Genomic DNA, 288,358 nt, shown 5'->3' on the forward strand with positions numbered 1-288,358 from the left:
GTTCATTTTTGAATAGAATCAATAGAATCATGATGCTTGTTATGTTTAACCTCTGTAAACTTTACACTACAACTCTTTTTGGAAGCACTTTTGTTTAAGCCTTGTTTACGATTAGAAGCAAGAGATCTTAAAACACTAAATGGAAATGTATCCAATCAGGACTTTTACTCCCCCTGGTGTCTATCCGCAGGACTGGGGCAATTCCTGGTGGGCCGCTATGTGCTGAGATAGCCAAAAAGAGATGCATGGCCATTTCTAATGTAGTCCAACATAAACTGAATGGAGACCACTTGGGACAAAGAGCGCATGCTAGGTGAATACTGGAGGCACATACATTATATAGACAAAAGTTTTGGGACACACCTCTTAATCATTGAATTCAGGTGTTTCATTCAGTCCCATTGATACAGGTGTATAAAATCAAGCACCTAGCCATGCAGTCTGCCTTTACACACATTTGTGAAAGAATGGGTAATTTTAAAGAGCTCACTGATTTCGAGTGTGGTACTGTGATAGGATGATACTGTTGCAACAAGTCAGTTTGTGGAAGGTCTTCCCTCTGTGATCAACTGTGAGCAGTATTTCTTAAAGGGGAAACGTTTGGGAACCACAGCAACTCGGCCACAAAGTGCCAGACCACGTACAATTACAGAGCGGGTCACTGAGTGCTGAGGCGCATAGCGCATAAAAGTCACCAACACTCTGCTCAATAACTGCAGAGTTCCAAACCTCCTCTGGCATCAACATCAGAACCAAAACTGTGCTCCATGAGCTTCGAAAGGAGTGGTGCATCCGATGCGTCAGATGGAGTGGTGTAAAGCACGCTGGACTCTGGAGCCGGCGAAATGTATTCTGGAAAGTGATGAATCACGCTTCTCTATCTGTCAGTCTGTTGGACGAGTCTGGGTTTGGAGAACGTTACCTGCCTGACTGCATTGCGCCAGCTGTAAAGTTTGGTGGAGGAGGGATGATGCTATGGGGTTGTTTTTCAGGGGTTGGCCTAGAACCCTTAATTCCAGTGAAGGGAAATTGTAATGCTTCAACAGACCAAGACCTTTTGGACAACTGTATGCTTCCAACTTTGTGGAAACAGTCTGGGGAAGGCCCTCTTCTGTTCCAGCATAACTGAGCCCCAGTGCACAAAGCAAGATCCATAAAGGCCTGACTGGGTGAGTTTGGTGTAGAGGAACTTGACTGGCCCTCACAGAGCCCTGACCTTAACTCCATCGAACCCAATTGGGATGAACTAGAATGGAGATGGTGGGCCAGGCCCTCTTGTACAACATCAGTGTCAGACCTCACAAATGCTTTTCTGGTTGAATGGGAAACATTCCCACAGACACACTCGAAAATCTGTAGAAAGCTTTCCAGAAGAGTGGAAGCTGTTATAGCTGCAAAGGGGGACCAACTCTATATTAATGCCCATGGATTTGGAATGAATTGTCATAAAGGCTCCTGTAGGTGTAGTATGTAGGTGTCCTAATACCTTTGTCCATATAATGTATCTAGACGCATTAGCGATCCACTACGTTCTCAAGGTGTGACCACTGGCCAATCAAGTTTGAGTTTTTACATTTACATGACGAACTGAAGGCCTAGATCTAATAGTCCCTGTGACATAGCTGTGATAAACCAGACGCTAATGGATATAACATAAAGAAATTGAAATTTATTTGAAATTTGAAAGGACAGTTCAAAGTCAAATGACCAAAGTCAGGCCAGAGCAAGCTGTGAGTAGGATAAGCAAATACATGGACAAGGCAAAAACAGAGTCAACATACAAGCTAAGGTCAAAACCAGAATACAGAGAATCAGGCAGACTAAACAGAAGGGCGAGGCAAGAAGAGGAAACCGATAATCATAAAACAGGTCAAAACATGTTAAAGAGAAAAAAATAAGAAAACGCTCAGCATGCAAACAATGACAATACTTCAAAACAAGTAAGACTAACAAAGGGGTTTTTATACCAACATAGACAAACACAGGTAAATGAAAGCAGAATTCAGGGGCGGTGCTTCTGAGAAACTCTGTGATTGGGGACTGGAGGGCATGTGTCTATGACGTGTTGCTCTGGCGGATTATGGGAAGTGGAATTCAGAGAGTTATTAGGATCAGTTGATGAATCTAGAAGCTTGACAGTCACAGTCACTTTCAGTCAATGTCTAGCAGTTATGTCTGACACAAATTGAAGGTTTGATGTTTTAAGTTAAAAAAGTAAACAATCTGATTGCCTTCAAATTTTAAGTTCATTGAATTTCTAATAGTAATTTAACTGAACTATAACGGTCTAAGGTGAGGTCACAGCTTTTAAAGGGGATAATGTTTCAGCTAAACACCAGTTTAACCCCTTTAAATTCCTCCTTACCCTAAAATGTAGTTGATCAGCCTTCAGTGCCTGAAGTTTGCTTCTTTAGTTTTGCACTACAGCCACAAGTAATGGAAGCTTATCTGCACTAATTAGCATCATACAAACTGAATCCTTAAATCATCCTTAAATAATACACTTGCCTCAAACCACACTTGTTAAGCAATCTCAGATAATCACTTGTAAATTATGATGCTGCATGATACACTATAATCTATGAAAAGGACAAAGAACAGATAAAATTCAGGCTTCAAGACAGTTGCTTCTACCACTAGCTATAGTGCTTTTGTCCCTTGCATATAACACGGTAACACTTTGCTTAACTCTGCTACATAACCATGCCGTAAACATGTCATATGCTGTCATGACCGGTAATGTTCAGTAATATAATTGCCATGACAAATGCCGTAATGTATGATTACATGCAAGCTTATGTCACATGCTACCTTGTGCTTAAAGTTCTCTAGTTCTCTGGCATGAGATCAAACATTATGATGCTTTGGCAATTACCTGTAATAGTAACATGAAACTGTTATATCAATGGACGTTATACAACAATTAGTTTTGATGGCATAATCTGACTGGTCGAGAACTGTTCACAATCACTGTATCCCTGCTGAGCACCAGTTGCTAAGTAACCAATCACTTTCTTCTGCAGCTTTTAGTACATCTCTGCTTTACCACAAAGAAAGGAAAATAACAGAAAATGGAACAGATACAAGATAAAATTTACTTCTACAAGATAATATTTAGCCCATTTGGTAAGATGTTGAAGATGAGCATGGCAGCAGGCCAACAATTCTGAATCTGTCGCTGAGCAAGCTTTTCAGCCAGCAGTAATGGTGATGGAACAACTCAGCAAACTAAGAAATAACCAGAAACTAACAGACTACAAGTTGGGCTCTGAAATGCAAACAGACTGGCTGGAACAAAGTGACCCTCAGGTTAATCTGAGAAGTACTGGAGTAGTGAAAAGGTTGAGTAGAACTCAAAAACCTGACAGTTTTATACCTCTGTCTGTAGCACAAATGGCTACTATTCATTTGGTGGAAGGACTTACCAAAATTAAAGTACACTTGGTACAATTTTCAGGGCTTCTTTGCTTAACTTTGTTCTTTAGTTTTGCAGAACTGTTGCATGAAAGCAATAGAACACTCGAAGTTGTATGTTATTGAGAATAACATCACTGCTGTGATTGTCTACATCACAGCTTTGTTTTTATCTGTGATAATGCCCTGCCATGGACTGGTGACCTGTCCAGGGTGTATTCTGCCTTCCACCCAATGACTGCTGGGATAGGCTCCCGTTTCCCCCCGTGACCCAGAAGTATAAGCGGCTTAGAAGATAATGCATGACCTCGAGTGTACTATTGCTTAATAATCTGTCATGACAACTTGTTATAGCATATGACATCAGCTATGACATGTTTATAGCGTAGCTGTGTAGCATACAATGTCAGCGATCATGTTCAAAATTATTTAACAACTCAACATGATTTGAAACACAAGTGATAATTTGCTTGATGCTAAATTGCCCTAAATTGCGACACTAGTAGTGTTCGTTTTATTAAGCTAGTCCTAATGTTAGATCCCCTTTGCCTCATTTGTCCTCCTCCCTTTATCTTCTGTCATGAGAGTAATCCTTTTCTCTCTCTGTCTTTCTCCCCTGAGATCCACAACGCACCTGTGTGTGGAGTTATGCAAGCAGCGGGACGTCCGTATCAAAGCTGTGGAGTTCAGCTGCGTCTGTTCACCCAGTGTAAGCCCACTGTCCCAGTTTGTGCCCCCTGAGGCACCAACACGACACGTTACGATCACACAGTCATTGACTATTTGGATAAACACGCCATTGTCCTGCCCCACTGGGGTAATTAGAGCACACTGAGCTGCTACAGTGCCAGGTGGAAATCCCCTCGTCACTGCAAGAACATGTAGAACCGCACCTGCCGCTCAGTGTATAAAGTAAACTGGACTCATATGAATATTTTAGGAGTCTTGTCATACCAGAGGTTTTGTCTTTGTATCCTTCAGATCTTTGTTTCCTTCTGACAAGTAAACCTCATGAATGGATAAGCATGATAGACCAAAGTAGAGATAAATTATTTGTCACTTATTTGTTGTCGTTTAGAAGATATGAAGATATGAAAATTTATGAACAGCTTATGCCTGTAGTCACAAGAGGACATAAGATGGTTGTAATGTTTTGCAGTGACATAAAGGGCCTTAAAGTAGAGTGAAATATGGTGAAATATGTATGTAGCTCAAAATGCTCAAATCATATATATATATATATATATATATATATATATATATATATATATATATATATATATATATATATATATAACACTGTCATAAAGCATATATATATATATATATGTATATATATATGTGTGTGTGTGTGTGTGTGTGTGTGTGTATGTTGTTCTGAAGTAGGTAGTACTTGATGCTTTATGACTGTTTTATAAATGAGACTATAAATAAGTGTCGACTTTGAGGCCACATACGTCCGTACAGTGTCATTTACTTTATAAAGCATTTATGTTATCTAGGCATTACTGGCATAAGCTGTGCATAAATACTGAGGTATTGCTTAAAAAAACATGCTGTTTAGGGCTTATGCATGTATTATGAAGTCCCTATGAAGGTAGCCTTCAAATAAAGTGTTACCACACTTCTAATCTATCATGCTGTCATAGATTATCCATGGACTTTACTAGAAACTCTTACTGTGTAATTTTACTTACTGTCAACCTGTCACACATCCCTTTGGCTCAGAGGTCTCCAGGGACTCCATCTCCCAGAATCTTCTGGGGGATCACGTGACTCCTGACCCTCCATCACACTTCAATCACTGCTCTCTGTTTGCTGAATACTAATCTGTTTCACCAACTCTAGTTAGTGTAGTATAAAGCCTTGGCTTATAGTTCAGTTTGTTGCATCTTTCTAGAGCTACTGAGCATTTATTCCTTTTTGGATTTGACCTGTGCCTGTTTACTGACAATGATTTTGAATCATGATTCAAACAGTAAAGCCTCTTTTCTCTTTTTTTCCGCGAGCGTCTGACTCATTCTGTCGCGTTGCACAACCTTATAGGTCACCTTTGCAATGAATGCCCTTTCAGTGCCACTAATTGGGAATCTCAGTACAAACCTTCTGTGTCTAAATTAGAGCAGAGCTGAGCTGGGTGTAATGCAGGATCAATGTCAGGTAAAATACATTATATAGTCAAAAGTATGTGGACACGTGCCCATCACATCTATATGAGCCTGTTGGAAATCCTTGGGCACTTCAACACGAGAAGGCCTGGCTCATGATCAACGTTCCAGTTTACCCCAAAGGAGTTCAGTGGGGTCGAGGTCAGGTCTTTGTGCAGTCCACTGGAGTTTCTTTGCACCAAACCATGTCTTTACGGGGCCAGTCATGCTGGAATAGAAAAGGACCTCCCCCAAATTGTTTCCACAAAGTCAGGAGGATACTGTGATGCGTGAAAGTATTTGCCCCTTCGCAATTTTTTCTTTTTTTCACACTTGAATGTTTTAGGTCATCAGATGACTTTTTATATTACACAGACACAACCCAAGTAACGACAAAATGCTGTTTTTAAATGATGATTTCATTTACTGGAGGACAAATGCTGTGAGGTCCTACGTGACCCTATCTGAAAACGTCGTTGCCCTCTGTTTACTAAATCAACCACTTAACCAAATTTAATTGACTATTGGGTTCAATTTCACCAGCCAACACCAGCTATGATTAATGCCAGACTTGTTGAATCTAAACTTCACTTACTTAGAACCTGTCTGGCAAGAAGGTTTCAAAAAGCAGCACATGATGCCATGTTCTAAAGAAATTCAAATACAGATGAAGAACAAAGTCACTGAAATCTGCCAGTCTGGAAAGGGTTACAAAGCCATTGCTAAGGCTCTGACTTCAGTGAACTACAGTGAGAGCCATTATTCACAAATGGAGAAAACTTTTAACAGTGGTGAACTGTCCCAAGAGTGGCCAGCCTACCAAAATTTCACCAAGAACGCATCGATGATTCATCCAGGAGGTCACAAAAGAATCCAAATGAACATCTAAAGAGCTTTAGGCCTCACTTGCCTCAGTTAAGGTTAATGTACATGAATTCCACAATAAGAAAGACACTGGCCAAGAATGGCATCCATAAGAGAGTTGCAGGGTGCAAACCACAGCTGACCAAAAAGAACATAAAGGCTAGTCTCACATTTAAAAAAAAAATCTAGATGACCCCTAAGACATTTGGGATAATATTCTGTCAACTAATGAGTCAAAGGTGTAATGTTTGAAAGACATGAGTCCTATTACATCTACAGCTACACCGCATTCCACCATAAGAACATCATACTAACAGCGAAACATTGTGGTGGTAGTGTGATGGTCTGGGGCTGCTTTGCTTCTACAGGTCCTGAATGACTTGTCATGATTAATAGAGCCATTAATTCTGCTCTCTATTAGAAAATCCTGAAGGAGAATGGCTGCCTGCCAGTTTGTGACATGAAGCTCAAGTGCAGTTGGGTTATCCAGAAGGACAATCATTCTAAGCACACAAGTAAGTCCACTTTTGAATGGCTCACAAAATTAAGATTTTAAAGTGGCTGAGTCAAAGTCCTGACTTAAATCCTATTGAGGTGCTGTGGCAAGACCTTAAAGGGCAGGTCATGCTATAAAAACTGGGCTAAAATTCCTCCACAGTGATGTAAAAGACTCATCGCAAGTTATTTCATATGTTTGATTGAAGTTGTTAGTACCAGAGTGGCACAACCAGTTATTAGGTTTAGTGGGGCAATTACTTTTTCACAAGAGTGGTGTAGGTTTTCATTAATCTTTATCTTCAATGAATGGAACAATCATTTGAAAGCTGCATTTTTGTGTTACCCATGTTGTCTTTATCATATTAAAATTACATGAATGATCTGAAACATTCAATTGTGACAAATTAGCAATAAAAGAAGAAATTAGGTGGGGGCAAATACTTTTTCACAGCACTGAGTAAATCTCATTGTATGCTATAGCATTAACAACATCCTTCACTGGAACTAGTGAATTATCCCTCCTCTACCAAACCGTACTGTCGGCACTCTGCATTCTAAAGGGTAGCATTCTCCTGGTTTCTGCCAAATCCAGATTTATCCTCCAGACTTCCAGATAGTGAAGCTTGATTTATCAGTCCAGAGAACACAGTGGCAATGTGCTTTACTCCACTCAAGCTGATGCTATAGCCTACGCTATATCGACTATACTGCTATATCAAGAGTCCTTGGGCAAGACTCCTAACACTGCCTCTGCCTACCTCTCTAAAAAAAAAACATATGGTCAAATTGTGAGTTGCTCTGGATCAGATAAATGCTATAAATGTAAATGAAACACATGAACTTACCAATTAGGATAATGTCCATACTTTGGGCCATATAATGTACCCTTAATTCAGTCATCATTCCCTATATATATATATATATATATATATATATATATATATATATATATATATATATACTCACTGGCAAGTCTATGAGTGCCACCTACATTACAGGTAAGTTCTGTAGAAGCTCATGAAATGAAAAAGCAAAGACTGAAATGCAGGATATACATTACTGTAATTCAGTTAATTCACAAAAGTTTAATTTAATTAAAATTTTATTCAAAGTAATTTTGGATCATTTCCATTGGCCCATTCATCATGATCAAAGGGTAGCTGGCATTTTCAAATGGTGTCCAATGAATGAATGAATGAATGAATAAATAAATAAATAAATGCTATGAGATTTTAATATGATGGCAGTGTTAATTTAATTGATGGCTACAACTTATATGGTTCTTGCAGGATGAGCTCTTCACGAGGGTTCTCCTTCATGCTCTTAGGGAAATGTCCTTACCCCCTGCTGTCCTTGGCTTGCTCATTAAGTGTCTGGCCCCAGATTTCCGTAAAGCTGCTTTGGGACAATGCCTATTGTAAAAAGTGCTTCATCTGAAAAGAAAAGCCAAAAAGGGCACAAAGGCCTTGATTGTCTCCCAAATCAAGCTGACACACCTGATCAGTTTAACTACCACATACAAAATGCAATTAGAATATAAAGTAGCAGCCTGTGAATAATAACCAATTAATCAAGCCAGTTACTGCAGTTCCGTGTTATGTTAGCTCAGACAGATGTGTGATACACAGCCACAGTGTACCCACTGAGACCAGCAGGATTTGCATAGAGTCAAAACGATATGTATTGTGTTGTAAATGCCATTGCATGTGATTTTTTTCAAGAAATGAAAGTGCAGAAATGGATTCCTGGTGAGGCCACAGCCATCCTTGGCCAGGAGTCCGAGACAGCATAGTTGTCCATAGTTGTCCTGTGGGTAGGATGTCCCTCCACCAGCATCACTCAATGAGTGTCAAGCTTACATGACAGAATTGGCAGTTTGTGTTCCCTTCCAAGTTGGCTGGTCTCCCTAATGATGCTATGTTAGCAATACTTAGATAAAGACGCAGCGGCAATTAATGTGTCTCCTGTCTTGTCTGTCTATCGTCAAAGAGTCTGGTGCATTTCATCATATGAGGATACAGAACCAGCCTCCAACTCTACTACGTGCTACAATTCAATAGCAACTAGCAAACCCTCAGAAGAAAAATCTTTCAAATGCTCCAGAAATGCTTACATCAACAAATTAACTCAGTATGCTAGCAGCAAAATAAATTTAGTTTATGTTCTAACAATGCAGCATGGAATAAACACTTAAATGTACCTTAAACTGTGTTCAATCTGTCACATCCACTGTTGCCAGTTCCTCTTCGCACCTGAGTACTGAGCCTCTGGGTGGCACCTGTTCAAATGCCTTTTCTGAATAGATATTTAAGGTAGAAGTAAGCATATCGCTGCTATCGGAAAAAAAAAAAAAAAACTCGTATCTCCAAAATGGTAACTTTACAGGAGAAGGAAAAATCCTACTTTACTTTTGATGTAAGTCAATGGAACCAGACGTCTTTCGAAGACATTCTGGGCTGTTTCTTTTGGTCCATTCATCATGAAAGTTACACACAATTTAAAAGGTAACAGGCATTTTCAAATTATGTTAATAACTGAAAAACATCAGAATCGGAGATATGAGGTTTTCGGTAACACATTCTATGAATGTCACGTTTGTAAGCATCTATAAACACATTTATAACATGTTATAATGTCTTCACATGGCATTATAAACAGGATTATAAACATTTATAAAAATGAATTACACTTTATAGCCATGTTTATTATACATTATGAATTGTTAATATAATACATTATGAGTAGTGTTGATAACATGTTATACTGTCAGTGCCAAAGAAGTCAGTCCCAGCTTGGAGAGTGTAAAGTAAAGACAAATACCAAGCTAACGGTGGTGTACATTACCTTTCCCACATTGGGTAAAACACTGATGCAGCACTAGTTTAAACTCTGACATTTGAAGCCTGTAATGTGCTTTATTGTGTATGTTTTAGTGTTTCAGTAAATCCTTCAGTAAATACTTCAACTTGAAGCCTCACTCTGAACACTGGAGGAGGCTTTAGTACAGTACGCTTCACTTTACTTAGAGTGGACAAATGCAACTTATGAGCTCTTATAATTTGTTATGATCAGTACTTATAATGTATTATGTTAACAATTCATAATGCATAATAAGCATGGCTATAACATATAATGCATTTTTCTAAATATTTATAGCCATGTTTATAATGCCTTATTAATGCATTATAACATGTTATGAATGTGGTTATAGATGCTTACAACGGTGACATTCATACAAAAGTGTTACCAGGTTTTCTTCTGACAACAGCAAGATTTGTGAAGTCTTGTTTGGATATTTTACAACTCTGAGCCTTATTTTTCCCATGTATATTCCCTGGATATGTCTGAGGGCCAGTTTTGACCCTGACTGGAAATACTAACGACTCTGCCTTGTGTCTAATGAACCTGTACTTGATTCCTAACCCTGGTGACAGTCACTTGAATTCTGGAGAGCTAAACATAATTTGTGTTTTGTCAATAAGCCCACAAAGAGGTTACAGAGGTAAAAGACTTTTCACTGTAGTGAAAATACTGGCTTAACTTGAACGGCAAATGAAAGTGCAGGTTTAACTTAAATGGCACTTGACTCTATCATTCACAAGGAGAAGCATTAAGCTAATGCAGAGTTGTAAAATAAATAAATGGAAAATAAAATAGAAATACAAACTCTACCTTAGAGCAAAGCACTATAACTAAGATCAAGATACTTTATTTTAAAGTTCTTTTCCTTTATTATTGTTAGCAGTTGCACTTTCAGTTAAATGGTCTTGAAACTTGCTGATAAATTGGAAGAGAACCTTAAGGTTCTTTGCTGGTCATGTAAGCATTACAGCTACCTACTGCTTGGGTCAAGTTTTGGACTTTTAACTGACTTGGACTTTAGATTAAAATAACTTTACTTTGAGTGACCCTATACATTAATTATGTTTATTTTATTAAAATAAAAGATTAGACATTCCATCACGTCACTACCGAAACATTCACAACACAACGGAAACTTTACCAAATGTTTCGGTAGTGACAATTTTAGCTAATTTTGAGTATAAGTCAAAAACACTAGCCAGCTCATGATGACCAAACACAGCTTTGAACACTTTTACACACATTAAAAAAATATTTTTTTTATTAAAACACAACAATGCTGAAAATACATGTTACGGTACTGACAATTCTTAATGTTACATACTGACATTTTAGACTTTGGGACACATTTACTTCAAAACTGTGGGATCTAACTAGTTACTATGTGGGCATGAGGGACAGGGATGAAGTCTCACTTCCTGCTCTGAAATGCAGGGGCAAGGATAAAATAAGGCTCCGCCTATGGACTAAGATGCTGTGTTTCGGTTGTGACATGAAAATGTGGTACAGCAGTCATATGCACATATATTTTATCAAATTAAAATCAAGATAAATCTCAATATTTCAACTTCTTAACTTCACAAACAAATCAATAAAAAGTCATTTACAATGTAAGTGAATTCCATGGGGTTTAAACAGATCATAATATAGTCCTTGTAATATTTAAGGTGTGAATAGTTGAATAGTTAATTCATTATTTTATTTATTTATTTATTTTACTGTGGGACTGCAGTTTAAATGGTTCATTTTGCTCAGTGTTTTAGTTATTTTATTTACTTAGTTATTATATATTAAATATATAGCTAGGCTAGTCTTGTTAACTAGCTAGTCACAGAATACCCACCATTTCAGACTAAACCACACGAGTACACTTTCTCCAGGAAAGCAAACCGACAGACTATAATTACGCAGTACACAGCAGCAAAGAGCAGCTTCATTATTCACGAGGAGTTGATAATGAGCTCAACAGGCATTTCCAGAATTGTTGGGTGAATTCTGCAGGGACAGGTTTTTTTTTTAGGGCATTAGCGAGTTGAATAAGCGTGAACAAGGCGCTTAACCTTCATGAGCTTAATGTGCTCCAGTTCTCCTTATTCTACTTCATCTTGCGCTATAGTGCGGCTGCGTACGCTTTCCGGCCACTGCTTTTGTTTTGTTTTACACACCTGTGAACCATCCTTTGTACAAATACAGAACAATTCGTCTACTTAATATACAGAACATTCCCTAATTTTACAGTTTTATCCATAAAAAGGGATAAGAGAAGGGATCATCTATATTTTCCACTAGAACCGAATCAATATATTTGCTGGCTGATAATATTAGCCAGTATTGATAACCCACAAATCTAGCAACACCAACAAAACAAATGTTGTAAATATGTCAATAATCAATCACTGTTTTGGGGGCTGTGATGTGATATCCTAACCAGCTCTGGAAGCCTACTGAGTTTGCCTACTGAGAGCCCGACTGCTAAACGTAAAGTTACCAGCTGCTTACTTTAGTCACATCAAGACAAGCTGTACTGGTAAATCTGAGCACAAAACTCAATCAAGGTAAACAAACAAAAACGTTAAATGCGTTCGGCCTTGTGCTTTAGCATAAACCACTTTCTATGTAGAGAACTGATGAACAATAAGAAAGTAAGATGTCATTAAGATAGAAAGGTAGAAAAATAGAGTTCGTTAATCATTTGAGAATTTCCTGTTTTTTTTTTTTTACTCTTGCTTGCTCTACTGTGTTTGTGTAAACATGCGAGATCTGCCTTTACTATTGCCTGCTTGTGTTGACCTCTGCCTGCTGTGACAATGATTGTTGGACCACCCTTAATAAAACCACTTTGCATGTGCAACCTGTTGCAGCCCCTCTGTTACAGTGTAGAACAATATCCATGCGGATTTCTTTGAAAAAACTGAAAGCAAATTTTCCAGAAAGAATGGAAGCTGTAATAAAGGTGAAATTAACATGTGTATAATATTCTGTGTTAAACATGTTTCTGCTTTTTTTCCTCAAGAAGTTCATTTCAGAATTACTCGTATTTCATGGCTGTTTTACAGTGGTAAGTATGCACACCTGCAGAATGTAAGTACCTTTTTTTTTGAAAGATTTGTTAATTTAATAGAGCTAATGATTTGCATAGACCTAGATGACTATATTCAGCTGAAAAAAAAAATGTAGGGGAAGTCCAGTCATGAATTAAAGACCCAGTTCACCGCATCAGCTCTGCTTTCATTTAGACACAGATGGACGAGCTTTAGAGAGTCACTTTTTCATTACATCGCCATTTAGTATAGAATACCTCATTTGACTAAAAGCTTCAATTTACAGTGTTTCTCAAATGATTTTGCGCATTGCTGCCAACCAAGGTCAGAGCAATAAAAATAAGTTAACACTGCTGCCAGTGGGTTTCCAGGAAATAAATTCTACAGTTTAGGTCTTTACAAAGCTAGAGCTAACATTTCCCATGCATTCAGGATCTGTGTGTGGGGGCCCACCTCAGTTCCTCACTTCCACATCTACTACAGATTTGTTTTTATAGATATTACTGCATGATTTATAGTAATTACTGAACAATATTTCTTTAGATTAACCTTCAGAGCTCATCACTAGTGAAACCACATTTATGTTTATACCAAGTAGAACAGGAGATTTTATTGAGATTTAAATTTGGCTCAGCAGCTCAAATGGGTTACAAACCACAAGTAACCTATTTGAGGCTCTACAATCTAATAGTTGTGGCTCAACAGCTGTCGGAGGAGTGACTGCAGATTTTTGGCTGCAGAATAATAATAAGAAAAAAAATGAAGAACAGTTTGCTTTTTTGAGTCAATGTAATGCGAATTAAGTGGTAGCGTAAACAACTTCTAATGGTTCATTGCTGAGAAAATTGGTATATAATTTCTTGTCTTTTTCTGTGTTATTTATAGTGTACCATTATTATTTCCCTCACAAACACAGCTACACAACTCAGAGACAGTAACTCTACTTTCTGTGCTGTATCATTGTCCTGTCCTTAAAATCTGTAAAATTATGTAAAATTAACAGACAACTCACTTAATGGAAAATTCTGTTCAGTTGCAGTGCTTTTGTATATATACATATATAAAACAATCTTATATATTTCCTTTAAAGCAAAAGAGAAAGGATCTTCTGTGTTGTCCACTTTAACCCAACCACTATATTTGTTGGCTAATATTAACCATTATCAATAACTCCTCAATTTAGCAGTATCAACAAGAATATTGTTGATCATATGCCAATAATCAGTGATATGTCTGGGGCTGTGGCATCAGCCGGATTCAAACATGTGATATCATGACAGTAGAGCAAAACCTTACAGGTTTGCCTATGGAGAGCCCAGTTAGTGACTGCTAAGCTAAAAGTTACCAGCTGCTTACTTTTGGCACAGGAAACCAAGCTGTACTGGTAAATTTAAACACAAAACTCCATCACCATAAAAAAAAAAAACCTAGTACAAAAAGAAATTGTGGAGAACTGAAGATAAAAAAGAGATAAAGATAAATTTGATCATTACAATTAAACATTTATTTATTTTCTCATTTTAGCTTTTGCACTCATACATCTGCTATGTTTCATTAAGCACTCTGCTCCTTTAACAATTTTTATCGGTGTTCAATATTTATTAGTGAGGCTAACTTGCCACTGTTAATTAACACTAGCTAACTTAGCTAGCTGGTTTTCATACACCTTAACTGCTTTAATATCTAGTTCATGGGCAAAATAGTAGCATTTCTGGGAAACTGTAATACTGATCAAGGTTGTTACCATTGCTGTAAAAAAGTCACAGGAAAAGAATCTAAAGAATAGAGTTAATCTTTTGCTTCTGCTAACTTCGGCTAATGTTCAATACTGTAATCATATGTCTTATACTATACTTAACAGTACCATATAGTTACAATATTATTGATAACACATTTGCATTTATCAGCATGGTGAAAAAGTGGCTAAATACTCTCTCAGGATGAAGAAGCGGTTTTATCCTGTAATCCCATTTGACTGGTGCACCCTCTGCTGCAGCTGTAAGCAGCAGAGTAACCGGTAAACTGCGCATCTTGCAACATGTGATTAGAAATACTGAAACAGTGAAATGCAGAAACAGAAAAATTCTGTTAAAATTTCACAGCGGGAATAACCTGTTAAAAAAACGAACACTTTTAACAGCATAAATGACCCTTCCAATCAGAGAATTCAGTGACTTTGAGGTGTACTCTCTGTGATCAATGGATGGGGCACTCTGGAGCAGCCATACATGAGCCTAAGGTCACCATGCCCAAGGCATAACATCACCTAGAGGGGTCTTAAGCCCCCTAGCATGGCTTTGGAGCAATGCTGCATTCCCTGGAGTGATGGAGCTCCATCTTTGCAATGAATTGACATTTGTGATCCAAACTAATCATCCAACATTAGTAGCTGACCACTTATACTTATGTGGCTGAATTCAACCAAATCCTCACAGCAATGTTCCAACATCTAGTGTAAAGCCTATCTGGAAAAGTAGGGGTCATTACTGCTGCAAAGGGGAACAAACTCCATATTAATACCCTGGATTTCAGAAGAAACACTGTATGAGCAGGTAACTCACAGGACGTTTTTGGGCATGTTTGGAAAAAATAGCTTATAAATATTCTAAAATAAATAAATAAGCAAACAATGTTTATTTTAGCAAAGTCTTACTGAACCTCAGCAGAATGTTCTCTTTTTTTTCAATTTAAACTTAGCCAACTGGACCTTGTCCCTTCTTCCTGAGGTCAAATGAGGCTTACACACTTTCAAGCTGCACACAGCACTGGCCAGCAACTCGGCCATGTGGAGGATGACACTAATTATTGGAACCCTGCAGCATGACCCCTCACGCGCTTAAGCAGCCTTCACACGGTGTTCCCTAGTAAACAGACAAAAATTGAGTAGCACAAACTCTTAGCGAAGTAAAAGTATTGTTACTGCAATGATGAAATGCCTATCAGAGTGAAACGTATCAGGTCCAAAATGTTCTGCAGCACTGAGTTCCCTGTAGAATTGCAGTGGAACGTCTCAGTACACCCAGCATCTGTCGGCAGAGGGACAAAAGCTTCTTAGGCTCTATTTTTCTCTTTTAGGTCAAAAAATAAATAAAATGCTGACGCTCCAAAGTGACAGGCTTGAGAAACAGTAAGGCAGACCAGGAGCCAACAAAGAATGGAAACCACAAAAAAACGAGAAAAATACACAAATTAAAGCTATATGGTTACTATGGTATCCCAGGTGGCTGCTAGGGTGTTGCTAGGTTGTTGTTGTGGTATCCAAAATGGTTGCTAGTGTGTTGCTATGTGGTTGATATGGCATCCCAGGTGGTTGCTAGGGGGATTGCTAGGTGGTTGTTATGGTATCCCAAGTGGTTGCTAGGCAGGTGCTATGGTATCCCAGGTGGTTGCTAGGGTTTTGCTAGGCAGTTGCTATGGTATCCCAAGTTGTTGCTAGAGTTGTATGTGGTTGCTATGGTATCCCAGGTGGTTGCTAGAGTGTTATGTGGTTGCTATGGTATCTCAGGTGATTTCTTTCATCGTAATATATGCTGGATGCACAGATTTTTGAACACTATTCATTCTCTTGAGGAAAAATGTTGTCATTTAATGATGGTACAAAAACTGTGTGACAACACCCTTCACGGCATGAGGAGATATTGTGCCAAAAGAAAAAGAGAGAGTGACAGATAGGGGAGGTAGAGAGAGAGAGAGAGAGAGAGAGAGAGAGAGAGAGAGAGAGAGAGAGAGAGAGATTGAAACAAGGTGTAAAGCTGCAGAAAGAGAGAGAGAGAGGAGAGAGGGAGAGTTTGGGGTGGAGAGAGAGAGAGAGAGAGGGAGGAGAGAGAGAGAGAGAGAAAAACACACCAACAACGAATAAATTGAACATGACAGACGCAGCGCAGAAGTCATCAGCGGTGTGGTTTCCCCGGTGAAGTGCTAACTCTGCAATGATTCCCTCGGCAGAAAGAGGGGCAGGCTGGCCACTTCAAAGCCATAATGACCCGACCAGCCCCATCGGAGTAAACATCTTTATGCAGGAAACACACTCACATACACAGGTTTCTTGTTGTACAGTGGAACAACACAGGGCCATGCACATGACCCCTATGTATTGTATTTATGTAAGTACACACACACACACATATACACTGAAAGGGCATAACATTATGACCACCTCCTTGTTTCTACACTCATTGTCCATTTTATCAGCTCCACTTACTATATAGGTGCACTTTGTAGTTCTACAGTTACAGACTGTAGTCCATCTGTTTCTCTGCATACTTTGTTAGCCCTCTTTTAACCTGTTCTTCAATGGTCAAGACCCCCATGGACCCTCACAGAGCAGGTACAATTTGGGTGGTGGATGATTACAGCACTGCAGTAACAATGACGTATATATATATATATATATATATATATATATATATGTATATATATATATATATATATATATATATGGAGAAACATCAACAGTGCAGATGCTTCCAATGATACAGTTAAGCAATTAACATCCTATCATGCTTTGCTGCTTCTATAAAAAGCCCTCAGCTGACCTCAATTTTGGACTAAGATGGCAAGGGGACAATTGACTTTGAAAGAGGGTTCATTGTTGGGACACGGATCAGAAAGACTGCTCAACTGGATAGTGTTCCAGTAGAAACAGTGACATCAGCATTTAGACCTATGGGAGAGACATTAGTAAACAGGGTTGGAAATTGCGGTCAAAGGTGCACATTCACTGACCATGATGCAACACAGGTGACTGAGATTGACAACATCTGCAAGAACAGACTGTCCACAACTCCACAGAGGGGACGTTATTTTAGGGTTGCTGTGCATGAACCCCTAACTACAAAGATGAATGGACAATTGAGAGTGAAGGTGCAATAGCCACAGGCATTTGTCCAAAGAGATGTGGAAAACAGTGATCTGGTTCGATAAGCCATTCTTCACTATGTTTTCTACAGGTGGATGAGTGCATGTAAGGCATACAACAGGCCTAAATGCTTGGTCTCCACACTGAGGGGGGGTCCAGTGGCTCTGTTATGCCGTGGGGGGGCATTTTTCCAGCATGGTTTGGATCCACTTGGTCTCTTAGATGGAAAGGGTCAGTGCAAACAGTTATTTTGACTGATCATATTTATCCTATGATGAAACATTTCTGTCTTGAAGGGAGTGGTCTCTTCCAGGACAACAATGGTCCTATCTACAGGGCATAGAATGGCTTGATGAGTATGAAAATAATGTAAATCATATGCTCTGGCTTGCTAATTTCCCAGGTCTCAACCTATTTGAACACCTTCGGGAGATTTTGGATTGACGTGTTAGACGATGCTCTTCACCACCATTATCAAAACACCCCCTTCTGGTTCATGGTGGCCAAACACCTTACTAAGATACTTTATGTTTGTTGTTGTTACCTATTTACATGGACCGATATGTGATAAGGATTTTCTGTAACAGTACTTGAAATCTGCTACATAACATTGATGTAAACATGTCAGGTAGATGTCATCTGCTATCATGAGTTGTCAGGAAGTGGAGGTGCAGAGGGTGCAGTAACACCTCCCGATTTCAGGGCTGCAACTGCTAAAAAGAACGGAACAACCAATTTGAGCGAAGGTCTGTATCTGCCTGTTTTAGACTGGAGTTTGTATTTTTATATTTATTCACATCATTTAAAAACCTGCAACAGCTGTGGACTTTTTACATTAACAATGCATTTTCATTAACATCTTAACTATCACCTCTTTTTTCAGGCTTTTGTCTGAAATGGCATACCCAAAACAAAAGTGGGTGCTGTTCCTACATACTTTGGGCTACAGTCATGATCTCAATGACATATGGAAGTTAACACGCTCAAGTTTTTTCCTAACCATTTGAATAATTATATGAATTACTGATACGGAGTAACAATGGTTTGAATGGAGATTATTTCCATCTGACTCATAGATGTCTAAACTGATCAATGCATATTCCTCTAGGTATCATAAAAATGATGTATAAAAATTGAAGTGAATGACAGAAGTGTGCCAGTACCAGTACAGTGATTTCATTTTCTTAGCCAACTGCTGGCCACTTTGGGGGCATGACGCTAAAACGAACACAGGTTAAGGTAAAAAGAGAGAAAGTGTGTGCAGAACTGTAGGTCATTTCTGAGTCCAAAAGCTGCATATTATTGTTTAAAATTTGAAAAAAAAAAAAAACAGTATATTTCACACTTAGGACACCTGAGTTCAGGTTGTAGCCACACCTGAAGGTATCCATCTACTTGCTAGTAGATGAATAAAATTAAGCACATAGCCTCGCAGTCTTGACAGACAAACAGTGGTGGTCGAATAAGTCATAACAATGAGCTCAGTGACTTTAAACACGGTGCCGTCTAAGGAAGGACAGAGTTCCAAATTAACTCTGGAAGCAACATCAGCAAAAGAACTGTGGAGCTTCACGAAAAGGGGTTTCCATGGCTGAGCAGCTACAAACGAGCCTAAGATCAAAACGCACAATGCCAAGTGTCGGAAGGAGTAGTGTAAAGCATGCTGCCACTAGACTCTGGAGCAATGGACATGAATTCTGTGGAGTGATGAATCACGCTTCTCTATCTGGTAGTCTGATGGAATGCCAGGAGAACGTTACCTGCCTGACTGCACTGTGCCAACTGTAAAGTTTGGTAGAGGAGGGATGATGATATGGGGTTGTTTTTTCAGGGGATGGCCTAGACATCTTAGTTCCAGTGAAGGGAAATCTTAATACTTCAGCAGATCAAGACATTTGAAACAATTTGCTTCCAACTGTGTTGGAACAGTTTGGGAAAGGCCCTTTTCTGTTCCAGCATGACCATGGTGCACAGTGCACACAGAAACTGACTGGCCCACGCTGAGCCCTGACCTCAACCCCATGGAACACCTTCGGGATGAACTGGAACAGGAATTGTGAGCCAGGCCCTCTCATCCAACATCAGTGTCTGATCTCACAAATGCCCTTCTGGATAGATAAGCAAGAATTCCCAAAGACACAAATCTTGTAAAAAGCTTCCCAGAAGAGATAAAGCTGTTACAGCTGCAAAGGGGGACCAACCCCATATTAATACCTATGGATTTCAAATGGGACGTTATAAAAGCTCCTGTAGGTGTAATATGTAGGTGTTCCAATACTGTTGTCCATATAGTGTCCACAGATAATAGCCAGTTGTTTCCACAATGTCAAAATGTTAGCATTTTCCATCATCTTCGGGATATTTAGTGCCAACAAAGGGCTAAATACATGCACACACACCTCTGCGGACCACTACAGAGCATCCAGGACAGGACCCCTACTCTCTACTTCATTCACACAATCCGCTAATGCAAGTGAGCCCAGAGTAGCTCCTATTAGCACCTATAGCCTGCTGAACTGAGCACACTGTAGAGTTGTAGTAGAGACCTGATTAACTGAGTGTTCATTTATTAGCTCTGCTGATCTCGCTGCATGCTGCTGTTTCATGTCATCCAGCTCAGACCAATACATTCACAACTTCACAGCTCAGCCAGGAGACACTTTAGAGGAGGTGCAAATGGAAAATCATTTAACCCCTTAAACTGTGTGAACGTTTGTCCACACTTTCAATTTCTCACTCTCATAAATAATGTACTTATTAGCTTCATAGTAGGTACTTAATAACAAGTCTCAAGATTAATGACTTAATAACTTAACAAAAAAATTAATCTACTGGTATCCTTTAATAGCCTGATGACTGTCTAAGAGTTTGATGTTGCATTAGATATCATATTGAGATATCATATCTAACAAAGCTGAAACTTTATAGGTTGTCATGTCCAAAAGTTTGTGGACACTTGCTCATCCAGTGTTTAAGGGTGTTAAGAAGGAGTTTGTTCCGTGTTTGCAAGAGCATCTGGTCCTGTGGAAAGGCTTTGGACTGGATGTTGGAACATTGCTGTAGAAATTTGATTGTATTTGGCCACAAAAGCTTTGGTGAGGTCAGCTACTGATGTTGGATGATTAGTTCTGGATCACTCCAGCTCATCTCAAAGAGACTGAGTGGAGCTCTATCACTCTAGATAAAGCAGTTCCACTGCCATGCTGGGGGGCTTTATACCATTCTAGCTAATGCTTGGCAGGCAGGCTCATGTATGGCTCTTCTAGAGTGTCCGATTCGATAGGTTATGCTTTTCTATGGAGATTATAAAAGTTTTGTGCACAATAATAGTATCTGATGGTAAACATTGATTGTAATATTGACTTTACTTAGACTGTGTTGATATGATATGGTGCATTACAGAGATTACTTTACAGTGGTGATAGGAACGAGGGATTACAATATCTACAGTGTAAAATAGTAATACATTCTAAAAAAGGCTTCTTTGGGTCCCTACATGTACCTCTACATGATCAATGCATTTAAAAAGATGTATTTCAGACCAAATCCTTCTCTCAAATCTATTGTGAAACAATGTCTCAGACATGAGGCAACACATTCATGACCTTTTCATGTAATAATATTTTGTGATGTAGCTTTTGGAGGGACGTTGGACACGTGAGATGTCTGGTTCCTATTACGTTAAATATCTTGGCTTGGCAAGTTGCACTGGAATGGAAAATCACATCAAACCGCTCTGAATTAATTTGATCACAGCTTAACAACTGAAATAGGCAGAAATTTTGAAGAAAAAATATAGAAATATTCAAAAATCAGTGAACTCAACATATCGTGGATGAGGTTTTGATTTGATACAGTGATTTCCTAATGTATTAATATTAATATAAGACTATCACCATTAATACATATATATATATATATATATATATATATATATATATATATATATATATATATATATATTGCAATTTAATCACAATATAGTGTTCTGACAAATTTATGTATACAATACATTTTAAGTTGAATCAAACTAAATAATTTCTTAAGTATACTAAGCAGTGTTTTCTCTACTATATATCCATTTCTCATTAACAGATGTGCTTCTAACTTTTATATAATTAATATTTACTATTTACAGTAGACACCTATGAATCGTCTTGCCTGTTCTGCTCTATATAACTTGTCAGACCTTTTGTGTAGTTCATGATTGACCTCTGCAATCCAGTCACACACGAGCAGGCAGTAAAAATAGGCCGGCGCTGCTGGGAAAGTGCTGCACAGAGCTATGACAGGAGCAGGGCAAGAGAGAGAGAAAAGGTGAGAGAGAAGGGGGTGGGTGAGAATAAAGGGAGAGGGAGAATGATGAAAGAGAGAGAAAGAGAGATAGATAGATAATTAAAAGAATGAGTGAAGAGAGAAAGGGAAAGAAAAGAGAGTGAAGGGGGAAGAAAGAGAAAAACAATAGATATAATAATAAATAATAAGATATAATAATATATAATAAGTGAGTGGGAGAAATAAGTCAAATAAAGAATGAATGAAAAAGAGAAAGCAGGAAGAAAAAAGAAGTGAGAGAGAGAAAGAGAGAGAGAGAGAGAGAGAGAGAGAGAGAGAGAGAGAGAGAGAGAGAGAGAGAGACAGAGCTGGCTCAGTGATCTCTATCTACTGTCATTAGATTATAAATGTATGTATTCAGTAATAGTGTAACAACACTGTACTGTAGGATACATGTATGATCTTCTCTGGGGTAAATTCGGTGTGAGGAATTGCTTGTCACAGCTACAATACAAAGTCATCATTCAAAAGAAAGGTTGCACTGCATAGCTGCGATAAGAAAAATCAATAAAATGGCCAAAACAAAACAGTTCATGAACTGAAAATACAGAGAATTCAATTTCTCTTTATATGATTATTAGTACAGAGTAAATGTCTGTTAACCACTTGATTTACTAAGCAAGTGAATATGCATAACCATTAAAACAGCTTTAGTGCTGATTTTCAACACTTAGTGATAAAACCAAACTTTAAACCTTTATTTATTACAGTCATTATCCACAGGCAGACTTTAAAGTGCCTGCATAGGCAATGAACTTCCTAAAAAACTATGAAAACATTTCTTTCTTTGTCCAAAAACACATAAACTGCGGCTCGAGTTACAAACATTCAGTGAGCAAGAACAACAATATTTCTGATTCCATAAGTGTTCACTACAATTTAACTGAGGTTAAACACTGGAGTCAATAACTGTGTCAGCTCATGACAGGATAATGTCATTTTTGAACATCAGTATGGTTTTGTCTACTAGGCTTTTAATTAGGGAGGCACTGACATTTCAGACATATAAAAATTGTCAAAAGAAAAGAAAAAAGGCAGAAAGTTTTTATCAAAAAAAGAAATTAATAAATTAAAAAATGAAAAGCAACAAAGATTAAATAGATTAAACAAAAGATGTCAGAAATGATGACAGAAAGGTATCAAACTTTAAGAGTTTACAAAAAATAAATAACTAACTAAATAAATAAATAAATAAATAAATAAATAAAATAAATAGTGACCAATCCCTGAAAAACATCTCCATAGTATTGTCCCTCCTCCACCACACTTTACAGTTGGCAATGTAGGGAAGGCAGGTAACATTCTCCTATGTATATATATATATATATATATATATATACCGATCAGGCATAATATTATGACCACCTCCTTGTTTCCACGCTCATTGTGCATTTTATCAGCTCCACTTACTATATAGATCTCTGTCTCTCTGCATACTTTGTTAGCCCACCTTTACCCTGTTCTTTAATGGTCAGGACCCCCATGGACCCTCACAGAGCAGGTACTATTTGGGTGGTGGATCATTCTCAGCACTGCAGTGACACTGACATGGGGGTGATGTGTTAGTGTGTGTTGTGCTGGTACGAGTGGATCAGACACAGCAGGGCTGCTGGAGTTCTTAAACACTGTGTCCACTCACTGTCCACTCTATTAGACACTCCTACCTTGTCAGTCCACCTTGTAGATGTAAAGTCAGAGATGATAGCTCATCTGCTGCTGCACAGTTTGTGTTGGTCAACCTCTAGTCCTTCATCAGTGGTCACAGGGTGCTGCTGGCAGCAGCACTGCTGTGTCTGATCCACTCAGACCAGCACAGCACACACTAACACACCACCACCACGTCAGTGGTAACAAATACAATGCAAATAAACACCATCACTTGCTAACATATCATATTGTTTCCTTTAGAGGCACCAGCTGAAATGAACCGTACGCTAGCAGTGGTAATCAGATAACGAAGTACAACCGTATTTTCAAAAAAGCTGTCAAGCTGTGAAAAATGTAAATAAAAACATAATGCAATGAGGTGCAAATCATTTAAACCCCATATTTCATTGAAAATGCTTTGAAGACAAATATCAAATGTTGAAATTGAGAAATATTTATTGTTTTTTTTTCTTTTCAAGTATATGCTAATTTTGAAATTGATGCCAGCAACACGTTCCAAAACAGTTGCGACGTGGGCAACAAAAGGCTTGTATAGTTGTGTAATGTTTAAAAAACACCTGGTGGTTAATTGGCAACAGGTCAATAACATGATTGGGTATAAAATGAACATCCTGGAGAGGCTGAGTCTTTCAGAAGTAAAGATGGGGGTTCACAGACTGCATGCAATCAAATAGTGCAACAATTCAAGAATAACATTTCTCAACATAAAATAGCAAAGAACTTTTGCTTTTCATCATCTATGGTACATAATATCATTAACCATGATTGTTGGGCCTTCAGACAGCACTGCATTAAGAACAGATATGGTCCTCTAGTGGAAATCACTGCATGGGCTCAGAAATACTTCTGAAAACCACTGTCTATGAAAACAGTTCGGCGCTGCATCCACAAACGCTAATTAAACTTCTTAAACGCAAAAAAGAAAGCATATATAAACAGGATCCAGGAATGCTGCCACCTTCTCTGGGCCCAAGCTCATTTAAAATGGATTAAGGAGAAGTGGAAAGGTGTCCTGTGGTCTGACGAATCAAATGTTATCAGCGTACAGTTCAAAGGGCAGTATTCATGATGGTATAGAGGTGCCTTGGTGCACATGGCATGGGTGGCATGCACATCTGTGAAGGCACCATTAATGCTGAATGATATATATAAAAGTATATATATATATATATATATATATATATATATATATATAAAAGTATATATATATATATACTTTTGCCAACATGTGCTGCCCATCCAGACGACGTCTTTTTCAGAGAAGCCCTTGTTCATTTCAGCAAGCCAATGTCAAACCACATGACCTATCAAGACCTGACAGGTCTAGAGTCCAGACCTGTCACCACTGATAACATTTTGCACATTGTAAATTGAAAAATATGACAAAGGAGATGCCGATCTGATGAGCAGCTGAAATCCTATATCAAACAAGAGTGGGAAAACATTTCACTTTCAAAACAGTAATTGGTCTCCTCAGTTCCCAAACACTTACAGAGTGTTGTTAAAAGAAAAGGTGATGAAACACAGTGGTAAACAGGCCCCTGTCCAAAAAAACAATAACATTTCTCAGTTTCAACTTTTGATATGCTGTCTTTGTACTGTTTCGAATGAAATATAGGGTTCAAATGATAATTGATTACATTTTGCTCAGCGTCCCAACTTTTTTGGAAATGGGGTTGTAAATTGGAAGGTTTCTGCATGAAATGATGCTATTTATGTGTGGCTGGCACATATTTGTGATAGTTTAACATTGTTGTTTGATGTTTACTGGTTTTTAGTGTAAACAAAATTAAAGAAAATATAAACATGTCAACACTTTTGTTACTCTGCAACTTGCACCACATGTCAACAAGTCTAAACAGCCTATATATATACATGCATCATTTAAAGTGGAATGAAAAAATTCTAACAACAATCTGGCAAAAAAGTGGAAACAGCACAGAGGGGAGGGGTTTTTGTATTTGTTTTGTGGTTGAGTTCAAATATCAACAGTCATTCTCCAGAATCGCTTTCTGTGCCTTTATATGTGGCCTCCAGCCCTGCCCTCAGTATCCGCTATTGGGCAATAGTACTGAAAAGCAATCAGCGATTGGCAACAGCTGATTGGTCCATCTCTAGTATGACATGTTTGGTGTGGGAGAACTCCAGCAGCACACAGTGCTCCATCCTAAACCTCTCTGTACACCTTTAGAATGAACAAGAACGTTCATTTTGAGCCAGGCGTTCTTGTCCAAAGTCAGTACCTGACCACACAACTGCTCTTTTGACTGAACGGGCATCAGTTCCCTCAGACATATTCCAAATCTTGGGTAAAGACTTCCCAGAAGGGCAACGGCTGCGAAGCTGGGGAGGGGGCAACTCCATATTAATGCCCACGGTTTTGGGATGGGATCTCCAATGATCTAACAATGATCTAACAATGATCTAACATAGTTAGTCAGATGTCCACGTACAGGTTGACAAATAAGGGCCCATTGGAACAAGTGTTTATAAACGTTTATCTAGATCTACGTCAGTTGTCATTAAGGGTTTATGTAGGTGTCAAGTAGCCTTATAAACACTACTCAGTGGTAAAGGTTTACCTGTTGATGTAATATGTTTTATTTGGGAATGATCTACACATTTGAAGTGCATTCATTTTTTTCCAGAGGAGTGATGAAATGCAAAAATACAGAATACACTACAGCATTTACCACGCTTTGTATTTTAAACACCAGATCTGCACACACCCACGCCTGACATGTTGTGATTTGATTTGTTCTTCCTGAAGAGAGAAAAAAACAAACGCTGTGCTATGCTGCTCCCCTGCTTGGCGCACAGACAGAAAGCGTCAAGCCTGAAGGCCTTCCTGATGAAACGTTGCGGCGCGGGAGAACCGCCTAAAATAAGGCGTCAGAACTCAGCTGGACGGCCCAGGCAGCTGACAGCAGACCAGAGCAAACCCACTGGATTAGCGTCTCTGCGGGGGACTGTCCCCGCTACCAGCCGTCATCTGCCGACTCACACAGAAGGTGTCAGATCTATAAACTGGCTCCCAGCGATGCCTGGAGGCACGGCTTTCGCACACACACACTCGCCGCCGCATACCTGTGGCAGCTTGACGAATGAATATTGCCTTGGACAGACCAGAACTTCCTTCTCATGTAGCACCACAGCCTTCAGAAATGCAGGGATCGCTAGGAGGTGGGCTTGGGTTGAGAAGCGTATTGTCAAAGTGATTGAAGCCATAGTTTGGCTAAAAGGCACACTGATCCAATTTTCTTCATCTAAACCCAGTTCATAAACGTAGACATGTTTGGTGTCTGAACTTTGCTTTTTTGGTTATTGCACTGGAGCTACAAGGATAACATAACTAAGTAATAGAAGCAGAGACAGCAAACGTTGGTCTAAAACAGAGGTCTAAAATTCAAATTACCTGGGGACCACTAGCCAGGTTGTCTTCTCTAAGGAGGGCCGATTGAAAAAATCAATTTTTTTAATGACTCTTATTGACTCTTTGATGACTTTTAATGACTTCTATCGAGATAGCTTTGGCGTTCCTGCTGAACACGAGTGAAGTTGTAGTGAGAGCGCAGTTAATTCCGCATTCTCAGTGGATTAATTTGATAATTTTATTCATTTCCTAATTCTGACATGCTGTTCGTACTCTGTCATGAATGAATCCACAAAGGCAGGTTCGACAAACCATCTAAATTCATAATACTTAGGTTAGTTTTAGCTAAATTGCAGCCATTGTCACTCAGTGCCTCCTCTGGCAGTGGCAGTCTATTGCTTTTGACAATGCAAGCATCAGTCTAAGCTGATTTTATAAAGCTTATGTAAGGTAACAAGCCAGTCTGGTGGGTGAAGCAAATCTACCTGCCAGAGGTAAATATTTAGCTGCAGAAAAATACAATGATTTGCGGGTTGGATTTAAGGATAAATTGTGAATATGTGAGGAGCTGTATCAAGCTTTCCCTCTGGCGGGTGGTTTGAGACCCCTGGTCTAAAATGTGTAAGGGATAGTAAGTAAGAATAACAACTGAGTGAATGGGAGTAAACAGAGGAGATATCAGAGTGCCCTGATCAAACTGCGGATATAGATTGTATTTATTATTGTGTTTAAGCTAATTTTGCTAAAAATATTCTAGTTATCAGTCATGACATTAAACATTATGACATCGAGAAAATTGTGGTAATGTGGTAATAGTAACATGACACTTATATTAATGGACATAGTCTGCCATGACATGTTTATAGCCAGTTTTTGTCATTGTTATGTAGCAGGGTACAAGTAAAGTTTTACTGACACAGCAATGTTGAAAAGTATGTAATAATAAATGATGTCCACTTCTACATCCCTATATACTGTTTTTTTTTATTATTATTTATTTATTTTATCCATATCAACCTGATATCAAAGTTGACCACGGCAGCCTTTATGGCAGATGAGGCCTACTAATTTAATTCATCATTATAGTTCATTTAGATTTATGTCAGTTATGATGATGAGCTTATGCAGGTGTCATGTAGTTTTATGAACACTGGTATAAAGGCAATATGTTAAACCATGGTATTTAAGAATGATGCCAGGAAAAATCTCAGAAAAACAACAATGGTTAGGAGCTACACACACCACAGAACATGGTCAATTTCAGCAAGCAGTCTAACACCATACACTTGACTTTGCACCCACAGATAACCTCTAAAAGCACAGCATTTTAGCATCTAGGGGCAGTCGTGGGCTGGAGGTTAGGGAACCAGCCTTGTGACCGGAAGGTCGCTGGTTCGATCTCCTCGGCTGACAGTACGTGACTGAAGTGCCTTTGAGCAAGGCACCTAACCCCCAACTGCTCCCCGGGCGCCGTGGACAGGGCTAGCCACCGCTCTGGGCAAGTGTGCTCACTGCCCCCTAGTGTGTGTGTGTGTTCACTTGTGTGTTTGTGGTGTTTCACTGCACGGATGGATTAAATGCATTGGTCTAATTCCGATGTGTTCAGGCACAGTTGTCTAAAAAAAGGTTCATTTCAAACCAAGCCTGTAATATGACGCATGGGATGTTTGGCCTTCTAACTAGCCTATTATTAGCTCAGCCAAAGCTCTGTCCCAAACTCAGTTGATTTCACTCAACTTTTGCTTTTCAGACAGTTTTTCTCATCTACAGCTGTTTCAGCAGAGCACAAATTAGTCAGGATCAAACCTGTACTGTGCTGTGTGGCACTCTTGGGGTCTGTAGCCTGCTCGCTAAGCTAATCTTAAGTTGATCTGAACACCACAGAACAGGTTTAAGTTCACCTTTTTGTCCCTTGATTACACTCCCTCAGATTTTAATCATCTAAACTTGTAGCTTTAGTTAGCTAAAATCGAACATGTTCTGTGTTGAGTAGAGCTGGTATCATGCTAAATAAGCTCATGCTAACCAGCTCCTCTTTCCTAGTTAGCAGCATTGTTTCTCAGCATCAACACATTTGTTGAATGATTGTTTAAAAAATCGTGCCCTCCATTCACTTTTTTGGTGACGGTGTAAGTGAACTAAACTTTTTGAGTGTTTTCGACTCAGTTCATAAATGCTTTTATGTCACTTACACCATTTTCATGCACCCCCCCACCATCACACCACTGGAATATTTGAAGACTGTTTAAAGGTATGCAAAAACATCGATACCACTCAACGCTACTTTTCAAATGCTGTTAAGGTTAGCTATAGCAGCTTTACAGAACACAGAGTATTCGAGATTAAATGGCTGCATAGACTGTGTTATAATCACGATAATTATTAATGATTTCTTCAAACAAAGTTTTTTTTTTCTAAAATAGTAACCTAAATGGCTCAATTTATGCTATGCTCATGACATTTTAGCGAATGCTGAAGGGAACTGGTGTAAAACATGGAAGAGCATCACTGACGTCAAGATCTGATACAATTGGCTTACAATTTTCTAGGTCTAATTTGACTGGCTGAGCAGTGAGTGGCACTTTTCCCCAGTGCCAAAACAAAAGGTTGCCATCTCCCTTTGTGTTAGAAAATCTGGTAACACTTTCTATGAATGTCACATTTGTAAGCATCTATAAACACATTTATAACATTATGAATTGTTATTATAATGCATTATAAATAGTGTTAATAACATGTTATAATGTCAGTGCCAAATAAGTCAGTCCCAGCTTGGAGAGCGTAAAGTAAAGACAAATACAAAGCTAACGGTGGTGTACATTACCTTTCCCACATTGGGTAAAACACTGATGGCAGCACTAGTTTAAACTCTGACATTTGAAGCCTGTAATGTGCTTTACTGTGAATGTTTTAGTGTTTCAGTAAATCCTTCAGTAAATATTTCAACTTGAAGCCTCACTCTTAACACTGGAGGAGGCTTTAGTACAGTACGCTTCACTTTACTTAGAGTGGACAAATACAACTTATGAGCTCTTATAATTTGTTATGAACAGTACTTATAATGCATTATGTTAACAATTCATAATGCATAATAAACATGGCTATAACGCATAATGCATTTTTATAAATATTTATAGCTATGTTTATAATGTCTTATGAATGCATTTTAACATGTTATGAATGTGTTTCTAGATGCTTACAAAGGTGACATTCATAGAAAGTGTTACCGAAAAATCTATGACGGAAACTGATGTCTCACAAACTCACAGTCCTCAACCTCCATGGCTAAAGCCTTTGTATATATGTACTAAATCACATACATTTGTTAAACAATCTCAGGTAGACTTGCTTATGTGGTTTCTGACATGTATAACATTATTATCTATGAAAACAGATAAAAGAACTGACAAAATTCAGGCTTCACATAGAATGCTAGTCCTGTTTTGTGCTATGCAACATAATTTTGTCTACTTTTACAGATGAACAGTATGTCACACAGTGTTAGAAACCACATAAGCAAGTCGATTTCTCTGACCTAACAGTTCAATGTGATTAGTTAAATATGTGATGATTCAGGCAAGCAGCTTGAATGATGCTAATTAGTTGTTTTTTTTTTTTAGCTATTTAGCTTTTATTACTAGGAAAGAAGTTAAAGAAGCAAAATTCAGACACCAAATTTTTTTGGCTGACCAACTGCATTAGGGGTAAGGGGAAAAAAACTGTGTATATTTGAAACCATTGCTTTAACGCTGGCTGTTATTTCCTTGTGCAAAGATTTGTTTCAGCTTCAGATTTACTGCTTGCACATGACTTTATGCTAATGCTGAGCCTGCTGTGTGAATTTCTAATGTTTTCTTCCCTTTATCACCTTCCTCTCATCTTTCCTTCGCTTATTAAGTGGATGAATCCAGTTATTGCTCGAGCAATCTGGCCAAATGCACTTTAACCATTTTCTCCAATTATCAGTTGCAAGGCTTTTTACTAAAAAAGGAGAGTGAGTATTTGGCAGAAAGAGTTTCACAGGATGTAACACTGCTTGCTAAGCGTCTTGGTGGAGCGCTCCATGGGGACTACGCTAATTGCAGCGCACTGCCGCACTCTGGCAAACGCTCCTTCACGCTTCTGCATTTGCTCTCTTGATCATCTGAAAGTGCACAGAGATCCGTATATGGCCCATCTGCTGTTTAGAGTATCACAAAACGGACCTGCTCGAATGCCTCGGGGACGGCTTAATTGTGATAAGGTGTGGTTTGTCAGGCTCAGTGTGTCTCAACAAGACCTCTCTCCAGCTTCGAAGTCTAAACGCCTTCGAACGACAGCACCCTGGGGCAAAGGCGCGTGGGGGGGTGACGGCGGGTGTTGATGAAGGATGGACTGAGATTGAAGATGGCAAACGAGAAACAAACAAACGTGGGGTTCAATTAACTCCGATGTGAAAGAGCATGACTGAGGCAATATGGGGCTTGTCAGTTGTGGCCTATTGGTGTGGCTTGAGTTACACTCTATAAACATAATGACTGCATGCTGTTCGTGTCAGTAGGCTTGACCAAAACATACAGGACGAAATTGAGCCTAAACGATCTGGAAAAGCATTGCAGCACCCTCTTGGTAACTTACAAGGAAAGGATTCTACTTCTTTCTGGTGCTCAGCAGTGTGAATAAAGAGAATCATTAAACTGAAAGAAACCATCAGGGAAGGCTCTGAAATAGATGTTGGAACATTGATGTGAGGCTTTGGTTGCAGCCATAAAAGCATTACTGAGGTTGGGTGATCACTTCTGCCACTCCAACACATCTCAAAGGTGTTGAATTGAGGTCCATCACACCAGAGAATGCAGTTCCACTTTATACCCCTTTAGTCGACACTCGGGCACTGGGCATGGTGATGTTAGGCCCGTGCAGCTGCTTCAGAGCATCCCATTTTATTGGCAATGCTTTTCTATGGAGATTGTACAAGCTGTGCGCTCAACTAAACACCTGTGTCAGCAATGGGAGCACCTTAAAGTAGCAGAATTCACTAATTTACTTTATCCAACAGACACTGGGGCTGGTTGCCCAACATATAATATCAGCTCAGGCTGATGCTTACAATGTTAAAAGTTATAATAGAGCTCTGCATGCAAGAGAAACCATCCAAATAAAACCTGATGCATGCTGAACACTGAGAGGGCTGGTTGTAATTTAGCTATAACTAACATAGCAATTCTAATTTGCACCAGTAGTAAAATCTGCTTTATTTATGACGTTTAAGCACTCAACACTGACAACATTTCACTTACAATAACTCACATTCAGTACCAGAGCACCAATGCTAGCACAGTGAGTGTCGCATGTAATACTTCTGTTAAATGTCTTTATTTGATTTAATTGAACCCTATTTATTATGGTACTACTAGTGTTACTACTACTATGACTACTACTACTAATAATAATGATAACAATAATTTTGGTGATCAAAGAATTGTGAATCAACTGCTTACAATGAGCTTAAATGAGTACATACACTATATGGCCAAAAGTATGTGGACGTCTGACTGTCACGCTTATATGAGCTTGTTGGGTATCCCATTTCAAAACCGTTGGCGTTAATAATTAACAGCTTCCGCTGTTCTTGGAAGGCTTTACATGAGAGTGTGTCTGTGGGAGAATTTTTGAGGTCAGGCACTGATGTTGGATGAGAAGGCCTGGCTCGCAGTCGATATTCCAGTTCATTCCAAAGATATTCAGTGGGGTTGAGGCAAGGACTCTGTGCAGGTCACTGTTGTTCCTCCACAAAAAACTCATTGACATTACGGACCTCACTTTGTGCAGAGGGGAATGGGAAAAGGTCTTTGCTTTCACAAACTGTTATCACAAAGTTGGAGGCATGTAATTGTCTTTGTATGCAGTAGCATTAACATTACACTTCACTGGAACTAAGGGGCCCAAACCCTGATAAACAGCCTCATCCCATTATCCCTCCTCCACCAAACTTTACTGTTGCCACTATGCATTCTAGTAGTTAGCGTTCCGGCAAACCAGATTTGTCCTTTAGGTGACCAGATAGTGAAGCGCAATTCATCACTTCAGAGAACATGTTTTAGTGATGGCCTGCTTTACACCACTCCAGCCAGCACTTAGCATAATGCAGTGTGATCATAGGCTTGTGTGAAGCTGCTCAGCCATGGAGACCCATTTCATTAGGTTCCCAATAAACAGTTATTGTGCTGTTGTTGCTTCCAGACACAGTTTGCAGAGAGTGATGCAATAGAGCACTCACCAGCTGCGCTCTGTGAGTTTGCATTGTCTACCACTTCGTAGCTGAGCTATTGCTGTTCATAGACCCTTCCATTTCATAATAATAGCACTTACTGTTGACCAGGGCAGATCTAGCAGGGCAGACATTTCACGACCTAACTTGTGATAAAGGTTGTGTCCTATAACAGTGCCACATGTTAAGATAGTAAGCTCTGTCATACGACCCATTCTACTGCCAGTGTTTGTCTATGGATATGACATGGCTATGTCTTTGATTTTAGAAACCTGTTTACATTGGGTACAGCTGAAACACCTGAGCGCAATTATTTGTAGAATGTCCACATACTTTTGGCCATGTAGTGTATGTCTTGCAGATACAGCTTATACTTGGAAAAATAGAACACTTTTCCCCATATTTTTGTTTCCAAATCTAAGTTAAATGTTAATTTTAAACAAATGTTACAAAAAATCTAGATAAAATTCATTAATAAATGGCTTCCTTATTTAAATCTTAGAGAAGACCACCTGGCTAGTTGTACTCTGGTAATTTCCATTTAAGACCCCTGGTGTATGTAGCTGATATGTGTTATGCACATGGTATAGGCTAACTTGTGATCTGATTATTTACTAGCTGTCAACGCTATTATAGCTAGCTATAGTACCTGCATTAGCTGCCTATTAACTTAAAATCTCCTCCTTTCTTCCAACATGTTCCAAATTCCAGTTGAACCTCTGGATGAATGTTCATATTGGATATTACATTTAGCTTTGTAAAGTGCTGAACTGATTGGAGTCAGACTTTGGCGGTAGAAGCAGAAAATACGTTTAAGCTTAAGTATGTTCTTAAGAAACTAAAGAAGAAACCAATATAACACAGTGATATAATTAGGTTATTCTGATAAAAAAGTACCTGCATTTCTTCTCTGAACACAAAATATTCAGGCCTGGCCTAGCAAGAACCATGAGCGCTACAGCACCACTTTAGACAGGTCAAAACATTGGTTGACCTTGGTTAAAACTGGCTCGCTAAAATTTTCACGTGATGTATGGTTCCTGTCTAGCTTTGCCCTGAGTATTAGAGTGGCTGACTAGCCTATATACCTTTTTTCCCCCCATGGTGAGCTCTTCGTTTTATGATGTCCACTTCCACTCGTCCAAAATAAGCCTTCAAGCACTTATCCTACTTCTCAACCAGCAAATCTACCCCAGTTTTATGGCTCTTGTGCTTTGACAGTGGAGAAGCTGACTCCTTTCAGCAAGAGCACACTCTCCTGTTTCATTAACCTCACTGAAACTGATGCAACAAGAAGTGACTGAAAGGAGTGCTTTGTCCAAAACGCTAATGTAGCTAATGATAAATGAAAGCTTACAAGGGGAAGTTAGCATTTTTGTAAATTAGCTATGTTTAAAGGAATACTACTAATCTTTATTTGCCGCAACTGTAACGTGTTTAATTTCCACAGGGCAATAATTTTGACATAATACCCTGTACTTAGAAAAGAATAGAAATTTTGTTGAAAAAACACACAACAGAGGCCATGGGCAGATACTGAATTTTATCATTAAATGTTTGTATAAAACATGTATATATTTGTGTAAAACGTTTTCAGTTAAAAGTATTTATGAATGAAGCCGTAAATAAGAAATAAACTAGTTTTTCCACAGTGAAAAATTAGTGATAATGTGTGACCATTGAAATGATGTAGGTCCAGTTTGCTTCCGGTTTTGAAAATTCACATACATTTCAATTGAAATATATTCCAGCAATGTTATTGCTTAGCTCAGCTGAGGAGGTCCCAGTGAACACAGTGTAAAAGTTTATAAATATTATGTTATGTGAAAAAAGAAAGAAAGATAGAAACATAGTAAAACATGGCATAAAACTGGCAGATCTGATATTTTTGCCTTCATTTCTCCATGAATCTCAGACTTCAGGAGGAAATGAGTGTAACAGGCTCTACAGTCACTGCATGGACAAAAGTTTTGGGACACACCTCTTTATCACTGAATTCGGGTGTTTCATTCAGTCTCATTGCCACAGGAGCATAAAATCAAGCACTTAGCCATGCAGTCTGCCTTTACACACACTTGTGAAAGAATGGGTTGTTCTAAAGAGCTCACTGAATTTGAGTGTGGTGCTGTAATAGAACGCCACCACTGCAGTTCAAAATTTCTTCTCTTCTAGATTTTCCAGCAACTCAGCCATGAAGTGTCGGACCTCATAAAGTTACAGAGCGGGTTGCAGAGTGCTGAGGTGCATAGTGCATAAAAGTCACTAATGCACTGCTGACTCAATAAATGCAGATTTCCGAACCTCCTCTGGCTTTAACATCAGTACCACGAGCTTCATGACATGGGTTTCCATGGCTGAGCAGCTGCATGCAAGCCTTACAACACCAAGCACAATGCCAAGTGTCAGATGTGGCGGTGTAAAGCACACCACCGCTGGACTCTGGAGCAGTGAAACGTATTCTGTGGAGTGACAAATCACCCTTCTCTATCTGTCAGTCTGATGGACGAGTCTGGGTTTGGCAAATGCCAGGAGAACGTTACCTGCCTGACTGCACTGTGCCAGCTGTAAAGTTTGGTGGAAGAGGGATGATGATATGGGGTTGTTTTTCAGGGGTTGGCCTAGAAATGAGTTCCAGTGAAGGGAAATCTTAATGCTTCAGCAGAACAAGACCTTTTGGACAATTGTACACTTCTAACTTTATGGGAACAGTTTGAAAAAGAACCTTGTCTGTTCCAGCATGAATGAGCCCCAGTTCACAAAGTAAGGTCCATAAAGTCATGGCTGGGTGAGTTTGGTGTAGAAGAACTTGACTGGCCCTCACAGAGCCCTGATCTTAACTCCATCGAACACCTTTGGGATGAACTAGAACGGAGATTGTGAGCCAGGCCCTCTCGTCCAACATCAGTGTCTGACCTCACAAATGCCCTTCTGTATGAATGGGCGAAAATTCTCACAGACTCTCTCCAACATCTTGTAGAAAGATTCCCAGAAGAGTGGAAGCTGTTATAGCTGCAAAGGGGGACCAACTCCATATTAATGCCTATGGATTTCAAATGGGATGTTATGAAAACACCTGTAGGTGTAATGTGTCCCAATACTGTTGTCCATATAATGCACGTATGGATCACTACAAATTTTATCCAGCTTTTATATGGTGTAGTCTTAAAGAAGATAAGGCTCTTATTCACTTTACTGTTGGATGTGCATCCAGTGAATGGTGGAATGGCCTTTTAAACAAATGAATAAACGATCAGACAACCTGATGGATGGACTAACAAACCAATGGATGAACAGATGAGCAAACAGAAGGACAGATGTAGGAAATGATGGACAAACAGATAGATGTCAGGTAGGTAGATGAGCTAGCTTAATAATTCAATTATGTTTTGTAGGGTAGCTTTCGCTTGGTTGTTAACTTCCTATAGAAAGTTTCTCTGACTCAAAGAAAAGAGCACTGTTATGTTGAAGATATGTGGGTGAGACAAACCACATCAGCCATCAACCTGATTGGTGAATGTCCTGTTACACACATGCTACCCAAGATTAGAGCTTCCTGGTTTATATTGAAAGAGGAGAAGTTTGGTGAAATACATCAACTGGGCGTTGGAAAGTTTTTCGCAGGACAAATTTTTGTACATGCATATTGTGTGAGATTCACCTACACCACTCATATAAAGGTAGTAAACTGTCACTGGGGCAGTACCCCTCTTGTCACTGTGGTGGGACCCTCAAGGGTACATCTCAGTATCTTTAGTCATAATACATACATACATACATACACACACCATCTAAACCGCTTATCCTTCTGGGTCATGGTGGGGTGCTGGAGCCTATCCCAGCTGTCATTGGGCGGAGGGCAGGATACACCCTGGACAGGTCGCCAGTCCATTGCAGGGCAGACAGACAGACAGACAGACATACATACATACATACATACATACATACATACATACATACATACATACACAATCACACACACCTAGGGGCAATTTAGCATGTCCAATTGGCCTGACAGCATGTTTTTGGACTGTGGGAGGAAGCCCATGCAGACACGGGGAGAACATGCAAACTCCACACAGAAATGACCCTGGTCACCCGGCCAGGAATCGAACTCAGGCCCTTCTTGCTGTGAGGCGACAGCGCTACCCACTGCGCCACCGTGCCGCCCCCCCTCCATAATACATTAAAATTATATTTCTAAGTTTGTTTTGACTCCACACACCCCGTCTCATCTCCAGGCTTGTTATTTTATTTTGTTCTATTTCAAAACATTAGGTTATGAAAAGGTACAAATATATACTTTTCACCTGGAAAAACATACTTTTGGTACACAGTTTGACTTTAAAACCACTGTTGTACCTTTGAGGGCACATTCACATTGTTTGTACCTTGATGAATGAAAAATACACCTGCACAGAAACGTTATTTCTAACAGAGTACTCAGAATGGTTCCCTGCGGCTTAAGTCATCTACCTGTTGAGCTGCACTAGCCACTTCAACATGCGGCTTCTCTTTCAAAAAGGTTTGCTCAGCACTCCAAACAACAGTGGACCAGCGATGCTGAAAAGAACCTACTGAAAGCCTCCAATTTATCTGAATATTCATACCTCCAAAAATGGCTCCTTCTGCTCTTTGCTGCCTCCTTTTTTTTGATGAAATTGGTTTCTGGAAAGCTCTCATTGTTCCTTGTGACTGCAAACTGGTAGATAAACAAGCTCTGCACTAGACCACAGCCCACATCTTAGAAAGGGCGCGCAGGTCCCTGAAAGTAATTACCCTCAATCTGCACACAGAAAAGGCCGTGTGTCATCCATGGGCCAATAATGAAATGGGCAATTATGTAGTTCATTATTTTTAATGCAGGCTGCCATGTTGAACAGGGGCGTGGAGAATCTTCCGACGTTTCGCCCGCCGCACCATAAAAGTAGTCATCAAAGGCAAGCGTGGGAAATTACGGCACAGCAGCTAGGTCTGTGTTGTACAGCCCATCATGGTTTGATTCCCCAAGCAATTTATGCAGACGAGATCAAATGCGTTTGACATTGCGGGACTCATCCAAGGTCTATTTTTGTGGTAACTAGCACATCTGAGAGAGAGTCGAACAAAAGAGGGATAAAGGCAGTATGAACGAAAGATGCACTGTGCTAAAGCATCCTGGCAGCTCTCTCATACACATTCACACACAAATACACACACCGATACACACATGGCATAAATGTGAAAAAGTATCTGGCTGACACGATTGATTAACCGGTAAAGAATAACAAAACAGTCAAACAACTTATTTATTTTCTTGCTCACACTGTCTTTGGATTATTTGAACTTGGCTAGACTGAACCTTAAATGGCTGAAACTTAAAGTGTTATGGACAACTTGCTGTTTTGAAATCAAAGTTTAAAAATTTAAAAAATAAAAGGTACCATTCACTCCTCAGTCCACACAGCCCATATATAGAAACTAAGCTGCAAAAACAGCTTGCTTTTCCAGTGTTTTGAGATTAGATGTTACAATCAACTTGCATAAGGAAGGGGAATATTAACCCCTTAAAATATCAGGCTTATTACATACTAAGGTTTATTATTTAGTAATAAAACTTTGGGCCTGCTGGCGGGCCCTGGTTAGAATTTCCAAAACTATAGGTCAAAACATCATTAAGAGATATAGAATCATCTCTGAGTGACATAAAATCATCAAGCTCCACTTTTACCTCAGATCCACAAAATTGGTCTGTCTTTACACTGAGAGAAGACAACACAATGCTTTTGTTCTGAAAAGATGTGTAGCTGTCAAGAAGCTTGGAATCAGAAAAGCAAAATTGGCAAAAATGAAAGAAGGGAAATCAAACAAAGAAACTGCTGGTGTTCTAAACCTCTAACATCACTGAACGTGTTTGGGATTATGTGAGAAGCAGAAAGTGCGACCAACTCTGAAGACCGATTTTTGGAGGTGCGGAAAATCTCCCTGAAACTAAAAACAAAGGAAAAGGAAGCTGTAATAAAGGCAAGGAGTGCACACACTACATTGGATGGTTTTCCAGAATAAGCTCCTCAATGGGATTCAAGTCAGCACCTTGACTCAGCCACTCTAAAACCCTATTCTTCTGATAGAGAGCAGGAATCATGTTTCCATCAATAATGACAAGTCATCCAGGTCCTGCACAAGCAAAGTAGCCCCAGACCATCACACTACCACCACCATGTTTTACTGTTAGAATGATGTTCTTATGGTGGAATGCAGTGTTAGCTTTACGCCAGATGTAATGGGACCCATGTCTTCCAAAAAGCTCCACCTTGACCTCTTGAACTTGAACAAAATTTGAACAAAATTTCATTCCAAAAGTCTTATGGGTCATCCAGTGAGCCATTGTGTCCTTTTTGGTCAGCAGTGGTTTGCACTTCGCAGCTCACCCATGGATGCCATTTTTGCCCAATGTCTTTCTTATTGTGGAATTGTGCACAGTGACCTTAACTGAGGCAAGTCAGGCCTGAAGTTATATAAAGGTTTGTCTGGGTTCTTTTGTGACCTCCTGGATGAATCATCAATGCGCTCTTCGTGAAATTTGGTAGGCCGGCCACTCCTGGGGAAGGTTCACCACTGTTCCAAGTTTTTTCCATTTGTAGATAATGACGCTCCCTCTGGTTCACTGGAGTCGCACAGCCTTAGCTGTGGCTTTGTAACCCTTTCCAGACTGGTAGATTTCAGTGACTCTGTTTTTCATCTATATTTGAATCTCTTTAAAACGTGGCATCATGTGCTGTTTTTTGAGACCTTCTAGCCTGCTTCACATTGCTAGACAGGTTCTATTTAAGTGTTGTTTAGATTCCACAGGTCTGGCAGTAATTATGCCTGGGTGTGGCTAGTGAAATTGAACCCAGTCGTCAATTGAATTCGGTTAACTGGTTGATTTAGTAGATAGGAGGGCCATTGCTTTTTCCACATAGGGCAACATTGGGCTTAACAGCATTTTTCCTTCAATAAATGAAATCATCATTTAATAACAGAATTTTGGGTTTACTTGGGTTATCTCTGTGTAATACAAGGTGATTCAAAACGATTCATCTGATTTCAAAATGATTTATTTCTCTTGTAAATCATTACAGAACAATGCAGTGAACTGTAAATGGTTTAAGTGAGCATAAAGATTATTATGTAATTTTACAAGTGCTCAAAATGAACCTCCACCAGCTGCACAGACAACATCAACACCATAGTCAGATTCATCCCACACTCCATTGAGCATGTCGGGTATCACTGTACTCACGGCTTTTTCTATGCAATTATCATCCAGTGTTGTGGAATCAACAATGAACGCTCTGAGCTGTTGGAGCTTCACTGCCCATGAAAATCACATTGCACAGTTATGACGGATTCACTCTTACTGAAGTGGAGAACGCAAAACGCTTTCTGTTCAGGGGTCTCCATCTCCTCACAGACTGAAGGGAGCCATCTTCTGGTGACAGTCAGAAAACTCTGTAACCCCCTCTTTCAATTAGAATGTGATTGGTTCCTAAGTGCCTCACGGTTGGAAAAATATGTTCCGCTGTTCGGAAGAGAAATAAATGCATGAAACGTGGTCTCTAACTTTTGCACAGCACTGTGTATTCATTTGAACTGAAGTTATAAAGAGTGTTTCAACATTGATTGCTTTCTGAATGAGGCAGCCAATCAGAACAGAAGTCGTTTATACAAAGGCACTGTAATAAAGCCAGTCTGTTTAATTGAAAGGGATGAAGAGAAAAATGGGACTATATTTCGTACATAACCCCACACAAACATCATAAGTGGACCTCATATCTTCTTCATTATATAAGCTCTCTTCGTGTGTAATTGTGCTTTGCTTTGGTCGTCTCAGCGTAGCCTTGGCTGATGATTAAAGGATTATTTGAGTGAGAGACATACTAACAGTTCTTTTCAGCCATCGATTCGATCTGTTCATCCTGCCTGCCACAAACCTCTGCCTAAAGTCATGCTCATTATAAGCAATCCTCGTGACATTATTCTGCAGAAAAGTTGGGTTTCACAGCCTTCTGTTTTTTTTTCTCTTCTTTTTTTTTTTTTGGTGAAGGTCAACATGAAAGGATGGAGGTGAAAGCGCCAGCATTTGCAGACAACAACAATTATGATGACCCAGTATAGCATACCTGCGAGGAGTAATAGCTACAGAGAAACAGCTGCACTCTTCCGCTCATTATGAATGAACAAGCGAAGGAAAGAAAGTGAAAAATAAAAACCTCTGATTCACCAGAAACAGCATGCATTGACGAAATAAATGTCCAGGCTGTTTTTTTTTCTTTGTTCCCACTCTTCATTTGATTGCAGCCAAAGCTCTAATCACATATTTATAGTGAGCCATTCCACTAACCCCTATGTTTGTGCATTGTACTTGGGTTCTCAGCTTTTTAAAAAATATCCCAAATGAGTCATGAAAACTGGGTCAAATAAAGAATGAACAAACAGCAAAGCACTTGCGCTTAATCCTAGTTCACGGGGAAGATGGCAGAAGCTCACATTTGCACCTTATTTAATTCATTAAGAATTTAGAGTCCAGTGCAAGCAGCGGATGAGGCACTTTCAGGGCACTCAGACACTCTGATGTGTCGTTGATGATTTTCCAGATTCATTTGCAGGGCATGCTGAACTCGCGTTTCAAATACAGACCTGTGATCTGATCAGACAAAGTATCAAGTCTCTTTCCTAATCTAAAACTGATCTAGGCCACTGAGTTGCATAGTGAGATGTGCTAAATTGCTTCCGTGCTGATTAAAATCCACATAATAAGAACATAGGAGGCCAAAATGAATGTGAAATTTGAAGTTGAAGACCACTAAAAGAGAAATAACTGTCACTTTCTGGATATTCTTGTTGTCATGCTAAAAAAAAATAATAAAAAAGCTGCCCACATTTATTATAGTAATACTCTTATTTCACTGAGAAATTTTGCTTGGAAGTTAAAGGATGAGGATCTTCAAACTACAAAATAGTCAAATATTTTCCAGTGGTATCCCTAAAATTATTTTAACACCCCTCGTAATTGTTCACTCCAGTTGTCTTAGACACCGCAATTGTTAACAAGTGTATAAAACCAAACACCCATGCAATCACAATAGATAAACATTTGAAATAGAATGGGTCATACTGAAGACCTCGGTGACTGTAAACATGGCACTCTCCCTACGTCAATTAGTGAAATTTCTGCCCTGCTAGAGCTGCCCTAGACAACTGTAAGTGCTATTATTGTGGAATTGAAGCCCCAGGAACAACTCCAACCATGAGTGCTAAAGCATGTAGCACATAAAAATCACCTGTTCTCTGTTGCATCAGTCACTATAGAGTTCCAAACTGCCACTGGTAGCAACATTAGCACAAGAACTGCACTTTGGAAGCTTCATAAAATGGCCAAACAGCTTCACACAAGCCTGAGATCACTATGCCCAATGCTAAGCGTTGACCGGAGTGGTAAAAACTCCATTTTAATGCTCATGGTTTTGGAATGGGATATCCAGCAAGCATATGTGTGTGATGGTCAGGTGTCCACAAACTTTTGGCCATATAGTGTACCATTAGAGGGTGTCAGCCAGAAATTAGCATTAACCCAGAGGTAGATGTTTTCTTATTTTGTCCTGAAATGAAAGGCTAGCTCTAATAGCTGGTCCGTCACTGTTTGTTGTTGTTTTTTTTTCCTTCAGCAAAGTTACAAAGTTTTCTTATAGAGATGATATAAAGAACTTCATACCTAGTTTTATTTTCTTGAAGAGCATGATGGCCTAAAAACAAATGAGTTTTGAATAATAATATATGAACCTTTGGCAGAAAAAGTGCCTGACATGGAGCTTATTTCTGAAAAGAGGAAAAAAAAAAAGTAGATAAACAAACAACGCAGATCAGAAATGACAGCTTTGTTGATGTGAGAATAGAGTCGTGCTGGTTCATTGCCCTGAAACATACTCTAAGCAGCAAGAGATGTTCTTTTGTTCCGTATCAATATGACAGGGTGAAAAATATTTGCCAAATAGAGAATGAATAGTAACGTTTCACAGCATACTATAAAAGAGATCACTTACCGCAACAGAGAAAGCAGTAATTCAGTTTGCAAAGTGTCACATTTACCCAGTGCATTTGTATCCTCAATTTACTGTAATTCATCAATGAGTGAGCGCTCGTTAGTACCATTCGGGAGACGCTTTATTGACCAATTTGAATCTCACGCTGATTGCTGCGTTCGTGCTGTTGTCGATTACTAATTGCATTGTGCCTCCTGCTAAATTAAGTCAGAAACAGTGAATAGAATGTGGCATTTAATTACAGCGTGCTTCAAAACAGCAGCAAATGTGCAGGATAAAGACTCCCGGCAGATTAACTGTGATTGTTAAACAGGCCTGAATAACTCTTTATTGTGTCTTTATTCCGCAGGGAATCCGATGCTTGTGACAGCTCACTCTCCGCACAGACGGAGGATTCCGCCTTGGACGGTAAACACTGAGAATAGACCAACATATAAGCATCCATCTCACCACATGCACTGCCCCGACATGTTGTCTATGTTGTCTATAGAGTTGCTGCATTTATTCAATATGCAAAGTAAATGAGATTCAGTTGATCAATGCATGACCTAGAAATATATTCTTTCGTAGCTGCTGTTGCAAGTTTGACAAGCTTCATAGAATGCTGGCTAAACATAAATAAATCTGAAGAGATGTTTCTCCACACCTTCAAAGTTCAGTCTTAGATGTTGGTTGCATTTTCTGCTTTTCACGATCCAAGTGAACCCAAACACATTCACCGATTTTGTAATTTGGACTGGGTTCTTTAGTAAAGGGGATGGTTCTGTTTAGAACTATGAGTGCTTAAATGGTTCTTTGCATAGTGAAATGTTCTTCAGATTGGGGGAGTGTCATATACGGAGTAGTGAGGCTGGATGTAAGCATGAGTACGACACCAAAGCACAAACTACAAGGCTTTAAATCAAGAAACACGCTGAGCATAGGGCAGGCACATAACCACAGCATATAATAAAGTAATGGAAAGTAGACCAGACAACCAAGGACTGAAGCAAAGGGCTTGATATAGGCTAGAAACAATAGGGAAGACCTGGGAGAGGGAGGAGACAGGGACTACAAACTGGTGGGGATCTTAGTAGGGAAGGAGGTGAAAAGGGTGGAGCACAGAAGCCAAAACAAAAACAAAAGCACATGGCAAAATGCACGTGACAGCGGAAGGAACAGGCACACCTATATATGGTTTAATATGGAAATTTTTTGATGATAAATGATTCTACACAGCACCAAAAAGGGTTCTTCCATTGTTACAAGCTTGACATCATAATAATAGCAGAACCATTTCTGGTGGTATATAGATTTTAGTCTTTTCAAAAAGATTCTATGTAGAACCATATACAGCACATTGTCTATCAATCTGGAGAACCACTTTATCATGCAAAAAAACATTTAAGCATGAGACGGTTCTATATAGAGCTCATGGTTCTATACAGCTATTCCCTTTACTAACAACCCTTGAAGAGCCATCTTTTTAAGTGTTTACTGTATGTGATGGTGACAGTTTTGTTGGTCTAACAGGTCTGGCATGGTTGTTAGGGGAAATATTATTATTATTTTTTTTGTTTCTTTTATTTTGTAATTAACTCTTATTTTGGAAACTGCTGTTTTCCTTTTATTTTCCCCCCTTCCTTATGAAAGTGGATTATCTTGTATCTAATTGCTTCAGTAAAATTTCTTGGAAAATCAAAACACCTAATGGCTGTTTACGTAAACATGTTACAAATTACATGGTCTTACAATTAACTTATCTGTGCTCCAAAGCAACACGGCTTTAGAACAATAATAAAAATCTCATTTAACTTAATGAATTCAGCTTGCAGATTAGATTTGCTATGTAACTTTAGGTTTCCAGTTTACACGACCAAGCTGGACTATGTTTTTGCAACTGATCAAAACTAGGCAGGCTGGAATTGACAACAGACTTTCCCATGCTAAAATTAGCTTAATTAAACGAGGAAAAAATATGTTCAGTCTCTAAATCTTAATCTCTCTAGCAGTGTGTGCTTTTACATTAATACAAAATGAATTGCATTTCAAATAATTAAATTGGACAATAATTGGAAGAGAAGGTTTGTGAACTTTACGTTGGCTTGACGACACCGATGCTATGGTATCCCAGGTGGTTGCTAAAACATTGCTAGGATTTTGCTGTGCTATCCCAGATGGTTGCTAAGGTCCTGCTAGGCCATTGCTATGATACCCCAGGTAAGATAAGATTCTATAATTTAAAATGCTAAAAATAATAAACAATTATGCAATTTGAAATGATAAGAAAGTAAAATAAAAAAGGGTGAATATAAAGGAATGTAGCAGCTATGATATTGCACATGAGGGTATTGCACATTTATGGATGATTGTGACTCTATTTACAAATAGTGCAGTTTAATAAACATATTTTAATGTTCCTTGAGTATATTTGACCGTACAGGACAGCGTCAAGCCGCAGCGCCCGTACGTGCCACCATCTTCTGGTGGTTGCCAAGGTACTGCTAAGTCATTGCTGTGAAGTCCCAGGTAGTTGCTAAGGTGTTACTAGCCTATACGCAAATGGTACATCAGTAGTTTTACCATTAACATCATCAGTGGTACGATATGTTTGTATGATGTACGCTGGGTATTGTCATAAAAAATAATGAGAATGTAAAGTTATACGTTTTGTCAAACCTAAGGCTGAGAGATTTACTGCCATCCTAGGGAATATTACATAACAAAACAGGTAACCTGTTAAATGCTAGTGTTCGGCCTGAAGTTGAATTTGGGTAAAACTTTCTTTTTTAAGTAGTGATATTAGAAATAGAACTACAGGTAACTTTACTCTCACTAGATATGGGCAATTTCTGTTTTATTCTTGGCAGCACAGTAATGAATTGAAACACCGATTTGATGATTTGGGCCTGAGTGTTGCTGTGTGTGTTTCAGAGCGGGCAGGCTGTGTACAGAGAGCCCATTTCAGTAATGAGTCTAATCAACAGGATAGATCGTCTCCATCAACACCACCACCATCATCATCGCTAACAGCAAAATGGCCTTCTCTTCCAAGTAAACAACAACATCCAATTCTCCATCACCACCAAAGAGCTGGCAAAGCAAGAAGAATCTACTTTGTCTGGTGCAAATTGACTTTCTGAGGTTTTCCGACAGCAAGAACTACAAAACTACAGTGTGAAATCACAAAGATGTCTAACACAAGAAAAAGAAGCGATGCCATAAAAGAACCACCTTTGGAAAGCTAAAGAACATTTTAGTCGATCAGTCTTCAAAGTTTCCTTTTTAAAAATGAAATATGCAAATGTGACAAACCGTTCTCACAGTTTAAAAGTTCAATACTAAGGTAAAGAACCAACACAAAAATGAAATCTAGTCTACTGACAGTGGAAAATCTCCACCAAAGCTTGGTTTTACTCTTTAACTGAGCTTCTATACTCTCTCTCTCTCTCTCTTTCTCTCTCTCTCTCTCTCTCTCTCTCTCTCTCAAAAAAAAGAGGTTCCTACAGGACTATTGGATGGATATAGGATTCTTTCTAAAACGTTTCATTTTTATCTGACTTTTACATTATGAGGAGGTTCTTTAAACTTCAAAAGTTCATCTTCTCACTGTTAATAAAAATGGTTCTCTAAGGGGCCCCATGTCACATTATTTATCATATCTTACTGTTTGCTTTGAGGTCCACTTATGACATTTGTGTTGTTTTAAATACCCAAAACAGTTATAATTCATTTTTATTTGATCATTTTCCAACCTCTCTTTATCCCTTGCAATTAAACAGGCTGTTTTTGTTAGTGTGCCTTTAGGACTGACATATGTAAATACAGCAGAGCTGATTGGCTGCCTTCTGTTGTGCCTCATTCCAAAAAGATAAACTGCTATACATACACACACATATATATATGTGTGTGTGTGTGTGTGTGTGTATGAGAGACTTTTCGCAATTTTAATTTGTTTACTTGCTTCTTTTTCTTCTTTTGTGCTCTGAGTTTTTAATTGGCTGTTGCAGGAGTTGGTTCAGATTGAGTCATTGAGGGGAGCGCCCCTTGCATGCTACTCGATTCTCTCTCCAACTATCAACTCCGACTGAGCCAACTAGCACAGACTCGGTCAGACTGAGAATCGAGGCTAAAATTGGGGTAAAAGTCTCATAGTGTAACCCCAGCTTAACTCTGAGCATAATCTAGTAGTGTGTACTGGCCAGTGACTCAGTCTGAATTAACTTCTCCAGCAGCCAATAAAAACTGAGAGTACAGAAAATGTAAATACAGCAAGTAAAAAAGAAAAATGTGCCTCGTGTGTAGCAAAGCTTTTTAATGAACTGAGTCGAAGACACAAGCACAATCGTGGCATGTGCAGATGTTAAAAACTACCACATCACATATATTACATACATTACCCTCCCTTCAGTGTGTTTTACCTGTAGCTTCTTTAGTCTGTCAGTGCAAACAGCACAGAAAACAGCAGCAGCAAGCTGCTCCACATGGTTTGGTTCAGGAACAACTAAAACATTAGTGTTGAGTAGAGTTTGATCCCCAACATTTCAATCGCTCCAAAAAAACACCTGAAATCATCCAGATAGTGTGAGATGCTGGGTCTTTTATAATCTGTTAGGACTCAGGAATTATGCTGGACCTACATAAGTAGATGCAGCATAATTCATAAACCTTACAGTAATGCATGGGCAAAAAATCTAATTTATCTAATTTTCCACTCACACCAGATGTAGTCAATCAGCTGGAGACATGCTGGAGCTATAAAGCTAACGTTGCTAATAAACACGGGTATACCTGAAACTAGTCAAGTCAAGTCAAAGTTTATTTATGTAGCGCTTTTTACAACAGGTGTTGTCACAAAGCAGCTTTACAGAAAAATCCGGGTCCGAGTCCCTATGAGCGTCGCCAATGGCGACAGTTGTGAGGAAAAACTCTCTAAGAGCAAGAGGAAGAAACCCTGAGAGGAACCAAGACTCAAAAGGGGAACCCATCCTCCTCTGGTCCACCCCGGACAGCAAACAGCATTAGAATAAAATATTAAAATGCAAAACGAGGAAAAACAGGTGGAGCAATGGTTAATTAGATAGTTTGAGTTTATGCAGCAGCATCAGAGGGTTCATGCAGGTGAGGTTTGCACAGATTTGTACAGCATGAACTCCATGGTGGTCAAAATGGTGCAGATCAGCCAACAGCGATGGAGCTCTGGTGACTCTAGCAGCTCTGGTGGCTCCCATGTGGCGACTCAGGCAGACGTCGCTCAGGGGCTCAAACTGAAACTAGTATACCAACAGTCACCTAAATCGTTTCCATAAATACATCATAACTTCTTTCATCCAGGTCTTTGTTAAAGCTGCGCAGACTTATTGATGTGTTTTTTCACCAAATGATACATTTATTGCAACAACTATGATTAGTTGCAAAAGCAATGACCAAGGTCTAAAGGGATGCTGCTTAGAATTTATATCCTATGTGTTTTTTTTTCTTTTTAAAATAATGTTTATAGTGTACAATATATAGTATTGTGCAAAAGAGAGGAACCACCTGTCCTTTATTTCATTTCCAGTCAAAATGGCTGTTACGCAAGTTAAGCAAGTTGTTCATTCAGTGCAAGACCTGGTAGACCAGCCAAACTGTCCCCATCCGATAAACAGCACTTAGAGCTTTAATCTTTGAGAGAGAGGAGAAAATCCAGCTGCTTCAGATTACACCGGTGTTTCTGTCCATCCTTCCCCTATGAGAAGACAACTTAGTTCCGTGGGTCTGAAAGGATGTGTAGCTGTCAAGAAGCCCTTACTGAGAAATTACGCAAAAGAGGAACATTTGCAAATCAAACCAAGTAGCTGCTGGTGTTCTTGTAACAATGAACTGACCACCCCAGAGTCCAGACCTCAACGTCATCGACGTCAGTGTGTTTGACAATACTTGGATCTTGAGAAACAGAAAGTGCAACCAACTTCTCAGACTGAACTTTAAAGATGTGGAAAAATATCCCTGAAGATTTCTTTGATATTATATTTAGTAGTTGTTTTATTTTGTCTTATTTGTTTTTCTTCTGAATAATGAATAACTAATGAATAATTATTGTCTGTTTTGACAGGAAATGAAATTATTGATTAGTGTTTTTACTTTTACTGTCGCTAGTCAACCAATCAAGCCTACAATAAGGACAAGTTAATATTTGTCTAGCTGGCATATAAACCATAAGACCCTGTGGGCCTTTTCAGAGCGAGTACTTTGTTTTTGCTTTTGTATTATTCTTGTGACTTTTGACCTTAATTTGAAATCTGATGAGCTACCACCACAAACAACAATAGACATTAATTTGGATATGTATTATAGTTGACGGCCACGCAGCGCACTGCCAACCAGGAACTGGCATGCAGAAAGCCGCATGAAGAGGCTCATGGGAGGCATGTGCCACGGTTGAAAAAAGTACTGTTTGTGTTGTTTATGTTGCTTATTATTTAGTTAAGTTATAAGTGTGTTCTAGGTATTTTATTGTGACAGGGAGTTGGTTTAGTTGGGGTTGTTTTTTGAGGGTGGGTCACTGTCAGGGTGAAGCCTGTGGCTGGTGGTGACCTCCCCCAGAGGTTTGTGTGTATGTATGTACCTTTCTACCCACTCAGTTTTATAAAAGGGCAGAATCTTGCCTTGACCACTGTTATAGTATTAATCTATGTAAATAGTTATTTATTTGTTACAATTGGATAGAAGCCCTTGTTCACATATCCCCACTTTCCTCCTTATATTGTACTTAGAGATGTCGACACCTTTTTTTTTGCTTTTCTTACACCTCAAGGTCGCAAACAACACCATGATGGCTGACAGGACCAACAGAAAACCCTAGCCATTAACCCAGCGCTAACCCAAAACAGAAAGACAGCTGAGTTTACCATTGATAATTTGCTCACCTATGAATAACAATTAAAAAAAAATTACACAAATTGGTACAATGAGAATTAAAAAAAAATAAAATTGTCCATACTCTGTGGTTCTTCATGGGCATGAAAGCTGGACAATAAAAAACTAGATATTGTTGCCTTTGGCAAAGACTTTTGAGAGTACCTTGGCATTAGTGAAGACTTTTGAGAGTACCTTGGCGTTGGTGAGGACTTTTGAGAATACTTTGGCGTTGGTGAAAACTTTTGAGAGTACCATGGCAATGGTGAAGACTTTTGAGAATACTTTGGCGTTGGTGAAGACTTTTGAGAGTACCATTGCATTGGTGAAGACTTTTGAGAATACTTTGGCGTTGGTGAAGACTTTTGAGAGTACCATGGCAATGGTGAAGACTTTTGAGAGTACCATGGCTTTGGTGAAGACTTTTGAGAGTACCATTGCATTGGTGAAGACTTTTGAGAGTACCATGGCATTGGTAAAGACTTTTGAGAGTACCATGGCATTGGTGAGGACTTTTGAGAATACTTTGGCGTTGGTGAAGACTTTTGAGAGTACCATGGCATTGGTAAAGACTTTTGAGAATACTTTGGCATTGGTGAAGACTTTTCAGAGTACCTTGGCGTTGGTGAAGACTTTTGAGAGTACCATGGCTTTGGTAAGGACTTTTGAGGAATACTTTGGCATTGGTGAAGACTTTTGAGAGTACCATGGCATTGGTGAAGACTTTTGAGAGTACCATGGCTTTGGTGAAGACTTTTGAGAGTACCTTGGTGTTGGTGAGGACTTTTGAGAGTACCTTGGCGTTGGTGAGGACTTTTGAGAGTACCTTGGTGTTGGTGAAGACTTTTGAGAGTACCTTGGATGGCAAAGAAAACAAATAACTAGATCCTTAACTTAATCAAACCTCACCTCTTACTTGAAGCCCAGATAACTAAACTCAATTTTATTTTGAACTCATAAGAACCAACTTGTTGGGAAAGATAATTATGCTTGGCGAAGTTGAAGGTAAAAGAGAAAAAGACGTCCAGCAGCAAGATGGATGGATACAATCAGAGAAATAACAGACAAGCTATTAAGTCTAAGCCCAGTGTCTGGTTGCATAAAATACTTAAAGTTAAATTTTCCCTTAAAGCCACCCTGTTGCACAAAAAACTCTTAGGGTATTGCTTAGTTTTCCTAAAGTGAAATCATTATACACCCTTAAATGTTACCTGAACAATCAAATTTCCCAAAACTCTGAAAAAAAAAGGTCTGAGGGCATTTTCTTGATTTTTGTATCTTTTAAAATTCGCCTTTAAAGGTACTTGCACATATCATGATACCCATATGTGTCGTATCATAAGGCTCTGTTATCTTCATCACTACTGTAGCAAATTCAGCAGCTGTAAACTCTTGACTCGCCACATGTGTCTTTGATGTGGACTGAATGAAGAATGAAGGGTTTCCGGCATAATGGGTCAGTCACATAAAATGTACACGGATAATCAAATTCTCTGGAACCCCCCACGTTCCAGAGAATTCCTGAGGTGTTTTATGTAGCTGGGCACAGAGCCTGATAAGCCAAACAGACGTCAAGACATTTTGGAGAAACATTATCCATATGTTTGCCAGGAGTCGCCATTTTTTTTTTTTCCTGTATTCAGTTGAAAACAGTACAAAGACAAGATGTATCAACTAATTACCCTCAATGGTTTTTGTAAATATGTATGGTTCTTCTAAATTGTATGCCTGCAACTTGTCCCACAAGTTGGGACAGGGGCATGTTTACCACAGTGTTACATCCCTTTTAACAATTTTCAGTAACTGTTTGGGAATTGAGGACACCAATTGTTGTAGTTGTAGAAATGAAATTTTCATAATGTACTACACATTTCAAAATGGGAGATACTAATTCATACTACGAAGCCATGCTGTTGTAACATGTGCAGAATGTGGCTTGACATCATCTTGCTGAAACAAGCATGGATGTCCCTGAAAAAGATGTCATCTAGATGGCAGTATATGTTGCTCCAAAATGCATATGTACCCCTTCAGCATTAGTGGTGCCTTCACAGATAAGCAATTTACCCATGCCCCCCATGACACTAACACACCCCTATACCATGACAGGCAATGGCTTTTGAACTCTGTGTTGGTAACAATTGGGCTGATCCTTTTTCTCTTTGCCCTGGAAAACACAATGTCCATTATTTCCAAAAACAACCTGAAAGGTAGACTCATCAGACCACAGCATACATATCTACTTTGCCTCAGTCCATCTCAGATGAGCTTTAGCCCAGAGAAGTTGGCAGCATTTCTGCATGTTGTTGATATATATGGCTTCCACTTTGCATAGTAGAGTCTTAACTCATATTTGTAGATGTACTGTGTTTGGTGGCAAGGGTTTTCTGAAGTATTCCCAAGCCCCTGTGGTTATATTAATTACCAAATCATCTGTCATCTGAGGGTTTGAAGGTTGCAGGCATTCAGCCTTGACCTTTATGACTGGGGATTTCTCTGGATTCTCTGAATCTTTTAATACGGCTATGGACTTTTTTTGTAAAGTGGTGCCTAAGCCTTTCATAAATGCTCCTTAATGCTCAATTTATGGTCGCATCACCTATTACCTGTTAACCTGTTTACCTGTGGACCTGTGGAAAGTTCCGAAATAGGTGTTTTTGATCATTCCATAAATCTCCCAGTCCTACACTGCCCTATCTCTACTTTTTTGGAATGTGTTGCTGGCATGTAGTTGCAAAAATCAGTAAAGACTATAAGGTAAAATATTAAACATATCTTCTTCATGCTGTTTTCTATCAAATATATCTGAAATACAGTTAATAAATCACTGCTTTCTGTTTTTATTTGCAATTTACTGACTGTCACAACTTTTTTAGGAATAGGGATTTTAACAGTGTCATGTCACCATTACTGGCTGTTCTTGGGACAGATACTATGAAGTTTGAAGTCATGACAGCTTACATAACACACTAATTTTTACTCTAGTTAGCCATCATGATGTCAAACATTTTGAAACATTTTGACAGTTTAAAGTAATAGTGATATGACAATGTTATATTATTGATCAAAATCTGTCATGACGACTCATGACAGCATATGACACCTGCCAAGCTGTGTTTATAACATGGTTATGCCAGCGTTATTCAGCCGTGTTCAAGTAAAGTGTTACCAAAATAACACATTAGCTGCAAATCTGCATGGGACTTGTTATTATGAGACTAATGCTAATTAGTGCCTATTAGCGCTCTATAATTGCTTTCCACATAAACAATTTGGGTCATTTTCAGAAATGCTTTTCAGAAACGTCTCATTTAAATGCGTATGCTGTGAAAATGACACTTCTACCGTCAGTCTAACAAAGTAACAACAGGATCATGCCTGTCATGTTGCTTCGCTCCCTCTTACGACTCAATTGTGTTTTGGCTGAACTTTTCAACCAAAGACTTAAGACACTCTGTTCAGTTCCCCCCCTCAGTAATGAGGAGTTATCTGCACTGCCACACCAGGCAATTAGCTGCTCAGGGCACAGCAGCTTGATCAGAGCGCAAATGAAATTGTGTGAGGTGAAAATTAAGAGCAAAAGGTGCAATTATTATCATAATAATTACATTTGCTAATTAAATGTCAGCCTCTTGAATACCAATTTAGATAAGATATCCTTAGCGAGGGGCTAAGCATGTCTACTTCCTCTCTTCAAAGAGAGGGGGAAGCATTTCGTTCCTGCCTTCATGGCGGCTGTTTGAAAGCCGCCACAGCTGCACGGTTTGATTTAACGTGGCCTGACCACACAGCCTGAAACAATCACAAACTGATGAATTATTCAGCAATGCTAGCCTTTGTTCCCGTCGTACTATGGTAATATGTGGAGCTGTGACTCGCTCTTATTTAATCTTAAACAGCCAATTAGGATTTCCATATATCTTGGAAAATAACAACAAAATTACAGTCACGACTCTTGACACTTAAGAATTGTAATTTTGGTCACAGTGTTACATTTCAAGGCACATTTAGTCAGCAGTTAAGGAGATGCAATGGGAGCACCACGCCAACCAGCCACGAGATCAGCAGGCAGATTTTGTGCTTAATGAGAACTTCTGCCATCGTTGTCGTTTTCCACAACACTCATTTAACCTCGTATAGCGTTTACACAAATTCACTGCCGCTTTCCGACAGCAATGGTTGTTTTACCTGACAGTGTTTGCACATTTTCACTACCGTCTGGAGAAGCTCTGGTGATGCAACTGACTTGAGAGAACATGAAATGCAGCCATGTGTGAAACCCATCGAGCATTCAGAGCGTCGTCGTCTCAAGCAACGCCGCACGATAGCGGAACGCGGAGGGTCCAGAGCGATCATTATCATCATCAGCATTACAGTAGACATTAAAACGCCTTTCGAGGCTGCTTTGTGCGCACGCGGCGGCGCTCTGGGGAATTGATCAGGACTAGATTGCAAACACAGACTATTCACAGTTGATTTATAAGTCCTGGGAAAGTAATAAAAGCTGCCCACTGAAGCATTTGAATCCAATTATCTTTTACAGACTGCTGTTGTTATCCAATTAAAACTCATCCAGCTCTCGAGAATTATAATAAGTTATTTTCTGGCTTTTGACAATGGTGATTTATGTTGAATTGTATACCCTGTGACCTGAGGAAGGAAGTGTGTGGAGTGGCCAGAAAAGGTCTCAGTAAACTTGGATCTGGACACAAAAAGTCACATATGGCCAGGTAGAAGAGGAAAGAAAATGTACCTATTTTTTTTTTTTTTCACACTCTTTCTTTCTGGCAGCAGTATGTCAACATTTTGGCTTAGTATCTTGAAATTATAATAATCTCAAAAAAATTCTAAAAAATTATCTGGTATCTAATAATTTTTCTCAAAGTATTAATTTAGTATATTAGAGGTGATATCTTAGTATCTTGCAACTATGACTTACTTTTTTTACTCAAAATACTGAGTTAGTATCTCAAAATATTTATTTTCTTAAAATATGAACTGTCAAAATAATGGTTTAAAATGTTGAGAAAACAAGTGAGACTTTTTTGGGAGAATGTTTTAAGAAAATAGGCTTATCTCTACATATTAGGTCAGTATTTCAAGACAATAAACCAATATTTTGAGATTTTTAGTCAATATTTAAAAAAAAATGAAATACTAATTCAATATGTTATCATAGGAAGTCACCATATGTAGAAACTAAGCCATTATTTAAAGATATTAGATCAATATGTTGAGAACTAAGTAATTGTTTTGCAATATTAAGTCAATATTTTAAGGAAACAAATCAGTATTTTGAGATATTAAGTCAATATTTTGACATACTGCTGACATAGGCAGTTTTTTTTTCTCCTGTATCTGGTAAAAATTGCTTTCCATAGAGAAGTTATGAACATCCATGTACTGTAAGCGAAGCACAAAACACTAACAAAATACCTTTCATCCCACAATTCCACACGTCTCCCAGGGAAAAAGTCTGCATGAGCAGGTAACGTTTTCTGTGTGATTTGATTGGCCTAATGGCAGTAAGTTTGTGCTAATTAAAAAAAATGTCAGATTTACTTATCTGGAATCATGAACTTTATTAAGCAAATATAAAATATACACCAGGGAAAATAGTTTCCTTTGTCAGTCCTTGTCTCAGTTTTGTACTTTTTTCTTCAAAAAAAAAAAGGTTCTTCCAAGGGAAACAAAAAACAACATATGATGTTCCACTAGTAGAACCCATAAATCAAAATAATCCCACAGCAATTTTGGACAAGAGGAGAAAAAAATGCGCAGCCGTCTGTGCGGTATCATCTGAACAACGGTGAAGAGAAAGACGATACAATTTCGGGGCGATCAAAGATACGCCGCCACTATAGGGTGCACTGGCCACCTCGCTCCTGGAAAAGTCTGGCCAGTGTGTTCACCTCAGGCCCCCAGTCGTCTGGCTCAGGGGGCTCCGGCTCTGATGGAGGTCCAGGGAGGTCCAGAGAACTGATGGAGCCGGAGGGTGACCCCTGCCCTTCGTATGCGTACGTTTGGAGGGAATCGTATGGAGGTCCGCTGGTGTCCTGGTCTGCCTCCATTACCTTTAGCTGGATCACATCATGAATGTCCTGACTGGGCAGGGTCAGCGACGGGCTCAGACTGTCCCCGCCCACCGCTCCGCCCCAAACCTCCGGGTGTGGCTCCCCCCTTCTCCTTCTGACCTCTCCAGCAGCTGAGGGGTTCCTCAGGGCCACGATGTCGAAAGCTTCTGTGTCCTCTTCCCCACCACCCTCATCGTCGTACGTCACCACGTTCTCCCGCACGTCCTCCTCCGAGATGATGAGCGCCTCTTTCTTGATCTTCTTGCTCCGCAAGGTCACAAACAGCACCACTATGGCTGATGGGAAGAGATAAAATAGACCAGATCAGTACCACAGCAATAACACGCAGGTTATTGTTCAATTATTGATTTTGAAGATTGTAACTACTGTAAATTCTTCAACTGCTAAGAAATTGATATGTAGGTTGGGTCCACCACAGAGTTTGTGTCTTGAAACATCTCTTCCTATTTATTACTTAATTATTTCTCACTAATAACTTATTGAAGTAGAGACATTCTGTGGTCTAAACCTACAATCTTAACGAGTGTCACAGTTTGTTACATTTATCGCTGTTGTTGGGAAAAAACCTTGTATCTCCAAAATGATAACTTTACAGGAGAAAGAAATAACCTTCTTTACTTTTAATGGAAGTCAATGGAACTAGAATTTTGTCTGATTCATTTTGGGCCTTATATGTATATATATATATATATATATATATATATATATATATATATATATATAATACAAACTATTAAGTTATAATATTATTACTTATTGTATATTTAAATTAAAATGTATAATTATATTTCAACAGTATATGAACAGTAAATTTTGCTGTGTATATATATATATATATATATATATATATATATATATATATATATATAACGTGTTATGTAGTTAAACTTATAAATGTGTAATTATATTTCAACAGTATATGAACAGTAAAATCATAACAATGACGACTGTAAGTCAAATGTAGAAGTAATTCTTCATGCAACTAAGGTTGTAATAGATTGTTTTTATATATTTAAGATTAAACATATGCAACTACATTTAATATATCAAATAAAACAATCGCAATCACTAGTATGTGTCCATAAACACAATAATCAAATGTGAAAAGAATGCATTATGTAATAATGAATTGTCATAGATTGTCATTACATATACTTGAATTTAAATATGTGCGTTGACATATACAAAGAATATCAAAACATAATAATGAATAGCATCTGTCCATAAATACTTTAAATCTCAGGGTGTTATTGATAATTATTGCATTTTTTAAAATTTAAACATATGTAATTACATTTAAATAGTGTATCAAGACGGTAGTAATGGCTGGTATGCGTCAATAAACACAGTAAAAATAAAATGTAAAATAAAATGAGCACAGTTGCAGCAACATTATGCCAGTATGCAGATGTTACGGTGCAAGAGGCTACAATTAGCCTTTGACATTTGAAAATACTTAAGGCAAAGACTTGTCTGTGGAAAAAATTGCATAATTGCTCATCTGTTGATGTGAAATCAATCGCATTGTATCTCTCCATTAATCTAAAATGGGCTGATGGGCTACTCAGAAGCAAATACTGAATTATTCATCTTTCTCTATACAAATCAACCATCATGTCATGCAATCTTAGGCCAAGCCATATTATATCTGTTTTTATTTATTTATTTATTTTTATTTTATTTTCTGCAAGCTTGCAGTTCAGGTAAATTGGCTTATGCTCCTCAGTGTTGATGTTGCCTGAGGAAAAAGTGAACATTACCAAGTACAACTCTACAACTCTCTGTCTGCGCTAATTTTAGCCAAGTATCGTTCCCAGATAAGATAAGAGTCACTTCTGCAGTGAGCGTTCTCATTCTCTGCTGATAGGTGAGAAATGTATATTTATATACCCATTGTGTAAAACCTTGTTGCTCTTTGGAGAGGTAGTCTACACGTGTAGAGAAACAGGATCCTCTAGAGAAAGGTTTCTATTTTTGGCCTTGTCAGAGACGGTGAGAAGAACAGTGGGTTTCACAGCAGGGTGGAACCTCACATCAGCACCTGTAGTGCCTTCTAACAATATAACTTTAGGTGTAGCATGAGGTGGAAGGTAGCTCTGAGGGCAATATCGAGGATAATGACTCACAGCGTTTTATTCATTGCAATACGATGATGTATCCAAGCCTGGACCATCCCATGTTTTTATAGGTGCATGCCCTGGAGCCTGAACCACAAAGGAGCCAACAAAATCTGAAAAGCTGCCTTGACTCGCAGCGGAAATTTTACCAGCAGCATAATAATAATAATAATAAAAAAAAATCGAATTTCAGTCTTGTCTTTGTGTTTTGGCCGATCATCCTGTCTTTCTTGAACATTCACTTCATTTTCTGTAAAACAGAGTGGAGGATGCTTATTTCCAAAGCCAAACACGTCAAGAAATTTCTACCTGTGTTAAAGAAGAATATTTTGTCATCCATATCGGCATCTTTATCTGCTTCTGTGCATAAAGTCATCCAAGGTAAGATATAAATGGTCCATTTTCCACACCCTCCATGTAAGCATGCTTTAACATAGAGTTTTTACCTTGTTGGTGTCATTTTCTACATCTTTGTTATATACATTTTAAGCGATCTGCAATGGGGTAAATGTTGTTGTGCTAAGCATATGCATGCTTTATAAGGACGACTTGCATTGGTTGTTGTGCTTATGTCAACCTGTCTTCTTGTTAAAACATTTTTTGTTTGGTTTTTACCACTATAAGTGTTGGAGTAGGTAAAGTGCTGAGTGTACTGTTGTTAGTGATCATGCCACAAAATGTGTTTGGAAAATGTATTGGTCATCAACTTGTTATTGTCTCAACTGTAATCAGAGCAGGTCAACACAGCTCAATCAGCTCAATACAGGGCCTATGAGTGGTTAAAGATCTATTAACATCTAGGGATATAAGAGAAATCAAAAGAGCCTATTTAAGGTATAAAAGAATTTCCTTTGGCATGGAATAGCAATATTCAAGAAGCATGTGTCCTTCAGCTTTATTAAAGCAAACATGAACATCATCTCATATAATAAAACTGTGCGATTGTTAATAATATTTCCCATATATTATTCCAATAGTGCTCCAGTTTGAACTATTTTCTTTTTTTTTTTTTCTTTTTTACATAAAAATTCAGCTAAAGATAGTAGGTATGAATCTTAGTCCCAGGGGGCTTTTTGTTTGTCTTGCTCACTTGACTCAACTGAAGGCCTGGAGAATCACCTGATGAGTTTAATCTGTGTGTAAGAGCTCCAAAAGCACTGCGTTGATATTAAAACTGCTGCTTTAGGGATTTAACATTGACCAGAAGAGCAAAAAAGCATCATTTTTGTCCTCTATTGGAAAGTCCCTCTTTTCACATGACACCGCGGATATGTAACGTAATGTAACTTGCTGTTTAGTAAAACCTCTACATGACATCTAAAAGTAATGAATAGCCCTAACACACATTTATATGCTCTCACATTCCTCTCACCTTCACTGCCATCTCCTATTTCCCCTCTGTTTCTCCTACACTGAGGCTCCTTTTTTTCCTCTTTGGTTCCCTCCAATGTGAAGAAGTTAAACAATTACTTCATCACCCCAAATGTAGTTGATTGGTCAACACATGTTTGGTGCCATTAGTTTTGCTTTGGAGCTTTTAGGCTAGTGTAGCTAACAAGTAATGGAAGCTTATACTCCACTAATTAGCATCACATATACTGCATGCTTACTGTTACTATGAAAAATGGCAAAACAACTGCACAAAATCTAGGCCTCTTGTGTTTTTTGGGGATTTTTACCCAATTTTTACACCAATTTAGTTGTGTCCAGTTCCCACCTGCTAGCTAGGTCCCCCATCACATGATACTACAAAGCTGAGAGAAAAGCTAGCATGAGCTTCCTTTAAGACATATGAAGAGCCACCATGTTTTTTCTGCCACTAACGCTACATCATTAGACAGCTTAAAGTGTTTGGACGAGAATGCTAACTGCCAATTTTGTTACTAGTGTTGTGATACTAAAGACCAAGGCCGGTCATGATAACCAGAACTAGAACCATGCTACATTCACACTACATAATTTTATCCCTGATTTTTAACGCTGACAGTTTTTGAAGATTGCCAAAAGCCCCAGGTCAGAGGCAAATCAATGTACGCTCAGGGCTCACAAATCAGCTCTCAATTGCTATGTGCGAAAGACTCACCGATGCCCTGCAGATGCAAATATGAAATATCTGGACCTGTTGGGCAGTCCAAATCGTGTAGTGTGACCGGTTTCACTTCTCACATGTGTTTTTGTGACAAAATGTAGGTTGAAGATCAGACAGACTCAGACAGACCCCGTTGCTGATCAGTCATGTAGTGTGCAAACCGCAATGACTTCAAGATTCCCAATTACAGGACAGCAAGCTGTGCAGGGTGAACAGTACAGCAATCTGACGACTGTGAAAGTCATGTAGTGTGTCCGTGCTTCAGCAGTCTCACCTTTATCTCAGTCTCAGCATCATTTGAACTCGGCCTTGTTTTAGTCTTGGCGTACGGTCGACTGGGAAATAGTTGTTGAGACCAATGTTGAGACCATTTTATTCCGAATAAATCTTAATCTGGTCTTGGTCTCTTGACTACAACACAGTTGTGCTAACAAAAGCCTGCATTGGATTGCATCGTGCTAAGTGATGGGGTCGCAGGGGGCATGGCCATCCTACCCAAAATGGATGAGGTTCATTATGCTCTTTTGGATACCTGCCCAGAATAGCAGTGGCATCACTGGGAATGAAACTCACAACCTGCTGACCATTGGGCCAACACTTCAGCAGTCTACTTTAAATTAATACAGCGTTCTGAAGCAAAATGTCCAAAACATATGTTGAACTGAGGTCAGATGGTGCAGTGTGTGCTAATTGCTAAACAAACCTCCTAATCACTGGGTTGTTTGTAGTGAAACCTCCCTCTAGCTGTGATTGGTCCATTGCAAAAAGCAGACTTCTAGTGGTCCTCCTACATATACTGGGTTGTTTTCAGGCATACTTATGATGTCAGTAGTTTAATTGTGTCTAGTTCTTTCTACCAGCTTTAGTTGCACCACTTGGAAGCCTCACATGCTACTGCTTTTAGCTATGCAACACACTTTTGTCCATTTTTACAGATAACAGTATGTCATATAGTGTCAAAAACCACATAAGCAAGTCCATTTTCTTGCTTGCTACATTAGCCTGATAGCTCCAGTAAAAACTGAAGAAAGAAACTTATTTTGGCTAATCAACTACATTTGTGGTACCGAGGGAGGGACTCCTCACGTTTTACACACTCTCTTACCCAGGAGGATGAGGATGCAGAGCAGGATGGCGATGAGCGCTCCTGTGCTGAGACCTGCAGAGGAAAAGAAGGCCTGCGGCTGGCAGACTGGCACTCTGAGGCCCCTCCGGCATGGACACACCCGCAGCGTCAGGGTGCTGGTGCTGCTGAGCTGAGGCTCTCCTCCGTCCCACACCACCACCGCCAGCTGGTGCAGCTCCTGCTCGGCCTGGCTGAAACCCCACCGCCGCGCAATGATACTCGCACTGCTGTCTGTCAGAGAGAGAAAATCCTACAGTTACTCACAGCAGCAGCACAAGGACAGGCTTTTCAACGATATAAAATCATTTATGTTGCAGGCAGAGGCACCATGTATGGGGGGGATTGGGTCACCCCCCCCATCTCCACCCCCACTCGCAAAACTGAAGATCCCCCCAATCCTAGCACAAAGTCTGAAAATAGTTGCTCTTGTGAAACTGCATTTACCGTGGGGATTTTAGGGTATGGTCGCTATGGCAACCAGAAACACCGTCTACACGCGTGTTTCATTCATGGGTTCTCACGCAGGGTTGTCAGACTTGCTGTTTTCCAAAAAATCTGGTCGGTTTGAAAGTGCAATGCAGGTGGATTGTAGTCGTGGGGTACATTTTTGTTTGAAATTCTTTCAAATGTGCCGCAGTCGTGGAAAAACTGTTTGAAAATGAAAACCAATTGTCCTATAAATGTATATTGATCCTGTTGCTGAATAGCTGGCAACCCAAGGACACACAAGCACATACAGTGAGAGAAGCAGCAGAAGAGTGCAGCGTGTTTGGTGTTGTCGCTGACCAAAATAAATGAGACCAAACGTGCATGTAATATCTCAAAAAGGTATCTCTGTAAGAAGATACTGACAATTATTAATGAAAAACGCTCATTTTACAGGACATTTTAAGGACAACAAGAGTGTTCATATATGATACAAGTTGATAGAAGATATATTAGATGTAGAGATTATTTTAAGAAATATGTGATGTTTTTTCACCCTGTTACAGATGTTTACATTTGAACACATCCATCCATCCATCCATCCATCATCTAAACTGCTTATCCTTCTGGGTCGCGGTGGGGTGCTGGAGCCTATCCCAGCTGTCATTGGGCGGAAGGCAGGATACACCCTGGACAGGTCGCCAGTCCATCGCAGGGCAGACAGACAGACATACACATTCACACATACACTCACACCTAGGGGCAATTTAGCACGTCCAATTGGCCTGACTGCATGTTTTTGGACTGTGGGAGGAAACCAGAGTACCCGGAGGAAACCCACGCAGACACGGGGAGAACAGGCAAACTCCACACAGAAATGACCCCGGTCGCCCGGCCAGGAATCGAACCCAGGCCATTCTTGCTGTGAGGCGACAGCATGCCGCCCGCCATTTGAACACATTTTGGGTCAATTTCAGCTTCTGGTGGGTCACTGACTTTATCACAAATGTGATATATGATAATAAAATACTACTACTACTACTAATAATAATAATAATAATAATAAAATTATTATATATATATATATATATATATATAATATATATATATATATATATATATATATATATGACTTCACCCATGATTCCTTCTCCTATTTCAGTTTCCTCCCCCCAAATTAAATGTCTGTCATCAGTTTTAATAGATTGTAAAATATTTTCTCTTTTCCTTTTTTTTTTTTTTTTTATTTTAATTTAACCCAGGTCAGCTCTCATGGTTGCAGTTATGTGTGTAAAGCGACTTCCAGAACCCTCAAATGATGTGTGACCCACTGGAAATCAAAACATGGTTGATTCCTTCATCACTTTCTAAATAGGCTGGATCAATCTAATATGTAAAGCCTGTGGTTCAGCTCCTGAAGGTCTAACCAATAGGCGAGCTCACTTGGCTGTATCTACCTATATACTACAGGGAAAAAATCCTGACTGAACATTTTTAGATTTTAACCCATTTTTTGCAAACCTAAATTTTAAAAACAACAAGCATGATGATTCATCATCATCATCATCATCATCATCATCATCATTAACCGCTTAGTCCAGATAGGGTCGCGGTAGCAGTTGGGAGAGCAGAGAATCCCAGGTGACCCTGATGATGATTCTATTAAATAAAAACAAAAATATTTTAGTTCTCAGAAACCATTAGTCCTTCTCTGAGGGATGATCCTGAATGATGCCTATTGAGCTGGCCTGAGTTTGCCTAGAGTGTTTAAACAGAACAGTCAGTTAATAACTCTCAGTGTTGGCTCTGGCTGCAGATTGCCTCACAGTTAAAGCAGTGAGGCCACAGTTTTTAGTTTCTTTGTTTTATGTTGAACCTTGTTTGCATTGATGGGGCTGTAAATCACCGAAACGAACACGCTTAAATGCTGCTGCAGGAGTCGCACTAGCCCAGCTTGATTTGTGCAGCATTTTGATTCTCTGCTTTTGAGCTTCTGATACAGCAGACATGAAACAGCACTGGGCAGACAGTCCATCAGCTCAAATAGTGGCAAAAACTTCACGCTTTATTAATTCAACAACTTTTCTCATTCTGCACAGGTGTGGAAATCTTGTTTTCTTATTCTCGCTCTATCTCTCCTAGTGGCTCCTTTTTCTGCTCACACTTTTCCAGTCCATTTGTTAGTCCCTCATGCTTTCTCCCTTTATTTTCTGCACCCCATCTTCATTTCTTGCACATCTCCGCTCTCTCTCTCTCTCTATCTCTCTCTCTCCTGAGCCCTGTATTATATGCACAGGCATGACCAGCTCCTTAACCATGCAGTTTCCCTTCTCCGTGGAGCAGGGATCAACAGCGGGTGCTCGAGCAGAGGGAGAGTCGCTGCATGGAGGACTCTGACTCCTCCTGGATGTCAACTACTGTGTGCAAACAAAAGCCCCGGGGGAGGCCTGCCTCATCATCGTCATCTTTATCATCCATGACTTCTTCTTCCTCAGCAGCAGGGTTGCACTGCAAGCTGTGAGTCCTCCATGCCACTGCACTCAGCGCTACACTGATGATAATGCTGAAGTCTTGGAGGAACTTCAAGCAAAATGTTTAGCTTGAAACTCTAGCTGTGCCTTAAATTTCACTTTGGAGGTTTAAGTTGTGATTATTATCGTTTTGTTATACTATTTAAACGTAATTACTAGGGCTGACAGAGTAACCGCACTAATCACAACATTACATTCAACAGTCGTTTCAAATAAGGTCATGTTGAACATTATACAGTGTACATGTACAGTACTGTACATTGACCTTACTTTTGGTAGATATTGTATGATATATGATATATTGAGGTCTGCTACCTGATATAAGCCTGAAGGGGATCGGTCTAGGGTTTCAGACTAGGTTTTGGGCCAGATCATTTTCAACATTTTTATGTAGCATATATTTTTGTGTTTTGAATAAATATGACCAAAGTGCGAAATATAGGGGGGCTGGGGTTTCAGGGCCCCCTTAATTTACCTCTTGGACCCCCTCAATGTCTCAAAATCAGAATTTTCAGGGGATATGATGATGTTATGCTGTCATTGTTTATCCTGCTTCACCCACAATTGGCAAGTTTCTATCTTTGGTCTTCTTAACCAGTAAGAGATGCAGCACTGCTCTGCCTCAGGTTGGCGCTGTAGTAAACTGGGTGGACCAGTTTACTACAGCGCCACCCTTAGGCACAGCAGTGCTGCAGTGGTCCTAGCAAGTGTAGTGCAGTGGTCCTAGCAACTGTAACTATGGCTGGGATTTCTCTGAAAAGCTTTACAGTGATATGGTAAGATATTGGTAATTCTGAAAACTTGCCCTGTTTTCCCAAGAGTTTGGCAGAAAGAATGAATTTCTACTGATTTTCTGAAGACAAAAGAGGAGATGTGGAAGATCTCAGTTAATCTGTGGAAGTGTGCATTACCAAACTACCATTTCCAAATGAATTATTATTAAACCAGACATTTTGCACTGCTTTTTTTCATTGGACATACTCAGAATTTAGACAGTGAATTACATTTACATTTGATTTGAAGCTCTGAACAGGTTTGAGGCTGAACTTTGGACTGGAAAAAGTCAAAAACAGCAAAATTGTAATGGATAGTTTTCTTTCTGCAAAACAAGACTGCATGCCAGGGTAGTGCCACACTTCCAAAAGTCCAAAAGTGGAGAGTGGTGGAGCAAAACTTATTGTTTCAAAAATAAATAAATAAATGAATAAATAAATAAATAACAATAATAATTATTCATGAACAGTGTCAGTGTTTGTTTTGACCTTGTACTTCACTGGGTTTTGCCTCAGATAGCAAACTTTGCTACCATCTCTGGAGAACAACAGTCTCTTTTCACAACAGGTCATGCTGCACAAAAACAATATGGGCGCTTGTAAAGAGAAAACAATATTAAAACAGACAGATTATGCAGAGAGTACAGCACTGACATGCAGTGAGAAAGGCATACCAAGTGTGTTGTTTTTGGTGTGGACAGTCATAAAAACTGAAGCAGAGTTCATTTAGAGGCGGCCCGAGATGAAGTTATTTGCCAGACCTGAATACAAGTGGAGTGTTTACACTTGTCAAAATGGACCAAATTAAAAAAACAGTTTGGCAGGCCCGCACCAAACAAGGTAGGTGTGAAAGAGTCCTTAAAGGTAGCAGCAAGAAATATTAAAACTGATGTTTAGTAAATACACATAGTGTAATAACATAAGCTGTGGCTAAGTGCATTAGTTTGTGTATCGCAGTAAAGCATTTATACTGGATGAGTGAGTTGCAGCTCCTCTCACTGAACATGAAGGCTTTAGTGTTTGGGGAATGTTCCACCCCCTCAGCTGAAATGGGGATTTTGATTGGCTCAGCTGCTACATTTAACTCTGTGTGTGTGTGTGTGTGTGTGGGATGCATGCATATCCATGGTGGTCTTAGTAAAATAGATCAGCATGTGCAACCTGAGCTTAGGTGAGGTTAAGGAATTTTCTAATTCAGCACAAAAAGTTTTAACCATGAGTTATGCATTATGTATATCTATCTATCTATCTATCTATCTATCTATCTATCTATCTATCTATCTATCTATCTATCTAGGTAAGATTGCATTGCATCCTTTAGTGAGTTTGACAGTATTCACAATTTTGCATCCTATTTGTTTATACACACATCAATGTTCTCTCACTACAACATCCAGCATGCATTGTGCAAATATGTCAAATAACTGTTTGGAAATGGTGATCTAAATGCACAGATATAGAGGTTAATGATATGCTGCTCTGTCATTAGCCAGCTAGCGAGGAAAAAAAACCCACCCACATTTATTCGCGCTTGTAGTTTTTCAAAAGTTCCTTCTACCTTCAAGATACCTCACCAGCAGTGGGTTTTCCTAGTTTGCAAACCAGAAAACCTCACTCTCAGAACTATTGTAGCTCCACTGCAGGAGGTGTGTGGGCATCTATTTAATAAACTACTTAAGCAACTGCTTCAGGCCCCAGGGCCACCAGGGGGCCTCTTAACAACTTCTGAGTTGTAAATGTACCTTTATGTTGTCTAAAGCACTATTCAGTTGAGATTTACATGTGGTGGTAATGCAATTTAACCACAGGACATCTGTAATATTTATAACAGATTTGCAAGGAATATGAAACCTTGCACAGAATATGAAATCTCTGTACACATGACAGATGGCTACCTGATTTCACATTGCTTTCACTCTAAAAAGATGAGAACACATCACAACATTTCATTTCATTTACCCTAATCATACACCCAGCTGTCTTTTTACTGAATGCTGTGCAGAATTTACAACCATCAGTCAACATCACCACATAAAATCCAACTTTCTTCCATCCTTTTGAATATTTTGATGTTCAGAGTTGTATACTTGAGGTGGGACAATACATATCAGCTTGATTTAAGCAGCTAGGCAGCAGAATAGATACTGACATGTCTATTCACATGGGATTAATATAACCTGGGGCTCGTTTCATAGCAGATAAAAGGTGCTGGAAACTTTCTTGATGTGAAAGTAACACATAGTCTGTAGAAATGACTGACATAGTGGATGTATAATCACTTAGAAGTGCTGGTAAAAATGACAGTATCCCACCTCCTTTTGTGAAACTAGGCCCATCCACATAGTGCTTAAGATGAAGGGGGAAAAAATCAACTGATTAATTGTATCTCAAAAAAGAATGCATCCATCTGGAGTCGGAAAATAAAAAAGAAAAAGAGAAGATGAGGAGAAAAGGCTTTGGGTTGTTTTGCCATTTGTTTTGGCTTGTAGCTGGAAAACAAGAAGTAGCGGATCTGGGGTCTGTCTAATGAAGCAAAGTTCAATTTAGACAGGCTTCAGTTTCACAAAACTAAACAGTTAACTCGTTTTACAACAGCAGGTTAACATCTTTCTCTGTTAATCCAGGTTTAGAAACCCAGGCTGTGATGAATCCTCTTGTGTATGCACTTGAAAGTGTGCAAAAGAACATCTAATTGCATAAAACATGTGGGGGAGTCGTCAAAGAAGGGAAAAAGAAATCATACTGCCTAAATATGTAGAAAGTACAGCATATATAATGGTTTAAAAAACAACCAGGGTGAAATTCTGGGTAACCAAGTATCACAAGAGATCGACCACTGCATCAAGAATGCTGAGAAAGTTATCTGTAATTAAAAAAAAATAACTTATTAGAATCTCAAACAAGCATCCATTCATCAGCATTGCACAAATAAGCCAGTTATAAATATATAGAGCTTGTGGTAGTCATTGATATAAATTAGCTTCTAATTTGACATCAGCTAGCAAGAACATAAATCCTGCTTAAGGCCCACAGTAGGCTAGATCCATCCCTGGACATAGCAATGGTTAAATGCTTCATTTCGTCCAGACTGCCCCTTTAAGATTAAGCCTGCACTTCATGGGTTAATAACTGGCCACAATATATACAGCACAAACATTCCAATGCGCAAAGGAAAAAGAGCATCTTGTGAAAATAAGTGCATTCCATTAATAACTCCAAGTATGGAGCATTCTTAGCAGGTCCTTCATTGAAGCGACAGTGAATCATAGACACATTTCCCGCAAATCGCCATGGGAACCGAGTGTGCGTAAACTGCAGATGTAATTAATCTTCAGTGTGAGATGTGTGGTCCGGTGGACAGTGAGTATCTGCAGCTCTGGCTCGGTTCCTGATTGCTATGGCTGAAGCTCGAGCCTAATGCGAGAGTTTAAGAGGGAGAGCTGGGGCCAGCAGATGATGCATAAAGCCGCGGATATCTGGGAAGGGAGCGTGGCGCGGACGGAGGCCCGGGAGGGACACTCGTCACATAACGAGGCCAGCATGGCAGCTGAGACGCACACATGTGTGAGTCCAGCCATGGGCCAAGAGCTTATGACATAATCTGCCCTTCTAACCGGGGCCATATTACCACATCCATCAGGGGACAGGAGCAAAAACATAACTAATGGTACACCTCCTAGATTCCCGATATTATTGATGCCACAGCATATAAAATCCACACCAACTTAAGCCAATTTGAACACCCACTGCCTTTCTCTGAACGAGAAAAAGGAATGAATTCTTCCGGGGGGAATTGCAATCCAATTTGTTTTGCCACCTCCCATGCTTGGCGCTGGCAAGCCGCACAGTCGCATGACACAGTTCCAGTCACTGCAGTGAGACGCCTCAGCGATCCAATACGAAACAGCTTACGCTCTCATCCAATCTGCAGACTGAGGGGTTCTTGAGCCAATCAGCACTTGGGTCAGGCTTTTGAGAGGTGCCTCCTAAAGGCTGATTTATACACATTTATTTGCACACAGACGCAGAGAAGTTTATGGGTAGGTGTAGCTTGCAGAGGCTCACAAAGGAGCCCACGTGCAATTATACAGCCGCCGCTTCCTTCGCCCACCAGGGCCACTTTCACGGCTCTTTCACTTTGAAGCATGCACAAATGTGAACACCGCTCTTATGGCTCATGCATCGCTTTGTTTTGTTAACGGTACCTGAGTTGACTTCACTGTCCACCCAATCAACCTTTTAATGATACGCACTGATCTTTAACTCAGTATATCAGATTACATGTACATGGAGCTAGCTCACATAGCTAGCTACAGCTATACCAGTGGGGAATCCTTAGGGCCTTCTAGGCCTTCAGAGAAGGCTTGATGATTTCTAGGAAGTAAAACATGCATGGCTATAATGTTTATTTTTTATTTTTATTCAATAAAATCAGGCTCTGCAAGTATTTCAGTACTATTCTTGTTTCACAAGTTTTGGATGGGAACAAAAAGTTTAAATTCTTGAACCACTCAGTGGAATATTGGCCTATTAGGATTTGTTTTTCTCCATGGTTATCTGGGTAAGTATAGCTAAGTGAGCACGCCTGTTGGTCAGGACTTTAGGTGCTAAGAAAAAATTCAGATAATATGAAATTACGAAGAGCCATTTTGTCCTTTCAATGAAAATCGAACCAGCTTGGGAGCCGCAACATTTTCTGTCAAATTTTACCATCATGGCTGTAAATACATCACAGTATGTGCTAATGTACTAGTATAGGCCAAAAAACATAACATAAATGAAAATGCAGACTTACTTTGCTCTGCTTTAAGCTTTAGATCAGCTATAGCCAATTTTCTCGCATCTCCGGTAGGAAACTTTTACAAAAGTAGAACAGTTCCTTGTAAAATGTCACTTGCCTGAGGCGCCAGGATGTAACTGCTGCACCATTTAAGGTGGAACAGAAAAATTCAAACAAGAAACTGGCGAATGAGAAACTGACTTCAGCTTCGTGACTTTTTAGTGTTTGACAGTTTCTAGTTGCAGATTGAACATATAGAGAAACAAGCTGGAGTGATTGCAAAAGTGCATTCGTTTCTAAATTAGCAACGTTCATCTTAAATCTTTCTCTCCATCTTTTTAGCTACAAGCTAGGCGAGATTGTTGTCTGCGTTGCTATGGTGACCAGCATTCTGCACGCCAAACTTCAGGGTTAAAGGATGAATAAGCAGTTATACATTAACTCAAGTTTTTAAGACCATTTATTATTAAAACTGTGTTTGAACGATCAGCAGAGCTTTATTTTACGGTAAAGGAGGATCTTTTTATTTTAACCTAAAAATGCAGTTCTGCTACGGAGCTGCAACAGGGCAGTAAAAGAGTTGCATGTTGTGAACCCTTGATCTAAAACTTCAAACCAAGAAACTAATATTTGTTATATTTATATATAGTGTCCCATAGGGACACTAGCAGAAGTTAGTGTTGTGAAGCGTTGGTGTTTTTTTGGACTGGTTTTTGATATTTATGTCAAATTAATGGCCTAGATCTAGTGGTCTGGGTTCACAACTGTGCTTCACTACATATCTTAAAAAGATCCTCATTAAAAGTTTATACCTAAAGCAAAAGAAAATATGACGTTTGCCCTCACTTTGCTTTCATAACAGCCCCTACTCTTCTGCAAAGGCTTTTTGCTAGATGTTTGAACATTGCTGTTAGGTACTGATCATATTCAGCCAACATTAGTAGTAGGTCTGTTTCTTCTCTTTAAACCACACACCGAAAAAAAAGGGTGTTAATAGCTCCCCCTTGTGGAGAAACTTCAGACTGCTAAACTTGCACGAGTGAGTAAAATCCAAAGCCATGTCCCTGTAGTGGAGATGCTCTGGAATGCACTTAAAGATGCCTGTGGGAAACCATACAGTATTACATTATCATCATTTTGCAACTCACCTAAACCATCGGGACACTTACTGTGAAAAGTGCTTTGGATTTTCCTCTGAATGCACAGCAGACAATGAATCATTTGCTCTGTTGTAACTTAACAGATTTTTAATGTCACAAAATAATTTGATGTTTTAACAGTAAAAGTGAATAAAAAATTGCATGTACATATTTAAAATTATTAAACAAGCTATTTAAAATAGCTCTGTGTCCGTTTTCTTTCAAACGTCACCTTTGAAGCATTACTTGTCAATCATTGCCAATATCCCATTATATTATTCTATTTCCCAGGCCGAGTGCATGTTAGACCCTCTCTCCGTGATTACTTATAAATCTTGGCATATGGACATAAATGTGTGCATCTTTGCTGAAGTATGAAACAGACAGTCCAGTCCCCAGCACATAAACGCCTCTGTAATGACCCATCCACAGGGATGTTATTTAGATAGAGCAAAGCCTGAGGGGAGAACTTGGCTTAGGCTGTAGGAAACAAACCGAAGCAAAGCTCTAAAGCTCTGACAGCAGAGCTCAGGGGTCTCTGGGTTTCTTAGCGTCTGTTTCTGATCCCCCAGATCGTGCTGTTAAACCCACATAGTCCACCTGAAGCCCCCCATTTTTCTACCCCCTCTATCCTCCAAAGGAGCAGTCTGCTTTTCTGGAGATGAATCATTACAGTCTGACCATCTCCAGCAGACAGCCCTGAGCTAACATAGACACAGACCTGGTTTCCTGGGCAACCGCACCACTGGCCTCTCTTTGATATTAGAAGAGTGTGGTTGGGGGATGGGAGGTGGGATGAGTGGAGAGGGGGCGGGGTCAGAGAATGAGCAAGATCCATGTGACAACAACACATGATGCTAAATATGTTTGTCTTGAGGCGCTGGTGGTTTGCTTGGAGCAAAGATGAGGAAATTCAGCTCTCATGAGGCAAATTCTATTATCGAGATTCGCACAGAGAGAGGCTTTTCTGGATCTTATTTGATATTGCATAACAAATGGAAGCCAATAACTTTGCCATTTTAAACTGAAATGGGAGTGTGCTTCACAGTACTGTGCAAAAGTCACAGGCCACCTTTCTAGTACTGAATTTCTAGTCAAAATGACCATAGGAATAGAAGTTATTTCCAAAGAGATTAGTTACAAGATAATCCACTTGTTTATTGAAAGAGAAAGTCAAAGGAGTTTCCTAAATCAAAGTTAAAAGATATAGAGAAAATGGGGTTCCTAACAACCACCCTCAAGACCTGGTAGACCACCAAAACTGTCATCATTAGATAACCTAGATCAGAATTTACAGGTGTTTCTGTCCACTGTGAGAAGACAACTCAAAGTGTCTAAAAGCTGTTACTGAGATTTTTGAGCAAATTTGCAACATTACAAGGGAACATTTGCGAATGAAACAAAGAAGCTGCTGCTGTTCTCAGAACAATGGACTGGCCACCCCAGAGCCCAGACCTCAACGTCATTGAATGTGTTTGGGATTATTTGGGTCATTGGAGGAAGAAAGTGCGACCAACTTCTAAGACTGAACTTCAGACGTGTGGAAAAATACCCCTGTGGATGTCTTTTGAAGCGAGTCTCATGAGAAGAATGAGAGCTGTAATAAAGGTAAAGTGTGAACAAAACACATAAGGCTTATCATGCAGGTGCATTTATATGCTAGAGGCTGAAATTATATTATCAACAATGACAGCACACTGCAGCTGCGATTTTTCAGTTATGAAAAATTAGCTGTCGCAAAGTCCCTCAAAGCACAACCTGTTCTCATATTTATACCTTCATTGTCCTTCAGGGTGAAATTCGGGTTGGCCTGCAGGTCAGTTGGCAGAGCAAAAGAAAAGCGTCCATTGGCAAAGTTGTCTTTGTCTGTAGCCCTGATGGTCTGGATGACCTGTACAAAGAGAGAGAGAGAGAGAGAGAGAGAGAGAGAGAGGGAGAGAGAGAGAGAGAGAGAGAGAGAGAGAGAGAGAGAGAGAGGGAGAGAGAGGAGAGAGAGAGAGAGAGAGTAAAAGTGAGAGGGAGAGAGACAGAAAGAGGCAGAGAGGCAAAAATTGAGAGAGTATTAGTGAGAGCAAGAGAAAGAGAGAGCGTACGATTGAAAGAAAAAAGACAGGATATAAGGGGAAATGAGAGAGAGAGAGAGAGAGAGAGAGAGAGAGAGAGAGGAAAAAAGAAATCAGAAATAAAAAGAGAGGAAGTTTTACAAGGAGAAAAAACAGAGAGAAGAGACAGAGAGAGAGAGAGAGAGAGAGACAGGCAGAGACAATTAACTACTAAATAAAGGATTGAAATGAGCAAGAAATGGAATCAGATTAAAGATCTCAGTGGTGTTTTATCGTTTTGCTCTCTCTCTCCAGTCTCACAGCACTACCTGCCCCTCTCTGCCTGCTCCTCAGTTGGAGGGGCGTCGGGTTCTGGCTCGCATCTCCGTGCATGCGGCGCTCGGCCCAGCAGGGCTGCTGGATCACAGGCGGCGGATGCATGCTGGCTTCAAGCAACGCTCGTCCCCGTGATGTTTTGTCAGCTTGTTAACCTAATTGGCCCCCACCAGCGGATCAGCAGCGAGCGAGAAAAAGCGCTCCTCATGCCTGGGATGGACCAATTATTGAAGATCTTCACCTGTCGGTGTGGGGACACCCGATGAGAGCGGCGGGGGCTTCGTCAGGACGTCTCACATTCGCTCAGACTCAATCTCACGCTGTGTATCTGAGCTCTTCCCACTTATAATAAGGGCTCCAGGACATGTCAGCCTCTGCTGTCCACTGTCAAGGCTTTCAGAGACCCAGACACCTCTTGATTTTTTGTCAATGCTAGTCTGGACTAGGATGAAGTGGGGGTGGGCGATATGGCATAAGATATAACATCATGATACTTAAAAAAAAAAATTCACGATTAACAAAATTTATCATAGTATTTCATTTTTCTGCAGCAGGGGTGAGCAATATGGCAAGCATGTTATGTCATGATATTTGAAGATATTTTGACATTATGATATTTAACTTTGTTCAAGATGGGCGATACAGCAACACTATTGATATCCTATCAATCTGTAAATCAACCTTTACCTATTTTTACTCAGAAATACCTTCAGGCTGGCCCTCATTTTCAATGCAGCTGAGCATTTATAGTGCAAAGGGATTGAAAAGATATTAAAATGATATTTAATCAGTGTAAACTGAAATTAACAGAAGATAAATGGATAAAATAGGAGAACAACTAGGATATGATAAAGAAGGGGAACAATTAAATAAAGCCAAGACACGGCAGTTAAAACCAAATAATAAAATTCAGCTTTAAAAGGAAAATTAAGACCCACTAAACTTTGAAACAATAAAGTAAAAAAAATGTAAAAAGTAATAAAATGAAAACAGCGATAGGATTAAGATCCAATAAGGAAATGAATATTTTATCAGCTAAATAAGATAAAATAAAATAAAACAATTAGGAAAAAATAAAAGAATTAAATGAAAAGGAGAAAAGGCAAAAAAGGCTGCAGGCTGTCTGATGGCAGCTACAGAACAGAAGCTTAAAAAAATCAGAGATACCAGCGAGAGAGACTCCTGTAGTGAATTCCAGCTCACTGGTTCTCTGTAGCTAAAAGCAGATTTACCAGTTCAGTAAAACTCTGCGCGACAGGTGATCCAGTCACTAAAGCGAATCTGAAAATTACCACTATTTATAGAGATCATAGATGTGATATAATTTGTCACTTGGCCTGAGACTAATTAAAAATATTGTTTTCTGTTTTGCTGCTAATGAGGACCAACTTTCTCATTCAGGCTACAGTGGTAAGTGCTGCACAGGTCACTAGTAATGAATCTCAAAGTGGAGTGACAGAGTGAGTCGAGTGATTTGAGGGTGCTGGCTATAAACTACATGGCTGTAAACCAGGGCTGATAGTAAGGTTGCCCCCACACCTCTTATTCTGGCTCACATAGGCAAACAAGATTTATGGATTTAAAGGAATCCAAGCCTCTGCTTACACTGATTGACTAGTTTATTGATGTGAGGTTTAAATTAAAGTTTATCATCCAGTCAAATGCCAACCAAGGCTTATAGTCTGTGACTCGCTCAATGCTGGATCCTGATATTTACACGATACATGATATGTTATCATGATATTCTGTTTCTCTGAAGTAAGAGTGGCCAAAATGGCAAAAATATAACAATAACATTTTTTGAAGTTAAAATCTAAGATAATGGCAAAATATATAAAAATATCATTTTTTGAAGTAAAAGTAGGAGATTGTGGCGAAAATATAACAATATAATTTTTAAGTAAAATTCAGAGACAATGGCAAAACATCATTTTTTAAAGTAAAAGTAGGAGATTGTGGCAAAAATATAATATATTTTGAAGTAAAAGTCAGAGATAATGACAAAAAGTATATATTTTTTTTAAGTAAAAGTCAAAGACAATGGCAAAAATATAAAAAAATATAATTTTTTGAAGCAAAAGTCAGAGACAATAGCAAAAATATAACCAAATAATTCTTTAAGGTAAAAGTAGGTGATAATCTCAAAAATAAGACAATATAATTTTTAAGTAAAAATAGGAGATAATGGCAAAGATATAACAACATTTTTTAAAAAAAATAGAAATAAGAGATAATAGCAAAGATATAACAAAATATTTTTTAAAATTAAAATAGGAGATAATGGCAAAGATATCACAAAATAATTTTTTGATGTGAAAGTAAGAGATAATGGTAAAAATATAGCAATATAATTTTTTGAAGTAAAAGTCAGAGAATATGGCAAAAATAAAATAATATAATTGTTTAAGTATTTTTTTTCAAGTGAAAATAGGAGATAATGACAAAAATAAAACTACAGTTTTTTTAAGTTAAAACATGAGATAATGGCAAAAATATAACAATATGATTTTTTGAAGTGAAAGTAGGAGATCATGTCAAAAATATAATATGATAGTCAAAGATATCTAAACAGGGTGGGTGATATGGCTAAATGCAATGTCAATGTCATACTTCATATTTACATGATATACAATATAGAGGATGGGCGATATGGCAAATATATAACATTACAAGACTTGAAGACACTTTTGTGTTACACAATATGTAACTGTGGTATGAATCATTGATGGGCGATATGAAAAATAAAATGCAATATTTTAAGATTTTCACACTAGAGTACAATAGCAGGTTTTGATTTAATATTTGCAAAGGTTAATATTTTAAGAAGGCACAGGAGAAAATATCAAACAATTAGTACAATTAAATTAATATAATAAGATGATGTCATAATGGGCTAACAACCAATCCGCTATTTGCTGTTGTGCCGTTTCTACACACTGGTTGTTGTTGTTTACTCTCTACAATTTGTCTAAATGTGTATTTTGTTGTTCAGTGTTCTAGAAGTACTAACGATACCCATCAAATACTAAGAAAAATGTGTCTAAATGTAATTTATCATAATAGTGATAATACACACAGCATGTAAATGAGTTTACTCGGCTGGAGGGAAAAAAAGCAGCATGTATTTAAAACAATGTTGTATGGCCTCTTAAAATAACTCTCAATTCAGTGCTAAACAAAGCAACGGTTTATTTCCATTCATTACAGACGCCATTTATCCGCAGGAGAAGTGGAAGAATAATTTATCATGTTTTTAGCCAAACTGGACCCGGCTTTCACCTGCAGTGCCTTTCTGGCCGCAGCGCTTCGAGAGGCCTCCAGAAATTTAATCCAGACATGCATCATGTCTCTATGCTCAGCACATCCTCCACGTTTAGTGATCTTCATTCAAGTTGGGAAGAAATATAAGAGGACGGGCACGATGTGAATCGGTAGAGGCCGCGCTTTGATGCGCGACGGCTCCTATCGGAAAGAGCGATGATTAACACTTCTTGCAAGCTGGCCCCAGTGGGCTCAGTGCAGTGTGGGCCCGATATCTGCTCCAGAAGACATCCTGTATATGCTGAATAATTTATGGATTCAAGAGGCTTCCAAGTCTGCAGAGCCACAGATAAATCCAACCCCGATGGTGTCAGACGTGTCATAAAGGGACGGATAGCGCTCGTGTATGTGTGTGCATATAGAAGTAAGACAGTAGAGAGGTAAAAGGTTCAGAGATAGCGCGAGGAGGAAGAAAGGAACCAGCAGAAATGGGAAACGAAGTACAAAACGGAGTACGATAGGAGAGAAGGAATTTTAGAGGAGAAGCTCAAAGAGAGCACAAAAAGGAAATCCGGCAGAGATAACTAACCTGGCCTGGCTTGGAACTCTCACACACAATGATGTCCTGGTCAGTAGGAATGTAGGGCGTGTTGTCATTGACGTCCAGGACTTGAACTGTGACTGGAACGTAGCTGACCAGCTTTGGATTGTCTGAAAAAAACACAACCATCAAACACTGAGGCTGTAGCTAATCGTTATATACGTCAGCTGATCATTAGTAACTTTAGCTAATCTTTATTTACTTTAGCTGATCATTAGTAACTTTAGCTAATCTTTATTTACTTTAGCTGATCATTAGTAACTTTAGCTAATCTTTATTTACTTTAGCTGATCATTAGTAACTTTAGCTAATCTTTATTTACTTTAGCTGATCATTAGTAACTTTAGCTAATCTTTATTTATTCAGCTGATCATTAGTAACTTTAGCTAATCTTTATTTACTTTAGCTGATCATTAGTAACTTTAGCTAATCTTTATATACTTCAGCTGATCATTAGTAACTTTAGCTAATCTTTATATACTTCAGCTGATCATTAGTAACTTTAGCTAATCTTTATTTACTTTAGCTGATCATTAGTAACTTTAGCTAATCTTTATTTACTTTAGCTGATCATTAGTAACTTTAGCTAATCTTTATATACTTCAGCTGATCATTAGTAACTTTAGCTAATCTTTATATACTTCAGCTGATCATTAGTAACTTTAGCTAATCTTTATATACTTCAGCTGATCATTAGTAACTTTAGCTAATCTTTATATACTTCAGCTGATCATTAGTAACTTTAGCTAATCTTTATATACTTCAGCTGATCATTAGTAACTTTAGCTAATCTTTATTTACTTTAGCTGATCATTAGTAACTTTAGCTAATCTTTATTTACTTTAGCTGATCATTAGTAACTTTAGCTAATCTTTATATACTTTAGCTGATCATTAGTAACTTTAGCTAATCTTTATATACTTCAGCTGATCATTAGTAACTTTAGCTAATCTTTATATACTTCAGCTGATCATTAGTAACTTTAGCTAATCTTTATATACTTCAGCTGATCATTAGTAACTTTAGCTAATCTTTATTTACTTTAGCTGATCATTAGTAACTTTAGCTAATCTTTATTTACTTTAGCTGATCATTAGTAACTTTAGCTAATCTTTATTTATTCAGCTGATCATTAGTAACTTTAGCTAATTTTTATTTACTTTAGCTGATCATTAGTAACTTTAGCTAATTTTTATTTACTTTAGCTGATCATTAGTAACTTTAGCTAATCTTTATTTACTTTAGCTGATCATTAGTAACTTTAGCTAATCTTTATTTACTTTAGCTGATCATTAGTAACTTTAGCTAATCTTTATTTATTCAGCTGATCATTAGTAACTTTAGCTAATCTTTATTTACTTTAGCTGATCATTAGTAACTTTAGCTAATCTTTATTTACTTTAGCTGATCATTAGTAACTTTAGCTAATTTTTATTTATTCATCTGATCATTAGTAACTTTAGCTAATCTTTATTTACTTCAGCTGATCATTAATAACTTTCCCTAATCTTTATTTACTTTAGCTAGTCTTTAATAACTTTATGCAGCCATGATGAGTTGGCAAGGTAAAATACTATTTAAGTGAAAAAGACTTTAGCTAATCTTTAGCAACTTTAGCAAATCTTCAGTGACTTTAGCAACTCTTTAGTATATTTGGCAAAATAGTTTGCAGCCATAATTTGAGTTGCCAGTGTGCCTGAAATTACTATTCAGTTAAGATCACAACTAATCTTTAGTAAGTTTAACTAATATTTTGTCATTTTAGCTAATCTTTAGTAACTTTAGCTAATATTTTGTAATTTTAGCTAATCTTCAGGAACCTCATGCAGCCATAATACGAGTTGGCAATGCATCTGAAATTACTAATTGACCAAGAATGTAGTTAATCTTTAGTAACTTTAGCTAATCTTTTGTAACTTTAGCAAAAATTCATTAACTTGATATGACCACAATATTCATAAACGATGCATCTAAAATGACTGAAATGACAATTTACAATTGACAAATGCTGTAGCCAGTCTTTAGTAACTTTAGCTGATCTTTAGAAACTTAATGTAGCTGCACTTTGAACTGCTGTCTGAAATGATAGTTTAGTTGACTATGGCTGTAGCTAATCCTTAGTAACTAGCTAATCTGTAGTAACTTTTGCAAATCAAAAATTATGTCAGCAAAAATTTTGTCACTTGAGCAAAATGTAGAAACTTGATGCAGCTATAAGTTGGAATTGCATCTAACTGTTCAGTTTACTAGGTCTGTAGCTAATCCTTCGTGACTTTAGCTAATCTTTAGTACTGTAAGTAACGTTGGCAAACATTTTGCAAATTGATGTGGCCATTATCTGTATTTACTCTATCTTTAGTAACTTGATGCAGCTGTGATGTGAGTTGGCAACGCATCAGAAATTACTGTTCAGTTGACTGAGGCTGCAGCTAATCTGCAACTTTACCAAAAATTCATTAACTGTCCAGGGTGTATACTGACGTCTGCCCAATGACCGCTGGAATAGGCTCCAGCAACTCCTCCCAACCCACCCGCGACCCGGTAGGATAAGCATTTTAGAAAATGTATGTAAGGCCGGAATATACATTGGCCATACATCTAAAACTGACTATTTACAAAGGCAGTAAACTTTAGTAACTTTAGCTGATTTTCAGAAACGTGATGCAGCTGCAGTGTCAGCTGGAAATGTGTCTGAAGTTACCAGTCAATTGACTAATCTTAAGTAACTTTGGCAAATTTACATTAGTACGATTTTAATAACTTTTTTAATAACTTTAGCAAAAATTGTTCAGTTTACTAAGGCTATGGCTAATGTTTAGTGACTTTAGCAAATCTTTAGCAAAAATTGTTTAAATTGATGTCTGAAATTAATTTCAAGACTAACCTAATCATTATCTTTAGCAAAGTTAGTCAATTTTTAGAAACTTGATGCAGCTGCTGCTGTGACTTCAGCTAACATTTGATGTCCCAAGCTAATCTTTAATAACTTTAGCAAGAATGTATAACCTTAATACGACTGCAACATGGGTTTGCGATGCATCTGAAATGGCTGTTCAATTTTCTATGGCTGTAGCTAATCTTTCGTAATTTTAGCAAATCCTTTGAAATTATTAGTAACTTCAGCAAATCTTTAGTAACAAAAATTCCTGCAGGTTCACTATGAGTTGGTGATGCATCTACATTTACTGTTTAATGTACTATAATTGTAGCAAACTTTCAGTAAATCTAACAACATATGTAATCACATTGCATGTTTCCAGCATCTCCATCCCAGTTTGGGGAGCAGGGGCAAGGTGAATGTGAATTAAACCTTAAATAATTTGTAGCATATTGCCCAATTTAGCCATGCTTCAGAGGAAAATAAATATAATGTTAAACATTTGTCCCAAAGACAGGATAGAATATTCGTATTACTGTCTGAGCGAGGACTGGAACCCCTCTCTCCATCATTACCCACTTAATTATCTATTTGCTATGAGCCAGTGAGTGAACTCTACCCAGCCTCACAAAAAAAATCTGTATTTTTCAATATCAAAAACTTTTTGCAAGTCGACATTTCTTTAATTGTGCTGTGATGCTTTGCATAGGTGCTTTGTCTGTGGGAATGTTTAGCACTGTGATGATGTGTGCAGATCAGAGTTCCTGCGGTAAAACCTCCACAGGTACAGGGTACTGCACTACAGAAGGCGCTTAAGAGTAATAAAGCTTGTTGAACCCAAACAGACCCATTAGCATTATTATCGATGCGAGGCTGTGATGAGCTTTGTGTAAATGAATTCTAAGGAATGGCCATATAAAACACAATTACCATACCAGCCAAGAGGGCACCTATACAGTCTGAAAGGAGAAGTGCAGGGGCTCAGGCCCTACCCCCAGTTCTTGTGTATGGGCCTGCTCCACCCATTTTTTTCTGCAACAAATTGAATATTTAAACTTGAATGCCATTTTCAAACTCAATACAGTGAGAGCGTGTCTGGTGCAAAAGGCACCTTCTGGCCCTGAGAGTCATTTCTACAGCTCTTTCTATGCAAACATACAGCTCTTCCTACTCTTCACATATAAAATAAACCGATATATGAAGACACAACAGTTCAATTTATGGGATTTTGACTGTAATCATTCAGAGGTTTGGGCAAGTTTAGTAAATGAGGCAAAAGCTTTGGGGACCATATTAGGAACTTAGGAAACAGACTATAGTTGAATTAACCAACTTGGATTAAACATTTTAAAATATTTTGTCTACTCTAACCATTCCTGATTTACTCATCCCTAGATCTGTTCTTAGGCACTGCATAGCTTTCGCTATCTGTTGCTTAGGTGGCATTGTTATGGTGAAACCTATGCAAACAGCCCCTCTTTTCCTGCAGTGCTACAGGACCCAGCCAAACCCCCTCTCTGGGGTTTTACATATGAATTCAGCCGCAGGAGTCTACGAACAAACGGGATGCTGGTTTAGAGGAGAACGGAAAAGCAGACTGTGCCTGTTTGAATGTAAATTTCATGAATATTTCAGAATAGTACGAAGCAGTGGAGCTCTCTAAGATTACATTTATATGAACCCTGGAGGCTAAGCATTTTCAACTCTAAATGGTATCTCCGTCAAGGAGCTGATAACTGATGCAGCCGATATTCTGAAAAAAAAAACGCTGAATATCAGTGAAAAATATTGGCTAGACCAATATGTGGACTATCTCTAATCACATGTGGATTACTAATGGTGATTGATCGCTATCAGCTTTGTGTCTGCTGATGCTATCAATGGGCAGCTTCAACTCATTAGCCAACACTGTTGCTAAGAATGGGATGAAGAAAAGGGTAATTACTTAGATAAGCAAAAGAAAGGAAAAAAGAGACAGAGAAATCAATTGACCCTGTCTGCCTCAATCAAACCTCCACAGTACCTACAGCAACAACATCAATCCAACAATGCAATGCTTCTCATTTGCTGTGGTCAATATCTATGATTGTAATTGCAGCTGTGTATCTTCAGCCTGGATGAGATGGATCTCTTTAGGTCTTGGTTCAAAATTCTCTTAATGGTTCCTAAATGGTTCTTGGCTTGTACTTTATGTACAAGGCTAAAACCTTGATTGTGTGGAGGTTCGTTAAATTTTAAAAAGGTCCTTCACACTCATCCACACTTCACAACCATGTGTTGAAAAGTTTTCCAAGAACTTTTGGTTCTTGACTTGGACATACAGATTCTAGGAAACACCATGAATTAATACAAACCTTTTATCTTATGTAGTTCTTCATATTTTCAAAAGATTCTTACACATCTCATTCACAAGGTTCTTTAAAAACGACCCACTGAAAGGTTCCACAAGAGTTCTTGGCTTGGATGTGCAGGTTCTAGGAAGAAAACCTTAAACTGACACATACTCGTCATATTATGTGGTCCTTTACACTTTATGAAAGTTTTCCGCTGTTGCACATCTCAGTTCTTTAAAGAACCATTAAAGGAAAGTTCTTCAAAGAGCCATATGTGGTTCTTGGCTTGGATGTACATATTCTAGGAAAAAACTTAGAACCTTTGTATTATGTGGTTCTCTGCACTTGCAAAAAATCCTTCACCCTCCCATTTATAACAAGGGTGTTTTTAAGAACCATCCATTGAAAGGTTCTTCAGTGAGCCAAAAATGGTCCTTGGCTTAGACAAACAGGTTCTAAGAACAATGTTCAACTGATGTAGGACCTTATATAATGTGTTTTTCTGCATTTTCAAATGGTTCTTCATTCTTCAAAAATAGATCTTTGAACGACAATGAACTGAACGGTGGTTCTTCTATGGCATTGCTCCGAAGAACCTTTCCAGCACCTGTATTTTTAGGAGTGGCTTTTTCACAAACTCCCATGCAAAATTGATTGGCATAGATAGGATTCTGGCCACGGAGCCATACTTACCAACCTCTGAAGCCTTAACAGTGATGTTGTGCCAGGCTACTGCCTCTCGATCCAAGCTTGCGGTGGTTTTAATGAGTCCGCTGTTGGCATCGATGCTGAAAAGTGACTCTCCGTTCACACTGCTGTCAATGGAATACCTGCAATTAGAGGACCGAAGAGTTTTGATATGACGGATCATAACTCTGGTTCACGGAAGAGGTGATGGACAGGCAAATCGCTTGAGGGTTTTCTGAGTGTAAACAGATAACAGTTCTTCGTTAATTGGCTTTTCATGTTGAAAGAGGGTAGAGGCCTTGAAAGTGCTGAATATTTTAAACAGCTGTGCTGAATAAGCTAGTACAGCTAATGTGTTGATAGAAGATCCATATGAGCAGCATTTTTTTTTAAATAGTTATTTCTGTTTTCTTTTTTGTGGTCTTTTAAATTATGTGAAGGCGATTCCCTGTGCAATACTCTGAACACTGTACCGTAAGTCTATCTGCTTTCGCATGACAGCAGTGCCTGATTCAGCTCATGGGGGGTTTCATAATTAGCTAGTAATTTGAGCACAGTGTGCTACAGCAGGGAAAACACTAAACTATGCAATGTGGTGCGTCCCCCAGGATTGAGAACCATTCTGTCAAGGCACTCGGAAGGAATGGAAATATCACCTTTCAAGGGATGTGTTGTAAGTTTAATGCTATTTTTTCTCCATACATTAGAGAAAAATAAAAATAAAATGGACCAGAACGCCACATATCACAGTGAATTAACTACTTAATTACTAGCGCTGGCTTGCTTCAGCTCTCACCTAACTTTGCCCCTGGCATTGTCGGGGTCTTGAGCCGTTACCATGCCGACGTCTGTTCCGGCCGGAGCATTTTCATACACATCCATGATGTAGTAATCCATGGTGAATACTGGAGCTTCGTCTACATCCCCAACGATAATCTTCAAGGTGGTGGTGTCTTTGAATGGGCCCAGGTGGAAGAATCGAGGGTCCAGATGTGTGTTCACGCCCTCTATGTTTAATGAGTAGGCCTTCTTTTTCTCATAGTCCAATGGCTGCAAGGAATAGAGGTGGCAAAATGATGAATGTGTCTGACTGAAAAAGTAAGAACTCACTCAGCTGCAAAACCCTCAAAGTCATATTTGAGCACTCTTGTTTAACCCTTAAATCCTTAGAAGTTTGGAGTTATTACTTTCATTCGTCAATACTATTCCAGTGTTGTAATGTAATTATATAGTAGTTATATATTAATTACATAGTTAACTACTTAGTGAATTACATCTTCATTCTAGTTTCATTCTGTATTGACAGGTTTGAGTCACAAAGTTTGAAGAAATAACAAAAATGTATCAAAAATGTAAAAGATGTTTGTTTTTAGTACCCTTTTCTATGTACAAACACAAATGTTGTTCCAACTCAATGTTTAGCATTTTCCACAGAATTTATCTGCCTGTTAAATAGAAACAATTGATATTTATTAACACCATGCTTTTGAAGCACCTGCGAATAAAGACTGTGAAGGTATCATACCTTTTTGAGAGAGATGACCCCTTCCCTCTTGTCACTGTCAGCATAGATAGAAAACATGGCTGCCCCTTCCTCATTGGTGATTCTGTACGCCATCTCAGCGTTGATTCCCAGGTCTTCGTCGTTGGCTTTGATTTTCCCCACAGCTTTTCCGACTTGAGCGGATTCCGGCACGTACAGCTGGTAGTTCTCTGGAGCAGAACACAAACATTTAGAGCAAATGTGTTCAAATTGCCCATCTTTGTCTGAAAACACTAAAAGCTGAGAAAAGTTGAAATGTTAAAGGTAGGTAAAAATACCTGGAGTGATGGTGCAGGGACTGAATTTTGGCACAAAACATTTTACTTGTGAAAGGTTTGATGGTCATCCAAAATATGTTAAAGTACCTATCAATGAAGTAAAAGATGACCTCAATTGGTAATGATAACTGGGCTAGATCAGCCCTCTAGTGCAGTGGTTCCCAGCTTTTGTCCTGTAGGACCCCCTGCCCTGCACCTTTTAGTGCTCCCAACACACCTGGTCTAACTAATCCACTGATTAACAAGCCCTTCCTGAGCTGAAGTGAGTGTTTTAGTTGACTGATATATGACAGATTTGACTGTTATGGGCTTCTAATATTGCACATACACTGATCAACTCTACTTTCCATATAGGTGCACTTTGTAGTTCTACAGTTACAGACTGTAGTCCATCTGTTTCTCTGCATACTTTGTTAGCCCCCTTTTACCCTGTTCTTCAGTAGTAAGGACCCCCACAGGACCACCACAAAGCAGATATTATTTGGGTGGTGGATCATTCTCAGCACTGCAGTAACACTGACATGGTGGTGGTGTGTTAGTGTGTGTTGTGCTGGTATGAGTGGATCAGACACAGCAGTGCTGCTGGAGTTTTTAAACACTGTGTCCACTCACTGTCCACTCTATTAGACACTCCTACCTTGTCAGTCCACCTTGTAGATGTAAAATCAGAGACGATAGCTCGTCTGTTACTGCACAGTTTGTATTGGTCATCCTCTAGTCCTTCATCAGTGGTCACAGGACGCTGTTGGCTGGATATTTTTGGTCGGTGGGGATTATTCTCAGTCCAGCAGTGACACTGAGGTGTTTAAAAACTGTCTGATCCACTCACACCAGCACAACACACACTAGCACAGCACCAGCACGTCAGTGTCACTGCTGTGCTGAGAACAATCCACCACCCAAATAATACCTGCTCTGTAGTGGTCCTGTAAGGGTCTTGAGCATTGAAGATTGGGGCAAAAGGGGGCTAAAAGTATGCAGCGGTACAGATGGACTACAGTCTGTAACTGAACTACAAACTGCACCTATGTGGTAAGTGGAGCTGATAATATGGACAAAGAGAGTAGACACAAGGAGGTGTACCCAATAAAGTGGTCGCTCAGTGCATGTTGTATATTAAATAAGTTCGTTCCCCTAAATAAACAAAAACACAAACATAATTCTAAATAAAAAAATCATTCTAAATAAAAAATAAATGATAACTGCAGTGCTCTCTCAAGCGGTTGCATAAGTAACGCTTTACTTGGGCAATGTTCCTTGTAGGCAACAGATATGTTTAAGAAATTTCTTAATAAAATACTTTATATATTATTAAACACAAATAAATTAACTTTATCCTCTAATATGTGAATTATACTTTTGAGTAATGTAAAACTGCTTTTCTGAGGGAAACTGTCCAGCGCAGAAATGTTGTCCACAAGCAGAGCTACACTAGAAAGAGTTTTTAAAATGGCTACCTGAAGACAGTTTGACAGAGTACAAGATTTTTAGTGGCTTTTTTTTTTTCAAACTCTTCTCTTCATTGTTAACCCATTCACTGTTGTTAAATATATTTCATATTTCATAAATTGAGGAAAATGAGGTTGTTATCTCAGGGTAAAGTACATTTGCGAGTTACTACAAAGTTAAATAAACCTTAGGCTGAAGTATTTTGTCAAAAAGAGTAAGCAAGCAGACACTCACTTTGGGGAAACCTTGGAGGATTGTCATTGACATCAGTCAGAGTGATGTTGACAGTGGTCGATCCAGACAGTCCCCCCACCGAGCCGGCCATGTCTTTGGCTTGGATGATGATGGAGTACATTTCTCTGGTCTCTCTGTCCATGTTGGCTAGCGCCGTCCTAATGATACCTAAAAGTGAAACAAACACAAACACAAGTTCTTCTTAACCGTCCAAAAAGCTTTATTTTTTTTACCCCAGGACCTCCATGACCGCTCGTCATTCCCGTCGTCTTAGAGCTTACCTTTTCTCCCAACACTTTCACCTTCCTCCCTCCTGACCTACTTTCCCAACTGCAATTGTAAAGCGACCATGAGTGAAGAAAGGCAGTACAAAAATGGAAAGGGTTATTATTATTTTCTTTTTTGGCTATGTGAGTTATCTTCTTTTGAACCCAGTGTAAATGCCAATGTGATACAAAACCATTACTATGTAATATCAGCTCAGCATGGTGAAAAAGGCCCTTGTCCATTTTTATCAGCAACGAACAAAAGCTCATTTGGACTGTGGCCTCTTAGCCAGTGGCCTGTTTCTTAATGAAGCTATCAGTACACTGGATGACCTCTCTCAGCTTTGCATTACACAAGCAGAAAACTCCATTCACTGTGCGCAAACGATCTGAAAGCATCAAGAAGGAACTCATACACAAAATATATTTAATGGAAAGCTACACTGAAGTTTTGATAGCTAAAAATTATTTCATTTCTTTTCAACATTTAGTCTGTCCATGCTTTGCTTTTATTACAGCCTCCATTCTTTTTGGAAAACTTGCTTTCAGTTATTAAAAGAACTTTTTAGGGATATTTTTCCACATCTCCAAAGTTCAGTCTTAGAGGTTGGTTGCATGTTGTGTTAACAATCTCAAGCATATTCAGTAATGTTGAGGTCTGGACTCTGGGGTGGTCAGTCCATTATTCTGAGAAGACCATCAGTTTCTTTGCTTTATTCATCAATGTTCTGGAAGCTTTTCAGCAAGGGCTTCTTACAGTTACACATCCTTTTGGACCCATTGGGGTATCTTCTCATAGTGAAAGGCTGGACAGAAACATCTATACAGCTATATGAGCTTTATTTTCTCATATATCTCAAAGATGAAGCTTTAAGGACTGTTTATCTTGATGGTGACAGTTTTGGTGGTCTACCAGGTCTTGCACTGGTGTCCAATTTTCCCTATTAAATCATCTTTTGAACTCCAGCTTTAGAAACTCTTTTCTTTAAACCTATTATCTGTAAGCTTTCCTTTTCTTTATGCAAGTGGATCATTATATATCTAATTTCTTCAAAACTTAAAATATTAAAAGGCCTTTTTGACTAAAAATTAAATAAATGAAGGGTGACAAATTAATTGTTTGCCCCACCTTTTACCCTGTTTTTGTACTATAATACTTTATACTAACAATGTTTACTATCCGGTGTCGACCAGAGGAGGATGGGTTCCCCTTCTGAGTCTTGGTTCCTCTCAAGGTTTCTTCCTGTTTCTCTTAGGGAGTTTTTCCTTGCCACTGTCGCCACTGGCGACGCTCATGGGGGCTCGGACCCGGATTTCTTTTTGTAATGCTCATTTCCTCGTAAAGCTGCTTTGTGACAACACCTGTTGTAAAAAGCGCTATATAAATAAACTTTACTTACTTACTTACTGATCTCTGGCTTTTGCACAGCACTGTTTAAACATCTATGCCTAAACGTAACTATGGGCCTCATTCACCAACCGTTTCTTAAGAGATGTATTTAAGATTCTGACATTCACCAATATTTTCTTATTTGGGATTTGTTCTTAGGTACGAGCAGAATCTACACGGACTCAAGAGCACAAAGGTGTAAATGGGTTCTGTGGTTTAAGAACACATCATGCATCTGACGTAGACTTTTTCTTAGGACCTCGAAAACACATTTAAGAAAAAACTTAAGATGATATTGGAGAATGAGGCCTTTAACCTTAACCTCAGTAACCCAAATCCAACCGTTTTGTCCTTTCAGATTTAGAATTTGAAATCTGGATCTCCTGCAAAAAGCATTTCACAAAATCAAGATCATTTAGTTGGTCCTGACGCTGTAAGTTACCCCTGTTTTTCCCTAAAAAGTCATTTTTGTCCTGAAAATTGTACAAAAAACAAACACACCACCTCCCAAACACACCCACATGTAAGTGGAAGACGGCTGCGGTGGAAGACAGGTTGAGTTTTCATGTTGCACCTTTATGTGCCCTGGGGAAACAGCACCCCCTGTAGGTCACAGTTCGGCGGCAGCTGCAGAGTGAAAATGGAAAACAGGAGTCACACAAAACCCTCAACAGCGGGCGCAGGAGGGTGCCGGCGCGCTGCTGAAAGCAAAGCTGACATAGTCGTCTCCTCTGAAGCAGGAGGGGATTCTGACTGTGTGAAAGCAGATAGCCTGTGTTAATTATCGGCGGCTCGGCTTATTATAGACCTTCTTTCTGTATCTCAGGATCTTCGCTCACTCATTAGGAGCTGACATTCAGATAAATGGCGGTATGTTCGTAGAGGCGCTGTGGCATACCGAATTGCAAAATTAAAACATGCTGCGGTGTGTTAATGGAGTGCGTTTTAGAGTTTCTGGTGTCTGAATGTACTACTTTATAAGGTCAAAACCAAAGTTATCAAAACCATTTGTCCTCTATAACACACTGAAAATGTCCACGCTGAAGTTAGCGAGGGCTGTGAGAGGGATATGAATGTTTTGTTGATTTCCAACACATCCTCTTTTGTCTTCTCCACAGACAGCTCATTTCTGTGCACTTTAATGCATGATTACTGTTTATTTGCTGAATTTAACATACAAAATTATGACACGTTTTATATTTTCTGATATTTCAAACTCAGTAGAAACAATGCATGCAAATTAGCAGAAAGTGTGCTTGTTTTCACTTCAACAACACTTGTAAATTCACTGTGAATATTGCACATTTTGTCACATCTTGTGAAAATGTATATCAGAAGCGCAATAACAGGTCAAGTCCAGTCAGACTGAGAAAAGAAACGGTGTGTTACCTGAGTTGGCCCAATTGCTTTAAAGTTGTGTCAGACTGAGAAAAACATACTTCACATGTACTTATTAAAGAAGGCCGAGAGGAAGACGTCATGTCCTGCAACATTCTGAGACTCTGTAGTTTATGTAAAGCCACTGTCATTCATTTGCTGAACAGCTTGTTTTTCCAAGCTTTATCCATCTGGCTAACATTTTTTTTTTTTTATTTTCTCCCCAATTTGATCATATCCAAGTCATATCACACACCCTCCACAGACGGCCCACTTCTGTACAATTTAATACATGATTGCTGCTTATTTGCTGAATTTAACAAGCAAAATTATGGGACATTTTATATTTTCTGGTGTTTTAAACTCAAAAGAAACAGTTCATGATATCACCAGCGCTAGGAGGGCGAAAGCCAGCATGGGATTCCTCTATGACCTGTAAAGCACCACCGTTCTTTTCGAACTGCTGCTAACACAACATCTCTCGGAGGAGAGCGCTAACTGCCAGTTCTGTTACATCAGCTAACAGTTGCCTGCACTGACCCTAGAATGGTGATGGTGGGAGATGGTGGGGCTATCCTACCCACCCCAAGAGAGCAATGTCAGTTGTGCTCTCTTGGACTCCTGGCTACGGAAGGCTGTAGTGTAACCAGGGATCAAACTCATGATAAGTTTTAAAAACAGAAAATACTTTAAACTTTAATTAAGGATGTAATCATAATCGTTTACACGGCCATTATTCCTACATTTAACAGATAATCTACAGGGTTACCCACCTTATTCAATTGGAAGGAAATTGCATTCAGAATGGCCTCAATCAGACAATTCATGGTGATATTCTATTCTAATTGAGCCACTAGTTGGATTATTAACTGATTACCAGGCTGTGTTTAAATGTGGCAACTTTGTGCATAATCAAATTGTTAATATGTAAACAGTCATTTAGGGTGGTTTGGTGTGAAATAGTTCATTGGAGAGAATATAGCCAAGAGAGCCCAGCAGCGCCTCTACTTCCTACGGAGACTGAAGAAAGTTCATCTCCCCCCTCCCATCCTCACCATTTTCTACAGGGGGACTGTGGAGAGCATTCTGAGCAGCTGCATCATCGCCTGGTTTGGGAATTGCACCGCCTACGACCGCAAGTCCCTACAGCGCATAGTGAGGATGGCGGAGAAGATCATCGGGGTCTCTCTCCCCTCCATCACGGACATCTACACCACACGCTGCATCCGCAAAGCCACCAGCATCGTGAACGACCCCATCCATCCCTCACACAGACTTTTTTCACTGCTGCCGTCTGGCAGAAGGTACCAGAGCATCCGTGCCATCACTGCCAGACTCAGCAACAGCTTTGTCCCTCAAGCAATCAGGTTTTTAAACTCACGAGGACTGAACTAAACACTCATACACACCTCTTTTGATGCTCTACGTGCACTATCTATCTGGAACATTGCTGCCAATGCTGTGTTTACACTGTTTTTACTACCCCAGTAACTGTTTACTACCTCAGTAACTCTTTTACTACTCAGTACTTGTAATTGTTTTACTACCTCTGTAACTGTTATGTATATGTATGTTATCTGACGTAACTTACAGATCACATCACGTTAAAAATGTCTGCACCTTATTCCACTACCTCATGTCCAGAAATCTGTGCTGTGTCGGTGCTACACTGTCTGGTCTGTTAATTGTGTCTAATGTCTGTTTAATTTATTGTATTTATTGTATTGTTTTCTAGCTTAATCCTTGTTTGCACACTGTCTGCACGTTCGCACTTTATACTTTTGTATTTTTGTACTTTTTGTTCCTTGTTGCACCGTGTTGTTCCTGGAGGAACAGTAATTTCGCTCCACTGTGTACTTGTACATAGATGGAATGACAATAAAAGCCTCTTGACTTGACTTGACTTGAGAATCTATATGTAATATGTTTTATATGTTGGTAAAAGTAATGTAGTGGTACTTCTAGATGCATGAAATGCTTCTGATGTCTGGTCCCTATCACCACTACTGTGAGCAATTCAACATTTCACTTCAAACCACTCTAAATGGCTTTGCTTGCGTCTTAACCTACTAATTATGACCATTTAATTATACTGGAATGTTAGATTAAATTTAATTAGATTTTCCAATTTATAGTAGCGTGCAAAGGTCCAAGCCTAAGCACATGATGTAAAACCGCTTATCTTGGCACTTATGCTATTTTTGCTTGTAAATAAACAAAATACAAATAAAAATGGTAGTTGATGTCACGTGAGCTAGTTTGAAGACCAACGTTTGGTTGGACGCAGCCAAATCAAACTTTGGTTAGGTTGAAGATAACATGTTATGATATCAAAAAAACTTGGTTATGATACCAAAAACTTGACGGGAATTGCTGAAAAATAAGAAAAAAAGGGCAAACAGGCAAACAAAACCTTGCCCTCCATGCAACTATATTAGGATTATCTAAAACTTCACAAGTTTCTGATGTTAATTTGAGTTTAAGCAATGTAACCATCTCTGTTTCCCCTTTAAGATAGTGAATTATTTTGGCTGATACTGCTGATTATCAGATTTTTTAGCTCCTTAAAACTGGTTTCAGTTTTCGTGACATTTCCATATCAGTCAGGGTCCAATCAGAACCTGTCTGCCTTGCTTTCATTGAAGAAAAATTTACTGAAGCTAAGGTCCAGTTGAGGATCACCCAGCAGGACAATGGTTCAAAACACACACGAGTCTTCAGATCTGCACAACAAGAAGAAAGTCTAAAGTTTCGGAATGACCTAATCCTGGACCCAAAACAAAAGCGCAGCACTATTGAGATGCCATGGCAGGACTTGAAACGAGCCGTTCAAATGCCATGGAGCTAAAACAGTTCTGCTTGGTGAGCCTGCCAAAATCCCTCCCTAGCAGGGTGACATGCCGATCAATAGCTGTAGGAAACGCGTGGCTGCAGTCATTACTCCTAAAGGCAAAGTCAGTATTACAGCATTGTGTTGCATGCACACTCCATTTATCTGGGATCAGATTTTGGTTAAGTAGTCAGCTGATAACATTCAATGTCAAAAGAATGTAAAAGTGCAGAAATTCAGACTGTGGGAATGCTTCTCCTTACCCAGCCCCATAAAGCATGTTCAATTTACCAAGAGTCTGCCTCTTGTATCGCTCTAATATATTATGTTGCCAGAGTTTCAAAGCCAAGGTTAGCCAGCCTTCCTTTTTCATCATTTTACAGTTGACTATACAACCTTGAAAGATATGAAACACAGCCTTCAGAGGGCTCCCTTAAAATGCATCCATAACATCAAATGAAGAAGTGCATCATAAATTCTCGGAGGTGCTGCGGTTGTGCTGGGACAAGGCTTCTCAGACTGCACTGATATCGAGTTATATAGCAGTAGGACATCTTATTACTCAGGTTAAAAAAAATATATATATAAAAATGTATCAATTAAAACACAGAATTGTGCAAATTTAAAGACCACCATTCCTTTATTGAATAATTAGGCAAAAACACACCAGTTATAAAATAACAACTATATATAAAATCATATTTTCCAGTGTTAAGTGTGTCCACACCATGCTTTTATTTTGCTTTGATACTTTTCAGGAGACTTGCTTTCAGTTTTTCAAAGAAATCTGCAGGGATATTTTTCTACGCCTCCAAAGATCAGTATTTGTAATGGCTTCCGACGCTCTAGGTACTAAAGGTACTAAACTGTCACTGGGGCAGTACCCCTCTTGTCACTGGGGTGGTCCCCTCAAGGTTACATCTCAGTACCTTTAGTCAGGGAACATAAATGTACCATAATCTATTGAAATTATATTTTCTAAGCTGTACTGACTCCACACACCCCGTCTCGTCTCCAGGCTTTTTATTTTATTGTTCTGTTTTAAAACATTCGGTTATGAAAAGGTACAAATACAAACTTTTTACCAGGAAAAACTTATTTAAGGTTCACAGTCAGACCTTAAAACCACTGTTGAACCTTTGAGGAAACATTTACATTGTGTTTACATTGATGAACAGTGTAGTTCATCTTTTTACAACAAAATGTTGTGGCATTTTTGCAAGGCGATGCATGATAAGTGTTTTTACTGTTTGGCTTTTGCAAAAAAAAAACATCTTTTATCTACTAAATAGTTTAGCTATTTATTTATTAGTCGATTCATTATCAAAATAAACATTTTGTAGCTAAAAATGAAGCCATTTTTAATGATAAACAGAGCTGTAAGTGATTTCATGAAATTGATTAATTTCAGCCCTGAGAATGAACCTATGGAGAAACTGACATCCATGGTGCCTCATATTTCAAAACCAATAACCAAATCTCACTAATTGCACAGCTATTCATATAATTTTGTGACAACAAATTCCAACAAACAGATAATTATCACTTATTATTTAACCTCCATATTTTTACCATGTTCTAACTTTATGTTGTTTCCAAAATACTGTAAACTGTGAATAAAGTACTGGTTTAAGTTCTAGTGTCAAAGTTTATAGCACTTCAATCTACAACCAGATGAGTAATTACTGATTAACAATAATAACTATGACAACTGACCCCAAAATGTGAGCAACACTGTACATTGACATAATTTAGGCATTATATACTAAGCTGCTGATTCATGCTATGTACATAATGTGATGCCCTTAAATTATATGGTTTGCTATTGGCCTACTTTTTAAGACTGACATTTTATAGTGCATTCATATTAAGTTAATAATGACATATGATCCTCCCTGATAATTATCAACCAGTCTCTTTCAACTTCTGCAGGAAAAGCATTTATACACACTCTGAACCAGAAATCTAGCTATGGGGGGGCCTGCGGTGGCTAGGGCTACCCACTTTTCCAAAGATTTCTGATTGTTAAAAACCAGTTGTCTGATGCTATCAGAAATCTTACAAAGCATTTGGCCGAAGGTGCTGTTTTCTTGCATCCCGAAGGCTTAAATAATAAGAGTGACAAGGCTATCCTTAGATCATCACAAGTTTTTGACTTATGCTATTACCATGGCAACATTTACGTGTTTCCACACTGCTGTCAGCTGCACAAAAGGTGTGAAAAACGCTTTTTTCTGATACCAACATGTGAACACAGCATCAGCTTGTTCCACTATTTAACCATATGGTGAGAGCTTAGCTCAGCTGTGCTAGCTCCTACAGCATAGTAATTGACAGTGTTAAGTTCAGTAAAGAAAATTTTCATCTTCAACTATTTGAACTACTAGTGCTGGAAAAAGTAGAACTCTGGATAATTTACCTTTACCTGCTGTGTTTTCTGTCAGATCTTATAGCAACTAATGTTAACCAGGTAAATACATGGTAAACAATTGAGTGCTGTGTTTAATATTAGTTTTTTTTTCTACCCCACTCATAGTAATGGTATAAAGCTGTAAAGTAGTTGATTAGTTGTTGGCCATCATTCTCACTATAGCAATGTCTCTGGGCCTTAATGTTTGCTAGCTGGCCCCCCAACCTGCAACTACCCCTCCTGAAGTTCTGGCTATGACCCTTCTCTGAATTAATATTTGTCACTTTTTTTTTGGTCTAATTTAATGCTTATATGTTAGAAACACTTTAAACACTATGTATAGTGTCATTAATATGTTGCAATTTCATATTCCTCTAATGTGCATGCAGTAGCCTGCTTCTGTCATAGGCAACAATTTTAAACCAGTAGTGTCCATCCAATCCCATTTCTAATTTTTTGCCCCTACCCCTTGTTTTTGAGTGTCACTTTGTCCCTTGGAACGGTGATGGTTAAAATCATCCCCTATGAAATCGGACAACCCTCAAATAAAAAAGAACATTACTTCATTAACTACTAGTGGTGCTCTGTAAATGACCCTGCCAGTCTGCAGTGATAGCAGAGGATGGTAAACTTTAGCAACCTCCCTGTTGGCCTCAGTTACATTTAGGGAATCATATGCCTTCAAAGTAATTATTTATTATTTATTATTTATTATTCAGCTTCTTGACTGAAGCAGTTACATTCTGGTGCCTCACCATTTAAGGTGGAACAGGAAATTTAGCTAGCTAGCAACTGAGACATCAGCAAAATATTAGCGATTTTTTATGCTTGTTATGAAGAAAAGGATCATAACACACTGAAACAACATTAAGCTATGATAATGATAATGGTTATCATAATTATTAAACAGAGAAAACCCTCACATTTGTGAATTTTTGGTCTTTTTTTTGCAGCCACCTTGACAGTTTTTGTTATTTTTTGTTTTCTTAACTGTATAACATACCCAAACAGCTGAACAAGAAACGGGACAAGGTGAAAAAATCACTGGGGGGCTAAATGCCTAATGTTTAGCATGCTATACCAGCTTTAGTTCAATAGCATATCAATCCAGAGGCAACTAGAGAACTGGCCATTGTATTTTTACAGGCGAGCCCAATCGTTCAGTGGTTCTGATTTACAAACAAAAAAAAAAAAACATGAGGAGATTCGATTTTGCACATGCCTGATCACAACTTACATGCCCATATTTTGAACAAAGATGGTAGATTTAATGCAGTCAAAACATTGGCAAAAAATATCAGTTCCAAACTGCTTTGCCAAGGCTTCTGACTGCTGCAGGTTGTAGATAATGTATGTTTATGGCTCCTCTATGACAGTGGTGATAATACAATGCAAAAAAAGATACCTAATCAATATATGCATGCATCGGCTCTGATTTCGATCCATAACTAATACAATCAATAATGACTGCTGTATGTAGAAGCATATCTTCATAAAAACAAGTGTATATCCACTTACATAAACACACACACTGGGGTGCTGTATGCAAAAAGGATAAGAGGAACGAATTTCAGCATGAAAATTTGAAAGACATTTTTTTGTCTGGAAAAATATGCAAACAGATACCTCAGTCCGCCAGAACACATAAACCCATGGTAGCGCTCTGCCCCAGAGAATGCCACAGAGATTGCACCCAGCACATCCACGGCAGATCCCACCTGCCAAGGCACGGGATTTCAGCACACAACGGAGCGCAAAAAGGAAAAAATGTTCATGTTAAACAGTCTCAGCATTGCGCTACAAGCAACAAACACTCAGGCAGAAAGGATAAGAGCCAAACAGGACTGGACAGTGATGCAGAAAGGGCCAAGCCCTTCTCCTGGCTCTAGGAGAGGACTGTAGAGTGGTTAACCTGTTTTTGAAAAGCTCTCGCTTCAGATCAGCGGCCTGCGCAGCGCTGTCAGGTGTGCTAGCCCGCTAACACCACCGGCAGGGGTATGAGCTGGGATGAGTTATGGAGGCAAATGTTTTTTATTCACTCACAAACACATGAGATGAATGCATTATTATTTTGATTCCAATACAGATTAAAAATACAAAGAGCATCTAATGGATTAAAAAACAAACACGTTTCCCCTCAACCCGGCTATACCTGATCGACTAAAACATGTTTGGTGTCTAAGGTTTTCTTCTTTAGTTTACACTGGAGCTACAAGGCTAATGGAGCTAACAATGGACATTTATAGCCACCAGTTAGTGTTGTGCAAACTGCAGTCATCACACACAGTCTTAAATATAAGCTTCTAATTGGGTCTTGGCTTTTTGCACACTCTTTAAAAAATCCACAAATGGTTCTTTGAGCGACGGCATAGAGGAAACACTTTTGGCTGCCTAAAGAACCATGTTTAATAAAGAAATCAATCCCACTTTATATTGTCTCTAATAACTGTGTAGTTACATGTGAACAACATATGCAACAACAATGTAACAACTAATGATTTAGGCCCTGTTACAGAAGTACACCTTATGTAATTACACATGTGTATCAACTTCAGTTTTGCCTCATGTAATTACACAAGTGTGTCTTAATAGTTGTAACAACCTATTCCTTTTTATGTAATTACACAAGGGTAATAACATAAATGTAATAACATTTGTAATCAGACTTGAAAAAGTCAGTAAAAGGCAGTATGTAATGACTTTCATTAAGACATTACTTAAACTGTATCTGCCAGCTTTTCTAACATTTAGCTAGCATTTATGTTGCTAGTGCTTTGACACTGTAACTAGTTTTCACTTTAAACCTGTGTAGAAGATACACTTGTGTAATTATATGAGGCAAAACTGAAGTTGACATACATGTGTAATTACATAGACTGTATTTGTGTAATCCATCTGTAACATTGACTAAATCATCAGTAGTTACATTATGATTGCATATGTTACCCATGTATAACTACACAGTTATTAGAGAGACTTAATATAACATCGAACCAAGAAATCAATGAGTGTGAAGGTCATACTCACACAACTCATGATTCCAGGTTTATTTGATTGATGCCATAGAGGACTTTGCTTATATATAGCTTTTTTTTTGGTTTATTTTACTTTGTTTTTCCTTTATTCTGTTCTTTATCCTTAGTGTTATATGTTATTGATGTTGTATTTCCAAGATTCCAGCATCATATATTGAAGAGTCTGTACATTTATGACAGTCTAACAGATGGTGCCACACATCTTAGATCCAGAATAGACTGCCAGTTTTCAAGCCTTTTTCAGCATAAATCCTGTTATTCTCACTTCCCATGGCACCAAAGGTGGCACACAGGTGAGCCCGCTACTGTATATAACAGGGTAAAGGTCTTCAAGAACTCTGGAGACCGAGATTTGCAGAAGACAGAGCATGACAGACTGAGAGTAAAGCACTAATGAACCATGTTAGAAAGGATGTATGAAGAAATTTTTAAAGGTTTAAAGAACCTGCAAGTTTTAACAGAACATGTACACCAGATTAAGGGTTTATATCATATGAAGATTCTTTAAACCTTGAAATAGTTTTTCATGCTCCCACAACACATTTACAAAAATGGTTCTCTACAGAACCACCCATTGAAAGGTGGATATTCTACACTGTAAACTAGACGTTACTTATGCACACATATGCACACAAAATGAAATTACTTAACAGGTAAAAGCTTATATATATATATATATATATATATATATATATATATATATATATATATATATATATATATATATGAGTTATAGACACAATCCCATGTCACCCCTCACTCCCACCACTTCACCCTCCGTTTTGCACACTCACGTGTAGTGGTAGGGTGTCCTGATTTTTGTTGAGATAGATGGGTAGGGTGAAGTGTTAGGGCTACATGGCCCTCTAAATGGAAGTGACACAGTCCAAATAGAGTGTTATGTGAAAAAAAAGAAAAACCGGCAAGATGGCTGCACAACCGACCAAAGAAACCCACAAATGTGAGAATTTTCTCTGTTAAAAATGAACAATAACCATTGTATTATTTTTCATGTTGTTTTAATTTATTATAAACAAGCATTAAAAAATGCTAGTAGTATTCCGATGTCTCGGTAGCCAGCTAGCTAAATTTCCAGTTCCGCAGCAGTTCTGATGACTGAAGTGCCAGAACATAACTGCTGCACCACTTAAGGTGGACCGTGAACATTCAAACAAGAAGCTGGTGAACAGCTGACTTCAGCTTCATTTCACTGAAGAATTAGGGGTGGGCAAAAATGAATAATTGCCCCCCCTCTTTGAAGGCATATGATTCCCTAAATGTAACTAAAGCCCAGCAGCTGAACTTTATCCTCCTCTGCTGTCACTGAAGACGGGCCGGGTCGCCTACAGAGCACTGCTAGTATCCTGTTAATGAAGTAAAGAACTTTTTTATATGAGGGTTGTCCCTCATTTCATAGAGGAAAGATTTCAATGATTACCACTTGTAACTCAGTTCCAAGGTGACACTCGAAAACAAGGGTTAGGGGTAAAAATGAGAATTGAGATTGGGTCATAGGTACTTTTTTATTTTTAGAAATCTACACTACTGCAGAAAGTAAGGTTAACTCACACAGCCCAATCATTATAAAGAATTTCCTTTAAGCTGGCAGTGTTTTTTAAAGATCTGCTTTCTCTTCAATTCCTCAGGTTAACCTCAATCAAATACTCTTCCTTATGTTATGTGTTGGCAACAACTGATAAAACTAGTAAACAATTATATTAAATGGCCTGTTTTGTACAGTAATGAATAAATAGCTTAGATAGGATTGGAGTCATCCATTTCTGAGGACTTTTATATTTAGTATCTTAATGCACGTTTGCTGTTTTGTTGGCATTCGTGGTAAAAAAAGGCTGAACTGGAAAATACAAAACACCATCATGGTGAAAATAACAAAAACATGTCAAATGCATCCAAACCTCTCATTTAGCACGAGAAGATTATATAACACAAAAGTTACCATTTCAAAATACTGGGAAGCATTTTGGGCAAAAGTTTCTTCAGCCTGTAGAATCTTAACGGATCTTAACTAGATTAGTAATATAAGCTTTAGACAAGAAATAATAGACGTTACTACATTTGTATTAGTCATTTTATAAGTAAAATAAACACACAAAAAATAAGAGCAATCATTATATTTTAGAGTGTATGGCAACATACAAAGAATCCTTTTTGCCACATTTTAAGGACTTTTTGGCTTATGTGATCTCTCATACTGTTAAAATTCAGGAGGGTGAGTTCAGGTGAAATAGGGCAGGGCGTCATGTAATAATACCTTTACAGTTGGCAAACGCTCTTATCCAGAGTAGCTTTGCCAAATGTAACTTTTGGAGTCTTGCCCTAGGACAATTATTGGTATAGTGTAGTGTTCTTGCCCAGGCAGGGAATCAAACCTCAGTCTGTTAGAGTGATATTCCCCACTATGCTATACTATCTGCTAATAGACACAAAGGTCTAATATTTTATCTTTTATAATTAGCAAAACATTCCTTTATTTGTTTAGAACTGTGGTCTCCAACACTGGTCCTGGAGATCTACCTTCCTGCAAAGCCAGGTTCCAACCACAATTTGCCACACCTGCTCAAGCTAATCAACCTCTTGGCAAGTCCCTTATTGGCTGAATCAGATGTAGTAGAGTTAAGTAAGGGTTGGGGCATCTTATTGATATGCGTAGGAACTAAACTCTGTGGAAAGTTTGCTCTTCAGGACCAGTGATGCAGACCACCATAAACAGCGGTCGTAAAATAACAGCGTCCACCCTACTGAACAGAACAGAACAGCTTTAAAGTGTTCTAATATATGTAAGACATCATGTTGTTAATTTGCAATATGAATCTTATCCAAATTTTCATAATACTCCACAGTAGAAATATTAGCTTGAAAAGCCATGGGCTCAATCTCAGCCAGTGACTGTTGTGCCCATAAGCACAGCTCTTAACCCTGTCTAGCTCCAGGGAGCTCGCTTTTCATGTTGCTAATGTAAGTTGCTTTGGGCAACAGCTGAATGTAAATGCAGAATGGCTTAGAAGAGGCTGTGCACTCTCTGAAAAAGCTCCACTGCTGTTTACTCACACATAGACAAGTGCAGTTTGCTCTAACCAGTCAGAAGGACTGGAAATGTTGGGTGATATATTATCTATGCCAGTTCTTCACGACATGTGCTTTGCTTCGCTTTGCACCAGCAGGAATTTAAGTAAACTTCAACTAGTTCAAAATGCTGCAGCCAGGGTTCTCACTAAAACTAGAAAATTTGATCATATCAGTCCAGTTCTATTATCACTCCATTGGCTGCCTGTTTAATTCCGTATCGATTACAAAATTATTTTATTGACATATAAAGCCCTACATGGGCTCCTGAGTACCTGCAAGACCTTATTTCCCATTATGAGCCACCACGATTACTCAGATCACAGAGTGCTGGCTTTTTAATAGTTCCCAAAATTCAGAAGGTTTCATCTGGGGGAAGAGCCTTTTCTTATAAAGCCCCCAAACTCTGGAATGATCTTCCAGAAAATGTTCGGGACTCAGACTCAGTCGCAATCTTCAAATATAGGCAGAAAACTCACTTGTTTAGTTTAGCTTTTGGAAGTTAATGTTCCCCCTTAGATAAAGGCAGCAGATCCAGGGGTCCATGGACGCAGGGAATTATAGTAAACTGAGACGCTGGTGCTGTTGTCCCGCCGCTCGCACGTGATCACTCAGGTTTGTGGACGGTGGAGCGGAGGGATGCCAGATTGTCTCAGGGTGCTCCCGTGTCTGTGTGCCCTTTTGGTTCTCTCCTTTTAGTTAAGCTGTTATAGTCAGATTTACTGGAGTCATTAGCCACACTCTGGAAATGATTTACTTATTATTATACATACACCCATACAGAACTAAACTAACTCCATCTCCCTACCTTTCTTCCGAGTAAACGACTGCCCACCTGCCGGACGGACACTGATGGATGATTGTCTGCGGAGCTCTCCTGCTATCCGCTTCAGACCAGTTGCCCACGCCCCAGTCGCCGCCACTTGCCCAGCTACCGCCACTTGACTTGGACTAGCTGCCCACTCCCACTCTACACTGAAGTTTTCATGGACTCCTAACTACTACTACTATTACTACTACTACTACTACTACTACTACTACTATTAATATTAGTAGTATAATAATTTTGTAGGTAGTTTGACCAGAGGAGGATGCGTCCCCCCCATGTGAGCCTTGGTTCCTCCCAAGGTTTCTTCCTCAGCTCTGAGGGAGTTTTTCCTGGCCACTGTCGCCCCTGGCTTGCTCACTTGGAGGATTTACATTTCATGTTAAAACTTTGTCTTTAATGGATTTCTGTGAAGCTGCTTTGTGACAACATCAAGCGCTATACAAATAAATTTGACTTGACTTGACTATATATGCAGCAATAGTGATTTTTAGTTTGAATGGTGTTGCTAAATAACAAAAAACAAGGTTAACTGTAATGCATGTATTTTGCTGATTGCTTGAGATTATTTTGAAAACATAGATCCAATGTTTCTTCTGAAATCAAAGGTATTAATGGGGAGTTTGTCCCCACTCTGCTGCAGTAACAGTAATGGCCCTTGGGAAGACTTTAGACTAAATGCTGGAACATTGCTGTGAGGATTTTATTGCACTCAGCCATGAATGCCTCTCGAACTCATCCCAAGAGTATTAGATGGCGCTCCATCATTCCTGTTTCGTAGCCCAATTCTGGGTAGATTTGTCTCTAGCTAGGCCTGTGCCCAGTTATGGTTTATAGCAACTATTGACAGCAAAAACTCAATTACTGCAGGTTTCAAAAACTGCATGTTTATTGATTTATTTCGTGCAAACCATAGCATGACACTAGTATTTCCATACATGAACATAACCAAATGTTTAAACCATTGAGTGATGTCATACATTAATGACACATGTATGTTATTTAATATAGATAAGATTGCTGTAGAAACACAGCTGTTGAGCTGCACTGGTTGAATGCTGTTACCATTGCTGGCTGATATCACGCCTACAAAAAGGTACCTATGTGATGGTGTACCTTTCAGGACATACTCAGACCACAGTGTCAGCTTTTTGGAAAAAAAATGAGCTCTTGTACAATCAGACTATGTTAATTTATATCGCTACAGAGACTCTAGTACACAGTAGGTGGTAAACTTCCTGTGACATTCTCAATTCCTTTCTTTATTCCTGGATATTCATCTCAGACTGCTGAGAAGATCATCTCTACTCACTTCCTACCACAGTGCTGCATCCACAAGGCCATCAGCGCTGTGGATGACCCCTCCCACCCCTCTCATGGACCCTTCACCTTTCTGCCATATGGCAAAAGGTACCACAGCATCCAATCCGCCATTACCAGACTCTGCAGTCTACAGCTTCTTTGCTCAGGCAGTTAGACTACTGAATGCACTGATGTCCTCCAACATCCATCGGGACATGTTTCAACATCCTCCATAGACTAATCACACCCGTTAACCATCACTGAACAACTGCACTTTAAAATCTTTGAGTGGGGCACTTTTTCACCAAGCTTAAGTAGAGTTTACAGCTGATAATGTCTGCACTAGTTTGTTCGCTCATATTGTTGCTGTAAAAACAAAACGTTGTATCTCCAAAATGGTAACAAAATGGTAAAGTGGTAATTCTTAACTTGTACTGAAAGTTAATGTAACAATATTTTTCAAGTCATTTTAGCTTTTATTACTTGGTCTGCTCATGATGCAATTTTAACACAATGTAAAGGCTAGCTGGAATTTTGAAATTAAGCAAAAGAAGTAAAAAAAAGAGACAAAAACAGAGACATACTTTTGCAGGATAGCTGTATTACAGGCTGCATTTTTTCCTTAAAATGACTGTAAGAAAAACGTTGCCCACTACTACTATTAATACTACTAGTACTACTACTACTACTGTTACCACTACTGCTACTAATACTACTACTACTGTTACTACTACTGCTGTTACCACTACTACTACTACTACTTTACTACTACTACTACTAGTACTACTTCTTCTACTGTTACTACTACTACTACTACCACTGTTACCACTACTACTACTAATACTTCTACTACTGTTACTATTAATACTACTACTACTAGTAGTAGTACTACTGTTACCACTACTACTACTACTACTTCTATTACCAATACTACTACCACTATTACTGTTACTTCTACTACTTTTACTGCTACTACTACTACTACTACTACTACTGTTACTACTACTACTACTACTGCTACTGTTACCACTACCACTACTACTGTTACCACTACTACTACTAATACTACTGTTACTATTACTACTACTACTACTACTACTGTTACCACCACCACCACCACTACTACTACTACTACTGTTACCACTACTACTACCACTACTACTGTTACTACTACTACTACTACTATTACTACTACTGTTACCCCTACTACTACTACTGTTACTACTACTGTTACTACTAATATTGCTATTACTACTACTACTGTTACTATTACTACTACTACTACTGTTACCACTACTACTACTACTGTTACTACTACTGTTACTACTACTACTACTACTACTACTGTAAACGGAAATATTAAAAGTTATTGAAAAAGTCTTAGAACTGCTTGCAGTATACTAATTTAAATGTCTTATTAGAATCTCAACATGTCAAATTACTCTTTAATTATGTAGATCCCAAGCTAAACCTACTTTTCACAAACAGAAGGGGGATTTGTGAAATATTGAATTTAATGCAAGAAAAAGAGATCATTTCAAGCACAGTGCCAGTTAAACCTGCCAATATGAAATCCTGCTTAAGCAAGTCTTCTGCCTCATGTAGTCCTACAGCAGCTGTTACAAGGTTTACTGGGAAAACTGCCATCAGCGTTAATTTTCATGGGATTGTGTCATGTTATGAATTGCTATCGGCACATGTGAAATGAAGGAAAAGTGTAGCAAAGCCTCCCAGTGCGCAATGGTAAAACGTGTGAGTAATCCCTGTTTATGAATGAGCAATAGTGTTAATTTGAAGCTTTTTGCTCCTAATGTGTCTGTAAACCTGGCTGTTTTATCAATCTGGTCCTATGTGTATCAAATAATATTGTGATACCATGATATATTTGGAAAATATTGTGATTGATATTGAATTTCATTAAAATCACCCAGCACTAGCTAGAAGGTACATGAATGAAGTGTCTCTGCCTTTGCATCTGAGCTCGTTCAGCTCCACTGACAGCTTCCAAAGCACAGAAGATTCTGCCATCATCAGAACTGCCTCTTTTTTCCTGCAGTGTGGGATTGTATGAGTGTGATTCACACAATGACACATGTGCATGCTTGCACATAGATTCACGTGCACATGCATGCTTCCGTTCACACGCACACACAAAAACCCACGAGCACATGCAGGCCTACACACATACGCACACTCAGACACACTGCCCTGGGCCTGAAAAAGCTTTTGGAGCAGAAAACACACTGGTCAGAATGAATCAGCCTTGTTGAAATGTACAAATATGACAGAATTCAAACTCGTCTGGCCTCAACTATGATCTTTAACTCTTACTGCAGATAAACACAGCCATATGATAACCATAAACCGAGGGAACCGCTAAAAACCAGTATAAAACACAGAACAAAAGTGACCAGCGGGGGATTACTGACCCCTCAGCTTCGGTCTCTAAAATCCACCAGCCAGGGCTCTGCTGCAACTTGGGAGGAAATCACTACAAACTGCTAATAGGCTTCTGTGGGAATGGACCCCAGAGACCCTGGAGCAACGGCATAAAAAAAGAATACCTTTTTTTTGCTTTCGGTGAAAAATCACTCCTTTTCCAACAATTTCATCCAGCTGAAAACTGTGTAGGAGTTCTCATATGTCAGAAAATATATCGGTCCAGACTCTGACAGCCTAGAATAATCAATAGGTTGGAAATCCACATGCTCATTGGGCATGAGATCAACAATGCAGCATAAAAGATTCTGGAGTGCAATAAATCCACAGTACGGAATGACTGTTCAAAAGAAGTGCACCTCCTTCTATATACATTCACTGTCTATTTCATCAGCTCCACTTACCATGTAGGAGCGCTGTGTAGTTCTACAATTACAGACTGTAGTCCGTCTGTTTCCCTGCATACTTTATTAGTCCTCATTTACCCTGTTCTTCAATGGTAAGGACCCCCACAGGATCACCACGGAGCAGGTATTATTTGGGTGGTGGGTCATTCTCAGCACTGCAGTGACACTGATGTGGTGGTGGCGTAATAGTGTGTGCTACGCTGGTGCGAGTGAATTAGACACTGTGCCCACTTACTTTCCACTCTATTAGACACTCCTTCCTTGTTGGTCCACCATGTAGATGTAAAGTCAGAGACAATAGATCATCTGTTGCTGCACAGTTTGTGTTGGTCATCCTCTAGTCCCTCATCAGTGGTCACAGGATGCCGCCCACAGGACTCTGTTGGCTGGATATTTTTGGTTCTCAATCCAGCAGTGAGACTGAGGTGTTCAAAAACTTCAGCAGCACTGCTGTGTCTGATCCACTCGCGCCAGTGCAACACACCACATCAGTGTCACTGCAGTGCTGAGAATGATGCACCACCCAAATAATACCTGCTCTGTGGTGGTCCTGTGGGGTTTCCTGACCATGGAAGAACAAGGTGAATGAGGGCTAATAAAGTTTGCAGAGAAACAGATGAACTAATCTGTAAGTTCTATATGGTAAATAAACCAGAAAAAATGGACAAAGACTGTCGATACACAGTGGTGTACTCGATGATGTGGCTGATCAATGCTAGAAACTAGGCCTGCGCAATGTATTGTTTATTAAATGGGAATTCCACTGATTTCTCAATGAGATCTGTAGTATTCAACAGCAGTAAAGTCCTTTGGAGCTGTTTAATGTGAAATTTGCTCTGATTTATTTACAGTGGTGACAGGAACTAGAGGTCAAGATGTCCCAACACAAGTATATCCCTACATGTGCCTTTTGAGTTTCACTTGCAATGCTTACAGTGAAAAATAGTGGCCAATACTGGCACAACGCTGACACAATGCTGTGCATGTACTTCCCCACCATTCATATATATATATATATATATATATATATATATATATATATACTTTTTTTTTAATATCAGTTTTAGTTTTCTCAAACCATGGCAAAACAAAATCTCACACATCAGGCAACACACTGATAATAACTGTGAGGGAGCTTTTGGGGTTTTTGAGATTTTCAGGTGTCAATTTTTATTTTGTAATTGTCTCTAGAATGATGTTTCATGTCAAAGCACTCTGAATGACTGCTTACATCTTATTGATTTAACCTCATGTGTGCAGGGCCCCTAGTGGCCATTCCACCAGCAACATTAGCAGGCACGCTGTTGGCTCTCTGAACGTAAAATGTTGTGACTCTGCGTTGAGCTGCTAGTGAGCAATGAGGAATGAAAGGGGAGGAGGAAGAACAACTTCACTCTAACTGTAATTGCAGTGTTTGCAGAAGACTGCAACACAAATTAGACTCACACCTAATTATAATATTATGTGACCATTTGTAGATACTCTTTAATGTGTAATATTCTTTGTCCTTTTACTGTATTTTCTTTTCTAAGAAAAGTAAATAATATTTGGTCCAAATCATCCAAATACACCAGCCCATCCAGCGTTTTGTGTGAAATGATGGGTATTAATGGAGAATTTGTCCTCCTTTTCCTGCAGGAACAGCCTCCACTCTTCTGGGAAGGCTTTACACTAGATGTTAGAACATTGCTGTGAGGATTTGATGGCATCAGACCAGAAGAGCATTAGTGTGGTCAGGTACTGATGTTGTATGGATCCCAAACACAACTTCAACTCATCCCAAAGTATTGGGTTGGTTTCTATCACTCCTAGGAACATCGCTGCTCCACAGCCCACTGGCATGGTGACCTAAGGCTCATATGCTGCAGAGTATTCTATTCTATAGGTAATGCTATTTTTGGGTGGATATACAAGTTAATTCACTAATTAAAAGAGGTGTCAGGTCTCTTTTGGACAGAGTGTTTGGTGTAAATCCCAACTGCAACATGAAGTGTTCTGGCGCAAACATACTGTAAAACTCAACATAACATACACAGTGAACACAGTGCTCTCAGTGATGACCCCTCAGAAAAAAGAAAAAAAAATGTAAAGATTGTGCTACATTGTTTCTAGGAAAGTGAGTCCACTGTGGTCAGACCTAATTCAAACCAGGACACACTCTGTACAGACACACACACACACACACACACACACACACACACACACACACACACACACACACACACACACACACACACACACCCCTACCCCAGCACATCCCCATTTCTGGCAAGAGGGAAGTAAAAAGACAATACAAAAATTAGCTACAGTATTCAAGGGCCCATATGACTGAAGAAATGTTGGTAACACTTTCTATGAATGTCACCTTTGTGAGCATCTATAAACACATTCATAACATGTTATAATGCATTCATGAGACATTATAAACATAGCTATAAATATTTATAAAAATGCATTATACGTTATAGCCATGTTTATTATGCATTATGAACTGCTAACATAATACATGATAAGTACTGATCATAACAAATTATAAGAGCTCATAAGTTGTATTTGTCCGCTCTAAGTAAAGTGAAGCGTACTGTACTAAAGCCTCCTCCAGTGTTAAGAGTGAGGCTTCAAGTTGAAGTATTTACTGAAGGATTTACTGAAACACTAAAACATACACAATAAAGCACATTACAGGCTTCAAATGTCAGAGTTTAAACTAGAGCTGCCATCAGTGTTTTACCCAATGTGGGAAAGGTAATGTACACCACCGTTAGCTTGGCATTTGTCTTTACTTTACGCTCTCCAAGCTGGGACTGACTTCTTTGGCACTGACATTATAACATGTTATTAACACTACTTATAATGCATTATATTAACAATTCATAATGTATAATAAACATGGCTATAAAGTGTAATTCAGTGTAATTCTTTTTAATAAATATTTATAACCATGTATATAATGCCTTATGAATACATTATAACATGTTATAAATGTGTTTATAGATGCTTACAAAGGTGACATTCATAGAAAGTGTTACCGAAATGTCCTCGTTTTCTCGAAATAAAAGACTGAGATACAAATTTTGTTTCAAAATTTATCATCCACTCCCAAGTCTATTTCAGCTCCAAAAAGGTTTATTTTGAAACCATTATCTTTGTGATATCACAAAAATTACATTTACAAATATCCACCCATTCAGCCTACAACATTTTAGCATTACCATTGCTGTTGAAGCCATAAGGAGTGTTTCATGTCTATTAAATGTTTATATGTTTACTGATTAAAGCACACAACAGGGCAGCCAATCCGAACAGAGATCGTTTACATATTTCAGTTATAAAGGCATAGTAACTAATGCAGCCTGTTTGATTCAGGGCTTGAGAGAGGATGAAAAATAACCATCTAAAAAATGAATTACCACTTTTTTGGTATTGAAGGAATGTACTGCGGTGTAATGTGTTTAGGGCTGTGTTATATGTTATTGTATTCACTATTGCGTGTTGTGCATGTAGAATATTCTGTTCTGCTTATTTCTGTCTATCTACACTGTCATGTCTGTCACACCTGTCACTTGTCATGTGTAGGCTAGGTCTAATCTTGGTATCAGTACAGCCTATATAATTGTCCCACGTCCACTGCTTAACGAGCTGGCTAGATGTCTGGTACCTGCGTGCAAGAAATAAACATCATTTCTCCAGACATGCAGCTGCTCCCTGTTTTTTTGCGGATTTGGATTATTTAGTATGTAAACCCACACAAACATTGAGTAGATTTCAGGGAAGAAATAATATACCAGAAAAAAAATGTAGGAATAACCTTTTAAATTGGCTAACTAGAATAGAGTGATTGCACAGCTTAAAGGATTTGAGAGTGTTTTCTAAGCTGTTGCCAGGCAGTTGCTATGGTATTTTATGTGGTTGCTAAGGTAGTAGCTGTGGAATTCCAGGTAGTTTCTGGGGTGTTGCTAGGTGGTTGCTATAGTATCCCAGGTGGTTGCTAGGATGTTGCTAGAAGGTTGCTAAGGTGTTGCAAGGCAGTTGCTAAAATATCCTACGTGATTACTATAGTGTGGCTAAGTGGTTGATATGGTATCCCAGGTGGTTGCTAGACACATAGAGGAGTGAGGGTCAATATATATATATATATATATATATATATATATATGTGATGATATTTGTTAAATAAAGTTGTATTCCAAATACTGGAAAAAACTGTGGGCATCTCACATGCTGCATGGTGATTTTAAATGTAAACAATCCAACAACTGCAGACACTCAGTGTGCACTCAACATCTTTTGAAGCTTTTTTGCTGGCAGCAATTTGACTTTTTTATCGAGATACTGGTGCATTCGACCAGCCTACTGCAAGAGGGAATTTGACCAAAACATTGTGCAAATACTTTTAGCATTTGCTAAATTATAGGGTGGTGGGCTATGTGGTTATTGCAGATGCCAAAACATTCAAGCAATGTAAGATATTTGCCCTTGGAAATGGGCTCTTTGTACTCTTCAGGCATTTTTGGAACCAGGGAACTGGAACTGTGCTTTTTACATTTGGGCCAGTAGTAAAGTTTTGTGGTCACAATTGGTACCAAAGTAATGGTGAGGCAAACAGCGCTGTTCTTTGTCGGCTGGTTAAGCATGAAACTATTTCTTATAACTTTAACAAATACTTTTGTTAAAAAAAATTTGAGAAACATGATCTTTGGTCAAATGGGAAACACAGGCCTCCTAGTAAGGCTTTTAACAGTTGTTTCACATGGTTGTTTAATTGTATGTTTCTGTAGCATTATGTAGGATTAAGTCAGATACAGAATGTTAAATAATAAAAGTAAGCAGAAAATATTCTAAAAGACATGCCAGGGACTCAACAATAGAATCTCTACCAGTTGCAACAACATGTATGTTTATTTGAACTTGAGTTGTCTGTAATAAGTAAGTTCTCTGCTGTGCTGGATAATATTTGCAATATGAGCGTATAGACAATACGCTAATTTATTACTCTTTCAGGTGAGGATAAAGTCACAGTGGCCAATAATTAGCCCAAAATATAAACGTGAATGGCATGATGATGTGAGAGTTACTATTTTGTTAATATTTGCTATAGTGATGCTAGTTAGAAGTCAGACAGATAGCTAAAGTTATTAGCATTCAGCAGTCACTGTTAACGCCATTAAGTACTTTGGTAAATCCAAGAATCCCTCAGTTGCATTGAAATGACAATCATATTACTTCATATTACTTCAAGGGGCTTCAGAAAAGAAATTACAAGCTATTCCACCATTTTCTAGTGCTAATATCACAAGACTGTCTGGGGGCAGTCGGGGGCTGGAGGTTAGGGAACCAGCCTTGTGACCGGAAGGTCGCTGGTTCGATCCCCTCAGCTGACAGTACGTGACCGAAGTGCCCTTGAGCAAGGCACCTAACCCCCAGCTACTCCTCCCCGGGTGCCGTGGATAGGGTGTGTGTGGTGTTTAACTGCACGGATGGGTCAAATGCGGAGGTCTAATCCCAATGTGTTCAGACAAAGTTGGCTAAAAAAGGTTCATTTCATTTCAAGACTGCTCAAAAACTTTGTCATTCTTATACAGGGAGATTCACTTGAAAGAGGCCTTGAATATTCTATAATAAGTCTCGCTAGGAAGAAGCAATCTGAATGAAACATCATGCAATGTGCTCCTCAGTATATGGAGCTTCGAAAAAACTGGGATGCCCCTGCGTCGGAGCGATGAGGAAGACGCAGGACCTCCGCTGCAACGGTTAACCGCCGTTTGCAACTTCCGAGTGCATACCCCCGTAAGCCTTCATGTGTCTGGCAGAAAACAAGATCACTTCCAGCATCGCATATAATGCAATCGATTACACATACGTCAAGGTATGTAGGTTGGTTCAGATTGCTTCATCCTAACGGGAGCTACAACTTACAATAAGAATATTCAGGGCCTCTTTTGAGTGAATCTCCCTGTATTAACCTGCAACATAATAAAAAGGCTTTATTCACTCTTCTTTTGCAAGTGAATAGGCTTCATAAACAGCAGGGAACATTAAATACACTTATGGGATATAAACATAACCATTCTTCATAATGTGGACAATTTCTCATCACAAAAGCTTGAAATATTCAATCATTATATGGTGGTTTATAGCGGAGAGCAACAGCACACAGACAGAAATGCCAGTGCAATCTCAGACGCTGAAAGTCTAAGGCCAGGTTCAGGTCCAGTTCAAAAGATAATCAATACTCCTTCTCTCTCACCCTATCTCTCTCTCTTTCTCTCCCAACACTCTCCATTTCTCCTCTTCTCCATCCTCTTGACTGCATCTTGCTGTCTAACACACAAAGACACACACATACACACACACACACATACTCTAATCACTTTATGCACTCAAAGGCCATATGAACATTTACTGGGATGCTTTGCTTTGAAAGCTACGGCAACAAAAGGTACGTTCCACCAGTGGCGGGGAGGGGACCACTCGGAGGCTCCTCTTATTCCTTCAAAAGCACCAAACAGCACGTCTGAAAGCCCCTCTACAATAAGAGAGTCCATCAATTATAGTCCACAGAGGCCAGCACAATAACCTGGGAGACAGAAGGATGCTTTATGGACGGACGCTGTGGTCTCGAGGCCTGCTACAGTGCGCTGACTCATTCGCTGATTACTTTTTCAGCAGCTCACGGGAAAAAGCAGAGGAGCTGAGGTTTATGATCAGCGCCTTATTGCCGGCACACTCCACAGGTACAATAAATGGACTGAGAATAAGATACTGATGCTAGACAGACATTATATGGCCAAAAGTATGTGGACCCCTCACCATCACACCTACATGAGTTTGTTTGCCATCCCATTCCAAAATCATCAGTGTTAATGTAGAGTTGCCCGTGACCCTTCGTTGGAACTAAGGGGCCGAGCCCAAACTCTGAAACCATTATCGCTCCTCCACCAAACTTTACTGTTAGCACTATGTTTTTCGATAGCTAGCATTCTTCGGGCATGGGCCAAACTCAGAATCGTCCATCAGACTGCTGTGATTCTTTACTTCAGAGAACATGTTTCCACTGCTCCAGAGTCCAGTGACCATTCCAGCCGACACTTGGCATTGTACACAATGATCTTAGGCTTGTGTGCAGCTGCTTAGCCATGGAAACCCTTCCAGAAACTTTTGAGGCACAAATTTGGTGCTGATGTTGCTTCCAGAGGCAGTTTGGAACTTTATATTGAGTGATGCACTATATTTTATGCACTACCTGCTTCAGCACTGCTCTGAGAGTTTGTGTTCTCTACCACTTTGTTGTTAAGCTGTTGTTGCTCCATTTTACAATCTAAAGCAGAAACTTCATGAACTGACTTGTGGCAAAGGTGGTGCGCTGTGCCATGTTTAAAGTCACAGAGCTTATCAGTACAATCCATTCTACTGCCAGTGTTTGTCTATAAAGACTGCTTGACAATGATTTTATACACCTGTTAGCAATAGATATGGCTGAACAACTTGATCCTAATAATTAGGAGAGATGTCCAGATACATTTGGCCATGTAGCATGTAATCACATGTGCAGGCTTTAGTGCAAATTATGTCACCAGCTAATGGTGGAAGGCTGCAACAATAACTCTGATAACTGATATTGATGCAATGTTTCATTCATAGAAATTTACAGAAAAAAAAAATAAAATAAAAAATAAAAAAAACGGAAGAAATGAACAAGAATAATGAATTGCTTATGTAATGTTTCATCATGTTTTTGCAGTTTCACATGCTGGACACTCTAACGGAGAGTCTTAACATGGCCAAGAACTGCCTGCTGCTACAGGAAAAGACAATTCGACTGACAAGCAATATGATCAATCAAAGCCAGATGTTTTAGGAAAAAGTGTATATGAGAGTGCGATTGGAATACTATGTTAAATTGCTCAGCTCCAATGACATCATCTTCATTTTTCCCCATGGAAGCCACAACCATGCCTTTGTCTCTGAGGTACTTCAATTGATCTTCTATTATTGATAGAACCAACAACATCAGGTGACCTGGGAACCCTGGTAGCTGTTCACAGAAGGTTGGCTATGCTTGTAATACAAGGTTTTACCCATAGCCCGACAGCTAACACATAATAATGTCTCCCTTACTCGCTATTAACTGCTTTAAACAAAACTCGTGAATAACAGCAAGATACCATGCACTTCACAAACGTTCACAATATCCAGTGCAGGTAACTGTTCACCAATGCTGACTGGAATTTTGCTGGAAGGCAAAATTTTCTTTCTGCTGGAACAATAAAAAAAACATGCAGGCAACTTGCAAAATTTCGCCAGCTTAACACATTTATCCATCCATAGATATCAGATGCTTTGTGGACATGTGGCTGACAGTATGTTGATATGACACCAATGGTCACTCTGGCAGATTGCAGTATATTTAAGGTGATATGGCTTGTGTTATTTCATTACACCACATACAGAACAGAGGGGAGGGAGAGTAATCGAAGAAGATATAATTAGTAGATTAGACTAGACTAGACTAGACTGGAGAATATATTAGACTACTTTTGCTTCTCCTATAAGTGTTTCTGCGATTTTCTTATGCCAGTGCTGATATACAGGCAACTCCACAGGGAGCGCAAGACAGCATGCTCTGATTCTGCTCACCAGTTTTGGGGTCGACAGTGAAGTAGGGCTGCCCTTGTAAGATGCTGTAGACAATCCTTGCGCTGTTGCCGTATGTGGGGTCATCAGCGTCAGTGGCAGTGATCTGGAATACTGATGTTCCTGTGAAGAGGAGAAGAGAAAGAGGGGGATATTTTGCAGGGATGCTCTTCGTTGTGTACACGCAAATGCTTGTGTTTGCGTTGGTGCGCTGATGCCCAGAGCAAATAGTGGCTGGAGTTGCTCTATACGGCCTGCCCTTTTCTTCAGCTGAACCCAGCCTGTTAGGGTCTCTATCTGACCTGACCTAACCAGAATCCACCCAATATCATCCTCTGGCCTGAACTTCACAGAGCAGGAACAACTTTGAAATTTCCACATTTTTCGCCTAATGAGAATGAAGCCTGTTTCTGCCACCTGGAGAAAAAGCCATAAAGTAAGTAGTAATAATGAGGAAATTTCGGTAAAACTTTCGATGAATGTCGCATTTGTAAGCATCTATAAACACATTTATAACATGTTAGAATGTATTTATAAGGCATTATAAACATGGTTATAAATATTTATAAAAAAGAATTACTCTGAATTACACTTTATAGCCATGTTTATTATACATTATGAATTGTTAATATAATGCATTATAAATAGTGTTAATAACATGTTATAATGTCAGTGCCAAAGAAATACCAAGCTAACGGTGGTGTACATTACCTTTCCCACACTGGGTAAAACACTGATGGCAGCACTAGTTTAAACTCTGACATTTGAAGCCTGTAATGTGCTTTACTGTGTATGTTTTAGTGTTTCAGTAAATCCTTCAGTAAATACTTCAACTTGAAGCCTCACTCTTAACACTGGAGGAGGCTTTAGTACAGTATGCCTCACTTTACTTAGAGCGGAAAATGAGCTCTTATGATTTGTTATGATCAGTACTTATAATATATTATGTTAACAATTCATAATGCATAATAAACATGGCTATAATGTATAATGCTTTTTTATAAATATTTATTGCTATGTTTATAATGTCTTATGAATGCATTATACCATGTTATGAATTGTTACCAAAATTTCTCATAGTCATGACTTAGTATCTCATATAGATGACTTAGTGTCTCAGAATAATGATTTATCATAATTATGAAGAGTTCTTACCCACACCGAACATGCAGGGTATATCATTCCTGTCTTATACTGGTTACATTGGCTACCTGTTATTTCACATATTAAATGCAATATACTTCTGCCCTAAATACATAGCCCTGGCACTTCCATATTTAACTCAACTCCCTTCATCCCTTCATGTAAAATCATGTTATGGTAGCTTAGCCCAAGTTTGTGGGGTCTAAGGTATCAATTGATGGAGTTATTGTTAAAACTTCTCAGTTAATCATAGTGTATTATTTGACCCTTTTGCCTACCATAAACCTGCCTGCCACAACTACCTTTTTCATCTCTGCAATACTGCACGTCTATGACCTCTGCAGAAGTCCAAAGATGCTGAAACATTGGTCCAACTTCTTGACTTCATTAAAGCAATTCTACTCTCACTGTTTTCCCTGAAAAACACCTTAAACAGATTGCAATATGTTCCAAACTTGGCTGCAAGAGTTCTCACTCACACCAAATGTGCAGAGCATATCACTCTTGTTTTATACTCCATGCATTAAATACAAGATACTTCTCATTACTTTTAACGCTACATCTGGCACCTCCATATTTAACTCAGCTCCTTCATCTGTACATCCCTCCGCATAAACTCAGGTCTTCTGGCACTGGGCTGTTTGTTGTCTCCCTCAGATTAGATTGTCTCCGCTAATCTCTGGTCTGGAATTCCTTTGCCCAGCATATTCATGACTGGTCATCCATTTCCTCCTTTAAACCTGACTTCAGAACATTTCTCTTCACTTAGAGCTGCTCTTTCACATCAACAACATCGATTTGTTTGTTGTGCTCCCATTTCTGTCCTATTCGTTTAATTCATTCGGTTTGTATTGTCTTTGTCTTTTACTCTGTTTATTTTGCTTTTATTATTATTATTATTATTATTATTATTATTATTATGAAGTTGACTCAAATGAAAGTTTATTAATACAGCACTTTTTTAGAACAGGCGTTATCACAGAGCAGCTTTCCTGAAAATCAGGGTCCAAACCTCAATGAGCAAAACCAAGGGCAACAGTTGCAACAGTACTTTTATTATTATTATTATTATTATTATTATTATTATTATTATTATTATTATTATTATTATTATTATTGTTGTTGTTGTTGTTGAATATCTTATAAGAATATATTATCTCATAAAAACGACAGAATTCCCTCATAAGATGCTAAGTATCTCATCATTATGAGATACTAAGTTATAATGATAAGAAAGGATCTCAATAGTATGAGATAGCACTCATAACTATGAAATATGACCCTGTTATCATTATCATATTTATATAATCATATACACTATTATAACATAATTATGACAGTCTCTCACTATTATAGGATAGGAATATCACAATTGTGAGATAGTAAGTCATTGTTATAAGACATTATCTCATTGTTATAAGATATCAAGTCATAATTATGAGATATTAAGTTAATTATGTGAACCTCTCTAATTATGACTTACTAAATGGCTGCATTCTTTTCCAGTGGTAGAAACAGGTCTCTATTATACAGTGTTATAAAGCACATAATCAAAGTTAGGCACTATTCATAAGGCAACAAGACACCTACATAAGGCTTCCATGACAACTGACATAAACCTAAACTTTTAAAAAGGTTTTAGCCAACCAGCTTTTGTCATCATGAAAGCTGCCCTTGTCGATTTTGATATAATTTTAACTCAGTAAGTGTTATGACCACTGATACTTGTTGGAATAAACCCTTGTGCATTAGTTGTCGTGAAAGGCTTTTGTAGGTGTCGTGTAGCTGTAAGAACGCTGCCCTTCTGTAAAGTCTTCTTGAATTATTGAACAACTTTATGTGGTTTAAAGTGATGATTTAGAAATGCAGTGTGCACAAAACTAATTGACATTACTTGTTAGCTACACAAGCCTCATAGCTCTGGTGAAGTGAGCACATCTTGGCTCATCGACTGCATTTGGGTTAAGGGGAAAATTTGATTTTCCACCAAGCTATTTCTTTAATGCTTCTTTCTGAGAGCCAGGCATGGGCCTGAGAGATAGCGCTGCACAAGCCTTGCACTCAGTCCTCGCCATATAAGAATAATACCTTGACGCTATGAGAAGAAAAGCAGACCATTCCACAATAGCTGCTGTGAAGATTCCAGCTGCTTCTGCTGACCAGCATGACCAAGGAACATCCTGTCGATGCCTCTGGCCATTAATCCAGCCAGCAGGGCCCTATATAGAGCCGGTAAAACTGCAAGCTGTCCTTTAAGTTAAATGTTTCAGGACAAATGGACCAAAAGGAACTTTGAGGCAATCCTTTCACAAGACCTTTTTAAATGACAGCAACAGATGTTAAACTAAATATTAGAAACTTTTCCATTTTTGAGATACAAGGTTCTTTTATAAGAGTGAGTACTTATTTAACACAGTTAGTAGGCCACCAGACAGTCTTTGCCTGATAGTCTTTGATGGACTTCTAATGTTGCTCAGTGGTTTATCTCCTGGATCTTTCCTCTGTCTGATCTCAGAGCTTCTGTTTAATCTTACTTCTAAGCTCGCCCCACATGCATACTGACTGAGGAGGCCCATAAGATGATGAGTTCCTCTTTAAATTCTTGGTTCCTCTCAGTGTTTCTTTATTGTGCTTTGAAGGATTTTTTTTTCCTTTTAGATCTTGGTTTCTCTCAGTAGATCTTCATCTAGTGCTTCTCTCAGTGTTTGTTCCTCATGTTTTTAGGGAGTTCTTTCGTTTAAGTCTTGGTTCCTCACAGCTGATCTTCCTCATTTTAGGGATTTAGGGTGTTTTTTTACTTGTTCTTTTGTCTTGGTTGTTCTCAGGGTTTCTTCATTGTTTCTAGGTGTTTTCTCAAATTCTTAAGGGGTTCTTTCTTTTGAGGCTTGTTTCTCAGTGTTTCTTTCTCATGTTCTTAGTTGGTTCTCTCTTTTGAGTGTTGGTTCCTCTTAGCGCTTTTCTCTCATGTTCTTAGTTGGTTCTCTCTTTTGAGTATTGGTTCCTCTTAGTGTTTCTTTCTCATGTTCTTAGGGGGTTCCCTCTTTTGAGTCTTGGTTCCTCTTAGTGTTTCTTTCTCATGTTCTTAGTTGGTTCTCTCTTTTGAGTATTGGTTCCTCTTAGTGTTTCGTTCTCATGTTCTTAGGGGGTTCCCTCTTTTGAGTCTTGGTTCCTCTTAGTGTTTCTTTCTCATGTTCTTAGTTGGTTCTCTCTTTTGAGTATTGGCTCCTCTTAGTGTTTATTTCTCATGTTCTTTGTTGGTTCTCTCTTTTGAGTATCGGTTCCTCTTAGTGTTTCTCTCTCATGTTCTTAGTTGGTTCTCTCTTTTGAGTATTGGTTCCTCTTAGTGTTTCTTTCTCATGTTCTTAGTTGGTTCTCTCTTTTGAGTATTGGTTCCTCTTAGTGTTTCTTTCTCATGTTCTTAGTTGGTTCTCTCTTTTGAGTATTGGTTCCTCTTAGCGCTTTTCTCTCATGTTCTTAGGTGGTTCTCTCTTTTGAGTATTGGTTCCTCTTAGTGTTTCTTTCTCATGTTCTTATGTGGTTCTCTCTTTTGAGTATTGGTTCCTCTTAGTGTTTCTCTCTCATGTTCTTAGGTGGTTCTCTCTTTTGAGTATTGGTTCCTCTTAGTGTTTTTCTCTCTTGTTCTTAGGTGGTTCTCTCTTTTGAGTATTGGTTCATCTTAGTGTTTCTCTCTCATGTTCTTAGGTGGTTCTCTCTTTTGAGTATTGGTTCCTCTTAGTGTTTCTTTCTCATGTTCTTAGTTGGTTCTCTCTTTTGAGTATTGGCTCCTCTTAGTGTTTATTTCTCATGTTCTTTGTTGGTTCTCTCTTTTGAGTATTGGTTCCTCTTAGCGCTTTTCTCTCATGTTCTTAGTTGGTTCTCTCTTTTGAGTATTGGTTCCTCTTAGTGTTTCTTTCTCATGTTCTTAGTTGGTTCTCTCTTTTGAGTATTGGCTCCTCTTAGTGTTTATTTCTCATGTTCTTTGTTGGTTCTCTCTTTTGAGTATCGGTTCCTCTTAGTGTTTCTCTCTCATGTTCTTAGTTGGTTTCTCTCTTTTGAGTATCGGTTCCTCTTAGTGTTTCTTTCTCATGTTCTTAGTTGGTTCTCTCTTTTGAGTATTGGTTCCTCTTAGTGTTTCTTTCTCATGTTCTTAGTTGGTTCTCTCTTTTGAGTATTGGTTCCTCTTAGTGTTTCTTTCTCATGTTCTTATGTGGTTCTCTCTTTTGAGTATTGGTTCCTCTTAGTGTTTCTCTCTCATGTTCTTAGGTGGTTCTCTCTTTTGAGTATTGGTTCCTCTTAGTGTTTTTCTCTCTTGTTCTTAGGTGGTTCTCTCTTTTGAGTATTGGTTCATCTTAGTGTTTCTCTCTCATGTTCTTAGGTGGTTCTCTCTTTTGAGTATTGGTTCCTCTTAGTGTTTCTTTCTCATGTTCTTATGTGGTTCTCTCTTTTGAGTATTGGTTCCTCTTAGTGTTTCTCTGTCATGTTCTTAGGTGGTTCTCTCTTTTGAGTCTTGGTTCCTCTTAGTGTTTCTCTCTCATGTTCTTAGGTGGTTCTCTCTTTTGAGTATTGGTTCCTCTTAGTGTTTCTTTCTCATGTTCTTATGTGGTTCTCTCTTTTGAGTATTGGTTCCTCTTAGTGTTTTTCTCTCATGTTCTTAGCTGGTTCTCTCTTTTGAGTATTGGTTCCTCTTAGTGTTTCTTTCTCATGTTCTTTGAGAGTTCTTTCTTTTGAGTCTCTCAGTGGATCTACCTCATACCCTTTTTTCCTCTTAAGTCTCGGTTGTTCTCAGTGTTTTTTCTAATTTTCTTAGAGAGTTCTTTCTTTTGAGTCTCGGTTCCTCTGAGTGTACTTCTTCATGTTCTTAGAGAGTTCATTCTTTTAAGTCTTGGTTCCTTTCATTGTTTCCTCCCCATATTCTTAGAGGGATTTTTTTGAGTCTTGGTTCCTCTCAATAGATTTTACTCATGTTGTTAGAAAGTTCTTTCTTTGTGTCTTGGTTCCTCTCACTGTTTCTTCCTTGTGTTCTTGGAAAATTGCTTCTTTTGAGTTTTGGTTCCTCTCAATGTTTCTTCCTTATGTTCTTAGAGAGTTTTTTATTTTGAATTTTGGTTCCCCTCAGTGGTTCTCCCTCATGTACATGTAAAAGTCCTTTCTTTTGAGGCTCGTTTTCTTCTCAGTGTTTCTTCTTTATGTTGGTAGAGAGTTCTTTATTTTGAATCTTGGTTCCTCTCAGTGCTCCCTCCTCATTTGCTTAGGGATGTTTTCCTTTGGAATCCTGATTCCTCTCAGTATTTCTTTCTCTTTAGTGAGATTTTCCTGCCATTGCCGCCCTTAATGACTCTCATTCGGGGGCTGCATTTCTGCAAAAGCTGCTTTGTGACAATGTCTGTCGGATAAAGAGCTACATAAATAAAAGTGAATTGTGTTGAATTGCCTTTGAGTGGGCCTGGAAAACCTGAGTAGGCGAAGGAGAAAGGAAATCGGACTCTTCCGATGTACGTGAGCGCCCCGGGGGTGGGGGAGGCTGTGCAGACAGGTTGTGAAGAATGATAATTTCACAGCTCTTTGGCCTGAGCTCAGCTAATCGATTCTGATAGGAAGGAAAGAGGTCTGCAGACAATTAGCACTTCCCTGACACGCTTCCACAGTTGTGTGTGTGCGCGTGAAAGAGGGAAGGTGGAGTTGCAGCCGTTGATCCAGGCTGGGGGCTTCCTGTACTCAATTACTCAACCATCAGACTGGACAACACTCATATTGGCATTCTCACTGTGATGGGACAGTGAGAGGAGGCAGGTGCTGTAAATATTTTGTTTGTCTATGCTTGCACAGCAGCACCCAGTCCAACAACCGGGAAATGTTCCAGGGATTTATGTATCACAGTGTCAGCACAAATATTTCTTTAAGGGATTTTTTAAGTATGTGAAAAGGTGTGTGGAGAGAGGGGTTTAACTTTCGGCTGATCCACTCTGGTGCAAAATGCTGCTGAAACAACTGTTTCTCCTCGTCTAAAGCTGTTTAAGAGCTGTGTCCTCTCTCTAGGTTCTCCGTAACCATGCCAATAGCCTTCATAAATCCTAGTTGCAAACAAGCCAGACTCAGACAGGCCAAAGACCCTGAATGCTGCAGTGGACCCTGCAGTGCTCCATCAGAAACTGATGACCCAGCTAATAAAGCCATGTGCAGCTCACACAACACAGCTCTCTCTTTTGCTCGCTCGCTCTCTCTCTCTCTCTCTCCCACTCCACCTTCTCTTCTCCCATCATTGCGCCTCCCTCTTTCTCTCTCACATGCACTCTTTCTCAGTTTTTCCCATTCTCGCTTTCATTCTCTTTCTCTCTTATACAACTCTCTCTCTCTCTTTCCTCCTCTCTCTCTCTCTCTCTCTCTCTCTCTCTCTCTCTCTCTCTCAATTTCTGATTTCTTGCCTCTCTCTGCCCCCCCCCCTCTCTCTTTCTCTCTGTCAATATCTTTCTTGGTTATTTCTTTCACTCTTCATCACTTCCTCTCCTTCTCTCTCTCTCTCTCTCTCTCTCTCTCTCTCTCTCTCTCTTTCTCTCTGGTGCATCCTGGGAGGTGGTGGGTGAGGATGCGTCTGTGAGAGGTGCTGTGCTGAGGTGAGCGTGTGCTCTTTCCCCCTGTTTCCACCCTGTATTTTCAGGGTTATTTCCTAATTTCTGACTGTTCAGCACTGTTAATCGTTGGCCACTGAGAGCGGCGAGTGAGGGGGGAGTCATGGCTCCTCGCCTCGTGGCTGAAACGCCGTCTCTCTCCCGCTCTAATGGCTTTAGATGTGTCCCACCCGGCAGAAGCAGGAGTTGAAGACATGCTTCTGGTGGTGGGAGAAAAAGTTGGGTTTGATCAGATCTACTCCGCATTGATGAATAAGGCCGTAGTGGTGTTTCTGAGAGAGGAACGTTTAGTGAATGAGCTCGTGGAGAGCGGGATTTGGGTGTTGGAGACTTTTGTGCCGGTGTCTCCTCTAGCTACACCGGCGACCAGGGTCACCATCTCCAATGTCCCGCCTTTCGCCAACGACGCCGACTTAGGTGAAGGTACGTCAGCAGTCGTCACTGAGGTGAATCGAGGAGAGGAGGTGAGTGAGCGGTTGGTGGAAACTGTTTAGTGAGTGAGGGTGTTGAACAGCAGGCTGGTCAGGGGAAAAGTGAGGATGGTGAGGATGGTGAGGAGGTGAGTGTAGAGGCTGGGCCGTGTGCTGAGGGTAGCAGTAGGTGAGTCTCAGTCAGGGTCAGTGATGTTTGTAGAGGAGGGGATGGAAGAGGAGGAGGACAGGCTGTCTGAAGTTTCAGATATTGAGAGTAGCCAGTTTAGTGGTGAGAGGTTGTACACTGCGGAGCAGATCAACTCTTTTTTAGACGAGACTAAAGGCAGGTTAGTTAATGTTAGTGATTTCTTTCTTGATCTGGATAAGTTTATATGCTCAGTGCTGAGATCACAAAAAAACATGAGTTATGATGTTCTTTCCCAGCAAAAGCATTTCCGCCTGAAAAAGCACATAACTGCTATTCGGAAAGCAAAATCAATGGAGTTTTCTTTTATTTCTTACGTTTCTAAAAGTTGTATGTTGCATTTTTGTGAGCATTTTAAGATATTTTGGCAAGAGTGGGTAGCAAAAAAGGGAGGTTTGAGACTCATATGTAGTGGTGGGAACTTGGGAAGACCCAAATTAGGATCTTCTGTCAAAATTTCACAGCTTTTTCTACATCTAAGCTCAGAACAACTGTCCAAGTCTTAGAACAAGACATAACGAGGATACATGACCTTATGATAAATCAGAATGTCTCTGGCTTGCAAGCGGTTTTGTCCACAAAACTCCAGAACCTTAGTGCCATTTTGAATGAGAAAGCAAAAGGGGCTTTGGTTAGAACCAGGTTTTTGTCTATACAAGACATGGATGCTCCCACTGCCTTTTTCTTTAATTTAGAACGGTCTACTTCAAACCATAAGTCTCTGGTCTCCTTATGCAAATATGATGGTACAGTCACTGCAGACCCAGCTGAAGTGCAAAAGATGGCAGTACAGTTTTATTCTGAGTTGTACGCAACTGGATCATTGGACCAGAACTGTACCAAGGTTTTGCACAATGATCTTCCCCAACTGGATCAACAGCATAAGCAGGCCTTGGACTCTGCTCTGACTTTTGTGGAAGTCAACAAAGCTGTCTATCAGCTGACCTCCGGACGAGCACCTGGTTTTGACGGGTTTGCCTGTGGACTTTTATAAGGCCTTCTGGGGAGTCATCGGACAGGACTTGTTTAGTGTTTTTCAGGCCTGCTTTGAGGCCAAGGTGCTTCCAAAGAGCTGCCAGCGTGCGGTCCTCTCTCTCTTGCCGAAGAAGGGAGACCTCTGCTTACTTAAGAACTGGAGGCCAGTGTCACTCCTATGTTCTGACTATAAAATTCTGTCACGATGCATTGCAAACAGACTCAAAGAGGTTTTACACACACTCGTTCATGAAGACCAATCATAGTGCTTTCCCAAATGATCAATTTATGACTTATTTTTACTTAGAGATTTGTTTGATTTTGCAAAATTGTCTGGTTCAGAGTTTAGTCTGTTGTCACTTGATCAAGAGAAAGCCTTTGATCAGGTTGACCATGAGTACCTATGTGGTACCTTAAAAGCTTTTGGTTTTGGTGACAGGTTTTTATCCTGGGTTAAACTGTTGTACACTGGGGCCTCCTGGATGATTAAGGCAGGAGGGGGTTTGAGTGTTCCAGTTCTAGTCAGCAGAGGAATCAGGCAGGGGTGTCCTTTATCAGGACAGCTGTATTCTCTGGCAGTAGAGCCTTTCCTTTGTTTGCTCAGGAAGAAGCTTTGGTTAGGCACTGATCAGGCTCAGGGCCAGAAGTGGGAGGGGTTAAGGGAGAAGGTCCATGCCAGGTTGTCTACATGGTCTCGACTGCTACCCCAGTTATTGTATCGGGGTCGAGTTTTGATTGCCAACAAACTTATTGGTACAGGTTTACTGTGTTGAATTCCCCTGACAGTCTGGTCGATGATATTCAGAAGGCACTGGTAAACTTTTTTTGGAATGGACATCACTGGCTCAGGGCTGCTGTACTTACCTCCCGGTGCAGGAGGGAGGGCAGGGCCTGATAGACATTTGATCCAACTGGATTATTGGACCAGAACTCTACCAAGGTTTTGTACAATGATCTTCCCCAACTGGATCAACAGCATAAGCAGGCCTTGGACTCTGCTCTGACTTTTGTGGAAGTCAACAAAGCTGTCTATCAGCTGACCTCCGGACGAGCACCTGGTATTGACAGTTTGCCTGTGGACTTTTATAAGGCCTTCTGGGGAGTCATCGGAGAGGACTTGTTTAGTGTTTTTCAGGCCTGCTTTGAGGCCAAGGTGCTTCCAAAGAGCTGCCAGCGTGTGGTCCTCTCTCTCTTGCCGAAGAAGGGAGACCTCTGCTTACTTAAGAACTGGAGGCCAGTGTCACTCCTATGTTCTGACTATAAAATTCTGTCACAATGCATTGCAAACAGACTCACAGAGGTTTTACACACACTGGTTCATGAAGACCAATCATAGTGCTTTCCCAAACGATCAATTTATGACTTATTTTTACTTAGAGATTTGTTTGATTTTGCAAAATTGTCTGGTTCAGAGTTTAGTCTGTTGTCACTTGATCAAGAGAAAGCCTTTGATCAGGTTGACCATGAGTACCTATGTGGTACCTTAAAAGCTTTTGGTTTTGGTGACAGGTTTTTATCCTGGGTTAAACTGTTGTACACTGGGGCCTCCTGGATGATTAAGGCAGGAGGGGGTTTGAGTGTTCCAGTTCTAGTCAGCAGAGGAATCAGGCAGGGGTGTCCTTTATCAGGACAGCTGTATTCTCTGGCAGTAGAGCCTTTCCTTTGTTTGCTCAGGAAGAAGCTTTGGTTGGGCACTGATCAGGCTCAGGGCCAGAAGTGGGAGGGGTTAAGGGAGAAGGTCCATGCCAGGTTGTCTACATGGTCTCGACTGCTACCCTAGTTATTGTATCGGGGTCAAGTTTTGATTGCCAACAAACTTATTGGTACAGGTTTACTGTGTTGAATCCCCCTGACAGTCTGGTCGATGATATTCAGAAGACACTGGTAAACTTTTTTTGGAATGGACATCACTGGCTCAGGGCTGTTGTACTTACCTCCCGGTGCAGGAGGGAGGGCAGGGCCTGATAGACATTTGATGCAGAGTCGCTGTTTTGCGTTTGCAGGCTGTGCAGTGCCTTCTGTATCATACACACCATTGCTGGACAGATGTAGCTTGTGCCATCCTAAGGGTTGCTGGACGCATGGGCCTTGACAAGCACCTCTTTTCTCTTGTTTTAGGGACAGTGGACTTGGGAGGCTTAACTCCTTTTTACTCAGCAGCAATGCAAGCATGGAAGCTCTTTTCAGTTTCGAGGGAGCAGGGCGTTGCTCCATCACTCTCGTTTTTGAAGAACCACTGTTTTTTAACCCTGTTTTATCTGCACTGTCCAAGATCTCAGCTGCATTGAGAGTCACCTTTTTGGAGAAGGGCTTAAGTAAGATCCGCCACTTACAGCAGGGTGTATCCTGGATGACAGCAGATGACTTGGCAGATATGACTGACCTAAGATCAGTGCGTCTGGCTTCACAGGTGCTTGGTCGTTTAAAATCTGACCTGTCTGCCCTTGTCTCTGAATACCTGGGATGCGACCCCCGTGAAAGACTGGCAGATCTTGGACATGGATTTCACAGAACCTGTACTGGAAATGGGTCAGGAGGAGTTTCAAGGGGCACTTCTTTCCATGGAAACCCCAACTCTTGGGACTTTCAGTGTAATTAATAAACAGAGACTGTATCAGACATGCACAAAAGTTTTGAATTTTCGAAGCCTGAGGGATGTGTGGGAGACAAAATGGCCTGAGGTTGTTGAGGCAGGCTCGTCCCCAAAAAGTAGCTGACAGTCTGTGTACAAAAGGCCCATCGAAAAAGAGAACGGCCGACCTCCAGTGGAGGATTGTACATGGGGTTTGAGCTCTGAACAGACATGCGGCACGGATCGATCCCACAGTCGGGGAGGGTTGTCCTTTCTGTGGTGCTCCAGAGACTCTGTTTCATGTTTTTCTGCAGTGCTCACAGTTAGGTTCGATTTTAGTGTTAGTCAAAAACTGGGGTTTGACATTTTTAGGGTTTTTTAGGGATAGTTTGTTCATTTGTGGTCCCAAATATTTAGTTTTTAAAAAGGACAAAGTAGTGCTTTTAAATTATTTGCTTGGGGCAGCAAAGTTGGCAGCAGGATTAAGGGGTGCGGAGGGACTGACCCTGTCCTGATGGTGAGAGGTCTCGTGATAAAACGACTCCGTGTTGAATTTGCATATTATAATCTTGTGGATGACTTGGACACATTTTTTTCGTGTGTGGGGGGGTGGGGGGTGGGGGGGCTCATTTGTGAGCCAGATGGATTTGGTGGGTTTGTGATGAATTTGTAAGGTGATGTTTTCGCTGTATTTGTGCTGATTTCTGTGTGATCTGTTCTGTGATCTGGTTAAATTAAAGGTGTTTTGAAAGTCAAAAAGTCTTTCTTTCTTTCTTTCTTTCTTTCTTTCTTTCTTTCTTTCTTTCTATCAATGCTTCTCTATCTTTCCTCTTCCCTCTCTCTCTCAATTTCTAATTCCTTCCCCTCTCTCTTTCTTTCTCTCTCTTCTCTCTCTCTCTGCCTTTCTCTCCCCCTCACTCTCTGCCCCTCTCTCTCCAGATATTACTTTAGAGATGATTTGTAAAACATATTATTATTATTATTATTATTATTATTATTATTATTATTATTGTGATTATTATTACTACTACTACTACTACTACTACTACTAATAATAATAATAAATAATAATAATAATAATAATAATAATAAAGTTAATCAAAGCATTCATGTGATCAAAAAAACTCACATTTTAAAATAAAAATAATGCAGACCAGCCATGCATCATTCCACATCAGGGGTGTGCTGATGTGTTTGTAGTACATGGTGAGGTATGTCACAGTTAGCAGTGTCACTATTAATTATATTAGCAGAGGTGGGTAGCAATGCGTTATCTTTGCTCTGTCTCATTTACATAACTTGTTTCAATAATTGTATGTATATCAGTCATTTTAACTGAGAACACTTTATACTTCTATGCAAATACCTTTATAAGGAAAAAGCTACTTTTTTGTCTGTTACATTTATCGACCATTGTCCTGTTACTTGTATAAATAATTTTAATTTACAGCACATTCTATGCATTTCATCCTTCACCTTGATCGCCATCTCTACACCTCTGTCAACCACTCACACCACTGTTTTTTACCAACCAAACGCAGACCGTCTCATACATATGGCGAACAAGCACATGCTGTAAAAGAGAAGAGTGTATCCCACTGCATTAGACCACCACAATGGTTGAAACTGCAGGCAATTCTGTGGACTGGATTCATGTTTAAGACATGTAGTCCAAACAAGCAACCAAAACCAACAGTTACATCAGCATTTGTATTAGAAGGCAAGAGCTCAGCTCCTCTGAAAGAGACTTGAGCTCCCATGACATCAGTATCAGAAGTCTGAGGCATCATGGATGCTGAAAAGTGACCATTATCTTATTTATAACAATGTATCTCTGCTCTGTCTCAAGGCACAAGTGTTGCTTGTTGAATGTAAAATAAAGGTGCTCATGACACAATACCAAAAAATCCTCCACTGTGAGTTTCAGAAATTGTTAAACTAAAGTTTATATGGGTTGAAAATACAATAATTTTCTTGGTTACTTATTTTATTTTTGAGTATTGCTTTTTATTGAATAAAAATCTAATGGCATAAAGCAGACATATATTTTATTGCTTTCGGATCCATGCAGAGCACTAAAGCTCTAATAGCCAGTGAGTTTTCTCAAGGTCAGTAAGTACTTTTGAAACTGTTTTTATTTTATAGATCGACATATATATCAGGCGGCACGGTGGCGCAGTGGGTAGCGCTGTCGCCTCACAGCAAGAATGGCCTGGTATGTATACATATGTATACTATCAGCTATTTATAATCGTTTAAATGAGCTGAAATTTTAAGATATAGCAGAATATGGTTAAATCTTGTATTATTGTTTAAAATTATATAATCTAATGCACTGAAACTCCACTTTTCTGAACTTTTAGACAAATCATTCTGCTCTGGATCACATATGACACTCACTCAGAGACAAGAAAATAAGTGCTGGTCTAAAACACACACAATGTGTGATGTGTATGAGGAATAAACCAGCATAGTCAGTGGTTTTTTAGGTCTTTTTCTGAATGAGATCTCTGTTGCTTTCAGAGCTAAGAAGCCAAAAACAGTAAAGCAAGTAAATGCTTTTTTAAGCCAAATTACTCATTGACACTTTGTCTCTCTTCAGTCTAACCATAAAGGTAGATAGAAGTCCTGCTATTTCTTGCTATGTACAACCCCATTTCCAAAAAAGTCAGGACACTGTGCAGAATGTAAATAAAAATAGAACGCAATGATACCCAAATCATGGAAACCATATTTTTAAAGGAAAATACTTCAAAGACAACATATCAAATTTTGAAACAGAAATTTTTTAGTTTTTTTTTTAAAAACTATATGCTCATTTTGAATTTTATGCCAACAACACGTTCCAAAAATGTTTACCACTCTGTTTCATCACCTTTTAACAACACTCTGTAAGTGTTTGGGAACTCAGGAGATCAATCACTGTAGTTTTAAAAGTGAAGTGTTTTCCCATTCTTGTCATTTTTCATTTCATATTGCACCAAATGTGAGCAGTGGGTGACAGGTCTGGACTGCAGGCAGGACAGTTCAGTACCTGGACTCTTTTTAATATACACCAATGTATCATTCAGCATTAATGGTGCCTTCACAGATGTGCATGTCACCCATGCCATTTGCACTAATGCAAACCTATACCATCGTGAATACTGGCTTTTGAACTGTGCACTGATAACAAGCTGAGTGGTCTTTAGCCCGGAGGACACAGTGTCCATGTTAATTTTTTGGAACACAGAACACTTTTCCACTTCCCCTAAGTCCATTTTAAATGAGCTCGGGCCCAGAGAAGGTGGCAGCATTCCTGAATCCGGTTTATATATGGTTTCTTCTTTGCATTTAGAGTTTTAATTTGCAGTTGTGGATGCAGTGACGAACTGTGTTCACAGACAGTGGTTTTCAGAAGTGTTCCTGAGCTCATGCAGTGATTTCCACATCAGAGTCATGCCTGAGGGCCCAAAGATCACGACCAGCAAATACTGTTTTTTGGCCTTTTGTAAACAGAGATTTCTCCAGATTCTCTGAATCGTTTAATGTTATTATGTACCGTGGACGATGAAAAGCAAAAGTTCTTTGTTATTTTATGTTGAGAAATGTTATTCTTGAATTGTTTGCTCACATAGTCTTTCACAGAGTGTTGAACCCCTCCTCATCTTTACTTCTGAAAGATTCAGCCTCTCTGGGATGCTTTTTTATACCCAATCATGTTACTTACTTGTTGCCAATTATCCATCAGGTGTTTTTTTTTTTTTAACATTACACAACTTTACCAGCCTTTTGCTGCCCCTGTCCCAACTTTTTTTGAAATGTGTTGTTGGCATCAAAGTTTCAACATTTGATTTGTTGTCTTTGTACTATTTTCGATAAAATATAGCTTTTAAATGATTTGCACGTTTGAATTTTGTTTTTATTTACGTTTTGCACAGCATCCCAACTTTTTAGAAATGAGTTTGAGTGTATTATATTTGTATCCTAACCGATTATTGTTTAATTAACTAGTAATAAGCAGCCACTTAATTATCAGCTACCAACTTGATAAAGCTTTATAAGAGCATTACAAGGGCTTTATAATGTTCTTGTATATTTAAGGGTGAAATGGCATAATGGAAAATCAGTTTCTCTCTTTTTTTTTGGCAGAACATATCCTGAAATGGCTGTTTCTGGTACATTTTAGCACACACTGAAATACTACTTAAAAATAACCATTATTTGGATTTTATAATCCACTAATAAATCTTTTATCTAGTGCACATCCTGCATTAAAAATACTAGGATATTTCCAGAGGTGAAAGCTTGAAGGCTTCTATCTTGCCTAGAAGCTTAACGTTACTTCCTCACATCACCAGTCTCCAACCTATTTTATTAGAGCTTAAATAATAAAATACACTGCATTCTGCATGTTGCCAACAAATGTGTTTTGACTGACTGTTGTAAATAAGGCTCTACTCAGCCAAGGCATTTTCATTACAGACCTTATCATTAAAGCTTTGATGAAACACCAGGAATTCACCCACATAAACAGTTTACCTGCTTAAACCTCAGTCTTTAAATAAGCATTTCTTTCTCAAATACAGATGATACCATTTCCATTCACAGCAAGAAAATTTGAAGAGGAAGAACAAAATCTGGCTCATTGAATGTTTGAAACCATCACTGAATTGGTTCACCAAATCAAGGTAGTGCAGACACTTTTCTAAAAGTTGATGAAAAAACATCTTTTAAAATTCAGTATTATTTTTAGTGAAATAACCATAAACTACCATAAGCAACATAACATAAGAAATCCAAATAGGTCTTTCATCAAGGCAGAGTCTACAAAGAACCAGCCAAGCATCAAGTGATTGTCAAAACAACCAGTATTATTCAACCAAAATACTAAACTGCCTCTTTCATGTTGTGATCTGCTTTATCAATGATATTCAGTGTAGAGTTCCTATTAATTTAGATTAACTGAAATCATAGACTGTTTAGAGAACTAGCCAGCTTGTAATGAATGGCTGACATTAGGATGGTTAACTCAGTATCAGTCATTACCTTCAACTGGAATCGCACTGGCTGAAGTGTTAATTTCTCCCAAGACAATTTAAACTGAGCTCACTGATGGTAATTAAAAAAAAAAAACACACCAATCACCAAAAATATTGATTACATCAGATAAAGTAAATATACAAATGAATGGTGCAAATGTTTGAGGAAAATTGAAAGTCAAACACCATTTTTCCTACCAATTCCGGAGTTTCTTGGCTACTTTCACATTCCAAACACACAGTGTGCATTATCACGCTTTACTATGGGTGGATAAACCTTGATGCAACATGACTTTCCATGCAACAGACACTTCATTTCATGCACAAACGTTAGAATAAAATAAGACAAATTTACATGGTTTTCCTACAAAAATAGTTACTTAAATTTTCAAAATTCACTGTTCCAACCCAACTTTTACTCCAAGACAGGGGTTTGTTGAGTTTTGGCCCCTGTTCACCACAACTTGTTACCATAAAATGGGCAATGCATAGCCTTTCAAAGATTCCGGAGTATATTACTGACAAAAGAAATCAATAAGAAGGATGACTAAGACGTTTTAACACTATATGCATTAAATAAGGATATAAATCAATCTATTTCTTTCATAAGAAAGACCAGTAGGGGCATTTAAATTATCACATACATTGTCATTGTGCAACTGCTGACTTATCTTGCTGAATCATTGAGATATTAATTGATCGAATTAATCATATCAGCCCAGCCACAATCACAGTGTGATATAATATAAAAGCCTCCTAGTGTTTTTCCCCATGTTCAGCCTTAACCCACACAAACAGACACACTGTCTCACCTATGTCTGACATCTCTGGTACAGACGCGGCGAACGGCCCATCGGGGAAGGTGGGGGCGTTGTCATTCACATCCTGAACCTTGATGATGAACTCGGACTCGGGCTCCACGGCTCTGTTGGTGAAGCGGTCAATAGCGCGGGCGTGGAGAACATAGTGGCTTTTTTTCTCGCGGTCCAGGCTTTTCGTGGCATGGATGTCTCCTGTCACCTCGTTAATGGTGAAGATAGTCCCTGCTCCTTCTCCAGAGAGGAGGTACCGAACTGAGCCATCACCCTTATCTGAATTGGAGTGCAACTGTAAGAAGAAGATACATATATATTAGCCCATATTGCACCATGTTACCATATCACAAGGCTTTTTTTGTTCTTTTTTATCATCCTCTAGAAAATAGAAGGGGCTCTTGTCGAAATTTCCAAGTAATTGCTCACTTTGATGCTTCTCAGGCTGTTTGCATTCAGAATATGTGCCGAGAGAACATACACAGTAAGGGAAGAGCACAGATAACATCAGAAACAGCGTGCAGAAGAAGTGTCTCTAGACAGCATATGTTTTTGTTTATTGAGAAAATATAATTGCAAATGGAACAACATACAAGGACACCTAGATCTGCAGATTAAAATGGCCATGGAATTGTATATTTGAAAAAAAGGAAAAGTATATATATATATATATATATATATATAACCAGTGATATCACATTTTAAGATTGTTTGAAGCAGTTTCAGACAGCCTGCTTAGAAATCAAATAGCTTCAGCTTCGTATTCATTTTTACTAGCCAAACTTTCAATCTTTTCTACTGTCACTAAACTCCAGCACTCCAAGAATGGTGTACTCTGTATATATCTTATCTTCATCTCATTTTACACACAGAATTTGTTCTAGTGCAGGGGAATTTTCAGCACCAGCACTTAAAAAAGCATTGTACCATCCACTGTAATAAAGACCAACATTAATGTTACATGAAAAGTCTTCATATAACTACATAATGTATATTCCTAATGCAACACCTTTTATTTCACAATCAGACAATTCTTATTTTTATTTTCCATCAGACAGTTGTTTTCAAATGCACCTCATTGACTTAAAGCATAAGGGTCTGTAAATGGACCCACACTGTGTTTTCTCCTTCTCATAACTAAGTTAATATCATGTTTTTCAGTAATTATCAAATCATCTTATCAAATCAAATTCATTTTTATTATCAAATCTCAATAGTATGTCTAGGGTCCAAAATGAACACTTTGCTTGATGACTAGATACACCGATCAGGCATAACATTATGACCACCTCCTTGTTTCTACGCTCATTGTCCATTTTATCAGCTCCACTTACTATATAGGTGCACTTTGTAGTTCTACAGTTACAGACTGTAGTCCATCTGTTTCTCTGTATACTTTGTTAGCCCCCTTTTACCCTGTTCTTCAGTGGTCAGGACCCCCATGGACCCTCACAGAGCAGGTACTATTTGGGTGGTGGATCATTCTCAGCACTGCAGTAACACTGACATGGTGGTGGTGTGTTAGTGTGTGTTGTGTTGGTCTGAGTGGATCAGACACAGCAGTGCTGCTGGAGTTTTGAACACCTTAATGACGCTGCTGGACTGAGAATAGTCCACCAACCAAAAATATCCAGCCAACAGTGTCCTGTGACCACTGATGAAGGACTAGAGGATGACCAACACAAACTGTGCAGCAGCAGATGAGCTATCGTCTCTGACTTCACATCTACAAGGTGGACTGACAAGGTAGGAGTGTCTAATAGAGTGGACAGTGAATGGACACAGTGTTTAAAAACTCCAATATCTGTCTAACAGATATTCAGAACAGCCAATCAAATCGCACAATCTCTCCCTGTGTATTTGACTGGTCTGTTAAGTTATGTTTTAGGAACTGACGCAACTTTGAAGAATTTAGACTGTCATAGCCATGAATCCTTTCACATTTCTTCCAGTGGAAGCGCATAAACTGAACAGAAGAAGTTCTAAAAAAACATTTTCTCCAGCATTCAATCATGGATGTCACTCTATTCTGAGGAGTGAAGGGTCAGGCCAACCAAATGAACTTTTTCACTATTCATCTGTCACCGATACGATGAGATAAAAAGTATTTTCCGCTTTCTTCGAATATACTGTCCAAAACGGAGATTGCTTACCTTCCAGTTTCGAAATGGAAGATTGAAATGGAGCCCTTTCACACGAACAGCATTGGGTCTAATAGTGTATAACACCCAGCGATTTCCGCTCCAAATCAAACGCTTCAAACACTGCACTGCGTTTTTTGAGCAGATTATCTTTTTCATACCCAAGCCACAACCTCAAATAACCTGCTTTGAATATAAATACGAGCAGTGTGAATGAGGCTGGGTGAGGTGAAGGTTGTATAAGCAATTGAAAAGGCAGGATTTTTCTAAAGTTTTCTACAGAGACAGCCAAGGCATGAGACAGTCTTTCCGTTTCAGGTGAAATTCAAGGTTTTTCTTTTTTTTTAAACATAAAATGTCAGCTTCGTGTAGTTCTTTGCAAAACTTCTACCAGCTCGATGATGTAGCAATAATCGTAATGCAACAGTTCTTCCTCCATCGATGCAAAGTTTGCTTCGTGTTAAATTTTTTAACTCAAAGGGAACAGATGCTGTAGACGTTCACTTGCATTGACATTTTGAGGCTAAAGCCCATGGCACCGAGCTAGAAAAAAAATAGAGCTACGTTTGAAAAATGAGCATGACACAGAGGCAAAGGGGTGCTCACTAATTCACACCGCTTAATCTCAATATGGCCTGCTCTACATGGCATGGAATGGCGGTGAGAGTCCTCAAAGCGATGCTCGCTCCACCATAGAACAATGATTGTTGTACGATGACAGTTTTGGGCAACCAAGCTGGGATTAGTTTTGCTACAGTGAGTAGCATGTTAAATGTACTGCACTCAGCTTTTGCATATAAAATGGCTCAAACTCGCTCGCAAAGATGCAGTCAGGTAGAATTCGCATGCACAGATTATTCTCCTTCTAGGCCATTTGCAGTTTAACATCTGACAGAACTGCCTGTGAAGTCAACCAATGGCTGTGTTCCAGTCAGTTTCATCATAATAAACAGTAAAAATAAAAAGGATGCCTACATAGGGAACTTCACAGCACATGCATAAGCATTGTGTAACATTTATATAAAGCATCATTTAAGTATTAATGAGCAGCTTATACCAATAACCGCAGTGATTTATTTGACACTGCCCATAAACATCATTGCAGATGTCACATTGTTTCGTAACTGTTATGTAGCAGTGTTGAAGTAAAGATTTATGAAGTAATTGACATTATATTGATCTAATCAAATGGATATTTGTTCCACTTATAACACATGAAGCATAATTCCCAGTTAAAAGCATTATATATGGACCACAATACCAAACTGGTTCAATGTCAGAGGTGAAAACACATTTCAGGCTTTTAACTGACTTGAACTTTAGACATAAATCCTTTTGCTTTGAGTGACTTTATGTTGAATAATGTTTATTTTATTAAAACATATGACCGAACATTCTATTTTGTCACTAACACACAAATCATGTCATTAGTGAAACATTTCAGAAGTGGCAAATTTTAGCTAATTTTGAGCATAACTCAAAAATGTTAGCCAGTACCTGACTAGCAAACACAGCTATAGAGAATTGTACGTACACAAAATCATAATAATTTCATTAAAACATAAAAAAGAAAATATGTGTTTCAGTAGTGATAATTCTTATTGACCAGGGTATATTTTGGTTTTTCCATCTGAATTTACATGACCAATCATAAGGGAAATTATTCAGTAACTGCATGAAATAAATGTAATTTTTTATTTTATTTATTTATTTATTTATTTTGTAAAAGCTCCCCCAAAATTAACAGAAAATGTGTTTTATGATCATACACGAATTGCTATATGCTTACAACTTACTGCTGAAAGCCAAAAATCTTAGACGCTGTTTGTATTTTTTTATAAAAAATAATTTTTACAGAGCAGATCACTGAGGAGACGCCGTCTGTTTATAGTTTATAGCCCAGATTTGTGGAAAAATGGGTCGACTTTCAGTAGAAAAAAAAAAAAAATGTGAGTTCAGCTTCTTTTATTATAAGGGTTTAAAATTACATCACCCATCTATTTGACTGGAAAGAAGACAGTTACAGCTCTCATACGACCCCCACCTTTTGGATGTAGCTTATGAAATATGAAAGTTATGAAGAATATGACGAAGTACATTTTGGAACCACCAGTGGTCCCAAGGAGTTGAAAAGGTTAATGCTACACTGATTTTTAGACTTTAAAACAATAGGATCTAACTGCTCGCCATATGACCATGAAGGACAGGGATGCAGCCTCACTTCCTGCTTTAAAACGCAGGGGTGTGGCTAAAATAAGTACCTCCCTGTAGACTAAAACTCTTTTTGTTTCAGTGGTGACATAAAAATGTGAGATAGCACAATTATTGGTGTTATTATTTCAAATTAAACTCATGATGAGGCAAGATCTTTCAAATTCACATCAAAGAAGCAATTTATATTTTAAAAACACTGAAAAATGTATATCGCTGTTGTCACAAGAAAGTCTTGTATCTCCAAAATGGTAACTTTACAGGAGAAGTAAAAAACCTACTTTACATTTAATGTAAGTCAATGGAACCAGACGTCTTTCCAAGTCATTTTGGATCATTTCTTTAAGTCCACTCATCATGAAATTTACATACAATGTAAAGGGTAACAGATACTTTCAAATTATGTCAAAAACTGAAAAAACGTCATAAATAGAGATACAAGGATTTCTTCCGACAACAGCGATACGTAGGATAATTATTATTATATATGTATATAAATAGGGGCCCATAATGTTAGTACATTGTAATGTCATGTAATGTCATCCTGACATTACTTGCATAAGCTGCGCATAAAAAAAATTAATTGGAAATATATTATTCAATGCTTATGCATGTGTTATGAAGTCCCTATGAAGGTATCCTTCAAACAGCGTTGCCTAAGAAACATATTTACTGTGTGAGATCATGTTTTTTCTCAAAATTGTAAATACTCCAGTGACGATTCTTCGACTTACGAGAACCTATTACAGGGTTGTAATATTATAAAAACACACAGCCCTCGGTCTGTATACTTTACAGATCCGATTTGCATTTCTTTTTCCCGTTTTCAAATTCCTCATCAATAATAAGTGGTTATGAATTTTTGATGAGGATTTTTCAAAGGTGTTTGTGTAGAAGCAACGTATCTTATTTGCATATCTTATTCAGCATCTACCGAGCGACGCGAAGAGCAAATGAGGTCTCGCAAAGATTTTCAAGACGGGTTTACAGTTCAATATACTATACAGCTAATCTGCAAGACCAATGGTTGGGCGCACCATATTGAAAGTGCATTTCCAATCCATGTCGTTATAGTAAACATATTTACTGCAAAACATTGCTAAGCCGGCAACAAGCCCGAGGCAAACAGGAATGGAGCCGAGCGAAAGTGCGAACCACTGGAGACGCACGATCATTTTCAGGTCACTTATCCAATGATGCATGCTGGCATTTAATTTGCTAATGATCAGTACAGCAGCCCTACGCAAACAGGGAGTGAGCTTGATCCAAAAAGCCAAGCAACGCAAGCTGGCAGGACACGTCCCAGGGTGACAATATAATAACTTGGCATGCTGGTCAGACTGCTGCTAAAACAACCCGCCTCCCCATCCCTGCTGCGTGTGTATGTGTGTGCGTGTGTGTGTGGGGGTCTTGGCTGCCGCTGAAATCCCAAAGCAGAGAGCAATTAGTCAGGAGTACATTCACCTTCCAAACCTTCTCCCTGTGGCCAAGAGGGCCGTTCACCTTCACGGAAATATGTGGAAGGCTGAAGCGGAAGCTTTTACCATTCCTACATTATCGTCCCATTCTTTTTGCACCTGCAGACCCAGGTTTGGGCCTGAGAGTAAACCCAAAGCTCATACGGAGCAAATAATTCACCCAGTCCCAGTACTGGAGGGCCACAATCAGCACTTCCAGAGTGCACAAATTAATTTCACATTATTATTAGGGAACCACTATCAATTATATCAGTAATCCAGTAATCTACAGATAATGAGGGATACACTGCTGATACTGGTACTCGTGTAGATATACACGATATGGTCAAAAGTATGTGGACCACCCCCACACATACACACACACACCCTCCATTCACAGCTATAACAGCCTCCATTCTTCTAGAAAGGCTTTCCAGAGGACTTGAAGTGTGTCTGTCGAATTTATGACCATTCAGTCAAAAGAGCATTTGTGAGGTCAGGCGCTGCTGACGTGGGACGAGAAGGTAAGGCTAATGATCAAATTTCCAATTCATCTCAAAGGTGTTTCAGTGGGGCTGACGTTAGACCTCTGTGCAGGCCACTGGACATCCTCCACACCAATCTCATCAAACCATATCCTAATGGAACTCGCTTTGTGCACCGGGGCACAGTCATGCTAGAACAGGAAAGGACCTTCCCCAAACTGTTGCCACATAGTTGGAAGTATACTTTGTATGCTGTAGCATTACCTTTCCTGGAACTAAAGGGCCAAGCTCAAATCCTGAAAAACAGCCCCAGGTCATTATGCCCTCCTCCACCAAACTTTATTGTTGGAACTATGCATTCTGGTAGGTAGTGTTCTCCTGGTGTCCGCCAAACCTGGAATTGCCTATCAGACTGCTAGATAATGAGGCGTGATTCTTTGCTCCAGAGAACATGTTTCCACAACTCCAGAGTCCAATGATGACATGCTTTACATCACTGCAGCTGACACTTCCATTGCACATAGTGATCTTGGGCTTGTGTGCAGATCCTCACCCAAGGAAACCCATTTTATAGAGATCCCAATGCACAGTTCTTGTGCTGATGTTGCTCATAGAGGCAGTTTACAACTCTGTAATGAGTGATGCAACAGCTGAAAGGATATTTTTTCACATGCTGTGTGCTTCAGCACTCAGCAGTCCCACTATGTGAGTTTGCGTGGTCTAGCACTTCGTGGCAGAGCTGTTTTTGCTCCTAGATGCTTCTACTTCACAGTAATAACACTTACAGTTCATCAGGGCAGATCTAGCAGGGCAGAAATTCCACAAACAGACTTGTGGCAAAGGTGGCATCCTTTAAAAGTGTCATGTTTAAAGTCAGTAAGCTCTTCAGTAAGGCCATGTGCTTGAAATTATACACCTGTTAGCAATGAAAGCTGAAACACTTGAACTAAATAAATGAGAGGGGTGAATAAATGAGAGGGGTGTCCACATACTTTTGGCACTATATAGTGTAGAAATATTTATCTAATGTAGAAATTGGGACTACATCTACTTGGATTAGCATTTCACAAATATATAACATTTGTTTTGGTAGAAATGGTTTTGGTTACAAATGCAGTAAATTGAATAAAATACTTTTATTTTAGCAAAGTAGCCCAGCGTTGTCAAAAACTTTCTGCTCTTATGAAGCACAATAAATCATCAAATTTTGGTTTGAAATATGGGTCAACTCTAAACATTCTAAACATTGAACAACTGTTCAATGCAAATGTTAACTGAAGATCATTTTTTGATATGATCCGATATCACTGTGTACTATCAATAATATAGACTAACTGAGTAATCAGAGTTTTTAACAAAGGCTAAACAATAACAAACCATTCATAGCCTTCCAAAGATTCCAAAATACTTTACTGGAAAAACATAAACCACGTCGCCTTTAAAAAGGCTTCATTTAAGACTCCATCCCAACCAATATTTCAAAATCTCTTCATGATTCAAACATTGAGATGTTAAGAGTCATTCATAGTGGTTTGAGAGGAAGTGATGTATTGTGGAGAAACCTACTGCTCAGATTTCTATACAATGACAGGAACCAGGTGTTGCATAGTCTACAATGCAGAAAAAGCATTTTAGCCTATATGTACCCCTGTATCATGAATATATTTAAAAAATTAAAGGTTATATCTTTTATCTCAAAACTATTGTAAAACAAAATAAAAATTACACTGCACATTCGTAACCATGTCATATATACATATAAACAAATGAAAACGTAAATGTACTGCAATAAAAAAAATGGGAAGCTGTGTAAAATGTAAATAAATGTAAATAAAAACATAATGTAATGTTTTGCAAATCTCACAGACCCATATTTTCTTCACAATAGAACACATATCAGATGTTGAAAATGAGACACTTTGCCATTTCATGAAAAACATGACTCATTTAGAACTTGATGGCAGCAGCGCATCTCAGAAAAGTTGGGACAGAGGCAAAAAAAAAAAAATGGAAAAATAAGCGGTACTAATAAAAAAAAACAGCTCGATGAGCAATTTGCAACTAACTCACATGACTGGGTATAAAAAGAATATTTTAGAGAGGCAGAGTCTCTCAGAAGCAAAGATGGGCAGAGGTTCATCAATTTGCGAAAAACTGCATCTAAAAATTGTGGAACAATTTCAGAAAAATGTTCCTGAACGTAACATTGTGAAAACTTTGAATATCCCACCATCTACAGTAAATAATATCATCAAAAGATTCAGAGAAGCTGGAGAAATCCCTGTATGCAAGGGACAAGGCAGACGGTCAATATTGAATGGTCATAGTCTTCGGGCCCTCAGGCGGCACTGCACTGAAAACAGGCATGATTCTGTACTGGAAATCACTGCATGGGCTCAGGAAACACTTCCAGAAATCATTGTCTGGGAAGACAGTTCGCCATACAATCCACAAATGCAAGTTAAAGCTGTATCATGCAGAGAAGAAGCCATATGTGAACACGATCCAGAAACACCATCGTCTTCTCTGGGCTAAAGCTCATTTAAAATGGACTGAGGGAAATGGAAAACTGTTCTGTGGTCAGATGAATCAAAATTTGAAATTCTTTTTGGAAATCATGGACATTGTGTCCTGTGGGTTTAAGAGGAGAGGGACCATCCAGCTTGTTATCAACACACAGTTCAAAAGCCTGCATCTCTGATGGTATGGGGTTGCATTAGTGCCTATGGCGTGGGCAGCTTACACATCTGGAAAGGCATTATCGCTGCTGAACAGTATATAGAGGTTTTAGAACAACATATGGTCCAGACAATCCAGACAATGTCTGTTTCAGGGAAGGCCTTATATATTTCAGCAAGACAATGCTAAACCACATACTGCATCCATCACAACAAGAAGATGAGTCCAGGTGCTGAACTGACCTTCCTGCAGTCCAGACCTTTCACCAATAGAAAACATTTGGTGCATTATGAAACAAAAAATCCGACAAAGAAGACCCAGGACTATTGAGCAGCTAGAATCCTACATCAGACAAGAATAGGACAACATTTCTCTCCCAAAACTCCATCAATTGGTCTCCTCACTTCCCAACATTTACAGACTGTTGTTAAAAGAATAGGGGATGCTACACAATATATATATATATATATATATATATATATATATATATATATATATATATATATATATATATATATATATATTAATGTTTTACTGTTAGATTTCAAACACTGAGTAATCACTCTTAATAAATCAACATTTTAATTGATGATTGTTTAAAAATTGAGTACTCATGACAGTGATAGTTCAATAATAACTAAACAGAAGTATCTGAAACAGAAGTATCTCAGCCATAAGCTTGAAGGAAGTCACAGCTTTGAACTTGACATTGACATATAGCTTGAAGTACACCTAAGTGTCTGGGCTCACTTTGACCCTGACAAGAATCGTCTCCAGGGATGACACTGAAACGTATCTATATCCTCATATACAGCTGCCCCTGCCAAACCAAAATGGCTAAATTACTTTTCTTTGAGGGACAAGTTCACTCCTTACTACAGTAATTGCTGTATATACCTCCTCCTGGAGATCTACTGTCCTAAAAAATTTAGTTTGAACCTGCAGCTACAATGCTTCTCCCCCGTTACCTTACAATAATGCATCAGATGAGGGCTTTCAAGAACTTTGAAGAAGTTAATTGACTGAAGCAGGTATGGCAGTGGTTTGAACTAGATACTGCAAGATCCAGGGTTGGTGACCACTGCTACATACAGATTAAAGATAAAAGGTCAGTATCATGGTACATAAGCTTGATATAAATATACTTTGGTATATCTGAGAGAAGACCTGAAGAAAAGTACTTCACCCTAGCTTTGATAATAATGAATACTGATTCTCTTCTAGTGGAGAAGACAAAAAAGGAGAGAAGATGAAGTATATAGAGTTCATCAGAAAAAAAAAAATGACCTTGCGACACAGAGTTACATTATTTCACCAAATTTCATAAAGATCAGAGATAACTTCAATAGACCAGAAAACATGAATTTTGTGAAATGTCCTAACCCCGCAGAGTGGCATTATCGCAAAAACTGCACTACCAGCTGGAGTTCTGAAGAAACAGTAAACAATATTACCACATCGAGCTGCTCAGAAGCAGTAGAAACATACAAAGCTGCAGTAACAGAAAACCATATCTCCAAAAAGGGTTCCACTGGCACTGGAGTTGGCGCAACATACAGAGAGGCCAAAAAACAGAAAGCTATATTACTAAATAAGGATGAATTAGCATATAGAGCTGTAGAAACACACAGAGCTGTAATAATCAAATACTATATTATCAAATAAGATGGAATTAGCAAATAGATCTGCAGAAACAAACATGACTACTTTGACAGAAAACAGTATCACTGCATAGAGCTGTATTAGCATATAGAGCTGTAGAAACATACAGAGCTGCAGGAATAGAAATCTATACCACTATATAAAGCTGCATTAGCATATGGAGCTGTATAAACATCCAGAGCTGCAGTAACAGAAAGCTTTATTACCACCCAAACTGCATTTTGCCACATACATCTGAAGAAATGTAAAGACACAACAACAGAAAGATACATTACCACACAGAGCTGCATTACCATAGAGAGCTGTAGAAATATAGAGCTGCAATAACAAAAAGCTGAATTCCTACACTGAGCTGCATAAATATAGAGCTGTAGAAGCATACAGAACTGCAGTAACAGACAGCTATTTTACCACATAGGGTAGCAGTAGCATATAGAGCTGCAAAAACATACAGAGCCATAGAGACAGCAAACTTTATCACCACACCTAGCTGCATTAGCATAAAGACCTGTAGAAACATATGGAGCTGCAGGAATAGAAATCTTCATCACTATATAGAGCTGCATTAGCAAATAGAGCTGTAGAAACATACAGGGCTGCAGTAACAGAAATTTATATCACTGTATAGAACTGCATTAGCATATGGAGCTGTAGAAAAATACAGAGCGGCAGGAACAGAAATCTCTATCACTTCATAAAGTTGCATTAGCATGTGGGGCTGTAGAGACATGTGGAGCTGCAGGAACAGAAACCTATTTCACTATATAGAGCTGCATTAGCATATGGAGCTGTAGAAACATACAGAGCTGCAGTAACAGAAAGCTTTATCACCACACACAGCTGCATTTTACCATATAGAGCTGTAGAAACACCTAGATGCAATAACAGAAAGCCTTATCACCACACAGAGTGGCAGCAGCATAGAGAGCTGTAGAAATATACAGAGCTGCAGTAACAGAAAGCTAAAATGCTACACAGAGCTACAGCCATTGTATACATATATAACTGTAGAAGCATGTAGAACTGCAGAAACAGAAAGCTATTTTACCACATAGAGCAGCAGTAGCATATAGAGCTGCAGAAACATACAGAGTCATAGTAACAGAAATCTATGTCGCCACATAGCACTGCATTCGCATGTAGAGCTGTAGAAGTATATGGGACTTCATTAACAGCAAGCTATTTTAACACATAGAGTTGCATGTAGAGCTGTAGGAACATACAAAGATGCACTAACAGAAATCTGCACCACCACATAGAGCTGCATTCGCATATAGAGCTGTAGAAACATGCAACGATGGAGTAACAGAAAGCTATATTGCTACACACAACTGCACCGGCATATAGGGTGGTAGAAATACACAGAGCTGCAGTAACCAAAAGCTTAATTATCATATAAGACTGAATTAGCATATGAAAACAGAAAGTTATATAACCACATATGGCTGCATTAGCAAATAGACCTGTAGAAACAATATGGCATATACGGCATTATAAATATACGGCATTATAAACATGATTATAAACATTTATAAAAATGAATTACCCTTTATAGCCATGTTTATTATATATTATGAATTGTTAATATAATGCATTATAAGTAGTGTTGATAACATGTTATACTGTCAGTGCCAAAGAAGTCAATCCCAGCTTGGAGACTGCAAAGTAAAGACAAATACCAAGCTAACGGTGGTGTACATTACCTTTCCCACATTGGGTAAAACACTGATGGCAGCTCTAGTTTAAACTCTGACATTTGAAGCCTGTAATGTGCTTTACTGTGAATGTTTTAGTGTTTCAGTAAATCCTTCAGTAAATACTTCAACTTGAAGCCTCACTCTGAACACTGGAGGAGGCTTTAGTACAGTACGCTTCACTTTACTTAGAGCGGACAAATACGATGATCAGTACTTATAATGTATTATATTAACAATTCATAATGCATAATAAACATGGCTATAACATATAATGCATTTTTATAAATATTTATAGCCATGTTTATAATGTCTTATGAATGCATTATAAAATGTTATGAATGTGTTTAGATGCTTACAAAGGTGACATTCATAGAAAGTGTTACCAAAAAGGTTAATGTTATGAGGAGGACATAGAGTTAAATAGGTGTTCATTACCCATTTGAAAGCCACACAAGGCTATAGTGGATGCCCTTAATAACTGTGTCCCTGAGTAATAGCTCCTTCACTAAGAGAATTGATCTTGAATTACACTGCACACTACACTAGCATAATGCACTGCAGTTAGCGTTTAGACAGTTTTCAGGCTCACTACAACAATTAGTGTCAGCTGCTTGTAATATAGAAAAATGATTGTTTTATGATATAAAGGTAATATGCTCATGCTGTATGAACACCAATTATGTGTGAGAACTAATTAAAATTTCTATCTACATTTTAATCAAGTACACCACTGTAAGATGGGGCTGAATTAAACCAGTACCATACTATTATGACTGGGTTAGACTGGACTAAGCCTGAGCATTTTCACTGGATAGATATGTGTTTCTTTAAGTTAGTTTTTAAATAGTGTCCATTCGTTGGTGTACGTACGCGTGTGTTGTACTGTATAAGTGACACTTTGAAGAAACATTGCCCCATATTGTCGTAACAAGCTCCTCATTAGATATTCCTCGCTTCACTGTTAGATTGACCCCATTTTGACAGCTTCTGCAAAGGCTGTATCAATATTCATAACAATGTCTGCGTTAAGAGCACTCTGAATGAATAAAAATAATTGGTCCGTTTTCTCTTCTTTTTCGTCCGTCTCTCAACAGACGCAGTGGTAATGTGGAGAGAGTGCGGTAGCAAGGACCCAGGTTTGCCTTGTGCAAAGGGTTGATACACTGCCCACGCTACAAGAGGCAACTGATTAAATCACAACTCAGCCGCTGCCGCTGACCACAAATTACACCCGCCGTGCTGATAGAAAGGTCAATTTTACACTGCAGCAAGAAGCCTTCGCTTCGCTAGAACAAAGTGCCAATGCGGGGAGCTTCAGAGTTTGGTAATTTCGCCTTTAGTGTGAAGGAGGTGAGAGGTTTGGTCTATGCTTTATCTTTGAGGCCTCCGAGGCTGATGTTTTCTCGTCAAATCGGGGGGTTAAAGGGCAGACAGACTCTCAAGAAGCATTGAATGCATGGAATTGTGGGTGTTCCCTGCCATTAGCTTTTGGCTCAAAACCTGATAGCTTGCATACGTTTTTGTAGTGGATTGCAACAATATTTACTGTATAATCAGTGTTAAAGATCGATCCATGCCCGATGAAAGAAAAAATGCATATAAGTGTATCTATCAAAAGTGCATTTAATGTGAAAAGTACGTATTTTTATTGTTTACACTTTAAACATGCTTTAATACATACTAAATGTATTACTTAGGAGCAACTAAGATGTAACTAAGCCATGATAACATATATATCACATGCATTTAGTTGTGCATTGTGCATGCATTAAAATATCAGTTACGTAGATTTAAGAATGCAATTTGTTGACATAACTGTTATTACATTTGGAATATATTATACATATCGCTGCTGTCGGAAGAAAACCTCGTATCTCCAAAATGGTAACTTTACAGGAGAAGGGAAAAACATATTTTACTTTTAATGTATGTCAATGGAATCAGACTTCTTTCCAAGTCATTTTGGGCCGTTTATTTTGATCCGTTCTTTATGAAATTTACACTCAATGTAAAGGACAACAGGCATTTTCAGATTATGTCAAAACTGAAAAATGACAAAAATGGAGATAGGAGGTTTTCTTCCGACAGCAGCGATATACTACTGGATGTGTTACTTACATACACACTTCAGTGATACCTATTAATTTATACTGCAGCTGAGATGCACTTAAGGCATTTTAAAATAGATTTTTATGTCACTAAATACACTTACAGTAATACACATAAACACCATTAAACATATATAATTAAACATAATTAAATATGGACTTAAATATATCATTAGTAATTACTAAACAACTTAATATACTTAGGTTACATTTAAGTAATACTGAAATATGTTTACACATGCTTTTCTGTTGTAAAGTTAAATTAAGCAAACATTGAGACACAAATTCTACAATAGTTGAAACCTGTTAAATGTACACTCTTGGGCAAACTGATACCCATATTTTATTGCTAGTTAGTTGAAGTTATATTGCAACCAAAATTCAATTTAAAAGTCATTGTTTAAAATATCGCTGTTGTCGGAAGAAAACCTCGTATCTCCAAAATAATAACTTTACAGGAGAAGTAAGAAAAACATACTTTACTTTTAATGTAAGTCAATGGAACCAGACTTTTTCCCAAGTAATTTTGGGCCGTTTCTTTTGGTCCATTCTGCATGAAATTTACACACAATGTTAAAAACCAACAGGCATTTTCAAATTATGTCAAAAACTGAAAAATGGAGATACGAGGTTTACATTTATTTAAGTTTATTTACTCACAGCATACTAAAGTATAATTTAAAATTAATCACTTCAAATAATCAAAAGTATATTATATGTGAATTTTCATTCCGTACATGAAAAAATGCACTTTTCTTATTCTGTAGTAATGTACTTAAGTATGCTTCTTTACAAGTCTTTACAGAATATTGGCAAAATGCTATTCAGTCATATGAGAAGTAGCATAGGGTTTGTCCAGAGTTGCTACATTACATTGAGTTTCTAGTTTAGTGCTATGCTATTGAGCTGGACTCTTCTGTTGTAGCTAATCACAAGAAGGCAGGCTGGAAACAACTATGCTAAGTCAGGGGCATAGCTAAGTGGGCTCAGGGGACTTCTCCCTCTCACTTGGAAGCCAGGCCCCTCTGAGATTTCTGAATGCTGACACAAAAGTCAGCTGATGCAAATGAAAGTGTTACAAAATGTAATTGTTATAATACAAGAGGAACCCAAAATAATGAGTAATGAGTTCTTTGGGCCTTTTTTCACCTTAAACAAATAAAATGATCAACATAGCTCTCCTGTGATCACCATCATCTTCAATCATTCACTCTTCACGCCTGATGTTAATTAGCCAATATTCTGTCAGTTGTTATAGTAACAACTCAGCAATCATGTGCTGTGCTTAAAATAGGATGCCAAACAATTAAAATAATGTATCACAATTAATCACATTAGTAGTTAATCATGATTAATCACATATGTTTTAGAAGCTCTAAAGATTTCTCAATATTAAAAGCAGTGTATTTTAGCATAGCCATATAAGTGGACAGAATAAGCTTCGTGATAATGTATTTATTTCTCTTGTCTTGTTTTGAGGGTAATTGCAGCTTTTGACTTTGTTGTTGCTTTGGCTAGTTTGTGGGTTAGGGCTGACTGAGGGTGTCCTCCAGTGCTAATGTTACAGATGTAAGTGATATTGCTGGCATCAGCAGTATGTCATGCTTGTATAAGATACTTCAGGCTAGATGTACTTCACTGATAAACAAATTCACACCATGGCAGAGGGAAATAATCTTTAATTAAGAGCGCCATCAATGGAACTTGCCATTTAACCTTGTAAAATCCCAGGCGTATTACATATTAAGGCTTATTATTCAGTATTTCAGTAACTAAAAGGACTTTAATGTAAACTGTTTGAGCGACCTGTAGGTTACAGAATCATATAATAAGGGCCGACTGATGGGCCCTGGCTATTTGAGGGGTTAAAATCACTACATATAAGCTCTATGGAAGATTTTAATGCCAGGGAAGGTTAAAATGTTCATATACAGACCTGGTTTAACGTCAGAGCAGAAAATTTCAGACTTTTAACTTGTAACTTAAACTTTAGACTTAAATCCATTTACTTTGAGTGACCTTATACTTAATTATGTTTATTTTATTAGACATAAATTACTGAACATAACATTATGTCACTAACAAGACAATTCTAGAAGTGTGTAATGAAACTTTGAGTCTTGGTCATTTAAGGGGTTAAAAGCTGTATTTGAATGGGCGCTACATTCACAGCAGCAGCATGTAGGAATCTGGGCTTCTGACTGGAGCTACAGATGGTTTGAATGGTCAAAGCAGCAAAGGGAACATGTTAACTATGACACCAGAAGTTTAAAATGTAATAGTTAGTGTTCCTGGCAATGTCTCTGGGACATAATGCTTCCAACTGGACCCCCCAACTTGTAACCAGCCCCACTAAGCCAAAATTCTTGCCACTTCACTGGTTTAAATGTAGGTATTTTGAGAAAATACCTTTGAGTTGTGCTCTGCAATTCCTCATAAGACTGAAATTGGATGTTTGCTAATATTCCGGATAGCTTGTTCAGCATTAGCGATGAAAGAGTGTATTTGTGGATGTAAAACAATTACAACCTATTGGCACTTGGGCTTCATTCAGTTTGAAGTCATTAGTGACTGACATAGTCATAACTCTCTCTCCACGCTCGCTCTAGCTGTTATTCACTAGCATGTGCCGCTAGTCCGTTACCAAGGAGATTAAACAGGGGAGGAGAAAAAAAGATCATATTGCTAGGAGCTCCATAGCACAGAATTCAAAGCCTGAGCCGTGTGTGTGTGTGTGTGTGTGTGTGTGTGTGCCAAAGGGATGCAAACAGGGTTTGTTTGTTAACAGCAGTGCTAACACAGTGTGCAGGGGAAAGCATGTGTGCGGAGCAAAGTGGAACCAAAAACACAGTCCTCATTTTCTTTTTAAGTTTTACACCAGAGCGGTTTGAAAACGCAGCTAAACCAGTGCTGGAAGGAGTGCAGGCAGTATGCTCTGGCGGTTTGGATGATGGAATAGAAATCAAAGGCCTGACAAATAGAGTCCCTCAGGAGTGTTAGTGTTCCTTTGCCCTTGAGCTAGGCACTTAACCTACAATTCCATGGAAGAGTCTGAGTAACAAATGGATAGCGCAGACGTCTCCATGATAAGAGCAGCAGATCACATGGTAAATGTGTTTTCTTTTGAGGTTTTAGCACTGTGCAAATCCTCTTACCATGGGCAGTTTGTGGAGCTTTTTCTCTTCTTCTGTCTGACATGGAATATTTGACTCATTTTAATTCCACAAATGCACATCTGACACTATATCTGATGTTCCATGTAGTTTCTGACTATTTTAATGAGGTATGCTACCTTGTAAGGAAGTAGATTTAACAATCCTTGAAAATCAATTCCACCATTTTTCCCCATAAATTTCTACATTTTTCAATCGTTTAGAGGTGAACAAAGACATTCAGTGTTGATAGATGTGAATTGGTGCATTGGGAAACTGACCAGCTTGGATTGGTGGTGACGATGGGAACCGGTAGTTGCAACATAACCGGATGTAGCCGTATTATTTACTATCCGAAATGAACAGAGAACCTACATGAGTTTTTATATGTAAAGTGCCTAATGAGTTATAGTCCCCTTTGGGACTATTTTGCCTTACAACACCCTGTATATACCTCTCCTCCGTGAAAGTATTTAAAAAAAATACATCTCAAAACTATCGGAAAACAGTTTGTCAAGCATCGGATAGCACATTCATAGCCAGTTTGTTTAATAATGTTTGTGGACGCCTCAGAGAAGACAACAGGTGATGAGCCTGGTGATTTTGGGACCCATATCACCTGTTTCCTGATCCATGGCTCGTTGGAAAGGGCATGTCATGCTCTACTGTGTTTCTCTGGCAATCTACAGTGCTTTAATCATTATATCAGATACTGAAATTTATTATGTCTGGTTTCCCAAAAACCTCAATAAAAGGTCATGTGTGGTTAGAGGGGGGGCATAACGTCCTATAATCCTGAAAGTTTGAAGTGGGCTACTTTTATTTCTGGCAAGTTACTGTGCTTCAAATTTCTCTGGCTCTCTGGACCTCTTGGACCACCTATGGTGGCCTAAGTCAGATGTACATTTGCAGAATTCCAGTGTCCATATCTTCGGTTCCCTGCAGGCTAGCAATCCAATCCAGGGCTCTTTGGAAAGGGTGAGTCATGCTCTACTGGCCTGTAGAGTTTGGCTTTGTCAAGCATTTTTTACATTAGACTTTTAAAGTCACTTGTTGCAAAGCCATCTCCTCTCCTGCGGTTTTGTTCATGACATTATCACCAATTAGTTGACGCTGCATTGACTTTCATCACATAACTGTCTGCTTTAAAAAAATCAAAAGCCATGCAACCCCTATGAGATATAGTACTGTCTGAAAAGGAAAGAATGACTCTCTTGTTTATTTAAATTGCAGCCAAAACTTATTAAGTATAAGTAATTCACTCTTTAGCATCATAAAAATGCAGGAAAAATATTTCGGTAACACTTTCTATGAATGTCACCTTTGTAAGCATCTATAAAGACATTCATAACATGTTATAATGTATTCATAAGGCATTATAAACATGGTTATAAATATTTATAAAAAAGAATTACACTGAATTACATTTTATAGCCATGTTTATTATACATGATGAATTGTTAATATAATGCATTATAAATAGTGTTAATAACATGTTATAATGTCAGTGCCACAGAAGTCAGTCCCAGCTTGGAGAGCATAAAGTAAAGACAAATACCAAGCTAACGGTGGTGTACATTACCTTTCCCACATTGGGTAAAACACTGATGGCAGCACTAGTTTAAACTCTGCCATTTGAAGCCTGTAATGTGCTTTACTGTGAATGTTTTAGTGTTTCAGTAAATCCTTCAGTAAATACTTCAACTTGAAGCCTCACTCTTAACACTGGAGGAGGCTTTAGTACAGTACGCTTCACTTTACTTAGAGTGGACTTATGAGCTCTTGCAATTTGTTATGATCAGTAATTATAATATATTATGTTAACAATTCATAATGCATAATAAACATGGCTATAATATATAATGTATTTTTATAAATATTTATAGCTATGTTTATAATGTCTTATGAATGCATTATAACATGTTATGAATGTGTTTATAGATGCTTACAAAGGTGACATTCATAGAAAGTGTTACCAATATTTCATTGAAAATTACACAGACTTCCATGTATAAATCTATAAGTATTACATTTGTTCACTCTTTAGTTTGGTGCTTCATGCTGCACTGGAAAAACAGAGAAGCACATTCAGTGGCAGACTGTTACAGCTGCGCGGTGTCAAAGAACACTGTGTAAGATCTTTCTTACCCGCTGCTATGAGGCTCTACAATGAGTCTCCTCGCTGCAGAAGATGGTACTGACCTCCTGCTGTCTGAACTGAGCTGAATCACATCACTGTATCACCTCTCCTGTTACACACACTGTGCAATATATCATAACCACTACCATAATGACACTCTCACTGCGCACTTTACGCTGTAAATACTGCTATTACTCAGTGTTATGTTTATACTCATTGTGTTGTAAACAACATCATACAGCTTAGTGGAATACCTACTCACATGTAAATACAACAAACCTGTTATTATCTTTAATTATATATGTGGGGCAGCACAGTGTGGTGTAGCAGGTAGCGCTCACAGCAAAACAGGTCTGGGTTTGATTCCCCGACTGGGCGACCAGGGTCCTTTCTGTGTGGAGTTTGCATGTTCTACCAGTGTCTGCATGGGTTTCCTCCCTCAGTCCAAAGACATGCAGTCAGGCGAACTGGAGATGCTAAATAGCCCCTAATGTGAGTGTGGGTGTGATTGTATATGTCTGTCTGTCTGCCCTGTGATGGTCTGGTGACCTGTCCAGAGTGTTTCCTGCCTTCCGCCCAATGATCGCTGGGATAGGCTTCAGCTTCCCCCGTAACCCAGAAGGATAAGCGGTTTAGATATGCTATGTAAATTTGAAAATATACTTTGATTCCTACTCTCTTATACTTTAACTTCTGCTTTATTTCTGTCTTTTTTTACAATCTCTGCCTACTTTATCTAAGTTTATGTGCAATCATATGTCTTGCTACTGTAACACTATCTATCTATCTATCTATCTATCTATCTATCTATCTATCTATCTATCTATCTATCTATCTATCTATCTATCTATCTATCTATTCAGCAGTGGTGGACAGTAACAAAGTTAATGTAATTCGCTACTGCACTTAAGTAGTTTTTTGTGTATCTTTACTGAAGTATTTCTATTTGGGCGATTTCTTACTTTCATTCCACTACATTTCAAAGTCAAATATCTTACTTTTTACTCCACTACATTAAGAGAAATCTGTCATTCCTTTGGCTTATGTGTGCATAAAAATATAACGTAAAAATGAAAGAAGCGCAAAGCAAGCACACCACTTTGTTTTGAGCTTGTTTGACCTGTTGGACATACTGACCCAGTGCAAGCACACGGTTCAACATCAGTGCAGCAGCGTAAAATTTTGGGAGAGTCTATTCAACATAAATGATGAGCTAACCTAACTTTGTGTAAACAGACCACAATATAGAAATATGTACACATATGCAGTTGTGACTGATGTGTCTTTTTTCTGAATTTATACAAACATTATTTCATTTTATAGTAAATTTGTTTTGGCTAGTTTATGTTTATGAACAGAGACCTACAGATGCAGTTTAGTAAAGGAAACTCATTTGTGAACCTGAGTTTAAAGTTTTTATTAAACTTAAACTTGTAACTAAGTTGCAAATAAATCTTAAACTGAAACTTTGCTTGTCTGTAAAAGGTTATTTCAGAGCCACTCAGTTCTACCTGATGGAAATTGTTTGCCTTCAGTGTTTTGTGCTTACGATAATTTTAATAGACATCAGCTTCACTAATTAATGAGATTCTATTAAAAGATTGGTTTACCAAGAGAGACACTGGAGTATTTTCACCTAAAATGAGTTAATGAAGCGAGTCTTGCTACAAAAATGGTAATAGGACATTAGAGACATAATTAATCTTTTAGTACTTTTACTTTTGATACTTAAGTACATTTGAAGGCCAATACTTTAGTACTTTTACTCAAGTGGAGGTCTAAAAGAAGGACTTCTACTTTTACTGGAGTAATATTTTACCTTGGGTATCTCTACTTTAACTCAAGTACATGATTTGTGTACTTTGTCCACCACTGCTATTCAGTGTTTTAAAAAACACAACTAAAAAAAAAACTACTTAAAAAAGCAAGTAATCTTGTTGCCTTACAATTCTGAATTCATTGAACTTATAATAGTAGGTAAACAGAACAATAAACAGAGTTTTTGTGACATCAGGGTTGGCAAGGCAGTCGAGGAAACACAATAGAAGTTCGAGTTTTATTAGAGTCAGGTTGAACATGAATGCAGATGGGAACACAGAGGGCAGAGGAATCCATTAAAACACAAAACTATAAACTATACTTGAAATACAAGATACTAACTATAAACAAACCAGCTATAAACGCATGTATGAAACACATGAACACAAGCCGGGAGACAAACATCATTAATGCTGACCAAAGAACAAAGGCAACAAGGAGGTATACACACCCACACACTAATGACCAGAGAAGAAGGCATGGCAATTAACCAAACACAGGGAGTTAATGATGACTTGGGTAGGATAAGGGAGGAGTTAAAATCCAAAACAAAAACAAAGGCACATGGCACAGGAAATACTAGACTGGGGCAGATACAAACAAGAAGAAAGATGGACAAGGATGTTTCCAACTGTCCAACATTCCATTAATTCTATTAATTGACCTCAAACAGTTTTGATAACCAAGTTTCTAACTTTTTAAGTCAAAATATTCCTAAATTTCTTACAGTGCAAAAATAAAAATAAATAAATAAATAAATAAATAAATAAATAAATAAAAATAAAAACAGGAGTTTCTACCCTTTATTCTTAAAAAATGTAGAGAAAATGGGACGCAAGATCTGGTGGACTCCAAACCATCACCATCAGATAAACAGCACTTAAAACTTTGAAAGGAAATCAAGCTCCACTCATGATTCAGATCTGATCACAGATGTTTCTGTTCATCCTTCCACTGTGAGAAGGAGTCAAGGAGCTGTTACTGAGAAAAACAGACAAAAAAGATTTTTTTTTTTTTTTCACACCAAAACCGATGTTTTATGTCTGTAATGTGGAGTAGAGTTTTATAGGCTGATGAGTCTAAATTTGTAATTAGGATCATCACAACCAACTTCTAAACTGAACTTTAGAGGAGCCGTGCAGATCTTTTTCTTTGAAAAACGAAAAGAACGTGCATTTTCACACTAGAGATCTTTCCCGGAACCCGCAAGATTGGTACATTTGGCCAAGTGTGAAAGCTGTTTTCAATCTCTCATCCTCCTGACTGGCAAGAGTGGCTCATTTTATAATGTGACTGCTTCAACTTATTGCGTTACTTCCTTTTCAAGTTGTATGATGGTGGAGAAAGGGTTGTTTTGAATCAAAAGCACTATTTTTCGCTGCTTGAGTGTTTTTATCCAAGGAAAATAATAAAAAGCAGCAAATGGACGAAGCTAGTCCGTACCATTATGCAAACTTGAGTGCTAAAAAAGTGATGTATGGAATTTTTGTGAAAACGAAAAACAAAAATGATGATGAGTCCCTCCCCCAAACAAGCCCAGTGTCCTGGGCACTGAAGTATTTAAATGTGAAAACATCCTTAGTCTCCCAAAAAAATTGAGGGTGTAATAAAGGCGAAGACTGGACACATTAAACATTGGAAAAATATATATTATACTTGGTTTCTTCTGTTTTACAAACATTTTCTGCTACTTCCCGATACTGAAAATTTAATAATTTGTACTTAATGGACATTTTGACTGGAAATCAAATAAATGAAAGGGTGGCCTCTTTCATTTTCGCACAGCAGTGTAGCTTTAAGAGGTATTAAACTCTTCAGGCGCCTGGTTCCTGTCACCCCTGCTGGGAAAAAGTCTGATTAAGTTTCACTAGAACAGAGCAATTTACTTCAAACCACTCTGAAGGACTTTGTTTACATCTCAGCAATTTATTTATGCAGAAATTTTGGAAAATCAGTGGAATTAATGCAAGCACCAGGCCAAGATTTGGATGATTTGGGCTTTTTTTGGGGGGTAAAAAAAGAAGTTATGTTCAAATTTATGATGAATTATTAATTTGGCCTTCAGTAATTGCTAAAAGTCTGGCCCAGTTTCTTAAAAGCTTCTTACTGTTAGAACTATCTTAACGATGATAGAAAAGAGTTCATAGAGATGCTATCTTTACTTTCTTGTGATCTTTTTGTTTTGATGCTTTTGGGAAACTCCTGTTAATAATTCATTTCAGACACACTGTTGGATAAACGTCCAGACAGGTATTCCGGTTCTTATTGCACTCGCTTTTTCTTTCTGGAGCACTTCATACTTTATTTTGACGACTGCGTCCAACTTTGGCGGCTAAAAAAAAAGAAAAAAAAAGAAAGAGAGAGAGAGAGAGAGATGGAAAGAAAAAGCATCCCTTGACAATTTCTTATCTGTTTTTCAAAGTGACACACTTTACACTTTCGTATGCTGTTTGAGTCCAGAGGAGTTTTTAGTAGAACACACCCTGTCTGGGTATCTTTCTGTGTGTATTTGACCACCGAAATGTGTCTGCTTATGTGTGTGTGTGTGTGTGTGTGTGCGCATGCAAGCAGAGGAAGGTGTGAAATAAAAGGCGACAGAGCCAGACAGAGACTAAACCCATTTCTGTCACGGCACCTCAGGAGGACCTCACATGAGAGAAATATTCAGCTCATTCAAATGGCGCTCGGCCCAGCGAGAGAGGTCGCACCCCAGCGCAAAATTAAGTGGCGCCCGAGTGGCTGGAACAAGGCCCCGTTAGCGCAGGGCCGTGCTCTGCATGCTGGGAACTCGGAAAGCGGTCAGATTTTTATGAAATGAACTCAGTCTCTTAGTCTCCAGTGATTCAGCTCACAGTATTGAACAAGCTTGTATAATTGGGGGGAAAATCACACGCTGTATCTTTCTCACAGAGGCTAGGTGAACTTGCTAAGGAGTGCTATGGGAAAAGGCTTGCTCTATTTTTGCCATTAACTCTTTAATATTGGGGTAATGATGTTTCTATTTCCACCTTTTAGTCTGCTCTTCTCATTTATATCAACATATAAAGAACATAATCCAACGAAGATGTATCCAGACACAGCTTCTCAAAGGATGCTCTAGACACAGCCACACGAGTCTAAGATCAACAAGCCTAATGCCAAAAGTCAGCTAGAGGAGAGTTAAGTCCCCCACTGTGCTGTGGAGCAGTGGAAATGAATTCTCTGGAGTGATAGAGCTTCGTCCAATACCTGTGGGCTGAGAACTGATCATCCAACATTGGTTCCTGACCTCACTAATGATCCTGTGGCAGAATACAATCAAGTTTTCACAGCAATGTTGTAATACATGGTGATAAAGCCTTCCCAGAACAGTACTTACTGCAGCAACGAGGGTCAAACTTCCTATTAACGTTGGATGAGCAGGTGTTTTCAAGCTTTTGAACATATGGAGAACCTCACACTTCTGATAAACTAATCAATAATATGCATTTACATATTGAAGTGAGCTCCGTTTTGATTGTACACTTAGTTCAGTTACTTTGAAACTGACAATGCATCCAACAATGAGAGACACATGGAGCTTCTTTTACATAAATGACAAGAAACATGAGAGCATACTGAAAGCTCCAATTTCACATGCTGGTCCATTTACTTGTGACCAACATTCATGTGGTGCAGCAACTCTGGAGGGGAGTTCAAGGAGACAAAAAGAAAAAAAAAATGGATTGCTGGTGAGACTTTAAGTAAGACAGGCTAAATGTATACATGTATAAATACACTATATTGCCAAAAGTATTCACTCACCCATCCAAATCATTGAATTCAGGTGTTCCAATCACCTCCATGGCCACAGGTGAATAAAACCAAGCACCCAGGCCTGCAGACTGCTTCTACAGACATTAGTGAAAGAATGGGTCGCTCTCAGGAGCTCAGTGAGTTCCAGTGTGGTACAGTGATCGGATGCCACCTGTGCAACAAATCCAGTCGTGAAATTTCCTCGCTACTAAATATTCCACAGTCAACTGTCTGTGGTATTATAACAAAGTGGAAGCGATTGGGAACGACAACAACTCAGCCACGAAGTGGTCGGCCACGTAAAATGACAGAGCGGGTTTAGCGGATGCTGAGGCGCATAATGTGCAGAGGTCACCAACTTTCTGCAGAGCCAATCGCTACAGACCTCCAAACTTCATGTGGCCTTCAGATCAGCTCAAGAACAGCACAGAGAGCTTCATGGAATGGGTTTCCATGGCCGAGCAGCTGCATCCAAGCCTTACGTCACCAAGAGCAATGCAAAGCGTCGAATGCAGTGGTGTAAAGCGCCGCCACTGGACTCTAGAGCAGTGGAGACGTGTTCTCTGGAGTGACCAATCACGCTTCTCCATCTGGCAATCAGATGGACGGGTACTTATCTGACTACATTGTGCCAAGTGTAAAGTTTGGTGGGGGCGGATTATGGTGTGGGGCTGTTTTTCAGGAGTTGGGCTCGGCCCCTTAGTTCCAGTGAAAGGAACTCCTAATGCTTCAGACCAGGAGATTTTTTTTCAAATTTCATACTCCCAGCTTTGTGGGAACAGTTCGGCGACGGCCCCTTCCTGTTCCAACATGACTGCGCACCAGTGCACAAAACAAGGTCCATAAAGACATGGATGAGCGAGTTTGGTGTGGAAGAACTTGACTGGCCTGCACAGAGTCCTGACTTCGACCCGATAGAACACCTTTGGGATGAATTAGAGCGGAGACTGCGAGCCAGGCCTTCTCATCCAACCTCAGTGTCTGACCTCACAAATGCGCTTCTGGAAGAATGACCAAAAACTCCCATAAACACTCCTAAACCTTGTGGAACGCCTTCCCAGAAGAGCTGAAGCTGTTATAGCTGCAAAGGGTGGGCTGACATCATATTAAACCCTATGGATTAAGAAATGGGATGTCACTGAAGTTCATATGCGTGTGAAGGCAGACGAGCGAATACCTTTGGCAATATAATGTAGTCTTTGACACCTGCACACTGTTCTTCTGAAAGTTATTTCAGAGTTTGTCCTCCCTTTGCTGTAGTACCAGCCTCTACTCTGCCGGGAAGGCTTTACACTAGATGTTGGAACATTGCTGTGAGGATTTGTATTAATTTTGGCTGATTAGTTATGGATCGGAATGCCACTACTTCTAACCACAGAGGTTTCGGATGGAGCTCCATCACTTCAGAGAACACAGCTCCACTGCTTCATTGTAACGTAGGGGCTGAGGCAGGTTGCAAGCGCGAAGTGACTTTATTAGGGGCATTCTGATGCTCATTGTCATAGCAGGCAGGGTCAACACACAGGCAGGTAGGAAAAGATTCAGATCCATATTCAGAAATAACAAGAGACTAGCAGGGGTCAAAACCAGGAAAAACCAGACACAAGAAACAGGCTCAGAACTGAAGTGACTAATACAGGTAGCAACACAAAGGCTTCACAAACACATGGTGGAAACAAAGGGGTATATAAAGCAGTCTTAATGAGTCCAAAAGGAGTTGCAGCTGTGTGGGAGAGGAGGAGAGGGGGTGGGGCAAGGGAGAGTCTGTATCAGTCTCCTCAGAGAGGGAGAGACATGACATTCATAACTCAGTGATGGGTGGATTTATACCCCTCTAGCCGACACTCAGCCCTGGGCATCATAGGCTCTTGTGCGACTGCTCCGGAGCATCCTGTTCTATTGGCAATGCTTTACATTGGAAATTATTCAAGCTGTGTATGGGGAATTAAACATTTGTATCTGAGTGTCTGGATCATTTCACAAGTAGTGTATTCCAAAATCTATTTCATTATTTAAATTATTATTTACATTATTTAAACAAATTTCAAGATGATTTGATCTATACAAATGGCTGAAAATTACTTGAAATCAAATCTCAGTGAATGCCATGTCTATAAGAATCTATAAGCTCATTCATGGCATGTTATAGGCAGCCATGAGGCATTCAATTTGGCTATAAATATTTGTAAAAATGCATTATTGCTACATTTAATATATGTTTTAAATTGATAATATACATTAATGCATTGCAACACATCTTTGCAAGCTTTAAGTAAAGTGAATTGATTTATTATCTCATTAGATCATCACTGATAGACATATGATACTGTAAGTCCATTATATGGGATATATGGGACATGAGATATACAACCCCATTTCCAAAAAAAATGGGACGCTGATGTATTATGATCACTACTTCTAATGTATCATGTCAATTCATAAGGCATAATAGCTGTAATGTGTAGTGCATTTAAAAATAAACAATGTTCTTATTACTGCTTTAAGATATGATATATATTATGTCCCATGTATGTGTTTACAGTATATTATGGAAAGTGTTGCCAAATCTTTTTACAGTAACTTTCTTTAAAAATACAGAATGTTTTTGCCTTCTCTTGTAAAGTTACCATTTTAGAGACTGGATAGTATATTTATAGTATATTCCTATATGTAGGAATAATATACAATACATAGAGTATATTTCTGTCCAGACTTGTTTATTTAAAATGACAGTTTAATACAAAACCAAAATGAACATCTAGACATTTTTGTCTTTTTTAGACCATATTCTATACAATTTAAAATAAACACAAATCCAGCATTAAGAAATCACATTAGTAAAGGTGAGGAGTAGATTAAAAGGCAGAAATGGATGCTTTTTTGCTGTTTTCTTTCAGGCCCCCACATATGCTGCTCTTTCACTGAGGCTATATATTCATTTCCTGTAGCTTAGAGTTTTCCTCTCTAACATAGACTCAGCTAGCTCATTAGTGACTCCTTCTACATGGAAAAGAGAACACTCAGAGAGAGCTCTGAAAAGGACAAGGTGGTAAAAGCCCAGGCAAAGCAAGAAACAAGTACACAGTGTCTGTCAAAATGCAGAAGACATCAGCAACGCATCCATGTTGTGTGTGTGTGAGGGGGTCCGTCCGAAGCCACTGTCAGATGCTGTTTGGAGAACAAGTTTCACGCACTTGGCTCGGTACCTGAGGGATGTAGGTGTGGGCATTTGACCTCCACTCTCTATCTCCGCACCGAGTCAATGTCAAACACTGTCACTGTCACCATTCATTATTTCAGTCCACAAACCACACTGCTTTATTGGTGTGACTGCTGGATAGAGCTGGGTGGCATTGATAAAACTCAATAACATGCCATTTTCCAAACACATCATGTATCCAAACGTGGAATCAAAGGTATTAATAGGGAGTTTGCAACATTGCTGTGAGAATTTGTATGCACTCAGCCACATGACTATTAGTGAGGTCGGGTACTGATGTTGGATGATTAGTTCTGAATCACTCCAACTCATTCCAAAGGTTCCATCGCTCTAGTTCCACTGCGCCACATGCCAGTGCTTTAGCTTAATAACTAAATATCAGCCAGTGTTATTAAAGCAATAAGCCATGAGAGGCCATGGGTTACTGCGATTTTATCACACGGAAGGGTGTTCTTTGGCACAAGGCAAAGCAGAGTCCCTAAAACTCCCTTCTCCCCGTGATTAAATGACAGTAACGCACTGCCTCGAGTGGCTTATTGCTTATATAAAACGGCGGCCACGTAAAATATATTAAAATGCGCAATGTTCTAGATAATTATTTAAGTTATTATTGATAATAACTGACATAAGCAAGTATTCCGGCAAGAAATGTAGTTCCTTTAGAGTACAGTATTGTTGCTAAGCAGCCATTGACTGCTGACTGAGGAGAAGAACGTTCGGTCGCCAGTCACTGTAAACTGCAGACATTTGGGTTTTAAAAACCTTTTCCATATAACAGTGAACATACGCAACAACCAAATTACCACCGCGAGTCTTCTGCCAGCCTGAGATGCCACTTTTCTGATGATGGGGCTGAATCTCAAATGGCTCTCTACTCCCTACATATAGCACCTGGTAGGAATTGAAATACTGACTCTTGCACCCCAACAATGCAAAATTTAACTAAAAATGGTCATTTGGGATTCATCCACATTCATACTGGACAAGCAGTGCACTATTTGACAGCAGAAGCTAGAATTTCTAAACTTAATGTTACACAGCACACTTTTTAACTAGGGAGTACAGAGCCGTTTGGGATTCAGCCTGGGTTTAATGCTGCTTCTGACTGAAACACGGACATTTGACGTGTGTAAGACATTCAGGTGACGTTCTTTAGAGTTTTATACTGACATTTTTCAGTGAATCATATCGTGAGTACTTGAATTCAAGCCTGTGCTATTAATGTTGGAGTTGTTTAGCATGTTTGCTATCTTTTAGCTTGCTGGCTAGCTGACCAGCCTAGTTCTAGTACAGAAAATAAGTTTTCAGCCCCTCAGTTTAAACAAAAATGGGTTCTTACTTTATCAGTCCACTCAGTGCTCCATGTGATCAGCATTAGAGTCAAAGATCAATCCATTAACAGCAGAGGGGTTTTTCATGTCGTGGCGCAGTAATACAGAGTTTAGTTGTTGTGAGGCGGTCATAGCCGTGGTATATTTTACAACGGCTTCGCATGCGGCTCAGCCAATCAGATGTCAGAACCGGATCTATCCGTTTTATAATGGTTATTTAGTCACTTAAACTCAGTATCAGTAATGGACACATAATTTCAATGGTCCACTGTAGATGCTCACTCTATCCTTAACTAACATTGAAATAAGTTTCTTTTAAACACAACTGAACTTGTATTAAATCTATCCCTAATCCTAAACCTAACACTAACCCTAACCTCAAGGCAAAACCTACACGTAATCCTAAACCTAACCCTAACCTTAATGTTGTTAATAATCAACTAAGTATCACCAGAAAGTTTGTTATTAATTTAAGTATCTGCAGATCATCTTTAGGGGATAATCCAAATAAAGTGTGACCCACAGTATTCATATCGGTCAGAGATAATGCTACACAAAATAAAGGTTTTCTGTAGAACTTTATGATCTTTAATAACCTTTATTGGTAATACTACTGAAGGGCAGCAATCACAAGACAACATGACACCTACACTAGCCTCATAACAATGGATTTAAATCTACATAAACATTTATATTCCAACAAGCATCAGTGACCTTAAGGGCTGTTTTTGGCAATTGTGATGTCATTTCCACCTCAGCAAGTATTTTGATAATTGACCCTTGTTGGGGACCCAATGACAGCTGGGATAGGCTCCAGCACCCCACCGCGACCCAGAAGGATAAGCGGTTTAGATGATGGATGGATGGACCCTTGTTGGAATGTCCCTTTTCTCTAAAGTGACATAGCTTGACAAAGCCAACTTGCTGCTCTTTATTTAATTATTCTTGCAGTTCTTAAGCTAGAACCACAACACTTTGCAGGATTGTTGTTTATTAAATAGAGATGATGTGAAGATGACGAAGAGGTCTCCGCTGACACCGTCTCACTTGTATAAGTTTATTATAAAGTAAAACAGTATCATATCAAGCACCATAAAGTACCTGAGAGAGGATCCATGCCAATTCTAATGTGTCCCCTTCCGAGCAGTATAGCCTGCTGCTTATATAGGCTGGTTGCTTTCGACAAAGGGAGCAGAACATATGGTCCTTCTTAAAATAGTCTCATTCTTCTGGAAATAAAAGAGGAAGGGAACCTTGACTCTTGGACCTGTGGACCAGGGGCCCCCTAACTTAAACATTCCAAACCTATGAAGTCAGATAACACATGGAGCTCGGATACTACAGGATCGTACAGCTTATACAGGAACATGAACTGAATGGCAGAATATTGAGAAAATTCTAATCTAACTTCCAACATCGTAACAATACTATAGCCATGGCCTACCAACAAATTAGCAATCACCTTGGAGTGACCTAGTCTTCATTGGACTGTTTTCCCAAAATTATACCAAAGGGAAGCTTGTCCAGTATTAGAAATACTAACAAAAAAGAAAATGGAAAGTTTTCCAGGAAGGAAATGCAATGTACCTAGGAAATGACTTACACTGCAATTGTTGAAGGCTACAAGTAAAGCAACAACTAGAAGTCACTATTCATACACCAGTCATGGTAAAGACAGTATATAGTCCAGCACTACTGTTAAACTCCCAGATGAAACAAAGCCATCACCTCACAATCAAAACTTATTTGAAATGAACCGTTTGTTCCCTCTTGCAAATCATCAGGCATCAACAGAACCAGAATGAACATCCTTCTTTTAATTTTCAGTGGAACTTCTGAGCTGCTTTTTTATGAGGTTAAGGGAGAAATAAACAGATAATAAAATGAACAAATTTGTTAGCTCTGCTCATAATAATCTCCCCATGCTCTTCTCTGTGGTCTGTGCAAGTGCCTAATTAATCATGTACTGATTTGCTGGATGGATGTAGCCGGCAATATACCGTATGCAATCTAAATCAATTCAAGCACAAACAGAGAAAGAGAGAGAAAAACATGCCGTTCAAAGAAATGGAAACTGTTTACTGAGTTCTGGGTAAAGGATATTAGTATGAAAACATGAATATTTTCAAGAGCCATATGCCAATAGCAATTTAATAGCATGATGCAGTCCCTTACAAGATTAAAGTCAGGAGATAAACAAACAGGCTGCTTTCTCTTGATGAGATTGGGGATAAAATGGAGAACATTAGCTCTCTATGTATAATGAACATCCCCAAACAAACAACAGCAGTTAGCTTATGAAAATCAGATGTGTTTGAGCTCCAAACCAACTGGGCATGCAGTACCAATCAAACATTTGGACATCTGATTGGATGGGTATTTTATAATCTTATGAATGTTTCCAACTAAAGGCTTATGCTTAAATGCTTGAATTCTGTTTCTAAGACCAACACAAATAATGACTTGGCTTGATGCATATATAAGGACTTCTCTCAAATTTCTCCAAAAAATTCAATTTGAAAACATTTGAAAATGCTTTCCAACAAGTGTAGTTTTGAGCAGCCATAAAGTGGTCATATGAATCTTAGTCAAGCCTGTCAGGAAAGCTTCTCTGGTGGCCTCTCATGAAGCTTCATGAGAGAATGGTAAGACTGAGAAGAACCTAAAATAGAAGATACAGTCTAAACTTTAGTTAAGATCCTTTTCGGGTTCTGTTCAAAGTTCCAGTAGCATCTACACACTTAAAAAAGATGGTTCTTCAGGGGTTCTTTAGTAAAAAGCAATGGTTTTATTTACAACCATGCTTTTAATAAAGAACCATTTAATGCTTAAATGTTTTTTTGCATGGTGAAATGCTTCAGATTGATGATCTGACAATGTGTTGCGTATGGTTCTATATAGAACCTTTTAGAAAATAGCTTTATATAGCAATAAAAAAGGCTATTAGAATAGTAGAAAAAACCTTTTTGGTGCTATATACAACCAATTTCAAAAAGGTTCCACAGAACCGCAAACAACTTAATCTCCCACAATTGGAAGAACCATTTCAACAGTGTAGTGAATTTTATATTTGTGGTCGGATCAAAGAAAAGCCTTCTTTCTGACACACCTTCCAGGTGGTTTGCTGGCATCTAATTGTATTTTAGGAGTGTTGGTGATCCCAAAGTGTTACCATCTTCTGCAAACCTTTAATCATTATCCTTGAAGATGTTTTTGCGTCTCTAATTATCTTTTTCACTGTGAGGGTGAAATAAACAGGCAGGTTCACTGCAGCTCCAGCTGTTTTAACTTCTTAATTATTGCACTAACAGTGGATTTGGGTATTTTCAGGCAAAGCAATGTTTTTTTATAGGCAATACCTGACTCAAAAAGATCAAAAGATCAGTCTGATTTCATTACTCTCTTAAAAAATATGGTGCTTCAAGAGTTCTTTAGTAAAGAAAATGGTTCTGTGTAGAACCATTAACACTCAAAAACCCTTTGCATGATTAAAGAGTTCTTTACATTATGAAAGGGTTCATTAGTACCAATGTATGCACATATTTATTCAGTACTGTCATTATATGCTGTTACCTGCACCTCCTTGTTTATTCAGTAATACAGTATTACTTTTTTTTTATCTCAGGATAGATCTTATTGCATATTTTTATTTATTTTATATTTCTAGTTGTATATATGCCTGTAGATATATATATATATATATATATATTTATATATATATATATATATATTTTTGTTTATATTCTTCTTTTTTATATTGTATCACCTTTATTACTATTATAACTCTCCTGTATTGTTTGACTGCTACTGGCTGCTATCTATCTATGTATCTATCTATCTATCTATCTATCTATCTATCTATCTATTACATTGATGGAGAATGTGCTTTACATGGTTCTACATACCACCCCAAAAGGGTTCTTCTATTGCTACAATGTCAACCCTTTCGGTGCTATATAGAACCCTTTTCAAAAAGGTTCTAGCAGGCTCTGTACATTTTCCATCAATCTAAAGAACCCTTTCACAAAGCAAAGAACCCTATAATCATGCAAAGGGTACTTTGTTCTATGTAGGACTATTTTCTTTACCAAAGAACCCTTGAAGCACCATTTTAAGTGTGTAGTGGATTCTCTAATGATGGCTTAAGTGTTACAGAACAGTGGAAGTGAAAATATAAATTAATATTTCTTTAAAAAATCACTAGTTTTAAAAAACAGTTCTTAAAAAACTCACTTCAGTTAAAGGTTAGATTCCTTTAATATTTTCATTGTGAGATTCAGCTAATTAAAGCTAAAGACATTTTTCCACGACCTTTCGGTGCTCTCTTTACTGTAGGTACCAATTATACCTTCGTTTTACTTTTTACTGTTTTCCTTTTTTGGCCACTGCATAGCCGCATGTGTTATTTCACATTTTTCATTCCTTCACTTTTATTATCCAGTGTGGAAAATAGGCAAAATAAAGCAAACCCATCAATGAATAGGCATCCAAGCTACTGTGGCCCAATAGAGTAAACAGTAGATCCATCTCTTACCTTTCCTACATATTGTGCTTCGGGTCCAATGTGCTCCTCCAAAACAAAGAATTGATTCCACACCCAGCCCCTCTTTGGCCGGTGGTGGGAGTCCTTCTCACCCTCTGGGAGGTGTTTGGTCAGGTTGTGGGTGCGCGTTGTCCGCACAGAACCCTCGGCAGTTTTGGTTTGGTTGTGAGTACGCAGGCTCAGGATGGGGCCGGCCGGAGACGGGGTCCCGAGACCCCTGCGGAGAGCGAAGAGACACAGCAGCAGCAGAGAGCTCAGGCAGGCTGCACCGCCACCGGCCGCTCTCATGTTAATGAGTGACCCGCAGGCCTCCCAACCGCAGGCGCCTCCAAACGCAGGTCAGGCCCAGCCGCCCAGCTCAGAACACTGCAAGTTCATGCTGTAAATCCAGCTTCCTGGAGAAAGCAGGAGAAGAGTATTCACATCCTGGAGCAACCGTGCAGGGGGGAGGGGCTGTGATGGCTCATTTGAAAGAGGGCTTCCACCAGGGGCTCACCAAAGGCAGTGGAAAACAGCTATAAAACATCTGTGAGAGGAGAGAGAGAGAGGACAGGGAACTGTTTACTCCTGGAACAAACTGAAACATATCCAACCCTTTAATGCTTAGACTTATTATTCACTTTTTCATCTTTGTCTAATCTATCAGTCTCATGTTCTCTTCGCTATAACACACTTCTTATTTATAAGCTAATTATTAAAATTCCATAAAAAATGACAGAAAAAGTCATTTTTTCTCGAATGTCAATTCTTTCACTCTTCTAACAGAAAACTCTACATGCTAATTATATAGTAATCCCATATAAATGTATAGCTTTATCTCTAAAAGAGGAAGCCAAATGATTTCTGTGAAATAAAAATAAAATACATATCTATAACTCGTATGTTTTTGTTTAATATTATTGATTAGGACTATAGAAGCTGAACTATAGCCTAATGTATCAGATGGATGAAAATAATTAGATGATGATCCACCAATCACATTTTTATTTTCAATGAGTGGGAATAGTTTTGCAAGAAAAAGCAATGGTCTAGGCCACCCGGGAAGTCCCAAATGTCATTAACTGTGAGAGGCTTGACCAGTGTATTTCAGTTAGTTGTTAGGAATGGAAAACAGCAGCAGTTCTATGGAAGGGCTCATTACTGAAGAAGTCACTTTAAAAGTGCGACAAGGTAAAATATTTGTCAATAGAACTGTTACAAGCTTCAAATGAATCATAAAATGTCTATTTCTAGCTTTACATCTCTGTGTTATTTGGAAATGTTTTTCAATTGAGCATAATCAAAATTTTACTTTCGTTTAAAAAAAAAAAAAAGTATAATTACTTCTTTACCTGCTATTGCTATGGCTCAAACAAGCTGATGCTCTCAATGCACCTTTACTGAGTGTCATCAAACCTTAACCAAAATATTTATGTAAGATTAGATTTTTAGGTCTTGGAAACCTATGATAACATGGTGTAATTGTTTTAGGGTTTTGGTCAATTACAGTTACAATTACAATTATAAAGTATTTGCATGAGACAGTCACACATGCCATATGTTGTTATTTCCAGTAGACCATGGGCTACTCAGATATGTAAATATTTGACATGTGAATGTTTATAGAATTTTGATATCTTTATGAATTTGGCTAATTTTTGAAATAAAAATTGAAAAAAAATACTGCAAATTTTGTACATTTTTGCTTATACAGATCTTGAAAACAAGTGTCACCTCAGATACCTTTTCAGATTATTATTATTATTTATTTATTTTTTTTCTAGAGTGCCTGTGAGCTGAAAATGCTAAAATTTTGATGGTGGTTCATTCTGTTGCTTATTATTAAGTAAAAAATGAATAAGCATAAGGCAGCCATGTATTTATTGATTTTCTGTCCTCCTGGATTTATGCTGAGTGTTAAACCTCTAATACACAGCAAGACAGGCTTTATTTTTAATTACAAGTTGTGTTGTGTGTAAAAAGTGGCTCATCAGATCAACCTACCTTTCTGTATGCAAGGGACAAGGCCAAATCCAGTATTTGGGCCCTCAGGCAGCACTGCATTAAAAACAGACATGATTCTGTAGTGGAAATCACTGCATGAGCTCAGAAACACTGCTGAAAAACACTGGCTATGAACACAGTTCATCGCTGCACCATTAATTCTGAATGATATGTACATGTTATGGCAACATACGTTGCGATTCCAGATGACATCTTTTTCAGGGAAGGCCTTGATTATTTCAGCAAGACAATGTCAAACCACATTCTGCATGTATTACAACAGCATTGCTCCACATTAAAAGAGTCGGTGTGCTTAAACTGGCCTGTCTGCAGTCCAGACCTGTCACTCACTGGAAACATTTGGTGCATTATGAAATGAAAAATATGACAAATGAGACCCCGAACTGTTGGGCAGCTAAAATCCTATATCAAGTAAGAATCAAGTTCTTTTCACTTTCAAAACTACAGTAATTGGTCTCAATGGTCAGCATTTGGGCCTCAGTTCCCAAATGCTAACAGTGTTGTTAAAAGAAGAGCTGATGAAACACAGTGGTAAACATGCCCCCGTCCCAACTTTTTTGAAACAAGGTGTTGGCATCAAATTTAAAATGGGCATATATTTTTCCCAAAACAATAACATTTCTCAGTTTCAGCATTTGAAATGTTGTCTTTGTAGTATTTTCCTTTAAATATGTGGTTTACATGATTTGCATGTCATTGCATCCTATTTGTATTTACATTCTGCACAGCGTCCCAACTTTTTTGGAAATGGGGATTGTAGTTAATTTACTTGTTACCACACGAACCAATTTTTTTAAGTAGTTCTGATGAGCCGCTATTTACGCTGTATGAGTGTTCTGATGAATCATGTTTTAAACCTTTTGTTATATTATGGAGGCTTAAAGCAGAGAGCTAATATAATGGTAGTGAGTGGATTTTGGGTGATTTTGGAGCTGGATTTCTGGCTGATGGCTGCTCACAGATGGATGATATCATGCTATTTAGTGAGGGTAGGTAGGGTCTGCTGAGTGCTGTGATGTGTAAACTATTTTGCTGTTCCAACCTTTGTTGGAATATGAAGGCTAAAAGTGCCAAGTTCATACTTTTTTGTGTGGTTTTTCAAGCCAGATTACTCAGCGTACAATTGTGTAGACTGGTAGCCTTGTCTTTTATACTGAAGTAGTCCACAATATGTCCAGTGGACAATTGGGCACACATGGATGAAACACAAATGACCCTTTGTTAGACATATTATGTACTGTTTGGGTGCTGCAGGCATCGCATAGGACCCATATAATGCACTACATAGGGTGTAGGGAGCCATTTGAGATTCAGCCTGTGATCCTGCTTGGCTGCTGCAAGCTATGGACAATGGTTTAACAACCCAGCTTGAATCCTTTAATATTACATGGAAGAATAACCCATAGAAAGATATTCTTTACATTGTATGGAATATCTTTATTGTAAGGACTATATGTAACCAGTGGGTGTTTTATAGTGGGGGGGACATGAAATTGTGCAGCACAGTGTATCAACAGTGATGAGACTGGAGAACAGTGACAGATTACTCAGCATTAGTGTACAGCAACATCAGAGTAACGTGATCCATTTTGAAGTTATGGAGCTGTCCTGCGCAATCACGAATCATTTGGAGGATCATCTCAAATGCCACTTTATTTATTGAATCAATTCAGCGACCCATTACAACAAGACTTTCGCACGCTCTGAGAAAAGGAAACGTCATTCCAAAGGCTGTGAACACATTAAAGCTTCACTGCTGAGATCTGTTTTTATGCTCAGATTCGATCTCTCTAACACGGTGGTTCACATTTGTGTAGGTAAAGTGACTCAAACCTGTTAATGTGAACAGACACGGGGCCTGAAACGATCAATAACGCCACATGAATCAACCATGTGCGTCAAACTAACCGAGCAGAACAGGCCTTCGTGGGAAGATAATTTGCTGTGAATAGCTCGCAGCTGTTCATTATTAGAGCAAGATGGTAAAAAAGGGTCAGATATCTTACTTTTTTCACTCTTTCCTGGCTTCAGGTTAGGCACTGCTGTGACAATAACGCTGAATGATGCACATAAAAAAAAAAAAGTAAACTGAGCGTTCTCATTAAGGTCTCATGGCCACTACTTTGATACATACCTGACCTAGACGTATGAAAGTGGCTCAGGTCAGATTTGAAATATTCCTCAACAATATCTGACTCGCATTTTTGCACATTTTACTTTAACACTGTTAGCCACTAGAATACTGTGTCTGGGTCATTCCAAAGAAACGTCCACTTGTCTATCTCTCCATAGGTGTCACTGGTGTTACCTATCCTCATTGGTGTTACACATAAGAAAGGGAACACCAGAGATATTTTTGATAAAAAATGCGTTTCACAAAACGGCTGCTACAGAGCATCAAACCACATGTTGTCAATCATGGAATATCCACTAAAATATGGAATTTAATCCATTTGAATTCTATTTTTTCACAATTACCTAAGAATAAAGTCGGTCACACCAGTGACGTCAACTAAAAGCTTCATATGAAATCATGAGCTTAATGAGAAAATGTCTGATAACTGAAAGACACAGTGGACGATATGATGATATGCTTTTTTCATAAATCCTCAGAAAATAGGTAGAAAGAAGTCAAGTGATGATTATTTCAAAATAAGAGATTTTTTGATATCTGGTAACACCAGTGACATTATTCCATAGTCGTGTATAGACTATTGTAGTTAAAATTGCAGAAAAATGTTTTTCTTTTTTTTTTTTCTTCAAAATATGGCCTCACCCTTTACACATGGCTTCTGTGGTGCTTGGAATTCTAGATGATTGATTTAAAAACCAATATTGCTAAATTGAGGCTGAAGAAGGTATGATTGTTAAAATAACTTATTGTTTTATTTTAAAATATAAATAAATTGTACCCCAATATGTTTTTGAAGTGTAATATATCTGTAAACACTAGGGACACAAAAATGGACGTTTCTGTAGAATGACCCTTCAACCGAATGCTGTATTCCATTGCTGTTCTGGTTGCTACCTCAGTGACCGCTATGCTCATATATGCTAGGCTATCTGCTAATCTGCTAATTTGTCATAGTATGTTACATCCTCCTTTGCACAACTCCACCTACTCTCAGTACTGTGTACTGCCTGTGTTCTGTTTTGTATTTATTGTATTTTTTTTTCATATTTATTAATGGTACTGTGTTGTCTGTGTATATTATATTGTTTTTCACTTGCGTTCCTGTGTTGGTCCTGGAGGAATGCTGTTTCATATAACTGTGTACTTGTTTATAGCTGAAATGACAATAAAGCCACTTGAACTTGAAGGTGAACTTGATCTGCATCAGATGAATGCAAAAAATCACATTTGTGCCACTTCAGCCTGATAATGTGAATGTAACCAATAATGTTGACTAACTGCATGAAGAGGAAAGTCAAAGGAAAATAAATAGATGAAAAAAGCTTTTCCATAACTGGAGTTCAAACATTTTGTGAAAGATATGGAGAAAATCAGTTAAACTGTATTTAAGGCTTTCTTTTTTTTACGTGACTCTAATAACTGTGTAGTTACACATGAATAACATATGCAACAACACTGTAACTACTGATGATTTAGTGTTACAATGTTACAATGTTACAGATGGATTACAGAAGCACAGACTATGTAATTACACATGTGTATCAGCTTCAGTTTTGCCTCATGTAATTACAGAAGTGTATCTTCTACACAGGAACTTTTCTGTAGTGTAGTGTTAAAGTTACACTTTAAACTAAGTAAGCAGTTCCTGTGTAGTTGTCATGTAGGTACTGTGTAATAATGGAGTGGTAACATAGACATTGCTTTGGGTTTAATGCAACACATTTAAGAAATATCATAGTTACATTTTAAGATAAGGGGACGTCTGCTGTACTGTCACATTACAGAATGGTTTAAGGTTGAAACTGGTTACAATGTCACAGTACTAGCAACATAAATGCTAGCTAAATGTTAGGAAAGCTGGCAGATACAGTGTAAGTAATGTCTTAATGTATTTTATTACATACTGCCTTTTACTGCTGAACTGCTGTTCTAGTCTGATTACAAATGTAATTACATTTATGTTATTTCCCTTGTGTAATTACATGAGAGATAATAGGTTGTTACAACTATTAATGTAATAGTTGAAGTTGATACACATGTGTAATTACATAAGGTGTACTTCTGTATTACATCTGTAACAGTGACTAAATCATTAGTAGTTACATTGTTGTTGTATATGTTGTATACATGTAACTACACAGTTATTAGAATCACCTAATATAAAGTGGGACCTAATATATATATAAAAGATTGTTAAATATATGCTTTTTTTTCCATTCCTTAAAAACTTTAGTGTCCATTTTGACTGAACAGTAAAGGGTTATCTCTGACTTTGGTGCAGAAAATTTCTTCTATGATTATTCTCTGATGGGGAAAAAAATGAAGTCAAGCCAGTGCATGATGGGACAGTCTGAATCATTTTAACTGAGACCCAAATAATCTGCTGCTGGTTAGCCATCCAGTAAAACATCAAATACATTTTTGATGGAACAGCTGTTCCGGTATAATAGCAGGGGATCATATCTGGTAGAGCGAGCCTCCACTATAGTGACAGCACAGCATGGCAAGTGGGCCGTGAACAGCCGAAAAACAGTTTTGAGACGAATGCTGTGCAATTTTGGGCCCCCGTTCCCTCAGAACGTCCGTGCCGTCTCCTCTGCCTCGCTGTCAGTTCTGTTCATCATGGCTGGAGACCGACAGTCAGCTCTGAAAGACTGCCCATTCTCTCCTCCCTCTGACAGGGTGAAGGGCATAATGACACAGCCAAATTAAGGAGATTCATGGTGAAGGCTTCGGGAAATGACAAATCAGCACCATCAGCACTGCAGGACTAGAGCTGTGTTTACAAACAGAGGGCAGGCTAAAACCTCCTATTGTGGACTTTTGTGTTCTTGTAATAGCCTCTGTTGCTCCCCTATGCAAAAGGCCTGCCAGGTGCACTGTTTTTTGGATCGATTTCTTTTTTATTATGTTGTTAAAGTCAGAGTTTGGCACCAAATTGACTTTACACGGTTTTCCCCTTACACCATATGTAGTCAATCAGCCAAAACGTGTTTCATGTCTGAAGTTTGCTTTGACAGTGTTGTACTGAAGCTATGAGGCTAGCTGAGAAATAATGGAACCTTATTCTTGGCCTGGGCAAAATCACAAAAAAATCAGGATTATTGTTGATATAGCCCCTAAAGCCCTCGCAAACACACACACATCATTTTAGTCCCAGCCTTTAAGCTATCTTTAGCTTATGCATAGTATTATAATACATGAATTAGCCAAATAACATAATAATATAGTAATTATATACTACAGTCATAATACAATATAGTAATACAAATGTACTATTATAATACAATAATGTCACACAATTAGGTGGCCTCCATTTTGGTAGGCAACGTCAAGTTTGTTTGGGAGTGCAGTGGTGGTCATTTATAAAATAACAAAGAGATAACCAATCCAGCAAAGGCATTCTTTGAAATACTCATTTTGAATATCATAAAAGCATATTATCCAATATATGAGTGTATTGCCTTGCTTTTATTTGATTTGTTGCCATGTTGAGAGCAGTAAAAGCTGAAATCTAAATGGCTGAGATTTCCTGCTGAATTTCTTCTACTCTGTCCCAAACCACATACTAGTAAACTGAAAAGCATGTGAAAAATAGGGAGGGGGAGGGGGGGTTGGGGATGCAGCATTAGATCAGCCAGTGAGATGCATTCAACAATCTAGCAGCTCCAGTGGCTGATTATAGCTTTGTCGTTGCCCTTGAAAGCTGGTCATTAGAATTTCCGGTTCATATTGTTCAAATTATTGGCCCCTTGTTATTTGTTATTTGACTGAGGTAATAACAAAAGTGCTATGGTTGCTAAGCAGTGATTGAAGGAGAAAAAGAAGTGGAAGAAGAGGACAAATTAGTTAATTCTTCCTCCTGTGCCACTAATATAGTTCCAACTATATTCAAAACAGGTGTATAGATTGTCTCCTAATTGCATATAGGGGTCTTGTGCCTTGGACCCCTGGGCACACACCTAAAACCCTTCAGATAATCCAGAACTGATTGCTAAAGGTACCCATGCTGCAGCCTGCCTACAAAAATGGAGGCGGGTTTTTCATAATGGTGAATTGAATAATTAGTGCATTAACTGATTCATTGAAAATGTTTTAATGAAACTCAAATATGAAATAAGAGTAATATTAATACTTTGCAAACATGTGCAAGTAAGTGACTGCCAAAGCCATGTCCACATGCTTTACATGTAACTTTTAGTATCAGTAATATATTTTCATAATATATCATCATAAATCTACAATTTTTCTTGGATTTTGGGACACAGTACAGATGCTGTATGGAAATTTCTTAGAATTTTCCTCAGATGGTATGTTGCACTCTGGGAAATCTGCAGTAGAGACAATTGAGATTTTGCATTAACATAAAATAATGTCTCAATATAAATAATATTTAATATTACAGGCTTTTTAAAGTACAGTTTGTCCTCACTAGTTGTCTATCAGTTCTTTTTCCCAACATTGCATTTGAAGCATCGTCATTGAATTACTTGTCCATTATTTCCAAACACATGCCCTATAGATTATTTACTAAATAATTATTTATACATACTTGCCTTAAGCTTTATTATTCAGTATTGTGAAACATACTTGCTTTGTGATGAAATCTATGCTTTTTCTATATAAAATAAATTTGCTAATAGGTGGGGTATAAGCTGCTATTACTTAGCTACATTGGCCACATAGCTCTTGACCAAACATATAGAAGCAAAAGATATGTAGACTACATTTAGGTAGTGAAGAAATCTATCAATTTCAGTATATAGTTCAGTATATATCTAATGTCAATTTAGTGTAATATACACTACCATCAACATATATAGACAACATCTAATGCTGCTTGATAACGTTTCTATCACTGTTGCTCTGTAGGAGTTTGCATTCAAACAATGTTCAGAAATGTTCCCAGCAACAATGAGGCAATGTCCCATGTGCTTAACTTTATATGAGTCTAAAAAACATTGCTGTGCACAAACTGACAGCTGAACGTTCAGAGACCACAACAGTCTTGTGTCGTGACAAAGATGCAAGTGTGACATGCGAAAGCAAATTTAATCTCTCAGGAATAGAGATGATCTCTTTTCCAAAAGAGATTTCTCTTTTCATTCTTTTTTTTTTCCAAAGGTTTTGATTTGTCACACAATTTGAAGAGGCTTAGCTGCATTTTCAGGAGCTTCTTGGAAGCATAAGCACACCTATCAGCTGATAAACCTGGTGGAAAAAAAAAATCACATAAACTCAGTGTGCTCTATAATGTGAGAATGAATGGAATCTCAGTTATCTGCCAGCCACCATGGTTACATGCAACACTGCATTCATGATGTATTCACATTCAGTGCAGCTATATGTAAGACACTATTGCTGAGATGCCAAAAGATAAAAAAAAAAGTTAAGAAAGCAACTAAACAGTTGACCTCCAGAACAGCCAGAATGCACTAAGCTATGGCTGAGAGAAGGTTGAGAGCATTCCTAATCGGTTTCAAAGGGATTTATGACGTCTCGCTCACGACTGGCCTGATGATCTTTAGACTGAAGTGCTTGGGAAAGCAATAATCTGGCCGTTAAAGGAATGATTCACCAAAGCCAACAGTTCTCCTTTTAGCCCAAACTCAGAGGATCGGTTAAGACATGTTTGTTGTCCAAAGTTTGTTTCTTTAGTTTTGCAAGAGACCTATGAGACAAACATAATTGAAGTCTACGGTCACCCAAAAAGATCTGTGAAAAAAAGAAAGGAAAGGTTTCAACACTTTTAGCTATATTAGCAAAATGGCACCAGTGGAAACCTAAAGAAGCCAATTTCAGACACCAAACATATCAAACCTGATCAGCATCATTTGAGTTAAGGTGGAAATGTGTGAATTGGATTCTTTCCCCCAGACTGAATGCACCCCACTCTTTTTCTACTCTATACTCTCCCTACCTTCCAGATAACACTTTATAATGTCAGACCCTAATAAACTTTAGCTTCATCAATATCTAATAGTTTGTTAATGATGGTTTAATAATTACATGATTGTTACATATACATTTTTAAATCATTTTAAGTCTTACCCATTTACCAATCTTAGGTTTAAATTGGAATCATTAATCATAGTTAATAACAATAATAGTGATAATGATTTTGTTGTGATATCCATATCTCACTTATTATGCAGCTATAAATGCGTCCTATTTTAGATGATTATGTAAGTATTTACTTAAAAAAAATATGTAGACCTTAGACACTTTCAAGTATTATGTAATGATCTATTTAAAGCCAAAGCATTAACTGAAAAAGTAATAAACTACATAGCAATGAAAACATTGTTTATGGAGTGATGTATTGAGAGATGGTTGTCTCAAGTGTTATTTACATTCAAACCTAAATTAACATTTGTGAAAATAATACTTTTTGTTAAATGTTGTTAAGTTGAAATATTTAGAATAATAATCAGTTTAATTTTTAAATAAAAAAAAATGCTGTCTCACGTTTTCATGTCATTACATTTTAGAGCAGGAATTGAGACTGGAAATGTGTACATATGTCTCAAAGTCCCAAATAAATGTGTAACATTAAGAATTAAAAAAAATTAAAATATTATTTTATATGTGTAAAACATTTTTGAGTTCTGCTCAAAATTAGATAAAATTGTCACTACTGAAACAGTCACTACCAATTAAAAATGTTGGCAGAGTTATGATTGTTTTATTGGTGACAAAATGGAATGTTTAATCATTTAATCATCAAAGCTGAAGTTTGTGAACATCAGACACAGACTGAAGAAACATCTTCCATCCTATAATTGAACACAGAGGGCCGTGGCTTCCCAGGTGAGTGGTAAACTTTCAGAAAATAGCAGATATTTTTAACAATCATACGCTGTGTAAAATGTAAATAAATGTAAATAAAAACAGAATGCACTGATTTGCAAATCTCGAAGATCCATATTTTATTCACAGTAGAACACAGAACACATACCAGTTGTAGAAAGTGAGACATTTTACCATTTCATGAAAAACATTAACTCATTTAGAACTTGATGGCAACGCATCTCAGAAAAGTTGGGACAGAGGCAACAAAAGGCTGAAAGAGTAAGTGGTACTAATGAAAAACAGCTGGATGAGCAATTTGCAACTAACTCACATGACTGGGTATAAAAAGAGTATTTTAGAGAGTCAGAGTCTCTCAGAAGCAAAGATGGGCAGAGGTTCATCAATCTGTGAAAAACTACATCTAAAAATTGTGGAACATTTTCAGAAAAAATGTTCCTCAACGTAAAATTGCAAAGACTTTGGATATCCCACCATCTACAGTAAATAATATCATCAAAAGATTCAGAGAATCTGGAGAAATCCCTGTATGCAAGGGACAAGGCAGATGGTCAACATTGAATGCTCATGATCTTCGGGCCCTCAGGCGGCACTGCATTGAAAACAGGCATGATTCTGTACTGGAAATCACTGCATGGGCCCAGGAACACTTCCACAAATCATTGTCCATGAACAGAGTTGGCAGTGCAATCCACAAATGCAAGTAAAAGCTGTACCTTGCAAAGAAGAAGCCATTTGTCAACACGAGCCAGAAACGCTGTCGTCTTCTCTGGGCCAAAACTCATTTAAAATGGAAAACTGTTCTGTGGTCAGATGAATCAAAATTTGAAATTCTTTTTGGAAACCATGGACACTGCATCCCGCAAAGGAGAGGGACCATCCAGCTTGTTATCAGCGCACAGTTTAAAAGCCCGCATCTCTAATGGTATGGGGTTATATTAGTGCCTATGGCTTGGCTCTAATGTGCCATCAATGCTGAACAGTATATAGAGGTTTTAGAACAGCATATGCTCCCATTCAGACAACACCTCTTTTAGGAAAGGCCTTAGCATATTTCAACAAAACAATGCTAAACCACATACTGCATCCATCACAACAGCATGTCTTCACAGATGTAGAGTCCGGGTGCTAAACTGGCCTGCCTGCTGTCCAGACCTTTCACCAATAGAAAACATTTGGTGCATCATGAAACAAAATATCCAGCAAAGTAGACCCAGGACTGTTGAGCAGCTAGAATCCTACATCTGATAAGAATAGGACAACATTCCTCTCCCAAAACTCCAGCAATTGGTCTCCTTACTTCCCAGACATTTACAGACTGTTGTTAAAAGAAGAGTGGATGCTACACAATGGTAGACTTGACCCTCTTCCAACTTTTTTGAGATGCATTGCTGAAATCGTGAAATGGTAAAATGTCTCATTTTCGACATCTGATATGTGTTCTATGTTCTAGTGTGAATAAAATGTGGGCCAATGGGATTTTCATATCATTGCAGTCTGTTTTTATTTACATTTTTTACATTTTACGCAGCATTCCAACTTTATGGGGGTTGTAAAAAGATTGGGACTTAAAAGGTTAAAGAACTTTTCAATGGTTGCTAAAAAATATATATTTTTGTGAATGAGATATTTACGAATAAACAATAATTTTAAAGCTCAAAGAAACCTCCACATACTGTAAAGGCTTTGTACCGGTTCAAATTTCCTTCCAGAAAAGAAAAAAGTCTAAACCAAGAACAATAGAGGAACCTTTATTTTTAATAGTGTGGCTAATGCTCCTCCAAAATGGTAACTTTACAAGAGTAGGAAAATTTTGTTATCCCCAAATTCACTAACAACCTTTGTCCTTGGAGTTTGACCCCAGCAATTTAAACCTTCAGGAACTAAAGTTCTCAAAGGAGTTTTTTTTTAAAGATTTTTGAATTGCTTGTTATGGTGATGTCAATATCAGCAACCAAAATAAACATGTGTAAAATGTTGATACTTAATGTTTTATACAGCTAAAACAACCTGGGGTCAAATTGACTCCAAAGAACACTGATGCATACAAAATGTGAAAGTGTATCATCATGTTCATTTTATGTTCTCCATTAAATTAGGAAAAGTCATTAAAAACGAAGCAAAACAATTTGCTCAATCATTTATTTAGAGATGTTAAATTCTGTATGGGGTTAAATTGACCACAAAAATAATAGAATGGTTAACTTGTAATTGAAGTTAATGTACAAAGGTTTAGAAGTAATTTTGGTCCATTAATTTTCACTCAATGCGGAGGGTAACTGGAGTTTTCAAAACATCCAAAAAAGTAAAAATAATTACAATAATAAATGTAAGTTTTGTTTTTGTTTTTTTTTCTGTGACAGTGATGATATGTTCCCACATAATACTTATCAGGCTGCAAAATGTTTATAGGATGTTCATCATCAAAAGTATACAGTTTTAAGTATGTAAGAGTCCAGTTTGATAATTACTTGTATGTTGTATGTTCATGTATGTTAATTAACTATATGTTGTCTGCATATTCCAAAAAATAAAGAGAACATATCGCTGTTGTTGAACGAAAACCTCGTATCTCCATTTTTGACTTTTTTTCAGTTTTTGACATAATTTGAAAACCGCTGTTGCCCTTTACATTGGGCAGAAATTTCATGATGAATGGACTAAAAGAAATGACCCAAAATCACTCGGAAAAATTCTGATTCCATTGAATTACATTAAACATAAATCATGTTTTTTCCTTCTCCTGGAAAGTTATTATTGTGGAGATACAAGGTTTTCTTCTGACAACAGCGATATTTAAATATACTTTCTGCATTTTCTGTGTATTGCTTTCTTTGTACAGGCTTCCATTGTAATCCATTGTATGGTGTGCCATTGTAATATATACACTAACATAAAAGCACTGCATGATTTCTGAATCAGTGTTTGTCTTATTATTTTTATGACTCCCTGCTGTGTTATACAGTCTATTCTCCTAGTTTTTATTTATGGACCCCCCATGTATTCTGTTCTCATTAACCCCCACATTGGATTCAAATGTTCACTCTGTTATAGGCTTCAATGAACAAACTACACGCCTCCACGTCTGCCATGCTCTTTGTGTTCTGGTGTGTTCAGTTATTTTAATCAGGCATGGGTGCCAAGAGCCTAAAAATGGCAAATGGCTGTTTGCAGAAACTGACATTAACCTAAATTATCTTACACTGGTTTTGATTAGGTATGATATTTTTTTCTGTTTCTAGTTCATGAGTTATAGCTGTTCTTGTTGGAGGTTTGGCTTTAACTTTGAATTTGATACCAATTCTTGAAGATTATTTTTTTTTTATCTTTTCACTTACAATCTGGACGTGGATGTGGTTAAAACAGAAATGATTGCGAGGTGCTGTTAAACTGCAATGAATGAAAAATCAAGTAGCACCTATGTAAATGACATGCATATGAAATGTAATACAGTCGAACACCTGTCTAGATTTTGGAACATGCATGCTTATTGGCTCATAGATGCTGATAATACTCTGCATTGTAATTTTGGTATTGAATGACATGGATTATTTTTATAGTCAGTAATATGAAAGTGACATGAAAATATTGAATTTTGATAGTCCTATGTGTAAACAGTGCACAGAAACTGAGGTGTATTCATGTTAATAACACACAAGTGCAGTGTTAGTGAAACGTAAGTAACCATATGGCCAATCCTCACTGCTTCCTACTCAGTTCAGTTCCGCAAAAACACTTCAGGTGGGAATAGTAGCTCCTCTTTTCTTTCTGATAAAACATTTTCACAGCATGTTTAAAGTGTGATGCAATAGCAGTGGATCTGTTTACTGCAGCAACATAACAATTACAAGGTTTTACCTCATTGGTGCCAGGTAAGAGGCCTAGTTATCATCAAGACAGCACAGGCAATGTGGTACTGTGCAGTACCCTGTTAAAAATAAAGGTTTTTAAATGGTTCTTGGTTTGAATACATGATTCTACAAAAATGCTAATTAGTATAGAACCTTTATATTATATTAAAGTTCTTTAAACCTTTAAAAGGTGCTTTACAATGTTATTTGCAAAGATAGAGGATAAAACTCACCAGTGGCACAACTATGTAAATTAAAATCCTTTTTAATCAGTTCATTATTGGCTATAATTTGGCCAATAGTGATTAATTGGCTTGTCAATATCAGCTAATATTATTGATCAACAGATATATCGGTCAGGCTTACACTCTTAAAAAAATGGCTCTTCAAGGGTTCCTTAGTAAAGACAAATGGGTCTATGTAGATCACTGAACACTTAAATTACCATTTGCATGCTTAAAGGTTCTTTGCATGATGAAATGGTTCTCTGATCAATGGAGAATGTGTTGTATATGGATCTATATAGAACCTTTTTGAAAAGGGTTCTATATAGCACCAACAAGAGTCACCCTATTGTTACAATAAGCAGAATCCTTTTTAGAACCCTTTTCTAAATAAAACCATACACAACACATTGTCCAGCAAACTGAGAACATTTCACCATCTCATGGTTCTAAACAGAACTATTGCTAAAGAACACATAGAACCTGTGCAGTATAGAACATTTACATTATGTGGAAGCTCAGCTTTAAAAAGGTTATTCACACCTGCACATCTTGTTTGCAAAAAGGTTCTTTGAAGAGCCATCCATTGGAAGGTTCTTTAGGGCAGTGGTTTTCAAACCAATCCCCAGGGATCCCCAGATGGTCCATATTTTTTGTTCTCTCCCTATGTGGTAAAAATTTTACCACAAAAAAGCAAAAACATAGACCATCTGGGGATCCCTGAGGACAGTTTGAGAACCACTGCTATTGGGAACCTAAAGTGATTATTCTACAGTATTATTTAAAAGAACTTCTTTGCAATATTATAATTGGAATTGCCAGAGATGTTTATGGGTCACTTCGTGTGAGTCCAGTCCCGAGTGTTAGTTTAGTCTCTCCATTAGCTAAAGCCACTGTACTGTAAAAATACAGGGAGATTCACTCAAAAGAGGCCCTGAATATTCTGTTGTAACTCCCGTTAGGATGAAACAATCTGAACCACAAAAATAGGCTACATAACTTGACGTATGTGTAATTGATTGCATTGCAGGCGATGCTGGAAGTGATCTCTGTTTTCTGCCAGACACATGAAGGGGTATGGGGGTGTGCACCTGGAAGTTGCAAACAGAGGTTAAACGTCACAACGGCTGTCCGGTGCCTACGTCACTCTGACGCAGGGGCATCCTGGCTTGTCCGAAGCTCCATATACTGAGGAGCACATTGCACATTGTTTCGTTCAGATTGCTTCATCCTAGCGAGAGTTATTACAGAATATTTGGGACTGCTTTCGAGTGAATCTCCCTATATAAATCTTATTAACTCTTTAAAAGGCCAGGGCCTGCAGGTGGACCCAAAGTCTTATTACGCACTTTTGTATCTTAAGAACAGCCTAACTAGTTAGCATTAGAGTCCATGTAGTAACTGAATTAGAAGCCTGAATATGTAATAAGCCTGGGATTTTAAGGGTTCAAAAATGGGGGAGTATGAGATCCGAATTAAGTCATTACAGAGGTTTTCCTTCACTCATTCTGAAAGCTAAACAAAACAAACTTAATGCGTGAAAGAAAATGCAACAGAACAGAAGATCTGACTCTGATTTCTTGTATGTAAGCTGGTATAGGTTAAACCATTGATTAAAACAGAGGCGGACCTGTTCCATTACATGGTTAAACAAAGCTTCAGAAATGCTTTCAATATGAACTGGCCTGACTCACATTACGACTGCCACTTATGAAACTGTGAAGAACCCTGAATAAATAATTTACGCCTACCAAATTGTACACATAGAATAGCGTGTAAAGAAAGCCCAGTTGCTTATTTACAGCTATTGACAGCACTTCGAAAGATAACACAAGAAAAAAAAAGCAACATAAAAGACTCTTCTCTTTCTTTTACAAAAAATCCATTTCTGTGCCTAAACCACTCACTGAGACGTGGAGAGAAGATTGCCTGTAGTTTCTCCGTCTCCACCATCATGCTTCAGTGGAAGAAACGGCTGTCCTGAAGGCTATGCTCGGTGCCAAATGTCACCAGCCTCTGCCCCTGGTAATGGTTTGTTTCTGTAATCCCTCATAAATTGTGAATTAGGGAGGGGTCTGGAGATCATGGAGACACACTTCTGTGAGATAGCTTGCTGTCAAGCCTTCATTGCCTTCGCAGCCTAGAGGGAAAAGCTCAAGTGCTAAGTGCACATGAGATATTTAGTATCTCTCTCACTCCTCAAGACACATCACACATGGTGCAAATTACTTAGCAAGGTTATTTTAGAAGCTCTGTCCTCTCTCCACCCTGTCAGTCAGCTCTAAAGAAGCAAAAGCATGATCGCTGGTTTTTCATTCAAATCCTGGGATTTCCAGCCCAGACTGCACAGGTTAACTGTCTTCATTACTTATTAAAAAATTTAAAAAAAACATGATGGATTAAACATCTTGATCAATCGGTATGTTTAGTTGGCAGCTTGCTTGGTGCTAATGTGTACTTTAAACATGCTGGTACTACTTTTACAGTAAGAAATAGAGCCTGATGGGGACGCTAATTTATTTGCATTTTTGCAGATACAGTTTATGAAGTTATTTACAGTGTATATATCCACATTTATATGCCAAATTCGGGGTGACACTGGTTTTGTTGAAAATATATACACTTCCTCTGCAAACATCAGGGGACACACGAATCCACCAGTTACTCACAGAGAGAGGCAGATGATGTGTTTTTCAACCCCTCTTCATAGCCTCATAACTACAGATTGGAGTAACTAATGATATCGCAATAAGATTGAAAACCAAAGGGGCAAAACTCAAACTCAACCAATTCAGGAAATGTTTCAACCATATTTTTGTGCTGTATTGTCACAAAGATAGAGAAACATTCATTTTGACGTGTAGGCAAGTTTGTGCACTCCAGAGCGTTAACAAATTAGGAAAATCTGAAAGACAATTAAAACTTTTTAGGTTGAACTGCTCATGTGCTGGCCAGAAAGGCAAAGCAAAACCCCCATATGACAGCAAGGAAACTGCAGAAAGGATTAGCTCATAAAAGAGTGGTGGTGCATCATCCAACTGTGTAGCACTGCATGCACAAACATGATCTGCACAGAAGAGTCATCAGAAAAACACCTTTCCTCTGACCTCATTACAAAAAATGTCTGAATCTAGGTAAGGATTTTGGAAGCAAGTGCTGTGGACTGTCAAAATAAAAATGGAAATCCACCCACAATCACCAAACGTATGTTTAGAGAAAAAAAGGAGCAGCATTTGATGAAAAAAACACCATGTATGAGGGTGAATCGGTTATACTTAGTGGTAGCCACTGGCACAAGAAATTGCACAGATTCCACTAAATATTAGCCAATTCTGGAAGCAAATGTGACATAGTCACGCAAGTAAAGCTTGAAAAAGGCTGGTCTTAATAGGCCAAGGATGCAAAACATACCTTAAAATCCACTATGAAGGTTTTCAAGAAACACAAGCTGAATCTTTTTTAAACCCTTAAAATCTCAGGGTTATTAAATGCTTATTCTTCAATAAGTCAGGTATTTCAATGCAAACTGGCTGAGCTATTCTTAAAAGTGTGTAATAAAACCCATTGGTCATTTAAGGGTTTAAATTCATTGTCACAGTCTCCTGCCTTTAGCATCACTGAAACTAAGTGGGTGGATTGTAAACCTGCTGTGCACGCCAGACATTCTGCAAGAAAGAGTGAAAATTCCTAAAACAAGAACAAAAAGACTCCTAGCTGGCTACAAAAAGCATTTCAGAATTCTTTCACCTCAGACAACAGTGCTGTGAACATGCAGCCCAAAACCAACATGTCCAAATGCAACATTTTGCATCTGTTTCTCTGACTGGTGGCTGATGAAACGTAATTGATGTTCTAATCGAGCCTGACTGAATCTGAGTTGGTGGGCTCCAAACTGAAGACAGCCTTGAAAAGAGCATGCACAGCTGGCCCCAGGCTAATGGGGGTTGAGTGCGGTGCTGGAGAGAGAACAGTGGACCACACTGCAACAGAGCAAGGCTTTCACAAACACATTCTGCTCTCCGTCTTCACAGTCTTATAGAGACAGCGGGAAAACAGCTGCTATCTGGGCTATTATGTTACTGTATATGTCTTAAGGAATGTCTGCTAAACATGAAAAGTGCTTATAAGCTCTTTCTTGGACCAGCTTAAAGTGATGGTTTGGCTAAAAAACTTGCACAATATTTCCTTTGCTTAAATATAATTAACTAGTCAAGACATCTTTGATGTCCAAAATGTGTTTATTAAGTTTTGCACTGGATTTTATGGGGCTAATGTAGCTAAAAGGTACTGGAAGCATATCACTGTTGTCGGAAGAACCTCATATCTCCAAAATCACAACTTTACAGGAGAAGAAATGTAAGACTTTTAATGTCAGTGGAAGTCAATGGAACCAGACTTTTTTCCAAGTCGTTTTGGGCCATTTTTTTTGGTCCATTCATCATGAAATGTACACACAATGTAAAGGACAATAGGCATTTTCGAATTATGTCAAAAACTGAAAAATGACAAAAATGGCAATGGAGGTTTTCTTTCAACAACAGCAATATGTACACCGAATAGCATAATGCAAACTGCATGCCTAAATCATCACATTTACCCTAAAATGCATTGAATTGTTAAGCAGTTTTTGTTTTTTCCTGACACCACAAAGCTAAAAATGGTACAAACAGCCACAGTGAAGCCTGAATTTTGCTTCTGTTTTCATTTAAGCCAAACATGTTAAACCATCGTTTTAAGTCTCCTTAAACATGCATGCTCAGTTGATGTTGAAATTGAGACCATATTTAAATACAATCAGTATTTGTTCAGTAGTTCTTGGTTTAATGTGATTAATGTAATAAATTCACATTAACTGTGATGATGAATGGACCTACAGAAATGATCCAAAATTCCTAAAAGAACATTCTTAGAATTCCTCTCATTGTGAGTCATTTAGGCTTAATTCAATCCTTGAGCTATAAACAAATTCTTTGAGAGTGTTTTGATTTGAAATTCTATGTTCTAGAGAAACCTAGAAGTGGTTACAGATGTCTAAAGAGTTCAATGCTTCTAAAAGCTCCCTGACAGAAAGTATGATTCACTGTCTGATGTCTGAGGCTCTGCTTTATGGTAGTTTTGCATGAAGTTGAAGCATGAACATTTATGGTAAAGATATACATGCAGGGCATTGTATGGCAAAACAGTACCCAAAGTTTTGTTGTTGTTGTTGTTGTTTTTGTTTTCAAACCACTGCTTTACCATTATGAACATAAAAACTCAGGATAAAGAGTAATATTTGCGTTATAGACTCAGAGACCCCTGAACTTCAATCTCCACTGTAAACAAATCAGAATGTAGAAAGCCCATTTCACATTAAACCACTTTCAATGACTTTATGTTTATATTTCAACCGTTGAACAACTGAAATGTCAAGTGTACTTTAATGGAATGCTAAATTAAGAGCATTGCTGTTTTCCTTATGAAGGTATCATTTCAGAGTCACAAGGTTTTCTTACAATACTGACATTATGGTCTTGCTTTCTGTGTCTTGAATTAGTAGGGAGTAGTTAATGATGTAATTTAATAGATTTCTCACACAGTATAACTGCATGAAGGAGGTAAAAGCATTATAATGTCATTTTTTCCAGTGTACTGCACTCAGATTGGCACACACAGGTGGACAACTCACATAGCAGCAGTGCTCAAGTCATAATCTGCAAAATGAGCTGCATTCCTCCCTATAGTCAGTCTGGGGGCAGAAATTTGGCAAACATTCTGATATGCATCAGCTGGCCATGGCAGCCAGATGTCTGTGCTGAGTTCTCTTAAACAGCCATTTTCCAAAAAAAGTCACAACTGTAAATGCAGCATTGATTTGACTTTTGCTGAAACAAATACATTTAAAAAATGGAGTTTCTCTAAGTAGATGAACTTCAGTTCAAACTCTTTAAGGCTGAAACAAAAAGCAGCTATTTTGGTTTTTCAGTCATTAGTAATGTAATTTCCAGTGCTGTGAAAACATTTTGTTTGATATGTGAAGACCATGTTCTACCAATGCTGGAAATCCATAGAGTGTGTGTCACAAAATACCAGTTGGGCCTAGAAGATATATAAACATAAATATACTTCATACTTCAGTGGGATTGTACTGGAACTCTAGTAAAATTAAACAATAACAAGCATTTCCATAGCGATGTGAATTAGATTCTGATGCAACGTTTACATGTCCGCACACAATGGATGGCAAACTGGACATTTTTTTTTGTTTTCAAAAGAAAAGCAATGGAAAATTCTGTCAACACCAGCAGCAATAGTGACACCACACCGCAACATTTGTCACCTAGTGAAATAAACAACATGTTGATTTTTTGGGGAGCTATGGCACTGAAGACACACCCAGTATTATCCAGCACAATATTAAAAGAGAACAGGGCATCCTCGTCACCATAGTAACATGTTCATGCATGTGTCACCGTTGGTTGTGTACCACTATGAGGTATGGGACAATATTTGGTAACACTTTCTATGAATGTCACCTTTGTAAGCATCTATAAACACATTCATAACATGTTATAATGCATTCATAAGACATTATAAACATAGCTATAAATAGTTAAAAAATGCATTATACATTATAGCCATGTTTATTATGCATTATGAATTGTTAATATAATGCATTATAAGTACTGTTCATAACAAATTATAAGCGGTCATAAGCTGTATTTCTCCGCTCTAAGTAAAGTGAAGCGTACTGTACTAAAGCCTCCTCCAGTGTTCAGAGTGAGGCTACAAGTTAAAGTATTTACTGAAGGATTTACTGAAACACTAAAACATTCACAGTAAAGCACATTACAGGCTTCAAATGTCAGAGTTTAAACTAGTGCTGCATCAGTGTTTTACCCAATGTGGGAAAGGTAATGTACACCACCGTTAGCTTGGTATTTGTCTTTACTTTATGCTCTCCAAGCTGGGACTGAATTCTTTGACACTGACATTATAACATGTTATTAACACTATTTATAATGCATTATATTAACAATTCATAATGTATAATAAACATGGCTATAAAGTGTAATTAAGTGTAATTCTTTTTAAAAAATATTTATAACCATGTTTATAATACCTTATGAATGCATTATAACATGTTATAAATGTGTTTATAGATGCTTACAAAGGTGACATTCATAGAAAGTGTTACCCAATATTTTTCCATGACAGCGCAGCTTGAATGTCTGGGCACACTTGACCAGAAACTATTGCACTGAATTCAACAATAAAACAGCATTTATAGTGATAGTGATAAAATGATGGAAAACACAGAAGCACAGAGAAATTCCAAATTCACTGGCTCATCTAGTTTTCTGACCAACGTGGACATGCACCTGTCATAACCCTCTGGGGACACGTTTTAACAAATTAAAAGAGAGAAATTGAAATAAAAGAGTGGGTCTGATTGAAATCATTCTCTATTTGTGTTTCCAGGCAATGTTTTATAATATTTTTGTCTCTGAATCACTGAATAACTGAAATTTGTCTCTGAATCAACAGTAAACAACAGTTTTAACCTTAACAGGCCACGCCCAACCAACAGGCCTAAAGTTTTATTACAGGTAAGTTTTATTAGATATTAGATATTTATATAATCAAAATCCAAATTTAAAGACAATTTAGTGTACAATAGTGGGAACTAGGAGTATCTGTCATAATCAATAAATTGAGCATAATAATAACACCAGCTGTAGGTACATAACTATTATAAATAAACCTTATTTAAGCTCGATTAGTTTTACTGCAGTATATGCTGTAATGTGAGTTATTATCGATAAGATCCATGATTTTAATCTAGTAAAATTATTGATTTTTTATTTGACCCAAGTTTACAAGACAACTGAAATCCCCAACATTTTGGCAATGATCAAGTTACAAAATGATGGAAAATGAAATAACTTGAATGACCCCCTCACAAAGCAATGTGTTTTCTGTCCTGTTGGGCAGCATTTGGTAAGTTGAACGAACCCATTTTATTAGACAAAAGTCTATATGCCATTTAGCTATCCTGCGTATTGTTATTGTTTAGCACCTGTCACACAATGGTGATGTCAGCACGGTGATGTTTTCAATCTGGCCTATTTGGGGCAGTTACATTCCTGCACCCTCTGTGGTAAAAACTAATCCAGCTCAAATAGGGCTTAATATGTTTGAGTGTGAAGAACGTTTTAAAAGTTGAAAGAACCTCCACATAGTATAGAACCTTTATATAAAGTTCTTTAGGCCTTTGAAATATTCTTCACATTCACAGATGTTTTTGTCAGGCATGGAGTTTTAGGGAATCAAAAATGGCTCCTTTACAGCATCACTCAGTGAACCGTTTTGCAAGATTGTAGCTTCATATATCCTAATAAAGTTTTTTAAATGGTAAATTTAGTATATTTATGCAAAAACCTCTATTCCCTGCCAGCAACCTTCAACTGTCATGAACTTGTGTGTGAATTTCAAATGCCGCACAGTTTGCTCTCAAACTCAGTCAACTATGACAAAACATGCACATTTCTTTGGAAGAATGAATGCAAATTTGATGTTGAAAGCTGAAAAGCTGACCTTTAGCTAAGGGTTAATGCAGAATAATGAGACTAATTCACTAATTTAATGAATGGAAACAATTAGAGAAACTGTCCAAAACCCAAATCTTTTGTGACCTTGTGGTCAATGTTTTCTCCCTGCGGGACATGCAGGATCTTATCTAAAATAAATAAATAAAGAAATAAACTATCAAGCCATGACAAGCATTTGGCAAGGCAAACAGGACAATGCAGGCTGTATCCACTCAGCCAGGTGTTCCCTGATTCTGCATTCAAAAGGCACAAGGTGGCACGGCTTATTCATGCAGGTTTCTTGAGGTCTTCAAAACACATTTGCAATACTGATTAGAATCCAGTGCGCTTAATTAGGATGCTAATTGGAACGGAGTAGCGCTCTCATCAGATGGAGGCTTAGAGGCTCCTCTCTCTCTCCGCAATGACAATCCTCAAATGTTTGTTCCCTTTTCTCCCTTCTACTTTGCGTGTTGCTCAAATTAGCAATCTTGTTGCATGACTGTGGCCCTGTGCCTTCAAATCAGGCTCAGGCCACAGTGCCCCAGAGATGAGGTGGTGATTTTCTCGATACTGCAATATTGGTGGCAAATACTGAAAACAGCTACACTTTTATAAAGACGGTTCTGCAAATGTTCTTTAGTAAAGAAAAAAAAAAAGATCTCATAGTAAAATGGTTCTTCAGATTGATGGATGTGTTGGATATGGTTCTATATAGATGTTTCTTGAAAATGGTTCTAAATAGCACCAAAAAGGGTTCTTTTATTGTTTGGCATCATAACAGTAGAAGAACCCTTTTTGGAGCTATTTAGAACCCCTCTTAAAACGGTTCTTTATCCCCTTAGCTAGCCAGGGCCCACCAACAGTCCCAAAGCTTTATTACACATCTATAACCTAAGAATAGCTCAGCCATACACTGAAGTCCCTGTAGCTACTAATTAATAAACCTTAGTATGTAATAAGCCTGATATTTTGAGGAGTTACAAGAAAGGGTTTTAAAAGAGGTTCTGCTTATTGTAACAATAGAATATAGGATATAGAACATAGAATATAGAACCCTATACAACATTCTCCATCAATCTGTAGAGCCATTTCATCAAAAAGAGCCCTTTGAGCATGTAATTGGTTCTTTGAGTTGTCTTGAAGAACCATCTGTTTTAAGAGTGCACACTCTGAAAAGGGAACCACAGAAGAACCACTTTTGGTTATCTGAAGAACATATCAATGGATGGTTCTTTGTGGAAGTGAGATGCGCAGAAGTGAAAAAAACATTTTGAATTTTTTGAAGAATCTCAATAAAATATGAAGGTACAGCAAGGAAAGGTTAAATTTCCTATAACTGCTTGTTCAACCCAAGAACGATTAAGGAACATTTCTTCCTTTTTAAGAGATTTCTTTGATAATATAGAGTTTGAAGCCAAGCTGGAGAAATAGAGCACTTTCAGATGCTTTAGACCCGATTTTAACCTGATGCATTCAAGTACAGAACACAAGACGGCTTCAATCAAGCTTAATAGCAGTTCTTTTGCAGTCCTGATGTGTTTTTAAGCTTCTAGTCTCACCCTATTTGCACATTGCATTTCCCAGCCCCACTGCTGTAGTGCCATTTCACTGAGCGTGAGGCTCAGACTGATTGTTCATTACAGGATTAGCAATATCAGGGAAAAGGACTCCAAGGGAGCCACTTATTATGTGTTGTTTGGAACCATGACATGGCCACTGCTCGCAAGCACTGCTTACATGGGCACAGCTACCCTAGAACACATCCAAACCCTTGAGTCTTTTGACAAATCACTGCAAAATTGATGAGACCATTCTCATATGTCTAGAAAAATTCTGTTGACTTTATTAGAAGCCATTTACAAGCCATAACAATGTCTGTTAAGACCTTATGTTAAAAAAGACTCATTATCAACATTATATCCAAGCTCTGCAATTCCATATGCAAATGTTTTCTATTAATGTCCTGAGAATGCCCAGAACATGTTTTATTATACTGTATATGTGTATATGTATAATGGCAATAACTGAACTCAAAATAATGGAACCTCACCCATCAGTTCTGCAGAAGCATAAACAAAACTGAAAAAAAGAGAGCAAAAGGCAGCCTTGCCCCGAACTGGTGGCAAAGCCATCAGAGAGCAGTTAGAAACCTTGAGCGAAAGACTTTCCGCATGCTGTCTCGTGGCGCTGTCTGTTAAAGGGGGAAAGTGAGACAGACGCTTGAAGGATTACACGCAGGAAGGAGGCGATTCTAGGATAAAGGGTGGCACTGACAGAACGGGCAGAGAATCAATAGACCCTTCCTTTACCTCTCTGTAATTTGGCCACTGCAGTGTTTTCAAATGCACAGTTTCAGCACCACAGACAGCTGCTTGGTTTCAGCACCATGGACAGCGATTCTGTTTCATTCACCACAAAGCAGAACCTGAGGAGGATGGGTTCGCTTTTTGAGACTTAGTTCTTCTAAGGGTTTCTTCCTCATGCTCTTAGGGAGTTTTTCCTGCCATAGTCATCCTCGGTGAGGCTCGTTAGGAAAGGATTTCTGTAAAGCTGCTCTGTGTCAAAAGTGCTGTACTACTCTATTCTATCCTATTCCATTCAACGCCAAAGACAGCAACTCTGTTTCAGCACCATGGATAGCGTCTGGCTTTTTCTCTGTATTCACACTCAGTTTCTCTCTCTCTCTCTCTCTCTCTCTCTCTATGTATTCACATCAACATTCTCTCGTGATTCTGCTCTAGCACCGTGGACAGCGACTCTTCTCTAGGACCGCAGACAGCGACAAACCCACTTTTTTCCCCAGCACTGCTTTAACACATGCCAAAGCCAAGAGCAGCTCTGCCAGCTTTCAGCAGATGCAAGACGACAGACAGAGAGAGCAAGAGGGATAGAGAGAGAGTGAGAGAGAGGGAGAGAGAGAGAGAGAGAGAGAAAAAGAGCCTCTTACCTTGTGCTTTTATCCTTAAAAGGTGACAAAGCTTTGCAGTAAAAAGGAGTATAGCCAGTTTTTCTCCACATTTTTCCTGTGAAAGAGTGTGTGTGTGTGGGTGTGTATGCGAGTGTGTGTGTGCTGCTCGCAGTCCTCCCCAGAACCATCCGCTGGCTCCCAAATCTGCCAGCCAGCCGCAGCTCAGGAAGGGTGTTCTGATTGGCCAGCTGCACGCACACGCGCACGCATACACTGAAAGTAAGCCTTGCTTTTTCTTCTCACATTTCCTACCCTCTCTCTCTCCCAGTCTCTGTCTCTGTCTCTCTGTTTCCCTCTCTCTCTCTGTCGTGCTTTATCTCTCACGCTACCTCTCTCTACCTCTTTTATCTGTCTCTCTCTCTCTCTCTGTCTTTCTATCTCTTTCTCTCTCTCAGGCTGTGAGCAGTCTCAGGCAGCGTTTTGGTTTAAGGCTATAGCATAGCTCCAAAAGGAGCCTAATTAATGATATGGGTGAGGGTGGGGGGTGGGGGGGGGTTGGGGGTAGTATGATGCACAGGTCGGATGAGTGTGAAGCCCATCCAGTCCGCAGGGCATGCTTTTCTCTCTCTCTCTTACTGTCTCTCTCTCTCTCTCTCTCTCTCTCTCTCTCTCTCTCTCTCTCTCTCTCTCTCTCTACCTGTTTCTTTTTCTATCTTCTCCTTCATTTTGTTTTCCTCCTGTCCCCTCTCTCTCTCTCTCTCTCTCTCCATCTCCCCCTCTCTATGTTCCCCTCCATATTCTCCATCTCTGTCTCTCTCTGTCTTTCTCCTTTTCCCTGTGTCTCACTCTCCTTCTGCCCTTTTTGTCTTCTATCACTGTCTCTATCTCATCTCTTCTCTCTTTCTTTCTTTCTTTCTTTCTTTCTTTCTTTCTTCTCTCTCTCACTCTCCACCTTTCCTTTTTTCTTTTCCCACCTCTCTTTTTATCTCTCTCTCTCTCTCGTTGCCTTTCTCTTTCTTCCCCCTCTCTCTCTCACTCTCTCCCTCTGTGCTTTTCTGTTTATCTTGTCTCTCCTTTTCAACCTTCTTTCTCCGTCCCTTTTCTTACCTCTCTCTTTTCTCTCTCTTCTTTTCTTTTTTCTTTCTCCATCTTCTTTCCCCCTCTTTCTCTCTCTTTCTCCCGCTCTTTTTTTTATTCTCTTGCTGTCTCCCTCTATCCCTCTATGTTTTGTCTGTCTTCTTTTTCTCCCTCTACTTCTTTCTTTTTCTTTGTCTACACCTATTATTTCACCATCTATTCCTTTTTCTCACTGCCTCGCTGTTCTTCTCCCATCCTCTCTCTCTCTTTCTCTCTGCCTTTCCCTTTCTGCCTTCTTATTCCTGCCCCATTCCAATCTCTCTCTCTCTCTCTCTCTCTCTCTCTCTCTCTCTCTCTCTCTCTCTCGCTCTTTCTGCCTGTACTTGTTAGTTCATCATCTAGCAGAATAGGGGTGTAAGCCCAGTGGAGACAGCAGAGGGAGGAAAATGTGCTAAAATCCCATGGCCTTATGGGAAAAAAAGTCTGCTTTTGCCTTTTCTAAACCTCCAAGCCGTCAAACCTTCCTCTACCGCCTCTTCTACCGACTCTATCCATCACTCACCTCCAGCCTGCACCGTATAGGCCTATGATTTATCTTTCCGGCTGTGTTTATTTATTTACTCATTTTTTTCCCCCAGCTCTGCCCTGTGCGTCCTAGCAGGTGGGCCTGAGGTGAGCTTATGTAAAATGAGGCTGCCTCACACGGAGAAAAGCAAACTCCATCACGCCATCATTCATACCCCACTGTGTGATTCACAGATTAATGGAATTTTCGGCCCGTTCCGAAACGTGCTTCAAGGCGCACGGCGTGCGTTATTGATTCACTGAAATGGCTGCTTACAAAGTCAACAGTGCTTTTGAATTCTACATTCCATTTCCTGAGCCAAACTGGAATAATAAGACACATTATGGCCTGGCACTACCAAGTCTCAAAAGATAAAGCAATCTATTTATCTTCAGACTAACAACTCGCTTGCTTTATGAAAGAACTCCTTAAATCACTCTCTGCTTCTTCAGCTTTTAGGATTGGCACCAAGCCCAAAAGTGCTCACTCGACCCCCACGGCGTTGACACAGTCACACGTGTGTCAGGATATGACAGCATCAGACAGCTAATCGAAGGTGTGAGTTCAACTACTGGGAAAGTCTCTAATCCCTGTTTTCTTCTCTTACCAATATGAGCACATAATAGAGGAGGAGGAAATAAAATAATGTGCCAAAATCAAAGACCACCCTCCATTCCACCATTCATTCCAGTTCAATTTCCTCTTAAAATGTCCATGAAGCACAAGTGATTAATTTTTCAGTAGATATTTCTGAAGGTTTTCAGATATAAGATAATCTAGAGGAATAAGGAAGAAGACAATAAGTGGAAAAAACAGGAGTTTCCAAAAGTGGTGTTCAAAAAAGTATTAAAACAGGAAACGAGACATCTAATAACTTTGATAACACTTTCTATGAATGTCACCTTTATAAGCATCTATAAACACATTTACAACATGTTATAATGCATTCATATGGCATTATAAACATGATTATAAACATTTATAAGAATGAATTACACTTTATAGCCATGTTTATTATACATTATGAATTGTTAATATAATGCATTATAAATAGTGTTGATAACATGTTATACTGTCAGTGCCAAAGAAGTCAGTCCCAGCTTGGAGAGCATAAAGTAAAGACAAATACTAAGCTAACGGTGGTGTACATTACCTTTCCCACATTGGGTAAAACACTGATGCAGCTCTAGTTTAAACTCTGACATTTGAAGCCTGTAATGTGCTTTACTGTGAATGTTTTAGTGTTTCAGTAAATCCTTCAGTAAATACTTCAACTTGAAGCCTCACTCTGAACACTGGAGGAGGCTTTAGTACAGTACGCTTCACTTTACTTAGAGTGGACAAATACGACTTATGAGCTCTTATAATTTGTTATGATCAGTACTTATAATGCATTATGTTAACAATTCATAATGCATAATAAGCATGGCTATAACGTATAATGCATTTTTATAAATATTTATAGCCATGTGTATAATGCCTTATAAATGCATTATAACATGTTATGAATGTGTTTATAGATGCTTACAAAGGTGACATTCATAGAAAGTGTTACCATAACATCTTCAAGACCTGGTAGAATATGAAATCTGCCCCCATCAGATAAACAGCACTTAAAGCTTTCATCTTTAAAGACAGAAGAAAATCAAGCTCCACTCTTGCTCACTATGAGTCTGAAAGGATGTGTAGCTGTCAAGAAGCCCTGACTGAAAAAAAAGGAAACAGACAAAAAAGAGAAAAATTGCATTTCAATAAAAATTGCATTTTTATTGGGGTTATTTGGATTATATGAAGCATAAGATGCAACCATCTTCAAAGATTGAACTTCGGAGGTGTGAAAATCCTGCAGATTTCTTTAAAAAACTGAAAGCAAAGCTCCTGAACAGAAAGTAATAGGGCAAAGGGAGGACAAAAAGTACTGAAAAATTCAATATGTCTTTAGTTGTAGAAGCTTCAGTGTATTTTTGTTATATATGTGTCATTATTTGCTAATGCTGATACATGAATGACTTGTATTTAATGGTGACTTTGCCTGGAAAATATATAAACAAGCTTCACATAAACAATAATAGAAACAAGCAAGTGTATCTTTGACAGTAGTAGGCTACACTTTGTGTAGGTAGTGTTATATGCTCCTGGGCATGCATAAACAAATAAATAAATAAATAAATACATAAATATGCCAATAAATATTTCCAAAATGGCAAAATATTAAGCTTTTAGTGGTCTTTACAACAAATCATTACGTAAATAAATAAAATAAATTAGTATGGATTTTTTTTTCCCTTTGATTTCTTCAAATATTGAAGTTTTGCTTGTAAATTTGCAGAAAACCTTTTACAGAAAGCAGATTCAGTATTTTTCCACTCAGCATTGACAGCTCCAAACAGCGGAATATATTGCCAAACTACTTTGTATTTAATGCGAGACCAAATATTTTCTATAATGTTTAAGCCTGGACTTTATTTTCTTCATATAGCAGCATTAGTTTTAGCAAATGTTAGCCTGCATGTAACATTTAGCATTTTGACTATGTATCAGTCTATTGGCCTTTCTAACAGTGGAAAAGAAACTCACTGACATTTTTTAATAATACAATGAAATAAAATATTTTCTTAACTTATGCCATCAGTTTAGCTAGAACAGTGTGGTTCTGTGTGTGTAAAATGTTGTGTTGACCTGCTTGTGAGCAATTAGGGGTGAAAAGGGAAGTGTGAGAAACCCCTGCTGTGAAAACAATGAACACCACTTCACAAAGATGGCATAACTACAGCTTTCTTATAAAATATCTACCATGATGAAAACAGTTTATTAATGTTGACTTGCACGCTTATGTACAGGAGTAGAAATATATTCCATCTGATGGAACCAAAACAGATGGAAATTGCATTAATTTAATGCATTAAGGGTTCATGACCATGAGGATTCTGAACAAAACAGGACAAAAATTATGAACTTTGTGACATTATTATTTGCCACAGGGTGCTATGGACAATTTTCAAAAACGTCTCCAGTTTTGTTTTTGTTTTTTTCCATTGAGAAAAATGTTTTAGGCTTATACACCTTATTTGGGCATATCAGCAAACTAGACAATGATGCATGATCTCAGAGGTCTGCACAAGAAAACATGTAGCCTGTAAGTTCTTTTATACACAGTTTACATCACAAACCATATATTTGCTTAGACCTGTAAGACCGTTTAGCCTGTCCCATACTGTCCAGATCAAGTTCATATCCGACTTCCAAAAAAACCTAATAGATGCAACAACAAACTCACGGCTATAAAGATGGTGCAGCTGGGAGTTTGACTGGCGTAGGCAAAAAGAGCGATGAGTGACAGAGGCAAAGAAAAAGGGGTAGAACAGATCATTGCTTGGGAAATCGCAGGAAAAAAAATAGATTATGCACTTGAATGAATCTCATTTCAAGCTTCTGGTTAGGGTGTCAGTGTGTGTGGGGGTATGTGAGGGTCTTGCCAAGAGAGCAGATGAATGACCCACGTAGGCCGTCACTGAAGCTCAGTCGCAGCGCTGGAGCGGAGCTCTCTCTTCCCTTTGCCAGTCAGATGCTTTTGGCTGCCGATGGATGCCAAAGGAAGATTACGCCTGTCGAGAGAGATTATACCACCATTACCAGAAAGGTACGAAACGTATTCCGTCATCTGGATCTGCAAATATTTGGCAGTCATGGAGGTGTTGCTGGGTCCAGCCCAATGTGGTAGACTTTGCGGAAAACCAAACTCAGACTCGCATAATCATCGTCACTGCTTTCAGGCCTGATGCCACTGTAAATATTCAGTAATGATTTTGCACTTCAAAGTCTGAAGAATTAAGCTAACAGCTAATCATATGATTTCTGTTTTTTATAGGGCAGCAAAGAAAACTTTTTGGTGGCTGTGTAGACTATCGAGTAATCAGTAACACTTTACTAGAACCCTGCTACAGTACACTGACATAACCAAGCCATAAAAATATCATGACAGATGTCATACGCAGTCTATGAGTTGTTATGACAGATTTTGTTCAGAAAATATAGCACTGTCATGGTATCACTGCTGGTAATTGTCATGTTTGATCAAACATTGTGACATATGACAGTTACCAGTAATGCCAACATGACACTGTTGTGAACTGAATGCAATCTGTCATGCCATGTTTATGGCATGGTTATATCATGGCAATGTCAATCTTAACATTTCTTGCTGAGTCCCACAAGTTTCAATTTTAGGTCCTTTGTTCTTTTTTTGTTTGTAGATGTTTCCTTTAGGCAACATGATACCAATTTTATAGCTATGTTGATGATGCAAAATTATATGTTTCCATTCCTTCTGAAGATCAAATGTTGTCAAATATTTCTCATAATTTCATAATTTGCTACAGCTAAATTAATAAAACCTGAAAAAAGCTCATCCTTGGTAATGAATGTCTGATACTTGGTATGCTTTATATTCCTTAAAATAAAATCTCTACCTTTGTATTTATCTTTTAGTTTGATCTACATCATTGCTTCATTTGATTTTGAATGTATATTCTTTATTTTTTTAATTATTTAATTTACCAAACAGTAACTTGAATAGAAGAAATCAAACTCTCTAATTTCTTCTATTAGTGTTATGCTTTATCACCTGTCTGTCAGGCACCAGCATGGCCTATAAATAAAGTTGTTGTGAGGTTGTTTAGTAGTTGAAATACAAATAATGCTACATGCATGCTGCAACCAAGTTAACCCATCTTGTACATTGACTTGACATCTAACTGTTAGCTACCCTGCCAAGTCACTTAACTACCACAGTTGAAAAGGCTTACTGGTTTGTGTGAGGTATTTTGGTGAAGTTGCCAGTTTTACACTGCCAATTTAATGCACAGGGGCTTTAGAATGTTTATAGCATTTCAACACCTTAATGAACAGTCACATCAGCTATGGGACATATGGAAACATATGCACTGTTTTTTTATTATAGAGGACCAAGCAGGGGGGACTTGTCATTCATTTTCCCCATAGACAAAAAAGGCTTAGACCTGGAGCTTGAAATTTGGGCATAACATAACATAGCATAAAAATGACATAAATCCTCAGTGGTCTATTTAGTCATGACTGTTCATGTACAATGTATGGGAAATTAAGTTTAAGTCTATCTTTATGTACAGGTCTTAAAAAATATATATTTTTGAGCAGCTGTGTGGTCATTCATTTTAGCTGTAGAATATCCATACTAACTGCTAATGTTCATCACTGCTTCCCTAGCCTGATGCTAGTGTTAATATTCAGTAATGACTTTTCATACACAAAAGATATATAGCTAGAGCAGCTATATGACTCTGCTATGTACCCCGTAGGGCACGAATGAGACTTTTTGGTGGTAATGTGCTCATTAACCTCAATAAACATCATAGAAAAACCATGCTAACTGCTAATCTTCATTACTGCTTCCAGGCCTGATGTCAACGTTTATGTTCAGACTATGCAATAAAGCTAAAGGAACTAATCATACTGTGCTATGTACATGACATGAGAGACACACTTTGGTGCCCAACATGGTCATGAACCTCAATATGCACTATGTAATAATCACGCTAACTGCTAATGTTCATTGCACTTACCAGCCTGGTGCCCACTGTTAATATTCAGTAGCAATTGTTTACATGGAAGTCTGGGATTTAAGGTTTAGCAGCCAATCATACAATATGTATGATATGGACAGAGCAAGAGAGCCAAGTTTTCAGTGGCAGTATAGTCATTAATCCCAATGTGTTCTGTAGAACACTGTAGGACAACCATGCTAATGGATAACAAACATCATATGTCCATGCTAACAATGCTAAAAGCTAATGTACAGTGTATAATGCTTTAGAATAACCAAGGTATCTGCTGTAAAGTACACTGTATAACAATCATGCAGGCTGCTAATGAACAGTATAATACAATATAAAATAATATAGTATAAAACACTGAAAAATAACCATGCTGACCACTTACATACAGTAAACATGCTAACCACTAACATACTCTATTAAATACTGCAGAATAATCAAGCTAACAACTAACATATAATATCTCTGTAGGGTAATTATGCTAACCGCTAATGAACAGTACAGAACTCTACAACCAAAAATGCACAATTCAAAACACTGAAAAACAACCACGCCAACAGTTTCTATGAAGTTAAAATGCTAACCAGTAATGTAAACTCCAGTAATGTACAGTATAGAACACTGCAGAATAATCATGCTAACTGCTAATATGCATTAAAGAACAATGCAGGATAATAAACAGTTCTCAATATGCTACAAAGCTGCAGCTTGTTCGTTTCAGAGCAAAAGATTGCTGTAGGTGAACTTGAAACAGTGGTTAACCTTCCAGAGAGTGGTTGGCCTACCAATTTTTCACCAAAAGTGTTCTGATGACTCATCCTGGCAGTCATGAAACAATCCAGGTGAACATCTAAAGAACTGCAGACCTCAGTTGCTCAGTTATGCCAATGTACACCATTCCACGATAAAAAAGACAACGGGTGAAAATGGCATCGATGGGCAAGCTGCCAAGCACAAATCACTTGTGACCAAAAACAACACAAAGACTCGTCTCACATTTGCCAAAAAAAAACCATCTAGATGACCCCCAAGATGTTTGGGATTATATTCTATGGACTGATGCGTCAAAGGTGGAACATTTTGAAAGACTTGGGTCTGGCATAAAGCTAACACCACATTTACACTGCATAGAAACTTCATACTAACAGTAAAACATGGTGGTGGTAGTGTGATGTTCTGGGGCTGCAGGACCTGGACGATCTGGATGAATCCTGAAGGAGAATGTCCGCCTGACAGTTTGTGACCTAAAACTCAAGCGCATTAGGTTACGCAGTAGAACAATGATCTGAAGCACATAAACAAGTCCACTTCTGAATGGCTCAAAAGAAACAGAATTAATGTTTTGGAGTGGCCAAGTCAAAGTCTTGACTTTAATCCCACCTCAAGACCTTGAATGATCAGTTCATGCGTGAAAACCTTCCAGTGTAGCCAAATTAAAACAATTCTGAAAAAAAAAGAGTGGGCCAAAGTTTTTCCACAGCAATGTAAAAGACTCATCACAAGTTATCACAAACATTTGATTGCAGCTGTTACTGCCAAGGGTGGCACAACCAATTACCAGGCAGTTACTTTTTTCATATGGGTGATATAGGTTTTGGATAAATGTTTATCTTGAATTAATGGAATGATCATATAAAAGCTGTATTTTGTGTTCACTCATGTTGTCTTTATCTCATATTAAAATGAGTTGGTTGATCTGAAACATTGAAGTATTACAAATTAGAACACTGTAGAATAATCATGTTAAGCGGTAATGTACAACATAGGAAGCTGTAGAAAAACTGATCTAACTGCAAATATGCAGTAAAGAACACTGTAGAATAACCATATAAACAACTGACTGAATATGCTAGAAAACTGTAGCTTGCTCAGAGCAAAAGAACTGCAGTGGGCAATGACCATGCTAAAGACTAATGCACACTATAGACCACTGCAGAATAACCATGCTAATCACTAATGTACAGTATGGAGCACTGTAGAATAACCATATTAACCACTAATGTACCGTTTAGAACACTGTAGAATAACCATGTTAAATCCTAGAACACTGTAGGATGACCATGCCAACTGCGGATATACAGTATAGAGCAACGCATAAAAATCAGACAAACGGCTCACTGTGCTAGAGAAGTGCAGCTTGTTCAGTTCAGAGCAAGGGACTGCAGTGGGCTGCCATGATCTATTGAGCTAATGATGCATTGTGAAACGGGAGCCTATGATGGACGCTTTTCTCCAGGGTCTATTCTTTCACTACGTATTAAACCAAATGATGTTATGATGAATTATTAGAGCATATTGCTCGCTACCCTGTTGTCACTGTAAAAGAAATGCGTCAGACCAGTCTGATGGTCATCCTGAACTCACCCTGTCAAATGTGTGGGCTACGTGCTTGGATGAATCACACCACTGATTATAAAGATGCATAATATCTGTTACAGGCGATACATTACTAAATGCTCATTGTTCTCCAAGTTATACACAGCATATATGTGAATTAATAGTAGAGTACATCTTGGTCATTATGGCCTATGGGGCTCATAAAAAGAGTTCATTTCAAAGATGGATGGACTGACTCTCTTTCAATTACTCTTGAGCAAATTATCTACAGCGTCTCATTGTTGCACCCATTCATACCACTATCTCGAGATTAGACTTAATGAACAAGACCATCACCATTTCAATTACATTCTGTTTTTCCATTCCATCTATTCAAGCGCTGAGACACAGCCGTGTGTATTATTTTTGTGTAGCCAAGTATGAGTAATATCAATAATTCTATGAAAAAATCCCAATACAATGTCACAATGAACTGACGCATGAAAGCTACATATGTATCCTTGGTTTCTATCAACTACAATCCTGTGCTAAAATTAGAGGCCAGTCTCAATTAAGTTGATTTCCAGTCAAAATAGCCACTAAGTATAAGTTATTCAATACTGAGGAGATATTTATGAGGAGAATAGATACGCTATATGGCCAAAAGTACATTGATGCCCATGCTAATTATGGGGTTAAACATAAAATCAAGCTTATAAAATCAAACAGTTTCCACCAACAAACAATTGCACTAGAATGGGTCATAGTAAAGAGTGTGGCACTGTGACAGGTATTGCCAAATTGCTACAAGTGAAGTCACGTCTGCCCCGGCTAACTGTAAATGTTATTATTGTTAAATTGAAGTATCTAGGAGCAACAACAGCTCAGCCATAAACTGGTAGACCATTCAAACTTGCAGAGTGGGGCTGCTGAGTACTGGAGCTTCAAGGACGAGCAGCTGCGCACAAGCCTAAGATCACTATGTGCAATACCAAGTGTCGGCTGGAGTGGTGTAAAGCATACCACCACTGAAATGTTCTCTGAAGTGATGAATCACGTTTCACTATCTGGAAGTCTGACAAACAAATCTGGGTTTGGCAGATACCAGTAGAACACTACCTAACAGAAAGTTTGGTGGAGGAGGGATAATAGTACGGGGCGGTTTTTCAAGGTTTGGGTCCCTTGGTTCCAGTTGAAGATAATGTTAATGCTACAGCATACAACGACATTTTAGACAATAATACCACTACTGTTTAAAGAAAAACATGTTTTTTTTCAATTTTTCCGATTTTTACTTTTCTGCATTATTTGAGCTTAGTTGTCCTTTACATTGTGTGAAAATTTCATGATGACTGGACCAATAGAAATGCTCCAAAATGGTTTAGAATAAAATCTCTCTCCATTAACTTACGTTGAAATAAAGAACGTTTTTGCCCTCTCCTGTAAAGTTACTATTTTGGAGATACTTGTTTTTCTTTGGACAGTGACGATATGCTTCCAACTCTGTGGCAACAGTTTGGGGAAGGCCCTTTCCTGTTCCAGCATGACTGGGCCCCTGTGCGCAAAAGGAGGTACATAAAGACGTAATTTGAGTTTAGTGTGATGGAACTCCAGCGGCCTGCACAGAGCCCTGACCTCAACCCCACTGAACACATTTGGGATGAGTTACAAACCAGGCCTTGTTATCCAACATCAGTGCCTGACCTCACAAACGCTGTTTTGTCTGAAGTGGCACAAATTCTCACAGTCATACTCCAAAACAGCCAAAAGCCTTTCCAGAAGAGTGGAGGCTGTTATAGCCTCATGTTGATGCCCATGGTAATCTAGTTGTTAAAGAAAAGGAAAGTAAAAGGAAAACCAGTGAAGAAACAGGAGTTTCCAAAACTGAAGAACTGGAGCTCAAAACACGATAAAAAATTTACAGAGAAAATCGGACTCCTAACCACTGTTCAAGACCTGGTAGACCACCAAAACTGCCCCCATCAGAGAAACAGCACTTAAAGCTTTCATCTTTGAGAGAGAGGAGAAAAACAAGCTGCTTCAGATCTGAAAATCAGTTTTTTTTCTGTCCATCCTTCCACTGTGAGAAAACCACTCAGCGCTATGGGTCTGAAAGGATGTGTAGCTCTCAGGAAAAGAAGAAAAGGAAATATTTTTAAAAAGGAGAAAATTTGCCAATCCAACAAAAAAGAAACCTGTTAGTGTTCTCAGAATAATGGACTGACCACTTCAGAGTCCTGACCGCATCATTGAATGCAGAAAATGTGATGAACTTTTTACCCTGCCTTCACACTGTCAGTGACTTTTTCGTCTCTTGTTGTCCGAATTACTGGTAGCTTATGGCCTGAGGTCATTTCTGAACTGGTTGCCATGGTTTCACTGATGCCAAGCACTAATCAGATTGTCATGCATTTCTGTTAAAAATAAAAAGTCCTGGAGAGAAATCGCTTGTCTGTTTTTTTATTTAATCTCTGTGTAGTGCATCACTGTCTGTGTGGTCAGTATGTAAAGAAAACAGTGTTTAGTCCTTGCGACTGCGGTCAAAAGCACAGCTGCCATTCTTCCATATCTATTAGGAACAGCTATCTATATAAGTTATAAGTAACTATATAAGTTATTTGCATGAAGTTAAGCTTCTCTCAACTTTGTCGTGTCGCCAACTCCACCTACTTTGCATCGCCAATGTTCAAGCTGCCTCTTGTTGCTGGAAATCACCATCTCTCACTGAAAATGATTGACCACTCACTGCTTTGTAGCATCGTGACTGAACTTTGGAGGTGTAGGAAAATATTCCTGTAGATGTTTTTAAAAAAGTAAGTACTGAAATGTGAGCTATTATAATTAGTGGTTGCAATCATTTTCTCTTAAATATATGTTTTCTGTTGTTTCTATGATTTTTTTTTTTTATAAAAAATAACAAATATATAGGCATTTGGACTTTAAAGAATCAAATAAAATGTGGTCTCTTACTTTTGCACTGTACTGTATGTAGCTCAGACAGATATAAATGGTGAATTGGAATTTGAAGAAGAGGGTGTTTCAAATAAGAGGCAGCCATTTGTCTTCTAGCAAATCAAATAATCTGGTAAAGCAGGATTTCTTCTGTTGTGGTGGGCAAATCCAATCATGGCTGCTCCATGAAATTTCACAATGGAATTATATCAGATTCAAACACCATTGCAGGACGCAATGGCCACAAGTTGTAAAGGCAGCTATATATATATATATTAAGCCAGTGCTATTGGCGCTTCGTGGAATAGAGTCTCCACAGTGCAGACAGTTAATCTGGCTTTATATTTGTGCTGTAAGGCTAAGTGAGAAAGGATTCAAGCACATTCTTCTCACCTGCCTTTACCGCTCTGACATTTAGCAGATGACCAACAGTTTTGTATTACTCAAAATCAATATAAAAATCTATGGCTCAGATGCTGAAAAATGTAAACAGAGCAGGGCACTTAAAGCAATGGTTTTGTGGAGAGTGAAGTTTGTATAATTACCACAAATGTTGTCAATGTGCCAAGACATGTTTACTGTCTAAAGTTTGCAGTGGAGATAAAATGGACAAAATTATGTCACATAGATAAGAACAGAACAGAATTTTGTATGTATTTTGTTCATTTTCATACAAACCTAAAGCCCAACAACATTATGTGGAATGCCAGTAAAATAAAAAGCACTGATTAGTAAATACTGTTTGACTTATATTAAATTGAAAATAGTATAAAAACTCAATATTTGATATTTCACATTAGAATCATTATGATTTTGTTAAATATATGCTTATTCCAAATAAGTTGGTAGTGGACCATGTTTACCACCTTTCTTTTGACTGCATATAATATTCATTTGGGCGCTACATGCACAAATAAATCCGGTAAAATTTTCTTCCATTATGTAATTATGCAACAATACAAGGCCTTCTTTGTCATATTGTGTGCTCTCATAATGCGGCACATGTTTTCAAAAGGAGTCCAGTCTAGCAACCACACTCTCTGATTATGCAACCATGCTGTTGTAACACATTCGGACTGTGGCTTGACTTTGTCATGTTGAAATAAGAAAAAGACGTCATCTAGAAGGCAGCATAGTTGCTCCAAAATGTGTATGTGACTTGCTTTGTTATGTTTCCTTGACAGATGGGCACGCTATCCATGCAATGGGCACTAATAAACCCCAATACCTGACATACCTAGGCTTTTGAACTTTACTCTGGTAACAATCATGGTTAAATGGTTCTTTGGCTTGTTGAACATGACATCCACAAACATCTAGAAACACTCTGAATTGTTGACAAGTCAGTCTACAACATGTTGCATTTCTGGACATTGTTGCTACATAGCTTCCACTGTGCAGAGTACTGTCTTGCATTTGTGGATGCAGCATGATCAGTGTTTATTGATATTAGTTTGTCAATGTATTCAGCGCTATCTAAGAGAGTTTTCAGCCTTACCCTTTACACTACAAGATATCTCCAGACTCTAAATCTTTTGATGATATAATGCCTACAATTTTTGTAACCACTCATTCAGGAACGTTGCACCTAAACTGTTGTATTATTTGCTGACACAAACTGGGTCTTTACACAATGGCAAGCCTTGAATCATTCTTGCTCATAAAAGACCAGGTCTTCTCTGGATGCTCCTTTGATACCCAAATATGAATAAATCACCTGTTTCACATGTTTTGAAACACTTCACAATGTTTCTGGACTTAAACTGCCCCTTCCTAACTTTTTTTGCAATGTGTTGTAGGCATTAATTTCAAAATAAGCATATAAGGTAATATGTGACTTTTGCTTTGTGTAGTATAGTCTTAATTTGCATTTGTAGATGCCGCCACACTGTGTTTACTGACCAAAGTCTGTCCAAAGTATTCCCAAGCCCATGTGGTTATATGTGTTACAGAAGAATGTAAAATTTTTAATGTAGTGCCAACTGAGGGATCAAAAGATCATGTGCATTATAACAATATTGCTTTTTAATAAAATAACAATATTGTTTTTTGGCCTTGCCCTTTATGCACAGTGAATTCCCTGGATCTTCTGAATCTTTTAATAATACTATAGAGATGGTGAAATCCCTAAATTCCTTGAAATTGTATGTTGAGAAATGTTGTTCCTAAACAGGTGGGATATTGTCTCGTCACGTTTTTGTACAAAGCGGCCGAGCCTTCCGTGAGCATTCCTTTTACACCCAGTCATGATAGCATCACCTATTACTTATTCACCTGTTTACCTGTGAAAAAGTTCCAAAACAGGAGTATTTCACAAACTTCCCAGTCTTATATTGCCCCTGTCCATACTTTTGGAATGTGCTGCAGGCATTAAATTTGGAATTAGCAAATATTTACAAAAATCAAAAAACATTGATAAGATTTTAGCTGTTTTCAGTTAAATTCCTCTGAAAGACAGTCAACAAATTACTGCTTTCCATTTTTACTTATATTTCACTTACTGCACCAACTTTTCTTGGGAATGAATTTGGTAATGGGGGAAAAGTGCAATTTTGCCAAATCTCTTCAAGGTGAGTATTTTCAACATCCATTAAAAAGTCTTAAAAGAAAGAAGGAGCTAGTAACACACAAACTGACCACAGAGGTTGAGATACTGGGACATCTAAAATAAAACAGGATGCATCCTGAAGTGAAATAGAGAGCATTGAAGCCATGTGCTCCATCTGAGCCCTGTTTAAATGCTTTCTTCTCTCTCCATTACACAAGCACCTGGGTTAATGACCCGTGCAGGCAAAGCGGGCAGAAGAATGCATTAGCTCCCACTCGTACCGGCTTAGGCACTTTGTCAATTCCTTCCCATTTTATGAGTGCAAACATTAGACTTCCTGATTATTTCCGGAGCTGTTTTATGATTCTTCTCTTTCACCTAGAGCCCACGTTCCTCACCAGGACAACCTTAACCTTTCGTATACCTCCCTCATATACCTTGAAATGTCTCTCTTTGCATTCTAATTATATCTTACTCAGAGAATCTCAAAAGCAGAGAGTGGAGATTCTAGGTTTTCAATCAATACCATATTTGTGTTTGTAAGTAGAAGACGAATTTTTCATCATGATTTAAGTTTAATGAAAAGTTGTTATTTGTACAGTCTTATTTTGTAGAAAAAACACTTTTCAAGTAAAGAGACGTGCTATTTCTTAATGTACTCAGACCTGACAATATAAAATGTAAATTGGATATTATTAATGCACTTTAATATATAGCAATGTCATGACAATGTAATGACATTATTACATTTAACATTAAGGATTAACTTATGGAGACTAATATCATTTTTACACTTTGTATATAGTGTTATAATATTTTGCCATGTATTTTTTTCACTTTCTGACATTGAACTACTGGAAGAATTTGAGCATGGACAGTTGATACAGAATTCAGTATAAATGATAGTGTAGGCAAAGATTCTATTTCCTCTTAAGTTCAGCAAAGCTTCTAATTTTCTCTTGAAAGCATGGACTGACACATTTGCTAACTTGCTTTTTAGTTATCTCAGGATAATACTAGTAATGCTGACATCAAATAATATTGTGTGCTTATCAGCACTCATACATTAATGCTAATGTTTACAATTATACAGTAGTTTTCTGACAGGTGGAGGCTAGCAATGCTGTTAATAGTCTCCTAACTAGCCTTTGACACATTAGTGAAGTCTTTACAGAATACTATTTTTATAATTATTTTTTTTTAATAGCAATCGATACATCATACATCACACATCACATCAGCACATCATCTTAGTTTATATTCTGGTGCAGTTGTCAGTTGTGTAATAGTGCTGGTGTTATCAAAGATAGAACTCTGTTGAGTGCTATTACATCCTGTTGGTACCACTCTTGAACAGGTACAAAATATAGAGCTAGAAGCTTTGATACTTGGCAGATGGCCAATAGTTCAAAGTTCAAAGGCAAAGTTCCAGTTTTGTGCAGGGGAGGTATCTAGTGAGCCAAAATAGCTAATTAGCCATGTTGGGTGCTTTAGATTTGTACCATTACAGTGGCCTAAAATGGCCAATAAGATAAATTGCCTAAAAGTGCTTATCATGGCCATTCCATCTATCTCTCAAGCAGTGGCGATACTAGTACTGTATAAATGGGGTGGCTATTGGGTGAGCAAGGCAAGTTTAGAAGGTCCTAAGTCCTAGAACATTTGTGAAACGATCAAAAATGACCCAGAAAACCAAGATCATATGTTATGTTATATAAGTTATATATTGTAACACAGCGACAAAAAACATGTCTAATAAGATGGTCCATAATTAGACAATTACATGACAGAAAGTTTCATGTGGCACCTAGGGTGGCCAGTAAGATTTCAGAGGGTTGCCAGTGCTACCTCTGCCACCTCTCTGGAATTGCCACTGCTCCCAAGCAGGTATGAAATGAACTACAACCTAACGTATACGTTCTGTTGGCTCTCATTTAGGTCAGTTTCCGTTTTTGGATGGGCAGTGGGCCTGTGTAATAATCATGAGATGATGTAATTGTTTACAAATAATTGAGTAACGTAAATCAAATGTATGGCAAAACAATGCCAATAACACTAGACTCCTAAGCATTTATGCCCCTTTCAACAAACATCCCAAAAATGCTCACCCTGCAGAGGGGTCTGTAAAGAACTACGCACTGCTTTCTGCTGAGAAGCTGTTTGATGTTTACCATAACAGAGAATATGAACAAATGCATGTTAGAAATATCGGGCTCCCTAGCCATGACGGTGCCCTGTGAGTGCTGGCAGAGTATTGTGTCCTCTCTATGTCTGATGACTTACTAGAATGTAGATATACCACAAGACAAGAGAATAAAAGCAGATGGAACATGAGAAATGAATGACATGAGGGAGGGGACCACCGAAAGACTCGTCTCCAAGGGCCAAACAACTTTGGAGGTAGTTTAAGGACAGACTTCAAGAGACTGCTAAGCAGTATGCACTGTTATGTTAATGCTGTCTTGGCTCTGGGCTGTGTAATGATTATTTCTCATATTTTTAACATGAAGAAATAATTAAACCTACTTAATTGACTTATTCAAGCTCTGTCTACAAATTTGTTCTTGTGTAGCAAATTTTGCAAGGTTGGACAAGCTTTACAGAACACTGTCCCATTTAATCCAATTAGAACTCAGAATGTGGCATGTTTTTGTCAAAATGCATTTATTTAGAACAAGTTATCTACTTGAAATTACTGTTCTTTTGGAAGCAAGTGAAAAATCACACTGTTATGATAGATAATGGCATTTTTTTTTGTCTGCTAATCAAGGTTTTAGGGATATCTGATTAAAAAAGTTCTAGCTATATATATATATATATATATATATATATATATATATATATATATATATATATATAATATATATATATATATATACCAACATCATTGCAAAAACAGAACACGTGACAGTATATTAAGTTATCAGTATGTCAGCATCAATTAAATCAAGCTATTCTGTGACAGCAATGGAGGGAGTAATAAGAAAACGATAAACCCCAAAACGTCTCTTCTTAATTCCCAACAGTTGCTATGAAAGAATACATTTGTGGGCAGAGAATGGAGAGTGCTTGTCTTATCCACCAGGTTATGGGGCGTAATTATGGGGACATTTCTGATTAGCTAGGTTTCCAGTAACACATTATTATGCTTATTTTTACAGAGAATAGAAAGAATCTTGATGAAAGCTGCAAATACTGAATAAGCTGAAATACTGAATATTTACAATCAGTAAAGTTGCATCAAAAAATTGTTGTCTTGCTTGAGGTGGATAAATTTTTTGCTGATAAAAAGACACTTGATTGCATTTGCTGAATGGATGATGTAGTTGCGAATAAACTAGTCATATGACTGCTCACACTTCTATTATTCTGACTACAAAACATGGTAGAAGATAGACAAGTTTGTTTATTTGTACTAAGTGAAAATAGCATTGACAACTCAGCTTGGCTATTTGCACTAAGTCCGGCTAGTAAACCATGTGACTGTAGCATTCCAAAATGCTTAATTATGCTGCCAATTTACACTTTTTTTGTATGAAAATAAGGCAGGACTGGGGAAGCTGTGCTCAAGCCAGAAGAGGATAGTAAGGTACTCATAGGGTAACATACAACATAGCAGTGATATAAATGTGAGAGTTAATGAGGGTAATTAACAGATTATGACAGAAGCACAGGCAGAACATTTCCCAAGTTTCCGAACATGCTATGCTTAGCAATATTGCAACATCAGTCTATGAATGCTGGATTTACATAAACCCAAACAACACATTGCTTCATGAGCTAACTGCACTCTTTTGCCCCACGAGGAAGACGTAACTATCAAGTTAAAATCAGACAGATGAGATTTACAAAGATAAGGAAAGCATGCAGACTTAGCTAGTGATTTAAATAAAAATGAATTAGAGAGTTTGCATTTTACAAGCAAAATTACCCCCATAAACACTCAAATTTATATCAAAGCTATGTAATTTGTTAGCCTGTGTGCTGCTCACTCTGGACAAATTTAGTGTAGCACCTCTGACAGGAAAGTATTCATTTTTTTTAATTCATCCAACATAAACTAAGCAGGATTTCGCTGAGTTATAAAGAACACCAAATATGACAATAAAATTTAAGGTTGTCCTTGATTTGAAGTGGTCATTAAAAAAGGACAATACCTGGTGGGGACAATACAAAACCATTCAATCAAGAAATATGATCAATTGGTCATCAGCTGCTGTCTAAGACCAAGTTGCTAAGATATAGACTTTCATCCCTTGGTTGACGTGTACTGGAGATTGCATATATACATATGACTTATATACACTGTGACCCTATATATATGTATATATGTCAATTCCTTACTTCTGACCTCAGTCATATGTACAAACAAATACTCAACATATGGAAAATTCCCACTCTCCAATATCCATTAACACACGTGACTGGTTACCAAAACTGTTGGTTCCACTTATATGGAATATTTGGCAATAAGGATACAGACAAAGCTGTAATGCAACAGAGTTAGTCCTCCTCAGTGCAGAGAACATAGGAATATATGCTTAGCATTAAACTGACCTGATCCTTGACCTGATATCCTTGCTGTCTTTACTATGAACTCAGGTTGAACTTCTGAATTCTACTTCTGCATTTTCTACCTTTGAAGTGTGTGTGTGTGTGTGTGTGTGTGTGTGTGTGTGTGTGTGTGTGTGTGAATGTGTAGCACGTATGTACTTGTTCCATTCTGCAAGAATCAGATATTGATTACCTGCCACATGCACCCCATTTTCAACCGAACCCTTCCAGTCTTATACAGAGGTAAACCTAGTGGGTGGTTAAGTCTATGGCCAAACCACAGCTGCTCTAAGGTCAGCTAAGAACCAGTCACTGCTAATTGTATAGTCTCCTCGCTGTTTACACACCTCATGCCAGTTGCGAACATGATGAGTAATCATAAAAACGGAGGGCTTGAGGAAATGGCGGCTATCTATGGTTGCTAAGCAGTGATTGGAGGCCTGAGAAAATAGCTTGGCAGAGAGCATAACATAATTTTGATTGCTCATAATACAGTGACAGTGGTTGAAGAAAACACATCTTAAAATGTGGCTTAACAATTGTTTTCTTAATTGATTGTGTATAACAATAAGAACAAATCTAAAACAAGCTGCTAAGGGCATATTTAACAGAATTCACAGGCAAGCAAGTATCTAGACCGAAAGAAAACAGGCATATTCTTTTCTTTCAAAGAAAAAAAAGAAGCATATGTACACATCTGAGTACACATGGTCCTTTAGCTTTAAATAAGACTGAGGTTTCTGGGCTGTCCAGTCGAATTTTACTCAAGTAAGTCAGGTCTAGGACTCATCGTCCCTGCCACGCTCAAAGGCTCACATGAAGGATTTGAAGTTGAGTGGATCGGCAATGCAAACTGGAATCTATCTAATGGGGAGTAAAGCTAGGTTTTTTTGTGCATCGGAAGAATTTCTGGAATGTCATTTCATGACATTAGGAAGAACATAGACTCCTTAGTAACTTTTAATTGGTCACACAACTTTGGCATTGCTTACAGAGCCCCTGTCCAAGTGGGCTGCACTGCTTACTTAAAATTTATTCTGAAAATGTGATATGAATTGGATTTCTAGAGTATGTCTACATCCAATTCTCATGAAAATCAAGCTGCTGAAATGGGCTTATTAAGCAATGCCATAGAAGAAGCATTTTTGTTTTCTTAGAACCTTTTAATGCATAGCGAAGGCATTTGAAAACTGACTGAGTTATTATTGAGATATTATTAAGTCTAAAGATGCATTACAGATGTCTGAAACTATGATAATATACACAACATAGTTTCTTTACCAGTTAAAGATTTTCCTAGAACCATACACTGCAAAAAACAATGATATTTTGGGAAGTCAAATTATATTATATCCAATATTTTCTCAACTTGTGATGCTGCAACCTTTTTTAATTTAAGATAACTTGCCAAAATACAATTTTTTGAAGTATAGGTACAAGGATGTTTAGGGTCAGCAGACATATCTAATAATGTACAAAAATGATACAATTCTAAGGACAACATAAAAACAGATAGAAAGATAAAACAATAGACACTTTCAATAGTCATATTCATTCTAAATGAATTGTTTAGTGACAAATCTATCGCTTTCCTCTTGCTGTGATATGTTTTTCATGACATTACATACACTATCACCCTAAATTAAAATCCTTAGAACATGGATGCAACCAAATATACCGATGATGTGACATCATTCTCACTTCTTTTAACTGCAGTCAACTATACTCATAAGGCTGCTATCAAATACTTTCAATGGATAAAGTAAATTTTGAAAGTAGCTCAAAAAATTCCCCTTGCATTTACATTACTATCACTCATGTCTGCATTTTCAAACTAGCCAAAGGATTCAGGGCTTCACTCAAAACCACATAAGGCCATCTTTGTTGCTGTCCATGCCTTTAAGCCAAGAACCACTTAGTTACTTTGCTGATTCTAGGACTTTACTTAGCAGTTACAGCTGCTGTTTAAATCTACAAATTACTGTTTTTCCATTAATCTTATTTTTTATTGCTCCCATACCTTTTCCACTCGGCAAAAGCAATTGGTAAAAAGTAAAGAAGATCATACAAGCACACTAAAGATGTCATTATAACATCCTTTATTTACTTTCAATCTGCCATCACTGTACAAGCAGATTAATGTCTAATCTATTGACAATGCTTAGAAGAGATCATCCGCAGAGTTACAGGATAACTAATATTAAAACCATCTCAGACAAGGATATTTCCCCTTGTAAAAGACTATTTTCATAATAACATTTGTTGCATGAGCAAATGTCTTCCCAAACTTGCTTGTTATATTGAAATTATTTTAAAAACTATTTATTGTTTCCACTAAGTTTTTGCTTGGATATCCCCCTTTTATTCTGCCCAGCAAGGAACCTCATTTGTAGAGCAGTCAATTTATCTCAATTTGTTGTGAATGAATTTTCAACAGGGTGCTCTGGCCTGATGGCTCTAATTGCTGTACTCTGTCCCATTATGGAGCTAAAGCATGACACTGCCACCACCAGCACCATTAATCACATGGAATCAGAGGATCTCTTTGTGCTAACCAAACGCCAGCACTCAAGCTGCTTTCAGCTACTTTTGTCAGCATCTTGTCCACTGAACCATTGGACAAATGTAGAATACACACAGCACTCTCACTTGGCCCTTGTGAAAGACCTCCATGATGGGTGACAGTGGAGCACAATTTGTAAAATGTCAAGAAATGACACTACAAGGCCACAAAATCACACATCACAATGAAGTTACAAGACAACCAGTGGGTTTTCCAGACATAGGCTAAGTGTAACTCATAAAGTTTCCATTGACAGATCATTTCATTTATTTAGACTGCCTTACAGACTTATCCAAAAGTATAGCAAAAATGTATTAAAAAAAACCCAAAAACAATGCTGTGTAAAAGTCAAAGGCCATCCTTCATTTATGACATTTCTAGTCCAAATGGTCATATGGTACAAGTTATTTATTTTCAGTAGGTATTTCTTAAGGAGAAAGGAAAACAAGTAGAAAACAAAAATGATTAATAATGGAGTTATAGAAAAAAATGAGACTCCTAAAAAATATAGAAGCCCTGGTACATCACCAAAACTGTCCCCATCAGATAAACAGCACCTAAAGCTTTCATCTTTGAGCAATAGCAGGAAATCAAGCTCAACTCTTGTATCAGATCTGAAGAAACTCAATGATATGAAAGGATGCATAGCTGTCAAGAAGCCATTACTGAGTAACAGAAATCAATAAAGAAGCTGCTGGTGATTTCACAACAATTAACTGACCACCCAACATCCAGACCTCAATATCACTGAAAGTGTTTGGGATTACTGATCATGACAAAGAGAAAATGCAACCAACTTTTAAGACAGAACTTTGAACTTCTTTATTGAGTTTCTCCAATCTGACGCAGTGCCTCAATCTCTCTAGATGATTCACTGCTTCTGTTCTATCACGTACCTCCAGCACCACTGCTTGCTCTGCATCCAAATCAAGTTGCAAAACCTCAACAAATAATTTAGAAAGTTTGCTTTCTTTCCGACGTGGGCTTTCCTGTTGTGCCTGGGGCATCTTTTTGTAGAAGTGATCCCATCCTTCTGCTCGCTGCTACATTTGGTGTTGTTTGTCATCTTAAAAATGAATTACTTCCTAGATGAATGGGAAACTGCAGTGCTTCCTAAAACTGATAGGGTGCCGCACTGCATCTTAAAAAACATTGAACTATCAGGAAAGTCAAAAGTCTGAGGAGTCTACAGCAACAAACTGGAGTGCAGACCTAGTGGTCACCAACCCTGGTTCTGCAGATCTACCTTCTTGTGGAGTCTAGCTCCAACTACAGTCTTCCATACTTACTCCTTGATTGGCTGGGTCAGATTATTTAGTGTTAGATGCACACCTCTAGTAGGAGGGCTGATGACCACTGACTTACCAGTTGTACTGACCTGTCAAGCTGTGACTGTAAAATAGTTGAATATGCTAGTTTTTGAACATCCTATCAAATTTGATATTTTAATACTCAGTAAGCATGAAAAGAGGTGTGGATGTGTATCCTTTGAAATAATAAATGAAAAGAAATGTCACCTTTGTAAGCATCTATAAACACATTTATAACATGTTATAATGTATTCATAAGGCACTATAAACATGGTTATAAATATATATAAAAAATAATTACACTGAATTACACTTTATAGCCATGTTTATTATACATTATGAATTGTTAATATTATGCATTATAAATAGTGTTATTAACATGTTATAATGTCAGTGCCAAAGAAGTCAGTCCCAGCTTGGAGAGCGTAAAGTAAAGACAAATACCAAGCTAACGGTGGTGTACATTGACTTTCCCACAGTGCGTAAAACACTGATGCAGCACTAGTTTAAACTCTGACATTTGAAGCCTGTAATGTGCTTTATTGTGTATGTTTTTTAGTGTTTCAGTAAATCCTTCAGTAAATACCTCAACTTGAAGCCTCACTCTTAACACTGGAGGAGGCTTTAGTACAGTACGCTTCACTTTACTTAGAGTGGACAAATACAACTTATGAGCTCTTATAATTTGTTATGATCAGTACTTATAATGTATTATGTTAACAATTCATAATGCATAATAAACATGGCTATAACGTATAATGCGTTTTTCTAAATATTTATAGCTATGTTTATAATGTCTTATGAATGCATTATAACATGTTATGAATGTGTTTATAGATGCTTACAAAGATGACATTCATAGAAAGTGTTACTGAAATGTATTTTTATGGTCATTATTAATACTGTAAAAATTTTAAGTATAATTAATATTATTATTAAGCATTATTATAGCAAGTTCCTTTTGTAAAAATCATTTGTTTATTCCTGTTACTAAGGCTCAGGTATTCAATGATTGGCATAAAAGGAGCAGCAGTAGTTTTGCAGATCTATATATTGATGGAATCTTTGCTTCCTTATCTGATTTTTCAGTCAAGCTTCAATTATCACCTTCGTTTTAGAGATACTTTCCAATTCATAATTTCATGCATAATCAGTACCATTATTTTCCCTCTCTGCCCCCTAAAACTCTCCAGGAAGATATTATTGAATTACTCATGCTAAATAAAGGTTTAATTTTAAGAATGTATAACATAATTGCTCCCCCTCATGTTGTGCATTTAGAGAAAATTTGCACAATTTGGAATCAAGAGTTGGGTCTGACCATACCTGAAGAAACTTGAAAATCAGCTATGAACATAATCAATGTGCATGAATTAATCTAATTCAGTTTAGGGTCTTTCATAGGTTTCATTACTGCAAAGCGAAACATCCAAAACATTAACTTGGGATAAATGAGCTATGCGATCGTTGTCATTTAGATAAAGCTGACCTAATACATTTTGCATGTCCTGTTTTGTCAAGCTGTTGGTTGGCAGTGACTAACTGTTTATCAGATGTATTTGATCTAGAGATTGTGCCAAGTTTTGAATTATGTTTATTCAGGCTAATTAACACAAATGCATAAATTCCAAATAGGATTAAGAAGGCCTTGGCCTTTGCTTCCCTTCTAGGTAGGAGGAGGACATTGATTAATTGGAAATCCCAATATCTCCAAATACAATGATACGACCCTATCTGCATTCTCTATGTATTTGTTTTCTTCCTAACCTAACTAATAGTCAAATAATGTACAATGTATGAATACTTCCTGTCCTATTTCTTATTATGTGACTAAATATTTACGTAAGGTTGTTTATATATATATATATATATATATATATATATATATATATATATATATATATATATATATATATATATCAATCAGGCATAATATTATGACCACCTCCTTGTTTCTACACTCATTGTCCATTTTTTCAGCTCCACTTACTATATAGGTGCACTTTGTAGTTCTACAATTACAGACTGTAGTCCATCTGTTTCTCTACTTTCTGTTCTCTCTTACTATTTGGGTGGTGGATCATTCTCAGCACTGCAGTAACACTGATGTGGTGGTGGTGTGTTAGTGTGCGTTGCACTGGTCTGAGTGGATCAGACACAGAAATGCTGCTGGAGTTTTCAAACACTGTGTCCACTCACTGTCCACTCTACTAGACACTCCTACCTTGTCAGTCCACCTTGTAGATGTAAATATATATATAAAATATATAATATATATATATTAGTTCTCACATGACAGGGTTTTCACCCTTCCTCTTTCACCCGTCATTGCTCAGTAGCAGTGCAACACAATCAAGACAAGCCAACGGTGTCCTAATTAATCTGATAGCAGGGAAAGCAATGCTTTATTTGATGATATTAATTTAAAGAATAGCCATTTCCCACCTGCTGAGAGCCCCAACAACACACACACACACACGGCAAAGCATCATGGCATATTTCAAAGTTATTTATTAGAAAAGCATATTATACATTCATAGGCTTAAACACTTTGTGATGTTCACATCAAAGTGTGACTGGTCACATCAAGTGTAACCACAATATGCTATGTTATTTTTCTGTTGTCCATATGAGGGTAGTAGCTGAGGCAGACTTTACAGGATGGCTTTGAAGCAAGTCTGGCATCAGCGGATTAGTGGGGCAGTGTCCCAGTAACCAAGCTTCATGTCCTACTAAACCCACTATACACATGCTTTTTATAGTAGTATAGTAGTATGTTTCAAAAAAAAAAACAATGTGTAAGCAAACCTCCAATATAAAATACTGCATTGATTAACACAGAAGGGTTTGCTGTGTATTAGCTGCATTTTCATGGATGTGCTGTATGTTGTGGGAAGATATATCAGCAGATGAATCTCCTTAATGGGCAGATCTTTGGTGATTTGCTGTGAATGTGGCCCTCCTGCTGATTTTCTCCTTAAAGCTGAAGTGGCACCACTGGGGGATAAACAATTGGAAAAAAACCCACTAACAGTGAAATAAGACAACAACATGGAGGTAGCTCCATGTCATATTTCTATTGTAAGTCATTATTATAGTCTTTCATTTCATTAAAGTGGGACCAAAAGTGTTTATTTCATAAAAAAGATTGTGTAACTTATTTTTCTAATAACATGTGAATCTGAAATGGCTCTGTAATCTCTATGCAGTGCATTGCACAGTGCCAAATTAGTTTAAGCACATTTCTCAATTTTATCTGACTTAGAATTAAAATCATTTCACTTTAATTGACCTTATAACTTAATTAAAGTGATTTTATTTAAATAAATGATTGAATATTCATTTTTTTAACTGCCAAAATAATCATACCACTACTGAAACATTACCAAATATTTCAGTAGTAACTGTTTTGGTAGTGACACTTTAGCTTATACATGACTAGCAAACACAGTTTTGAACAGTTACACGCATAAAATCATAATATTTTTCAATTAAATCACAAAAAAGCATGCTTAATTGCAGATTCAGTAGCAATAATTCTTACTGTTACACACTAATATTTGGAATTTGGGACATATTTCATAATATAATCCTTGTAAATATGTAAGGTCTAAATGGTTAATTGTACTTTTAAACACTTTTTTGGGCCCCCAATTTGAACTAATTTGGTAGTATGGTCCACATACAGAATTGGGCGATGAATTCAAACAGAGTTAAGGTCAGTTTGCTAACATTAGTTTCTTGGCTATGTTTTCAACAATATAATAAAAGAAGTATTAAGTTAACATGTCAAAGTTTTACACCACTGAGGTGAGGTGTGGCCACAAATCAGGTTGTGCTTAGGGCTCCAGGAAAGCTAGAACCAGCACTGCTCCAAGGTCTGTGGTTTGCAAAGCTGGCAGTTGTGTGCTACTGGGGACAAGTTATCATTTAGCCAGATAAACAAATGTTTGTATCCCCACAGATATACATGGCAGCCCTATGTGTTTTTATGTAGTTGGATTAGCATGGATATCTGACCAGATTTCATGGATATTTATGAAAGATCAGTGCAGTCTTAACATCGAACGCACAGGTCCTTCAAGAGTCTTGCCGTCAACTTTACATTGAAGCGTGTCTATGACTGATATGAGTTGTAATCTCCATAACACAAGGCAATTAGTGCTGGCAACGTCATTAGGTAGATACTGGAGGAAAAAAAAAAGCAAAATTCCTCTCATGTGAACCCATCCAGAGACGGTATGTGATGACACATGACATCGTAAGTGACGCTGTCAGCCATCAGAATCTTTTGATGGTAAATGCATCTGGCCACATCATCACAGGATTGCGGCGGCTTAATATAAAGGGATCTGACATTCAAGAATTCTGGAGCAAAGCTAAACCAGGCCCTGCAGCAACAGCGAAGATTTAAAATGAACGGAGTTGACAGGAGCCCATTATCCGATCTCTTAATCTGGCATCTGTGTTGCACAGTGTCAGAGTGCATTTAGCCCTGCAGCAAGGCAAGAATTTCAAATTACTGAACTTACTTAAATGCCAAGGCATAAAGTCAATGGCCAGGCATTTAGATGAGCACTTATTCTTGTCAAATTGTGAGAAGATAGGACAATAAAATGCCATGAGATAAAAAAATAACAGGTTTGGTAAGTATGTATTGCTTTTAGGAAGACCTCCAACAGTCCACGCCAAAAGATAGTCTTGTCAGGGTCGACTAGACATCCTAGGACAGTCTAGTATTCCAGCCTTGTTTCATGTAAAGTTGTTTATATGATGCTCTATATTTCAGATGAGAGCATCCCTTTCATTGTTGGAGAAGTGTGCAGAATATGCACCAACCTGATAATAAGCTCAACTCCTCATAATATGGGCAACTCAAGGCAACCGGGTAGCCAAATATAGCCAGTGAAATGTGCTGTACAGTAAATGGGTTTATGATACTAAAAGGTTGACAATTTTACTGATAACCTTACTGATAATCACTTGTTTTTCATCTTTTTTTTCATTGTAATGCCCTTTCAGTACATCTATTAAGTCTTAATAGGGCAATATCTATTAAATGTCTGCTTATTACAGCATTATTAAGCAGTAATTAGGGTTGATTAAGCATTTTCTTTGTAATGTCGTTGCTAAGCCTTATCAAGGGAGCAGTTGGTAATTAAGTTGCTGCACTTAGATGAAGTAAACAAATTTTACAGCACTGTAATATATATATATATATATATATATATATATATATATATATATATATATATATATTACTGGAAATACTGTGTTATACAAGGTCACCACATTTTCAAGTCATGCTTTCCCATCAAAATTTGATTTGTCAGCGTTTTAAATAGATTTGTTTCAAAGTGGATTTTCATGTAAGCAATTTTTTTCAAAAAAAGTTTTTTCGGTTACTGAGTTGTTTGTGTGAAACACATAATCCAACCTTATGCTACTTTAATCACCATCTTGTTTCCTACAATTCAGCACTGTTTTGAAGCAGCTGATAAGCTCACAGCAAGTGCTAGCTGAGCTTAAGTATAGGCTTCGTACTGTGGGGCTAGTTCTTACACGGCGTTACAGCTAAGCCGCCTTAAGTGAACAAAGACACATAAAGTAAATAGTGTCTTTTTGTTCCATACATTTACACAGATTAAAAAAAAGAGAAAACATCTGAAAACAGGGATTTTCTTCTACTTCATTGGTGTCTTTCAGATGTTATTATATTGGTTTTCAAATAAGTATATTAATGAAAATGACATTAACAGTGGGTAAAGCTGTATTTTATTGATGTGTGATGTTTTTATTTGCTGTACTAAACTGGATAAAAAGTAACTTGACATTGTTTGACATGTCATGTCTCGTGACAGTTTTTATATATAATTTAATGTGTGTGTGTGTGTGTGTGTGTGTTTCTATCATTTGATCTGTCTGTCTATCTTACAATTAATAATTTTTAAGGCCGTTAGGTTGGAAAATATATTTGTTCCCTACTACATGAATTATATTAAATTTACTTTGTTTGCATTAATTCATCATACTTTTCTAGCAAATGTTAAACTGACCCTCTGTCTGTTACAGTTGACCCACCCATTAAGGTATCTTGTAACACTGCACTTCCCGTCATTTTTCTTGGAATTGTACAGGAATGGTAGGTGCTAGAAACAAAGTTCAAGTGTTTATTTGTAGCAAAGATGTATAAGTTGCTTGTATAAAAACATGATTATTCCAAATTAAAGATAAAAATATATATATTTTGCAAAACCCAAAATGTGTTAGGTTGTGCCTTGATAATTACAATACTTACTAACTGCTAACATGTTATGGTTTAATAGGTGCATTGCAAGGACATTATAACCCCCCCTTATATTAAAGTGTTAACCTTTTCTAGAGAAAAATCATATTTTATCTTACAACAGTGTATCTGAAGTTAGGAAATCCTAAAACCCTCAGTTTAAGTTGATTGTCATGTCTGTTACCAAGCAACAACATGTGCATTGCTGTTAGACATAAACACTTAATATTGACCATTTTGGCCTTTGGCAAAAAGACTGGCTTTTAGTTGCACCATCAAAGAAAATTCATGTTCCTCTGAAGACTTTACACTAGATGTTGGAAGATTGCATATTTGATTGCATTCAGCCACAACAGCATTAGTATGTTCAGTACTGATGTTGGCCGATTAGTTATAGAACGCAAACTCCAGTCTAACTTCTGTAGGTACTGGATGGAGCCCTATCACTTTAGAGAATGCAGTTCTACTGTTTCACACGATCAATACTGGCATTAGGCATGGAGACCTTAGGTTCATGTGCAGCTGCTTAGAGTGTCCTATTCTGTCAGCACTGCTTTTCTAAAGGGACTCTACAAACATCAGCATCACTTGCTGAAATGTACAAAAAATGAACAATTCTGAGGTTTTTTGGCATTCCAAAAATTGTGATTGGTGTGCAAGATATCATCAATGTTTAAATTAATTGAATTGTGTCCAAATAAATGCCTTTGAAGTTCAACATCAGAGCGTCTACTGACAATATGCGTGACTTATGTCTCTCTGTCTTGCACCACTGAAGTCCTCCTGCTGTGAGCAGGCCTAAAGCATGGGCTAAGTCTGCACGGCATGCATGGTTTCCTCCTGATCTACCATTAATGAACACCTCGGTTTCTATCCTAATGATCAGTGCTTCTCATGAAAGATCATCTGCTGGGTTTCAGGGAGCAAACAACAGAAGCCTCAGAGCGTGCACGGGTATAATTTCTGATATGACATTTATATCCGTGACCTGACGGGATCAGACAACCAACAAGAAAACTCTTCAGGGGAAAAAAAACTGTATGTGTAACCTCTACTAATGATTCTAAACACAGTAGCAACATGTCATCATCACGAGGTGACAGCAGGGTCAGTGTACAAGGCGGCAGTGGTGAGGAGGTGTGTGAGGGTCACTGTGCTGACACCAGATTCATCCCAGTGGGTAATGGTCCATCAGACAGAGGCTAGTCTAAGGCCAAAGGCTTATTGACATTCAGAGCAGCAATATGCCATTGTCCACTGCTCCTCTGCTGCTGTTCCAAAATGCAGCTGTTGAGAAGCTAAGTATGATCCCACTGAGATTTGGAGCCATTCAAAGAACTAAACTGGGCTAACACTATGCTGTTCAAGCATGAAATACATGCTTAAAAAAAAAAAAAAGGTGCCATAAAAGTAAATTGGATTGATGTCATAGAGGAACCATTTGTGGTGTCCTGAAGAAGATTTTAATGCTTGTTTATATAAATAAATATGTGCAGTATGGTGCATACGTGAAACTTCATTTGTTTATTTTCCAGTCAAAATGGCTAAAGTACAAGTGAGTCATTTTCAGGAGATATTTCTAAGGAGGTTACATGGAAAATTAGTGAAAAAACGTGAATTTCCCAAACTGGAGTCTAACAAATTATCAAAATATATCATGAAAATAGGACCCCTCTCAACCACATGGGACTTGGTAGAACACCAAAACTGTCAGATAAACCGAAATTAAAGTGTTCATCTTTGAGAGCTCCACACTTGCTTTTTCATATCTGAAAAAAATCCAGAAAACTCAATGCTATGTGTCTGAATATAGTGGAGCTCTCAAAGATGAACACTTTAATTTTGGTTTATCTGACAGTTTTGGTGTTCTACCAAGTCCCATATGGTTGAGAGGGGTCCTATTTTCACGTATATATGTATATGATGTATATGATTCATATATATATGATGTGTATATTAATTTTATATTATTTTTTTATTATTATTTAATTACAGCAATTAAAATTACATAGCTAGATCTCTCCCTGTCACACTAATGCCTGGCCCACATTACAGGATTTTAACCCTTGTGTGTTTTTAAATCAATACAGCCATAACAATTTATGTAAAAATACCAAATGTTTAAAATATTGCAAGTGGTCAGCATTGGGTTCTTCTTTAGCAGCTGTAGCCAGTCAGCAGCCTGTCCATGTTGTCCACCCTCACACACACACACACACACACACGCAAACACATACACATACAGACACACACACTAACAGCAGGCCATGCAGGAGGAGAACAGAGCGAAGGGACACCTCCACACGTCTATTCCCTGTGGGTTCACCCCAACACCACATGTGCAATATAAATGTGTAGGGAGTTTACAGTGAGAAGTCATTGAAAATGTGTTATTTTATATGTTCTTCATAGAAACTGATCAAAGGTCAAGGAAGTAATAATGAATCGTGTCTTTTTTTGTCTTTTGGCAAACACTGAAAATGGGTCCCACAGACCTGAACACCACACAGGGGATAAAAATCCTAACTGATGTTGAAAGTGTGAGAGACTTCACACATAATAACGTCTTTAACCGAATTTCTGTCCTTGGTTGCTGTTAGTCATCAAAGTCCCCACCCTACATGATCTGTCCTGAATGAAACACCACACACTTTCAGAGTATGTGCATGAACAAGAGTCCTGACTAATGGTTTCAATTCTCAAAACCTTGCGGGAGCTTCCCGTGAGCTGCTACATCATGGGATTTCTCACAAACTAACATGACTTTAGATCTAAACAAACACGGCGGATGACAGCGAGGCTATTGCTATGCTGGTGGTGTGTGCTTTCTCCACAGAAAAAGCCAAGCACAAGAAAAGAATGCGGATGAAGCCATCACTAAAAATAAGAACAAGGCTTATGCATACTGCAACGCGAGCTTGAGCTGAATGCATACATACATATATGATACACACTTGAGGTGAATATGTGCATAAGTACATCTGTACATCCTGACAAGTTCAGTTCAGCTTGGATCTCATTGGTTGACAGTCTTTCTGGCAGGACATCAATATCGCATTTCAAACCAGAGAATCCACATCCACCCCACACTACAGGATGCTGAGTCGTAAATATGGAACATGTTTAATATTTACAGTTCACAACTGGGATGGCCCCAACTGGACTGGGAGTAGATCGGAGGAGGAAAGATTGGATTATAGATGCCCCATACCACAGGATAATCTCGGAAGATCATTGTTTAATGAGCTTTTAAGATTGTCAGGAGGAGCAAATATGCCTCAGAATTGGCCTGATTACCCTGTATTGTGGGCCAGGCATAAGCTGAAAGAGTGAGGGCCAGCATGTGCTTCCTTCAAATCACATGAAGCACCACCTCATCTTTTCAAACCACCACCTGCTCTACATCTTTGAACGGGTCAACACACTTGAACAAGAACGCTAACTGGCAATTCTTTGTAATAGATCACCAGGTTGGCTGCCATTACACCAAGTGAATGGGGGGTATTCTACACAACCAAATGGAAAGAGGCAAATTGCTCTCTTAAAAAAAAGGAAATGAGGTGTTGAAAGAGTGATTTTATTTTTTAACAGTTTAAAAAAAATGTTATCTGAATTGCGTCTAGGATGTCAAATCGGTTTCTGTTGGAACCCTTTGACATCTGTGGTCCTTTTTTCTGGCTCTGCTTCACATTATGATACAAAGTTCAGCCACAAAAGAAAATTTTTGATGGTTCAACCTTAAATTGAATCCCATTCTCAGCATAAATCCATATCTCGATTTGCCAATTTGTTCATGTTGACCATTTAAACCAGCTAGTTAGATAGCATGTTCTTATTGGTTGATAATGTTGGCTTGTTCTACAATGTTACCACTACACACTTTGACACCATGTGAACATGGTACACTCTAAAAATGGTCCCTCAAGGGTTCTTCAATTAAGACAAAGACCATGAACACTCAAAGAACTATTTGGATGTTTAAATGGTGCTTTGCAGGGTGAAAGTGTTCTTAAGACTCATTGTCAATTGTCAATGTGTTGTATATGGTTCTATATAGAACCTTGTTGCAAAGGGATCTGTACCACACCAAGATAGATGAAGAACCATCTTTTTGAAGACAGTAGATAATGCTAGCATCAGTCCATTCCTGTATACACAGACACACACACACACACACACACACACACACACATATATATATATATATATATATATATATATATATACAGGGATGGACTGATGCTAGCATGATCTACTGTGTGATCTACTATATCGCTGTAGATGGAAGAAAATCTTGTATCTCCATTTTTTTACGTTTTTCAGTTTTTGAATAATTTGAAAATACCTGTTGCCCTTTACATTGGACAGAAATTTCATGATGATTGGACTAAAAGAAATGACCCAAAATGACTTGGAAAAAAGTCTGGTTCCATTGACTTACATTAAAAGTAAATTATGTTTTTTCCTTCTCCTGTAAAGTCATTATTTTGGAGATATGAGGTTTCTTCCGACAACATTGATAAATATCCAGTGACCAACCACAAGCAAAAAAGTGGTTTGTTGGATATAGTGACAACTTTGCAAGTTGCTGATGACCGCCTGAAAACACAAAAGTAACCTTGGTAATGGAAAACTATAAAAAACAAAAAAAAAAGTTCCCGATAAAGTTCCTGCTGTGGAAAAAAAAGGCCTAATGGTGACAGCACAGGGCAGCAGGGCAGTGATTTACAGAAGAAATAACAAAACAGCGCAGGGTTACATCCCTGGCGAGTGAAAGAGAGAAAAGAGCGCAGCGGGAATGGATGGATACGAAGCCTCTCATTTCCGCTTTTGTTGTCAGCAAGCATGCACTGATTTTTATCACTGTGTATTTGCAAACAAAAACAATATTCTTGTTCTTGCTCTCATTATGGATTGCAAACATTTATTGTATCCCCCAGGCCACTGAACCTGCTAGAATGAGCGCTGGGTTTCTGAGCTTATAGTCTTTGGAATCATGCCGAAAGGAAATGGATGATAATCACAAAGCTAAAAACAGTAGCAGCAGCCATTCTGAAACCTGAAACAAGTGTCATACAGTCTATGCATTTATAAAACCAAAAGGCTTCTTCTTAAAAAGTTAAGCTGGTGTTTTATGTAAGAAAAGCAGTCGAAATTCAGCTTTTACTCATGTACTCAAGCTCAGCAGTAAGCCATTTAAATTTGCCTTGGCTATGATCATGGCTTACTTTTAGACCTTTTAAACCATTTAGTGAGAAATGATGGTGGTAAAAGATCAGTTGAAAGTGTAGTAAGACTGCTGTTTGACCAACTACTGCAAAACCTAGGCTGTATTTCACATTTGAACCAGTTATTTGGTAGCAATAAGCATTGCTGATGTTAGATAAGGCTAGTTTATTAGCTAACTAAACAATCTACAAAAACAGAGGACTAGCTAACTAACTAAAAGCTGAGTTGAAGATTTGCGAATATGGTTAATTGATCAACAAATGTGGTCATCTTTTGAAAATATTAGCTTGCTATGAAGTAAAATACTAAAGTTAATGGTGACTGGTGTCTGGTGATCTAGCTAACTGATTCAACTTATCTACAAAGCAGCAAGCTAGCTACCGGACAGGCAAGATGAATAATACCAGTCTGCAACTGCAATCATCTCAGGAAGCTAGCTAAGCCTTCCAACATCACATTATGGAATTAATTTCGATATTCTAGTTCTTCTAATAGTGCCAGTGGTATACTGTCTACTTCACCAAAGAATGCAAAAGTTTAAAGGTCTAGTTCACATAAAAGTACGTTTTAAACATTGAAAACTTGTGCAGGAAATGAAAATAAAAAGATTTTGTCAGTTTTTTTTTTTTTTAAATGAACCTAAAAAGAGCTCTCAGAATTAAAAAGTTTGGTTCATAAAATAACTGTTTCTGAATATCCTAGGATTTTAATGTTCATTGGTCAAAATCATATCTCAAGGCAATGACTTCATTAAGATATGAAAATGAACTGTGTTACAATAAAGTTTTGCTTGTTTCAAAAAAAGTTGTTCCTTAGCATCTCAAAACTGCACTAAACGCAGATAAATCTGTATAATTTTAAACCCTCAGTGCCTTAGTGCTGGAAAGCAAGTCTATTTGAGATTCCGTAATAACTCTACATGTTTTGAGGCAAGCGCATAATCGTTTCGGTCTGTATGATGCTAATGGACAGTCACAAGCTTCCATTACTTGCTTGCTACATTAGCTGCAGAGCGAGACAAAAGAAGAAAACTTTAGACAGCAAACATGTCTGGACTACACTTGAGGAAATGGGAAAACTGTGCACATTTTTGACCAAACTGTTGCTTTAAGGTCCTTTAGGATTGCACAGTCACATGACCTTCCTCATTCTATCTTTCATAATCGTAGAGTTCTTGTGATTCATCAGATGCATTGTCCCCGGGGAGGCCTTTATTTATGAAATAAACGCCACTCCATGGATGCACGCCAGTGAGAATCCATCTGCATTAGAAAGCGAGAGATATCCCTTTTCATTTGTTCTTCGGTGAGAAATTGAATTGCATCGCTGAGCATGCATCAGATGGCGGAGGGAGGAAAAATTGCAGCAAAATCGCCAGAGAATATGAAGGTATAATTCATGGGGTGGTGAGTCAGCCGGAAAAGCAATGTGTCTGTCACTGGATGCAGGGCAAAGTGGGCGTCGGGGACACCAAATGTCATTTTGGCCCGTACGAAACGAGCAGGAAAACATCAATAACGCTGGCTGCCTTGGTTTAGTTCTGTAACTAATCAGGGGAATCCATGCAGACTCATTCTTTTGAGATGCTGCCGCTCTTGGTTGATTGAGCTGACATGTCACGGGAGACACAGGACAGAAAAAGAAAACAATTTGAAAACCAGCAATTTGTCCTCATTCTTTTTGCTTAATCTCATATTAAGCGGCCATGTAGAGCTTCACATTCCGATACATCATGGCACGTCGGCTAAGCTTGTTGGAACAGCAGAACATGAGGAACAAAGCAGCCTGCGGTGATTAATACCTGATAGCGGATGGGTCCATGTTGCTCCTGCATCTCTTTGTGCTCTCTGCTCTCCAGTGCTTTTGTAATTAGGTGCTTGGCTACACTGCTCATATCTTTTGAATTTGAGGATAAATGCTGCATTGAAATTCCACACTGAGGCATTAGTCAGACATGATGGATGGATGCTGCACGCCGTAATTTATTTCTGTGACTTTGCCGGACTGAGATTTCTAAAGAGGCGGTATTAATCTGGCCCCCGTCACTCTGACCGCCATTACCGTTCCACAGTCAGAAAGAAGACTTGCTCAGTGTGGAGATGCTAGAAGATTCAAAGTTAAACTCTGCCTCAATATCATTGCCAAGGGTTAAAGTAATGGTTTGGCTGAAAATCAAATTTGCACAATTTCCCTTGACCACAAATGTAATGGATGTGTTTGTCTTTGTTTATTCTGTAATTTAGCTCTGGAATCACGAGGCTAATTGTAAAGATGTAGATTGGTGGCTATAAGCTTCTAATACATTACCCTTGTAGCTCCAGTGCAAAACTAAAGAAGCAAACCTCAGGTACCGAACATGCCTTGACTCATTATCTAGCTGTTATATGGCAAAATCCTAAACAATATAAGGTCTTGTTTGCTGTACTGTTGGGTGTGTATCCAGGAAATGGAACAATGGACAGATACCAAGTAGAGCAATCTAGCTCAGGTATGCTTGCTAGAGTAGCTTTCACTTGATTGTTAGCTTTCGCTTGGGAAGCTTCTCTGACTATTTTGTTAAAACTGTGTAGAACAATCAACATCAGCTTTGTAATTGGTGAGGATACTGTTTATGTACATGTGACTCAAGATTAATATCAAAAAGCAGAATGTTGGCAAAATGAATCAGCTATTTAGAAGACAATGGAACATAATTCACAGAAAATACTTTGGGTAACACTTTCTATGAATGTCGCATTTGTAAGCATCTATAAACACATTTATTACATGTTATAATGTATTCATAAGGCATTATAAACGTGGTTATACATATTTATAAAAAAGAATTACACTGAATTACACTTTATAGCCATGTTTATTATACAGTATGAATTGTTAATATAATGCATTATAAATAGTGTTAATAACATGCTATAATGTCAGTGTTAAAGAAGTCAGTCCCAGCTTGGAGAGCATAAAGTAAAGACAAATACCAAGCTAACGGTGGTGTACATTACCTTTCCCACACTGGGTAAAACACTGATGGCAGCACTAGTTTAAACTCTGACATTTGAAGCCTGTAATGTGCTTTACTGTGAATGTTTTACTGTTTCAGTAAATCCTTCAGTAAATACTTCAACTTGAAGCCTCACTCTTAACACTGGAGGAGGCTTTAGTACAGTACGCTTCCCTTTACTTAGAGTGGACGAATACAACTTATGAACTCTTATAACTTGCTATGATCAGTACTTATAATGCATTATGTTAACAATTCAAAATGCATAATAAACATGGCTATAACATGTAATGCATTTTTATAAATATTTATAGCCATGTTTATAATGTCTTATGAATGCATTACATGTTCCTCTCTGACTGCTGTTTCTCTCCTTGTCTCTCCCCTGTGTGTGCATCACTCACTCAAGTCTCAGTGCTCATCGTAATGCACAGATCTGATTGGCTGAGTAGCATCACATGTAATATTTACAACGCATGTGACTGGTCTGTGAGTTTACGTAATGACTAGAAATGATATGCTAATTAAACTACAACCACCCCATCAAAATTAATCAATTCCCCACAGTTTATTGGATACACGCCCAGGTCCACATAGGACAGCGTCTGGGTCTGGACTTGGTCTGCGGTCCACCTATTAGTGTAAATTACACAATGGATTCATTGGATCCAGTAATCACCAACCCTGGTCCTGGAAATCTGCCTTCCTGTTGAGTCTAAATCCAACAGCAATCTGCCACACGTCTGATTGGCTGGATCAGATGTATTGGCATTAATTGAGGGTAGGAGCAACATGCTAGCTTTAGTCTGGAACTAAAATATGCAAGAAAGCCAATCTCTGGGAAACTCAAGGTGCAAAAAAGGAGGTCTTCAGGGGTTCATGACCCTCGAATAAACCTCTTGGACCCCCTGAATATCTCAAAATAAAAATTCTGGAGGGGCCCTGAAAATAAACATATTATATGATTATGCTGACTGTGAAACGTCACTCATTCTGAGAAAGATTATTGTTTAGCACCCACATTTGTCAAGCTTCTGTCTTTTAACTAACTAGAGAAACAGCACTGCTCTACCTCAAGGTGGCGCTGTAGCAGATGGGTTCAATAAGTTGGTCCTTTATAGCCTAGCAACTGTACCTATGCCCGGGATACCTCTGAAAAACTTTACATTGTGCAGTATTTTTTTTTTTTTTTAAATATGAAAATTTACTTTATTTCCCAAGATTGAATTGTTACTCATTTCACTAACCGAAGACACATGAGGAGATATGTAAGATCTCAATTAATGTGTGGAAGAGCACAATACCAAACCAGAACAAACAAACAAACAAACAAACAAAAACATATCTAAAAGAAGAGTTGTTAAACCAAACTTCATCGCTGCTGTGGCCAGCCAACACTAGAATAGCCAGCCAACATTTTTTTCATATTTTTCATATTTTTCAGCCTCAGATAAAAAGCAGAATATATTTATTTAACATAGTTGCACAAAAGCCTCATCAGATAAATATAATATAAATTTATTGTCCATATTTAAAGAATTTGCAGTGATATTTTCCCACACCTCAAAACTTCAGTCAAAACAGCAGTGTTTTTGATGGATTTGAAAATGTTCTTTTTCTGTCTGCTTTTCTCAGTGAGAGCTTCTCGACAGCTATACATCCTTTCAGACCCATAGAGTGAGTTGTCTTCTCACAGTGGGAGGATGGACAGAAATACATAGATTTGAGTGAAGCTTGATTTTCTCCTCTCCTCATTATTTTGGACATGAATTAACTTTTGAATTTATTTTAGAAACATGTTTGATTTGCATTTTAGATCAAAATGTCTTTATCATAATGAAAATTGCATGCTGAAGGAGAATTTTTCACAGTTTTTGTTTTTCTTAATGACATCATTCACACCTAAACAAAACTGCAGAAAGTTAAAAATGGCTATGGGAAGCTAATTAAATGGCTATGTTTACATTATAAATATTGCAACCCCTGAAATCTTTCACTGTAAGTAAATTCACTTGGTAAGTTTCTCCACAATAAACTTCTTTACGTCAGATCACTCTGAATGACTTTACATTTCAATGAATTATTCAGAAATTTTGAAGAATCAGTAAAAATTCTTGTTAGGTATGTCCAAGCTATGGGCAGGGTTGGGATAGCTACTGAAAAATTAGTAATTTGTAGCTACTTTCCCAAAATGTGTAGCAGCTACAATTTAACTACTTTTCCAGGAAAAGTAGTGGCTACATTTTAGCTACTTTCAAAGTGCGACTGACAGAATGTTTGTGAATCTCCACTTGACACACCAAACGAGCCCAACTAAGTGTGAACAAGACACTGCATTTAATTATGTGCCAGAAAGAAACGTATAATTGAAAAGCTGCAAATATACAAAAAGATCACCAAAGAGTTTAATTGTTATCACCAATCAAACTCACACAACCAAAAGTGTGATATCCAACAAAACTTACACTAAGTAAAGGAAAGTCAATCATTCCAGGTTTTTCCTTACAAAAATCAACAAAATAACTAAAGCACTGTCAACTATCAAAATAAAATTGCTCCAATTTAAACATTTCAGCAATTCTCGTTCTAATTTTCCCGTTCCACCTTAAATGGTGCAGCAGTACAATCTGGTGCCCCAGGCACCATTTAAGGTGGAACAGGACAATTGGAACGAGAAGCTGGTGAATGAGAAGCGACTTCAGTCTCATAAAAAGTCATTTTACTGAGAGACATTTTACAAGAAACTCGTGGAAAAGTTTCCAGAGATGCGAGAAAAGCAGCTACAGCTGGCCTGAAGGTTAAAGCAGAGTTTTTGTTTATATTATTTTTTTTTTATCCTATTCTAGTACATCAGCACATACTGAGACATATTTATAACCAAGATGGTAAAACGGACATAAAATATTGTGGCTCCCAAGGTGGTTTCATTTTTGTTGAAAGGACAAAATGGCTGTTCTTAACATTTTGGTTGCCGACCCCTGAGCTAAGTGGTAATCAGTGCATGGTGTGACCGTTTGCTCGAACTGTCCGCGGCTCAGTCAGGATTGCACAATTGCCACCAGCCCAGTTAGCGACCGTGTTTTGTGGTTGACAATTTGCGTGGATTGCCTGAAGCCTATAGCAAAATTGTAGGGAAAATTATCGCTATAGCTACACAAAAATTTGTAGGCGCTACAGCTATTAGCTACATTTCATAAAACTGTAGCGGCTACAGCTATCAGCTACAAAAATTTGTAGTTAGCTACAAAAAGTAGCACGTTACTTAGCTACTCCCCCATCCCTGGCTATGGGCTTGTAGTGTACATACAATACAGTTATTTTACATATATTAATATATACTAAAAAGCATAGTGGATGATTGTATGAGGAGCGGGAGAGAGCTCTATATGGCTGCATGCTAACATGCAAATTTAATTCAGAGTAAATCAGCAGATTTTCCACTTCCTAGGGCACGTGTGCCTGTTTAAATCTGTGTAAGACAACTTCATGAGCAGATTAGAGCTTAAAAAAGACCCAAATAAAAATCAAAGTATTTTCAGAAAATAATATTACCTTCAACATTAGTCTTGTTAGAATGCAGGTATCGTCCACTGGTTGAAAAGGGTAAGGACTCACGCTGCATGAATTTTATCTTGGCACTCTCAATCAGAACACACAGAGTTAACAGGAGATAATTGCAAGATGAAAATTGTAGTTAATTTCTGAAGACTTTGAGTGTGAATTGTGACTTTGACAGCATGTTTGAGTATCACTGAAGGTGCTACAGGCTGCTTCTTTCTGTCAGCACCCCACCCGGATGCAAGCAAGCAAGCACAGTTTGATGTGAAAATGTACCATCGCAGAGGAACTTGCTGAGTCAGAATTGTTTACAGCAGTCGTGATAGCAACCAGATGTTGGAAGATTTTAATGCCTCAAAAAGCTACATCACAAACATGCTGACTGGTTGGCCTGACAGGTTGTTTCCAGTAGTTTTGAGAGGTTTAATAATTAAAAATACATTCAAATATAGTAAAATAGTACCCAGACAAAAAGGTACATGTTTGCACACCCCTTGTTCCAGTCAGCACCATGGATCACAGTTGGAATTTACTAAGGCTTTGTTCACACAATACACAATACAACCCTATTTCCAGAAAAGTTGGGACACTGTGAAGAATGTAAATAAAAATAAAATGCAATGATATGCAAATCATGTGAACTGTATTTTTAAAGAAAAATACCACAAAGACAACAAATCAAATGTTGAAACTGAGAAATTTGATTGTTTTTTGAAACATATATGCCCATTTTGAATTTAATGCCAACAATGCATTCCGAAAAAGTTGGGACAGGGGCCTGTTTACCACCGTATTCCATCAGCTCTTCTTTTAACACCACTCTGTAAGTGTTTGGGAACTGAGGAGACCGACTGCTGTAGTTCTAAAAGTGAAATGTTTTCCCATTCTTGATTGATATAGGTTTTCAGCTACTCAACAGTTCGGGGGCTCATTTGTTGTATTTTTCATTTCATAATGCACCAAATGTTATTAGTGGTGACAGGTCTGGATTGCAGGCAGGTCAGCTTAGCATCAGGACTCTTTTAATACAGAGCCATACTGTTGTAATACATGCAGAATGTGGTTTGACATTGTCTTGCTGAAATAATCAAGGCCTTCCCTGAAAAAGACGTCATCTGGATAGCAGCATAGGTTGCCATAACATGTACATATCATTCAGAATTAATGGTGCCTTCACAGATGTGCACGTCACCCATGCCATTTGCACTAATGCACCCCTGTACCATCATGAGTACTGGCTTTTGAACTGTGCCCTGATAACAAGCTGAGTGGTCTTTAGCCCACTAGAGGACACAATGTGCAAAATTTTCAAAAAGAATTTCAAATGTTTATTTGTCAGACCACTGGGCACTTTTCCACTTTCCCTCAGTCCATAAATGAGTGCAGGCCCAGAGAAGGTGGCAGCATTCCTGAATCCTGTTTATATATGGTTTCTTCTTTGCATGATAGATTTTTAACTTGCATTTGTGGATGCAGTGATGAATTGTGTTCACAGACAGTGGTTTTCAGAAGTGTTTCTGAGGACATGCAGTGATTTCCATTACAGAATCATGTCTGTTTTTCATGCAGCATGCTGCCTGAGGGCTCAAAGATCATGGCCAGGAAGTACTGGTTTTTGGCCTAGTCTCCTGCATACAGACATTTCTCCAGATTCCAGAGTAGTGAACCCCTCCTTATCTTTACTTCTGAAAGCCTTTCTAAGATGCTCTTTTTTATACCCAAACATGTTATTTACCTGTTGTCAATCAACCACCAGGTGTTTTTTTTTAGCATTACACAAATTTACCAGCCTTTTGTTGCCCCATCCCAACTTTTTTGGAATGTGTTGTTGGCATGAAATTCAAAATGGGCACATATTTTTCAATAAACAAAAATAAAATTTCTCAGTTTCAGCATTTGCAATGACATATATGATTTAAATGATTTGCACATCACTGCATTTTGTTTTTATTTACATTTTGCACAGCGTCCCAGCTTTTTTGGAAATGGGGCTATAAGTAAACAAATTATAAAAGAACAGATATCAAGTAAAGTTTATTGTATAATGGATATAATTTTTTGGTGATAAGTGTGACATTTACAGCGTTGTTGCATCCCTGCAAAATTTCCGACCAATAAAAGAATGCCAAAGTGTATAATTTGGTTCACTTTAGCCGTTGCAGTGTGAAATCACCTGAACTAAATGAAAAAGCTGTAATATCATAAAAACTCTGATGAATAGCTTTAAAGGAATAAGGGTTGACACTTTCTATGAATGCATGTTATAATGCATGCATAAGACATTATAAACATAGCTATAAATATTTATAAAAATGCATTATACATTATAGCCATGTTTACTATGCATTATGAATCGTTAACATAATACATTATAAGTACTGATCATAACAAATTATAAGAGCTCATAAGTCGTATTTGTCCGCTCTAAGTAAAGTGAAGCGTACTGTACTAAAGCCTCCTCCAGTGTTAAGAGTGAGGCTTCAAGTTGAAGTATTTACTGAAGGATTTACTGAAACACTAAAACATACACAGTAAAGCACATTACAGGCTTCAAATGTCAGAGTTTAAACTAGTGCTGCATCAGTGTTTTACCCAATGTGGGAAAGGTAATGTACACCACCGTTAGCTTGGTATTTGTCTTTACTTTACGCTCTCCAAGCTGGGACTGACTTCTTTGGCACTGACATTATGACATGTTATTAACACTATTTATAATGCATTATATTAACAATTCGTAATGTATAATAAACATGGCCATAACGTGTAATGCAGTGTAATTCATTTTTATAAATATTTATAACCATGTTTATAATGCCTTATGAATACATTATAACATGTTATAAATGTGTTTATAGATGCTTACAAAGGTGACATTCATAGAAAGTGTTACCGGAATAAGTTATTAGCCTGGCATGCACGGTCAGCAGCCTAATTGCATTTTTAAATTTTAATGAAACAACAGGTTTTGCCCCACCACTTTTAGAGTTATGCTGCCAAGAACCATTTCACATTAAAACGAATAAAATGAAAAGGTTTTTCATTGGAGTTTCAATGAACAGAGGCTAGAATTACATGCTAGATATAGTGATCATTAGCTGGAATTGGGCAATATTTTTAGACTTCTTGCTGGTAATGGGATTGTATTTGGGTCATGCAGCTAGGCACGGTGCCCAGATAGTGGAGTAATAATAATGTCCTTTTCACATTCTTATCCACATTTAGTTAAAGGTTTGAGCAGTCTAAGAATACAGCTCCCTCCATGTTCACCACACTCTACAATATCCTGGGTCCACATTGATGCGGCTCCTCATTTTGCTGACAGTGATGGATGTTAAGGTCAGCTGTGGTGACGGGTGAGGAGGGAAGATGTTCTTTCTGCCCCATTTTCATACTTTCCTGGGGTAATTCTCCTGATCAAAGTGAAGGGGTGATCGCTTACGCACTGCATATACGGACTGTCTCCTGGGTTCATTTAGACTCCAGGAAATGTAGAAAACATGGTTGAACTTGGATTACAGTTCAAGTCATTTTGTATGCTAGAAAACTGCATGTCTGTGACATAGATATGTTATACAGAAAGCAGCTTAGCATTCCAGCGGCAACATATTTAAATAGAATCATGTCCATTATTACAATTTAAAAAGGTTTTATCGTGATCTAAAGTGCATTTTCCTGAGTATTTTATTCCCCATGTTCATTCAAGAGGCTGAAGTGGGAGGACATTTAAATCTTAGCATGGGGCAATTTGCTAGAGCTAATTTCTCTTTCGTTGTTTGCCGACACAAGAAGTTCTGTAGAAATGCAGATTAAAGACTTTTAATTGAGACCACATTTTGCTTGTAAGTAGAAAAGCAGCTATTTATGAGTTTTATAAAGTTCTTTGTTATGTTGAGCAAATGTTTTTATCAAGATGGGATTCTCTAATATTTCCTGTTTAAAAAAAAATTCTGTAATGTATATTTGTACTATCGGAACAACATATCTCCAAAATGGTAAAATAAATGGTAAAAAAATGGTAAAAAAAAAAAAACACAGAAACACTGAAAAACAACAAAAATTGAGATAAAAGGTTTTGTTCCAAAAGCAGTGATATATATTTAAGCAATAGAACATGAGAGGGAGAGTGTTATGAAAAATTACATCACGGCTGTGATTTGGTCACAGGCACGAGCCAGCTTTTCAGTTGGCAGCTGTGACAGAAGAACACCTTAACATGCTGGAATTAGCCAGAAATTAACTGAATACTATTCACCAAACGAGTATTCTCATCTTCAGAGTCTGACCAAATCGGACTGAGCCATAAAACTGCCACAATATCAAGTTTAGCTCAGTTTTGTCAATTTTTGCCAGATCAATATTAATATTGTTTTGTTCCAGCCAGTCTGTAAAGCATCTTACAGCCCATTTAGTTTGGCAAATGGTATTTGGTTCATTTCTGGCTGATTCCAGGTTGTTTAGCTGTTCTTCTGTCACAGCTGCCGACTGAAAAGCTGCTCAGTGGTGATGACAGTTTGGGAATTTAGTGTAGTCTCAACTGACCAAATCAGCTGTCGGTCAAATGTGATCATAAAAGTATCCATTTTCTGGTACATTTTCATTCATCAAGGTACAAACAACGTAATTGTTCCCTCAACAGAGGTTTTAAGGTCCAATTGGGTACCTTAAATAAGTCTTTCCCAGTTAAAAAGTACATATTTGAACCTTTTCATAACCTACAGGCTCAAAACAGAACAATAAAAAGGGCAGAACAGCTTCAAATTTGAGCAATTAAGACACATTTGATCAATTGCAATAAACTGCACAAACTGATGTGATTAATTATAAGTAATTATTTGAATAATTTGACAGCCCTGGTAATTACTTTAGAATAAAAAAGAAAACAGAGTAATAACTCTCAACTATGGCTTCATTTTGTTGTATTTCAAACTGTGGTGTGCAATCCAGGCAATGCATGAAATGCAGTGACCCCCCCCCCACGCCCCCCGCCACTTATGTCAGTGCATTCCCAGTCTGAGAAAGCAACCTTTTGAAGTTCAGTATTTCTCTCTCTCTCTCTCTCTGTCTCTCTTCACTCTCTCCATTGCTCAGAGCAATGAACGTGTGCTGATTATTTCACAGAGAGTTCCCATCATGATCTCTCTTTCTTCTTTGCCCAGCGTCTTCACCCCTCTCTCCTCCTCGTGCTCCCTTATCAGGCTCAAAGCAGCAGTACGCTGTTGTGAATGCCTCCCCAGGACTCCCAGAGTCTTGAAGTGTACTCTAAGCTTCCCTCTGTCATTTACCTCTTGTGACACCTCAGCTTCTTTAAGGATTGTCAATTTTTGACCATCAGCCACTAAATTTGTCTTAACCCTTAACAAAGAGGTACCGCAAAGAGTTTTTTTTGAACAAGGCCTGAGAATAACCATTTCAATTTACTTAAAGAACCTTGAAAAAAGAGGTACGTGAGTGTGAAGAACCTTTTACTACTAGAAGCGCCAAGTAACTCAAATAGCTAACTAAACAGTAGAAGGACGTAGCTTATTCACATGGAAGTTTATTTATGTATTATTTCCTGCCTGTGTCTATTTTGACGTGTCTCCTGTGTGGGCCATCGTGGTGTCTCACTGTAAACCAGCAAATCAGAGCAGAGCTCATCAGATTATAAATGAGCCCCCAAAAAACGGAAAACAGCTTGTTAATTTTAGGGCCAAATCACAGGGTTGTAAATGGGCATGTAAAACTGCATCAGGGTATTTTTTACCCCACAAAATCCACAACTGTTCACAGTGGTGGTGTAAGGAACCAGATGTCCAAAGAGTTCAATGCTTATAAAAAGCTACCTCATAATGTTATTCCATGAAATGATTCTGAATATGCTGCCTGATGTCAGAGACAGTGGTTTTACAATAGTTTTGAGAAATAATTTTTGCCTAAAATGCATTTTTAAACACATGCTGGGCATTGTAAGGCAAAAGAAGTACCTTAAAAAACTTTGTTACTATTTTACAATTTTCAACATCACATATGGAAATCAGAGGATACTTCTGGTTCATGTGTAGGTGGATAGCAAGTAAAATGGCTATATTTGCATTGTACACATTGTGATTCCTGGTTCCTATCACCACAATTAAAAATAAGTCAGTGCATGCTCTAGAATGCACCATTTCAAATCAAACAAACGTGAATGATTGTTTTTACATCTCAAAGATTGAATTATGCAGAAATTTTGAAAAAAAAAATGTGGAGTTCACCTACTTTAATAACATGAATTCTCAATGCTGTCATCACATTTATTTCTATTAAAAAAATAATAATAATAACAATAACATAACCCAACAAAGCAAGAAATTCTTTACTTTTTCTTTTTTTACATTATTTTGTTTGTGACACAGTCTATCATTTTGAGCAAGAAAATATATGAATAGGAAGATACTTTACACTTCAGCCACCTCATCATTAATGTGATGAATTAAATCAAGAAAAATGTCCACAGCAATCAGAATTCTGTTCTGACTCACTCAGAATTTATCACTAATGCATCCAACAATAAAAGTAACATGGTGCTTCTTTTATACAGTGATAGGAAACAGGAAGCTCCAATTCCACATGCTGATCCATTTTACTATGACCAACATGGACATGCCTGCAGCCCAACTACACTGGAAGCAGATTTAAATGACTTAAAGGGGACAAAGACAAACTACATGTATCAGTATAAATGTAATCAACTGCACTATGATGTATAGTTTATAGCAATAGTTTATAAGACATCTATTAGCTCTTATTTATTATATGATTACCTTATCAGGCTTTTAGAGTTAATCTTCACTAATTAACATATACTTAAGCTATTACTTCACATGTAATAGGCATCTACCTCATAATTAACAAATCATACACCATCCAGGATTTTTATCATTATTAGTTTATAAACTAACCACGTTTTAAATATATATCTTTTTTTCTTTAACTTTTTTTTTTTTATTTATGAGCTGAGATAGGGTTAACTCGGGTCACCATTGCCTGGTAATCAAGAACAGTAGAGCTGGAGATTGAGACGTTGTAGAGTGTATCAATACCGTTTCTGTTTTTGCTTCTGCTTCAATATCAGGTCGAAGGGCAAAGCTGAATGCGAGGCTTTGTGCTGACTTTGAGAGGAGCATAAAAGAGTATGGAGAAGCTTTGAGAGAAAGGGAGAGATTTCAGGACAGCTAATGTTTGCTAAAGGAGCTGCTGAATGATGAAAACGCTCCTAGCTACCCATAAAGGAACAGAAGTCGCAAAAAGAAAAGCATGAATTGTAAAAAATGACTCGTCATTTCAACCTAAAAAAGATTACTTCATGTAGTAACAATCAATAAAACTACCCACGCTGTGAAAAATGTAAATAAAAACAAAATGCAATGATGTGCAAACCTGTTAGAAATATATGCCCATTTTGAATTTGGTGCCAACAACACTTTCCAAAAAAATTGGGATGGGGCAACAAAAGGCTGGTAAAGTTGCGTAAGAACTTTTATTTTTCATAATCTATGGTGCATAATAACATTAAAAGATTCAGAGAATCTGGAGAAATCTCTGTGTACAAGGGACAAGGCCAAAAACCAGTATTTGCTGGCCGTGATCTTTTGGCCCTCAGGCGGCACTGCATTAAAAACAGACATGACTCTGTAGTGGAAATCACTGCATGAGACTCAGGAACACTTCTGAAAACCACTGTCTGTGAAAACAGTTTGTAGCTGCATTCACAAAAACAAGTTAAAACTTAAAAACGCAAATAAGAAATCGTGCAGAAACAGGATTCAGAAACCCTGCCCCGCTTTTAAAATGGACTGACGGGAAGTGAAGAAGGGTCTTGTGGTCTAACAAATCAACATTTGAAATTATTTTTGGAAATCATGGACACTATGTCTTCTGGGCTAATCATTGCATTCTGTTTTTATTTCTTTTTTTTTGGAAATGGAGTTGTAAATTTATTTAATTCAAGAAATTAATTTAAAGTATATACTTGTTCCTACATGAAATAGTTTTTTTTTTAGGTTGAACTGATACAACAATGGGTTGTAATTTCTGATGTAGGCAGCTACAGGAAGCCAGTGAAGGAAACACAGTAGTGGAGTGACGTGAGTGAACTTAGGACGATTGAAGACAAACCATGCTGCTGCATTCTGGATGAGTTGCAGGGTGCCTAATGGCCCACATAGGAAGACCAGCCAAGAGTGAATTGCAGTAGTCAAGCCTTAAGATGACAAGAGACTGAACTAGCAACTAGGTACCTGTCGAGAGAGAGAGGGTCAAATCCTGTGGATCCTGCAGGACCGAATCAGGTTTGCAATATGAGCTGAGAACAATAACTGGTCATCCTGAATCACACAGAGACTTCTTGCATCTTCAGGTGGAACAACTTAAGATTTCTTGAACGAGATGACAAGATCATGATGAGGACCTGTAGTTACAGGGATGAATAAAAGCTCAGTCTTGCTAAGATTAAGCTTCAGGTGGTGAGCTGCCATCCAAGAAGAGATGTCAGTCAGACATGCTGAGATGCGACTGGATCCTTTTAGTATTAGACGGTGGAAAGGCAAAGCATTAATTGGGTGTCCTCAGCATAGCAGTGGTAACAGAAGCCATGAGAGGATATTATATCACCCACAGAAAGAGTGTAGAGTGAGAAGAGAAGCGGACCTAGCACTGAGCCTCGTGGGACACCTGTGGAGAGCCTGGATGAAGTGGATGTTGGCTGCTAAGAGTGCCCCTTCAGATAGGACTCAACCCTCTTTCACACAAAGCCATTGTTTCCAAGGTTGGTGAGGAGAGACAGAAGGATCATGTAGTTAACTGTGTTGAAAGTTGCAGCTGTGTTGCTGTGATAGATTCCGCAATTGTAGCCCTCTTGTTCAAATACAGTTTTTAAATTTCTTTTAAAGAAGTACCTTCAGCACCTTCAGACCACACTGGACTGTCCTGATGGGACCTATGAATAAAAAAAGAGCAGCAAGCTAACAAAAGGCACAGCAGGTCCAGTGAAAAGGTCCAGTTCCCCTTAAAAGCCTCCACTGTAACAAGAATCTGCAAGAACAAGAAATAAAAAGCTGTATGAACATCAGCGAGAGCGAGAGGTAACAATCATGGAGGAGGTGGAAATATATGCTATGTACAGTTGCTGTCATGATAAATTCTTGTATCTCCAAAATGGCGACTTTACAGGAGGAGGCAAAACATACTTTACATTTAATGTAAGTCAATGTAACCAGATGTTTTTCAAAGTATATTCTGGACCATTTTTTTTTTGGTCCGTTCATCATCAGATATGCTCTGTCTATACTCATTGAACATGCAGCCACTGTTGCTCTTATTGAATGTTGGTGATGGAAATTCAACCTCTGGAAATCAGGATATTTACATGATGAACAAAATGTTATTGGATTATTGAAACTAATAAATACATTCTGATGGAGCTTATTTTTCAACTGAAATGGCTAAAATCATATGCAATGCTTTTTAAATACTAATAAACTTCTTTAGGGTCATATTTGAGCAAATAAGACAAATGTGATTAATCATAAATAACTATTTTTACTTTTAAAGCAGTACTTCCACTCTTTTTCTAACACATCTGTAGCATGACATCTCTGCCCAAAATGTTCTTTACTTTTAATGTAAGTTAGGGTAAGGAGATGAAAATTTATGAACAATGAAAATTTAAAATTTAAAACAATGCAGATACTTGTTTTGGAGATACTTGTTTTGGAGAACTTGGAGATACTTGTTTTGGAGATACTTGTTTTGGAGAACTTGGAGATACTTGTTTTGGAGAACTTGAAGATACTTGTTTTGGAGAACTTGGAGATACTTGTTTTGGAGAACTTGGAGATACCTGTTTTGGAGATACTTGTTTTGGAGAACTTGGAGATACTTGTTTTGGAGAACTTGGAGATACCTGTTTTGGAGATACTTATTTTGGAGAACTTGGAGATACTTGTTCTGGAGAACTTGGAGATACTTGTTTGGGAAATACTTGTTTTGGAGAACTTGGAGATACTTGTTTTGGAGATACTTATTTTGGAGAACTTGGAGATACTTGTTTTGGAAATACTTGTTTTGGAGAACTTGGAGATACTTGTTTTGGAGAACTTGGAGATACTTATTTTGGAGAACTTGGAGATACTTGTTTTGGAGATACTTGTTTTGGAGAACTTGGAGATACTTGTTTTGGAGATACTTGTTTTGGAGAACTTGGAGATACTTGTTTTGGAGATACTTGTTTTGGAGAACTTGGAGATACTTGTTTTGGAGAACTTGTTTTGGAGATACTTGTTTTGGACAGCAATGATATGCTGATTACCACATACAATCATTTCAAAGCATAATAGAAAATAACGTAAAAATACTGATAATGGAAGCTTTTGAGTGGATGCTTTAGATTCTTAAGCTAAGTGCAAGAAATCGAAGTAATCAGCTCTGGTAATCGACTGTGTTATACAAATGTGGCGTATTGAAAGTAGGTTGAAAATTTCTGGAGTAGTTCTTAAAGTAGTAAATAACTAAATAAATATAGATTTCAAAACTGCTGAGTCACAATGAGAAATCAATGAATTTTTCCCCTTATTTTTTTTAATAGACTTTATTAAAGATTTCAAATACATAACATCAAACAATCAATGCAAAATCACATAAGTACCAGTTTACACACTAAATACAACACGTCTATCTAAAATACAATTATACACATACTGAGTAATAATTTAAAGGAAAGAATATTTTGATTTGTTTCTTCTGTCAATGGTTCACAGTCATTTCAATTCACATATTATCTGTTTAAAAACAACTTCTGCAGGGATTTGAGTCTGTTGGATTATCATTTTACATGTCGTTTTCCATATTTTACAATTAGTAACACAAACAATTAACCAATACAAATCTTTAACATTTCTTGACAATTTCTCCTCAAAAATTCCAAACATTATAGTCTTAACATTTATATTGAACTTTACTCCTAGTGCTTTCAGTGTTTTCCATACATCCACAGATCATTCACAGTGAATTAACAAATGTTCAATGGTCTCATCTTCATCACAATCAGCAGTTATATTATATTATAAGACATATTTTCGTGGCGACGTAACAACACCACTTACAGTGTGCATATGTTTTACAGATATTAACATAAAGGTTCCAGAAGGAATGGTTTTAAGAAAGCATCTTAAATATGTATTCTGCTCCAGAACAAGCAGATTTATTTCCTGACACTTTCTCCTGGCGTTGTTAGAGACATGCCTCACAGCTGGATGAGTGCACACAGCCGTGGGGACTTCAGGGGGCATTCCTGGGGTGAAGACAGAGCAGCTGTCCATGTGAGTGACACGCTGGCCGGGGTGGACGCTGCAGGCTGCTGAGGCATGCATTAATCACAGGGATGGCCAGGCTAAGAGCTGTACGCCAGGCAGGAGCTTGGGTTTGTCCAAACCAGCGGGTTTGTGTCACCGTAACAAGACAAAGCTGTGATCAATGTGTTTGGTCCTGTGGAGGGTCCACCGGTCACTCCACAGGCACTTCAGTCCGCTCTTACAGCACAGTGAACAAATCACAAAGGAGGACTTTATCCTATGGGATGTTGACTGTGAAAGGTAGTATTATAGTAATATGTAATAATATTATATAATAATATTACATTTGCTATATATTCAATAATTTGTATTACAGTATATCAAAAGATGACCATGAGACCAAATCACAGAATTTCAGCCTTTATTTTTTCATCTATTTTTATTTTTCATGCAACATAATCTATACAGGACAAAATGTCATTAGATGTGTTTAATCCTTCAATTTCCGCTAAACATAGTTACTAGAACAAAAGAATTTAAAGTCATTATATAAAGTTCATATTTGTCTCAAGACTGTGTCTCATTGACATTTCCAGGCTCTTAATAATTCCATTTGGAAGCCTTCCTTACAGCCTCGTTCCTCTGTGCAGTATGCTGTCATTATAAACTTCCACCCAATGAGTTTAGAGGCTTGAACATGGGAAAACAAGATGTTTATCCACAGTTCAGAATCTAATCTGCTGCTACCTTCAACAATTACATCATCGATGCAGACCACTGATGCAGTTCCAGGAGCAATCATGCATGCCAAGCATTGGCACTACCTCCGCCATGCTTCACAAATGTGCACACCACTACACAGAAGTGGTGTGCTTCAGATCTTTTGTAGTCCCCTTATGTTTCTGCACACCTTTTCCTTTCCATCACTTTGGTAATGATTAGTCTTATCTGTCCAGAAAACTTTTCTCCAAAACTCCTCTGGCTCATCTTTATGCTTCTTCATGAATTCCAGACTGGCTCTTCTGTTGTTTGCTTAGATGAAAGGTTTGCATCCAGCTTCTGTAATACTTTTTTTTGAAGTCTTCTGTGATTGGTGAATACGGACACTTCCAATCCTTTCTCTCTGTAGACTGTTTTTATTTTTTTGGATGTTATATCTTCTTCACAGCTTTAGCAATGTTCCTGTTAAAAAGTACCCAGATATTTTAAGGTGCATCCATTGCTGGCAAAGGCATTCAGCACTGGGCTGTGGCCTCCAGCGCTGGGCTAGAGAACAGTGGAACCAAGTTCTCTCGAGGGGTAGAGCACCACTCAATATTCATGGAATGGGTTTGAGCATTGTTTGTGATACTGAAACCAATCATCCAGCATCAGTACCAGACTTCACTAATGCTCTTGTTGCCGAATGCAATCAAATCCTCACAACAATGTTTCAACATCCAGTGCAAAGCCATCTTAGAAGATTTGCGGCTGTTACTGCAGAAAACAGGACAAAACCTCCTATTAATATTTTTGATTTCAGGGAAAAAAATAATGAATAGGTGTCTATCAACTTCTGGAAGTCTCTCTCTCTATCTCTCTCTCTCTCTCTCTCTCTCTCTCTCTCTCTCTCTCTTAACAGGAGAAGGAAAAAATCCACTTTTAATGGAAAACAATGGAATGGAATGTATCGCTGCTATATATACAGTACAATGTTATATTGAATATGCAATGTACATACAATTGTGTTTCCAAGCTACTGATTATGTGCATCTTTTTGTGTTGAATACATTAGCAAATGTCAGAAATCTAAGCTCAGAGGACATGTTCAATTTTTATGTTCGTTTCAGTATTAAAGAGTCCTGAAGAGAACATTTCACATCTCTCAGACAATCAATACACGTTGTCTTTATTTTTGAAAATCACCAAACATTCATAACTACTAGGCTGCTGGAGTCACGGTCATCAAGAAATGCCTGCATACGCACTGGCAGGCCATTAAAACCTCTTTTTCTGCTGGTAAGAGTGGCCATTTCCTCCAACTTAGTCATTACAGAAACAAATGTACACCTCTCTGCAGCCAGACCACCATTACTCAGAGGTAAGAGCTCTTGGTGAGTCGCGATGTTGAGTTATATGTATAGGACACATGTGATTGCAGAGGAAAGCTGATTAGAGAGCTTCTAATGGTCTCTAAGAATAGTCAGTCATCTACTCAACTTTTTTTCCCCAGCTTGTTTGCTTCTTGAATGCACATCTAAAGGGAGGTCGGAGACCACATGGCAGATTATCAAACGCTGCCTGTGGTGGTGGCACAGCTGTTAGCATCATATATTATGAATAAGAAGTCATTGTCAATAAGCACGACATTTTGCATACTGCAAAATGACTCAGTGGATGTGTTTCTTTTTCTTTTTTTTTAGCCAGCAAATGACTGCTATTAACTTGCTAAGACCTTAACGATGATGATTACCTACCATTGATATGATGGTTTTCAATTAATTCAGGCTAACAGCACTTTTATGCATGCAAATAATCAAGCCGGCAACAAATCATTAAAGATTAATTGTCTCAATCTCCTTTTAATTCCTCTCGCCACCCACAGATCACATACTGTAAACAATGGTTTTGTTTCAATGACTTTTTCTGCTGTTTTATTTTGATCTTCTTCATCAGCACTCATGAGGCTCCTGGTCTAAAATGATTTACCACTGTGTTTATGATGAAACAAGCTTGGAGTAACGCAAGTACTAACTCAGAGGTAGGGTCTGCATTATTGAAAAAGTTGTTTACAACTTCAATGGGTGAAGCAGGACTATCCGTATGTTGGCAAATAATAATAATAACGTTTAATGAATAGAAGTTGATATGCCAGCTGGGCAGTGCATCTCTCTCTAGTCTGTGAGAATGAAATACTATTTATCAGGTTTCATGAACACCAACAAGCCACTGTGTTTTTACAATCTACAGTCACGGTTGGGATAGCTAATGAAAAATTAGTAGTTAGCTACTTTGTAGCTACTTTCCCAAAATGTGTAGCTAGCTACATTTTAGCTACTTTTTGACAAGTAGTGCACTACTTTTTAGCTATTTTCAAAGCACGATTGTCAGAATGTTTGTGAATCTCCACCTGACACACCAAACAAGCCCAACTGATAGTGTGAACAAGACACTGCATTTAATTATGTGCCAGAAAGAATCGTACAATTGAAAAGCTGTAAATATACAAAAAGATCACCAAAATGTAAGTTTAAGTGTAACCACCAATCAAACTTACACAACTAAAGACGTGATATCCAACAAAAATTTTGACTAAGTAAAGGCAAAGTCAATCATTCCAGGTTTTTCCTCACAAAAATCAACAAAAATAACCGTCTACAAACCAAACAACTTTGTGCAAAGCATTGTCAACTGTTGATATAAAACCGCTCCAATTTAAACATTTATGCAAGATATGTACAGACAAAAATTCTCAAAATTCTCATCAGTGATCCTGGCTCTGTTTGGGGTTAGAATCAAGCCTGCATAGCTGAATAACCTCTCCACTGATCTGTTGTGGCTCCACAGCAGAACTAGATTTTTAGATAAAATAACATAATCCTCCTTCACTGTAAAATAAATAATCATTATAACACACAGTTCTAACACAGTTTTAACAATAAAGGGTCTTAAACACTGGAGTTAACGCATAACTGCTAATTCACCAACCTTAAATGATGAGACTGACACGCAGACTGCTGGTCACCATAGCAACACAAACAACCTCGCCTAGCCAGTAGCTAACAAAAAGGCAAAGAGAAAGATTTGAAAATGAATGGTGATGAATTGCAGAACCCAACTGGGTTTCCTGATACGTTTAATCTGCAGTGAGAAACTGTCAAACACTAAAAAGTCACAAAGCTGAAGTCATTCTCATTCGCCAGCTTCTCATTCGAATTTTCCCGTTCCACCTTAAATGGCGCAGCGGTTACATTCTGGTGCTTCAGGCACCATTTAAGAGAAGCTGGCAAATGAGAAGTGACTTCCGCCTCGTAAAAAGTCAAAGGGACTGGCTATTTTCCCGGGAAAGTTTCCTGACTGAGATGCGACCCCAGAGCTAAGCCTACTAGTAAGGGGTGATCAGCGCGTGGGTCCAGCGTGACTATTTGCTCAAACTGTCTGCGGCTCAGTCAGGATTGGACAATCGCCACTAGCCCAGTTAATGACTGCATTCTATGGTTCAAATGTTGGGATTGCCTGACTCTACAGCTATTAGCTACATTTCATAAAACTGTAGCATCTACAGCTATTAGCTACAAAAAAAGTGTAGTTAGCTACAAAAAGTAGAGCACTACTTAGCTACTCCCCATCCTTGGTAATAAGCCTTGGAATTTTAAGGAGTTAAATATTGAATTTAAAATATTGATTAGCTGGGCATACTGGGGAATACTGGACACATTTTTCAGTAAATAATAATCATTAAGTATTCAGCTAAGGCATTGTATAAATAATATTGGTAACACTTTATTGGGATAGTCCACTTTAGGTGCTTTGTAGATGCTTAATTTACTTTCAAGATACATTCAACTAAATATCCATTACATTTACCATAATTTTCTTTAACCCTAAACCTGGCTCTAATCCTAACCTTAACCTTAACATCAACCCAAAACCTAAACCCAACCTTCACTTCGATCCTGGCCCTAACCCTGGGCCAAATCTTAACCCTAACCCACCACTGTTTAGAATCCACTGAGTTTCAACAGAGAGTTTGTGAACGATTTAAAGTTAAATATTACTGAAGTTAAATTTTAAATATTACATTTTAAATATTTTAAATATTGAAGTTAAATATTAAATATCAAGTTACATTCAACTAAATATCTATTAAATTTACCATAGTTTTCTTTAACCCTAAACCTGGCTCTAATCCTAACCTTAACCTTAACATCAACCCAAAACCTAAACCCAACCTTCACCTCGATCCTGGCCCTAACCCTGGGCCAAATCTTAACCCTAACCCCCCTCTTTTTAGAACCCACTGAGTTTCAACACAGAGTTTGTTAACGATTTGAACATCTGTAGATAATCTACAGAGGACTATAGTGGACTATCCAAATAAACTGAGTCCATAGTATTTTATATATGAAAATGTATAAAATCTGGGGGAACCAGTTTGCACGGGCCTGATGCAGCTGATAAAATTAATAACAGTATTGTCTATTATTTTTCAGGTGCTATGCTCACGTTTGTCAGTGTTTATGTTAATATTGGCGTGTCCTTAGGATTCTATGAAAAATATTCCATTTAATAAATATACTTATTCTTAGCCTCATAGCTGGAGCTGTTTTAACCCTCCATTTATCTTTATATAAATATAAATAAATGATTGACATATTTTTCCTGCTTCATATTTTCTGCTTCATGACATACTTTTCCTTGTTTAGTGGGGCAACTGGGAAACATGAAATGAACATCATGATATGTTTTCAGTATCTTGTACATTTTGTACGCATCAGTGTTCTTCGGGGTCAATTTGACCCCAGGCAGTTTTAGTTGTATAAAACATGAAAAACATCAATATTTCACACATATTTGTTTTCGGTTGTTATTGAGGTCACTATAACATGCAGTTTTATAATCTTTAAAAACTTCCCTCTGTTTCAGGGTTCTAGCCTAATATAACCACACCTGTAGTAGTGCAGGAAAAAAATAATAATTACCACAAGAACTTTGTTGTGTCCTGTGCTGGGGAGGCAGGGAAATATGTTTCCGAGGACATTGAGCCCAGCAGAAGATGTCAAAGAAGACAGCACGGCGAGGCTCAGCAGCAGAGCCCAGCTGGAGCTCAGCAAGAGGGAGACGGTGTGCATGTGCCTGCTGCGCTTCGACGGTAGGGACGCCTGGGAGCCGTACTCCACACAGCTGCAAGTGGTCGCCTGGCATCACGGCTGGATTGTGGCCGTCACCAGGATGTTGCGCTTCTCATTGGGTGTTTGCTATGGGTGCTTGTGTGTCTGCTGCCAGAACAATATGACAAACTAGCAGCAGCGACCATGATCTTCTAGCAATGTTGCAGCGGGTGCCGGTGGTGTGCAACCGCCAGAGAGCAGCTGCTGGAGAATCGGAGGATAAACGGAGAGCATCACATGAGCAACATCCTCATTGGCTTCAGCAATGCAGTAGATGATGGGAAAACAGAAGGTGGTGGAGAGGAGGGTCACTCCCAGTAGTGCTAGACTTGATGCTGTAAGCATTGAGGAGTTTTGCTGTGCCCAAGAGGAGGATGCAGCTCTCAATCTCTCCGCCAATGGAGAGGATGCTGACAGAGCTGGTATTCGGCTGCCCACCAGGAGTGTGTTGAGCAGCCATATGCTAAGAACCCAGCCCTGAGAGAGGAATGGGGGGAGTGGGGACTGGGGGGAGTACAAAGAGTGGGCACCCTGCGGCACTTGTGCTGGCTGGGACTCGGCGCACTCCAGTGACTTTGTTCAGACTGTGTGGGTTGCCGGGACAGCTGACCCTTGAAGGGGGAGCTATGTCACATAAAAGGTATTCTGGATGTATAAGGGGGTTGGTGGGGAGGTATGTTTTATTTAATGGGCTATTTAGGTGAAAACCTAAACATAAAGTACCTGACACATAAACTTGGGTAACAATTTTAAATAGAATCATTTTCTGGAGGTTAAAATTGCTGGGGTCAAACTGAACCCAAGAATAAAATATGCGATTGAAGATAGCAGGAGGGTTAAAAGAGGGAGGATTGTAGTGGGAGTGGGCCACTGTGTGGCAACTGCAAACGGTTTACTTGGCTCACAGGTCAGAAAGGAGGATCCCTCTGTGGAATCTTGCTTAGTGTCCTAGTGTAACCATTCAGCAGAATCCAGACGCGTGCGGATAAAACTGACAAGATGGGTTTTTATTAACACTAGGCAAAAACGTAGTCCAAACACAGGTGTGGGTCAAAACCAAGAAGTGCAAAAAGATCACGAAAGTGATCATATCACGAGGCGAACAAAACAATAGGGCAAGACAAAAGACGAGGTCAAAAAGGCAGGGAAAAATAATCAAAACACAGATCCAAAATACCAGGCAGCAATACAAAAGGGAACAGGCAAAAGGCAGAGTCAGAAAATGAAGCAAAGGTCAAAAACAGAATCAAGTAATCAGAAATAACTCTCAGTATGTTCTCAGGGAAGCAATACCTCACACTGATTCTAGCTAAAGCCTGGGCTTATATACTGCTCAAGCTAAACACATGATTTAGGCACACAGGTGGATCCAGTTAGTACTCAGGAGACTGAGATCTCTGACAGGTGTGTGGGAATGTGTCAGGAGTCACATGACCCCCATGTGTCTCTTGGGTAATGGAGTCCATGTCGGACTCCAATTCCGAGGGGAAGTTCCTAGTCACGTGATCTCCCAAGGGAGCTTGGGAAATGAAGTCCATTTCAGTCTGTGAGTTCGTACAAGGCGTGACACCTAGCGAGATCAGGGTTTTAAAAATAACGTAGATAGAGGTAAAACAGTGGTAAATCTAAAAAAAGTTTGGGAACTATTTTTGCTTCTCCACAATGTATAAAAATATAAAAATGTTTTAGGCCAAGATATTTTTGTAGAACTGTCGTAAAACAATGTGTAACTTTCTGTGAGGGAGCTTTTAGAAGTGTTGAACTCCTTAGATGTCTGGTTCCCATCACCACCACTATGAACAATTCTGACTCTGTAAATTTCTTTTGAAAAGAGCAATTCACACCAAACCACTCTGAATGACATTGTTTACATCTTAACCATTCAAATATGGTGATTTAGAATCAATGGAGTTCCACTATAACTGGGGCTTAATATACACCTAAAGATAATAGAAAGTTAATCTGAATTTTAGTGAATTTGACACAACATCCTGTCCGATTTGCTCGAAACAATTTATACACTACATTATTTTGAAGGTATTTCTTAAAAGTCTCATGTGAAATTAAGGGCATAAGACATATTCTAATTCTTCAAAAATACACTGTCTACTCGTGATTTGGACTGAATGCTCTAGCACATCCACCAAAACATGACGATGCTCTACGGGTGTTGTACTCGCGCAGGCTTTAAAAAAGGCAAGGCACTCACATTGCACATTCATGGCCGCCGCCTCGCCGTGTTTAAGTATTGAAATGTTTGCTCGGAGATGTGTGAGGAGGAATAGCAGAGAGAGATGAGGATGATGATTGCGTGGGATATAAGCCATATGCTCGCGCTCGGCAGCACGAAACAATTTAGTGGATGCATGCAGAGTAAAACAGAGACAGAGATGGAGAGCACAGGCCTCCAATGGATGTTTGTACGTTAGACATGTGGCACGCTATGGGGCTGATCAATAACATAACTGCTATTAATCCATCTGGACAAAAACTTCAGGCTGTTAAAGGGCCCATATCATGGAAAAACAAATTTTACAGTTTTATGTAGACATTGTTAAGGTTTCCAAGCATTCACTCAATTCATAAAGTACACTATATGGACAAAAGTACAGGGTCACCTACACATTACAACCACAGGAGCGTTTATGTCCAATTAATATGGAGTTGGTCCCCCCTTTCCAGCCATAACAGCTTCCACTCTTCTGGAATGATTTCTACAAGATTTTTGAGTGTGACTGAGGGAATTTTTGCCCATTTATCCAGAAGAACATTTGTGGGGTCAGACAATGATGATGCGTGAGAGCGCCTGGCTCACAATCTCTGTTCTAGTTTGTCCCAAAGGTGTTTGACGGGCCTGAGGTCAGGGCTCTGTGCAGTCCAGTCAAGTTCTTCTACAACAAACTCACCCAGCCATGCCTTTATGGACCTTGCTTTGTGCACTGGGTTCTCAGTCATGCTGGAACAGAAAAGGGCCTTCCCCAAACTGTTCCCACAAGTTGGAAGCAAACAATTGTCCAAAATGTCTTGGTCTGTTGAAGCATTATGAACTTCCCTTCACTGGAACTAAGGGGCCTAGGCTGAAAAACAACCCCATAGCATTATCCCTCCTCCACCAAACTTTACAGCTGGCACAATGCAGTCATGCAGGTAACGTTCTCCTGGCATTCGTCAAACCCAGACTCGTCCATCAGACTGCCAGATGTGACTCGTCACTCCACAGAATGCATTTCCACTGCTGCTGGACTCTGGAGCACTCCCCCAACACTTGGTATTGTGCATTTTGATCTAAGGCTTGTTTGTAGCTGCTCGGCCATGGAAAGCCATTTTGTAAAGCTCCTGATGCTCAGTTATTTTGCTGATGTTGCTTCCACAGGCAATTTGGAACTCTTTAGTGAGTGATTTAACAGAGAATAGACACTGCGCTTCAGCACTGACCAGCCCCACTCTATGAATTTGCGTGGTCTACCGCTTCATGGCTATGCTGTAGTTGCTCCCAGAGGCTTCCATTTCACAATAATAGCACTTACAGTTGACAGTGGCAGATCTAGCTGGACAAAAACTTCACAAACTGACTTGGCAGAAGTGCCATCCTATGACAGCACCACATTTGAAGTCACTGAGCTCATCAGTACTGCCAGTGTTTGTCAATGGGGACTGCAAGGCTGTGTGCTTAATTTTATCCACCTGTTAGGACTGGGTGTGGCTGAAACACCTGAACTCAATAATTAGGAGGGGTGTTCCAATTTTAATATGGAACATGGGAGTGTCATGTTAAATGCCCTTAGACCTCAGACTGTTAAATTCCCCAGAGGATGCTTAAATATGCAGTAAATGTTTCAGGTTTTAATCCTAATTGGCCTCATATCGTGGAAAACCAAATTTTCCTCAGTGTTTTTTAATAAAAAAAAAGGAAAAATGAATGCAATTAGTGAAGTTTCCAAAATAGACTGTACTATCAGTTCATATTAGGAAATTAAGATGCAAAAACAGCCATTTTTGAATGAATTTTTTTGTGAAGCCACAAAAACTAACACAATTATCTAGTAAATATTTGGCTATTCAGCCGACAGACATTCAGCCTCACTCAGCAGTATCTTCCCAAGTTTTTTCTTAAATTTGTTCTTGAGAAAGCTCCCAAGAAAAAGTCTACGTCAGATTTATGATGCGTTCTTTAACTGCAGAATTGTTCTCACCTTTGTGCTCTTGAGTTTGTGTAGATTTTGTTCTTCCCTAAGAACAAATCCCAAATTCGAACACTGGTAAATAACAGAATCTTCTTAAAAACTGCATAAGTGGGTTTAAAGAAGGGATTTCTTGCTAAAGAACGGAGGCCCCAGTGATTCCAACCTATTCATATTAAAGTGTTAAAAATGTTTCAGTCCATAATAAGGCACAATACAAGGCAGCCAATCATAACAGCAGCTATTTACATATATCAATCTTAAAGACACAGTAGCTAAAACAGCCCGTTCAATTCAAATAGATAAAGAGAGGCTGGAAAATGGCTTATGACTGTTTTTGCTACATAAAACCACACAAACATCATAAGTGAACCTTAGAAGAAATACTTAGATATGCAGTCAATGTTGCAGCATTTAAGCCTAATAGTAAATACATGCTTCATAAATGGTAGTTTGAATGTCAGCCGTTAATTGCTTGTGATACTTTTTCAAGACGACTCTAATTGACGATGGACATGTTCATTTTTTAAATGATGCCTTTGAACTGACGTCTGAACACTGGCAGAGAATGACAGGCCACGTGCTAGTTGAACACCAAACAGTCCATTACACGAGTGACATTTGCTTTTACCAGCATAATGAAGTTGGAATTGCAAATCACTGCTTGCAAGTGACTGATTACTGCCAATTAGCACTCACTTGCTGGTTTTCACAGGAAGTGTGTGTGTGCGCGTGTTTTTCCTTTTCAAAAGAAAGCGCAGATGAACCCAAAACAATAGTCAGAGATCAAATTACTGATGTCAGGCTTTCATATCAGTGCGCAAATGCTAACCAGCTTTGATACGAGCCGCGAGATGCTATCAGCATCCAGGTGAGGACGAGCCCGTGGCTGTCAAGACACGATTCAGTTTGACCGACTGTAGTCAGATGTGAGGGACAAAAGGTTTTCTAATATTCTTATCACAGGAAGCTCTTTTCATCCTCTTGCATAACTTGACATTTTCATAATCACTTCTGCACGAATTTGTCACGGAACAGCGCTCCCGGCGACGCCGAGGCGGGATTTTCGGTTCTGCTTTGTAACGTTTCCAACCAGAAACAGGATGGAAAATGAGAGTCAGGTAAAATTGGATTGCTGCCAAGACAGCTTTTACATCCATAATCTACTTTATAAATGAGACAGACCAGTATTTTATTTTATGTGTTCAGTTTTTTAAGGACTGCTGATATTAATTCACAATTGCCTGTTTCCTTTGCACACTGGCATGGTTGGTTGAGCTGCAGTGACAGCGGAAAAGATTTACGAAAAGATGATTTTCATAAAATCATCTTAAAGACGGGGATGATTTGACCCTTAAAAGGTCCTTATTTTACATTTTATTTTTCCACTGAGGCCCACTTATGATGTTTATGTGGGGTTATGAATAATGAAAAATAGTCATAATTCATTTCTACATGATCATTTTCTAACAACAATATTATGTGTTATATTGTTGATGGTAAAATGGTGGTAAAAGTGGTATCTGGAAAAAATACATTTTCTCTGGGGGCTATTTGGCCTTAAAACACCCTGCATGTACTTCTTTTCCATGAATAGCTTTTTAAAACCATGTTTTAGCTAAAACCTAGTCACAAAACCAGCTTAGTATATGTACAAAACAGTGTCTCAGACATGATGCATCATGTTTGCAACCATTTTATGTAGTGATTTTTGGTGTGAGAGCTTTTAGGAGCTGTAAACACATCAGATGTCCAGTAAGTTTCTCTACAATGGGACATTTTACACAGTAAAATCTCAGCCAGTAAAGTTCTCTATGATGTACCATTTCATGCCTAACCACCCTGAATAATGCATCCTGAATATTTTTATTTATTATTTTTTTTTAAATTGGTGGAATTCATCTTTTATGTTTACATGTTTATGTAGTACATCAAAAAAGTGAGAACCTGTAGTTTTCCCATTATATGAGCAGTTTAAAATGTTTTTTGTTGCCTCCTTTTTGCTACAAAGTCTTGTTGCACTGGGGTATCCTCATCGTCCTTAGAGCCGAATGCTTGCCTCTGGTCAAACGGTCCATTATTCTTGCTGCCCCTTTCGGCACCCCTTCATTACCTGTTTTATCCCATTGGATCTGACCCAGCCTATGTACTGTACCAAGGTCACATGGCTAATGCAATTTAACCATCCTCACTGCAACTCCACAAAAGCCTTCCACTGCCTTGAAACTGCACAGTCAGACACTAGGTGTTCAGTCACCAAGGCCTTTAGACAATCCGTTGAACCTTGAAGACACATACATTTCCAGGGTTTTTTTCTATGTTACAAAAGGAATTGTAAAGATCAAAGTGCAGAAGTGCAGATTGGAAAAAATATCTTTTTTACTGGAGATTAGCGAAGCTGCATTATTGAAAAAGCAGTGCGAAAGCTACATGCCACATTGGATAAACTGGATCATGAAGCATACTGTAACAGAAAAGCGGAATTTACACATGTTCTTCTGAGGCATGTCCTGGCCCTGCGATGACAAGTTTGTTTTTTTCGTAGATGAGCTCTTTCCGAGTGCTGCGTGAAAGATGCTCATTAATTGTGAATGACAGGCGATGACTTCAACAACCCCTCTATTCCTCAGACCAATTAGACTGATCTGAGCTGCTGGGGAAGAAGCTGCAGAAGCCCAAAGGTGGGCATTTTCTAAATACTTCCATTTACATCCACAATCGTGTTCTCTTCCTTGCTAAGATTTTAATGACTGCTTGCAGTCAATTTACTCTCAGAAATCTTTGTACTAAACGTAGAGCTAAAAAAGGGACTCTAACGGCTAAGTCCTTCATATTGTGAGTGCATCATATTCTCTTTGCCTTTCAGTTTCACAAAAAGTTAATTGGATTTTTCAAAGTTCAACCAAACATTACGGTATTGGAGACGCAACATAAAAATCGTTTCAGTGGAAAGTTCTTATGTAAGACGATTATTAAGGTACACATTGTGATGTCCATGAATGAAATGTTATGAAATCTTTTCTTGTTTCTAAACAGCAGAGAAGAGCGGAGCCTTGATCTCACAACTCTTACATTTAATCCCTTCTCTCATCCATTTTAGGCAGGGAAGGTGCAAATGAATAAATGAATATGAAATGCTAATTAGCATAGCACATTTTGTCATTCATATCTGCCAAAATAATAAATTATTACAATGTCAGATCATCTGCTAGCTATCAGGGGAACAAATGGTAAAAATAGAGAAACTGCAGACTCAAGATGGTAAGAAAGTTACTGCTATACCACTCCAACCAGCAAATGTGGTTCACACAAACAGAAAGAATTTTAAAAGACTTGTGATCTGCCCACAAATGTGTTTTTTTCATACGCATTTTGATAAGCATCTACTTTTTCATAAGCATCTAAAGTGGACTGTCCAAATAAAGTGTTACCTTTTTTGTTTTTTTTGTTTTTTTGATTATAGGCTCCAGCATGCCCCCCAACAACCCCCCCCCTCAAAGTTTGCCCCCTTCCATCTAATAAGAAAGTGTACCAAATGACTGTCATTTTTGTCAAGAAACTCAAATTTCAAATTTTACAATATTTCATTTGTATGTGAGTGAAAAGTCGTTCTGTTCAAACACAGCAGCTGTCATTTGTTTATTTATTTAATTTTTTTGTGTCATTGAGCCGACATTAGCAAGGGGGCACATTTCTTAAGATCATTTCAGTTGTTTTTGTTTGGCTTCAAAAACATAGTCCAGCTCAGTAGTTCAGTGAAAACTGGCTACTCAACATTCTGTAGCAACTCGAAACAAATTGGTGTTACTGCTTCTTATTAAGGTATTTTTGCCAACATTCTATAAAGCTTGTTCATCCTGGCAACAGCTGCTACAAAACAATCCATCTGCGGCTGATGCATGGATAGATCAATTGCAGCTCTCTTGATCCACACTCGCTCATGAAGAATGACTCGTCAAAGTCAAACTCTATTGCCTCTAATGACTGACCGTACTTAAAGATGTGTTGCAAATTGTCTTATTGATCTTATAAATAATTCCTGCTGGTCTCAGTGGTGAAAGAAGATATATTCAAGGTGCTGAGCAAATATTCACAGCAATGGAGATTCACGACTATTGGAGGTTCAGTTTGGATCATCAATGTCAAAATTCAGCCAATAAATGAGAAAAAAAAAATCTAATACAAGTCTAGTACAATGCTAATTCCTAGTGCTAAGAAGTGGTGCATGTTAATATTTTTTGACTGTTCTAGATTAACACATTAACATATAAAATTTCTTTTATTTGAAGCTTGTAATAGACATTAGCATGTGTTTTACCTTATATTTTGCCTTTTCCACTGTTTTTCATTCCTAACAACTAACTGGAACCTGGTTAGACTACCACTTGTATTTGTAGTCAGTGATGTGTTTAAGACAGTGGTCAGCAAAATGCAGCTCCAGAGCCACATGTGGGCCTTTTTAACTGCCTGACAGCAGAATTAGATTTTTTGGTAAAAATAAAATAATCCTCCTTTGCAGTAAAATAAAGCTCTGCTGATCATTCTAACACAGTTTTAACAATAAATGGTCTTAAACACTGGAGTTAATGTAGAACTGCTAATTCACCCTTTAACCCTGAAGATCAGCGCAGACTGCTGGTCGCCATAGCAATGCAGACAACAATCTTGACTAGCAAGTAGCGAATGAAAAGGCAAAGAGAAAGATTTAAGACGAACATCAATAATTTGGAGATTAATTGACTTATTTGCATTTCTAATCACTGCAGCTGATTCCCTGTTTCCTGGTTTCCAGTTTAATCTGCAATGAGAACCTGTCAAACACTAAAAAAGTCACAAAGCTGAAGTCAGCTTCTCATTTGCCAGCTTCTCGTTCAAATTTTCTCATTCCACCTTAAATGGTGCAGCAGGGGAAATTCTAACAAGAAGCTGGCGAATGAGAAGCTGATTTAAGCCTCGTAAATAATCAAATGTTGAGAAATATTTTACAAGAAACTATTCTACTTGCAGAAAAGTTTCCTGCTGGAGATGCGAGAAAAGCAGCTATAGCTGAGCTCAAGCTAAAAGCAGAGCAAAGTAAGCCTAGCGCATACCGAGGCACATTTACAGCCAAAATGGTGAAATGAACATAAAATATTGTGGCCCCAAGGTTGTTTGATTTTTGCTGATACGACAAAATGGCTCTTCCTAACATTTGGATTGCTGTCTGTAGGTATTACCGGTGTGGGACTTCCCACACATGGTAAATTAAGATGTGATTGCTTATTCCACTGTCAGTTTAGATTTATGTTGGTAGTTAATCTGATGCATTAGGCTTTCAGTCCACCTCCTGAAGGCCTAACCAATGTGTGAGCTGGTGAGGCTGTATTTAACTAGACACCACAGAGACAAAATCCTGATTGGACAACTTTCTGTTGGGCAGTTCACAATTTTAACCCCATACATGGGCGAAACACTATAACATAAAAATAATTCAACCAGTTTGCACTGAAGTCTGTGTAGTTTCTGAATAATAAGCCTTCATATGTAACAAGCCTGGAATTTTAAAGAGTTAACCTTTTTGTGTGCAACCAAAACGTAGCAATGAAATAAGATTAGTACTGCAATAGTTATAGAGTAAAAGTATAAGCATTATGATTCCATTAAAGAAAATGAACTAAAATTACATACATGTATTTTTTTATTTATTTTTTTTATTTTTTGAGTTACCAGAAATCTGAAGGCCTAGATGTCCTCCTTTCTGAAGTATGGTCACTTTATGTTGGGTTTTGTGCGAAACTGAAGTGGTAAAGTAGCTATGTAGCTTATAAATATCAATAATACATGCATTTCTGCCTATTTTGATCATCTATTGGTCACATAAGCTGGTGATACTGAATTCAGAATGTGCCACACCACTTTGCGCCTGATGACTATATAAATCTTAAATCTCTTCGCCAGCCAGTGTCAGGGGCAATGGGATGCCAAGTGAAAATAATAATACATACTGAAACTGTTGGCCTGGTGGGTAAAAAGAAAGAGTGAGAGTTAAAAGTCTTTTCCTTGAGTGCCTGCGTTTATTCTCGGCTTTCTTTGAAGTTTGACTCATATTGCTTCCCCAAATTGGAATAATTCCAGCTGGAAGCTAAAAAACTGCAGCAGTCTTTCAACCTTTACATAATCTCTGCAGGCAGTGACCTCTGACCACTTGCAACTGCCAGTTTGCCAAATGGAAAAAGTCCTCTAATGAGTTGGCCTCTTAAACAGAATCTCTAGACCCAGGTAATCACACATGCAGTGTCAAGTTTAATAAAAGAGTACATTTTGCCACCAACTGTTAAGGTAGCAGGTTGTGCATGTACATGTATTTGGCTCTTTGTTAGTACTGGGTGTGCACAGGATGATGAATCCATGAACATTTTGAGGTCAGAGTGGACAACACAGGTATATAGAAGGCAATTGAAACAAATCAGGAATAAAATCTAGTGTATGCTCTGAAAAATAAAGTTTTTTTTTGGAGAAGGACCACTTTCATTACTCTAAAGAAACTTTAACTTTATTCCTTAAAGCAATGGTCACTAACCCTGATCATGGACATCCACCTTCCTGCAGACTTTAGCTCCAATCCTAATTGACCCCACTGGCTTTAGTGGTCCTTGATTAGCAGAATGAGGTGTGTTAGATTAGATTTGGAGTTTAAACCTGCATAAAGGTAGATCTCCAAGAGAAGAGTTAGTGACCACTTCTTTAAAACATAATACTTTGGAGAAAGATTCTTTATATGATATTGTTGATGGAATACCCAAAAGCAAAAACGCTGTTCAGATTCAGAAGGTTCTTTAATAGCCTTTTGGGACCAAATCTAAAAAGTAAATGTAAGAGTGACCAGTTTACTCAATGACCAAATTCCATTTTTTCAGTCTCTAGATATAAATAACTATGAACTGTGAATTCAAACTATTCAAAGTTTACAAATTTTACAGAACCTGTCACATGATGTAAGAGTTGGTAACACTTTAGTAGAGCGGACATTACAATGCCCTTCATTTTGGTTATATTAAGCCCCATCAAACCAGTAGTTGGAAATTACTGGCTGCTCATTACTAATGTATTAAGCTATTAAAAAGGTGAGTTAAGCATTTTTCTGAGCACTTTTATGCATGCATTATACATTATAAGCTTTTACACAACACTTTAATGCCATTATTCAACCTTATTAATACTGGCTGATCAAGCATTCAGAACTCTTTTATTTGTGTAATATATATCATAAACTTGTCCACAACCCTTGCCTAAGAGTTTGATCTATAATGTACTTATTTTTATTTGTTTCTTATAAATGCCTCAATAATAAATCACCACTTCGCTCTAAAATAAGACACCCTGGCCCTCAGTTCTAAAGTCAAGCTTGTTTGTTAGCATGTGCTTGTATCCTAAATGTAAATGATACATAGGAGTGAGCAGGCTAATCAATGACAAAATTCCAAAGGGCAATTCTTCCTTTCAGTTGCTTGATATAAAGAGCTAAATTTATAGTTTATAGAACTTTTCACACACATATACACTTTAAATGAAGGCCATGTCTGCATTTACTGTGCTGATTTTTCAGTATTTCTGCATAGTTAAATTAGTAAGATGTAATCAAAGGCATTCATTGTTCTGATGTTAAATGGTGTGTTATAGAGAAACTTACCAGCTTGGTTGTGTTTACAGTTGTGGTGATATGAACCAGGGGTCACCATGTCTAATATAGCCATAAATGACTAGTGAACCTACGCATCTTCTGAGTTTTTATAGGTAATGTTGATAGTAATGCTATAGTGATGAATTAAGTATTTTTCAGGGTCTATTTTGCTTTACAATGCCTGTACCTCTCCACCGTGAGTGTAATAAAGGGGACCTATTATGCTTTTCCAGTTTTTTCCATTCCTTTAGTGTGTTATATTGATTTTTCTGTCTTCAAGGTCACAAAGCTCAAAGTATATGCCAGAGGGACTAACTCTCGCCCACAGAAACCACCTTTCTCTGCCTGAAACACCTCATTGGAATTCCAGCCCTTTTCTGTTGTTACAAGATGATGTAATGTCAGTACACAGTCCTTTTTGCCCACTTACCGGCAAGCTTGGCACACCCACACAATACACAGCAACTGTCAAAAAGAGGCAGACCTGACTTTCAAGATTGGACTCTGGCTCAAACTGATACAGCAGAACTGGTAAAACAGCTGGTAAAACAGACACAAAGATGTTTACAGCTGCTCAGGAGAGAAAAGTCTGTCTGCGGACTGCAAGACAGGGGCGGAATATGTAGGGGGCGGAAAAGCAGTTGACTAATCAGAGCAGAGTGGGTGAGGTGACCAATCAGAGCACATTGGGCTCATCGGGAAGCCGGGCTTAAAGACATAGGAACTCTAACAGCTTTTCAGACATAGGTTGAATAGAGATGTTTTTAGAACACTGAAGTATGTAAATCTATTCTAGAAGATCTCAAGAATAAATTTCAGAACACTGAAAATAAGCATAATAGTTCCCCTTCAATATACAATAAACAATATATTTTAGGTCATCTCAAAATCAGGCAACAGGCAACATATATTTGATCATTTCTTGTAAAAGCATCCAGTGATGTAACTTTTAGAGGATTAAACATTTCAGACATCTGGTTCCTATCACCAGAATGCAGGATTTTACATCAAACCACTTGACTGTTTGGCAAAGCTAGACTTTTTTTTAACCACTCTTGTCTTAATCATTTACAACCTAATTTCCAAAAAAGTTGGGACGCTGTGCAAAATTCCAATAAAAACAAAATGCAATGGTATGCAAATCATTTAAACCCTATATTTAATTGAAAATAGTACAAAGACAACATATCAAATGTTGAAACTGAGAGATTTTATTATTTTGAAAAACATATGCCCAAATGGCGTTGTGATTATGAGGACATTTTTTAAATATTCATGGAATTCTCCTTTAACAGAGCTGCTAGCTGCTAGCCAGTGTCTAACCTTTTAGTTGGATGTCTTCATATAAGTTCATGTTGTGCAAAATATGTGCAAAAAAATTGAAAAAAAATAAATAAATAAATAAATAAATTGAGCGGCCAGTTAATTACATCTACTGGCTTGATAAAGCTTGATTGGAGCCCATTACAATGGCATTATAATGTCCTCTGTACTGAAATGTTACCTAAATGTTCTGTTGCCACTGAAGGTTTATTTCCATCTTTAGATCCAAGCCAAAAACCATTTGTAAGAAGAGTAAAACACAAATACATTTGTCTGTTTATGTAGAAATTATGTACACATTTGAATCAAGTAAATACCAAACAACACTTCTTTTTAGTGTACATTCCCATTATAATCAAATATGGTTAAGCTTTTGTGACGGCTGATGCTGTTGGTGTTCTTCTGTCATGTTTCGGCATCATCTCCTTTATAAAAGGCCCAAATCCTATATTTATCTTGCATTTTAATGTTTTCCCTGAGGTCCATGTTTGACTTTGATGTGCTTTTATATGCCAAAAGCAGTTATAATTCATAATTCATGACCATATTCCAACCTCTCTTTATCTTTAAGAATTAAACAGGCTGTTTTTATTACTGTATATTGCAGACTGATATATGTAAATGTCCCCTGGCTGTCCTGCATTGTGCATCTTCAAAAGTAACTTCATCAAGAATGGGTGGAGCTAAACTGCTGTAGACTGAATAGGCAGATATTCACTCACTGAGCACTTTATTAGGTACATCTACCTTGTATCTACACTTGCTGTCCATTTTATCAGCTCCACTTACAACAGGTGAACTGAATAGCTCTACAATTACAGACTAGTCCACCTGTTTCTCTACATACTTTGTTATCCCACCTTTACCCCTTTCTTTAATGGTCAGGACCCCCAGTGGACTACCTTAGAGTAGGTATTATTTGAGTGATGGATCATTCTCAGCGCTGCAGTAACACTGATGTGGTGGTGGTGTGTTAGTGTGTGCTGCGCTGGTGCGAGTGGATCAGACACAATGGTGACTGAATGAATTATATACATTTTATATGGTGTTTTCCTGCTTTGCAAGGCCACAGAGAGCAGGTATGAAAACCATCAAAGCTTTAACAAATTAAAAATCAGATTTAAGAGTCTTTCCACACTATCTAGCATGGCTGCTGTGTTTACAAAACCATTAAAATGGTCGAAAGTGATTAAAAAAGAAGATCATTATTTCAGTATTTGCCCCATCACTGTTAAGATGTTTCACATTAACCTCTCTCTGCATGTCTATGTGTGTGAATATAGTTTATAATTTTATCTGACCGCACGTCCTACAGGGGTTTAATGTGCATGAGGAGCTGAGGAGCCAACCTCAGATATGTTTACCATATGTACTAACACACTAGCAAATTGGGTAACACTTTCTATGAATGTCACCTTTGTAAGCATCTATAAACACATTTCTAACATGTTACAATGTATTCATAAGGCATTATAAACATGGTTATAAATATTTTTTAAAAAAAGAATTACACTGTATTACACTTTATAGCCATGTTTATTATATATTATGAATTGTTAATATAATGCATTATAAATTGTGTTAATAACATGTTATACTGTCAGTGCCAAAGAAGTCAGTCCCAGCTTGGAGAGCGTAAAGTAAAGACAAATACCAAGCTAACGGTGGTGAACATTACCTTTCCCACATTGGGTAAAACACTGATGGCAGCACTAGTTTAAACTCTGACATTTGAAGCCTGTAATGAGCTTTACTGTGAATGTTTTAGTGTTTCAGTAAATCCTTCAGCAAATACTTCAACTTGAAGCCTCACTCTGAACACTGGAGGAGGCTTTAGTACAGTACGCTTCACTTTACTTAGAGCAGACAAATACGACTTATGAGCTCTTATAATTTGTTATGACCAGTACTTATAATGCATTATGTTAACATAATGCATAATAAGCATGGCTATAATGTATAATGCATTTTTATAAATATTTATAGTCATGTTTATAATGCCTTATATGCATTATAACATGTTATGAATGTGTTTATAGATGCTTACAAAGATGACATTCTTAGAAAGTGTTACCGCAAATTGATACCGCCAATGTCTTATATTTAGATGAAGAGAACATTTGTGACACACACACACACACACACACACACACACACACACATTGACCTAAAAACAACAAGCCAACACACCAAGTTCATTAGCCTGCTACTAAAGGCAGGGACTATTTTTAGAAACAGCTTCATGGCTCTTACTATGTCAAGCAGTAAGAGTGTGAGTAAGTGGGCAGGAAGTGGTTCAGCTCTGTGTTCACCCTGTAAGCTTTTTCTATGTGAGTGCTCACAACACAAAACAAGATTGGATCAGGAGTCTCAGTGTGAAGCCACTGGTGTGGAGCTCCTCTGCGGATGGTTTACCACACACAGTCAGATATAAAAGAAGCTGTGAATGGAGAATTCTCCTTGAGTCTGTAAAGAAGCGTATGAGCAGATCTAAAGTGTATCGTAAGACCCTAATACAGTCACATGATAAAGTTTGGGCACCCTGGACAACATAGTTCACAAATAGTTCCTGTCCAAAATAAATAGATAAATAAATAAAAATCATCGAATTTTTTTTTTTTTCTGTGTCTATTGAAATCATATCAAAATTCTAGAATGAATGTACCATGAATGGACCAATAGAAATGATCGTGAGTAATGGGTCAATAGGTCAAGAAAAAACATTGACTTTTATTAAAAGTAAAAGCATTTTTGCCCTCTCTTGTGTAGTCACCATTTTGGAGATGCCTTTTTTTGTGTTTTGTTTTGATAAGAACAACGGAGCCTCTAAAAGGATGTGGTGCACTTTTCTTAGGTAAAAATCTGATGTATTCCAGACAAAAGTGTGAAGTAGCTTATTTAGGGGCACTCCAATGCTCATTGTAACAGTAGACAGGGGTCAGCACACAGGGGAAGAGAAAATGCAGATCCGTAATCAGAAAATCGGAGAGAGGAGCAGCAGTCAAAACCAGGGAAAGCCAAACATGAAAAAAACAGGCTTACAACTCAGGCAGGAACGCAGAGATGCAGAGTACACACACACAGTGGAAACAATGAAGTATAAGTAGTGGTCTTAATAAGTCGAGAATCAGATGCAGGTGTGAGTGAGAAGGAGAGTGGGTGGAGCCAGAGAGTCCAAGCAGAGTCTCCCCAGAGGGGTGGAGACATGAACGTTTGGCAAAAGGTCCATTTTCATTGACCTAAAATGCAGTTTGCATATGGAAGAAGGGAAAAAAATGCAGAAAAAAACTATGTTTTAAAAAACACCAACACAAAAATGGTTCACTGACCGCAGAATTAAGGCTTTGCCCTGGCCACCCGAGTCCCCTGACCTAAACCCCAGAGGAGAGAACCCTCAGAATCTGAAGGTTCTGTATAGAGGGATGATCTCAGATTGCTTCCCATGTGTTCTCCAGCCTTATTATTAAGCATTACAGGAGAAAACTCAGAGCTGTTATTTTTGCGAAGGAAGAAACAGAACAGGAAAATATTTATTTCCTGATAAGATTTATTTTAATTTTTTTATTGTATTTAAAAAAAAAAAAGTTAGATGTTTGTTAATATTTTGAATGAAAGATCAAAAGGAATGTTACTGCCTGTTTTGTACATGTTTACCAAGCAGTGCCAATATTTGTGCAGGACACTGCATGTTGTAGGCACTAGCTACTATTGGGTGAAACTAGAAACTACCACTTCCATATCTGGTTCTCACCTGATAGTATCTGTTGCTCACCACATGGTATCTGGTGCTCACCACATGGTATCTGGTGTTCACCACTGCTATGTTAAATTGAAAAAAGTGAAAGTAAGAAAAAAAAACTGCATTAAGACAAGAGTGGTTAAAAAAAGTCTAGCTTTGCCAAGTTTGTGTTAACATTGCCAACACTGTGCTAATGTTAGCTAGGTTAGATATACGGTGTAACCTTAGCCAACTACAATAAACTTACTACTTAAATGGCATTAATGTCAACTTAAAAACAACCAAATATTCAGTTGAAACACTAAATACATATAATTTATTGAGTTACAATTACCAGTGGCTCTTCAGAAAGACAGTGGAAACAGACATTGCAGCATTACAGCAAGCTAATATTAGCTAATCCTGTCAGTCCACATCACAATCAGGAAAAAACAAACAAACAAACGAGCAAAAAATAAAACAAATATATAGCTATTATTGAAGCTAAAGATCGTATCTAACTTTACAGGAGAAGGAAAAAAACATACCTTATTTTTAAGGTGAGTCAGTAGAGGCAGACTTTTTTCCAAGTAATTTTGGGCCATTTCTTTTGATCCATTCATCATGAAAGTTGCACACTTACACACACACACACACACACACACACACACACACACATATATATATATATATATATATATATATATATATATATATATATATATATATATATATATATATGTTATATATGTTATTTTCACTTAATTGGAAGTAGTAAAATGGGGTCACCTAACCTTGTGTCTGGGTAGAAAAACAACCCAGCAGGACACCCAATTGATCCTGCCAGTGTGACCTTTCACATGCACACAAAAGAAAAGGCATTTGAAATGAACCCCTTCAAATCCCAGGCTTATTAAATACACAGGCTTATTATTCAGTAATTACAGGGACTTCAATGCAAACTGGTTACTGGCTGAACTATTCTTAGGTTAGATTAGTGTGTAATAAAGCTTTGGGCCATTAAAGGGGTTTATACAAGCAACATTCAAATATTTTGACAGACGCAAAACTGTATGCTTCAGTTTCTTAGTGGGTTTAATGAAATATTTGTCAGCTTATTTTGTAGCACTGCAGTCAACGAATGCACTTGTGGGTGGAGCATGGTTAGGTCAATTAACAAACCCTTCCTGAGGTGAACTAGTGATGTTAAAGCAGAGGAAATACTAAACTATGCAGTGTTGGGACCAGGATTGGTAAATGGTTCAAAAAGAAATTATGATATATTAAAAAACATAACACCGCTCGCATTTGAAACATGAGCAAAATTCATGTTCGGCCTGTTTCTGGCCTGATCTTTCTCCATTTCAGTTTAGCATTCACTGTCTGATTAAATGCTTTGACAGACAGATTATCCCCACACTCACTTTACATAGGCCCGATCTCAGATCCAAGTTATGCTGTCAATTGATGCAGGTAGTGTATGTAATTATATTAGAACATGTAAAAAACCTAATGTTTGATAAGTAAGTAAATGTAATGTGTTTAGTTACAGAAAAAAGTAATTACACTGATTTACCTGTAAAGTTATTTTGTACCGCATTACCCCAAGTACCCACCGACTGACAACCACCACTTTATATGTCTGACCAAAGTGGAAATGTGTTTCCACTAGCATTGCTAATGGACAGGGCTGGACCATCTTCTAGAGGGATTACATCTTCAGGATTAGAATATGTGCTCGATCAAAACGTTATCTAGATCATGCCACATATCTTCTCAACAGAGCAAAATGACATCTGTTTATTTCATGATTTCATTATCCGAATGCTTATGACTTCTTGTGTCTAGCCGAGTTAAACTGGCAGGCGCTAAGAAGCTTATCCGCTGGATCTCTCTGATCGCGCTTTTGAGGGGGCAGGCAGGCGAGCATTAAGCAGACTTCATAAGAGGATAGGCACCCCGCAGGGAACTCTAATCAGAAAGCTGTAAAATGAAGTTAATGAAGGTAGGAGCCTCTCCTCGGTATCTCCAGGTGTATTAGGCCTTCCTCAGATGTCAGAGTCAGATTTACGCACTAAGCTATGTCATGCTGAGGCTTCAGGGCCAGAAAAACCATCCCACGTTTCATGTAGACAGCGTCCATTGTTTGGGACTGCACTTTAAAACCCTTCACTTCGGGTAATCATCCATTACTGTCAGGTGTGGAAAGCATAGCCGGTGCCAGATCTGACTCCAAATCAGCTCTGAACTGGCAACATCAGCTCTTATTGACTTAACGTATTAACTCTTTCGGATCACAGAGAAAGTGTCGTGAAAGGGAATACAGTGTATTTCAGCTAAGTTGCTGTAGTACTTCCTTTGCAAATGACAGTGGTGCCCCAGATTTCTCGCCCAAAAAGAATGGAAGCTGTAATGGGGTGGACACACTAAATACTGGAAAATTTGATATTATAGATAGTCATCTATGTTTATATCATTCTGTTAAATATATAATCCCAACTTTATTATATTAGATGTATTAGATCAGAAAATAAAATTTAGTTAACAATTTTATGTGGGCAGTAAGCGTTTATTTGCTCAAAAAATAATATAAGAATATATACAAATGACATTAAAACAATAAGTAGAGGTTTTACATATGTCCACTTACAATATAGCTGCATTTTGTAGCTTCCAATTCACACACACACACATATATAAGAGGGAGTGTGTTATCATGAAGTAACATCACAGCCATGATGTTATTCATGATAATACACGACCTCGAGTGTTCTATTGCTTTTATACAACAGTTAAATAAACAAAGTAAAGAAATACATAAATTGGGTCGTGAATGTGACATTCAATATGTTTTAAGGTTCACGGTTCCTTCACCAAATTATAGTTCCTTAACGAGCAGCTTGTTGCTACATCATAGTAACGAGCTCTGCCCACTCGCTGCACAGCCAGCAGTTTCGTTCTCCAGCTCCTTACACTAAATTCCCAAACTGTCATCACCACTGAGCAGCTTTTCAGTCGGCAGCTGTGACAGAAGAACAGCTAAACAACCTGGAATCAGCCAGAAATGAACCAAATACTATTCGCCAAACATGTAGTCTTGTCTGCAGAATCTGACCAAATTGGACTGAGCCATAAAACTGCTGCAATATCAAGTTTAGCTCGGTTTTGTCAGTTTTTGCCAGATCAGTATTAATGTTGTTTTGTTTCAGCCGGTCTGTAAAGCATCTTACAGCCCATTTAGTTTGGCGAATGGTGTTGGGTTCATTTCTGGCTGATTCCAGGTTGTTCAGCTGTTCTTCTGTCACAGCTGCTGACTGAAAAGCTGCTCAGTGGTGAGACAGTTTGGGAATTTAGTGTCGTCTCATCTTCAGAGTCTGACCAAATCGGCTGTCGGTCAAATGTGATCTTAAAAGTGTCCATTTTCTGTTTGTGGCAAAGTAAGAAGTAAAAATGTTCAAATGTCTTAAGCATCTCTTACAGCTGTCAAAGTCATCGCTTATCAACGGCGTCTCAGCGGAGTGATACAGTGTTTGTGAAAAAAACATGATGTTATGGTGAAATAACAGCACGGCTAGAATGCTTCTCAACCAATCAGCTGGCGTGGCCGGAACTAACTGTTGTATAAATACATATATTACACACCAATCAGCCATAACATTAAAACCACCTCCAATTACAACCTTAGTCCATCTGTTTCTTTGCATAATTTCCCCTATTTCACCCTGTTCTTCAATGGCCAGGACCCCCACAGGACCACCACAGAGCAGGTATTATTTGGGTGGTGTGTTATTCCAAGCACTGCAGTGACACTGATGTGGTAGTGGTGGTGTGTTGCGCTGGTACGAGTGGATCAGACACAAACAGCTGGAGTTTTTGAACACCTCAGCGTCACTGTTGGAATTAGAATAGTCCACCAACCAAAAATATCCCACAACAGTCTACAGGATGACCAACACAAACAGTAGACATTTAGTGCCATGTAATTGTATATATATATATATATATATATATATATATATATATATATATATATATATATATATATATATATATATATATATATATTAGGGGTGGGAATCTCTAGGCACCTCACGATTAGATTCAATTATGATTCAGAGGGCTGCGATGCGATTCTAAAATGATTATCGATGCATCTTTTCTTCTATACAGGATTTCTATTTTCTTACTTTGTGAGGACTTGGTACTTTTAAAGCAAAGTATTTATAATGATCTATAATGAATTTACTTCAAATATCTTTTACTAATAAATCAAATGGAGGTGATGTGGCAAGGGAACTGGAAGGCTCTCATTCACTGCTCTTGTTTGGACACACATAAGTCACTGAAGCCACTCATCTGCGATAAAATGTGCAGCTACGGTGAAATAAGATCCAGTGGTAATGGATGTCCACGCAGCGCTTTACAGCCATCCTACCTGTTCAATTCAGTGATTTTATAACTTCGGTTTTGGTCTCGTTCATTGTAGAGACGAGAAGGGGGGTTCACTGTGTCAGTAAAATATCCTCTAGACGGGTCGTGTGCAGCATAGCAATGACTGAGAACTGTCAGACTGCAGGTCACCTAGCAACAATGCGTTATTCGCATTTATAAGCAGAGCAGTTGATTTCCTGGAACGTTGAATCTGCGACGAGAGAACACAAAAGTTGTGAAGATGAATTCGCTTCTCTTTCGAATTGTCCCGTTCCACCTTAAATGGTGCTGCATTTACATTCTACAGCCTCAGTCAAAATTTAAGGTGGAACGGGAAAATTCGAACAAGAAGCTGGAGAATAAGAAGCAACTTCAGCGTCGGAAAACAGTTGAACGTTGAAAGACATTTTACGAGAAACTGGTCTACTTTTGAGGAAAAGTTTTCTGGCGGAGATGGGAGGAAAGCAGCTGTAGCTAAAGCTTAAAGCAGAACAGAGTAAGTCTGCGTTTTCGTTTATATTTTTTTAACCTAACTTATACTAGGACATTCACACATACTGGACATTAAACGTTGTGGCTGCCAAGGTGGTTTGATTTTTGTTGAAAGGTCAAAATGGCTCTTCTCATCATTTAGGTTGTGACTCCTGATCTAACCTGGCTTTAATGCAGAGGGAGCCGGTCACATTTCTCACTCATCCATTTGTGTTTTTGTTATGTGCCGCCACAGACTGTCCGGGCGCTGCACTTCCGCACTTCCAAGTTCCGCCTTTTGCGTTCCGCCAACATTACGTTATGGATTAAATATTTAGAAAATTGATTTTTGACATTTGTGAATCGATTCAGAATCGTTCACGTCCGCATCGCGATGCATCTAAGAATCGATTTTTTCCCACACCCCTGATATATGTATATATATATATATATATATATATATATATATATATATATATATATATATATATATATATAATTACATGGCACTATAAAGGGTTAAAAGTAAAAGTTTTCTTATTGATAAAGAAATGTATGTGTATGAGTATGATAGCTAATTGTATATAACTACCATGTCCAAACTGTTTGGATTTGACATTTTGGTAACTGTTAATGTATGATTTCTATAAACTGTTCATGAGACTAACTCATCCATTGTTTGCCAGTCTAATAAAGTTGAACACTGCCTGGCAGACAGTTTCTTAAACTGACACTGACCATCTCTATTTCCAGTCATTATCACAAAGGATGGACGTTAAAATGTCTGTAAAACACGAAACGCTGAGATTGTTCTTTACCAGAAGCAAATGTCATACACACACACATGCGCACACACACACACACAAAAGCAGCCCATTCTCCACTTCTCCTTGAGAATAATTGCCTTTTTCCTGGGAGCATAAATGGTCTTATTTGCTAGCTGTATAGGTCGTGGCGGTCGCTTGTTTTGTTGTATGCGGGACCTGTCTGATGCTGGGGAGCCATGATGAAGCGCCTTGCCTCAGGTTTAAGTGATAACAGTGGAGCTGCTAGGCCATAAAACCACATGCTCAGAGTTGCTAATCACAGCCATTCATCACCCACCCCCCTCATTTCCATCAGTCCAGGGCTTCCTTCTCCGCTGGCCACGTTTAAAAGCATGGCCGTATTGGCGCACATAGAGCCTGGATGGCATTTAACAGTCAAGGACTGACAGGCTTATATATAGCAGAAGAGCACATCAGCTTTCTGCTTTCATATGCAGGTGAGATTTAGCGGAGAGAGCTGCAAGAAAAGGCCAGGAGAATGGATGATGTGTGATAGTAAATAAAACTACCTGGACTTCCTGTATGAAGTGCAATTTCCCAAGCTTTGTTAAAAAAGCCATAGCCACACATTTTTACACAATTTTAAAACAGTTTCCAGTGTGAACATTTTATAATGAAAGGAGAAATATGAACGGTTCATAACATTAGCAGATTGGTAGATTAACAGTTAACAAAAATTCTGGCCTCTTCTTCTTCTTATTATTCTTATTCTTCTTATTCTTTAGCATTTAATATGTAATCTATCGTGTAATACAGTACTCTTTAGCTCAGGATTTTAACCCTCTGCCTCATCAGTTTGGCAGAATTCACAGTTGTATAACCTTTTCAGGCTTTCGTTCAACAGTGTTCACTCGCCACAATAGCCAGCATACAAAAACATGTCATACGACCATTGAGAATCCCTGTGGTGTCAACCAATCCTGGCTGCAAGCCTAGATAACCTGATCTATGGTCTAATAAATAGAATCAAACTGGCATTACTGTAACTCTTACCCCGGCTGTCGATACTATCTTTATTCAGCACAAAATGATGACTGTATACAGGTTTTTCACCCTTTCAGCCAGTGAAAATGAGCCAAACTGAGGAAGATATCCAGACAACTAGGTAACTTTAGCTTTTAGGTGGTTGTCATCCTCATCTGTCGTTCAATTAATCCATTCTCTCAATTGTTGTGATGATTTAGAGACAGTTATCACAATCATACTGATGATGTCCTACACTTTTAGAGGTACTAAACTGTCACTGGGGCAGTAGGTCTCTTGTCACTGGGGTGGTGCCCTCAAGGGTACATCTCAGTACCTTTGGTCAGGGAACAAAATTGTACCATAATCCATTGAAATTATATTGTATTGACTCCACACATCCCGTCTCGTCTCCAGGCTTTTATTTTATTGTTCTGTTTTAAAACATTTGGGTAACACTTTCTATGAATGTCACCTTTGTAAGCATCTATAAACACATTCATAACATGTTATAATGCATTCATAAGACATTATAAACATGGCTATAAATATTTATAAAAATGCATTATACATTATAACCATATTTATTATTAAACTATGAATTGTTAACATAATGCATTATAAGTACTGATCATAACAAATTATAAGAGCTCATAAGTTGTATTCGTCCGCTCTAAGTAAGGTGAGTCATACTGTACTAAAGCCTCCTCCAGTGTTAAGAGTGAGGCTTCAAGTTGAAGTATTTACTGAAGGATTTACTGAAACACTAAAACATACACAATAAAGCACATTACAGGCTTCAAATGTCAGAGTTTAAACTAGAGCTGCCATCAGTGTTTTACCCAATGTGGGAAAGGAAATGTTCACCACCGTTAGCTTGGTATTTGTCTTTACTTTGCAGTCTCCAAGCTGGGACTGACTTATTTGGCACTGACAGTATAACATGTTATTAACACTATTTATAATGCATTATTTTGACAATTCATAATGTATAATAAACAAGGCTATGAAATGTAATTCAGTGTAATTCTTTTTAATAAATATTGATAATCACATTTATAATGCCTTATGAATACATTATAACATGTTATAAATGTGTTTAAAGATGCTTATAAATGCGACATTCATAGAAAGTGTTACCGAGAAACTTATTTAAGGTTCACAATTGGACCTTAAAACCACTGTTGTACCTTTGAGGGAACATTTACATTGTTTGTACCTTGACAAATCAAAAATGTACCTGTTCAGAACTTTTATTTCTAACAGTGTATTTTGACAATCACTCTCTCAACCATCAAGGCACATCCTCAGAAGACGGCTTTCCTAGTCTTAAAACTGATATATTACACCTCTTTTCTCACAAGTTAACCCCCTGGGGTCTTAATGAAATGTCTGTGACATGCTTTGGTCAAAATACCACAAGGTTCAAGCACCAGCACCATTCTCACCCTGTCTAAACAGCCCTGTTGAGCACCAGCTCCTTTAAATGATAATGAGCCACTGCTGCCCCCGACGAGAGTACGGCAGAGGTGAAATGGTCTCAGTGCTTCATGGCAAGTCATAAACTTCTTATGGATCTCTATAAAATCAGCAGCAAGGAACACTATAGAGGCATCTACACCCGTTCTCTCATTTCACTCTCACATTAGGTTTTGATCAGATCAAGTTCAACTTACAGATATTCATCTAACAAACTAATGACCTTAATATTATTGTGGATTCTGCAGCAAGTGATGCCAGTAACTTGCTAGTAAATTATGTCTATGTCCCCAGTTTTCTCCCCAATTTAGTCATCTCCAGTTCCACCCACTAGTTAGGATTCCACCCAATCACACAATACTACCAGCGCAAGGATGGCGAAGGCTAGCACAGGCTTTCTCTGAGACCTGTGAAGCTCCACTGCATCTTTTCAAACTGCTGCTCATGCAACGTCATTAGACAGCTGAACGCGCTCCGAGGAAAGCGCCAACCGTCAGATCTGTTACGTCACAGACGCCTGCACTGACTAGCATCGTGTTGAGTGATTGGGGGGAGACAGGGGGCCATCCGACCCACCCAGAGAGTTCAGGCCAATTGTGCTGCCTTGGACTCCCAGCCATGGATGGCTGTAGAAAATTATGTGGTAACAATGTACACCACCGCTAGCTTGGTATTTGTCTTTACGCTTGCCAAGCTGAGACTGACTTAATTGGCACTGACAGTATAACATGTTATCAACACTACTTATAATGCATTATATTAACAATTCATAATGTATAATAAACATGGCTATAAAGTGTAATTCATTTTTATAAATGTTTATAATCATGTTTATAATTCCATATGAATGAATGTATAACATGTTATAAATGTATTTATAGATGCTTACAACGGTGATATTCATAGAAAGTGTTACCAGTTACATGTTACCTGTTTACATTAATTTATTACCTCAGTTGTTAATGTTAAGCACTGGATATAACACACAATTTTTTTTAACCAACATATGATAAAACTAACCAGCCAGACGCTCATGGTAAAAGCTAAGAAATGAGGCTTTATTTAGAAAGGGCTGGACAATACTCGTAGTAAGAAGACAGACAGTGGTCAAATCCAAAAAGGCCAAAATACAGAACAAACAGTATCAGGCAACCAGATCCAAAAGGGTAAACACAAAAAGGTGGTCAAGAAACACAGAAGGCAAAATAAAAACATAAAACCATCAGTAGCTCTACGGAGATGAGCAATACCTCACAATTATTCTAAAGCCTGGGCTTATATAATAAACTACAGCTATTTATTGAGATACATCACAGGTGCAACAGGTTAGTATTCTGGTGAACTGGAGCATTGATTAGTGGATCATGGAAGTTCACGGGTCATGCGGTCTCCCACAGAGTTCTGGGAAATGAAGTCGGTAACACTTTCTATGAATGTCACCTTTGTAAGCATCTATAAACACATTTATAACATGTTATATGGCATTATAAACATGATTATAAACAGTTATAAAAATGAATTACACTTTATAGCCATGATTATTATACATTATGAATTGTTAATATAATGCATTATAAGTAGTGTTGATAACATGTTATACTGTCAGTGCCAAAGAAGTCAGTCCCAGCTTGGAGAGCGTAAAGTAAAGACAGATACCAAGCTAACGGTGGTGAACATTACCTTTCCCACATTGGGTAAAACACTGATGGCAGCACTAGTTTAAACTCTGACATTTGAAGCCTGTAATGTGCTTTACTGTGAATGTTTTAGTGTTTCAGTAAATCCTTCAGTAAATACTTCAACTTGAAGCCTCACTCTTAACACTGGAGGAGGCTTTAGTACAGTACGCTTCACTTTACTTAGAGTGGACAAATACGACTTATGAGCTCTTATAATTTGTTATGATCAGTACTTATAATGTATTATGTTAACAATTCATAATGCATAATAAACATGGCTATAACGTGTAATGCATTTTTATAAATATTTATATCCATGTGTATAATGCCTTATGAATGCATTATAACATGTTATGAATGTGTTTATAGATGCTTACAAAGGTGACATTCATAGAAAGTGTTACCATGAAGTCTTTACGGACATCAGAGCCAGGAGACTGTGTGACAAAAAGACTGGGCATCTTACATTATCTGGCTGGTTTCTGCAGAATTTTTGGGGTGAAATATTGCAGAACACACACTAAGCAACTTTTAAGTTGTTGCTGAACTGAACCGAACTCACCGAACTCATGCAAACTTGTCCTGTTACTAGGAGACACAAATAAACAATCATAAGGCAGTTTGCTGTTTCTGCTGTTTTCTCTGCTGTTTGCACTGACACAGTAGAAAAAGCAACAAGTAAACATCCTTAAGTGAGTGTAATGGATGTAATTTACAATGTTATTGTAAATTATACACAGCATATCATTTTTTTTAAATACTTACATTTCCTATATCTGCAGACTTGCCACAGACAGTTGGTTAATTAATCCCACATTAAGGTAAAGTTTCATTGCCAGCCCTATGTTCTACTGACCTAGGCTGGCACACACATGCAGGTTTTTGCTGACTATAGTTGGGATGTTGCCATCAGAAATAAACATATCCACTCAGGTCTGTCCTCTGAGGCTGGGGACCAATGTAGTTAGGTGTGCTGGTCTGTGCACCCAACAACAGAGCAGCTCCTGTGCTTAGCTCTTAGCTTCGATATAATGCTAACAGGTCCGGCACTTGCGAAGAAAAAAATGCTGCACCTTCACAAAGGTAGTTCTCGAACCGTGGGTGGAGATACTCAGATGGGGGCAGGTATAAATCTGATAAGCCTACACTTGATATAAGAAGGGAAGCCATCTGAATGAATTGTTTTCTTGATCTAAAACTGATTGGGTTTTCTTATGGGTTGGTAAGAACTCCAGATACCCAAATGTACTGGCACAAACACTGAAAAGTGAGTTTTTCATAATACACTATATTGCCATAGGTGTTTATTCCAGCAGCACTGCTGTGTCTGATCCACTTACACCACACAACACACACTAACACACCACCACCACGTCAGTGTTACTGCAGTGCTGAGAATGACCCACCACCTAAATAGTGCTTGCTCTGTGGTGGCCCTGTGGTGGTCCTGACCACTGAAGAACAAGACGAAAGGGGGTTAACAAATAGAAAGTGCACCTATATGGTAAATGGAGCTGGTAAAATGGACAAAGAGTGTAGGTGGTTTCAACGAAGTGGCCAGTTGGTGTAAATCATGTATAATAAATGACAGTAAACTACAATTTAATTTCAGTTCCTCTTCTTTTTATTTTTATATTCTGAAAGGATTTTAATCTGGTCTCAGTCTTGACTCTGTCTCAATCTGTACAAGCCTCGGTCTTGACTCAGACTTGCCTCTAGTGGTATTAAATACAACCCTAATAGACAGCAACAATTAGCTGAACCGTATTCTACTAATCATAGTGCAAAATCGGAACCAACATCATGAGCAATGTTAGATAATATTAATTTGGAACTAAATATTTAGGTAAATGAATGTTCATTACCCAGTGTGACTTGATTAGCATTTTTATGCTAAAATAGAACGCAAACCTGTCTGCGTAGAAAATGAAGGGAAATGTAATTGAACGGATTGGCTGCACTTTTCCTCTAACACCTTAAGCCCCAGCGGGCAGTAAAAGAAGCTACGATTTTTCTGCAGATATCTGAAGACAGCCGTCTTTTTGGGTTTAGCGCTGCTGATCAAGGATGTGGTGACAGTGCATGGGAGAGCGCTGCACTTTTAGCCCACACAGCTAAAGAGTGCAGAAACTCTTCTTATGTTAGGATCACAGAACCATTTTTTTACCATTCTCAACTCTCGACATAAACCATGAGAAACGTTTCTCTTACACTTTGTGGCAAGAACTGTCCAAAAAACTGCATTGCCATTGTACTGCATGCCACACTCACAAAAGTAAAAGTGCCAGAAAGGGTTCTTTTGTGGCCATTTATATGCCATAAAAGAGCCATTTTGATCCTGAAGAGAGCAAAATTACTGATTCTTCAAAGAAAAACATGGTAACACTTTCTATGAATGTCACATTTGTAAGCATCTATAAACACATTTATAACATGTTATAATGTATTCATAAGGCATTATAAACATGGTTATAAATATTTAGAAAAAAAGAATTACACTGAATTACATTTTATAGCCATGTTTATTATACATTATGAATTGTTAATATAATGCATTATAAATAGTGTTAACTTGTTATAATGTCAGTGCCAAAGAAGTCAGTCCCAGCTTGGAGAGCATAAAGTAAAGACCAAGCTAACGGTGGTATATTGTATAATGCATTTTTATAAATATTTATAGCTGTGTTTATAATGTCTTATGCATGCATTATAACATGTTATGAATGCATTTATAGATGCTTACAAAGGTGACATTCATAGAAAGTTTTACCAAAAACATTTTTGTAAATGAGATGTGAGTGTGAAGAACCATTTTTATGGTTTAAAGAACCACAATATAATGTAAATGTTCTTGGAGTAAACCCTAAATTGGTAAAGAACCTTCTAAAGGTTCTTTATACACTATAAAAAAAAGATGGTTCTTCAACAGTTCTTTAACAAAGACTACTAATAATCATAAACCAGTTGCATGCTTAAAGGATTCTTTGCATTGTAAAATGATTCTTCAGATGGATGGAGAATGTGTTGTATATGATTCTTTATGGAACCTTTTTGAAAATGGTTCAATTTATCACCAAAAAAGGTTCTTCTATTGTTACAAACTTGACATCATGACAATAGCAGAACCATATAGAACTTAAATTCTATATAGAACTATATACAACACATTGTCCATCAATCTGAGAAACCATTTAATGATTCAAAGAATGCTTCAAGCATACAAATGGTTTTTGGAGTGTTGATGGTTCTATATACTCTCTAATTAAAGTAGTATAGTGAAGAGAAGTATAGAACCATGAAGACTCATAGAAGCCATTGCATGATTGAGAGGTTCTTTACATCATGACCAAGTTCTTCCACTGTGTCCACTCACTCTATTAGACTCTTCTACCTTGTTGGTCCACCTTGTAGATGTAAAAGTCAGGGATGATAGGAAGGGTTCTAAATAGTACCAAAATGTTTCTTCTATTGTTACAAGCTTGATAGCATAATGGTAGAACCCTTTTGGTGCTATATAGAACCACAGCACACTCTCTATTAATATCATGCAAAGGACCCTTTAATCATGCAGAAGGTTGTTTGAGTGTTCACGGTTCTAAATAGAACGCTTTTTTACTAAATACCCTTGAAGAATTCCTAACTTTTTTAGGAGTGTATTTTACTGATTCCTAGTCCATCTGAATGCTGAGGACTCCTTAAGCAGTCATCCATGACTTTTTTGTATCATGACTTTTGTGACTAAGGCTATTAAAAACAGCTACATGCCTGAAAATGTCAATTTTCCACTGTAAGGGCAAAAATTAGTCATTTAACAGAAAGGCAAAACTCCATTTGCAAAAAAATGGTAGAATCTTGGGGTCACCAAGTCTCTGAAACTACAATTAGATGCCACCCCCACATCAACAAACTGTTTGGAAAACATCCCAGAAGAAAGCCTTTTCTTTCATCTCACCACAGACATGAGCTCTTGGAGTTTGCCAGATGCTAAGAGAAGCAATGTTTTGGCAACAAACACTTAAGGTGTGGTTATACAGAAAAGAACCCCCCCCCCTCATCCCCACTACCTGTCCTCCAAAGGCCCTGGGAACCTTGTTAGGATACATGGCATCATGGACACCATGCAGTATCCGGTTCCTTTAAATGAAAATCTATCTGCCTCTGCCAACATCTTAAAATGAGTTATTATTGGATGTCCAAATACATAAAAAAAGGGTTCAAAGTTCACAAAATCATTTTTGGTAACGATTTATTTGGAGTGGTTCTGGTAGATGATTTATAACCACTTAACAGATTATCAATAACACATCAACAACATATCAGTGAAGTAGCAGTAGTGAAGCATCTGAATACATTGAAGTAAACATCTTGTAGATGTTCTGTTGATACAGTACTTATGTTAAGTAGATGTTAATATGTTTTGGGTGATTTTGGAGCTGAATTGCTGGCTGATGTTTGGTCACAAGTGGATGACATCACTCTGGGTAGTGTAGGTAGGTTCTTTTAAGTGCTGCAATGTTTTATGCTGTTATTTTAACCCTTTGTTCGAATACGAACGCTAAAAGCAGAGCGATAAAATCAGGATTTTTGGTGTTTTTCGAGCTGGATTGCACACTGATGCTGACATCACAGCTTGATGACATCATGCAGACTAGTGAGGGCCAGCATTAATCTGTTCTGAAGTTATGAAGGCAAGAAGGCAGCTATACACATTGCTTTGTATTTAAGCAGTTAAACTGTTCACTGCAATCAAAGATCGGATTTTTTCTCATTTTCATAATAAGTTTAAACTAATAAACCACCGAAACATTTTTCACGACTACCAAGGGTTCCAATACTTATGGAGATGACTGTACTTTTTATACATGAAGACGTTTTTTTTTACACAGCTTCAATTCAGGCAATAATATTTAGTTCATTGTATTAATCTTTTCATAACTCATTATGTTCAGTTCTATCCTGGCTTTACTTTACTGGGTGTCTCAACTGACCTTTGACCTTATACTTTTTACTTAAGCCGTTTTTGTTGCTACTTAAAAAATAAGGTGCCAGAAAGGGTTCTATTGACCTCTGCACTTGAAGAACCTGAAGAACCTTTTACTTGAATAAACTGCATTTGCAAACAAGATGTGTGAGTGTGAAGAACCTCTATAATGTAAAGGTTCTATACCATTCAAAGCTTTTTCCTTAAACCATATGTCCAAGTAAAGAACCATTTGGTGACCATTTTTTAAACACTGTAGGCTGCTTCTACTTGGGTTATTATTATTTGAATTATCTATCATTTTAATTGGGTAAGGGTTTAAGCTGCTCCACCCCCACTCTGTATGTTAGCACCACCCATGGAATCTTGTCCAAGAGCTTGCTGACTGCACCTGTGCTAATACCTCCGGATTCACTCTAGTGCTGACTCACAGCACTACACCTTCGGCGCCTATTAACGAGGAAATGAATGATGTGCTCTTTGAGGGAGCTGGTTTGCAGAGTGATGAATCAACCCTGTCCACTCTGTAGACTATTAGAGTAAATTAGTGGCATGGCCTGATCTGACCAATGGTGGGTGGCCACTGACCACTGCTGGGTAGTAAAATGGCTCGATTTACACCACAGTACCAAACCGTCGCTGCCTGGACTCAATTTCTATTTTATTTTTTTTCCGTGTAATGATGAGGCTTGTCTTAGCGAAGCCCATTGAGAACAGATCGCGACAGCACTGGACAAAAAAGAAACACTTAAAGAAAGATTCAGCTTTCTCTATTTAAGTAATGCATGTCGGGAACAGCACTCAACACTCATTTACTTTCGTTCTCATTACTAATATATTTACGCTTCAGAAAACCTTTCTAATGCATATCTATTGTCATGTATATATGTATATGTGTCCTTCCATCCATGCTAAATTGGGGTTTTGTTTTCCTGTGGCATCTGCTGCCATTAAAGTGCTGGATGTAAGTATAGTCTCGATTTTTCAACATGGCTGACCATGATTTGTCAATAGCATGACGTGCAGCGTGCTTCTTTCATCATCAGGAAATCAAAAGAAGGCCTGGTCAGTTCATTCTAATGGGAATCACCTCAATCAAGAGTTTTGCGTTAGCCAATATGTTTCATGTGTAATGCCCCACTGCCGTTTGCAGAGAAGCAGCCTCATATCATGATGCTCCCACCATCATACTTCACTGTGGATATAACGTTCTCAGGAGCATTAACACAAACCTTTTTTTTTTTTGAGCGAAATTGTTGCTAAAGAGTTTTATTTTTGAAACTGTGTACACTTCACAACTCTGTACAACTTTGGTGAACTGCCTTGCTGACCAATAGTGAAACAGCTTGGGCTGTGTTAAACACTGAAGAAGTGACAGTTTGTAAAGCATTAATTTGAGCTTAATTTGTCCTGGATTTGGATCCAGTAACTCCCAGACTCGACCTGGACCCAGCACCTATTTCAGTAGATCTGGCGGCCCCTCATTCACATGTTAATATAAAACTATAATATTTTATTATATATCGCTGCTGTCGGAAGAAAACCTCGTATTTCATTCAGTTTTTGACATTATTTCAAAATGCCTTTTGTCCTTTACATTGTGTGTAAATTTCATGATGAATGAACCAAAAGAAATGGCCCAAAACTAGCTGGTTCCATTGACTTGCATTACATTTTACACACACACACACACACACACACACACACACACACACACACACACACACATATATATATATATGGCCATTTCATATTTCAGAGTTATACAAAGCCATTTAATGGATATAAGTTTCTTTTATCTGCACTATTTAACATTCTTTAACATAAAACATAGAAAAAGTGCTGTAAATTGCAACAAAAAACAGCTCATTATTGGTCAATATTAAACATCTATAACACAAAAAAATTAAAAATCTCAAATGGCTCACTTCCCCCCTGTATAGTGCAATATGATTTATGAAATTTTGACTTTTACACCCAAATACTGCACTTTATGTCCAGTATTAATTGAGCACACATGGCTAAATCCAAAGTATTTTTTGTTAAACGCACTCTGCTCTGTTTAACTGCAATAGCCATTATTTTAAGACCTACACCCTGCACTTTGTAGGGAGAAGGGAGCCGTTTGAGATTCTGGGTAAAACAGTTTGCGGCAGTGTTGCAATACCTGACCTGAATCCTGCGTGCTGATTCGCTGAATGGATGTCTGCTCGAGAATAGTTCTGCTTCTGCTGTAAAACATAAAGTATAGGAAGGCCATGTTGTGCACATAGTGTTATTTTTTACTCCTGTTTGGGCCTGCAGTGACCAAAACCATGACTATAAAATGCAAAACTATTCAATATTCTGTGCAAATTCAAAAAAAGATGCACACAGCTGCACATGTGCGAAAGTTCTAAGTGTGTGCATCATATAATATACTTTCAGCCTGGGGAAACAAGTATTCAAACACTATTTTTGCTATTTAACATACTTCCAGTGCATAGATCCACTTAACATTTACAGCTATTGTATCTTTTGACTTTTTACTTCCGAATTATGCTATATCAACAAAGATACGTTCAAAAAAAAACAAAAAGGCATTCAGACACCACAAATAAATACAGATTTAACACAAATGAGATGGCAATTACAGCTTTAGGATGACTGTGGTAAGGTGTGATTGTCCTGCAGCACTGTAGTTCAATTTTGGCCCATTCCTCTTTGCAAACAATCTTCAATTCTCCAAGGTTACAAGGATCCCTCTGATGGACAATTTTGAAATCATCCATAAATTTTCAATGAGATTCAAGTCAGCAGATTGGCTGGGCCACGCAAGCATGTTCGCCTTCTATTTTAGAAACGTGTCTCGAGTAATTTCTGTTGTATGTTTGGAGTCATTGACTTGTTGAAACTCCATTTTCTCCTCAGATTCAGTTTGCTTGTCCGATGAGATTAAATTTTCCTCTAAAATGTCCTGGTGCATCACTCCATTTATATTTCCTTCAATGATTATACCGTTTGCCGAGAAGCAGCCCCATATTATGATGATAGTATCCCACCCTTGTATTACACTCTGGGGATCAATCCTTCTTTTTTTTTTCCTCTATGAGTTTCATTAATATATATGATTTGGGTGGTGGATCATTATCATTTTCAGAACTGCAGTAACACTGATGTGATGGTGGTGTGTTAGTGTGTGTTGCGCAGATCTGAGTGGTCAGACACAGCAGTGCTACTGGAGTTTTTAAACACCTCAGTGTCACTGCTGGACTGAGAATAGTCCACCAACCAAAAATATCCAGCCAACGGCGTCCTGTGGGCAGCGTCCTGTGACCACTGATGAAGGACTAGAGGATGACCAACACAAACTGTGCAGCAGCAGATGAGCTATCGTCTCTGACTTTACATCTACAAGGTGGACTGACACGGTAGGAGTGTCTAATAGAGTGGACAGTGAGTGGACACAGTGTTTAAAAACTCCAGCAGCACTACTGAGTCTCAGAGCAGCACAACACACTACCACACCACCACCACATCAGTGTTACTACAGTGCTGAGAATGATCCACCACCCAAATAGTACCTGCTCTGTGAGGGTCCATGGGGGTCCTGACCACTGAAGAACAGGGTAAAAGGGGGCTAACAAAGTATGCAGAGAAACAGATGGACTACAGTCTGTAACTGTAGAACTACAAAGTGCACCTATATAGTAAGTGGAGCTGATAAAATGGACAATGAGCGTAAAAACAAGGAGGAGGTCATAATGTTATGCCTGATCAGTATATATATATATATATATATATATATATATATATATATATATATATATATATATATATATATAATTTCTTAGAAGTTAAAAGACATTATGTGTGTAAACATTAAGAAAAACAAAATGATGATGGTTCTTCAAGTGTTCTTTAGAAAAGATAATGATTCCGTATAGAACCATGTATACTCAAAGAACCATTTCACCATGCAAACAATCCTTAAAACTTGCAAATGGTTCTTTGAGTGTTTATGGTTCTGTATAGAATCATTGTTTTTACTTTGAAAGAACCGTCATCTTTGAAGATTGTTGCAACCAAGTTTCCTTAGCTTCCTTGCTAGCTAAATTGCTAACTGCACCAAGCACAATAATCTGTTTTAGTCACCAATTTTCTGGTCTCACGTTGCTCATGCCTATTTTGCAACTACGATGCAAACTGCAAATGTCTCATGTGACTCCAGCTTTCTGTTGTTCATCTGGACATTTGAGGGGGCCAGAATTGTAGGCTTATAAATCTGC

The 288,358-nt window shown here is 38.2% G+C and overlaps 1 protein-coding gene across 1 annotated transcript; it reads right to left on the reverse strand.

Moving 5' to 3' along the window:
- Positions 1–56,105: 56,105 nt before the first annotated feature.
- Positions 56,106–167,438, reverse strand: cdh18a (cadherin 18, type 2a). The gene is made up of 11 exons (XM_036556860.1): positions 167,142–167,438; positions 132,733–133,027; positions 114,969–115,088; positions 86,966–87,133; positions 84,987–85,174; positions 84,258–84,511; positions 83,468–83,604; positions 77,552–77,673; positions 73,100–73,214; positions 61,654–61,905; positions 56,106–56,617 (listed from the first exon to the last, which is right to left on the reverse strand). The coding sequence occupies exons 1-11, from the start codon at positions 167,436–167,438 to the stop codon at positions 56,106–56,108; spliced, it is 2,460 nt and encodes an 819-aa protein (XP_036412753.1).
- Between the last annotated feature and the right edge of the window lie 120,920 nt (positions 167,439–288,358).

Source organism: Colossoma macropomum, unplaced genomic scaffold, assembly GCF_904425465.1.
Source record: "Colossoma macropomum unplaced genomic scaffold, Colossoma_macropomum, whole genome shotgun sequence".
Classification (NCBI taxonomy): domain Eukaryota; kingdom Metazoa; phylum Chordata; class Actinopteri; order Characiformes; family Serrasalmidae; genus Colossoma; species Colossoma macropomum.

Excerpts from the sequence above, each read along its gene's own strand:
- cdh18a (XM_036556860.1), bottom strand. The coding sequence starts at position 167,438 with ATGAGAGCGGCCGGTGGCGGTGCAGCCTGCCTGAGCTCTCTGCTGCTG. Across the intron at positions 61,906-73,099 it reads CACCCTGAAGGACAATGAAG|ACAGCAGTGCGAGTATCATT; the intron begins GTATAAATATGA and ends TCTCTCTGACAG. Across the intron at positions 56,618-61,653 it reads CTGCATCCTCATCCTCCTGG|CCATAGTGGTGCTGTTTGTG; the intron begins GTAAGAGAGTGT and ends TCTTCCCATCAG.